General features: G+C 38.4%; 7 protein-coding genes and 1 pseudogene across 9 annotated transcripts; 4 read left to right on the forward strand and 4 right to left on the reverse strand.

The window, feature by feature from the left end:
• The first annotated feature begins 5524 nt into the window (after nt 1-5524).
• On the forward strand, nt 5525-9005 carry ASDURF (ASNSD1 upstream open reading frame). The gene is made up of 4 exons (XM_080932770.1): nt 5525-5689; nt 6899-6952; nt 7786-7861; nt 8867-9005. The coding sequence occupies exons 1-4, from the start codon at nt 5600-5602 to the stop codon at nt 8944-8946; spliced, it is 300 nt and encodes a 99-aa protein (XP_080788896.1). The 5' UTR covers nt 5525-5599; the 3' UTR covers nt 8947-9005.
• ASNSD1 (asparagine synthetase domain containing 1) lies at nt 8959-13108 on the forward strand (the record flags this gene model as incomplete). Its single annotated transcript, XM_080932769.1, has 3 exons — nt 8959-10410; nt 10653-10834; nt 12773-13108. The coding sequence occupies 3 exons, from the start codon at nt 8959-8961 to the stop codon at nt 13020-13022; spliced, it is 1884 nt and encodes a 627-aa protein (XP_080788895.1). The 3' UTR covers nt 13023-13108.
• A 4345-nt stretch (nt 13109-17453) lies between these two features.
• On the forward strand, nt 17454-73538 carry ANKAR (ankyrin and armadillo repeat containing; the record flags this gene model as incomplete). The annotated part of the gene is made up of 23 exons (XM_080932763.1): nt 17454-18054; nt 24835-25272; nt 26456-26619; nt 27343-27446; nt 32058-32238; nt 33847-34066; nt 34498-34533; nt 36704-36905; nt 38149-38357; nt 42026-42130; nt 45490-45731; nt 46763-46931; nt 47874-48115; nt 48290-48443; nt 48521-48682; nt 50578-50684; nt 58090-58212; nt 58715-58873; nt 59511-59628; nt 60346-60455; nt 62871-63067; nt 66697-66743; nt 73291-73538. The coding sequence occupies 23 exons, from the start codon at nt 17454-17456 to the stop codon at nt 73536-73538; spliced, it is 4338 nt and encodes a 1445-aa protein (XP_080788889.1).
• Nucleotides 49013-49312, reverse strand: LOC308432982 (cysteine-rich PDZ-binding protein-like; annotated as a pseudogene). The gene has a single exon. The product of its transcript is annotated as a cysteine-rich PDZ-binding protein-like (transcript).
• Nucleotides 73539-73582: 44 nt separating the features above from the next.
• OSGEPL1 (O-sialoglycoprotein endopeptidase like 1) lies at nt 73583-87173 on the reverse strand. 2 transcript variants are annotated; one of them, XM_080933440.1, is made up of 8 exons: nt 86975-87173; nt 85756-85978; nt 81069-81451; nt 79164-79517; nt 78311-78441; nt 78118-78189; nt 76442-76536; nt 73583-73736 (listed from the first exon to the last, which is right to left on the reverse strand). In XM_080933440.1, the coding sequence occupies exons 2-7, from the start codon at nt 85877-85879 to the stop codon at nt 76458-76460; spliced, it is 1143 nt and encodes a 380-aa protein (XP_080789566.1). In that variant the 5' UTR covers nt 85880-85978; nt 86975-87173; the 3' UTR covers nt 73583-73736; nt 76442-76457. The 2 variants fall into 2 exon arrangements, with proteins under 2 accessions (XP_080789566.1, XP_080789565.1); XM_080933439.1 differs by having other exon boundaries at nt 81069-81456.
• A 5295-nt stretch (nt 87174-92468) lies between these two features.
• ORMDL1 (ORMDL sphingolipid biosynthesis regulator 1) lies at nt 92469-102644 on the reverse strand. Its single transcript, XM_080932757.1, has 4 exons — nt 102558-102644; nt 100607-100787; nt 95990-96141; nt 92469-93759 (listed from the first exon to the last, which is right to left on the reverse strand). The coding sequence occupies exons 2-4, from the start codon at nt 100778-100780 to the stop codon at nt 93624-93626; spliced, it is 462 nt and encodes a 153-aa protein (XP_080788883.1). The 5' UTR covers nt 100781-100787; nt 102558-102644; the 3' UTR covers nt 92469-93623.
• Nucleotides 102645-102857: 213 nt separating this feature from the next.
• PMS1 (PMS1 homolog 1, mismatch repair system component) lies at nt 102858-183903 on the forward strand. The gene is made up of 13 exons (XM_080933036.1): nt 102858-102874; nt 110012-110154; nt 114529-114711; nt 123570-123672; nt 134457-134620; nt 157355-157471; nt 163937-164059; nt 164294-164437; nt 164603-165456; nt 176084-176566; nt 177877-178007; nt 180702-180862; nt 183734-183903. Exons 2-13 carry the CDS (start codon nt 110023-110025, stop codon nt 183896-183898), a joined length of 2760 nt encoding a protein of 919 aa, XP_080789162.1. The 5' UTR covers nt 102858-102874; nt 110012-110022; the 3' UTR covers nt 183899-183903.
• Nucleotides 183904-263750: 79847 nt separating this feature from the next.
• MSTN (myostatin) lies at nt 263751-270080 on the reverse strand. The gene is made up of 3 exons (XM_080933347.1): nt 269601-270080; nt 267505-267878; nt 263751-265598 (listed from the first exon to the last, which is right to left on the reverse strand). The coding sequence occupies exons 1-3, from the start codon at nt 269974-269976 to the stop codon at nt 265218-265220; spliced, it is 1131 nt and encodes a 376-aa protein (XP_080789473.1). The 5' UTR covers nt 269977-270080; the 3' UTR covers nt 263751-265217.
• Between the last annotated feature and the right edge of the window lie 18278 nt (nt 270081-288358).

Below are 288358 nucleotides of genomic sequence, written 5' to 3' on the forward strand. Positions count from 1 at the left end.
AAATTTATAAAAACATATAAAGGAGGGTTAACTCTTCTCCACAAGCACGTGTAGGAGGAAGTAATGTTAGTGGAGAAACTGATGAGTGAATTGGAATTAAGTGGGTGTAGAGGGCACAAAGTCCTCGTGCTAACAGATCACAAGAGCAGAACAAGGAATGTTAAACATGCAGGCTTTTCTCTTCAACAGAAGGGATTTATACTTATTTCTGCTCAGAAATCTGGGGATGGATATAGCTAATAACCTGGTGATCTTTGCTAGCTATTGGGCCAGGCCTCCCTGAATCCTCCAAACTCTTCTGTTTATCCAATATTCCTTTTTCCCTAGACATTTATCCTGAGCATTGCTTCTCAGTCAATAGAAACCATGCCTATGGAACAGGTCACAGGCACTTAGCAAAAGACATGAGCTTTGCAAAAGAGTTTCAGTGTCGTCACACCTTCAGCTTTATTGTGATCATTATCACAAGAAAAGTACTATGTTTAAATATGTCAAAAATAAACTGCTTGGGATCAGACTCTAGAGGTTTTAACTAGCCCAGCTAACTAAGTCATGCTGAAGCAGACTGTTTTCTTGCCTCACGCAGAGCATGACTCCGCCAGCCATGTGCCGCAGAGACCTCTCCACGAGTATGAATGCTAGTTTCATTAGAGTGAACGTTTAGTGTATTAAAGAGAGAAAGACAGCCAAAGTAGCCTGAACCTGTAAGTGAAAGGGAAAGTGGGACACACAAGGACTGTATGGGACCAAGTAAAGAGTTTAGAATCGACTCTGGGAGTACTTGGAAACTAATTAATACATTAAGAAAGGCGCTGAAATGGTGTGGCCCACATACTCAAAGGTCCTCATCCCATTCCTTAGCGGACCCAGAAAGAGAAAGTTGTGATAGTCGGGAAGGCACGATGTCTAAAGTGATAAATGAAGGCAGAGATGAGAAAAGGTCAAAACCTCGCAGTATGTAAGGAAATTCAGAAGAGTTTCATGTTTTCTGGGTGTGAAAAGAGACGATGTAGCGAGTCAAGGTTCTAGCACTAACTGGGTAAGGGGTTCCGTTAGTTGCCGATAAAAAAAAGCCCTTGGAAAGAACATTCTGGTGCAGACATGTTGAGTTTAGTCACACAACATTTTGAATCAGCCCAATTAGATGTCTTAAATAAAATGGGTATGAACAAAAAACACTGGAAATTCTTATTGTCTATACTCTGCTTTCTTTTCTGCCCTCTGGAGATTCACTTATTTAACCCCAAACTAGAAATTCATCTAAAAATTAACGAAGTAGCATTTTGTCTCAGCTTCAACTTTAAGCTAGGTGCAGTGGCATATTTTCATAGTTTTAGCACGGTGATGGGTAGGGGGAGTCTCAAAGGGAGTAGGATAGCCCTGTATTTGAGCCCAGCCTAGGGTATAGTGAGCACCCACCCACGCAGCCAGCCAGCCAGCCAGCCAGCCAGCCAGCCAGCCAGCCAGCCAGCCAGCCAGCCAGCCAGCCAAGGCACTATGACAAAACCATGTTTCAAAACAAAACATGCACATACACAAAATGCTAGAGGGTTACTAGCTCTTACAGGGGACCCTAGTTTGGTTCCAGGTCCCACATTAGGTAGTTCTAAACTTTTTGTAACTTCAGCTCCAGAGGATCTGATTGTGTGTGTGTGTGTGTGTGTGTGTGTGTTAATAAATAAAGTATTTAACACACACACACACTTCAACAGAGAGCATCTTTTAAAATGCAAAAAGGCTTCACTTGTAATTTTAAAATGTTATGGGTTGAATTATTTTCACATTTATATTACATTCTTTTCAGTGCTGAACAAACCATGCAGGGAGCAGACTGCAGGATTTCCCAGTAAACCTCATGATGTCATGAACTTTATAGTTCACAGGGCTGGGGTTGCAAAGCCCAAGGTCTTAGACCTGTTCCGTATGTAAATAAGTCCACAGTCTAAGGGGTTCTGGAACACAATCTTCTTTTAGAATGTACTTTGTAGCTTAAATTAGCATTGCATTCAATAGCTAACCCTTCTGTCTGAAAGTTCATTTAACACCATAAGTAGTTCCTACTGACCTAAGAGGCGCTGACAATTCAGAGTTGTCATCTTCCTCCCTTTACCCCATTTCCTGCTTTCTTCCCTGTTTCTCTTCACCCACACTTCCCCCTCTACTCCTCCCTCCCTCTCTCCTTTCCTTCACTTTCCTTTTTTCCTTTCCTTTTCTTTTTTTTAAAACAAGTAACAAAGAAATGATATTTTATATCATTTTCAGTTTTCTTATTTATTCTTCTTAACTTTAATTTTTAAAAAGGAAAGAGTCTCCTCAGCAAATTTGGTGCCAGCCTGATATAAATCTAACACACAAACACACATACACACACACACACACACACACACACACACACACACACACACAAGTGTGTAAGCACAAACACCAGTAATCTTTAGGGTTTAAAGTGTGAGCACATCAAGAATATCCCAGATCGGCAAAGCTTTCACTTCTGCACTTCCTGACCGTGCTTTCTTTCCTTTTCTGACTGGCCTGGCTGAACATCATTGACTCAGTCTGCCAGCTCAGAAAATCGACTATTTCACTGATTAATTTATTTTTGATTGTATTATTTTCTATCTTCTGTGTTCATTAGTTTAATTTGCTTTCCTAATTTAAGGTATTGGCCGCATCTTTCTCTGACATGTGTTTCATGCTGCAAATTATCATCTATCTACTCTTTCCATTCTTGATTTTGCAGAAGAGGTGTGCACATGGGAACTGAGCACTTCTAACTGAACATAACTTGCACTAAGTGGAGTAGACTACCATGAAGTATCCAGCCACTAGACAGAGGCCTTCTGACCATCCTCACTGTCAGCGTGATATTTTCTAGTTCCATCCATTTGCCTAAGAATTTCATGAAGTTATTGTTTTTAATAGCTGAGTAGTACTCCATTGTATAAATGTACCACATTTTCTGTATCCATTCCTCTGTTGAAGGACATTTGGATTCTTTCCAGCTTCTGGCTATTATAAACAAGGCTGTTATGAACATAGTGGAGCATGTGTCCTTGTTAGATGTTGGAGCATCTTTTGGGTATATGCCCAGGAATGGTATGGTGGGATCCTCAGGTAGTATTATGTTCAGTTTCTGAGGACCTGCCAGACTGATTTCAAGAGTGGTTGTGCCACCCTGCAATCTCACCAACAATCTTTTGACTTAGTATTGCTGAGAGAGCTGCTCTTGGGTCTCAGCCTACTCTGCTGATTTAATATAGGAATGGACCTAGGCACTCGGGGCCTTGAGCACCATCATGGTTGGGAGGATGGGATACTTGAGCAATAGTGCAGCATTTTAGAAGAAATGAAAAATATGTTGAAATCCCATTTTGCAAGCTATCTGATGTAGAAAGAAAAAAAATGTTCACATTCTTTTAGCAAGGGATGGGGGTAGAGGTGATCGAGAACATAGCATTACACCTTAAAATGTTAGGTACTAATGAGTCCCTAGACAATGTCTAGTACTATCTCTTTACTGAGTGTAGTGGCTATTCCTGGTTGTCAACTTGACTATATGTGGAATGAACCACAATCCAGAATTGGAAGGCTCACCTGTGATCCTGATCTTGAGGCTAGGAGATACAAGTTTCTGATCTGGATCTTGGCATGAAGATCTTGAGGCATAGTGGCTATGAATCTTAGGACACTAAAGTAAGGAGACCTCTGAGTTCAAGGTCATCTGGGACAAAGCAAGTCACAGATCCAGGTGTGGTGGTACACACCTTTAATCTGGGACATACCTTCTGTTGGAGACCTACATAAGGATATTGGAAGAAGGAAGGCTCTCTCTCTCTTTCTCTCTTTGCCTGCTTGACTTATGGGACTGAGCAACCGATAGGTCCTTGAACTTGCATTCAAAGCTGCTGCTGACCATTGTTGGGGAGTTGAAGTACAGACTGTAAGTCACCAACAAATTCCCTTACAGAGACTACTCATATGTCCTGTGACTCTAGAGAGCCCTGATTAATACTGAAATTGCTTTGAAGTTTGCTAGTTCTGCTTCTTAAAAACAGCCAGTGGCTCAGTCTGTCACCTTATAAATGACTCCCACTCTATCTTACTAAATCTTATCAGAATTAATTAAAACCACCCATCATCATGGCAAACAAAACTGTCTCCATATGTTTGTTTGTAAACCATTGCTGAAAATTACTGGAAAAGAAAATGAATCTTTATTGAAATAATCCAAAGGAATCCACAGCCCAGGATCTTTGTTTTATCAAAACCTTCTGGAATTATTTTTGATTTGCTGTTTAATGAACTTCTATAGACCTTAGTATATCTATAGTAAGACTAATGATGGACACTGTACAGATATTAGTTTTTGATCTTCAAAATAACCTCTTGAATGTCAGATAGATCTATGAGGAACCAATATATAAACAGAGAGCTGGAGGGTGATTGTGGTCAGTATACGTGTGCAAAAAACGTCTAAGGATTTTAATTAATGAAAATCAATCAATAATAGTTATTTATATGCTCAAAAGTAGAAAATTATTTGACATTCACATAATGAGATTCTAACACAGAGACACACAGAGACCTTAGTGCTTCCTTTCACATTTCCAGTCTCAGCTGGAAAGTAAACATAAAAACTAATGGAATTCACAGGACTTAATCCTGTCTTTTCCCACTCCTACCTTAGACAATGATTGTCCTGAGATCGAGGAACTGTTTTCTTCTAATGGGCACAAAGAGGTGTGACAAACTGGATTATCTACCATCTCTTCTGAAAGAGACCAGATATCTGTCATCCTAAAGATACCACTAAATCGGCTATAAAACTAGTTCCCTATCATCATTGCTTCCAGTGCAAAATTATGTAGCAGGGATGTGCAAATCAGAACCAAAACCAAAAGTTTAAAAATCGAGACAGAAAAAAAAATTAAAGTACAGTTAGTTCTATAACAATTTGAGATTAACTTGAAGCACCAGTAAAACGCATATGTGGGTTTAACTTATGATGTACAAGCCTTTAGGTATACTAGTTCACCTGTGCATTTCCAGTACGTCAAAAATGTTAGTCAACTCCCAAAAGAATAAGAGATGCTGGCTTGGAGAGATGGCAGTCACATAATGGCCCACAAATACCTATAATGGAATCCGATACCCTCCTCTGGTGTGTCTGAAGACAGAGACAGTAAGTAAACTCACATAAATAAAATAATTTAAAAAAAAAAAAAGAAGAGGTGTTAAAACCAAATCAAAGAGCACCCAAGAATATCAATAAAGAAACGCCAAGATCAGTGTTAGGCACATTACTGATTAGTGATTTATTTTTACATAGGATCCGCTAGGGGGCAACACAGACCATTCGTTCATAAACAGCAGCCAAGCCACTAGCACCTTTGGCCTAAACCAGCACAGCTACTCTGACATCAGACTTTTCACCACCCACTCTGCGCGCGCCTGTCAGTGCGCAGGCGTGAGTGTACTCACTCCATTGGTCGGGATGCCGGAAGGGGCGGGGTCCTGAGGGGAATACCGGCGTCCAGTGGGGCCTGCCAGCCACCGTTTCGTCCTCATCGTGGTTCTTGGCGTGCGGTGCGGCGTGGCGATGCCCAGCGGTGGGGTGCACCCCGACGACCGCGCCGCGCCGGGACCCGCCCATACATCGACAGCGCACGCCGAGGCCCTTAGCAACAAGGTGCCGTGGGACGCCGGGGAGGGGTGGTGGGCCCGCGGTTGCTGTGTCCAGTAGCCACACGTCCATTCTCAGCACCGGCAGCTGTTTCCCCCCCTCCGTCCTGCAGATTTGCGATGATGGAGGCACAAAAGTTTGTCCCCTGAAAACAACAGTGACACGGAGACAGAGGTCTTAATGAGGTTTTCCCCTTTACGCGTTTGCACCACTAGCCACCCCCAACCCTTCTCACAGAGATCTGTTGCTCTTTGGCTGTGTTTCATCCAGTTAGCCATGCACCCGGAGTCCATCATTAAAGTTTAGAAATCTGTCCCTGTTCTTCCAGACTCAGGCAAAAGCTTCTTAACCGAACTCCTCAACTTTGACCCTAAAACCATCCGTTTGATCATCTCTTTATTATTCAACCAGGGGAAGAAGGACCCTAGCAAAGTAATTTTTTCCCTTTGGGATAGGGTTTCATAAGTATCTCAGGTCAGTCTCAAATATTGTTGTTTGAGGATTATCCTGAATTATTCTCTTGCATAATAGCCAGGATTTCAGGGAGGCACCCCCATACTTGAACTATATACCAGTAATCTTAACTTCCAGTTACAGACAAAACTCTTTAAACGTATAGAGTGGAGGGGTGTGTGTATAGTCTTTAAAGGTATGAAACATTCTAAATTCTATATATTTTCTTCTGTTTCATATGACATCTTTGCTACATTGCCTTATTTCCAGTGTACCACAGTGTTCTGTGGTGTCACCTAAAGTGAGATATATTATATACCTGTCATTCCTGTGATGAGCATAAAAACACTGTACAAGCAGACTTGAACCTCAAGGAGGGTGTACTCAATGTGACTTCTTGTAGTTTATTAGTACAACTCTCAGCACTGCCAGTATAGAGACATAAGGGTGCACACTCATTTGGGTGGAGGTGAGTGTTCAGTATACTCTGGCTACTGTCATAGCAAGCCTCTTGGCATGTGTGTAGCTGTGTCAGTACTTACAGACTTACTCCCTAGTTGGACATTTCATCTGGTGATGAAGAACAAGCCTAGCTTAAGGATACCATCAGTGTTCTGTCCTTAATACCCACCATAGAATGACTAACGGTGGAAAGTCATGCTGCATTACTGTAGGCAGGGCACTCAGGACCATTTCATTTGTTTCATTGTTTGAAAACTTCCACTTTAGGTTTTGTGGGTTTTTTGTTTTTTTCTTTAACAGATTAAAGAACAGAAAATTATCGTGGATGAACTTTCTAACCTGAAGAAGAATCGGGTGAGTTGCTGTGGGAATCTGAATGGTATATAGTATATTAAAATTATGATTTAGATCATTTATGCTAACATTACAAAATTCAAACATCATAATTTAAAAACTAAAGTGGTATCTTAGTTTGGTTTTGCAAGTCTTAAGTTTGTTGTTATGTCAGTAGATCTCAAAGATAAAAAAAAATTATATTTTAACAAAAAGAATGAAGTTTTCCACAGAAAACTTTAATATTACAGATACTTAACCCAATTAATGTTTTTTTAGTGAATGTGTTCATAAATCAGTTGTGATCATCTAATAACTAACATTCTCAGCATTTCTGATATTGTCATTTGTGAAATATTAGATGCTAAGGCAAATTAGCACAAAAATTATTGGAGATCAACCTGGCAAAATGTATAAATTCTGTATGACACTTGAGAGTAACTGGTGTGTAAGCAGTTGTGAGGATGAATGTGTGCTTCTGTGCAAAGGCACTTGTCAGCACCTGTAGTGAAGAGTTGGCAATAAGAGCATATGTCTGAAGCTTGAAGGCGGCAAAGAACTATAGCAGTGTACCACGTGGTAAGTGAAAGAGCCTTCCTTGATCAGAAGAGGTCTCTATGTACTCTCCGTTCACGGGGTAAATTAGAAACCTGGTCACTGAGTACATGGTGTGATGACACTTGCTAAGCAAACACCCATTTCTGGGTGGCACAGTATTCGGTGACTTTGTGTTTGTTTATCTGTGACAGTTACTGCTTTTTGACTGTTCCTGAAGTTTAAGAACAAGTGATAATGGGATCCTGTTCAGCATCACTATGCAAGTCACATCCTGATACTGTACATTTCTTTTGCAGAAAGTATACAAGCAGCAACAGAACAGCAACGTATTCTTTCTTGAAGATCGAACAAAAATGTTTTCTGAAAGCAAAAGTGAGTGGTAGTCTTTTTGGTTTTGTTTTCAGAGTCATATATGGAAATATATATATACATATATACATATATGTATATGTATATATATGTATATATATACATATATATATATATGCATACATACATACATTTACTGCAACAGGATGGGGCTGGGATTTGGATTGGCTTGATTGTGGGCAGGTGGCCTTGGCTGTAGAGAGTTCATGCTCATAACAACCCCATCATGTCTGGAAGACACTGTTTAGAGTTGAGCACTCCACAGTAACTGATGCTCAATACCAGTTGTGGGTCTCTGTACCAACTGCCATCTACTGCCAGTGTTGCTACCCACACTGTAGAAGGATATATGGAATGAGAAGTAGAATGTGGCTCTGATCAAAATACATTATAAACATGTAGGAAATTCTCAAGGAATAAAAGATTTGACTTTAAGATGTATTTGGTTTAGTTATTAGTAAAGTAGTCATGTGTATTTTAAGAGTTTGATGAAAATATGAAAAATTGTTTTACAATTTTGTGACTTTCAGGGGTAAGACTATAAGCCGATAAGGCAGCAGTTCTCAACCTGTTAGGTCAGTACCATCTTGGAGGTCAAATATCAGATATCTGCATGTCAGATAGTTATATTACAAGTCATAACAGTAGTAAAATTACAGTTATAAAGTAGCAATGAAATTTGGCTGGGTCACCACAACATGAAGAACTGTATTAAAGGGTTGCAGCATTAGGAAGGTTGAGAACCACTGCTCTACGGTCTTGAAATATTTAAAAATTATATATGTAAAGTGTTTAGCCAAGTGATTGGACAAAATATGTAGTCAGTAGAAAGAAACTATTACCAAATTATTAGTATTGTTTATCACTAAAGCATTGTGAATGATTGCTGGCATTTGTACAGTGCATCTCATATGGCTTAATCTTGAGAAGTAGCTTGTTTTGTCTATGAAGTAATGGGTAAATATTTCTGAACTTTCACTTCATTTTTTTCTCATTCCCTCCTATCAGATACATTAGACGAATTAACAAAAGAATACCAAGCATTAGAAAACTCCGAGACAACCAAAATCAAGACACAGTCAGCCTGACTTCTCATAACCATGTGTGGCATTTGCTGTTCTGTAAGCTTCTCTGTTGAGCACTTCAGTAAAGATTTAAAAGAGGATTTGCTGTATAATCTTAGACGACGGGGCCCCAATAGTAGCAGGCAGTTGTTAAAATCTGCTGTTAATTATCAGTGTTTATTTTCTGGCCATGTTCTTCATTTAAGAGGTGTTTTGACTACCCAGCCTGTGGAAGATGAACATGGCAATGTGTTCTTATGGAATGGTGAGGTTTTTAATGGAGTAGAGGTTGAAGCAGAAGATAATGACACCCAGGTTATGTTCAGTAGCCTTTCTGCCTGTAAGAATGAGTCTGAAATTCTGTTGCTCTTCTCTAAAGTGCAAGGTCCATGGTCATTTATATATTATCAAGCCTCTAGCCATCACTTATGGTTTGGTAGGGACTTTTTTGGCCGGCGTAGCTTGCTTTGGCAGTTTAGTAATCTGGGTAAGAGTTTCTGCCTTTCTTCAGTTGGTGCCCAGATATCTGGAGTTGCAGACCAGTGGCAAGAAGTTCCAGCATCTGGAATTTTCCAGATCGATCTCAATTCTGCTGCTGTTTCTAGATGTGTGATCTTAAAATTATATCCTTGGAAATACATTCCCAAGGAGGATGCTGCTGAAGAATGTTCTAATGACCTGACTCAGACTCCAGCAGAATTGCCAGAGTTTGTATCAGTGGTAATAAATGAAGCCAAACTGTACCTCTCAAAACCGATTGTTCCCTTAAATAAGAAGCTGCCTGAGATTCCATTGGAAACCCAATGTAGAAACAGTTCTAGCATTCCAGGTACAAGAGAGACACTTGAGAAACTTCTTACAGATGAACACACAAAAAAAATAGTTGAGCAGTTCATTGATGTCCTCAATGTTGCAGTCAAGAGACGCACCTTATGTTTAGCTAGGGAAGAAAACCTGGCATCAGAGGAAGTTTTAAAAACTTGTGGTAAGAAAGCAAACATTGCAATCCTGTTTTCTGGAGGTGTTGATTCAATGGTGATTGCAGCCCTTGCTGATCGTCATATTCCTTTAGATGAGCCAATTGATCTTCTGAATGTGGCTTTTGTACCTAAACAAAAGACAGTGCTACCTATTCCAGACATAGAAGGAAACCAGCAAAACCACCATGAGATCCCTTCTGAAGAGTCCTCTCAGAGTACTGCTGTGGCTCAGGGACCAGATGATGCTGCGGTGCCAGACCGAGTCACAGGGAAAGCAGGACTAAAGGAACTACAGTCTGTCAACCCTTCTCGAACTTGGAATTTTGTGGAAATTAATGTTTCTCTCGAAGAACTACAAAAACTAAGAAGAGCTCGAATATGTCAGTTAGTTCAGCCCTTGGACACAGTTCTGGATGACAGTATTGGCTGTGCTGTCTGGTTTGCCTCTAGAGGAGTTGGTTGGCTGGTGACCCAGGATGCTGTGCGATCTTACAAGAGCAGTGCAAAGGTATGCAAAGGTATCTAGGACTGTTGCTCAGAATTTCTGAGACCTAATTTTGACTGAAGCTTACAGCATTTAAGGTTTACAAATGTGCTGTATTATGGTCAAACTTTCTAGTACAGTGTTTATTTGTTTTACTGTTTTCTGACTTTTAGTTTTCTCCTAAAATGTTTAGCCTGTATGAGAAAAATAGAACTTGTTTTCTTTATCCTCTTGTCATGTGTCTGGCTTTCTTTACTCCTCCATAGGTGATTCTCACTGGGATCGGCGCAGACGAGCAGTTGGCAGGTTATTCCCGTCATCGTGCCCGCTTTCAGACTCTTGGCCTAGAAGGATTAAATGAAGAAATAGCAATGGAACTGGGTCGCATTTCTTCTAGAAACCTTGGTCGTGATGACAGAGTTATTGGAGATCATGGAAAGGAAGCAAGGTGATTCATTACTAAATGTTTTTTTTTTTTTTTTTTTTTTTGAGAAAAATAGAAAAAGGAGGCTTTACATTTCCTTTCCTTTGGAGATTGGTACCATGCAAAGCAGGAGAGCGAACACACTCTTTCTCCTTTACGTTATAAACACAGTTCACGGCAAAGCTGGTGGAGCTGGAGAACTGTGGTTTCTTCCTAAGTAACTTTGCAGTCATGTTCTAAGGTGATGGAATGGATAGTTCTTCTTAGGACTACAATGGAAACAGGACTGTCAAGTGCCAAGCACAGGCAGTTTAGGGGTTTTGTTTTGTCTCACAAACCCACTATGACTTTCTCCTCCAGTACTGTAGAATCTGGTTTTGTCTGTGTAGGAAGATGTGATGGTATGAAGAGTCAAACTATGGACCTGGGTATGGTGGTTTTCATTCATCAGAGTCAGGAAAATCATGGGTTCAAGGCCAGTGTGGGCTACATAGCAAGACCCTGCCTCAAAAATAAAAATGAGTGAAACTATTGAGCTAATAAGTGACATTTTGTTAAAAGGATTCAGAAGGAGGAGATCATGTAAGCCTCATGAAAATGGACATCCTAGTACACTTGCTTCCCTCTGTGTGTCTGGGAGTTATTTCATGGTTTTGCCCTTTCCACTGAATTAGGATTGAATTAGGATTGCCTTTACCCAACTGTTCCTATGTTGCCAGTGCTAGTCCAGATTATATTGTTAATGCTGTTCTACTTCTTACAACTTTTACATTAATAATTAGTGCTATTTTACACAGTATCAGCTGTTCTTTCTTTTAAGAATATAAAGAGAAAGGGTCAAGGATTGAAGAATAGGAAAAAGAAGAAAAATTTAATTTACTATCATCAGGTAGATGAAGGAGGAGAGTACTTTGTCTGATGAAGTAGTTTATTCCAAAGGTTATGAAATTATTATAATGCTGCACTCAGATGAGAATGTTGATGAAGAATGTTTTTACAAGAGTGACTGTCGTGCGCCCACGCTTCCCGCCGGTAGGAACAGGCGTGCAACAACAAACAGATTCTTCTGTGGACAACCTTTATTGTACAGCAATCTGAGCAAGGGACTTCCTGAGCAGGAAACTTCTCTCTGAGCAGGGGACTCCCTACCGGGGTCTACTGTATAGGCGACCTCTCACGTGCAGTCTCCCACGTGCGATCTCTCTGCCCAGTCTCTCTCCACGTGGGATCTCTCCGCAATCTCTCTTATCGGGTCTCTCTCCACGTGGGATCTCTCTGCCATCTCTCCACGTGGGGTCTCCCACAATCTCTTCACTATCTCCCGCAATCTCCCCACGTGGGGGAGAAATGCACTGCTATATATGCCTAAGAGACTTGTGTTGCTCCCTGATTGGTGCATCCTCCTGTAGCTCAATCACGTGCCCCGAGATTGGGCTGTGACTTATGTGGTTGCCAAGCAACACGAGGGGAAAGGTTTTTGTAGGCTGAATAATGGGCGGGAAGCTGGCGCCATCTATTGGCGCCAACGGCTTCCTACAAGTGACTACAGTATAACCATTTCTGAGTGTGGGTACAGGGTATTATAAACAAAACAAAACCAAAAAAGAGAAAACCCCTAATTTTATAGAAAAGTAAAGAAACAGAAGGGCTGATTGTTACTCAGAGTGCAGTTTCTGTAGACATACTCAAAGCAGACATAAATTCATGAGCATCTTGTGAACATACTGGGGGCATGCTCAAAGATACCCTGAAAAAACTTGGGAATTATTTCTTGCTATCATTGACAACTTATTATTTAGACTTTAGATTATATTTGTAATGTATGTAAAACTACCACATGTTTTGAAATACTTTTTTAATGTAGTTAAATTTTAGCCATTAAAACATGTAAATAGTTATTAACAGACTTTTTTAGTAGTAGTCATGATTATTATTACTATTATTATTTTTGGTCAATTTTAGATTTCCTTTCCTGGATGAAAATGTTGTGTCTTTCCTGAATTCTCTGCCAGTTTGGGAAAAGGTAGACCTGGCTTTGCCCCGTGGAGTTGGTGAGAAGCTCATTTTACGCCTTGCAGCTATGGAACTTGGTCTCCCAGCCTCTGCCCTTCTGCCGAAACGGGCCATACAATTTGGATCTAGAATTGCAAAATTGGAAAAAACTAATGAGAAGGCATCTGATAAGTGTGGAAGGCTCCAAATCCTACCTTAGAAAACCTCTCTCAAGATTACATAATAGTGATTATTCTACCATTACAGTACTTTGTGACAGTGTTACCTCAAAATAAACAGCTGCTGCCTTACTGTGGGATGTGGTAGTTTCAAAGTTCATTGTGTGAATTTTTACTTTTCTCATCAAAGCTCCATTTGAACAGACACTTGAGGTAAGTTAGACAGGGGTTTCATAGATGCCCTCAGCATTGAGGACATTAGAAGAAAGCCCAGAATGTACAGGGTTACAGTTGGCTGTTTTAGAAATTTCACCTTGAAAAGTGGAGTAAAGAGGGCTGGAGATGCAGCATCATCCAGCTCATCAAAGACTTGATGAGTTCCAATTTGCAAATGCATGAAAGGGCTTTTAGGACCAAATTGTACAGAGGGCATGGAAGGTTACTTGTCCACCCTAGTACCTTGCCATGTGCATTTCTTCCATCTGGTTGTTCTGTTTGAGTGTAAGTTCCTGAGTTCTGTAAGCACGCTGTTCATGCTAGAAAGAAGGGTTGTGAGCATTGAGTTGAAAAATGGCTGGAGAGAAGAAACTGAGGCCCTGACTTGAACTAGGTACTTGAAGTGCTAGTCTTTTAGGACTGAGGTTTTAAACCTGGGACCTGATGCTGACTCCTGGTAGACAGTGTCAGGATTGAGTTAGAGTATACAACACCTAGGTGTGTTCAGACCATTGGCAGGTAGCTTCTTCGTGGTCTTCATAGTAGCATATCTACACACAACTCAATTGTTGTTATTGCTAGGCACCTTGGTTTGGGCTTTGAAGATTCCACAACTAAAGTTTTGAGAAGCTAAGAAATTTGAGATTGATATTTGTAAGACTCAGTACTCTTTTTCACAGCTCATTTTCCTACTTAAACTTTTAAAATGTTCTCTGGTCCCTGAAATCTACTTGTCCCATTTTTAACCATCCACAAAAAGATCAGTTAGCCCAAGACCTATCTCTTCTTCACAGCATCAGAACTCTTTGGACACATTTACTTCTCAAAGTTGTGAGTGAAAAAATCCAAGAGCAAAAATGCCAGCTGAATTGGATTCCTTACAGTCATAACCTGCTGTGTATTTGCATCACAACTTCCAGCTTATCTACAGTTATACCATTTTCTGTCTTTCCACTAGAACCAGAAATGCTCATCTACCTATTGAAAGTGTCTGTCACTGTGTATCAAACTGATAGCAATATGACGACCTCTTGCCTACTCCCATCTCAGCTCACCACAGTTCAGTATCACTGCACACTCCTGAGCTAGTAACTACCTTGTAACATCACTGTTTTGATCTATATCTAGTGCAGATACTTTTCCTATCCTTATATTTGTAATAAAGAATTGTTAGGAGACTGACAGATTAGCCTGACAAAGACTTTCCTGTGCCCGAGGTCCTAGTAAATGTAGTTCTACACACAGAGCCTTAGTTCTTCCCCAGCCACTAAGAATTTCATTGCTCGGTGTACAATTCAGGGGAGTTAACCTTTAACTTCTGTCCTGGCAGCAGGAACTAACACTGTTGGCCATGTCCTTCCCTTTATTCATGAAACATATCCCTGGCTTATGACAGTTGAAGCACTCTGGTTTTCTGGGCTATCCTTTTGGCTGACCCTAACCTCTATAACCTGCCCTCCCTCCCTCCCTCCCCCTGCCTCCTTCCTTCCCTCCCTCAGTCTGCTCTGCTCTTCTTTTGAGACAGGCTCCTATTATATAGCTCTGATTCCCCTCCATCTGACCTTTAAATGTTAAATTTTATAGGTTTCTCTACTAGATATCAATATGTTCTCCCTTGGTGATTTCAACCACTTGTTTGGCTAGATTTACTTTAAACTTACATAATTTTATATGCCTCACCCTAGCTGCCATTTTTAATTCACTCCGGATACCTAAAAGATATATCTGATACTTCCTCTGGTACTTTAAGGTGAATTTATGTTCATGGCTGAACTTAATCTTGTTTTGATACGCTGATAGAAATCAAGGATCACCCTAAAACATTATTTTGAGCACAATGCAGCCCCATAATGTGTGTGTTACCAATAGCCCACCTTAAATTTTACAGCACTCCACAGTTATCAGCCTGCACCTGACCTCCACTGTCACCAATTATCTGGGATACACTTCAAAATTGCGCACTGTACCTCAACCAATTTTACATACTTATTTTGTGCCCACATCCCTTGTGTTCAAGTGGAGTGCTTTGGTTTATCAAACTTTTAACCATGCACTGTCCAAGAAGAATGGTTTCAGCAATTGTTTGCATGGGTAGCTTTTATTTTCCCAACCTATTGTAAAAGTCACATCACAGGCATCTGGATGAATGTTCTTTTTGGTACTGTCAACATCTTACACCACATTGGCATGTACTTGTGATTTTGCCATTTTTCCCTCTATCTGTGGTCTCATCCTCCAGCATGCTGTGTGGCTCATAATTGATGTTCATTAAATGTTTGTTGCATAATAGGATTCCAGACGGGGCCCAGCGCTAACCCATGACACTCCAGGATTTTTGTCTGGTTTTTTTGTTTGTTTTTTAAAAATATATAAGCAAATGCCCAGTAGCAGAGACAGTAAGGGGCTAAGCTGAGATCTAGGGAGGTTAGAGGGTTTGTCCTCACGAGATCAACCACTAGGCTGTGGATATCCGGCAACACGGCAACACGTACAGAGGCCACCCCAGCTGCAGACCACACACACTCTCAGCCTAAGGCGCAGCCTGCATGTGGGTGGTCCTAGAACAGCTTTTAGCTGGCTCAGGGGTTTCCCAGGAGTTCTTAGCAATGCAGGTAAGGCCCGCCCAACTTCCCTGGGCGTCTCGAGTTCTGGAGTTCTGGGGTGATTCAGAACAATCGAGAAGCCATTCCAAGCAACGGCTGTCCCTGAAAATACTTTAAGGACCATCGTTGAAGCAACTCTTGTAGACAAGAAAATCACTTCCAAGTAGGTCTCTCCCTTTTCTTTGTCTTCCCATGAAGAGATTGCTGGTGATTATGATCAGAAGTCTTGGAGCAGGCTTCCGGTTCTCAAAACTTTGAACCCCATCATGACCTGGGATCTCCTAAGTTTACATGTTGGCATCTCTGAAGTAGTAGAAAAATGCCCCCGCAATCTGGATTCTATACTCAGTGTCAACATTGCCTGCAAAATACAATTTCTCCATCGCACGTCTGTGTGATCCAGAAACCGGTATTTTAAGAAGGTCTAGGTGATTTTGACGCAGGCTAAATTTCAGAAATCACTATAGCAAAGGCCGATGGTATTAAAGAAGTAAAATACGTACTGAGTTTTAAATGTGGAGCATGTTAGGTGCTCAGCAAAGAATAGTTACTATTGTGAGAGCAGCATTCAAGTGTTCCTGAACAAAGGAGTAGGTGGAGCTCAGCAGAGGAGTCAGGACCTGGGCTGAAACACAAGAGAGGGAGGGCATGCAGGTCTCAAGAGCTTCTAAGACAGGAAGGGCAGTGTGTAAGAAAGTGAGTAAGAAGACAGAAAAGAGGGGAAGAGGTAGTTAAAAATATTTACAATGAAAAATAAAGTTCAAGGCAGTAGCTGCTTGTGTACAAACGATGTTTTTCTAAAATACAGCCATATGCCATTTATTAATGAAGTTCTGTTTAGTTTTTTACCAAGTGACACAAGTTGAGGTCATTTAAGAAAAATCTCAAACAACCAAATCATTGCCCTGTAGACAATTCTGAGGGACATTATTTTTGATTGGTGATGGATATGAACAGCCCAGCCTCCTGTGCGTGGCATTATCCCTGGTCAGTTGGTTATGGATGTATAAAAAAAGCAAAGTGAGAAAGTCTGAAGTAACAAGCCAGTACGTGGTCTCTTACTGATCTCTGCTTCCAAGTTCCTGCCCTGGCTTCCCACTGATGATGGGCTCTGTGTCCTGGAAACCGAATAAACCCCTTCCTCCATAAGTTTCTTTGGTTATGGCATTTACCACAGCAACAGACACTTACCTGGGACAGATGGGAGGAGTGTGGAGCTATTTCACTGTTGTATAAACATTGTAGAATATTCTTACACAAACTAAGATATTATGTATAATCTTAAGAGACAACTGTGTGGTCAGTTGTTGGAAGAATTTTGTATGGCACTGATATTTCCCAATGACTTTTGGCTTTCTGAAAAGCAGAGCTCTTTCAAGTAGCTTAATGTGACTGATGCTAAAGATTTTATAAACTTAAAAATTATAATTTAAGTTTCTTGTGATTCACTTAATTGGAAGCTGATAAAAGTACAGATTGTCCATGGAAATATTAACTAAATTTAGAAAGATGAACAATACATATTTATTCTAGAAAATCCAGCTTTATTGCCATGACAAATATTGTCTTTTTCTTTGTTGCAGAAACTCAAAAAAAAAAAAAAAAAAAAAAAAAAAACAAAAAAAAAAAAAAAAACACCAGATTTAATTAGAAATGTTAAGAATAGTAAAAAAAGGAATAGTAAGATTTGATCAAGGACAAGATGAAGAAACCTTCCTGGAAAATTTAGCAGTACAAAGAAATGCCTCTGCTTTTTTTGAAAAATATGATCGAAGTGAAGTACAAGAACTATTAACAACAGCACTTGTCAGCTGGCTGGCTGCCAAGGATGACGTCCGCTCTCAGCTAGACATCCCATGTGGACTCATGAGTCAGATGAACAATGTAGGCTTCTCCACTGCCATCCTATTGACTCCAGTGGACCCTACTGCCCACTTAGACTACAGGGAAATCCATCAGATCTTAAGGGAATTGGCCATTGGAATTTATTGCTTAAATCAAATTCCTTCAATCAGTTTAGAAGCTAATTTTGATCAGAGTTCTTCTTGTCAGTTACCTCCAGCTTATTATGATACCAGAATTGGACAAATTTTGATCCAGATTGACTATATGCTAAAAGCACTGTGGCATGGAATATATATGCCCAGAGAGAAACGAGCCAGATTCTCTGAATTGTGGCGTACAATCATGGACATTGATCTAGATGGGAAACCTCAAACAACTAAAGATATATATTCCGAGTTTAGTTCAGCAGGTAAGAGTTTTTTCATAAAATATATCTTTTGATCACACTTTTCCCCTCCTCCAACTCTCCAAATTGTCCCCACCACCCTAACTCTACTCTCTTTCTTGCTCTCTTTAAAAAACAAACAGGCAAACAAACAGATGAAAGAAACTTAGAAACTCCTCTCCCTCCCTCTCTCTCTCTCTCCCTCTCCCTCTCCCTCCGTCCCTCCCTCCCCCCCTCACACACACACACACACACACACACACACATACAATGCAAAATAAGAAACCAAAATATATAAGTAAAAGACCAATAAGACAAAAAGTGCCCAAATGAAGCAACATGATCCACTTGCCCCCCCAAAATAGCATTGAGTTCATTTTGTGTTGGCCATCTACTGCTGAGCATGGGGCTTACTCTGAAGTCCGGTAGGTGTATTTAGTGAGACTCCACTGTAGAAAATTTATCCTTTGCAAGAAAATACCAATTACAGATAGCTTATGAGTTAAAGGATGGGACCCCATCTGGTGTGAACCAGTACAGCCCCTGTGCATGCTGCATATGTGCATAAATCTTATTATGATCATGCATGGTTCTTAGGGGAACTATTGCTATCTTATGTAGTATAACTAAATTTAAAGGACATATACAGACATATGCCATATATATATATATATATATATATATATATATATATATATATATGCACACACATCTATCTATCTATATATAGTTATTATATACCTTAAGTAAGCTTACAGAATAAATTGCCCTGTAGCTTTTAAAAACATTCTCAGGGCTTCTATCTATCACCTTCCCAATTAAGAGCCACCCCATTTCCCTCATTATACCTGTCCCCTACTATTGCCCTTTCTGTAACTCCTTTCCCCCCAACTTACCATAATGTTTTTCTACTTACCTGGATTTTCTAGTACATCAGGTTATTTACTTAGGCCTAAAGATTTGGAGCCAGGAACCACAAATAAGGCAGAACATATGGCCTTGCTTTCTGCGTCTGGATTACTCACTACACAATATTTACCAGTTTCATGTATTTATCTGTAAATTCTATTTTTTTTACAGCTAAACAGATTCTTATTGTTATATATGTACCCCATTTTTTTAAATCCATTTAGGTTGCTAACACATCCTAGCTATTGTGAATAAAGCAGCAATTAGCATGTTTCAGTACCTCTAGAGTAGGCTCTTGAGTCCTTTCGGCACTCCAAGGAGAGGTATGGCTGGGTTGTATGATAGATTTAATTTTTCAAGAATTCTCCACATTTGTTTCCATGGTGTCTATCCCAGTTTTCAATTCCCACGGGAGTGAATGAACAAAGTTCCCTTTCCCTGGGTTTTGCCAACCTTTGTTATCAGTTGTTTTCATGAACTTAGCCGTGCACTCATTGTGACTGGGGTAATCTGTGATTGTCAATGAGGTAGAACACTTTAAAAGATATTTCTTAGCCATTTTTTATTTTCTCTTTTGAGAACTCTGTTCACATCCATTGACCATATTCAACTGTGTAATTTGTTTTCTTGTATTCCAAGTTGTTTGTATATTCTGGGCATTAATCTTTCAACAGGTTTGCACAGAGACCTACAAAGAATTCTCTCCTGCACACATATGAGTATTGCCTATATTTTCTTCTAGTAATTCAGCATTCCAGGTTTTGCTTTGAAGTCTTTGACCCACCTGGAGTTGCTTTTTTTTTTTTTTTTTTTTTTTTTTTTTTTGCAGGGTAATAGATATAGGTCTAATTCCACCCTTCTACATATGTACACTCAGTTTCACCACAAGCACTTGTTAAAGATAATATCTCTCAGCCAATGTATGTTTTGAACATCTTTCTCAAATATCAGATGGCTGTAGCTATGTGCAAACATGTTTGGGTCTTTTATTTTCTTCCATTGATCTATTTATTTTTGTGCTAAGACCATTCTGTTTTTATTGCTCAAGATTGGTTTAGCTCTCTAGGATCTTTTGTAGTTCCATAGGAATTTTTAGAATTTTTTTTCCTATTTCTGTGAAGAACATCAAGGGGATTTTGATTGGGATTGTACTGAATCTGTAAATTGATTTTTGGCAAGATAGTGATTTTTCAAAGACTTTTTCTGTATCATCAAACATGGATTTTTAAATTTAAGTCCATTTATATGTGTGATGATTTGTATATGCTCAGCCCAGGGAGTGGCACTATTAATAGGTGTGGCCTTGTTGGAGGAAGTGTGTCACTATGGGTATGGAGTTTAAAATCCTCATCCTTAGCTGTCTGGAAGCTGGTCTCCTGTTTGCTTTCAGAACAAGATGCAGAGCTATCAGCTCCTCTCTAGCACCATGACTGCCTAAATGCTGCCATGTTCCTACCTTACTGCTAATGGACTGAATCTCTGAATTTATAAGCTAGATCCAATTAAATATTTTCCTTTATAAGACCTGCCTTGGTCATAGTGACTGTTCACAGCATAAAGCCTAATTAAGACGATATGATTTATTATAGTTATTTACTTACCTGTGTTGAACCATCACTGTGTCCCTAGGATAAAATCAACCTGATTAACAGTGGGTGACATTTTGGTATATGCTTGTATTTAATTTGCAATTATTTTATTGAAGACATTTGAATTTATGTTTATCAGAGATATTGACCAGCAGTTTTTTGTTGTGTCTTTCATGGTTTTGGTTTTAAAGCAATACTGGCTTCATAGAAAGAAGGTGGCACTGTTTCTTCTGTTTCTATTTCTGGAGTACTTTAGGAATATTGGTTGTAGATCTTTAAGTCTGATAGAATGCTTCTGTGAGTCCATCTGGTTCTGTCTGGCCTGTTTTACTGTTTCAGTCTGCTTGTGTGTAATAAATAGTTGTTTAAGTTGTTGATCTCTTCTTGGTTTAACCTTTGTGGTTTGGGCGAACCTAGAATGTGTTCATTTCTTCTAGATGTTTTTTTAACTTAATAAAGTAGAGGTTTTTAAAGTATTCTCTTACAATGTCCTGGATTTCTTTGTTAAATGTTGTGTGATTTCTCTGGTAATCTGGGTCCCCTCATCCTGTATTTGGTTAACTGTGCTAATGGTCTGTTAATCATAATTATCTTTGCAAAAAACGAGCCCTTAAATTTGTTGATTCTTTACATATTTTTTTGCTTTTGTTCATTAATTTCTGCTCTGATTTTTTTTTTTTATTTCTTGCCATCTACTGGTTTTGGGGCTTGGTTTATTCTTGGTTTTCCTAGATTCATGAGTTGCATCATTAAGTCATTTATTTGTGGTTTCCCCTTACCCCTGATTTCTTAATGTAGGAGTTTAGAGCTTATGTTGTTTTAATCTCTATTAGTTCCAAAATTAAAAAAAAAACTTTTTAACTTCTTCAGAAGACTTGATATATTTATTATTTCATGTATATGAATGTTTTGCCTGCATGTATTTATGTACACCACATTCGTGACTCATGCCTAGAGAGATCAAAAGAGGGTAAGAGATCCCCTAGGACTGGAGTTACACATGGTTGTGAGCTGCCACGAGGGTGCTGGAGATTGAACCCAGGTAACTATTGAGCCATTTCTTCTGTCCCATTTCTTTATGTGTTCCTTGAAACATTCACCATTTACTTAATATCCATGCATTTTTTAATTATTAGAAATTCATTTGCTGTTGATTCCAAGTTTTAATAAAATTGTGGTCAGATAAAATAGAATCATTTCAGCTTTTCTAAATTTGATAAGATTTGGTTGTTTTATCAGTATGTGGTCTATTTTAGAGATGTATCCATGAGCTGCTGAATAGAATGTCTGTTCTTTGGTGTTTGGGTAAAATATTATAGATATCTTTTAGGTCCATTTGATGTATGATGTCATTAATTCTGATGTTTGTTTAGTTTCTGTCCAGATGATTTCTGTTTATTGGAGGCAGTGGGGATACTGAAATCACCTCCTATTTTTGAGCTGGAGTTAATCTGTCTCTGTAATTCCAGTGGTATACTTTTTTTTAAAAATGAAATTAGGTGCACTAAAGTTTGTTGCATAAATTTTTAGAATTATAATGTGTTCTTATTCTTTATTACCTTGATTAGAACAACACATTCCTCTTTATATCTTCTGATAACTTTTAGTTTTAAATCTACTTTGTCAGATACTAATGTAGCAGCACCTGCTTGTTCCCTAGTCCCATTTGCTTGGAAACTTTATCAATCCTTACACTTTAATGTGGTGACTATGTTTAAATATAAAGTGAATTTCCTGTATAGAACAGAAAAATGGATTTTCTTTTATTCTTTAAGGCTTGTTTTATTTTAATGACTGAGCCACATACCCCACACAGCCAATCCCACTATGTACAGACATGAGGGAAGCTGTGTTTCCCGGTCCCTTCCACTTTGGACAGTTCTTGATGATCTTTTTCTTCTTGGCCCAGATGTGCTGCTTGTGGCCTATTTGTGCTTCCTTGGTCTTTGCCCTTTGAGCCTCAGCCCTGTCAGCCAGAATCATCTTGTGGGCCTTATGAACCTTCAGCTTGTGGATGTACTCTATAAGAATTTGCTTTTTTTTTTTTTTTTTTTAAAGAGGAGACCTTCAGGTACAGGCTGTGATATTTTTGGTGGTCAATCTTAGATTCACAGTAACTCCTGAGAAGCCAGCACAGGATTTGCATCCTTCACATCCAGGTCACCTAGTGCATTCAAGCTTTGGCAGTGCTCTTCCCCTCCCTATGCCCGTGCCTGCCCTCTGTCAACCCAAGGTGTTTTCCCAGCATCAAGCCCAGCAGTGGACACTCCCAGGCATCCAGATGGGCAGCCCATCTTTGGTCAGTATCTAGATCTGCGGACACAGTAGAGGACACTAGAGGTTCTGAAGCCCCAGTGGACTCGCCGCTGCAAGTTCAATGGCAAAAGGAAACTGCTTTGCTGTTGTTTGTTTTTTCTTAATTCCTTTCTTTGGCTTACCTATGTCATGGAGGGAGTTGAAGCCATTGACTTTTAAAGCTGCTATTAAATGTTGTATGTTGATTGCAGTCATTTTATTATGGGTTTTTGTTTGTTTGTTTGTTTTGCTGTTTGTGTTCTTCCTCATGGTTTGCATTTCAGTAACTTTAGTCATATTGTCTCTTTATAGTTCTTTCCGCTATACTATCCCTCCCTCTGGTTACTGCAGTATTGCTTCCAGTTTTCTCTGTATGGATGCGTTGGGGGACATGGGTTCTTTTATCCTGTTGATACATTGGAAAGATTGTTTTCCTTCTTCAACTATGGCTAATAGTGTGGCCAGGTAAAATGTCTGGATTTGCATCTGTGGTCTGTTGGAAGTTAGAGTACACTAGCCTAGGTTTTTCTTGCCTTTAAAGTTTCCTCATGAAGTTAGCTATTTTTCTGATGGGCTCTCCTTTGTATATGACTTGTGATTTTACTCTTTCAATATTCTTTCTTTATTCTGTGTATTTAGTGCTGTAACTATAATCTTAATTCTACTGGAAAGGCTTTCTCCTTTTTAAGTTGCATTATTGAATATTTCAAGTCTGTCTTCAATTTAGCTTGATTATTTTTCAGTATTTCCATTTTCTTCTCACTACTGAATTCAGTTTTTAGCCTTTGAATTTTCTTTGTTGTCTCATTCATCAGTATATATGTGTTTTCTTGGACATGATTGAGGAGTTTATGCCCATTCTCTTTAGTCCATTGAGCTATTTCTGTCCTCTTTTTAATCTCCTCAAATTCTCTGATCATGGTTAAGATTTTTCTTTTAAATTTTATGTCCTGAGAGTTTATTTGAATAATTTTTATTGGAGAACATTTTGATAGTGCTGATGGGTCTTGGGGACATACTATATTGATCTTTTATACAGTTTGTATTTTTGTGACATGACCTGGGCATGTAAAATTCTTTTTAGGGTTGTATATCTGATATGAGATTTTAGGCTGTCTCTGTTGAATTGTAACTTGGTTTTCTTCCTGTTGTTGCCCAAGTTTGGTTGATTTCAGATCAGATGAGAGGAGGAAATAATATGTCAAACCCTTCAGGTAGTGTTGATTTCAGATTGGTAGAATGGGGTGATACCAATTCAGTGGTAACCAACCAAGTGCACAAATAGGACAAGGGCTGCATCTGTTCAAACTAATGTGCAAGATGCACTACCTTAGATATGCTTAGGAGGATGAGAGAAAATGGATGGGCTGAGGTATTGGGAATTTACCAGGTTAGGGCAGTCAGAGAAGTTAAGGGTCAGGGAACTGTCAGGCTGGGCCAGCACCTGGGCTGTGCAAGTAGGAATCAGATTGAGATTTGGAATGATGTAGGCAAAAGGGCTCCTAGGGGACTCACTAGGCTGGAAAGTACATAGGACATGTGGCCATGGATACAGCCTTGACAGTTTTATACTTGTATATGATGCTCTTGCAGTCTCTTCCCTAACCTCTAACTCACTCTCATCCTATTAATAGCCCCTTCTTTAGTATGTTCCTTCCAAGATTCATAAGTTTTGGTTTTACTTTATGATCCACTTTGTTTAACCAGGGCCTTTTGTTTAACAATTGGAGTCTGGTAGAATCAGCAGTGGGCACACAACTGAAGGCCATGATGCCGCTTTTCCATAGATCTACTATTAGCTATGAATTTGGTAGTTAGAAAGAAGTAGGTCATCCCAAGCTTCTCATCTCTGCCTGACCCTGACCACTGCGGGACCCAATTTTGTGTCAACCTAGCAGAGGCATCCACAGCTGGAGTTTGTGGTTGCAACAACCATGTCTTGCCCAGAAAATTTCATGGAAGCTTCCTTATCTCTTGTCTCTCACTACCTAACTTTTTTCTTACCATGAAGGTTTAGTTGATATTACAAGTGACCCAGACTTTGATGGGATCTATGATGAAGACATGAATGAAGATCCAACATATGAACCCAACAGCCCTGAGGAAAAGGCTGTGTTTATGAAATATGCTGAGAGTATGATGATGAAGCTGACATTTAGTACCACACACATCCAACAGCATGAAAACATCTTTATATTTGAGACAGCCTACTGGCTTACTAATGCAATAAAGTACAACCAGGATTACCTTGACATTTGTACTTACCAGAGACTACAACAAAGACTACATCTTCAAAAAAAAGTCATTCAAAAACACTTTGAGAAAAAAAAAGAAATCAGAAGAGGGATAGGTTATCTGAAGTTAATATGTTTCCTGATTCCATTTTTACTCAGTTTAAAGAAGAAGATGAAAGTTCCATATTTAAATAGTCTACTTCCACCTTTTTCAGGTAAGAGGATAAGCAAAAACAGACCTTATCTTTGCTGGGATTTTAGGAAGTATTTTTCAAATAAGTAGTATATATGTTCTCATTGCTTTCTAGTAATAGGAGCTGATTATTTTTATCACATGGTATGGCGGTTTACACAAGGGTACACCCTATAGGCTCATGTGCTCAAATGCATGGGTATCAGTGAGTGGAACCACTTGATTAGGAGTGTGAGGAGGGATTAGGAAGTATGGCCTTGTTGGGAGGAAGTGTGTCACTGGGGCTGGCTTTGGGGTTTCAAAAGTTCAAACCAGGCCCAGTGTCTCTGTCTTCCTACTGCTTATGGATTTGGATATAGAACTCTTATGTACTCCACTGCCATGTCTGGGCCATGTGCTTCCGGCAATGAATGAAACCCTGAAACTGTAAGCCAGCCCCAATTAACTAAATGCTGTCTTTTATAAGAGTTGCTGGGTTTTATAAACGTTGGTGATGATATCTGTGTACAACAATAGAACACTGACTAAGATAACTGGGAAATACTACTTTATAGTATCTCTTTTGCCTAAAGTACCTCAAGAAAGATTCTTTTCATAGTCTAAATACAAGTTATCAAAAACACAGAATTTGAATTCTAATAATTGAGGAAATATATGTTAATTTCTACTCATTAGATGTCAACCAGAGTATTTTGGCAACACTTTATAAATGTTTATATAGGAAAGCCCAAGAAATGCTTAAGAATCATCAAACAAATTTATTTTATTGTTAAAAATTAAATATGTAGGCATATACATATTTACTTATTTATCTGTCTTTTTATTTGTTACTGGACCTGTTGACACAGGCCTTAAACCCAGCTACTCAGGGCAGAGGCAAAAGGCTCACAAATTCAAGTCTAACCTGAATTCAAGGCTATCCTAGGTGACATAGTGAAACGTGGCTCAAAATGCGAAGTAAAAGGGGCTGGGATAGAGCTCAGTGACTGACCAGTTAGGTATGCAATGCCCAGAGTATAGTCTCTAGCACCACAAGTGTGTGTGGATATGTGTGTAGAGTAAATAATTTTATAGTCAGTAATTGCCAAGTTTTAATTTCATATGGCATTTTATATTTGTTTATCTGAATGATAATCAGATATCTAAAATACAATCATCTGTGTGTTTTCCACATTTTAACTTAAAATTGTTTTTTATTTCTGGAGATGACAAGGTCAAGACAGAGAGAGAACTGCCTCCATTTATTTATGGACGAGATTTTAAATGCCAGAATTTCGATTACAAAGAGCATCAGTACTTCCATGTTCACGGAGGAATTGAATTTGACATTAGCACCAGTCCAGTTGAGAATGCTCTGGATGAGTTCAAGGTTCTTGAATCGTTATATTTCTGAGATGCTCTGTTGTTTCAGCTGTTTTTGTACATTTTCACTGAGAGTTTCTGTTGGTACAGGCACCATACAAGTCTCTAGACAGTCATTCTCACAGGCCACTATCTTTCTTACACATTATTGAAACAAACATGAACTAAGTGCAGCTACCTCTAAGCAACTGTGGTGAAGAAAAAGCTGATAAATAAACCCAGTACAGATACTTTCATCAGACTTGACAGATTTCAAATGAGCAGTCTTTGTCTTTGGATAGTTAAAGTATACAATAGAAATCCAGAACACATGGCTGATCATGGTGGCACACACCTGAAATTTTAGGGGGGCATGAGGATTATGAATTCAAAATCAAGTAGGTACACATCAGAGAGACTCCAATAATTAAAATAAAAAAGGAGAAACAAACAAAAACAAATACATTCCTGAGCACTATGCTAACCTATTCACATTTCTCAAAGATTATGACAAGAAAAAAAGTTAGTCTTAATTTCGATAACCCAGAAGCCTGATGGCATCACACATATCAGTGCCCTTACTTGTCATATTTCTTATATTTATTTATTCTCAAACTAAGAGTAGGATACATGCATTTATCAGTTTTCTCTGGGGCACTTTTTATTTGCATGAATAACATTTCATATAAAGAATCTTAGAATTATTGAGGTTGCTTAAAGGTGTTTTTTTAATATGTGATTTTTATTTTAGAAAAATGTAAAAAATATATGGGCATGTGTGGAAAATACCTTTGCAGAGGATTCAGGATACAAAGAATTTTACTCAGTGCCAGTCATGGAGTTTTGTGGAAAGAGGTGAGGTGCTTCCCATTCATACCAGCCATAGCTGTGTTCAACATAAAACAAGAAAGTGTCAAAATGCAAAAGCTAGCTGAAAAACCTTAGAATGGCAATCCTAGAACAGGGATGAGACTCAAAAGCGTACTAACTAGTTATTACTTCACCCACTTTGATACAACCCACAAGTAAGCTTGGACTTAGCTCTTACAGTGAGCACACATGCTAAATAGGCAAGGAGATGAGGACTAGAGTGTGAGGGGCCGGCTGAACACAGTGAACATAACACACACCATTTCATTTCCATAAGTTAACAGTTCCAAACCCTCTGTGCCAGACCTTGCTATGTCTTTAATCTTCTAAACGATGTAGTTCCTCCAGGGCTTCTAGGGCCTTTCATGTGCTGTGTTCTTGTATTTCACCATGGATCCTGAAGTTTGAAAACATGAGTTATATAGCTCACAAAAAATATCTGGACTAGAGGTGGAAAGAAGCACTTAGGAAGGTGTCTTTGATCATTTGTTGTTGCTGGTGGATAGAGGCGATTGAGAGAATAGGGCCAAGTCTGGAATTCTGGAGAATAGACATTTCAAAACTGGAGCAGGGAAAGAAACATGGAAGGGAGGGAGGGAGAGAGGGAGAGAGAGGGGGGAGAGAGAGAGAGAGAGAGAGAGAGAGAGAGAGAGAGAGAGAGAGAGAGAGAGAGAGAGAACAAAGAAGACTGAAATGGTGTAACTCACAAGTAAGGAAACCAGGGGCTGTGATAGAGTAGCAATCAAATGGAATGTTTGTGTAAGAATATGAAATAATAAAAGTGTCAGATACAACAGAAAATGACAACTCTATTTTAGAATGAAGAGCTGTCTCTGGAGTTGGTTTTGACTCGGTAAGAGAACTTTAATGAGAGTATCAGTGATGGAGACTATTTGCAGCAAGTTAAAGGGTAAATTGAGGGACGGTTAACAAAACAGGAAGAGGTAAAAATAATCATATACACTTGAAGATGCATGGGGATGAAGAGAACAAAAAATGAGGCAAAGGGGGTGTGAAGACAAAAATTTAAATTTGATCAATCGATTGAGTATCATCTGCTAAATATGAAATCAGATAACATGTGACCATGATTCTGAAGGAGAAAGAGCAGTGTGAAGATGCAGACATGCTTGCGGACCTGTGTGAAAGTGCCTCTTACTCATAGGCAAAATCCATGGAAATATCTTCTGCCTTAGTTGTTTGTTTTTTCTCTGGAAGAGGAAGCTCTTGTTCAAAGATTTAACACCTACTGAACATTCCATAGACAGCCCTTGCCAGGGTGCATAATATTCTGGAGACATCTATGAATAAGTTTTCTCCTCAGCTTCTATCGGGCATCTGGGACACCTGTGATGCTGAAAGTTCACAGAGACAGAGAGAAGAGCTAGATTCATGAAAGGCTGTTCTTGGTAGAACAGTATAGTTGGTGTTGCATCTTGTTATTATTGTTCTATAAGAGATCCAGCTACTGCAATGTGATGTCATCGAGCAGTTGTTTCTCTAGCTTCTGACTAATGAGCAGCAATGGGAAATGAGTGTTGGTGAATGGTAGGTAGATAGGAGTTTTTAAGTTTAAAAAAACTATAAGAGGTTCTGGGAGATAGCACAGTAGATAAAGTGCTTGCTGAATATATATGAGGATCTGAGATCTAGCCTCTAGCATCACATAATCATCCCTCCACTCACTCTTCAAGCCAACAGAAGCCCTCCCACCTCATAAAGAAGGGTCTGGATGGCCCCCACTCACAATCCCACCAACTGGGTTTCCTGGGTTTGTGAAGAAGGTTGCTGGAGAGCTAAGTGCTGCTGTACCACTCAGCTCCCTTACTGCTGCTGACCATTCAGGGAAAAGACAGGGGCTGGGCTTCTCCTGGATCTGAAGACCCCTCCCCCATGACAGATTTCCTCAGTAGAATCTCTAAGAGAATTTTGTAAAGAACATGTTTTCTTTGTGTGTCTTTAAAAAGTATTTTTAAAGCATCCATAAAGAAACACATATTACTGCAGTCACTGATAATTGGATACTAGCCTCAGAAAGCTCTGAATAGCCAAGAAACAACTCACAGACCATATGAAGCTCAAAAAACAAACAAACAAACAAAACCCCAGAAAGGCCAAAAAATGGAAGCCTCAGTCCTTCTTAGAAAACAAAACAATAAGTGTATAACACCCTCTCAGAGTGGGGTACACTTAGACCTTAAATCATTAATAACTCAAACGCTAAGAAGATAGCCTTGTGGCAATTTTTGATCGTTAAAAATCATTATGTTTAATCTTTACACACCAAAAAACTTTGACTATTTCCATGTTAAATTTTGTTTTACATATGCTTTATGATCTTTGTAAATAGTAAGATTTCAATGCATACTATCAAATCTTTAAAAAAATTAAGTACTGACAAAAATATATTCATATATATTTATGCTAAAATGCTTTTAATTATCTGTACATGTATCTCTGTTTTTTTAAAATTAAAGTTGTCAGAAAAAAAAGAAATACATATTACATATTGACCAAGCTGTAGAAATTATTTCTTTGTCTAGACGCTCCCTGCTACTGTGTGTAATGAGCCACATTGTATATTAAAGGTGATTCAGAAAAAAAAAAAAAAAAAAGATCCAGGAACAGCACTGTGTGCTTATCATTCATTCGCTCGAAGGTGAACAGAGGAGGATCCCAGGGACGCACCATCCCAGGGACTCAACATCCAGCTACAGTTGCCAATGAGTGAGCCTCAAGTTCAATGAGAAACTGCTTCAAAACATGAGGTGGAGAGTCCTGAAGGAAGACACTCAACCTCTGCACACACATGCATACACCCACACCTAATAAAAACAAATACAAAATGAACATGTTTCTAGACCCAGACAGCATTAAATAAAAGTAAAAAACACAAACACTTAGGCAGTATTTTCCAGAATCACATATCAAATACTAGAGAACCTTCATCCTGTGTTAAATCCAACCTTTGCATAATGTTTTATTGGAGTTCTGTATGCCGATGGGCCAGAATTCTCAACTGCAATGGAAACCTTTGGCTTCTTCCTTTCCTGCCCAGATTTCCTGTTTTCTCCTGCTGGGTGCTCAGTAACAAAGATGTGAATACCATCTTAGATAACTCCTGCTTCTGTCTCAGTTTGTGCTGCTCTCTCTCAGATTGGCTTCTCGATATGCCTGGCAAATGACATAAGTTAGATTTGCCTCCAGTCTAATGGGATAAGAGTTCCTTTCCCAGTCATTGTTTTCAAAGTAGTGCTATCTTAAAATTCCAAAAATTTCCAACATCTTTTTTATAGACATTCTTCTTATTTTTTCATCACAATGTAGGGCTCTCAGTGATAGACCAGAGAATATTGTGAACAGCTGAAAACAGGGTATTTCGAAATCTCTTGCTTGCATCCATTTTAAAGAAATGGTCATTACACCGAGTCACACTTAGAAACATTTAGATCCTAGACTCGTTTTAGGTTTGGTGTGAGTTTTCTCATCACGACAGAATAAAGACATGGGTCTACAAATCAGATACTCAATGAACTACAAATCTACAAGAGTAGAGCAACTCTATAAAGATGATAATTATTGAAGCAAATAGATTAATTGTCCTAAAATACCCAGTTTGGAGAAGAACATACCATTTCCATGGTATTGTTGTAGATATAGTTGATCAGAAATCTGCTTAATGAAACCAAGTGAGCTTCCCTAAAGTCCCTGATGATAACCATACTTGCGGTTTGAATAAGACATGTAGTATATGTGTAGATACAGTACTTGAATGAAGATTACCAGGATGATATATCTAGCCACCAACTGTGAAGTACAGGCTATCTGGGATTTCTGTGCTTCTCATAAAGCATCTGTGGGTACCCAGTGCCACAGCTTACTATACAGTTGACCCTGGACATCACACAATCATCTGATGAGAGATGCTCTCAGGGTTCATGCAGACAGCCAAATCCTCTCTAGATCTCATAGAGTGTTTCTCTTTAGATTGTTTTCATTCCTGCCAGAACAGTCACCAGTGCTGCCTCTTGGGGAAGCACAGTATTCCCATGATAAGAAACCACTGCACCGAATGGACTAATTGTATGGTGTGTTGCTGCTCTACTCCAGAATAAGAGGGCCTGTGTTAGCATCAAGTCTTCTAGCCCATGTCCCAGGATAGGGTGGAATTCCTTTAGCCTACTGATCAGTAAAAGCCAAGGAACCATTACCTAAAACATTATTCAAGGCTGGCCTTAAGGATGATTATCACTCAGAAAAACAATTTATGGACACAATTTGATTAAAATAGTAAGAGAAAGAAAAACTGAGGTGGAAGATGAACTTACAGCTCCTTTCCCTAGAACCTAGGCTCCTAGTGACTTGAAGACAGTGCCTGGGAATACAGAACCAGCCTAAATAGTCAATAAAAGGATAATTATAAAGATTAAAGTCTCAATAACTGTTGATAATAATGCTACTATTTTTACGGCCAAGTATAGTTCAAACTATAGTTCAGCATGTGTAATGTTTATGGAATAAGCAAGTTTTGACAGTATATAAATAAGCAGCAAATTAATTCACAACTACAAAACATGCCTTTTTCCTTTTTTATAGCTACTATGTGATCTATTTTGAGCTTGAAATTTTCTACCAGCAACTCTATAAGACTCAATGGTGGGGAGCCATAAATGAAATTGTGAACAATCTGAGATTGAAAAGGCTTCCACTGACTGAAGCTCAACTACACGAGCAATTTAAGAAAAAATTTGGTTTAAAAAAAGCTATGAAATGCAAGGTATCTTACTATCAAAAATGTAAGAGGTTACATATTACCATAAGTTAATGTGCCATATTCTACACGACATGAAAGGCCTAGGATGCGAGGTTAATGAAGGATGGGTTGTTAGGGGTATGGAGTTTAACTAGAAGAGTCATTGTGGCTATGGACAGGCAAGCAGGCGGTAGGGCAGGCGGGCGGGCAGGCAATAACAAGGCAGGGGCTCTGAGAAAGTTCTGAGAGAATTCCTTCTTTCTCTAGTTCTCGGATGAAGAGGTAAAAAAAATCATGTTGTTCTTTGGGAAACATGTTCTGGTAAACATTTGGGACTAGTTAATAGCATCAGACAGATAGTATGTAGGGCTCTGACCAGAGGAAATCAGGGCCCACCAGACAAGGCAGGAGAGATAGAGATAGAGAGGGGAGGGGACAGACAGAGACAGACAGAGACAGAGAGTATTAGTACTTTTCTGAGAGTAGGGGTTGCATAAGTTTGCAGTCAAGGTCTCTGATGCCCAGGCAAAAGGCAGGAAAATGAGTAGAGAGCAACACTTCTGGCCACTAACAACACTCCCTTTTACACAAATTCACTTCTCCAGGAGACTTTAGGACCTGAAGCCTATAAGCTTAGAACTTGACAGACAAAGTCTCTAGATGGTGCTTTTTTTTTTTTTTTTTTTTTTTTTTTTTTTTTTTTTTTTTTTTGTCTCCTAAGAATGGTGGAACGCTTATAGCTGCTCTATCATTACATCTGTACTAGAGATGAACTGAACTAATGCTTGAATAAATTCTTCAGTATGAAATAAAAATTCCATCTTTTATTAGCTGATAATCACCATGTTTCTTGATTATACATTTTTGTTAGAGAAAACAAATTGTCAATAAGCCGGATCGAGGTTAATCTGCATGGCAAATGTTTGCTGATGTCTGGTGTTTAAAGTACCACTGTAGACAGGAAGCTCCATTCCAGAGCCGCTCGTGCTGCTATTCCCCTCTAGTGCACAAGTGAGGACCGTGAGGTGCGCACAGTTAATAGGAGCCACTGTGGTATGCAGACAGGAGACAGAGCTGGCATCCCGGGTCAGCCCTCTGTTTCACAAACTTGAAAGGTTATGCTGGTACTTACTTTCCATTTATTTGTTTAAAAAATCCATAGTTTTAAAACTTTGATAAGTAGCCCCAAATGTTTATCAGAACATGTTTCTCAAAGAACAACATGATTTTTTTTAACCTCTTCATCTGAGAACTAGAGAAAGAAGGAATTCTCTCCAGCTATATAGCTCTAGTTCCTTTGCTTTTAAACTGTTTCAGAAAAGCATCTGTCCACTCTGCCGAAACTGTCTGCAAGGATGAAGCTACAGTTTACTCTAAAAGAAAGGGAAACAATCTCTCCAAACGTATTTCCCATGCTCAGTATCTCCTTTTAGCTCCATGATGTTTAGCATAGTACAGGGAGGGAGTTCGTCACCTGTCCCCTGTGGTGTCATGACAAACATGAAAGGGCACTCTTGTGACTGTGTTGATACATTCCGTGTGTTCCTTCCTTCCCTTTAAGGAAGACTTTATATGTATTTTCTTACTAAAAATATTTTAACAAACTAATGCTGGTTCTTTAAATAATTTTAGAGCATCCCATTTGGTCTGAAGTCTGCTGTTGAAAGAGGCTTGTCCGCTGTCTTCCACACATTTAGCCGTAAGACCTCAAGCTCCACAATCAATGTCTCCGATGAGGCAGGCTATGCCATTTTCCACCATGCTGCCCTGCACAACCGGGTCTCCATCATATGTCAGCTGTGCAACGCCAACTTCAACGTCAACCAGAGGCGCTTCATCATGTTCAGCCAAGGTTTCATTCCATTTCCAAACCCTGCTCAGCACTAACTAAGCCCAATTAATATAAAACAGAATCTGATGATTTAAAGGCAGCGAGTAGACAGCTGTCCTTTAAGCACCGTTTAACATGAAAAGAATTTTTGGTAATTAAAAATGTTGTATTCATCCTTGTCTTTCTCAGACTTCCATCTGTTGATAAATAGGTACATTTCACAGAATGAATGAATAAGTAACTCTGCTAACAATATTACTGCTACATCAGCACTCTCTCCCAGCTGCAAGTTTTAATCTGCTTTTAAGGGGGGGGGGGTGGGTTTCCCAGCCTTCATGTCTCTGCTAGAAACCTTACTCCACATTGTCTGATGTAAGCCTGCTTTCTGTATCAACACACAAACTCCTATATATTGGTAATCATGTTTCTATGTGGATTTTCTCTTTGAGCAGAGTCATCTAAAATGGATATGAAAAAAGAAAGAAACGGTAAGGCATAAGTGAAGTAAGTGTATATATTAAAAGATTATTGTATATGTTTAAACTTTTGTTGGGTGTGGTATTATAAGTCTGAAATTCCAGCACATGGAAGACAGAAGCAGGAAACAGGAGTTAAGGTCATTCTTAATTATATACTGAATTTGAGACTAGCCTAGGCTGCATGAAATTCTGTCTTGAAAATGAACAATTGCCTCATCAAAAGTTAAAGAATAAAACATCTTATAGTATATAATCCACAAATGTTTTGTTGCATAAAATGTAAAATAATGAGGTTTCATTTTCATTTGGAGTATAATTTTTCTGCCCATGTTTATTGATATTCAGAAATTAGGTATTCCTTTTTTATAATATTTAACTAGGAATTTGCCACCATCTTAGACTTGTTTTATGAATTCAGTTTCCAAAGTGGTTTTGGAAGCTTGTACATAAGCAGCTAAGAGCTGGGAATGTAGCTTAGCTCTATGGTGCTTGCCCAGCGTATGCAAGGTCCTGAATTCAATCTCTAGCATCCTGTTCCCACAGACAAGTTAATGTAATTTAGGCATTCTGCCATCTAGTGGCCATAATGATGTATGGGCTCTGAAAAATGATTACTTTTGGTGGAGATCAAAGTTTTGAGATAAGCATTGGATATACAAACAAAATAAAAGCATCCTTGTCCTCAAATTTCCATTTCCTTTAAGAGATTTACCACATAGCTTCAGAGTCTACATTAGGTAATTAAAGAAGAATTCTTTCATAACAACAAGAAAAACAAACCGAACAAACTACAAGACCCATATTGGCAAAGGGCAGAGAGGAACCAGGGACTACAGTGAAGAGACACAGTGTCCCTGACAGCACTGCAGAGGGGACATGATCTTATCTTTCTCCTCCTTCAAGCTCCTTCCAGGGCGCCCTACTATCAGGAGCTGGGCAGAAGCTGATATGATAGATCTCTCAGAAGTTTCAGCAGCCATGCTTGCCCATGGCAAGCCTCTAGCAATTCGTTAACTGCAGTCAGCCTTCCTTCTGCTGGTCACATTGGAAGTTCTGTTCGATGGCACTGCGGATAGTCTGGTTGCTCTACTTCTAGGCACTTTACAACCTAGAGCCTATCAGTTTGCCCTTTGGTGTGACTTCTGTCATGAATTCTGAAAGGCCTTTTAGTTTTCTGTTGAGCTCTATATTTGTGATTAGAGTTGACCATCAGTTGTCACTTCTGATCATATACACATTACTAGAAATTGGGAGACGAAGCAAGAACTTTTAAATTTAGTATTTAAGAAAAATTTTGGTCCATTTTGTTATTGTCTTTCTGTCTCAACTTTCTCATAATGCAATGTATGGCCACCAATCCCAGCCAGCTTATTAGAACTTTAATCTGGTTTGGTACTAAAAATTTGTAAACCAACTATTACCAAAGATTCAGTCACAGTAAATATAAATGACAGCTGTCCTGCTCTTCTTATACCTTCTACTCATGGGACTGTCTGTTACATACTAAAGATTACAAACTGCTGTCTCTTTGTAATCTCTGTCCAAGGACTTCAGAGTAACACAGCACAGAGTGTCGAAGTCTGTTCTTCCCCCAGAGTACACATGGTGGATAGTGAGACCCCACACGCTGCCAAGATTTGGCTTGCCAGAGGTCCCAGAGAGTAGTTAAGTCCTGAGACTGCTCACAGTGCCACTGTTAAAACCACAACCGACGCACAGACTGGTCAGACATATGATGTTACACTGAACTGAAGTGTCCACACAACATGCCTAGTACTGCCAAGAGCCTAAAGGTCAAGTAACCACCTAAGCCTAATGACATGGGCCTGTTATACCAGCTTCTTGAGACCTATTAGCAAGAAGACTGAAAGTTTAAGGGCTAACCTGGGCAACTAAATATAATTATATTTCAATATAAAATGTATGTATTATATACAAATATATATATATTTCCATGCTATTTTTTTGTTCAAAAAGTATAATTTTTCCAGATATTCCAAGTTAAGCAAAGAGATATAAGATTGCCCAAATAATTGTTTTAGTGCTTACTTTGAGTTTTTAAAAAATATTATAAAGCAGTAAGCTGTATGGTTGGTCTCATAAAGGCATGTTTATTTACTGTTTATTTATTTGGGGAGTGCTAGCTCTTTGACTACTGGACAATTGCTCTTCATCTCAGGTCCAACACCTCTACACCTGGCCGCACAAGCTTGTTCACTGGAAGCAACCATCTGTCTACTTTGCTTCAAAGCTGATTACACACTTACCGAGAAAAGAGGCTGGATGCCAATCCACTTTGCTGCCTTCTATGATAACATCTGCATCATCATTGCACTCTGTAGGAAGGATCCTAGTTTGCTAGAGGCTGAGGCAACAGCTGAGTGAGTTATTGAGCATTTGTAAGAATAAGAACTTCTGCTTTTCTGACTACCATCGACACTGAGGTCATAATTGATTTGGGGGACTTGAAGGGAAGCAAAGCACTGATGCCCTCTCTGGTTCTCATCTTTTTTCTTTTATGGTTTAGCCTTGGAATTTAAAGACTAGAGCTTCTATCCACCTCTGTGTGTCTCTTAGAGGAATAAAGAGTGGATCCTGGGAATTTCTTTAACTTTTGTATCAATAGTATAGCTTCACAAATAGGTTTATTAGGCTAACCATGTTACTAAGGAAGAGAAAGTTGTTCTTGTTTCCCATATAATCCCCTGGTGGTTCCAGATCAAGGTAGATAGAATGTATCTCAGCTGAAGTAGCTACTTGTATCTAGCAGAGATACAAGCAAAGTTTCATAATTTTGCTGAAGAACAATTTTTTAGAGTAGAGGTGTAAATTTTTTCCTAAGGATTGTCTAGGAATCCAAAGACCAGGTGATTATTTTGATTTCATGAAACTATTCATGGATATGTTAGTCTTAAGTCTTCAAGTTGTGTGTCTGTTATTTGCATACAGGCTTGGACTTATTGCTCCTTAACATACGCCATGTCCATTTTCTTGGCTGGATTATAGACAGCAGTAAAAAGATGGAAGGCATCAGCACACGCCTTTCCCTTCACAGAGGTGCCCTTGCAACTTCCACTACTGTCCTGTTAGCTGCACTGTTTGCGTCGTCATATACCTACCTATGAGGGAAGATGGGAGATGGACACTGGATTGGATAACCAACCATGCATACAACTCAAAGAGCTTCATTATCTAAATCAACAGTCAGTCAGTTTTCATACTGTTAGCTTCTGCAATGGGGAAACTGGGATTTGCAATTGAATATAAAATATTTTAAAATGTGTTTGACAACTATCAAATCTATTTGGTATTTGTAAGGTAGATTGATATTATCTGATTATGTTTCTACTAATTTATAGAACTATAAAAGATTAGATAGGATAGTGTATTTTAATTACTTTGTATAGTATCAACTTCCAAACACATAAGGTATAATAATTGAGGAAGAGGACAGAGATGACTACTAAGGACAGGTAGGCAGGAAGGCAAATTTGTGGAATTGAGAGAATGAGAATCTAAAGGAAGATGAAGGGGTAGTATAAATTAGAGTCCTGTCAGTGATACAATAAAGGGGAATGTGATGTACATGTGCTCAACACTGTGACCATGTGTGCTTGACTTCAGGAATCAGTGCACTCCGCTGTTACTTGCTGCCACTTCAGGAGCCCTAGACACCATTCAGTACCTGTTTTCTCTTGGTGCGAACTGGAGAAAAACAGACACAAAGGGAAACAACATCATCCACCTGTCAGTGCTTACTTTTCATACAGAGGTACTTAAGTACATCATAGAGTTGAAAATCCCTGAGCTCCCGGTTTGGAAAACTCTGGTGGGTGAGTATAGAGCACAAGATTTCATTGTAAGGAAAGGTTCTGATCATTCTGTCATATGATCCTTGGTATGGTTACCTGTGAATAAGTAAGATGGAATATGTATGTCTTTAAAATTAAAAATCATGAAATAAATTTATGCATTGAATCCAACAATAGTACAGTTGATAAGGGGAACTATATTTTTGTGTGCAAAAGTAGTTTGATTTCTTACTTAAGATTGGCAACCAAAAATGAACTATATCTTACACAATTATGTTTACTCTTATTTCCCAACTTTCTTAGAAGTCAGAGCATCATTTTCTCCATTAAAAATCAAATTCCAAAAGGAAAGAGAAAGAAAAAGAGGAAATTCAAGCTTAAATAGAAAAGGTTCTTTTGTATTAACTCCTTACTCCAAATTTTAGAAGCAGTTTTAGAAAAGCTTTCCTTCACATTTGATGGATGTTCTATGCAAAATGTTGTGTTCAATTTAGCTAGAAAAACAAGGATAAGTGTTACACAATCAATTGAATGTACATGTTACAATTTATTCCTCCCCCAAGCCACATTAAATTACATGAAAATTAAACAATGAATCAGCAGCAGAAGCAGTCAAGATTCAAGAAAACAGGAGTGTTGGGCCTAGGCAGCTGCCTCTTAGACTTAGTGTTCCAGAAAATTCCAAGCCGTCATTAGGAAAGCTGAGAACTTCTCAAACATATAGCTCACAGTCCTCCAAAGGCTAGGAAACAGGCAGTGCCAGGGCTCTCCACAGACCCCAACCAGAAAGGCCAGCAGCTCCTGAGGCTGCCTTTCTCCTTGGTGAACAGAGTGCAAAGGGTGACAGCAGAGGGGCGCTCCAGAGTGGAGCCAGTCTTAATTAGGCAAAGGAAAGTGTCACTGAGTCAGGAAAAACCAAGGCGAGTCTCAAATAGAGAAAGATTAGATCCAGGAAAAATAACAGTGAGGAATAAGACAACACCATGGGTTACTACCATGCCCAGATAAGAGTGATGCTCTATAGGCAGCGTAAATCCAAAGTACTGATTCAAGTAACAACTATAAACACAAGGAAACAGACATACAGAAATGGCAGAGCAACACTGAGCTGGTTTCCCATTTCCCATAACTTGAGGCCACAGACAAAGCCTAAGACCATGGTAGCAAGATGCAGCACCATGCCAAACTAGGCGGATCTGTGGACCGCACAGTCCAAGGTACTGCTTTCAGAGAGGTGAACTTGAATTCACAATATTTTACTGTAGATGTTTTAGAGGTATATAATTTTGAATCATGAGCATAAAATAAAAATTAAATAGAAATGAGATGGTGTGAGAACTGATGTTTTCCAATTGGATAACATACAGTTACTATTTAAACCTGACTCTTCTGGTTTAACATGCTCGGCTCTTTGAGCTACCAAGACAGCTCAGTAAGGAGCTAGCTACCTTGCAAGCATGAGGGCCTGAATCCAGAGGCTAAGCACACAAGCAAACGTGGGCATTGCAGCTTGTTTGTAACCCTTGCACTTGGGTTTGCAAAACAGTTTAAGATTTTCCCCAGCTCTGTGTTTAAGCAAGCTAGAACTATTATAAAGATAAGGGTATGAGGTTAGTTTAATGTATACATGGAAATTTGCACATTCCCAAGAACCCCCAAAATTGCATGAAGATTAAGCAGCAGGCAAGAACTCAAGGGAAAACAAAGGAGAATATGACAATAAAAATGGGAGGCAGGCCAGTTCCTAGTGCTCACTGGCCATCCAGTCTAGCCAACTGATGAGCTCCAGGTTTAGTGGAAATGCTGTCTCAAAAATTAAGGTAGAGTCACTCAGGAGGCAGAGGCAGGTGGATCTCTGTGAGTTTGAGGCTAGCCTAGTCTACATTCCAGGACAGTTAGGGCTAAAACAGAGAAAATGTCTTGAAAAACCAAAACCAACCAATCAACTAAACAAGACAAAACCAAAAAAACCAAAACCAAACCAAACTAAAAAAAAAAAAAAAAATTAAGGTAGAAAAGAAATAGTGAAAGGTGCTTGATGTTGACCTCTCCATCCTCCATACAAATATACATTTATGAACAAATAAAACACACATTCACACAAATCCCAGACATATGCACACACACAAAATACACATGAATGCACACTACAAAACAAACATATACACATAAATTCACATGTGGGTATACACGCAAAGCCATTCACTCAAACACTACATACAAAATATGGACACAAATGCACACACACAAATCATTTTCATTCACTATAAACTAACACTATAAACAAATTATTGTAAATGCACACACAGAAACCACACATTCACAGAAACACCACACACACACACACATACACACAAACTCACACTTTTAAAAAGTGATGTTCAGCTATTTGTTCAAAATGGTGTCAGCACCAATCTTGGAAGACATTTCTGAGTACATGAGCCCAAGGAGATATTGGGAAATGCCACAGTGTTTATTTTTATGCACATATGTTGTGGCATCTTAATCTTTTAAAAGAGTAACTGTGAGGATCAACTTGACTCAGACAACCATTACAAATACTTCTAAGTCTGAACCTTGATAAGGATGACTTAATGGCGTATATAACTCCAATTGGCCACTACTTCCAGTAGCCATGGTTGCAAAGTCCTGGTAATTACATGATAACAACACCAGCAGAATAACAATTAGAAGCAAGTTAATTATTAGCCTTTGGAGTAGAAGCTAAAACTTAAGAGCAGTTTCAGTAAGGACCAGGCCACTTCTGAACATAGAAGTCAGAGAGAGACGAAGGAAAGATACAGCCCCATGTTTTCTTGTACCATAGACTTTGTTTAGAAGCTGTATATAGTGTTTTATCTCTTTTTTTGGAGTTTAAATTCATGCTATATGTTTAAAAATTATATAAATAATTTTCAGGAAATATACTAATTTAATGGCTATTAAAATCATATTGATTAAGGTAGTTTACTTTGCCATCCTTAAAATCTTACTCAAATTTTATTCAAAATTAATCATAGGCACATTAGAAATATATTATTTTTCTAATGAATTTGAACCGCATTTCTAGGCAGTGTTACAATTTAGGCCAAAGACAAATAATTTAGGAATTTTCAGTAATTATATATGTATTACAAGCCTTAAAGATTAGCTTTTGTTACTGCTACAAGTGCCCAAGATAATCAACTTATGCAGAGCAGCTCTATTTAGGCCCACAGGATTGGCTGGGATGAAGTAATAACCCTTATTACAGGATCCTATGGCAGAGGCCCATTACCTGTTTGCTTCATGAGACGTATAATAAAACAGAGAGACAGGAAAAGGAAGAGATGGAATCCCGCAATCCTCTTCATGAATACTTTCCCCAATGATCTTAAATTTCTACCAAACCCCACTCTTAAAGTTCCCGTCATTACTGAATAGCACCAAGCTAGACCCCAATAGACACGAGTGGTGACTAAACCGTTAGGAAGGGCCTTTGAGTGCCACCCCAGGTCCAAGCTATAGCCCATGATTATCCACCCAGCATCTCCCAAATGACCATAAACATGGAATGAATGTAGCCTATGCGGTTGGTGGTGGGATGATTTTTAACTCTTGTGTTCACTTCACCTATATAAAAAATGTACAGCCATTCCATTGCCTCTGATGTGAATTACAACTGTGTTTTTCTGTTGAATACTTACCAGAAATGTTGCAGTGTGAAAGCTTCAAACGAAGGATGATGGCTGTCATGTCCTTAGAAGTAATTTGCTTAGCAGATGATCAATACTGGCGATGTATTCTGGACGCAGGTGATATAAATTATATTAACTAACTTTTTCTTATCATATTTTAAGTAGAGCTATAATGTACCCAGGTAAACCACACACACACACACACACACACACACACACACACACACACAAATTATACAAGCCTGAGTGCTAGGGTTTTTCTCCCAACTTTATCTTATAATATATATTAGCATAATATATTGAGATAGGGTCTCACATATAGCCTAGGCTGGTCTTGAGCTTGTAATCTTCTTGTGTCACCATTTTTTAAATTAAAAATGTATACAATTTTTTTTTGCCCTCCCTTACTCCTCCTGGATCCTCCCTTCCTCTCTACCTACTCAACTCTTGTTTTTTTTTTCCTTGCTCTGTTTCTAAACAAACAAGCAAACAAAACAAAAACACAGGAAACAAAAACAAAGCAAGAAAAAGAGCACAAGTGTCCCCAAAACATAAATAAAAACAAGCAGGCAAAAATCTGAAAAGACAAAAATGTCAGAACAAAGCAAATTAAACAAAGAAAATACCACAGGTTTCTTTTCCTTATTGTTGTTGGCAGTTGCTCCTGGGCATGGGGTCTGCCTGGGAACATGGCTGATATTCCTAGTGAGACCCCATTAGAGAAATCTAAGTTTCTCTTTGCCAGTGGGGTTCAAATGCTCTTGCTCAGGATAGATGTTCTTTATGGTCTTTCCACCTCCTCTTCTACATAGACTCCTGAAGACATCCCATTTAGGACTAAGTGCTATTAAATCTCTCATTCTCTGCAAATTGTTCAGTTGTGGGTCTTTGAGTTAGAGAGTCAAGAGGAAACTTTGCAGATGTGGGCTGAGTGAGGCACTGACCTTTGAATATAGCGGCGTGTCATTAGGAATCATCTGATCACCAGGTTCCTTTGGCAGATTGATAATGGTTTCTCCAAAGGTCCATGACTAGCCATAGGGTCTTGGCTAAACTAGCATTGTCAGCTGTGGTTTCCTTTACTCGAGGCTTGTTGAACACTAGGTTTACAAGCATATGCAATCAAGCATTGGTTTAAAAATAGTTTTTTACCTCTAAAGGACACCTTTTAGTTGATTTTAAGCTTTTTTTTTTCCCTTTAAGATCACTTTTGTCAACTTTGTGTCTTATTTTTCAGGTGAAAATTGCACATAACCCCCCCCCCCCCAAAATCCCTACATACTTTATAGAGGAACTCTATTTCTCTAAAGACTTAAAATTTTAAGAAGTAATAAAAGTAACTCTATCCAGCTAGTTGTTCTAGTTGGATACTGGTTAGGAAAACTACCCTGACAAAAACAACTTAGGGAAGAAAGTGCTTATTTTAACTTATAATTCCAGGTTACAATGAGTCATTACAGGGAAGTCAAGGATTCAGAAACTTGAGTCAGCTAGTTACATACATCCCAGTTAGTGGCAGAGAAGAGTAAATGTGTGCATGCAAGCCTTTTTGTACCCAGCCCTCTTGCTACACTTACATTCAGGAGTCCCTGACTAGGTCGTGGTGTTAGCCAGTTGATATAGATGAGTTCTTACATCAATTAACAGTAGTAAGACAAACAATCATCCCCCTATAAGCTAATCTTATCTAGACAGTCCTTCACTGAGACTCTCTTTTTAGTTGATTCTAGATTAATTATAGTGAGGTTACTGTTCCATTTTACTAGATCAGCACGTTTTCACATTTAGTTTTCTTTTTTAACTAATAAAAACTATATTTACTCAAAGCATTCAGAATATCAACAAAACAGCTGCAACTTTTTTTTTGCAATTACAGAATGCTATTCAGTTAACAGAACAATTATCTTCATATAAGCTGCATCAGAGACAACTGAAGATGAAAAAAAATCAAAACAAAAGAAATCAAAAGAAAAAAAACAAAACAAACACCAAACTACTTTCCCTATATAGAATTAATTTTTGCTGTGTACCAACAAGAACCTGCTTTAAATTTCCATGCCAATTTACAACCCCCAGATTGTATCAGGCAAGGTTAGTGGCTATTGAAAATACCACCAGGACAGGGCTATCTAAAGACACATTCAGTAGTGTGTTAACTATACAAAGAAAAAAAAGACACTGTACAGTTTAAAAAATCTTACACAGCCTTACTTTCAATTTTTTAAAAAGGAGTGAGTTGTGTACAGGGGAGTTAAATTCTTTATAGACTGCACTAGAACCAACTTATTCATCACCATCTTCATCTTCCCTCTTCTTCCTCCCCTTCCTCTTCATCCTCCTCATCTTCCTCTTCCTTTTCTTTCTTGCTCTTTTCAGCCTTGACTAATTCCCTTTTCACCACACCAGGTTTTCCTTTAGTTCTGTAGGCAGCAATATTCTTGTACTTCTCCTTCAGCTTGGCGGCCTTTTTCTCACAGGGCTGCTTGTCATCCCTGGCAGTGTTGTTCCACATCACCCTGAGTTTCTTTGCCACATCATCAATGAATAAGCCAGGATGCTCGCCTTTGATTTTTGGACAGCTCTTAGAACAGAACAAGAAGAAGGCCGAAGGAGGCCTCTTGGGTGCATTGGGGTCCTTGAATATTTTTAGTCTCCCCTTTGGGAGAGGATGTAGATTTTCATTTCTTTTTTATAATGAGCCTTGTCAGCCTTTGCCATATCTTCAAATTTCCCCTTTTCTTTAGCAGACAAGGTCTTCCACCTCTCTGAGCACTTCTTGGAGAACTCTGAGAAGTTGACAGAAGCATCGGGAGCTGCTTCTTGTGCTCCTCCTGGGAAGTTTGCACAAAGAATGTGTATGAGCACATTTTGCCTCTCGGCTTCTTAGGATCTCTTTTGCCCATGTTTGGTTGATTTTCCTCCTAAAGGCAGAGTTGCCCAGTGTCTGTCCTGCTCTCGCTTGTCCCGGCACTGTCTCTGTGGAGCTCAATGTACTGCAGTGGCTGTCCACATTTAGTTTTAAGACAACATATGATAACACATCAATAATTAAGCAAATGCTGCCACATAAAGACAATTCAGTACCCAGAAAAGAACTTCACCATGTGGTATTGTAGACATCATGCTGTACACCTGTGAGCCCAGCATTTAGGATGCTGAGAAGGAAGAAGAACTGTCTACATAGTGAGTTCCTATCTACATAAAAAAAATCAATTCTCATAGGCCAAAATTTGGTATTTTAATGCATATGATTATGCATGCTATAGGAAATCAAATATGCAAAGAGAAAAAGCTACTAACTTATAAATAAGACATAGTTATTTCTACATCACTTCAAGTTCTTATTCTATACTTTGTAGAACAGTCTGTAATTATTTATATTGCCAGACCATGAATGTTACTTCAATACTGTCAGGATATGTTGCCTATAAATGGATTTTGAATAATTTATGCTTATTTTAGTCTTATCTTTACAGGCACCATTCCTGCCTTAGTCAATCTGTTAAAATGTCCCAAAATAAAACTGCAGTGTAAGACTGTTGGGTTGCTGAGTAATATCTCAACTCATGTAAGTGTAGTGCATGCAATGGTGGAGGCAGGAGGCATCCCTGCTTTGATCAACCTGCTGGCTTCGGATGAACCTGAGCTCCATTCTCGCTGTGCTGTTGTTCTGTATGATATTGCTAAGTGTGAAAACAAGAATGTTATTGCCAAATATGTGAGTACTGCTTTACAGAACCCCCTTTCCCTAACAGCAACTCTCTCACACAGAAATTAGAAAGACACAGATACATGTTGTTACACAGTAACAAAACTGCTAGCGATGATGGGGAGAGGGGAGGGAAAGCTCTTCAGCCAGCAGCAGTCATTTCCATGAGTCAGGTCTGTAGCAAAGTGGGCTTAGGGGGCCTAATGCTTAGCACTGACGTAGTTTAGAGTAGTCTGGTGAGAAGATGGGGCACTTCTTATAGTGTATACTGTTTGTTTCTTGTTTAAACGAAGCTATTAGTTCTGTGTGAGAAACATATCCCAATTGTGTGCCAGAAAGAATTAGAAAAAAAAAATTGCTTTTCGTGAACACCAAGCAATTGTTGCCAGGCTTTATTTCTTCAAGTAAAACCTACCCTCATTGTGTCCACTAGTATTTAAGACCTTTCTTTAGATATTTACAAATGAAGTGAAGTAACCTGATTTGTTTCTTCAGTATGATCTGAACCATATGCATTATAAAGTGCAACTTCTGTCAGGCTTAATGCTCTACTTTGAGTTCCTGATTGTGGGAACCACTTCTATTTTCTTTGTACTCCTTTTTTTTTTTTTTTTTTAATTTGCCTTTGTTCATTTTTTAAAACTTCTCTGAAAAACTTTAATTGCTGTGTCTTATATCAGTCCTCTAGACAATATATTGAAAACATAGTCACACCCAAGTCCAACTCTGGGTTACTCAGTTTTATCAATGTAACTCTCTTTTTAATTGATTCTGGCAATAAGCCAGAACTATGACAATTTCTCTGTGTATGCAGTGTACTTAGGCTAATGCATATGTATGTGCTTATCTTAGTTCTGCAATAATCTATTTTTCCTGGGTAAGAACTACTCAGTTGTCTTAACTCACTGTGCAACAGCAGTAGACGTTTTGCTTATAAGCAATTGTTCTCTTCTAAATAAGAATGCATTTACAGAAAGCTTTTTAAAAAATTGTATCAATCTTAAACTAATTCAAATACAATTCTCTCTGTTTCTTTTTAGAATGGAATTCCAGCTCTGATAAATCTTTTAAGCCTTAACAAAGAAAATGTGCTGGTGAATGTCATGAACTGTATCCGGGTCTTATGTATAGGAAACGAAGGCAACCAGAAAGCAATGAGAGACTATAATGGTATCCAGTACCTCATCCAGTTTCTGAGTTCTGATTCCGGTGAGCCTCAACCTGTCTGTTTAAAAGTGACAGATTTACCAAATGAAGCAAACATGGAGTTGTCTATGGGCATATTTTGGATTTATTGTTGAATGGATCTAGGTATATAATATTACCCAAAATATCTGGAAAACTTAAAATCACAAAGTTTGGAGAAATAACTGACTCAAAAGTATATTAAAATGTTTAACATACACATGGATGGAGAGAGTAAGCAAAACTAATAGATACATATAAAATCAAGGTATTAACATATTACGTTTCTAAGTGCAGGTAAAATGTCTTAAGTTTTATCACCCATTCTTGCACTTTTCTGTACATTTTAAGAACAAAATAAAATGAAATGTCAATTTTGTCTATCAAGTTAGCAAGTTTCATGTATGCATTTTTAATGATAACATTTTCTTGAAGAAGACAAAGTCAAATTGATCTGCCTGAGCTCTGATTATGAAAGAATAACATGCTACCGACCCTTTTAGAAATCAATTTACTGAAATGTATTGAATTATTCCAGTAATTCTCAAGACTCTATGCTAAAGGAAAATGTACTGATAAATATCTACATGTTAAGAAAAAATTTTCCTGGAATTATTTAAAACAGTGAAAAGTTTGAAGCAACATACATTTTCAATGTGATATGACCATTAATGCAGTATTTATAAGACATTTGTGGCATTTATGCTCATAATGGAATATAGAAAACAATTCATTTGTAGTACAATTATATTGAATATGTCTATAATTATCCAAATAAGCCAGTTATCTCTATCAGAAGTAGTGGACAGGATAACCTAAATGATGAACCTGGACAGTTATTTATATTTCTGTTTCCTAAATTTTTCTTTGAACTTAAAAATTTGCTTTTGTAATATGTGGACTACCCAGAAATGTAGTATATTGTATTTTCAATGACTTGTTCCCTTACTCTTTACTCTTTTGAAGATGTGCTGAAGGCAGTGTCCTCAGCTACAATCGCTGAGGTTGGCCGTGACAATAAGGAGGTGCAGGATGCTATAGCAATGAAAGGGGCTATCCCTCCCCTGGTAGCTCTGTTTAAAGGGAAGCAGCTCAGTGTCCAAGTGAAAGGCGCAATGGCTGTGGAGTCACTGGCAAATTGCAATCCTTTAATCCAGAAGGCATTTCTGGAAAGAAAATTAACTAAGGACCTCCTCAAACTCCTAAAGGTAGGACTTTTATCTTCAGTCTTCTAGTTGTCTAGATGGTTAATTTTTGTTTGAATTGTATTTGGAGATTAGAAAAATCAAACAAAATCCTGAATGTGTATTTTATATAATATACATCTGTAATGTGTTCAGTACACATGCACTGAACGAACACCATGTTTTTTGTTTCAATAGGCCTTTCAGATAGATGTTAAGGAGCAAGGAGCCATAGCACTTTGGGCCTTAGCAGGACAAACGCTGAAACAACAAAAGTTCATGGCAGAGCAGATTGGATACAACTTCATAATAAACATGCTTTTGTCACCATCAGCTAAGATGCAGTATGTAGGTAAGTGGCTTTCTTTGTCTAACTGCTAAGGTAGTAGATGCCAAAGTCCACACCCACCTCTTACTTTGTGTTACCAGGAGGTGAAGCAGTCATAGCTCTAAGTAAGGACAGCAGGATGCACCAGAATCAAATATGTGAAGGTAACGGCATTGCCCCACTGGTTCGCCTGCTGAGGATTAATAAGATAGCAGAAGGCACACTTCTGAGCGTCATCAGAGCAGTGGGGTCCATTTGTATTGGTTTGTATGCAATCTCAATTTCCTTTTTTCCCATTAATTTTATAGATATGTTGAGTAGAGAGTGTGTACAGAATTCTGGAACACCTTTTCCATTAATTTTTGTCACTTATCTAGTTCAATAAAATGGTCACCAAAAGATAATCACCTAAGGTAGAAACATTGTTCAGAACTTAGTGAGAGCAGACAAATCAGTACTGATCAACTTCCTGGTTTCAGACTGAATTGTTCATCTTCAAACAGGTTATTTTATAAGATGGCCATCTATGTGCTGCCTTGAACAGTTGGAGCACAAAGTACAACCATAGAGAGTCAGAATCTTCATCAACATATCTAGATAGAAGTCTGCTTGTAGCTTTTAGTATCCAAAGCCTTCTTGCCACACACTGCACAGATGCCTTTTCTGTAGGCACAGCCTTGACAGTAATGAGAACTTTTACAAATTCTACAAGTGAAGAACTTATTACTTATTTTTTTTTTTGCATATGGATCAAACCTTGCTTTTTTGGAAGTCAAAGCTTTATTTTAATTAAGCTTCCTTCCCTCACTTTCTGTGGTGTCCCAGGCACCGTCCTTCCATGTGCCTGGAGTGATAACTCTGCCAAGTTTCTTTTCACACTTTTCACACACCATTCTCCCATGGGACGTCCTGTCCCCTCAACCAGCAAAGCAGGAGCAGCTGCCAAAATACATCAGCCATAATCTCAATTCCTTAAATACTAGGAGAAAATAAATAATCCAGAAAATAATGTCTCTTTCAGAGCTGGAATCTATGATATATATATATATATATATATATATATATATATTCAGATAATAAAATTCTAGTAAATGGAGGCCAATGAGATGGCTCAGTTGTAACAACAGCTTATTGCTCTTCCAGAGGCCCTAGTTTGCGTTTTAGCCTTAATATTCTTAGCACCCAGCCTGTAATTTCAGCTGGCACATAAGCACATAGACATAGTCACACAAACCAAACACATCTAGTAAATGGTAACACACACACACACATGCACACACACAAAATCTATCTATCTATCTATCTGTCTGTCTGTCTGTCTGTCTGTCTGTCTGTCTGTCTATCTATCTATCTATCTATCTTTGCTTGATCATCCACCTTACAATTGCACTTATATGGGGGTATAAAGGAGAAAAAAGGGGAAAAAATAAAGTGGCTACTGGTCATTCTACTCCCCCTAGTTAATTTAAATTTCAAAGAACAATATGTGGCTGGCTCTTTGTCAATGTTTAGAGAAGCCTAAACTTGTATTTTTTTATTTAAGTATATAAGCTTGCTATATTTATATAGTGTACACATAAATATATTTATACTATATTTAAGTATAATACAGTATATATTATATTTATAGTATATAAATATATAAACCTACAATATATGTAATGGCATTCTTTGTCAAAACAAAATTAGAATTTTAATGTATATTTACAAAAATAAAATTGACTTTTCTCCTGATATTAGATTGCAACTCGAGGTATAGAATGTTATAAAGATAATGTTTATCTTTTTACCATATGCAATTTAAGACAGCTAGAAATTTTAACTTAGTGACTAGTCATTTTTTATTAAGAAACTTTTAATAGATATAGTATTTTTAAACAATTCAGGCTGTTATTCTTTATCAATGTAGCATTTTTCAAATGTCTCTATTATAAAACCGTGTATAACTCTAATAATGAATTGTGCATGCTTATTCATTCTGCCCTTTAAAGATCTAAAGCAGGGCAGAAGTGTTGAAATAGTGTCAATATGCCATGTTCTTAAAATTTGCTTTATTACCTTAAGATAGTTTATCAACCCAAATCAAGCTAAGTTTGACTACAATTTACAATATGAAAGAAACAAAACCATCACCTCATTGGCCTATGCAACCTTACAGGTGTGGCCCACACCAGCAATCCCATGAGTCAACAATTTGTTGTCGAGGAGAATGCCTTTCCAGTGCTCATCCAGCTACTAAGAACTCACCCTTCAATTAACATAAAGGTATATACTAAGGTTTTAAATGTTTCTGTTGCAGTAAATGCAACATTTATAACACCTTTACAAATAACTTGTGTCTTAGATTTTGCAAGTTTACAAGAATAAAGACTTAACTTTTAAAGCAAAAGTCTAAAATTTTTAAGCAGAAAAGATTAATGTAGTAAATATTATTTTTTCAAATATGACATAAAGGCTTCCACAACTATTCTTTAGCTACTTCTCTTTAGCTTCCTTCTTCCTCAGTGGGTGGCATGGCACTGTTTCTCAACACAGTATGGGTTGACTGTCAGCCAATATGCGAAAGACTGAATTATAATGAATTATATTATGGTCTTTGAGAGTTAGTCACATTTCCACTCATGACCTTAATGAGCCAGCATTAATTCAAACCCTTTACCAAAGTCATAGAAATTTGGGAATTTTTAGGTGGCCAAGCAGGAAATTCTAACAACAAAAAAAAAAAATGCACTTTCTTCTCATAATTTGCTAGGGGCTGTTAGTAATGAGGAAATATATATATAATAATGTGATAGTAAATAGATATATTCCTTTGCTATCAGATCTTTCAAGACATAATGAGAAATAGAAAAATACAGATTAACATTAATAAATAGTAATATTTCTTTTTATAGATACATTATAAGAAAAGATATTGTAAGACATTCCCCTCAACCCCCACCCCTACTTTTCAGGATACAAAAGGAATGATTTAATTGTGATAGTTCAGTGAGAAATAAAGGTAAGCATAAGCTACAAATCATTTTTGGTTTAAATTATAAATAAGAATTATACAGACCTTTAGAGTATATTTCATAAAACTATGGAAGTTCCACATGAAAAACTTCCATTTTATTCATTTTTTTTCAAAAAATTTTAAACTTGTTAAAATATAACCTAAATACTTTCAGTCACTTTTCTGAAGATTAGACTCTACACTGGATAGAATATTTTGCAATAGTTATACTTTTTTCCTTTCTTTTGTTCTTTATTTTTTTCTTTTCTCATACCTCTCTATCTCACGTTTCCAAAAGGATGTCCTCAACCCCCAACCCTTGACCCACACCCCATCAGACCTCCCCACTCCCTGGAGCCTATAGTCTCTTTAGGGTTAGGTGCATCTTCTCTCACTGAGCCAAGACCTGACAGTCCTGGGCTGTGTATGTGTTGGGGGTTCATATCAGCTGGTGTATGCTGCCTGGTTGGTGGCTCATTGTTTGAGTGATGTCGGGATCTAGGTTAGTTGAGACGGCTGGGCTTTCTATAGGGTTGCCTTCTTCCTCAGTTTCTTCCTAATTCTACCACAGGGGTCACCAGCTTCTGTCTATTGGTTGGGTGTAAAGATCTGCATCTGACTCAACTGCTTGTTGGGGAGTCATGACAGGGCCCTGTTTGTGAGCACACCATAGCCTCAGTAACAGTGTCAGGCCTTGGAGCCTCCCCTTGAGCTGGATCCTAATTTGGGTCTGTCACTGGACCTCCTTTTCCTCAGGCTCTTCTCCATGTTTGACCCTGCAGTTCTTTCAGACAAGAACAATTCTGGGTCAGAGTTTTTGACTGTGGATGACACTTGATGGCCTGTCTTTCCACTGGAGGTGGACTCTACAAGTTCACTCTCCCCAGTGTAGGACATTTCATCTAAGTCCTGAGAATCTCTTACCTCCCTGGTCTGTGATACATTCTAGCGGGTCCCCCAGCTCCTGCCTTCAGAGGTTGGCCTTTTCCATTATTTCTGCTTGCCTTCAGGGCTTTAGTCTTGTCCCACTCCCTTAATACTTAATCATGTTCCCCTCTTCCCCTCCCAGTCCCCTTAACTATCCATATCCTTCCCTCCCTTCTTCCTCCTGTGATTGATTTCTTCATCCCCCCCAAGTGAGATTGAAGCATCCTCACTTGAGCCCTTCAGCTTCTTGACATTCTAGAGTTCTGTGTATTGTATCCTCGGTATTCTGTATTGATTTTTGGCCTAATGTCCACTTATTAGTGCATACATACAATGAATGTTCTTTTGGGTCTGAGTTGCCTCACTCAGGATGATATTTTCTAGTTCCATCCTGAAAAACTCATGATGTCCTCATTCTTAATAGCTGAGTAGTAAGTATTCCATTATGTAAATAAACCTCATTTCCTGTATTCATTCTTCTGTTGTGGGACATCTGGGTTGTTTCCTGCTTCTGGCTATCAAAAATAAGATTACTATGAACATAGTGGAACATGTGTCCCTGCAACATGGTGGGGTATCTTTTGGGTATATTTCCAAGAGTTACAACTCTTGCTGGGTCTTCAGGTAGCACTATGTCCAATTTTCTGAGGAACCTCCAGACTGATTTCCAGAGTGGTTGTACCAATTTGCAATTTCACAAGCAATGGAGGAGTGTTCCTCTCTCTCAACATCCTCACCAATATATGCTGTCACCTGAGTTTTTCATCTTAGCATTTCTGATTTGTGTAAGACGAAATCTCAAGAAAGGCATAATATAGCCCTTTCAAAAGCTACCTGTTAAGTGCTGCAATGTACATGCTTTGGGTTCATAATAGAAGATAACTGTAAATTAAATGACTCTAAGAACTAGAAGAGCTTCTGGTCTCCATCTGCATCCTGGACCTGAGGCTATTCTGCAGCTCTCTGTACCCAAGTCCTGACTCAAGAGAACTGGTCCCCCAGGAGTATTCCCATTCCTAGGCCCACAGGTGAGACCCCACTTTCCCCTCCAATAGCTGTGCCCAAAGCTAAGGCTGTCCAACAGTCCTCTGTACCCAGATTCTAAACTGAGAGAGCTGGTCTCTCAGGGGCGTTCTCACTCCTCAGATCAGAGGTTCACAGGCCCACAGGAGGGACAATCTCTAGTAAGAGTCAGCAAGACCAACTAACACCAGAGATAACCATATATTGAGAGGCAAGCAAAAGAAGCTAAGCAACAGAAACCAAAGCTACCCAGTTCTCTCACCAAAGCAAGTCTCGGATACCCAAACACACTGGAAAAAAAATTGGATTTAAAATCAGATCTAATGATGATGATAGAGAACTTTAAGAACACAAATATAACTCCCTTAAATAAATACAGGAGAACACAGGTAAACAAGTAGAAGCCCTTAAAGGAGGAAACACAAAAATCATAACCAAACAGGTAAAGGTATCAAAAAAAATCTAGGATCTAAAAAATGGAAATAGAAACAATAAAGAAACCACAAAAAGAGACAATCCTGGAGATAGAAAATCTAGGAAAGATATCAGTAGTCATAGTTGCAAGTATCACCAACAGGATATGATAGAAGAGAGAATGCCAGGGGCAAAAGATACCATAGAAAACGTTGACACAATAGTCAAAGAAAATGCAAAATGCAATACCCTCCTAACCCAAGACATCCAGGAAATCCAGGACATATTGAGAAGACCAAACCTAAGGATAACAGGTATAGAAGAGAGTGAAGATCCCCAACTAAATGGACCAGTAAATATTTTCAACAAAATTATAGAAGAAAACTTTGCTAACCTAAAGAAAGAGATAATCATGAAATACAAGAAGCCTACAGGACCCCAAATATATTGAACCAGAGAAGAAATTTCTCCCATAACATAATTGTCAAAACACCAAATGCACAAAACAAAGAAAGAATACTAAAAGCAGTAAGGGGAAAAGGTCAAGTAACATATAAAGGCAGGTCTGTCTTTTATAAATTACCAGAATTACACCAGACTTCTCAACAGAGACTATGAAAGCTAGAAGATCCTGGGCAGATGTCATATATATGCTAAGAAAACACAAATGCCAACCCAGGCAATTATACTCAGCAAAACTCTCAATTAACATAGATGGAGAAATTAATATATTCCATGAGAAAACCAAATTTATATAATATCTTTCTATAAATCCAGCCCTACAAAGGATAATAGATGAAAAACTCCATCACAAGAAGGAAAACTACACCCTATAAAAAGCAAGAAAGTAACCTCCTTTCCACAAGCACAAAAGAAGATATCCACACAAACATAATTCCAACTCTAACAACAAAAATAACAAGAAGCAACAGTCACTATTCTTTAATATCTCTTAACATCAATGGACCAAATTGTCCAATAAAAATACATAAACTAACCAGACTGGATATGTAAACAGGACCCAGCATTTTGTTGCATACAGGAAAAACACTTCAGAGACAAAGACAGACACTACTTTAGAAAGGCTGGGAAAATTTTTTTCCAAGCAGATGGTCCCAGGAAACAAGCAGGAGTAGCTTTCAGCCAGAGTTATTAAAAAAGATAAGGAAGGATAATTAATACTCATCAAAGGAAAAAATCTATCAAAATGAACTCTCAATTCTGAACATCTAATGCTCCAAATGCAAGGGTACCCACATTCACAAAAAAAAAAAAAAAAAAAAAAACTTTACTAAAGCTCAAAGTGCACATTCCAACTCACACAATAGTAGTGAAAACCTCCAACACCCCATTATCATCAATGGACCGATCAAAAAAATAGAAACTAAACAGAGACACAGTGAAACCTATAGAAGTTATAAACCAAATGGGTTTAACAGACATCTATAAAACATTTTATCCTTAAACGAATATACATTCTTCTCAGCACATCATGGTACCTTCTCCAAAATTGGCCATTTAATTGGTCACAAAACATGACTCATCAGTACAACAAGATTGAAATTATCTCATGCATCCTATAAGATCACCATGGACTAAGGCTGGTCTTCAATCTTCAATAGCAATGAAAACAACATAAAGCCCACATACACATGGAAGCTGAACAACAAGGAAGAAATAAAGGAATTAAAGACTTTCTAGAATTTAATGATAATGGAGGCACAATATACCCAAACAAAGGGATACATAGTGGAAAGGAAGAAGTAAAAATATTTCTATTTGTTGACAATATGATAGTATACTTAAGTAATCCCCAAAATTCCACCAGAAAGCTGCAAAACCTAATAAACAACTTCAGCAAAGTGGCTGGATATAAAATTAACGGAAACAAATCAGTAGCCTTCCTCTACTCAAAGGATAAATGGGTTGAGAAAGAAATTAGGTAAACAGCACCCTTCACGATAGTCACAAATAATATAAAATAGCTTGATATGACTCTAAACAAGCAAGTGAAAGATATGTATGACAAGAACTTTACATCTCTCAAGAAAGAAATTAAAGATCTCAGAAGATGGAAAGACCCCCCATGCTCATGGATTGGCAGGATTAATATAATAAAAATGGCCATCTTGCCAAAAGCAATCTACACATTCAATGAAAATTCCACCAAATATCAATTCTTCATAGAGTTAGAACTAGCAATTCTCAAATTCATCCAGAATAACAAAAACCCCAGGATAGCAAAACCATTCTCAACAATAAAGGAACTTGTGGAGGAATCACCATGCCAAACCTCAAGCTGTATTATAGATCAACTGTGATTTAAAAAAAAAAAAAAAAAAAAAAAAAAAACAAAAAAAAACTACTTGGTACTGGTACAGAGACAGGCAGTTAAATCAATAGAATAGAATTGAAGACCCAAAATGAATCCACACACCTATAGTCACTTGATCTTTGACAAAGGATCTAAAAAGATTCAATGGAAAAAAAGACAGCATCTTCAACAAATGTGCTGGTTCAACTTGCAGTCAGCATGTAGAAGAATGCAAATCAATTCATTCTTATGTTCTTATAAAAAGTTCAAGTCCAAGTAGATCCAGAACTTCCACATAAAACCAGATACACTCAAACTAATAGAAGAAAAAGTGGGAAAAAGCCTTGAACACATATAACTGTTCAACATCCTTAGTCATTAGGGAAATGCAAATCAAAACAACCCAGAGTCTACTTCATAAAACTCAGGTGACAGCTGATGTTTTTGAGGATGTGGAGAAAGAGGAATACTCCATTGTTGATGAGATTGGAAGCCAGTAAATCATCCTGGTGGTTCCTCAGAAAATTTAACATAATGCCAACTGAGGACACTGCTGGGCATATACCCAAAAGATGCTCCAACATATAACAAGGACACATGCTTCACTATGTTCATAGTAGCCTTATTTAAAACAGCCAGAAGCTGGAAAGAACCCAGATGTCCTTCAACATAGGAATGGACACAGAAAATGTGGTACATTTACACAATGGAGTACTATTCAGCTATTAGAAACAATGACTTCATGAAGTTATTATGTAAATGGATGGAACTAGAAAATATCATCCTGTGTGAGGTAGCCCAGTCACAAAAGAACACATATGGTATGCAGTAAGTAATAAGTGGATATTAGCTCAAAAACTCAGAACACTTAAGATATAATTCAAAGAAGAAAGACCAAAATGTAGATGCTTCAGTTTTTCTTATAAGGGGGAACAAAATACAGGGAGGAAATACAGGGACAAAGAGTGGAGCATAGACTGAAGGAAAGGCCATTCAGAGTCTGCCCAACTTGGGGATTCATCCCATATGCAGCCACTAAACCTAGTCCCTATTGCCGATGCCAAGAAGTACTTGCTGACAGGAGCCTGCTGTGGATGTCTTCTTAGAGCCTCTGCCAGAGCCTTCCTGATACAGATTAAGGTGCTTGCAGGTAACCATCAGACTGAGCATGGAGACCTTAATGGAGGAGATAGAGAAACGACTAAGGGAACTCAAGGGGTTTGCAACCTCATAGCAAGAACAATGGTATCAACCAACCAGATGCCCCAGAGCTCCCAGAGACTCAATCACTAACCAAAGAGTACACATGGAGAGACCCATGGCTCCATCCACATATGTAGCAGAGGATGGCATCGTCTGGCATTAATAGGAGGAGAAGCCCTGGTTCCTGTGAAGACTTGTTTCTTTAGTGTAGGGGAATGCCAGAGTGTTGAGGTGGGAGTGGGTTGGTGGGAGGTGGAAACCAGGAAAGGAGTATAACATTTTAAATGTAAATACATAAACTATCCAATGAAGAAAACAACTATGCTTTAATGTGTATTTTATAAATCGTTGCTTTAATTCTTAGGTGATCCCTTACACATTTACAGTTCCAGGTTTGTTAGCAACTTAAAAGAGCCTTTAAACCCATGCCAGCAAACACTTGAAAATTATGTTCAGAAATGGAAAGGATTTAACTATATGCATGACTAGGACTGTATCTCTGTATGTACCATACTGTTCCTGGCCACCCCACCCCCAGGCACCCTCCAAAGGACACGTGTGGTTGTCTCTGTACACAGAAGAGATGGAAGTTTCCTGTCCATTAATATTCATGAGGAGCAGTCCTGCAGAAGTTGTGTTAGTCCTTAAAAAGTCATCAGAGAACTATCCTCAATAATCATGCTTTAAAATATAATCATATTACCATAACGTAGTTCATATAAATATTTGCATAATGGAATATATTCTTTGGTAGTCTGTGAATAGAAGATAATTTCTGTATATCACATATTTAGGTCGAAGTGGCATTTTCGCTGGCATGTATCGTCCTAGGGAATGATTTGCTACAGAAAGAATTACAAGAAAATGAAGGATTCAAATATTCCGATGTCCTTTATCTTCTAAACTCGACAGATAAGGTAGGACCTTCACAGAACCTCTGCATGCTCACCGAAGGGGAGATAGCTCTATGGGAACGGTCTCAGTGGCCACATACTCCTCATGACATTATGCAAGTGTATTATTTAAGAGAACATACAAAAAGGTCTCTTTGTAGGTAATGATTTTGTACTGGTGATAATCAGATTTTTCAAGGAGGACTCACAGCAATCTTATGCTTGGTGACTAACCCCAAATCTGTCATTAATTGAATATTTAACTTAATTTCATGCCCTTTCATTCCCTGTCATTGCCTTCTTATCCAATACTACAGTGAGGCTTCTGAAATGCTTTATGATGAAGAAAGAACTTTTTCTAAGACAGTTAATATTAGGCAATTATTTTTCTTTAAAATTTCCCCTAACAATGTCATATTTCTCTTCCTTTAAGAATAAAATGCTTTTTAATAGGCAGTAACTCAAGAGCCAGTGAGGAACATGCCACTGAAATAATAGAAAATGATTGGTGTTTCTTCTTTTCTAGGAAATCTGCTTGAGAGCAGGTTATGCGCTAACCCTTTTTGCCTTCAATAATCGTTTTCAACAGTACTTAATACTGGAAACTGGGATGATAACCTTATCTATTTTTGAGCCTTTTCTTCAATCCGAAGTTGAAACAGAGAGAGCAATGGCAGCATTTCAGGTACATGGATCAATCCTAACATTTCATATTGGCAAGTACGTTCCTATAGTGAGCACTTCTTCACTGGGGATCCAGAAAAACATTTATTAATTTATGAAATGCAGTGCTTTGCACATTAGTCCCTCTGTCTCATGAAACGTCCATTATCCAGATTTCTTTATATGAAATGTTGTAGGTTACGTCTGATGTCTCTAATAACTGTGACAGCGGCACGCAAGCGTTTTAATCATATCATGTTTAAGAACTGTGTAGAGAAACATGGCTGGGTTGAAAACAAGTCTAACTGCAGACTGAGCTGATAGATCCCATGGTTTCTTGCACCCTGAACAGTATTTAGGTTTCTGGTGTCTTCTGCTTCTCTTCAGAGCTTTTCTCAAATTCAGCCTCATTAAGTACTTCTCTTGTAATCAAGAACAACTGTTGCAAGGATTGAAGAAAGAACAATGTGGCCTGTCATAGTCACTGCTGTGACCCTTTGGGGGAGTATATAACTGCTACCTCTCCTTCTCTTCTACTGGAGTCCACTAGAGCCCACCAAATGTTCCCACGAGCCACTAAAAATGCCCCCATTCATAAATGATTAAGGAAATCTGAGTAGAAAATGCTCATCACCAATTGTATGCCTTTTTTCTTTTAGATTATCGTATTAGCTAAAGTCATTATAGACGTTGACCATATTACTTTGTCTGCAAGAGGTGTGACTATTTTAGTTGACAGTCTGTATTCAGTCCACATTCCTACTCTTGTCATGACAGGTAAGAAGTGTCTAAAACATAAGCAAACACTTGATCAAACAAAAAACGAACCAAACAAACAACAGAAATCTAATGGCATCTACACAAAGGAACAAGCTTTGTGTCAAGACTATAAAATACTTTAGATTGGAATCTCAACAATACTAAAATATGCCTGATTTTCTCTTTCATAGTTTCAAATTATGATACCTAAAAATACTGAAATACCTACATGGAGCAATGGGTATTCACTCTGCTCACTGAACAGGAATACAGTAACTCTCAACATGGCCTTTTTGCTTTTCTAATTATTATTTCAAACTTTTAATGATATTTAGACTATAAAGTGAGAATTAAATTATGCACTGACCATTAGGTCTCAAGAAATAGATATGGTGCACAGTTTATAGATTCAAGGAAAACACTTATATACATAAAATAAATAAATTAAGACAATCTTAATAACCAAAAAAGTGAATATATTTTGGAGTACTGGAAGACAGAAAGCTTGTAACCTTAAAATGTTCTCATTCTTATATAAATAAACCTGTGTAAGTCTTAGTATGTTCACAGAAAAGCAATCAACAACAGGGGATGATTACCCTACGTTTACATATACATTTCTTTTTCTTCTTCATTTTGGTTTTGGACCCCAAATGAAACGCACACGTGAAGATAAAGCAGCCTTCAGTTATCAGTTTTAGATAATGTAAGAGCATCTCTTTGTTCTAATTCTAGGTAATTTTATAGCGAGTCTGGCTCATTCGAGAGCTGGGATTCCAGAGGCTTTTCTCACACTGGGGACCATCCAGCGGCTGTGTTACCACCTATACTCAGGCAGAGAAGAGGTAAGAACAGGCTATTTGTAAAATGAAATGCACTGCAAACAGCAACCGGTGCTTCTCCCACACAAGAGGACACTCTTTCTTGAGATGTTATGTAATTCATAATAACTCAAAAAAAGTATTAGTCATCTATGACATCTAGAATTCTGATTCTCACTCCAACAGTTAAGTAGAATTTCACAAAAGTAGTTATAATTAAACTCTTTAAAACTGTGGAGCTGTAGAGATGGTTCAAGAGCATGTAATGATGCTGCAGAGGACCCCAGTCTGGCTCCCAAAACCTGTATCGGATGGGTCACAAAAGCTTGTAACTCTAGTTCCAGGGGATCCAATGGCCCTTTTCTACTGTCCATGAGGAGGGACACACACACACACACACACACACACACACACACACTCATTCCCTCCCTCTTTCCATCTCTCTCTCCTTCCTTTAAAAGCTTACAGAAGGCCAGCATGGACAAGGAAAATCGATTACCAGTGGTGGAAAATGTGTAGAAAGTCTCTAGGCAAAGCTGTATGCATACCTTTACACATGTTTCACAATCAATCACCTCATAGCAAAAAGCACTATACATTTAAAAGGAAGATATTCTCTAATATAAGGTTTATTAAAATGTTTTTAAAAAATGTTTAAAATCTATTATCTGTTCAAATTAATCTGAGCTCAAATAATAATTTTTTAAAAAAGCCTGTGAAATGGGCTATTTTAATTCTAAGATCAAGATTGAACCTACAAAAACTTCATGTCAGAGTTCATGCCCGTAATTTCAGCACCCAGGATGCCAGGACAGGAGGATTCCTCCTCCTTCAAAACTAGCTGAGGCTACACAGAAATTTAGAATGTGCCTGTGAAAGAATGACATGCGGATTTGTGAAGGGTACCATATTATAAGAACAAATTATGGCATGGATGTAAGAAAGTGCCATAATGTATATACCAAGTACTTTGTATGACTTAAATTTTAAATACCCCATGTGCACACTAATATGCTGTGATGAAACAGAAATTTGTAATTAAAATTTTTGGAAGTATCATATAAAACTTTGTTAGTCAATGGGTGAGGCTTTTTATTTTCATTTTAAAAAATATTCTTAAAGTAATTCTAAAATGAAGCCAAATGTGCTCACAGATAGTTGTTAGTAATGACTAGAAATCAAGGGCAATTAGCAGTATTCTTTAAAAGTAGGGGCAGAGGATGTGCCCTGGACATGGGATGAGGGGCCTGGCAGGCATGAGCTGTCATGCTCCTCCCTGGTGACTGACATCTGTTTACCGACATATCTGATGCTCGAGTTTACAGAGGTTAATAATAATGATGATGATAATAGTAATAGTTGTTATTATTATTATTTGGTTTTTCAAGACAGGGTTTCTCTGTATAACAGCCCAGCCTGTGTTGGAACTCACATTGTACACCTTGCTGGCCTCAAACTCAAAGATCAATTTTCTTCTGTCTCCCTAGTGCTAGGATTAAAGATGTGCTCCACCATGCCCAGATTATAGAAATTTTCTTAAGATGTATTTTATTTTTAATGTGTGTATGTGTCTGTATATGTATGTTTATGTGCATGCAGGTCCCCATGGAGGCCAGAAGAGGGTGTTGGATCCCCTGAACTTAGAGTTCCAGGTGGTTGTAAGCTGCCCAATTATGGGTGCTGGGATCTAAACAAGGGTTCAACAGAGCTAAGTGGAGCTATGGGCTAGATAATTTTATTAGGTTTTTTGGGAATATCATACCAAGTGCTTTCATCATATTCACTCTTCCCCCTTTTAATTTTTCCTGTGCCCATCCACACTTCCACATGGACACAATTTTTAGTCCTGTTCCTATGATCCTGAATGGTATGCTTTTAGAGTGTGGCTGACTTATCAGAGCTTACTCTTTAAGAGAAAGCTGTTTCTTTCTATCCAAGCAGCTAACATTTGCCAATACTCCTGTGACTATGGGTGAGATTGTGTGCTGGAGTGTGGTCTGGGTTGGGCTTCATGGGTTTTGTGCTTGCTGTTGAAACCATTTTGAGTTCATATGTAGAAATGCCTTACTGTGTGTAGAAGACACTGTTTCCTGTAGCTAGTCACTGCCTCTGGCTCTTGAACTATTTCCTTCGCTCACCATCAATAATCCCTGAGCCTTCAGAGCCCATTACTTAAGTTTCTCATAAAATTGTGACAAACCTATTTGACACAGAGAAGTTCTACATATCTACATATGGCACCCTCAATCCAAACACTTATTAAAAATTTAAGACAAATACTGCAATGTGAATTCAAAATAATGTTCAAGAAGTATATATGAATATATTTAGCTCCAGTGGATGGTGTAATTTAAAATGGCAAAAGAGCAGATCTGTCAGTTAGATTTTTGTCATCATAAAATACTAGGAAAACTTGTAAGAAATTGCTTCTTGTTTCAGGTTCGCGCGGCATGTTCCTGTGCCCTTGGCTACCTCACTTACAATGCACATGCTTTCCGAATTCTGTTAACTGAGTGTAGGAACAAGCCTAACCAATTCCTGCGCATAACCAACAACATCAGTAAAGATGCGAAGATCAACCCTGCATTCCTAAAGGAGTTTCAAATGCAGCAGAGTGTGGGCCTTCCATCCTTAAGGTACTATGGAAGTTTCAGAGGTGACATTATTAGTAAAGAACTTAGATTTTAGGAATCTAGCATGTAAACCCCCCTTGAAATGCATATTTTCTGTGTATAGAGTATAAATTTAACCTTCAATGAATGTTGCCAAAGCCTGTTTTTATTTTTGAAGGCCATTTTTTTTTTAATCAATCTGTGTATCAAAATAAACAGCAGCAACTTTCTCTTTAATGCTTAGTGTTAAGTACTAAACATTTTCCCTCATTTTAAGTGAATAATTCTATCAAGAAAAATAGTAAAATTCACTTTATTTTTGCCTTGACATACTTCCATGATTAGCTGGAGCTATGCAAAGTCAGTAGATTTATTTTTCTATGTGTAAGCAGTTCTATGCTGAGAAAAAATCAGATTTGGTTATAACTTTCTGAAAAGTACCCTACAAAATAGAAGATCCTGTTTTAAAGTAAAGATGAGCACAAGGGGTAGTTTCCTACAGGAAAAAACAAAAAAACAGAATTCTGAAACCTTTCAGTCTGTGCTTTTTTTTTTCTTCAAAATAGTTCAAGGTGGGGCTAAAATCTCAACTGATCTTCAAATCTGCTCCTTCAAAGGCTCGGTAGTGCATTGTTAACTTGCTGTTGGTAGAAATGGAAGGTGTTGTCTCATGGCTGGGAGTCTGAACTATGAAGCTGTTCTATCACCTAGGCTTGGTGGCATTTGGTCATAATCATAGTACTGGGGAGGAGAAACAGTGCCCCACCTCACCCCCGAGCTTCTTAGACAGTCAGTCCATTCTGTTGGGTGAGTTCTAGGCTATTGACACACACACACACATATATATCACTCACACACACACACACACACACACACATACACACACACATATACACACATACACACATATACATACACACATACACACACATACATATACACATATATACACACACACATACACACACACACACACACACACCACACACACAACCACTTAGTTACGTTTCTCATCATCACAGCCACTTTAGATGCTGCAAGAATTATTGAGGCTGGAGAGCCTATGGAAATGGGCCAGAAGTGATGTCACCACCCACATGAACCCATATTTTCTCGGAAAGAAAAGCTTAGAAATCCAAGCAGCATAAAGCACAATTCTGCTGGTGTACAAGAGCCGTGAGAAGAACCAGCCTGGTCAGTCATGGGACCTTAAGTAAGCCCTTGGCAACAGTGCAGCACAGAATGATCATACCACTCCTCAAGCCAAATCCTAGGAATACCCCTCTTCCTGGAGGCCAGTGCTAAGGAGTGGGAAACCAGTCCTATCGGCCCACACTGAATGAAGAAAAATACTCTGAATGCAGATGGAGTGGTGGGTGAACAGAGGCTATAGGGATCTGATGGAGCCCTGGCTTTCCATCAGCCTTTTGTGAGAACCAAACTCCCCACAGTAGAGCAACTACTGCACAGTCCAGTTTGGAAGTGCGGGGCTCTCTGTGAGTGGCAAGCATACAGAAGTGGAAGGTAAGACAGAACACTGCACTCACAGAGAATCCTCTAAACTACCGTCTTGAAAATAGGGGTCATATTTGTTCTGGCATAATCAAGACACCCCAAAAGATAAACCAAGATGTTCAAATATTGCTGGTCTATAGATGTGGATGGAGGTGCTTTAACGTGAACACGGAAGGAGGCATAGGTGGCCCATACCCATGTAGCATATAGTCAGTGTCCTTCCGCTAATCAGGAAGCAGCATTTTATGGGATGCCTTTCCAACTCTCTCCTAGAACAGGAACTCCCACATATTCTCCATGTCATGCTGGACATTGGGAAAACTGTCAGCACCATACCTTGTCCTCTTCCTGGGTTAGGGTTATAGTTATCCACTTGTTTCCTCTCCTAGCAGAGGTTCTAATATAGCCAATATTAACTTATTGGTTTATCTGCTAGTGTAAGGGTTCCATTGCCCTGTGACACCACTGATTTTCTTTTTTCATGAGCAAGGCACTTGGCTAATATCTCAATATCCTGTAGCTTCAGCCAAAAGAAAAATTGGGCTCTTTAAGTTCCAGGGGTCATAGGGCTCCTGATAATATGCTCAAAGATAATTTATCAACATTGTCTTTAACCTAATCAAGGTTATGACATTCATTTGACATGTCATATATGTGCCCCCTCCAAAGTCAGTCATCTTTCCTAATCACAGGGACTAACTACTCTATTTATTCTGGATATAGTGCTTTGTTATGTTCCCAGATGCAATTTCCCTCCCTTCCTCTGATTCCTCAGTGGCTGGAACTAGAGATGCATAATTATTGTGCCAAATTCAAACTTCTTTTTAATTCCAACTTAGTAATAAAAATGTGGCTATGAACAGGACAATCACCAGATTTTAGGGATCCTGAGTAGACAGGATTGTTTTAACTTTAGAACTTTTGGGGAGACTGATAAATGTTATGCCTTATTCAGGATCTATTCTTCATTACCCTAAAGATATATTTTGAGAGTTATGAACTAGACAGGAAGACAGCATAAAGCTTCACTGCAGATGGATTTCCCAGACTTGACCCACAACTAAGCCAAACTTGTTGGAAGGAAACAGGGCTAAGATAAACAGTGGCTGAAATTAGTTTTTCTCAAGCATTTTTCTCAGATGATTTGTATTATTATGATTTCATTATAACGTCTTTTAAAATGGGAAGTCCAAAAAAGACTTACTGTGAAATATTTTCTCTGCTTCTACATACAGAGCTGAATTATGAGTCTTTTCAGGTAGGAAGGCATTCATATGTAGAAAAAGAGCTACTCACGATACATTATTATTATAATACAAGAAGGGAATCATTATTTTATGGTTATATAAATTAATTTTAAGTAGAGAAAAAGATAAGCCTATTTTAAGAATCCTTTAAAAACTGAAAATGTAAAAACACAATCTGAACATTGTGATAACTTACAAATAAATTTTATTCTTTCATAAATTTAATTTAGTACAAATGATTTATTTGTAGTCATTACCACAACTCTGTTGGAAATGGAAAATGTGTTCCTGTTCAATTCTGTTTTCCTCAAAATCCAGTATAAGTCCTGTCTTAGGGTTTCTACTATGTAAAAAAGACACCATGAAATATTTCACTGGGGCTGGCTTACAGTTCAGAGTTTCGTTCATTATTGTGGTAGGAAGCACGTCAGTGTGCAGGTAGACATGCTGCTAGAGACAGGACTGCTCCAGACATGGTGCTGGAGAAGGAGCTTAGATTTCTTCTGCAGGCAGCAGAAGTGACTTTGTCACCAGGCCTGGCTTGAACATTTAAGACTTCAAAGCCTGCCTCCACAGTGACACACACACTACCTCCAACAAAGCCACACCTCCTAAATAAAGCCATTCCCTATCAGCCAAGCACTCACACATATTCAAATTATCCCTTCTTCCCATCACTTCAAACACAATGTTCCATTGTAGTTATATTTAGTATTTGAAATAAGTGATCAAATATTAAGGTAGCTGCAGGCAGCATACATGCAATTTTATACATGTATGACATAGATCATTAGGCCCCCGAACATGGCACGTGGAATCTTTATTTATTCATGGTTTTCTGGTATACTATGTCTTCATTTATTTTATTATTTTGATATTTACCCCTTTTAGCCTGGAGAAGAATGGAGGACCATCTGTAATTCCTGTTTTTAAAAGAGGTAATTAATTTTTCTTTTATTTCTTTAATGCCTGCTAGTCCTGGAACTCTGTAATTCTGTTTTAGGGTTTCTATTCCTGCAATAAAACAAAAACCAAGAACAAAGGCAACTTAGGGTGAAAGGGTTTATTTCAACTTACAGCTTATAGCCCATCCGCCAGTAAAACAGGCCTGGATTTCAAGGCAGGAACCATAGACAAGAGTTGACAGATGGATTATATTTTCCTTTTTTATATACCCCAGGCCTAGTGGTGGGGGTAACATCAGCACATAGGGCAGGAACTACACACATCAACCATCAATAAAGACAATGTCCACAGGCTTGCCTGCAGGACAGAGTTATGGAAGCATTTTCTCAGTTATGTCGAGGTTTGCGTCAATACAACAAAACCCAAACTGGCAAGGCTAATCTTTAAAAATTCAAAATGTGGAAACATCCCTCCAGAAAGCATACCTGTAAGCTTCTGTTTTGTAATTATACATACAGAAGACACATTCTTTATTTAATGTCTTTCCTACAATTATCAGTTGCCAAAGATTTCTCTGGCAGGATGGCACAGTTGGTCATTGTTTCTGATAGCTGAGTAGTACTCCATTGTGTAAATGTACCACAATTTTTGTATTCATTCATCTACTGAAGGACATCTGGGTTCTTTCCAGCTTCTGGCTATTATAATTAGAGCTGTTATGAACATTGTGGTGCATGTACCTTTGTTGTATATTGGAGTGCCTCTGGGGTTTATGCCAAGAAGTGGAATAGCTGGATCTTCAGGTAGTACTATGTCTAATTTTCTGAGGAATCGCCAGACTGATTTCCAGAGTAGTTGTATCAGTTTACAACACAACCAACAGTGGAGAAGTATTCCTCTTTCTCCGCAACCTCGAAAGCATCTGCTGTCATCTGAGTTTTGGATATTGGCCAATCTGGCTGGTGTGAGGTGGAATCTCAGGGTTGTTTTGATTTGCATTTCCCTGATGGCTAAGGATGTTGAGCACTTCCTTAGATGTTTCTCAGATATTCCTCAATTGAGAATGTTTTGTTTAGTTCTGTACCCCATTTTTTAATAGGGCTCTTTGATTCTCTGCTGTCTAACTTCTTGAGTTCTTTGTATACCTTGGATATTAGGCCTCTATCTGATGTGGAGTTGGTAAAGATCTTTTCCCATTCTGTTGGTTGCCCTTTTGTTTTCTTGACGATGTCTTTAGCCTTACAGAAACTTTGCAATCTCATTAAGTCCCATTTGTTAATCTTTGACCTTGGAGCTTGAGCCATTGGTGTTTTGTTTAGAAAATTTTCTCCTGTGCCTATGTGTTCTAAGGTTTTCCCTACTTTCTCATCAAATAGTTTCAGTGTGCCTGGTTTAATGTGGAGATCTTTGATCCACTTACACTTGAGCTTTGTACAAGGAGATAAGAAAGGGTCTATTTTCATTCTTTTGCATGCTGAGTGCCAGTTGGACCAGCACCATTTGTTGAATAGGCTGTCCTTTTTCCATTGAATGTTTATAGCTCCTTTGTCAAAAATCAGGTGACCATATACTTGAGGGTTCATTTCTGGATCTTCTATTCTATTCCATTGATCCACATGCCTATTTCTGTACCAGTACTATGCAGTTTTCAGCACAATTGCCTTGTAATATAGCTTGAGGTCAGGGAGAGTGATTCCCGCAGATGTTTTCTTGTTGTAGAGGATGGATTTCGCTATTCTAGGTCTTTTGTTATTCCAGATGAAATTGCACATTGATCTTTCCAACTCAGTGAAGAAATGGGTTGGAATTTTGATGGGGATTGCATTGAATCTGTAGATTGCTTTTGGTAGGATGGCCATTTTTAAAATGTTGATCTTTCCAATCCATGAGCATGGGAGACCTTTCCATTTTCTGAGATCTTCCTCGATTTCCTTCTTTAGAGTTTGAAGTTCTTGTCATACAGGTCCTTCACTTGCTTAGTTAGAGTCACACCAAGGTATTTCATAGTTTTTGTGACTATTGTGAAGGGTATCTTTTCCCTAATTTCTTTCTTTACATGTTTGTCCTTTGAGTATAGGAAGGCTACTGATTTGTTTGAGTTGATTTTGTAACCAGCCACTTTGCTGAACTTGTTTATCAGCTGTAGGAGTTCTCTGGTGGAATTTGTCGGGTCACTTTAAGTACACTATCATGTCATCTGCAAAGAGTGATGTTTTTACATCTTCCTTTCCGATTTGTATCCCCTTGATCTTCTTTTGCTGTCTAATTGCTCCAGCCAGGAATTCCAGTACTATGTTGAATAGGTAGGGGGAGAGTGGGCAGCCTTGTTGAGGCCCTGATTTTAGTGGGATTGCTTCAAGTTTCCCACCACTAAGTTTGATGTTGGCTGTTGGTTTGCTGTATATTGTTTTTATTATGTTTAGGTATGGACCTTAGATTCCTTTCTTTCCAGGACTTTAAACATGAAGGGGTGTTGAATTTTGTCAAATGCTTTCTCAGCATCTAGTGAGATGACCATGTGATTTTGTTCTTTGAGTTTGTTTATATGGTGGATTACATTGATGGATTTCCTTATATTAAACCATCCCTGAATCCCAGGGATGAAGCCTACTTGGTCATGGTGAATGATTGTTTTGATGTGTTCTTGGATTCGGTTTGCAAGGATTTTGTTGAGTATTTTTGCATCAATGTTCATAAGTGAGATTGGTCTGAAGTTCTCTTTCCTTGTATGTTCTTTGTGTGGTTTAGGAATGAGGGCTATTGTAGCCTCAAAAAATGAGTTAGGTAGTATTCCATCTGATTCTATATTGTGGAATAGTTTGGAGAGTATTGGTGTTATGTCCGTAATAAATGTCTGATAAAATTCTGCACTGAACCCGTCTGGACCTGGGCTTTTTTTGGTTGGGAGGCTTTTGATGACTTCTTCTATTTCTTTAGGTGTTATGGGATTATTTAAATGGTTTATCTGGTCCTAGTTTAACTTTAGGATCTTGTATCTGTCTAGGAATTCATCCATTTCCTCCAGATTTTCCAACTTTGTGGAGTATAGGTTTTTGTAGTAGGATCTGATGATTTCTTGAATTTCCTCAGTTTCAGTTCTTATGTTTCCACTTTCCTTTCTGATTTTGTTAATTTGTATACTCTCTCTTTACCCTCTAGTTAGTCTGGCTAGGGGTTTATCAATCTTGTTGATTTTCTCAAACAACCAGCTCTTGGTTTTGTTGATCCTTTTGATGGTTCTTTTTGTTTCTATTTGGTCTATTTCTGCCCTAATTTTGATTATTTCTTGCCGTCTACTCCTCTTGGGTATATCTGCTTCCTTTTGTTCAAGGGCTTTTAGCTGTGCTGTCAAGTTGCTGATGTATGCTCTCTCCGGTTTCTTTTTGGAAGCGCTCAGGGCTATGAGTTTTCCTCTCAGTACTGCTTTCATTGCATCCCATAGGTTTGGGTATGTTGTGTTTTCGTTTTCATTAAATTCTAGAAAATCCTTAATTTCTTTCTTTATTTCTTCTTTGACCCTGCTATCGTTTAACAGAGCATTGTTTAGTTTCCATGTGTATGTAGGCTTTTGTTGTCTTTGTTGTTGTTAAAAGACCAGCCGTAGACCATGGTGATCTGAGAGGATGCATGGGAGTATTTCAATCTTCTTATATCGATGGAGGCTCGTTTTGTGTCCAATTATGTGGTCAATTTTTGAGAAGGTGCCATGGGGTGCTGAGAAGAAGGTGTATTCTTTTACTTTAGGATGATATGTTCTGTAGATATCTCTTAATTCCAGTTGGTTCATAGTCTCTGCTAGTTTTAACTTGTCCTTGTTCAGTTTCTGTTTCCATTGGTGAGAGTGTGGTATTAAAGTCTCCCACTATTATTGTGTGGGGTCAAATGTATTTTTTGAGCTTTAGTAGGGTTTCTTTTATGAATGTGGGTACTTTTGTATTTGGAGCATATATGTTAAGGATTGAGAGTTCCTCCTGACAGATTTCACCTGTAATGAGTAAAAAGTGTCCTTTTTTATCTTTTTTGATAACTTTTGGTTGGAAATTTACTTTATTTGATATTAGAATAGCCACTCCAGCTTTCTTCTTGGGGCTGTTTTCTTGGAAGTTTTTTTCCCAACTTTTTACTCTGAGATAGTGTCTGTCTTTGTCTCTGAGATGAGTTTCCTGTATGCAGCAAAAGGCTGGATTTTGTTTATGTATCCAGTCTGATAGTCTATGTCTCTTTATTCGGGAGTTGAGACCATTTATGTTAATAGATATCAAGGAATAGTGGTTGCTGTTTCCTGCTATTATTGCTTTTGTAGATTGAGTTGTGTCTGTGTCTCTCTCTTCTTTTGGTTTTCTTGCTTAGGAGTTTTCTTGTTTTTACTAGGATGTAGTTCCCCTCATTGTATTGGGGTTTCCACCTATAATTCATTGTAGTGCTGGGTTTGTGGTCAGATATTGTGTAAATTTAGATTTGTCTTGAAATATCTTCATCTCTCCATCTATGTTGATTGATAGTTTTGCTGGGTATAGCAGCTTGGGCTGGCACTTGTGCTCTCTTAGGGTCTGCATGATGTCTGTCCAGGCTCTTCTAGCTTTCATAATCTCTGTTGAGAAGTCGGGCGTGATTCTGATTGGTCTGCCTTTTTATCTTACCTGACCTTTTTCCCTTACTGCTTTTAGTATTCTTTCTTTGCTTTGGGCACTTGGTGTTTTGACTATTATGTGTCGGGAGGAATTTCTTTTCTGGTCCAACCTATTTGGAGTTCTGAAGGCTTCATTTATGCTCGTGGTCATCTCATTCTTAAGGGTAGGGAAGTTTTCTTCTACAATTTTGTTGAAGATATTTACTGTGCCTCTTAGTTGATATTCTTCTCCTTCTTCTATTCCTATTATCCTTAGGTTTGGTCTTCTCATTGTGTCCTGGATCTCCTGGACATTTTAGGTTAGGAGCTTTTTGTTTTTTGCATCTTCTCTGGCTGTTTTGTCTATGTTTACAATGTTGTCTTCTGCCCCCGAGATTCTCTCTTCCATCTCTTGTAGTGTATTGGAAATGCTTGCTTCTGTGACTCCTGATTTCTTTTTTAGGTGTTCTACCTCTAGGGTTATCTCTTTTAGTGTTTTCTTTATTGTGTCCATTTCCGTTTTAAATTCCTTCTTCCATTCTTTCATCTCTTTGGTTCTGTTTTCCTCTAGTTCTTTGAGTTGAGTGATTTTTTTTGTTTCCTCTTTAAAAGCTTCTGATTCTTTTTGCTTTTCCTCCCGTTCTTGTTTAAGGATCACTATCATCATCTTGAGGTATGATTTTAGGTCTGCGTCTTCTTTTTCTGGAGTGTTTGGCATTCCAATGTTTGCTGTGATGGGAGAGCTGGGTACTGGTGTTGCCAGGTTGTCTTGGTTTCCTTGGGATATGCTCTTTTGCTTTCCTCTTGCCATCTTGTTGTCAGTGATGTTCTTGCCTTTCCCTTGTACCTGGTCTGTGTCCCTGGTTCTCCACTGGTCCAGGTGGCGGATGGTCTGAGCATTGTTCTGCGCCCCAAAGCCGTTGGGTGGGAACAGAGGTCCCAATGCTGGGTTCCTGGTCCCTGGATCAGGCAGTACAGTGGCACGGTTTCCGTGCGCACTTGGCAGAGATCTCTCTGCTCCCTGGCTGCTCAGATCTCCTTCTCACCAGGCCGTAACCTTTGGGAACTGCTGTTCCATGTGGCAAATGTGCCGAGCCCTAACCATGTCTTAAACAATCTTTCTCTTACAAAATTTCATGTATAATTATCTAAAAATTCTTAGACCAAAGGCCATATTGTTTTCATTGATACAGTTTTGACTCAGTTGGTAATTGAACGCTGGGTAGTCTAGGTATATAAGGAAATCAGAACTTATATCTTACAATATTATAGATTCCTATTTTAATTTTTAAAATGTATTTTAATTCCATGTGGGGAGAGGGACATGTGTCTGAGTGAAGATGCCCAAAAGGCCAGGTGTCAGATTCCAGTAGAGGTGAATTTACAAGAAGTTGTGCACTGCTTGATGTGGGTGCTGGGTACTGACCATCAGTTCTCTGCTGAGCACTACATTGTGTAATGGGCAAGTCAACCGCTCTAAGACATTATTAGGAATGGAATAGACATGAGTTACTTATTGTTATGCACATGGTTATTAATCCACTATCCTTATAAAAGGGCCATTAGCAGTATATTTTGTCCTAGAATAACCATCTATGATATAACCCGTAAGAAAGTGGGAAAAGTAAGAATAAAGCAGGATTGGGGGATGGTCCAGTGCTTAAGAACAGATACTGGTGGTTTAGAAGGCCTGAGAATAATTTGCAGTATCCACATACAGCTCACAGCTACCTGTAATTCCAGCTTTGGGGATGTGATACGCTCATCTGGCCTCAGTGGGTACCCACACACACTCTCAACCCCCTCCTATACACAAATGGGATTCCTTTAAGAAAAGAGAAAAAGAATATTTATTCAAGATTATTTGTAGAAAGTGGTATATGTTTTAATTAGGCAAAGAAAACAAGTAATGAGATTATACTTAGGGCACTTGATTTGCAAGATGTTTGACTGTGGCTTCTTACCTCCAGGGAAAGAGCATCGAAGGAAAGCAAGACCTAAAATCCAACCAAAAGATTCTCTGACTTTAATACCTCCTGGAACTAACTTCATGGGGCTCTTAAGAACAACACACAAGGCCAACATTTCCCACAATATTTTTTCCTTTTCATCTGGAATTTCATCAGATATCATAAATGTATCAAGACCAAGAATAATGTTTTTAAACAACCTTGGGAAAGGTGAACAGAATGCCAACTCAGAGCCTGCTGAAAGCTAATAATTAAAAACAAAACGCATTTGAAACATGAAATGAGTCTTGACTGGTCTTTATCAAAGCAAATGTTTATTGTGGTAAAATACACAGCATCTTCAGGGGATGGAATCTGTGTTGTTGTCTGAATGGAAGTTATTTATATACTGAATAGATTTTCTTCCCAGAGGTTAATATGAAATTTAACCGCACATCAGTTATTGCCTGAAAAAGATAAGTGGAATTTCTATCTAGAATGCCTGTACTTATAATATTTATCAACTGCCACAAGTAGAACAATACATATTATATATGTGTGTATGTGCATGTCTATATATCTATAATGTCTCAAGAGTTAGAAACATTTTTGAGTTGGTATGCTGTTAAGAGGCTACATATTAACACTACAACCCTGAAGCTGTCAAATAATAAGTATTTCCAATGTGTGAGACTTGGAGAAACCTGGAAGGCACAATGTCTAAATACTCATAGTAGCATCTGGAGCCACTGCTCATAAGGTACACAGGGAGCATAATTAAAATATATGGAAACTAGAGTTGTCCCATTAACTACAGGGAGTACCTTTGGTTTGCATCTGGAAAACAAATTCCTTAAACAAACTAGAATTTAAAAGAACACAAAACAAACACACATCATAAAAACACAAAACTGGAAAGCCCAGACCAGTAAAAAACAAAATGCCCAAACAAGGCATGAGGCCTACCTACCCTTATGTGGGTTTATATACCCAGTGAGACTCCACTGGAGGAAAATAATTTGTTTGTTGCAAGTAAATGTTAAGACAGCTTTTTGGCTAGAGATGGAAGTTTATGTCCACTTTCATCTCTCAGGACTATGGCTCCATCTGGCTTGAACCTGTGCAGGCCCTGTGCATGCTGTAACATCCCTGAGGTCATATGTGCATTAGTCCAGTTGTGGCTTGGGGCCACTGTTTCCATACTTGCTGGCTCTAATAAACTTGCCTTGCCTCTGGCATAGCTCCCTGAACTTTAAGTGGAGGCTGTCCTCAACTCTTAAAGATTATTTTTTATCACTTGGTTGTTTCCTTTTAAGTAGAAAAGCCTCAAGATAATGTTCCAAGCTTTACTAGGTAGAACTATACCTTTAACCAAGGACCTGGGAGATCCATGCAAGAGGTTTTCTAAGATTCAAACCAGGGTGAGTTATATAGTGAGTTCTAGACACTCCTGAGCCACAGAGACTCTGTTTCAAATAAATATATTCATAATATATATTTTGGTAAATTTTCTTCCATAATTTATGTGTACTGATAGTAGTATCCATAGGAAATAATCTGCTAATTTATAATCACATACAAAATGCAAATTCAAATGTAAGATGTGAGTTCATGAACTAGTTATTTCTTCACCCTCTTCCTGTCATCCAACAGCAATCTAACAACCAAGAATACAAAGTACTGCAAGTAAAGGCTATTTCCAGACGTGCTATTTTTAAAAGGAAAACATGAGATCATATCAAAACGGAACAAAAGAATTACTTATGGAACTTTCTGAGAAGAAAGCTTAAAACAGGGCTAAAACTAAAAATGTTTTCATTCTAATCAAGAATGGTGGCTACATACCCGTAATTCTACTGCTGAAATGCTGAGGCAGAAGGATCACGAGAATCAAAGGCCAGCATGATATAAGGTGAGTCGCCTGAAAAAGGCTTTGTTCTATGCTAAATTTTTATCTTTACCTTATGGCTTTTCAATAAGACCTATTACCAGAGATTAGAAAGTGCACAAAATTAACAAATTGTTTGAGTGCAGAGACATAATATGAACATCCAGCAGCAAAAATCAGGGGACATAAGTAACTTTGTTTCTATTAGAAAATGAAGATTTATTATTTTTTAATTTTAATGTTTGTGTTCCACATGCATGCCTGGTGCCCATGGAGATCAGAAAAGGGCGTCGGATTCCCTAGAACTGGAATTATGGATAGGTGTGAGCTGCCATGTGGGCGCTGGGGTTCTCCACAAGAACAAGAAGTACTTTAGCCCACATAGCACAGTACTTACGGCCCCAAACAGTATGTACTTACTTTACTCAGAAAAAAAAAAAAACAAAAAACAATGATAAACTTACTGTCTGCAATACCAAGTTTCAAACAAAATTACCCAAATAAGCTTTTCTCATCTCATTTATTTTCATCTTAACAAGTCAGTGTATTGCAGCAGTGGTAAAAGCTAGCTTCTATTCTTCTAATCTGAGAAATGGGGAAAAGATATTGAATCTATGGCAAGAGGCATGGAATAAAAAGAACTACTATATTGTCCCTGAGGATTTTCTTTCTTCACCTGCCAACATTAGTAAATCCTTCACCCTTTGATTTCACTGTTGTTTTTTTAAATAGTAAAAAAGCCATTCTTTTGCAAATCTATAACATGCAGTTATTGTCTTTGGGAAGAAAAAAAAACTCTTTTTTTTTTTTTTTTTTTTTTTTTTTTTTAAGGGTCTGGGGCCTAGAGAGATAACTCAGTATGTAAAGAACTTGCCTTGCAAATATGGTCCCAAGTTCAAACCCCAGAACTTAAGTAACATTGGAGGCATGGCAGTGTAACCTTATAATCCCAGTACCGGGGTGGGGGTGGGGGGTGGAGACAGAGGCTCCCTGGACTCCCTGTGCAGTAAGTCCCAGTGTTATTGGCAAAGCTCCAAGACAATGGACTGAAAGGAGGCTGGACTCAAAGGAGGCTGACAGCACTCCTGAGTGTGACACCTGGATTGTGAACCACTCCTTGCTTCCATGCACACACATACATAGATACACTTGAACATACATGTGCCCCTCCACGACTATGTATATGCACAAACATATAATAAAAATTTCAATGCCTAATGAACATATTTTAACATAATTTGATACCAAAACCTTGAAACTTAATTTTGTTGTTTAAAATATTACCTGTAGAGATCACAAATCACAGTGTCATTTTTAGTCGTGGTACTTTTATGGCCGCTTCTGCAACTTCTCTCGATATGTCTACTCCAAGAGGACATCTGCAAAAAGTCAGGGGCCACATGACTTTATTCTTGCTTAGTAACACATCACCTGCTTGCAGTTTGCACAACAGTGGGGGTAATTAAGAATCAGCACAGGTGATAACTGCCACACATACACATCAGAACAATGCATGGCAATATCTCATTCTTAAGAAACCTTAATTTTGAGTTATACTCGCAAGTTCTACTGCTCAGAAGTACTGTAAATTAGTAAGCTTAAGTCAAAATGGATGCTGGGGATACGTAGGTCAATAGTTCAATGGTAGAGTGTATGATTAAGCACATGTAAAGCCTTGGATTTCACAAACTATCAAACGACAAAATTACAAACAAAAAAGTCTTAAAATAAAACGTAAACAACAAAAGATGCCATATACAATCAAAGGTCAAAATGGTAACACTTTTTTAACATAAAATATCAAGTCTTCATTTGTTTATATTTTCACAGGTCCCTTGGTCTCCATGCCTTTTTAGCGTTCACAAGCTGGTCTGTCCTTTTCAACTTTCCCTTGCACTTTTAGACTGGAGGGCTCTTCATCTCTCACCCATGTTACCTATTCTTCCTCAGTTAAGTAAAGTGAAACTGCAGACTTCCACTTTTCCGTGGCATTGCTCAAGCTAAGACTTTAAGCTGACCACAGCTGGACAGAGCCATCAGCTCCAGCCTTCACCAGGCTGTATCTGAGGTTAGGCTGCCATGTTAAGTGATTCCTTGAGACACTACCCTGAGCTCTGGTTATCCACAATCCATATTAACAATTGGTAGTTCCTGTAGCACAACTCTCTGGTGCTGACAAGTTCAAAATACCAGAAGAAACAATGTTTAAATATAAGGTCAAGTATGAAACACAATTGTCCCATCTTATTCCCAGACTAACTTGGACAGAACTTGATACCAAATTAAAAAACTTTGGTCTTGGAACTATGGTTTGAGAGAGGAAATAAGGGTTAGTGAACAGCTGCCTTGTGGATTATTCTCATCTAGTCCTGTAGGATCCCATCTGTAACCCAGCCTCCTATCTGAACCTTATGTTGTCTTCATGGTTCCCTTAAGTCTGCTAACACTGTCCTTAGATAATGTTACACATTACAAAAGTACTGCTCATGGAGATGGTTTCTTTTACTAAAAATATTTAATGTGTATGTGTGTATGTCTGACTGCATGGATGCACACCACCTCTGTGCAGGAGCCCATGAAGGTCAGGAACTAGAGTTAAGTGTAGCTGAGGACCATTGTGCAGGTGCAGAAACAGAATCGTGGTCCTCTGTAAGAACAGTAAGAACTTTTAACCATGAAGCTATCTCTCCAGCCCAGAGATGTGTTCTTTTCTGGTAAGCAAGCAATAAGACAATGTTCATCTTTATTCAGGACCTACAAAAATAGGCTATATAGCTTGTTAAAATTTTTATAATTTAGATCTGTAGCAGAAATATTTATCAATTATTTCTCAGCTACATTCATAAAAAGCATCAATCTTCCTAAAAGTACCACCAGAGTGTCAACAAAAACTTCACATATATATTAAAAAAATACTTGTCTATCTCTGTTATAGTTTGTATAAACATGATACCACATACTTTGGTTCATATCGGATGTCTTCTACATCATGCAAAATGCCCAAGCCAGCACGTAATCTTTCAATTCCATTCCTAAATGATAAAAATCATTGAAACAACATCAATAGCCTTAAGATTTAAGGAAAGGGATTTTAGTAGATGCTAATGACTGTTCACACGATCACAACTAAATCACGTATGTCCTGTGGCTTACCATGCAATCATGACACCATTGTCAGTGCACAGCCTTGGAGGGGGACACAACAAAGTGCACCCTGCTGCATTTGCTATGATTTCCAGTGTTCTCCGAATGTACAAGTTACTTGCAACACCTCCAGATACAACCTGAAAATATTGGGATGATGAGTATTAACAGCTATCACATATAAACCAAGCCGTTATCTAAACCTGGGGAACAAAACCAGCTTCACCAACAACAAACTATGACATTTGGGGATATGTAATAAGTGATATATGGGGATAGTAATCACAATTTTAATGCTAGCATTTAAGGTATTTTCTTATTACTAGGAAGTGTCTCTGCAACATTTGCAATTATAATATACTGATGTTTTAGATTGCATTTTTTTCCTTTTGTTAGTCATTGAGCTGAGCTACTCAGCTTTTAAAAAACCATTATCCTTAATACCCACAAATCTCCAAATTTATATATTTCATTATTTTATAATTGTCAAAGTAAGATTGAAGACCTATTAAATAGAAATATCAAGACTTGTAAGCACATTTAAAGGGGTTTAATTAAAAGAGGAATAAAGGCAGCCTACTTTAGTAAAAATAGTAACAACAATGGTCATTCTGGTTTATTATATGGAAAGTACATTAAAATTGAGGGAGAAGTGCTGCCTGGGGTATTTTTTCTTATACAGGCTGTAGATATGCCCCTTAAAGATGTTATGCCTACATTGTTTGTATTCTTCATTGTTTCATATTGTCTAGTATGAGACACAAGGGCCAATTTATCCTAAATACGAAGTCAACTAGATTCCTGGGGGTAAAAGCAGACTGGAAGGTGTACTATTATGACCAGGGGAGAGGGCAGCGCTTACCAATACTGTGTTATCTGGAGATATCAAATTTTTCTGCTGGCAAAACAGAATAGCACGATGTGTTCTCTTCGCAAGGTGGCAGGCTGTTGCATGCTGTACCGCAGCAGCAATGTCTGCAGCTGATGACAGGATTTGCCCCTTCTCAATGCCTTCTTCTTTTTCCCTGAGTGTTATTAGTTTATTGGTAGTATGTTGAAGTCCCGTAAAAGAAAAATCGCAATTCTTAGCATTCTGCATGGGTGGATTGAGAGTAAAATGGAATCTATTTCCTTCTTTGGCCAAATGTTCTATAGCTTTCCCACCACTCATTGTAGAACATTCTGGATGTTTGATTAAAGAAAGTCTTCTTGCCACCTATTAAAGACAAACATTTAATATTTTTTCATGCAATATATTTTTGACTGTAAATTATTAAGAAAAAAAAATACCCACTATTGACCAAGTCAGTTTCAAACCAGAAAAGATGTATAAATGGCTCAAAATATGCAAGTCAATACATGTAATAAGTGACATTAAGAAAATAAAGATACAACACACACACACACACACACACGAGTCATAAGCTACACATTTTAAAAGTCTAAGATATAAAAATAATGATTTAAAGAATTCCTTCTAACATCCTGAATGAATACAGAAAGTCTGCTTTCAGGAATAAACAACTCTTTTCTCCAATAAACTGACCAGCAGTGTCCAAGTACTGCTTCCCTAGTTTCTCTTGCACTGGGATTGTGAAATTAAAGTTGAAATGGTTATTTAATGCTGAACTTTAAAAATAAGAATCTTGCTGGGTGGTGGTGGCCCATGCCTTTAACCTCAGCCCTCAGGAGGCAGGAGGCAGAGGCCAGCCTGGTCTACAGAGCAAGATCCAGGGCAGCCAAGACTATACAGAGAAACCCTGCCTCCAAACAAACAAACAAGTGACCTATTTTTCCCTCTATCATTTTATTTATGACAGCAGGTTCCACACTACTAAAGGAAAACTGTTGTGATGCTAATTACACAGCTGCCAATAACCACCTAAATTTCATGTTAATCTTCTCTTTTCCCTTATATGGCTTCACTCTATACAGCTCCTGGTGGCCTTACCTTCACTATGCAGACCAAGCAGGCCTAGAACTCACTGAAATCCACCTGCCTCTGCTTCCCAAAAGCTGAGAATAAAAGGCATGAACTGCTGCCATCCCTCCTTGTTTCTGATCTTAAGACCTTTATATTTTTGTACCATGCTAGTTTTCCCAAACACTTTCATAAGACGTATTTGACCAAATATATATACCAATACCTGCAAACTATTTCAACTTTTACATATAAATGTAAAATTCTTATTATTTCATTAAATGGCCAAAAGTTACAAAGTTGAGATGGACACAGTGGTGACTCACACCAAAAATGCCAGCACATGGGAGGCTAAAGCTGGAAGATCACTGAGTTTTGAGACTAGCACGGGTTACAGAATGAAGCCTATCTAAAAGAAAAAGATTTGAAGTTATTACAACTCTTAGGGCTTTTTGTTGTTGTTATTGTTTTGTTTCCCACTCTATGTAGCCCTGGCTATCCTAGGGCTCACTATGTAGACCAGGCTAGCCTCAAAGTCAGAGCTCCACATGCTTCTTGTTTTCCAAGTGCTAGGGTTAAAGATGTACCCCCACCATTCTTGGCTGTAACTCTTGATTTTTAAGACAAGATGTTGCTGCGTGGCCCAGGTTTGCCTCAAACTCATTCAAAAGTCAAGACTGGGCCTTGAATTTGAAGTCTACACTGCTACCTCCACCAAGCCTTTGGCAGTAAATTTTAAAAATAGTTTAAGCCAACTTATGTAATGTTCTGAATTGCGTGGATGAGTGAGTAGTCTGCAGACTGGGAAGAAGCAACAGGAGAGGAGAGCCTCCTCTGGAAGATTACCTTGTCAAGCATGTCACCCGGCGCTATGTCCAACGACTTTCCAAGGAGCAGAAAATCTGAAACACCTTGAACTAATGCTAACAGGCAGTGACCCCCAGAAATCAAAAGAACTAAAAAGGGAAATTCTACTTTATTGGTCAGCCTAATAGTCAGTGCGTGAGCCTCCATGTGATGAACTGGGATGAACGGCTTTTTGAGCTGGTTTACTAGCTGTAAACTAAAGGATAAGCCAACACCCAAGCTCAGCGCCAGCCCTGGTTTGATGGTGGTTGCGATTGCTGAGAGGTCGCTTGGGGAGATTCTACTGGCAGAAAGAGTTTCTTCTACTATCCGCTGAATATTTTCTCTGTGAAGTTGTTGAGCTACTGGAGGAACAATCCCACCTGTTCTGAAACAAAAAAGGGACAGTCTTTAAAAAACTAGGAAAGAGAATGTTACATTTGAAGGCATTTTCCCAAAGGAATTCTTGTATAAAGCACATTGTGTGCTTTGTAATGTAAGACCGGTACGAGCTCAATATTGTTGCAGATTTTTCATGCTGTCTTAAAAACCCATGTGTTTTACTTCTGATGAATGATGCCACCAGAATAGTATTATAAAGCATTTCAAAGAGGTCATGAACAAGGAAAGGACAGGCTAATCCATTTAGCTCAAATCAATGTTTGAGGAGAGAATTTCAGAAATTGTGTGAAGTAACTTTATATTAAACTCGATAACAGAATATGAGGAGCCCAGGCATCAAAGATGACTCATATTTGTTAGGGATAACTGGGAGAAAAAGAAGATACTAACAGTGAAAAACATGAAGAAATATTATTTTTAAACACACTGTACTTGAGGTCACAGCAGGACAGGAGATAGCTTGATATCCTAAAATAAAGTTTGGGAATTTAGTGCTCAGTGTTAGAGTGGAGATTTTGGGTCTGTATGGGACAGTGGATGATCATGCAAATGTTAAGAATTGGCAGGGAGGGTTGGGAATGTAGCTCAGTGGTAAAGCACTTGTCCAATATACCCATGGCCTTGCATTCAGTCTCTAGTATGGGAAAAACAACAAGTGGAACTTGGCCAGCAATGAATATAGCAGTGTGTAACTGGTTTACGGTCTGAGAAACAATTTCACAGGGTCTGTAAAATTTACCTCTGGTCTGAACACATCACTGTAAAATACTTGACATGTAGGATAATCTCTATATGAATCCTGACAACATTCAATAAATTTTAGTTACTACTTTATTTTTTTTTTCAGGAAATGAGAATTTAAGGAAATAATTTTATTCCAACAAGTACATTTTGTAATAAGTTTTAAAAACCATTTTTAAATATACTTATTTTATATTCTCATCACTGTTAGTAGCAATAGTATTCTCAGAGTCATTTGAATTTCAAGGCTCATTTTTTAAAAATGTAACATGTAATTTACAGTTTTATTTACTTATGGGAGGGCTGGTGAATGTAGAGCTGGTCAGAAGACAACTCGCTCAGTCAGTGTCCCCCTCCCACCAGGTGACATCATAGGCGCTGAACTCAGGTCAGGTGGGGCCTTTACTAAAGAAACAATTCACTTTCCTTAACATCCAATTTTACCTTTGTCCCCACACTTCATGCTTAGGTTAGTAACACTCGCACTGTAGTACCACCACCAAATTCAGAGCCTCTTTACTTTTCTAGCTGCGGTTTTGATTCTTGGAGACCATCACAGATTGTGATGTCAGAAATCACTAGAGAGCAATCTGTTGACTGTTTTCTCCCTCATATCAAAAATATTTATTAGATTGGAATTTGGAATTTGAGAGTTTGAATGTTTGAATTTAGGTTCTTTCCTCCCACTCATTTTTCCCCCTTGTCTTAGACCCATTTCATGCCTTCTTTGGTATTTTTTTTTTTCAGTAAAAACTATGCTAAACAATAAATAATGAGTAAAACTGTGGCCTTATTCTCCAATGATTAACAAGAGCACATTTTATAAACATGTTTTAATTTGTATAGAGAATGCAGATGATTAGGGAAATGCAGAGATAAAGGAATTGTTTAAATCTGATGAAACTAAATTGATGAGGAAGGAGAAAACTATGTCAAGCAGTACTTGAGGGTGAAGTTTACAACAACCAGATGGTTTGCTTGGATGTGGAGTGGCGAGGAAGACAGGACAGTGCCTTACCACCACACTCCCTCCACTACTCTGCAATGACCTCTGCACCATCTGTATTGACAGCAACTTTAGTAATGGCTACATTCTATTGAACCACTTAGACTTGTCAGTATCTATAGCAAGAGCTCTAAAATAACACACATTTATTTACATTCAATACATTGACATGATTATCTGGAATTTATAGATAAGAAAGCTGAAAATACTATGGTCTCAGTGTGAAGGATAAAACTATGTGTCAGCCTGAGGCAAGCAGAGACAACAGGTGGAACTCCGACCTGGTTTTGGAGCATGCACACACCCTCCCTTGTAATATACATTTGGCAGTCTAGGTCCTTTACCTGTACCCACTACGCACACACATCCCTCTCCAAACAATGTACTTAGCAACCTTAGAACTCTCTCCACCCCCACCTTTATGGGACTATATGTACTTCCATCTCTGAAAAATGCTAGAAGTTTCCCTGGCCTTGTAACAATCAAATTTAGACATTTTTATTCAAATATATTCCCAAGAAAGGTTGATTCAGCCTGAACTCATTTGGATACATATGTAATCTTAACAAAAAAATTTGTTCTAATAATCTTTTAGGGAGAATCCCCCCTAATTTACCATCTTATGCTTATGCATAATTGGGCATGCATGGGATTAAAACATGCATTATAGAAGGGGAAATACACAATAGGGAAAATGAGTATATGACCTAATCTATCAACCAAAATAAAGAACCACCCAAACTCTGCCCCTGAGTAATCAATCCCTACATTTGAACTCCATGAAAATAGTCCTGAACATTAATCTTGAGTCTTCTTAATCAGGTGGTCTGCTGCCAATCTTGACATTTATAGCCAGCACTATGGCTTTGCTTCTTTTGTTGCTCTGTGTGAGCCCTTTTCCATTCTTTGCAAAAGCAGCCAAGAACCTGGAAATAACCTAACACTGGTAGCAAACCCATTTGATATGGTGGGCTATTCATATGTATCATATACGTACTAGAATTTATAGTGTCCCAGGTACTGCCTGGCAATGGTAGGTTTCCACTTCATGCTAAGCTGAGCTGTGTGGATGATGTCACTGAACATACTTGCCTAGCATTCCACTCAAGGGGTACACTCTGGCTAAGTGGAATGTCTTTGTCTTTTTGCCTTTGTTGTTAGTGTTCACTTAGACAGCAATATTCTTTCCATCTTTGCTGAGGACCTGTGAGACAGACACTGTGCTAGCAGGGCAAGAGGAGCAGCACCGTGGTCAATACAGACAGAGAGGTTGACTGGTTGGAGGAAAGATTAGGACCAGGCAAAGATCTAATTCTTTCTAATCCTTTTTATAGATTGTAAAAAGGATTAGAAAGAAAATACACAGAACATGGTGATACAGAATGAACCTGATTTAGATGATGTGCTTAGAGTTGGCCTGTTAGTGAAGAAAATATCCAAAAGCTCAGTACATTAAAAAAAAAAGAGTCCTCAGGATGGTAATTAATTTCATGCTGCTTTTCACTGGTAGCTCTCTTTGTAGGTCGATATGACAGAAGGACCTTCTAGTAGTAACTGAACATATCAATATCCACTGAGTTTGGTTCCAGTGGTGTGTTGTTTCAGACTCTATATCCTCCAAAAATTATTCCTAGTGAAACTGCTCTTTTTGTTTACTGATCCAAAAAAGAAATCAGAGAGGATAAAGAACTTGCCTAAAATAATTCTAAAAATACCAGACATTTTTTTCACTCTTCAAATACTGGAAGTTAATAACTTTTGAGATGTATTTCAATGTATTTTGAATAATTTTAACTAATAATCTAAAAAACACAAACTAGAAATCATGTTTAAAATGTGGATTTCCACTTTCTTTTGAAAATTATGATACTCTAATGACTTTAAATTTTATATTCTTAAGTGACAATTAACTAAAGCTAAGTATATTTTACACTTTACATCCAGTCCATTTATTTAAGTCACCAGCCCTGAGGTCATCTGCAAACAACATTTTAAGTACTATGCAAATTCCATGTGTACATGTGAGTAGATTTTTTTAAACTATCAGGTGATGCTTTCCTGAGATTGCTATCTAGACCACAAAACATATATGCAGAGGAAAAAAGGCAGCATTCAGAGAAAAAAAATCATAAAAATTATTAATTCTGGGAATGATCCTTGCTTCTTTTTGTTAATAAGGATTGGCAAATGTTGAGACCCTACTGTGAACTGGAGAAGCCTTAAAAGCCAGGACAAGGTATGAGGTATTTCTACAGTAGGTTTTTATTTGTTTGTTATTTTTCTTTTTTTGAAGCAAAGTCTCACTGTGAGGCACTGGCTGACTTGGAACATCTGCCTGCCACTGCAGTGCTGTTATTAAGGCGTGTACCACAAGTATAGTTACTTATTGTGGTATTTAGTGGTCTTACACAATAGAAAATAATTTAACTATTAAATTTTGACTGTTATACATGATAAATGGGAAAGAGTGGTGCCATTTTTCTTAAAAAAAAAAAAAAAGGCAAATGAGCAGAAAATGGCCCAAATCTTTCTACTTACTTGAGATGAACTTCAGTCTGGGAGTGCAGGGCTTCTCCCAGCACTTTTCCAGTCTCATCCACCACGGCAGCCGCTGTGTCGTCACAGCTGGTTTCAATCCCCAGGACCAGCTTGGGATGAACATTAAATCGCCTTAAAAATCCACAAACTTTACTCTTTGGTGGCCTGGGGATAGCTCCTGCTGTCTTACTTAACATTAGCATATTTACTACACTACAAATCCCTAGAAAAAAAATTACAGAAATATTATGTCACTTGCAATTAATTCATTTATTTAAGCAAAATTATGAATGTTATATTATTTTTTAAGTATGCAGACTTACAGAATTTTAAGAACATTTGTTAAAAGTTATCAAAATCTTTTAGAGCCCCTAGAAATCACTGCATATAAATAAGTCAGATTTTACAAGAGAAAACGAGAGCCATAATAATTAATATTTTCAGTTGAGCATCCATAAAGTGAAACTCTAAACCACTCTACCCACCTGAGTTGTTAGCGGAGACACAAAAAGTACTAAAAATATTATATAAAATTGCCTTAGCTGTGCTTATAGTACACAAATAAAACACGAATTTCACATTTATCCCGGGTTTCATCCTCAGAATGGTCATAGATATGGAACTTCCCAAAATTAACAAGAGTCTTTTGAAATTTGGAACAGTTATTGTCCAGGCATTTTGGGTAAACCATGCTCAATACGCACTTTGTACAATAGTTAATGTTGTAGTGTAATAGTTATGTGGATAGTCCTACTGAAGATGACGTTTAAAATTAAAGACAAATAGAACAAATGAAAAATAATGGCCTCCCATTTCTTGACATCCTTCTCCCTCTTACAAAATACAGCGCACCGCATTTGGACAGAGCATTATTAAAATATATGCTCACCAATCCGGCTTAAATTTTTATTTTGAAAACAAGTCGTCTCATGAAGTTATTTGCAAACAACAAACAAACAACAAATTCCCCCCAAAACAGCATTTAGGGAAAAGACGACTGTAAAAGCTTATCCGATCTCTGGATTCACATCTCCACTTTTTGTAATAGGTTCATCACCCAAATTTTTTTCCTAAACCCTTCTCCCACATTAATTCCTCCCCAAAAGATAGAAATCCACCACTAAGCATAAACACCCTAGCATTCTCATCCAGCAAAACATGTGTGGAATGAGCAAAACTGGGGTTAGAGATAGTGAACAAGACAACTGGGAAAGCAGACCTGCAGGGACTGGGATGGGAGCAAACTACTCGCAGATTTCAGTCATGAGCTCCCACAGCCTCTCCAGAAGAATTGGGTTTCCTCAGTTTGGACAGCACAGCTGGAATAGCTGGCTGGGAATCCAGGGAATCTCTGTTGGTGGTAGTAAAGCCCCGGAACAAGAAAAACGCAGGAGCACTCCCCATCCACCTTCTTAGGAAACCGCTGGCGCCTGCTTTGCTTGGGCGCCCGGAAGTGACGCCACCGCCCTAGGGCCCGCCGTACTTCGAAAAGAAATGCTTAAAGACCTCTGGTAGCCTGAGGCATTCCTGCCAGGTTTGTGAATACTAGGACTTCTACAAAGTCACACTGATAAGTTAATCGCACTGTGCCCATACTGTGCTACATTTTAGGAAAGGGTTCTGCCCTCGGTTAGAACTTTGCTGCCACCAAGAAAAAAATGGGTAGGGTTCATTGTAACTATTTTAGGAAAACTATGGGGAAAAGAGTTTTCACCAGAAGTCAGACCAGCAAAACCAGCACTTGGTTTTCACAGAGTGAAATGGTTTGGGTTGTACAGTTTAAACAACTGCTCCATTTACCATGCCAAGTGAAGCACTGGTGGCTGGCTCATTTTGTCACCACAAAGTCAGTGTAATAGGTGGTAAGCAATCTGAAAATATTTCTGTGTGTCATTCTATAGTTCCAGATTATTAGGTCAATTTTCAGCTTTCTGTGTAGCATGCACCACTTATTGAATCTTGCTTTGTTTTTGTTGGCTTGGTTTATAAATTTGTTAGTACAATCAAATGGGTGTATACCAAATCTTTCCTTTCTACATAAATTTGAAAACTGTAATATAAGCAAAGACTTTACAATGCAAGGCCAGGAAGGGCTTGGATATACTGCTTTGCTGAGTTAAACAACAACCAGGTAAATTTTATCACAGACTAAATTCTGGGAGCAGTTACAAATAAATTCATAATTACAATGTTGAGCTTGAGACAGTTTTCTTCAATGTGTAACAATAAAGCAACACTTCTGTGCCAGTCTGGTCAGGAGAGCATAGAGTACGTGCCTCTGACTAACATTAGAATGGGCCAGGGCAATCTTGACTCTGGAGCCTGTTTGGTTAAATGCCAGAAGACACACTCATTTGTAACTGTCAGGTGAACTTAATAGGAAGGATTTTACAATACTTATTCCTTACAGGTTCCACTTAGATGTGTGCATGTGCATGAAATATATAAGTCTATATAATTCAGGTTCTTGCTAAGTTGTCCAAGCTGTTCTTTAACTCCTGGACTTAATTCTTTCCTTAGCCTCCACAGTAACTGGGCTACGAATACCCACGCTTGTACACCTACCTGGCCTTCATCATTCCTTTGTGGCAGGCTGAGTGGATGGAATTGCTGCATCTGTGGGCTGGCAAGACCAAGACCTAATCTCTTGGATTCTGCATCTGATTCCTTCCCAGGCTACGGTCTGAAAGTGACTGGACTCTAGGGTACCGAGTCACACATCAGATTGTTAGAAAACCATTCAGAGGCCATCAGAACCAGTAATTTATTAGCTTGTGAAAAATGAAATGACGCTGGAGCTAGGATAGTGAGTCTGCCGGTCTATAGTCTGTTTTCAATAAACCACAATGAAGATCAAACGCTGATTGGATGAAAACAGAAGTAAGCTTAGTGCTCTTAATGGCTAATATTTCAAGCCTGAGAAGTTACTTCCCATCTGAGCCATAGACCAGTTTCAAATAAGTCATGTGCTCTATGGCCACCTGCCTTTTTCCTTTCCAGTTTTCTTTAATAAGGAATTTCATCTTAGATGTGAGAAAAATCCTCCTTCTATAGGAAATTGTTAGTCTGGTTTTATTTTTTTTGTAAGTTTTTTTTTTCCCCTTACATGTTGTTTGCTGAGGTATTATACTTACTTTACAACTAGTCCTTCAGGTTATCTTCTTATGGCAAAGACAGAACATACATGGTCGAAAGAGCTCTCACTTCTATAGTCTTCACTACCACTGATCTCCAAAATTCATTTTTCCAAACTAAACTTTCGTACCTGGTAAACAACTATTCTCCTTTGTCTTCATGAATGTAAGTGGAAATCATAACCAGTTAATATGTTGTCTACAGTATATCAAAATTCCCTTTTAAACACAGAACCACTTTTCACTGTGCATGTTATCTTATCCATCCATCTTTTGATACTGGCACCTGGATGGCTTGTGTCCTGTGGCTGTTGTGAAGAATGCTGCTGTGAACATGTTCATGCTCCCATGTTCCTGATTTCACTTCTTTCAGACATGTACTTTGTTAGTAAGCTTTCCATCACTGTCACGAAGAACACTTTCCAAGGATGAAAGGCTGTTTTGGCACACCATTTCTGACACTTCAGTTCATGCTTTTAGGACTGTGATCAGGTGGCGAACCATGATGGGAGCACATGGTGGAAGACCATGCTCACCTGTCAGCTGAGAAATAACAATCAAGGAGAACCAATCTGGAGATAGGAATGTTCGGCCCCAAGGACCTACTCTGAATAGGCTCCATCTGAATATCTTGCATGGCAATCAAGCCTTCAGCACTGACCTTTGGAAGAACATTTTAGATCCACACCGTTCCACAAAGCAGAACTGCTGAGTCACACAAACATAACTTCTGAGGAAGCTCCTTACTCTCCAAGTATGTAGAAGTCATGCATGGTTGGAAGAGGGAAGAGAGTGAATCTCTACCCTTCCAATGTGTTAACAGTGCAAAAAGAGAAGCACATAGTTTGAGAATTCATGAGAGAAACATCTGTTCCAAAGGATCTCTGTATTTTCATAGGAAATAGTTAATATGTTAATGTTTTCACCAATTTGAAAACTAGACGATGAAGCAGAAATCATACACATTTATCCTCTTGATGTTTGTATGGTCAGTCGAAATACAAAATACTTGAAAAAAAATCTGTTCTGCAAAGCAAAAATAAGACTGACAATAAAGCTACATATGTGGAAAAATAATTTTATTCATTTTAGAATGTTATTTTCTAAATTTTATGTTCTGGGATTTAAAATTACAGAGAAACTTAGCTAAGCATTGTGGTGCAGTCTGTAATCTCAGCATTTAGGACTTGAAGTAGGAAGACTTAGAATACAACAATAGGCGGATAAGGTAGGCTAAAATTAGCAAGGTGTCATTTGACAAAAAAACTTCTTTACTTTTGGTTTAATAAGTCCATTTTGTTAAGTGTATGAAGGGAAAAGCCATCACCTGATAGCTCATGTTAAAGTTCTGAGGTTTTTGTGACCACACCGTGAATCAGTGATGTGACCATCAAATCAAAACAGCTGAGGTGATAGCAGACTGAAAAAAAAAAGTCTCATCTTGTCACCTCTGTATTTCGTTTGCATTCTATACAATAAAAAACAAAGTAGTTCTTACAGCAATCCTGCAAGTGGAGAAAGGTGAGACTGTATTTTATAGACAATGGTAACAGCCATAATAATGCTTATTCAATACTGTTAACAGTTTAAACAAGTAGCTGAAGAATTATGTGCATAAAGACTGGGAATTTGGCTCACTATAAACAGCTTGTAACTGTTATAAGACGGAATACCCTGTCCTCTATTCGTGTGAAATCAGAACTTAATGGAGGAAGGCTCATCAGTGCTGATTTGAGCTGATGCAGTGGACTGAATTAATCTTTAAGTACTTTTTCTAACTTAGTGCTGTGCCATCACACATCTATTAGGGCAACTCACACAGATACTTTTAGGTAGCTGACATGCTCTTTTAGAATCGACACAGCAACACCATAAACCGAAAATCCAAATAGGAATGTGACATGTCAAAACCATGCAGGTACCAGCTTGGCAAAACACACAAAAGTGAAAATTGCCAAGAAGGAAATAGGAAACCATTATCAAGGCACCACTTAACTACCATACTTAAGATACAGACAGGCTAGAGAGATGGTGCAGGTGTAAAAGGTGCACATCAAAGTTCCATTCCAAGCACCCAAGTGAGGCAACTCAAAGTCCCTGTAACTCAAGCTTCAGGAGCTGGAACACCTCTACTGACCTATGCAGGCACTACACTCCTGTACAACCCCACACAATCACAACTAACATCTTTAAAGTATCTACTGATGACGTTGAAATTAGTGGCTCACTCAATACTTACACAGAAGTTGCCAGAATGTCTCCTAGATTAGATTTAATTAGGTTTTATTGTTACTGTGACAGTGTGGCCTTGCAGCAAGTAGCCCTCCTCCCTTAGCCTGGCAAGTGCTGCGGTTATAGGCATGTGCCACCGCATACAGATTAGGAGAGCTATGTCCCAAATAGTTAAAGTATAAATTCTTGAAACTAGCATATTTTTTTCTTCAGGTTTAACATAACTATTCAACTGGAGGTTCAGGCCAAATTCCTGAATCACCTCATTTTCTTCTTTGTCAAACATTCATCAGTGTCTCATCCATGAAGTGCAAACCATTTAACACACTACTGATTAGTCTGAACTACTGCTTGGCTGCAGTAGCTTCCCAACTATTCTGTTTTCTATTCTCAGCTTATTTCCAACAGCAGTCAGTGAGCTGTAAATAAAATGAATCCCTTTCATCTTTTGTGTAATGTTTTCATAATTTTGACCTGGTGTGACCATCCCATGCTGTACTGTTCAGACCTCACCGGCTGCCATTCCCCTTTCTCTTTTCCCCATGCCACCGGCCTTCTCGAGCTTCCTTGAACACATTTCTGTTTGAATCTTCCTGGCAATCTTTTCTAGACTGCTGTACCTTCATTTCTTATTTAGTGGCATTCAGATTCAAATGCTGTCTCAGATGAAGCAGGTCTGCTACATGTTAATGTCCACTCATCCCATCCCATTACCTCCATGGTATTCCTAACCTGGAAGCACCTCTAGGGAAGGCAGTTTCTCTCATTTACAAACTCTGTAGCACTAAAACTGCATAACTGAGCAAGCCTCATATAGCCATGAGTAAATATTCTTTTAAAACATTGAAAGTAGAAAGCACAGAAAATGGGAAGAAAAAATTTCTAAGTATGAGTAAAAATAGAAGCATTGAAAAATGAAGTTAAACTGGGCAGTGGTAGCACATGCCTTTAATACCAGCACTCAGGAGGCAAAGGCAGGTGGATCTCTGAGTTTGAGGCCAGCCCTCCTAGTCTACAGAGCAAATTCTAGGCCTTCTTAAAAAGAAGGTGGAGTAGGAAGAGGAAGAAAAGGAGGAGGAAGAAGAGAAAGGGGAGGAGGAAGAGAAAGAGGAGGAAGAAGAAAAGAGAATACTTAATGTTAGCTTATTTTATAAATCTTAAAAGTGTCAGTGTAGTTCCGATGACTGTCTTAGAAAACTTAAAATAATCTTACACTAAGTAAAACTTTTTATTAAAGCATCAATTACCAGTTATTTAAAAATACACAAGAAAAGACAAACATACAAAGGCAGTATTAAACAATTGATTTCTAAATTCAGTACTTTTGAAATATATAACAATGATCACTACCCCTAAGTCTGTTTATTGCCACAATTGATTTATAAGTTGGTCTACAACTGTCTTCAGTCTTATATTGCTGAGTTTTTCAGCTTTATATCATTTTAGAAAGCTATTTACTTCTCTTCATACAATCAATGCTAGCAACTATAGGAAGCTTCCCCAAGTCACAAGAATTCAATGTAGTTGTTGCTGTGAATACAGGTACCACTTTGGGTCGTCTACACTAAGACTCACACATTTAAAGGGAACACTAATGGGCAAACAAAACTGTGGGGACTGAGAGCAAGAGACTAAGAGCAGGCAATGTTATCGGTTACTTCAGCTTTGCTGGCAAAGAATTCATTACTTAGGTTTGCCCATATCAGTTGGCTCCATCTCTCCTCTCTAAAGAATGACAGACAACTAAACAATACTTTTCAGCTTCTCAAGACCTGAAGTATTTGAAATAAGTTATTTTCTTAATTGGTTTAGCAGCTTTGCTTCTGGAAAAGCAGTAAAACCTACTTTCTTCCAAAATGATCATGTTGACTCAGAGCCTTGACTGTAAGATGCCTGCCTAGATTCTCTTAGAGTGAGAAATGAAGACAAACCCTCACAAATCCTGTAATATAATAAATGCAAACATGACCTCATTTGTCAATGCACAGTACTAAGCTAGAAAACCAAGAGCACACATATTAGGAAGGGGCTTGTACAAAACGAGGGTGTGTCATATAAAGTGGACTGTGTACAGTCACAAACACATGTATAGAGCTGATTCTGCTTTCTAGAAGTCTGCTTAAACTGACTATAAACAAATGATTGGGATGTTCTTTCCCTAACATAATGCCCGCCCACTATAAGCTGGACCTAATTTCTTACAAGTCCCACGTTTCCTCGGATCTAGTTACTGCACCCTCATTGTACTACCATCAATTTATACGCTGGGCCTGCCCAGCCTGCCTGTGAAGACTCTCAGAAATATACCGAGCACATTAGACAGAGGCATCCTTAAGTAGAGTTCTGCACTTCATGACAGCTTAATGAGGGAGCAGTACTTGGCCCTCTAACTTACATACCTCTTATCTCACATTATCACAGAAACAGTGCAGTTCATTAACTACTCTTTTGTTACAGGAAACCCAGTAGCACTTAACAGTTCTGTTCAGTTGCAGAAACATTTCAATACTTATTAATTCCAAATATCCGAACACCATGCAGCTGTGGCATTTTGGGAATAAGTACACTCAGGAGAGAAGCTGTGTTTAGGATGAAGTGTGTTGGATCATACTTCGTATAGAAACTTGCCAGAAAGTATCTGCAGAGATAAAAAGTCAGAATATACATAGCATCCCAAAATGAAATTACCTAGAATTAAAAAATATTATAAAAGGGGTGAATAAACACCAGTGTCTAAAAATAAAATCATTAGATAGTAAAATAATGAAACCTTTTGATTTGAAATTTAAAAAGTGAGGTGCACACCCTACATTTCTACAGTATGTGCAGAAACATACTGATGTTTGCCATTGCTGAGAGTGATGGCTTTCAAATACATTCCACGTGACTATGAGATTTCAAGTGTAGGTCATGCTCAATTAGTGCAGAGTGTTGGAAACTAGCTTTTGCACATGCAAAAATCAGTATCTCTGAAAGAAATACACATTCACTTGCCCTTATGATGACCTTGCTATAGCAGAGCAGTCTGTCTATAACCAGTCTAACTGGAAACTGAAAGATTCACCTGAAAATCCCATTGTTTTGCTACTACAGGTCACAGGAAGATCTTTTCTGTGTACCTGGAGAAATCCAAGGCTCCAGATACATGTGTAGCAGAGGATGGCCTTGTCTGATAGCAATGGGAAAGGAGGCCCTTGGTCCCAGGCCCCAGAGTAGGGGGATCCTGAAGTGTCAGGATAGGAGCAGTGTCTTAATTGTATTGTCTCTTTAGCATATGCAAGCTAATGTCAAACAGCTTAAAACTAATATAGCTGAAAACTGGAGTTAAGACTGTCTAGCCTTTCTGCCTATTATTACATTTACTTCTGTTAGATTATAGAGACATTTTCTTTTTGAGTTTAATTTTTACATGTAACAAAACTCTCTTCCACAAAATTCAGGAAAATAAAGGAAAAATTTTATTCTTTTATGATCCTTTTTCTTGAAAATGTCCTTACTGTGAATATATCTATCCCACATTTACATCCCTTACAAAGTCTTTTCACCTAATCCAGACTACACTGATATAGTATTACATATGAAGCTATATACTACAGTGTTAAAATTAAGTTACGTGTGATACGTATCACGTACAAGCTATCCAGTGTCATATTAAAAGCAATCTATGTACTTACAGGGGAAAATATGTTCTTATTTCTCAATTATACCTATATTGAGCCAAGGGAGATAGTATTTCATTTAGAATCAATTTGAGCAAAAGCACAAAAACAGGTAAGAGTTGGGTTAGGAATAAAATATTCAAATGCAGGGAATAATGATGTAGATACTCTTTTGGTAAAAAATGTAAATAGATCGGCGGCTACCAGTTCTTATGCATTTTCACACTCTGTGGAGCCGTGGGCCACTGAGCTGATTCTTTGCCCACGGTCTGTGAGCCACTCTCCCAGCTGTCTCCCTGCCAGTGGGAAACTTTTCTTACATTCCCCACAGCCTGGTAAAATCATGACTCAATAATAAATAATTTATCAATCAGATTTATATGTTAAATTCTCAATCCACAAGACATCCAGACCATAAGCTTATAACCATCTGACAAAGATATAGACTGCCCACCTAGATAAGACAAACTAACCTATAGAAACACTTAAATATTCATATCTACCTATCGCCAATTAAGACCACCTGGATCTATATCCTCCTTCTCTGGCTCCATCTTGATTCTCTTGCCTTTCCTCCTCTTTCCTTCCTAGACTTTTCCCCACCTACCTTTTCTTTTCTTCTCATCCAATGGTAGGCTGGACCCACCGTATACTGACATCATCCTACAGGTACTGGGAGAAAAGCAGACACTAGATCCTAATAGCTGCATAGTGTATCTGATTTGTTTTTTTAGAGACTCAAGTTAAGTACCACTAAGTCAGCTACCATCAGGTCAGTCTTACAACTAAAGGTCTGACCTCTATTTTTGATAAAGCACTCTTTTTTTTCAAGAAGCTTGAACTGAGCCATCTGAATAGATGGGTAGCCAATGTAACTAATTATCATCAGCAAATCATTCTTTAGGATGATTAATTTGATATGTGATGCAAAATAATAGTGTACTCATATTTCCTTAGAAGAAACAAAGACACAAATGTTCATTATCTGTGTATCTTAGAATGTATATTCACTCATGAACAGTAGTACTTTTAACTTTTCTGATTCAAGTAAAGACTGGCTTCTTACCAACTTGTTAAAAATTGTGCCTGTACCTTAAGACTTTACTTATTGATGCTACTTGCTGATAAAAGTTCTTAAGAAAAGTCAATTAAATTTGATAAACACTATTCTCTTATCCAATATATTCTCTTAACACTTCGGCCACTTACAGAATTATTGGAGAAATTGTGAAAAACTTCCGAGAAGATGTAAATTGTACTCCATAGTCAAGCTGTTCCCAGTGAGTTAGGAGCCTTGCTCTACCCTGATCGGGAGTCTCAAAAGGCGTTCCTTTTACTGCATGCAAAAACACATACATCCCCTGAAAAGCAAACAACAGAATCAAATGCAGAGTTAATCCTTACAATTAAGCATCATGATGGTTCTATGCTATTTGTGAAAGAGTATATGATTTAAACTAAGAAGTTAGGTTTTCGTAAAATTGTGAAAAATTATGTTCAGTGTCTATGAAATATAAAGCTTTCTGAGGTTTCATTCAGTGAAAACCAGTACATGGGCACTCAACAGGAATATGTTCATTAAACAAATATGAATGTTAACATATGCTACACCTACATTTATTATTGCATGCTTCACAACAGCAACCCAGCCTAAATGCTCAACAGAGTAATGATGTGACCAAATGTGGTATATATACATACTGTACGAGTTTTATTCACCGTTAATGAATGAACAAGTGTGTGTGTGTGTGTGTGTGTGTGTGTGTGTGTGTGTGTGTGTGGTATGCATCTAACTGACAAAACAGAAGATAAATTGGAAAAGGGAAGGGATAACGAGAGGGTAATGAGGGGAAGATATTTGCATACACAAGACATGAATGCAGTGGGAAAATATGAGAGAAGAGGAAGGGCGAGAGGGAGGAGGGAATCAAAGAGGGCTACTACAAGAGGATGGGTGGAAATGACAAAACATGCAATTTTTTCTCATATGTGGAATGTAGACTTAGAAAAATGCCTATGACATCAAAGTATAAGGGGCTGTTAAGGAGAAACTGGACGGTTGAGGTGTATGAGGTCAGACAGCATGAAAAAGGCATTGGTATTTGTATGCTAGATGTCATAATGAAACCCACTGTTTAGTAAATTGATTAAAATATTTGTGGAAAATGTGTAAAAAAGTTAATTTGGACAGAAAAATTATGTAACAATACCTAAGCAATTGTAGAAAGGAACTTAAGTTTTAAAGTACTTAACAGACATTTAGTGGGTGGATTATGGTTAGAGGACCTAGAACATGATGTGCATATGAAACTGAACAAGACATTACTCTTCTGAGGGGCGGGGAGACAAAAAGAAAGTCTAAGTAATGAGACATAGGGCAGAAACTTCTATACAAGTCATAGGTAGAAACTCTATAACACTTTTTTTTGTTTTAGAATCTAGAAAAAGAACAATCCTTTTTGCTGTTTTCTTCAAACCACATTGCTCTCGCTAGTATTTAAAATGGAATACTAAGAAGTTTACCCTTTTCAATGGGAAAAGATAAAATTTGCAATTAGTATAGTTAGGTCTACAGCAGTGTGTGACTAGCATGAATGACCCTCCAAGCAATTCCCAGTAATGTGCACACAACATGCACATAATCACACAAAATAATGTTTTACTGACTTTATCTTGTCTTTTACCATGCTCACTTTTAGAAGCTTTTATAACACTATTAATGGTTATTATTGTATATTATTATTATTTACTAAATAATTAGGAAAACTAATAATAATTAGGAAAAGAAAATACATATTTGGTGTACTAGCACTTAATAGTTATTGACTCAAAGAGAATATCATTCATTTTTTTATCTGGGATGATAATCCTGTGAAGTATTTACATAACTTTAAAAATGAACTGTCATGGGGCAAGAGGAATTACTTATTTATGTCTCGTGTGTGTGTGTGTGTGTGTGTATAAAAACTCCTTGGCAGTTAGGAACACTTGTTGATCTTGCAGAGGACCAAGGTTGGGTTCTCAGAACCCATGTTAGGTAGGTCACAACTGCCTCTAACTCCCAGGGGATCTAACACCCACTTCTGGCCTTCATACATACCTGAACATATGTGTGAACACACAGGCACATACAAGAAAATAAAATATATATTAAATAAATAAAAGAATGAACTTTAGCATCAAATAAAGGTAGTCACTGCAGGTTCTGAAGAGCAGTACTGTTTCTGCACCTCAGTGATTATTAGCTCCATTTCCACATGCTTAAAGCTTCACATATCACATTGTAGTTGGCTAAAATGGGAGCTCCATTTAATGGAAACCTTAAACTGTAGTCCCGCAGTTGCTATATCTATGGCTAGTCAAATTTAATTTAGTGTGTTTAGTGTGCTGAACTAAGAATGGATGAAAACCATGCTCCCCTATAGCACTGTTAGTGCCCACATCCCACTGTTCGCTCCTAGTTGTGTACTGTGACACAAGCTCAAGTTATTCAACTAATGGCATCTTAAACATGTATATTCAGTAAACAAACATACACATATCAGAGAATGCAGAGATTAAAATACAAAGAAGCCAGATGTGGCAGCTCACTCCTGAAGTCCCAGCTCTTGGGAGATTGAAACAGGATGAATGCTAAGAGTTTAAGGCCAGCCTGGGATTTGATGTTAAGCTCCTAATTACAAAACTATTATGAATATATAATGAATGCAGGGGTTTTATAGATTAGTATAGGAGGTAAAATTTGAGTAGTTTTGTTGGACAGGAATCAGCCAGGCAGAATGAAGAAATAGAAAAGCTGAAGCCAAGGCAAAAGGTAACAGCAATATTGTTTTTTCCCAACTGTTAGAACACACCCTACAGCCTATATCTGGTTTAGAGACTAGATGAACAGAATCATTAAGCCAAAGAGCTTGGAATTTTAATATAAATACAAAGGAGAATCCCTAACAAACTTAAAAATAAACCTTGTGTAGATACACATTTAAAAACTATTTCTATATCAAGTTTGAACAGAGGAGGGTGGAAATAAGGAACATGAAGAGGAACACTATTGTGATAATTATCTGATAAATGATGCTATAGGCAAGTTAACAGTAAAACAGTAAATAGGGCATACATAGGAAAAAGCATTAACACAATGTAGAAGTGGCCACATCCTATTTACACAAGGCATTGCAGGCTTCTACCTAACTCTCTTGGAGTGACTATTACTGGAGTCCTTTGCTCATGAAAAGGTTAAGGTGACATTACATTGTTTTACCTTTGGAATTCAGTGGTCTAGCAGGCAGTAAATCCTTAAGATGAGATCTAGAGGAAAGTTAGGAACAGACCGTTGTGGTGAGGGTTAAATCTGGACTACAACAAGCATATTCTGCTGATATACTTGCTTTTAAATGTAAGGTGATCTAAATACAAGTATTAGTCTACAGATAGAAACTGAAATGTAGGTAGGTGGGATGATCTGGATGGAATATGCAACATGAAGAGAATCAAAGGGAAGGACCACAGGAGATTATTAATATTAGTGGATGGATAGAAAGAAAACTCTACAGGAGGAAAGAGGGAAGACAACCAGAGGTATACCTAGAACAAAGTGATCCCATGGAAGTCAAAACAAGAGTTCTGGTCAAAAGGAAATAACTATGAGGTTTCCAGTCAAGAATTTCTAGAAACCACTACTTAAGACTATTCACCGGGTACTGTAGATATGCATCTTTAGTCCCACTTACTTGGGAAGATGAGATGGGAAGGTTACTTGAGCCAAGAAGTTCAAAGTCATCCCAGGCAACATGGTGAGATATTCATTCTCTTTTTGTCTCTCTGTCTCGTTTCCCTTCCTCCCTCTGTCTCTGTCTCTGAGATAGGGCCTCTCTCTGTAGTCTTGCTTTTCTTGATCATGTAGACCTTGTTACGTAGACCAAGCTGGCCTTGAACTTACAGAGATCCACCTGCTTTGCCTCCCTAATTAAAGGTGTGTGCAACCATGCCCAGTGATTCCACCTCTCAAACAAGAAAGTACAACAGTGATGTTCTACCAGAGTCCATCACTTAAAAAAAGAAGTATTTACTTATTATTTCTTCCAACACAGTATTCTGATCATCAACCTCACCAACATTCCATATGTAAATTAACTATTAACATGAAAAGCAAACATATAATCAGTTTGGATTCAGTTCCCTTTCTATTTCACTTCAGTAAGTACTTAAAGGTTAAGAAAAGCCACCTTAACAGGGTTGGATGGATTCTCTACCTAACAGTCAACTTCCAAGGATGAATAACATGCTTACTAGTCAACAAAGTTTGTAACAGTCTGGAGTGCTAATGCTAATACAGGAGCATGAAATCAATGAGAAATATTTAAGGAATGTGACAAGAAAAAGTCCTAATCAACATTAAAATTCTTTAAAATTAACTCATTTTATCTCAAACCACTCAATTATATACATGTATTTATCTTTGCAATGCCAAGTAGAGAACTGTACATTTTAAATAGGTGGCTTTTATAGCACAGAATATAGAGTTGTTAACAAAATCCCTAAGGGTTGGGCTGGAGGTGTAAAGTCCAGAGCTTGCCAGGTATCCAAGGTCAAATCCCAATACTGAAGAGCAGTGTGCTGCCCAGACACCACTGAGTTACAGGTTTTATTTACAGTGTATTAAGTACTTTTGTGCTGTCCTGAACCACCAGTAACTTATCCCCACTATTCTCATTTTTCCAAACTGAAGCTATGTCCTCACTAAATAGCATCTCAATGCTTCTTTTCCTATCTCCCTGACACAGAACCTTAGAGCTCTCCATATTGAAAATGAAATGGAGTTCTTACCAGATTATGTATTATGTTTGTTAAGGTCCAAGCAACAGGAACACTGCAGAAGGGGATGCTGAGTAATACAATATGAAGTAGGCCAACTCCCAAAGCATATGTCAGCCACATACCACGGCTGTTCATGACACGGGTATTGGGGTTTACCTCACTGTGGGCAACTCCAACATTCATGTTTGCTCTGTAGGGAAGAAATAAATTAACAGTGCCATAGTTGGAAACCTAAACACCCATATTCTGACATGACAAAATGTTACTGCAAATTTCTCCCCTTCTCATTCTGACATGGAACACACATACCTCCAACATGCCTTCTACAGATGTCCACATAAGCAATAAAACAACACTGTCACTGTTAGGTAGACAAAGCTCATTTGTATGGCTTCTTTTCCTAAAGCTTGTTTTTTAGCCTGTCAACTTAACTAGATGAAATAATAGAAAAGAAAGCGCAAACTGGATACAGGTTCAGTCCTGTAATCCCAGGACTAAGGAGGATTGCCAAAATCTGAGGTCAGCCTGGGCTACATAACAATGCCCTATTTCAAAGTTCTTTAAAAAAGAATACCCGCTCCAATATTATAGATATGTAAAATGTAAGCAGAATGAAGGCCAGGAGCTAAATATATAATTGTGCAAATTAGCAGGTTTCACTGTGATGTTTTCATATGTGGAATACCATGTTCCAAGAGTGTTCCCTCTTATTTTTGCTCCCTCTCCTGCTCTCTCCACCCCTCTTCCCATGGTAGTCTAGTCCATTTTGTATTTTCAGGTCATCTTTTTGTTTCCTTTTATTAGCTTTCCACATACCCCTTTTATTTCTCTGTGGAGCTAGTTTTGCCAAACATGATCATCATCCATAAAACAGTACTTTAAAGAGGGGGAGGGGGGACAGAACTGGCCCAACCAGTCTGAGTGGCAAGATGCTAACATGCTAACATGTAATGGAACATTTTAACCATAGTCAGAGGTCAACAGCATTTTGTTTCCTCTTTAATCTCCCTCTCTCTTGAAACAAGGTCTCACTGTGTTGGCCAGGCTGTCCTCAAACTCACAGGTATCCTCCTGTAGAACAGTGGGATTACAAGTGTATAAACCACTAATGTTGTCCCTATTTCAATAGTGAACCTAGAAATAACAAGCTGTGATGTAAAATGAAATATATTTGTTTCACAACTAGGTTAAAGCCATGAATCTTTCTCAATATTTCTTTAGCCAAACTCCCTACTTATTTCTTTTTCTTTGCCCCTACCTCCCCACTGGCTTTCTCCTTTTATGATCAGGAAGAAACACTAAAGAACTAGTATTAGTACTCAGTTATTGTGCGCTTACAGTTGGGGGGGGGGCGGTGTCTAAGAGTTTAGTCTGTTACAATCAAACTGAAATGGGTATTGTCTGAGAGAAGGAAATGCGCTAGAATACATTTCAGCTCCCATTCAAAGATACATAAAAACTCTTTCTATTGTAGTGTTTGAAGAAAGGAATTTCACCCAGCTAAGCAAGTGTTTCCCGAGTATAATGTTCTTTTGGCTTCTCATGATGTATGGAATAGGCAGTGATGAAAGTTACACTAAGGGAAAGTCTCGTGTAAATTTTACTTCTATAACAACCCAGTACCTATAGTGCATTTTTAAAGGATAATACTTCGAACATTCCACTGAATGTTAGAAACTAAAAACCAAAGCCAAAACACGCTGGAAAGAGCCTCAAATTGCCACCGATGCTGGACTACAAATCCTTCCCCGCAGGTAAGCGGCAGACAAAGGCTTTCCTACCCCGGCCTTCCCCGTCCGCTCACACCCACCGCAGGGTCCTACCGCCCCAGTCGCAGCTGCACTTCCGCGGCGCGCCGACCACCTGCGGACACCTTGGGTGCACAGCGCGAGCCCCTGAGGCAGCGGAAGCCCGTTCTGCCGCAGCCCGTCCCGCAGCTCCAGGGAGCCTCCGAGCTTACCGGCCACCAGATCCTAGCAGGTCACTGGACAAGTCCCGTAGCAGCCACAGCAGGTCTTCACGCTAGAGCGCCACTGGTGCGCCTCACCGCTTCCGGAAGGCTGCCAAGCTGCTCTAGAGAGCAGCCGATTGGCTGCCAGCCTCGCCAATCCCATTTTCCTCTGTGGGCGGGCCTAAGAGGAGCGCGAGCGTCGGTCCCAGTGAGCGCAGGCGCACTTCGGTCAGAAGGACGTCCCGCAAAGTAGGGCCTGCTGTTCAGGGTTTGCTGAGTGCCTGCAGCGGTGGGTGGTGAATCCCTTACCTCACGCAAGCTAGAAGGTAGTGTAACGGCGAACGAGCGCTCCCAGTAATGCTCGGGGAGGCTGGAGGCGCCTCCCGGGGCCAGGTGGGAATTTGCGGGTTTGTGCGCGCGTACCCGAGTCAAGACTTCTGGGCTGCCTAGGCAGTGGTTGGAGCTCAGACCCTTGTTCAAGCTGGGAAAGTTTTGTCTTGCTAGAGAGTGTTAGCCGCAGGTAGCGCTGTGCGTTGTCTATCCCCTATGAAGATAGTCACGTGTAGTACATCCCGGAGAGATGTGAATACCTGAAGTTTATCTCCTTGAGTAAGGGGAGAAAAAGTACATTTTCTTTACCTTGGTGATTTGCATTTATAAAATTTTGTGATTTTACTTCAGAAATTGTTAGGAAAAAGAGAGTGTAGAGTCGGGGATATGCTATGGGGGTGTGGTGAGAAATGGGGGTGGGGAGGGGTGCCCCTGGTAGCTGGTGATCCTGGGTTCTATAAGAAAGCAGGATGAGCAAGCCAGTGAGGAACATCCCTCCATGGCTTATGCATCAGCTCCTACCTCCAGGTTTCAGCCCTACTTAAGTTCCTGTGCTGATGGACTGTGATGGATATGAGCTGGAAGTATTAGCCAAATAAACCCTTTTCTCCTCAACTTACTTTTTGGTCATGGTGTTTCATCGAAACAAAAGAAACCTTAACCAAGGCAGGGATGATTTGGAGGCCAGGACATCCACTGGGCTGGGGGATGACATGATATGCAGGCCAGAGTAAAAGTAAACCTGTAGAGGAAGTTGAGACCATGGCAACTTACCAAGAGGGCAGGTACTTAGCTTTAAAATTATTATCATGTCTGTGCATTAATCATGGACTGGTTACCAGGATTAAAATACTCAACTTGATCATTTCTTTTTTTATTCAGAGATATACTATATGGTTCCTTGCACTCAAAAAGTTGCGTGGTTGAGGATAATGAGGTTTTGACAAACATCCTGTGCATGATGCTTGCAAGTACTTAAAGAGTATGAGAGAGAGAAGGGTTATTCCGGTGGGTGATCAAAGGATCATTTTGGCTGATACTGTAACTGATTGAGAGGAAGCTGGGAAGTAGGGTACAAAGAGTTTAATAACAGAGGAGAATGGAGTTCTTGACTGACTATGGTGACCACCAATACTAAAGTATTATTTGGAGAAGCAAAGCTAAGTGGAAAGGAAGAGGGAGGCAAGATGATAGGGTCTGTTTTACAGATACTTTCCTGAGGTAGCAGTGACAGGTATGGCTAGAAATGCCTGTCAGGTGGCCCTACAGATTTACAGCCATATTCCTCAGAAGCCAAGAAAATACAAAGACATCAGAGACAGGTGGATGGAACTATCTGGGAAGTAAACAGGGTAGTTCCTCACAGGGACATAGATAGATATGGTCCCTTACTAGGGATGCATCTCCTTCCTGTGCCCTTGAAGAGTGCAGAGGAGCCAAGAAGCCTCTAGAACTTCCTTTGTATGCTGTATCCCAGTCATGAGGATTTTACCCTCCTGACCTAGTGTATCCCAGAGGGTCCTACTAACTACTGCCGAGAGCATAAGCATTCAGGCCACAGAGTTGGGTAGGAGAAAGGAGACTTTGATCTGACACTGCCAAAGGAACAAGGCAGTAGAGAATCATGTTTTGGAACCACAGGACATAGAGGGATGGTGGCAAGGTGCTGTGAGTTCCCATGATCTCTGTAAACTTGAATAGAAAAATGTGGGGTAAAATTGGCAATTTGAAAGAAAAAATTATTTTGAAACATTGTGGAAAATGAGACAAAATGATTCTGAAGGCTTGTGGAAAAAGTAAAGGGTTGCATGAGATTAAGTGAGTATCTTAAATGTAAGTCATTGGGGTTCTCAGAGAGAGATTTGAACCCAAGCCTGCCTACTGAGTTCTCTTTGGGTAATGGTTAAGATGGGGGCTGGGCCAGGCATGGTGGCACATACCTTTAATCCCAGCATTCAGGAGGCAGGGGCAGGCAGATCTCTGTGATTGAGACCAGCCTAGTCTACATAATGAGTCCAGGACAGCCAGGGATCTGCTACACAGAGAAACCCTGTCTTGGGAAGGAGATAGGAGAAGGGAGGAGGTGGGGAGAGAAAAGATAGGAACTGGGTGCTCTTCATTTATCAATTGAATATTAGTCAAAGCATCTTGAGTTCTTTTGGGATTTATATGCACACAGCTGTAATAAGCCTCTTTATATATTAACTTATCTCATAACCATATTATGTTGTTATATATTTTTATTTCATTGTATAAAGCCAGAATACTCTTTGTGCTATAATCAGGGTGAGAGACAATCGAATTTTATGTTTTTATGCTGTTTTAAATCTATTATTCATTTTAAATGCTCATAACTCTCCATATGGCTGTTGTCTACTATACTGTACAGTATTGAGGCCAATCTGAAGTCTTAGACTAAGGAAGGCACCTTTTATCTGTGGAAGTTTTAGTTTGCATGAATATTCTAATGATGGAGGTTTACTGTCCAGTGTTCTCTCCAGTTGAGAAAGTGTCTGGCCTGAGAACTCCAAACAACTTACTGAGAGATAGGTACCTATGTCTTCTTCATTTCAAACAGCGTACCCTAAAACTAAATCAAATCATTGATCGGTAATTGTTAATAGGTATTAGAAACAAATTCCCACTGTGCTTCTGCATAATGATCTCACACCATAATATGATAATATCATAACATTTGAAGTTTGTCCTGATAACACGGGCTTGTGGTGTTTACTACTTTGGAGGCTGATGTAGGAGAATGTCAAGATCAGGTCCTGACTGGCCTACAGAGTGAGTTCAAAACTAGCCCCTGCAATGTAGTGAGACCTTGTCTCACAAAGAAAAGAGGCATATGAAAAGCCCTGGGTTTAATCCTTAGTATCAGAAAATAATTACATTTTTAGGACTTTACCATTTATGATATTTTACTCTTCCCAATAGAATCTTGCTGTTAAGCCAGGGCTGCTTTGAGCACTTCATCTTCCTACATTAGCCTTCTAAGGCCTAGGATGGTAGCTAAGCATGTGCCTTTTATGCCTAGTCTTTTCTGCTAATATGCAAAGTAATTGGCTTCATTATGGTACCCCTCTATCCTTGTCTGTCCTATTCTGTGCCTTTAGCCATGCCTAGCTTTTATATACGTCTTACTTTGATCCTTGCAACAAACCAGTAACTCATCCTCTTCATTTTTATAGGCAAGGGCTTGTTTTAGCAGAGGAATTTTAAGTTTGCTCCAGTAAAGACTTTAAGACCTGGGTTTTGGCCATTGGTCTATTTTTCTGCTGTGCCAGTCAGTTTTGTCTTCTTTACGTGGAGCAAAAACATTGGTGGGTTATAAGAACCCAGAAGTTATCCTCTTTTCAGAAGCTTGTCTGCAATCCTGGCACAATTGCTACTGTACCTGTTTTCACTTCCGTCACAGCCATCAGCTAACCCATCAGCTCCTCACATTACCTGAGAAAGAATCACAAACTGACCTTTCGTTTTGTGCTTTGTATTATCATTTTGTTTAAAACTAGATTCCTTAGGTTCAGTTCATTGTTTAAATATAGTTAGTTGTGCAGAATTAAGGAAATTTCATAGAGCATTTTGCTTGATTGTTTTGTTTTTACAGTTTTTTTTTTTTTTTTTTTTGGTCCCTTCCCCCAAATAACAACAGCAACAAAACCCTTCTTAACATTCTGAAGGAGGTACATGTTGTCAAGCTAATCTTCCCAAAATATTTTCTGAAGTTGGGCATAAATAAAAGCAGATGTAAAGCTCCCCCCCCACCATATGTACATTTGTAATTCTAACACTCAGGAGCTACAATCAGGAGAGTCACTGTAAGTTTGAGGTTTACTCAGCAAATTCCAGCTGGCAAGCACGAAATACCAACAACAGCAAAAATCCTTCTTTGTGTTTTTTAAGTACTAAAAATTTTATTTTAAATTCTGGAGGTTTTTGTTAGTTTCTTTTTGAACAAAAAATTATTTTTCCTTATTGGATCATCAAGGTTACCTGCACAGAGATTTTTTTTTTTTTTTTTTTTTTTTTCACAACATGAGTAGAAACATGTTTTAAGGTCTGGGGTTTGACACATTTGTATTAAAAGTGATTTGAGTTTCTTGATAGCCAATCCAAAGGAGCTCCATGGTCTAAAAAGGCTCCGTAAGGCTCCAAAACATTTGCATGATTAATGATGTACTGGTGAAGCTGTTATATGACTGAATCATTATCCACACCCCAAGATGTCAGCATCGTGGGATCATTGCCAGTCAGGCATATCTCACATTACAGCCATCCTTATCATTCTTAAATTATTGACAGCTTACTGGTGGTTTTTAAGAAGTCTTTAAAATTCATTGGTCTCTGATTCTCCTACCTTTTGTAACTCAGTGAGCTGATATGATGAGCGTGGACCAGGACATGTAAAAATCTCTAATTTTGGAGAAGCAATCGTACCCAGTCACACCCAGTCATTCAGTTTTTATCTCTGTTTATTAACCTAAAAAAACATTCAAAGAATAATTATACATATTTGTGGAGTTGAGGCCAAGGGAAGTTTGTAAGGCCAAGAATGAGATGAGTTTATCAGGGCTTAATCAAGGAGAGCCTGCTGAGTCAAGCGACATCAGCCTGAAGCTTATCAGATGTTAGGCAGACACCCTGTAGTTCTTTCTGTGTTTTGTGTGAGTTGTAGTGGCCTCTGAGTAAGTTGCGGTATTGGCTGTCTTTTGTGATATATTGTCAGGAAATCATGTGTGATAATGTTCCTTATTTCTGACTTTTAGTCCCTTCATGGGACAGGACAGAGGAAGGTCAACATAAGCAACCCTGATCTTGAGAACATTTCCATTTATTGTACACATCTTAAATGGTAGTAAGATGCTTGGAGAGTGTTTCCTTTGCACACTTAGAGATTAAAAGCAATTAATGTATGAAGAGCTCAGCACAGTGTCTAGTGTGCTGGATTTCATAAGGGAGGGCATGAGTATGAAAGACAGAAAACACTCCGTGAGAACTAGAAATTCATTCCGTTCAGGTTTGACTGTTTAGTTAATTTGATAGAAATACCTTGAGTTTGACCTGGTGGCCCCAGCAGGCACTTGGAGTTTAATAGGAAGGAAATCAGAAGTACACAATATTGTTTAAAACCCTTGGGGAGAAAAAGAGAGTTTTTTCTTACTTATGCTATTGTGACCTTTCTGTCTTATTTAGTTGTTGAGTTGGCATGAAAATAATGAGTTTTATTATGGCATTTTCATTCATACAAGTGTCATACTTTGTTCTAGTTCTCCCTCCCCCCCTTGTGCTCTGCTAATTAAGGTTGAAGTCTTTCATTGTCTGGATAGCTTTTTGAGTTCAGCACAATATGGAGGACTTCCCTCTTGGGCAGAGAGCTTCGTCTTCTCTGACCTTGCCTGGGGAGCTCAAAATCTCTACACATCTATACCTGTAGAATGTCACATGGCCTTAGTTAGATTGTAGGTTCAACTTCCTTTCTACCAACAAGAACCCATTCAACTAGCAGTTGATAATCATGAAATGCTTCCCCATGCTAATGAAGCAGTGACCTTTGCCCATTTTAGATAGTCTGACTCCCCACACCCCAAATTATATAAGCCTTGAACCACAATCCCCAGGGCGCAGGGAGACCACATTTCTCTATTCCCAGTCTTACTTGTTTTTTGTTCCCTTCCTCCCTGAATTAATTAATGCTCCTTCTGCTTTCAGACACATGTGTGCCATTACCCTCTTTTGTTTTACCTTCTTGTTCTGCCCAAAAGATCGCTTTCCCTGGTCTGGAGAGATGGATTAGAGGTTAAAAGGTCTTCTAGAGGACCTGAGTTCAGTTCCAAGTACCTATGTGCCGGAGAAGTGATCCACCGAGATAGTAATTGACAACCACTCTGATTGGGCCAATTAAAACTTTTAGTCCTTTTTTTATTAATAGCTAGATCAAGAGTGGGCTTGTGCCTATGGAAACTCTTGGTGCTCGAACTCTGGAGTACAGGCAAACACAATGGCCATAATTTAAATCAAAGTTGGATGAAGACAGAAAGATTTTGAAATCACGTATGGTAGACTAGTGGGGACATTCTTACTCAAACCACTATCATACATTTTTAAAGTATAGCTAAATGATCCTCATTATTTCATTGAACTCTTGTCACATGACCTTTTCCATTTCTACCTTTACTAATTAGAATCTTTTTGTTGTTGTTGTAATTTGGCTAGGGCTTTGCCAATCTTACTTGTTTTCGATTAAGAACTCCTTGACTTTGTGTATGTGTTGTTTTTGTCTCCCTCTTGAGTATCTGGGAGATCTTGTTGAGTAGCTCTCTCTTGACTCAAATATAATCTGTGTCAAGGGGAGAATCTGTTTGGAAGGGCCTTCTGCTTCCCTTCCCCTGCTGTGAGCAGGACTGTACTGCTGCCTTTGGCTCAGATCACTTTTCAGTATTTCCCACCCTTTCCCCTGCACTTAGCTTTTCTGTCATTGCATATGTGAATTCCTAACGCTCTCCTCTTTCTCTCCTTGTAAATAAAGTCCATTTTGTTTTATTTTAATCAGTTAAACATTTTTATTTTTTTATGCTGAAATTCAAAACAAATCGCTTCTGCTATCCCTTACCACTACTTTCTTCTTTGCTTTTCTCCCTCTGGCTCCTTCTATGTTTAATCTTTTTTTTTTTTTTTTTCTTATTCTAATGTTTCTACTTTATCAGTCATGTGGAAGTAGCTACTAATCTGCCATCTTACCTTGAAATCTATTTCTCTTGTTTGTTTTTTTTATTTTTATTTTTTAAGAGCTGTTGGTTTACTGCATTTGTGAAAAGTAACTAATTACATGTTTCAGGACTTCTTGTATCAAAGTCTTGACCCTGTGTTTTTAATAACCGAATGAACTTAGTTTCTTTTTGTGTGCCCCCATAATGTCACTAAGTGGAGATGGTAATGGTACTATCTAAGGATATTAGTAAGAAATTAATTATCTTTACTATGTGCGTTTGAAGTACAGCCTTGCATACGTAGTGGCTCAACACCGGTTAGCACTCATGGTGTCCTCTAGTATTGTGTGCTCTGTGAGAGTCAGCAATATTTAACCATTCTTATTTTCACTCTTTATGATTCTTTTCTAACTGCTCTAGTGCAAGCTAGGATGAAACAGTTGCCTGCAGCAACGGTTCGCCTCCTGTCCAGTTCTCAGACAATCACTTCAGTGGTCAGTGTTGTGAAAGAGCTCCTTGAAAATGCCTTGGATGCTGGAGCTACCAGCATCGATGTTAAACTGGTGAGTGTCCCTATGAAGCAAATGCCTCCTGAGTAAATGAGCCTAAAAGATTGTACTGTTAAATTGTTGATGTCTTTTATTCCCAGGCATCGGACATTTTGGAGCATGTTTTAAAGAATAAATTATAATTTAAATGTCTGAATAGTAACACTAAAGGAAATTACAAAAGAATATATATGCTAGTTAGGAAGGAATGTTTGTTTCTTTTAATGTTGTATACTTGCTTGAACGTTTGTTTCTTTTAATGTATGTCCTTAGTTATTCAGATGACTTAAACCCTAATTTCTGAATGACCAACAGAGTATGTGCTGTGTGTGCTGTCAGGACATGCCTACAGCACCTCACTGTGAATTTACACTGCTATATATTGGGAGTTATTCTTATTGTACATGCTAAGTTTAATATTCTTATAGATACATATGCATGCAATTATGGAAATAAAGGCTTTAAATATTTTACTACCACCATTTCTCAGCAAATAAGCATGTAAATATCTCTATTTTCAAGTTTTATATGTCAGGATGTTACATTTTTAAAACTTGCTGTAACCTCCTGTAAAATCTTAATCAAATTATATGCTTCCAACATGATATACAGGACCATTCTATAAGGGGAAAAGGTGTATAATGAAGAAGTAATGGATAAAAGCAAGACTGGAACTGAACAGGGCAAAATCCAAATTCTGTAGCTGTGAGTCCAGTGTCAAAGGTCTTGGATGGTTCTTTAGTTCTCCCATTTCTTTTATCTTTGTTGTCTGCAATGCACTTCTCTCTCTTAAGCTGGTTCTACCTCCTGAACACAGTTTTCCTCAGTAGACATAGCAGGCTTCTGGCAACTTCAACATCTCAGAGTTTCTAACATAATCCAGGCTTCACTAAAGTGAAGCTGTTAAAACAGCTTCACTCGAGCCCTCACCAGGCCTCCATGTGGGGACACACTCCCCTGTCACACACATGGTCTAGGCAGCTTTCCTTAACCAAGGAAGAAGAGTCCACAGTGCCTTTACTTTTGAATTACATTAGCATAAGGTTTGATTTATTGGTGATTTCTTTGTTGTACAAGCTTTCGTTCACTTCCTAGGCCATTTCTTCTACAACTTGCAGGATTAGCTGGGTAGGGTCTTGGCCTGTGGACCCCACCCTCTTTAGTGCCCCCACCTGCTTATGTCTTTCAGCATAAACCAAGGCTCCAACTTGACATTATATCCTCTGGTGCTCTTTACACTGAAGATCTGCATATCAGTGGTCACTAAGTACTACACAGTGGAATCATCCCAAACTGTATGGAAATATCCTCTGCTAAGGACATTAATCCAAAACTCTTCAACTTAACCACTCAGGACAAGGCCAAAAGCAGCCACAATCTTTGTCAAAGTATCAAAAGAAACTAGGTCTCTAGCCTAGTTGCTAACATTATTCCCCTCTGAAACCTCTTGAACTAGACCTCTATAATCCACATTACTTTCAGCACTACTGTCTTCCAAGTTTGTGCTAGGAGGTGACCTATTAAACTCTGCTTTCAGCATTCAACACCTTTACACCTTTCCTGTCCAGGGTCCCAATGTTTTTCATATTTCTCCAAAAAGCAGGATGGTCAGTTCTGTTATGGCAATATCCTAATCCCTGGTACCAACTTAAGTCATAGTTACTTCTCTGTTGCTGTGAAGAGACACCATGACATAGACAACCTAGAAAGCATCTAGTTGAGGGTTTGCTTACACTTTCAGAGAGAGGTGAGTCTATTATCATGGCAGTAGGCAACCAGGCTTGGTGCTGGAGAAGTAGCTAAGAGCTACATCCAGAGAGGCAGTGGACCTGAAAAGGCCTCATCTCCTAGTGCTTCCCAAAATAGCTCTACCAACTAGGAACCAAATATGAGCCTATGGGGGCCATTCTAATGCAAACCACCATAGGCTCTAAATGTATTTATGCAGTTTTGTAAAACATACATAGACAAAGTGTGTTATAATCATTGACAATTAAAGAGCCAGGTGATCAAACCTGAAGATAACAAATCTTTCTCCATGATTTAAATAATTGAAAATAAGCAGACACCTCTATCTATCCCATCAATGTGCAAATGTGTTCATCTTTAATAAGGGATGAAAGCATATATAACAAAGTATCTCAGTTATTAAATATTGGATTTGTATACCTATCTTATATATCTGTATATACCAGAAATTGTGTAAAAATTTGAGGAATTAAAGAAATTATAGGTGGAAAAAGTTTAGGAATCACCCAACAGTGCTGGTGGCATTGCTCATTTTAAATTTCAAGCTCATAGAGTTATAGTCTATATTTTTGTGACTCCCCTGCCTGTTTGCTACCTACTATATACTAGGTATGTGGGATTATATTAATAAAAGTAAGACTACAGTTTTAAAACTTTAATTGTTAGGTTTGTTGTTGTGACATGATTCTGGCAGTGGCACTCTGTAGTAAAGGATCCAATGGCTATAACATCCCAACCACTTCCCACAAACATTGTACTGACAACCATTTTACAGAGAACCAATGTTCCCTAGACTTACTTAACTCACTTAATCAGCCAGTCTGAATCTGAGATTGGAATCTAGTGTTCCTGGCTTATGGTTTCTCATTCATGGCCATCTGCTTAGCATGGTTGGGATACAACAGGTTAAGTTGGAGGCTTTGTGAGGCAGTTCCTATGCTCCACTCTTAAAGTTTCAGATTATAAGTGAAGATTCAGTGTGTACATAATATAGCAAATTGCTGGTTGTTGTTGCTGCTGTACAATTCATAATAGTAGCAGAATTACAGTTATGAAGTCAGTCCTAACAAAACAACTTTATGGTTGGGGATTACTGTAGAATGAGGAGCTGTTTTAAAGGATCACAGCATTAGGAGTTGAGAACCAGTGCTTTAAATAATATGCTGTGTGCTTAAGATGTGAAAGACAGCTTATTGAACTAAAACCGAATGACTATGTTTCTCAGGCATTTCATATAACTAGCCTGATTAGAGTACAAGTGACAATACGTAGACGTGATTGTGACCTTTGTCAGATGCCAGTGGAGACTCTGAGGGACACAGGCATACCTGCCACTCTTACTTTCTTGTGGGGCTTTGCCTTTTGATCTTTCCTGTTTAACTCTCTTGAAATGTGTCTTGTTCTTAAATGTTTCTGAAAGAAAAATTATTTAAAATACTGTTAACAAGGTAATGGGCATTCTTACAGAAGTAAATTAATGCTGTGACTTTAGTTACATATTTATTCTCAGCACTGGCTATGTCTGCTTTGTAGGATTTCTAAGCAAACTGCCTAACTGGGTCTAATAAATGCATTTGGTCATGTTTTATTCTGATCTGGACATAAGATAATATTGTTTTAAATATACATTGGAATTTTTGTGTTTTTATTTTACTCAGATTCCTGGAGCTATTTATGTTGTAAGATTTACATTTCTCTTGTCTATTGTTTAGTAAAATGAAGTAGACATGCTGTTTTCAGAATGTCATCTTAATTTTACATTGAGAGATATGGGGACCGGAATCTTAGGTATCTTCTGATAATGTTTTATATGCATAGTTATTCTTAAAAATACAGACAAAGTATTATATGAGTTTAGGTTTTTAAGTGTGGTATCATTGTATAAAACAGAGTCAATGTAATTCCTGGAAGATTTTTTTCTCCTTTGTGGCTTGCACCTGAGGTGATGTTTGTAGAGCTTTTGGAGTGAGGCTGATGACAGTTAGTGAACATGTTTACAATATGGCATCCATACGAAGTATGATCATTACAGAAATTTAGTTTCTCTTGTACAGCTTAGTATAATAGAATTAAACTGTAAATGGGGTTTGTGTTCTTAATTTTCAAATTTAAAAGAGATTGCCAAGTTAGATATATTTTCTCAACCATTTCTTGTTTGGTGAACTTTATAATAAAATTTTGAGAATTATCATGTTGTAGACATTTAAATATTTTTTATAAAGGCAAAAAGGGGGGACTTGTTAATATCAAGCTGAATAAGGGTGATTGTTAGATTCTTGTGAGATCAGGTTAGGTGTTGCTGGTGGTAGTGTTTTGTTTTAGTTCATTTGGGGGATGATATACTTAAAAGTTATGTCAGAAATTTTAATTTAATATTAAATATAAGTTACCATAAATACCTATGATAGTGAAAAAGTTAAAAGAATCCTCAGAGAATAGGCTGACTGCCTTGTATTGTAGTTGAGTCAAGATTCAGAGAAAACAAGTACTTTTCTTAATGTACCATACATACCTAGGAGGTAGCAAAGCTAAAGAATTGAAACTCCTGTGTGCACAGTGTCACCTTTCCTTCAAGTTGTCAGATAACTAGATTGTTTACTCTGTGTTAAATGTGACTGTGGTTTAATGTTCTTATAATAGGAGAACTATGGATTTGATAAAATTGAGATTCGGGACAATGGTGAAGGCATCAAGGCTGTAGATGTGCCTGTGATGGCTGTGAAGTACTACACCTCGAAGATCAGCAGTCATGAAGACCTTGGGAATCTGACAACCTATGGTTTTCGTGGTGAAGCCTTGGGGTCAATATGTAATGTTGCAGAGGTAAGGAAGTTCACAGTGATTTTATTAATTTCACAAGACCAAGTATTAGAATTAGGAGAAAACCAATTGTTTGTCAGAGTAGCTTAAATTATTTTTTTTAACTTATGGTAAAGTACACTGAATATGAAATTTACCATTTTTAACTATAATTTGGTGGTGTTAGGTATATGTATATTGTGGTATGTTTATCAATTTGTACTTGTTTCCTTTTCCTCTTCCCAAGTAACAACTCAGTACTCGGTAACCAAAGCCTGCCTCCCTTCCTCCTCTTCTCTATCTCTCAGGTACTGTTCAACTTTCTGTCTCTATAAATTGATGCTACAGGTGCCTCATAAGAGGAAACATTAGACCTGTGTCTGGCTTATTTCTTATATAGTGCCTTCGAGGTTTGTGCCCATTGTGTTGTAGCACGTGACAGACTTCCGGAACCAGGTGTGTTGTCATGCCTGGAATTCCAGTACCAGGGAGGCTTGCTTATCAGTAGAGTTTGAGGCCACCCTGAACACCATATCGAAATATACTTGAGCATATAATGCATTCCTTTGCTTTTGGATTTGTGGCTTACTGTCATGACAACAGCTGCTCAAAAGCTTATTTAGGTCCTTGTTCTTGGTGAAGCAGACCTTGGTACCACATATGATAATTCTGTCTTTAATATTTTGAAAAATAGTAATATGTGTTTTGTGATATTATTGTTCATTAGAGGAGGTTGTGTAATAGACCGTTGGCTTGGAAAAGATGTATTTAAAAGTCAACATTTAACTATAGCACATTTTACAGCCTTTATTCTAGAATAGATTTGAAATCTAAATGTAGTCTTTAGTATATATATTTTCTTGTACCTGCATGATCATGAAAACGGTTTTATTAAGAGGCATGCTACTGAATTGTTTTTGAGTCAGTGGAATACTGTATAATGTAGGCGATGAGGCTGAGTTCTTCAGCTCTGATTGAGTTGCCCTACCCCATAGTATGCCCATAGGCATAGAGAGGGATAGATAACAGTCGATGCTGCAAATTTAGTCAGATGACTGCTGGGTTCATACTCAAGTGTTTTAGAGCCCTCACTTCAGTGCCTGGAACACTCAGTTGTCTTACACTGCCAAGGCTCTAGGTTTTATAACTGCTTGTAAACTCAGTCTCTGGCTTGTATGTATCTCAGTTGTTTTTGATTGCATGACTTGACTAGCTTCCTTTGATTAAACTTTTACTGTATAGGTGTTGGGCCCTGTCACTGTTTGAAGGTTATCTGTATGCCAGTAAGGGTGCCAATAACTATGAGGGTCTCTTTAATTACTGAAAGTCTCCTCATGGACATATTACTTGTGCTAAGGCGTGAATACACACACCATTTAGGTAAGAGTGCCAGGAAGTAATCACACCTGATGTTTAGGAAAAGGAAAGTGGCATGAACGTGAGATTCTGCTGTGTCCTCTCTGGTCATTGAATGTCTGTTTAGTGGCCTGATGGTGGTATTCTCCAGATTCACTGTTGTTCTTTTCCTTTTGTGTGTGTGTGCATGCGTGCATGTACTTGACTAAGGGTTCACTTATGCTCTGGCTTTGGAACTCTGCAAAGTGTGACCTTAGTAGGCTGGAAAAACATTGCAAAGGTGAAGAAGGAATTTAGTGGGAAATTCTGCCCTTAAAACAAAGAGGACTAGGCCTCAGTCCCTGGACTACAAATGTTCAGAGCTAGTTTTAGGAGGAAACTCCCAAGTGTCCTCTTGAACCTCTACTTCAGACCACCAGGTGCTTCCTCCGCTAGTTCACTCAGCACTTGCTACTTAGAATTCACTTGAGACTACACATAGATTTTAGACCAGAGTAAATGGAGGTACAGCTGGAAGTTGCCAGTCTTTCTCCTGGAGAATGTATATGGTAGTCTACAGCCTTGAAACTAGTGCAGAAAGCACATTTTAAAAGTGGTATAGAGTTTGAGACCTCTCTGTGGCTATAGCTTTAATCAGCTGTTTTAATGTATAAATATTTGATCATTTAGCTGTTGACCTTTGAGTGGTTGTACCAGCTTTGCTTGCTAGATGGCAGCACAGCACTTAGTCTCTATGAATGTGACTTCCTCTGTGGTTCTGACTTCTGATGGCTGTTTGCTTGTCTGTTATTTTTCACTTTATCTTTTATTTTTGAGATATTCAAAAGTACTCAAATACAAATAATTGAAATCATTTTACTCAACAAAATTACTAGAGGATTATTGAAGTATCACAATAATATATTGATTAGGCTTGATTTTATCTGAAACCTTTAGTAGTCGTTGAAGACCTTAGTGCACTGCAGATTCCCTGCCTTAAGATGCACGCTTCCAAGAGTGCTGGTCACTAAGAGCTCACAGCTGAGTCTTCTTTGCTTCCTTCAAAGAGATCTGCATTATCAGGGTCATAGAGAACAAGCAGTTGACACTCAGTGACTGTTTGATGAAGGGTTGTTAAGGTACAACCAGCTCAGGAAAGTGCTTCTCTGTCCTCTCTTATAGACAGATATTCATGCCAGACCATGCCCCAGTCAAGGCCTGTTCATCATCTCGGTCTCAAAGTCTACTTCCTGACTAAGCTTACTGGGAGATTTTCTGTTATCTCTTCATATTATTGATGAGAAAAATGGGGTCTTGCAGAGTTAAATGCCAAGTTTACTTGCTCCACTTTCAAAGCCATCTATAAGGACCATTCATTATAATGGAGATGAAACCGTCCTGTAACCAAATGTTATCATAGTCATCAAAGTCATGCATAAATTACTTGGGTTGGTACTGATACAACCTGGTCTTCACTTGTGGTTATATAGAATTATAGCACTTTCAGTTATCTAAGACCACAGGCCCTATCAACTGTAATAATGTCTGTTCATGAATTTACTGTTGCTGCTTTTCAGTGTATTCATGCTAATAATCAAAAGCTAGGGTTTACTGTACCTCATTTTTTTTTTCTTTTTTCTTGGATATTTTCTGTATTTACATTTCAAATGTTATCCCCTTTCCTCCCACTGTCATTCCTCCTCCCTTTGCTTCCATGGAGGTGCTTCCTCTCCCAATTATCCACTCCCACCTCAGACCCTTAGCATTCCCCTACACTGGGAAAATAAGCCTTCGCTGGACCAAAGACCTCTCCTCACATTGATACCAGACAATGTTGTCCTCTGCTACATGTGCAACTGGAGCCATGGGTCTCTCCATGAGTGCTCATTGATTGGTGTTTAGTCCCTGGGAGCTATGGAAGGTTTGGTTGGTTGATAATGTTGTTCTTCCCATGGGGTTGCAAACTCTTTCAGCTCCTTCAGTCCTTCTCTAACTCCTTCATTGGAGTCCCTGTGCTCAGTCCTATGGTTAGCTGCAAACATCCTCATCTGTATTAGTATGGCTGTGACAGAGCCTCTGTGTGGGCTCCTGCCAGTAAGCACTTCGTGGCATCAGTGACAGTGACTTGGTTTGGTGGTTGCATATAGGGTGGATCCCCAGGTGAGACAGTCTCTGGTTGATTTTTTTCTTCAATTCCTGCTCCACTATTTGTTCCTGTATTTCCTCCCATGAGTGTTTTGTTCTCCCTTCTAAGAAGGACTGAGGCATCCACATTTTGGCCTTCCTTCTTTTTGAGCTTCATAAGGTCTGTGAATTGTTTCCTGGGTATTTTGAGCTTTATCAGTGAGTGGATATATGTATTCTTTTGTGACTGGTTACCTCACTCAGGATGATAGCTTCTAGTTCCATCCATTTGCCTAGGAATTTCATGAAGTCATTGTCAATAGCTGATCAATACTTCATTTTGTAAAAGTACCACATTTTCTGTATCCATTCCTCTGTTGAAGAATATCTGAGTTCTTTCCAGCTTCTGATTATAAATAAGGCTGCTATTAACATGGTGAACCATGTGTCCTTGTTATATGTTGGAGCTGGAATAGCTGGGTCCTCAGGTAGTACTATGTCCAATTTTCTGAGGAACTGCCAGACTGATTTCCAGGGAGGTTGTACCAGGTTGTAATCCCACCAGCAATGGAAGAGTGTTCTTTTTTTCTCCACATCCTCACCAGTGTCTACTGTCACCTGAGTTTTTGATCTTAGCCAATCTGACTGGTGTAAGGTGGAATCTCAGGGTTGTTTTGATGTGCATCTCCCTGATGACTAAGGATGTTGAACATTTCTTTGGGTGCTTTCAGGCTTTCGATATTCCTTAATTGAGAAATTCTTTGTTTAGCTCTGTACTCCATTTTAAAAATAGGATTATTTGATTCTCTGGAGTCTGACTTCTTGAGTTCTTTGTATATATATTGGATATTAGCGCTCTATCCAATATAAGATTGGTAAACATCTTTTCCCAATCTGTTGGTTGTGGCTTTGTCCTATTGACAGTGTCTTCTGTCTTACAAAAAGCTTTGCAATTTTATGAGGTCCCATTTGTCGATTCTTGATCTTAGAGCATAAGCCATTGATGTTCTGTTCAGGAAATTTTCTCCTGTGCCTACGTGTTCTAAGCTCTTCTTCACTTTCTCTTCTAATAGTTTCAGTTTACCTGGCTTTATGTGGAGGTCTTTGATCCACTTGGACTTGAGCTTTGTACAAGGAGATAAGAAAGGGTCTGTTTTCATTCTTCTACATGCTGACTGCCAGTTGAACCAGCACCATTTGTTGAAGAGACTATCCTTTTTCCATTGAATGCTTTTAGCTCCTTTGTCAAAGATCAAGTGACCATGGGTGTGTGGGTTCATTTCTGGTTCTTTAGTTCTATTCCATTGATCTACCTGCCTGTCTCTGTACTAATACCATGCAGTTTTTATCACAATTGATCTGTCATACAGCCTGAGGTCAGGGATGGTGATTCTTCCAGAAGGTCTTTTATTGTTGAGAACAGTTTTTGCTTTCTTGGTTTTTTTTTTTTTTTTCTGATTTCAAATGAATTTGCAAATTGATCTTTTTAACTCTATGAAGAATTGAATTGGAATTTTGATGGGGAGTGTATTGAATTTGTAGATTGTTTTTGTCAAGATGGTCATTTTTACTATATTAATATTAATCCCGCCAACCCATGAGCTTAGGAGACCTTTCCATCTTCTGAGATCTTCTTCAATTTCTTTCTTCAGAGACTTGAAGTTCTTGTCATACAGACCTTTCACTTGCTTGATTAGGGTAGCACCAGGGTATTTTATATTTTTTGTGACTATTGTGAAGGGTGTCGATTCCCTAAGTTTTTTCTTAGCCTGTTTATCCTTTGAGTTTTACTGTACCTTGTTAAACTTGTAAGAGCTTTTTACATCTTATCTATATGGTGTATTTTAGATATGTTGAAAACTTATATAACCTTTCATTTTTTTCTGCTTTGAACTTCACTGTAAGACACAACATACTCCTGTGCTTAAAGCAGTGATGGAAACGTCGCTTATTCTCTGTGTACAGGCATTCACGTTTACCTACAGTCCTCATCTTGGTGAATCTTTTCTGAAATTTTGTTGCCATTCTTACTCAAATCCCTGCTAATTTTCAGAAAACATCTTTGTTCTATAGTGCAAGTTCATTGTTCTTTCCTATTGATAGTAGTGGTCCCCATATTTGTTACTTCATAACTGACATTCATATTTGCTAGTCCACCCATGCAGTACTTTTAGAGATGTCACAGTGGGGTTGGTATTGCCTAAAGCAGTCACATTTGTAGAGAGAACACAGGATCTGTAGGTTTATTTAAGCCCCCGTGTTTGCAGGGGTACACTGAGGAGCTGGAAGACCTGTAAAGGGCAAGAGGAAACCTCCAGTGTTATACTGACGGCAAATATAACCAACTTTCTTCAGTCTCAGGAGCTTCTTCCTGTGCCATTCACAGTCACAATAGTAGAACTTTGGTATGAATATGGCTGTGAATTTTTTAAACAGTTGGGAAATATTGAATCCTGCTTCCTAAATGGTGGTTTAGCTCATTACAGGCAATAGAAATGCTTTGAAAAGGGTACCACCATTTCCTGAAATGAATTTATGTCAAATAAATTTTTACTTGAATTGTCAGGATTCGTTCAAAGTAATTTTTGTTTACATGTCATCTGACTCCTATGGGGAAACTGCTTACATAAGGTTTAAATGATTTTACATAACTTTAAAAAAGAATTTGTTTATTTGTTCATTTGTTTATTATATGTATACAAGTGCTCTATCTGTGTGTACACCTGCATGCCAGAAGGGGGCATCAGATTCCTGTATAGATAGATGATGGTGAGCCCTGTGTGGTTGGGAATTGAATTCAGGACCTCTGGAAGAGCACACAGTGCTCTTAACCATCTCTTAGCCTCTCCAGCCCCTACATAACTTTTTTTAAAAAAAATAATTAGGCCTATTTTAATAACAGAGCTAACATAATCCTCAAGGTCTCTGAAGAATTCTAAAAGGCATTATCTTAAAATCTTGACGTTACTAGACTCACTCTCTTCATTGCCTTGGGAGAATCACCAATGATTGTGTGTGTGTGTGTGTGTGTGTGAGTGAGATCAGAGACACTCCTGATCATGAGTTATTGTAGGGTACAAGCTCTTCCTGCATAGCTAATACATTTTGAACCTGTACCCATCTAGGTTTCCTGCCAGGCATCTCATGAAATGAACCCTAAAAATACAATTTTTTCATCTGAGGAATACACTTTGTTTCATAAATTTGTAAAATATAATTCTATCTTTTCTTCACTGTCTCACTATGAGCATTGCCCATATGAAGACATTTTCCTAGTGCCCTATAAATTGACATTAATGGAATTTTATTGTTAAAAACCATAGTGTGCTTTTTTTTTTTAAAGCATAACATTAACATTAATATTTTAACATTAAAATCTTGCTTCCTTTCTTTGCACTCACCTTCCTTATCTAGGTTGGTATGTACTTACTGTCTACTAAAATGTCAAAAGCATGAACAAATTAGTGTCTTACAAGTCGGAAATGGTTGAAGCAAAATCCCATGTAACCTTATAAAGCATTAGCGTCTTCATCTTATCATCACCTGCCCATAGAGAGGGTGTAATCATTTATTTGGGAGCCTCTAGGAGCCACTGGCAGGGTTAGTACTGGAACTCCGAGTCCCGGGGCTGCCTTTGCTCAGTGACAGCAACATTATGTCAGGTGGCTCACTCTTTGGAGAATAGAAATAGAATTCATTGACCTTGGCATTTTGAAGAAGCCGTTGTTTAAATGTAAAATTACTTTTAAAGGTACAATTGTGGAATAATGAAACAGAAAAAAATCTCTACCACTTATTCTGTTTGTTTTGGATAAATAAATAATACGTTGGATATTTGAGACTTTGTGTGGCTGGTAAGATCTAGATTAAAGTTATTCATAATTAACTCATGGAATGGACTTTTTTCAGCAAAGTAGACCAGTTGGAATACATAGAAGCACACAGCTTTGCCTTAAGTAACAACCTTTCCCTCGGCCCCAGAACCCCCCCCCCCCCTCCGCACAGAGACACACACAGAGGGGAGGAGGTGCAGTGGTGGTGATAGCACCCAGGTGTTCCGTATCTACTGAGGACAGATGACAGAACCATCAAATCTAGACCCCTAGGCAGACCTAAATAGGTCTCAGCAGTATAGCTGGATTTTTGTAGATTCTGCCTTGTGCTGAGTCCAAGGATGGTCAGAAGAGATAACTCCTAACTTGAATCACCACTTACCTTTTTAGCCCACCTTTTTCCCCCTGACAGTCCTTACTCTACACCAGTGCATCTTGCCTGGGTTTCATATTCTTTTCCATCGAGCTGGTGTCTCCTGCCAGTTGGAGTCAGGATATGGGTAGTGCAGGAAAGTGCAGGATTCCTAAACCTCTGTTCCACAGCGGACATCATAAGGAAATATTTTGGTACTTTAGTGGAGCCCTTTTCTATGATCATATGCTTAATGCCGACTTTAATTAATGAAAAGTTTACACTTAAACGTTGTTTTAAACTTGTTTTCTTTTAAATCTTTAAATATTTGTGTATATATTTAAATTTTACTAGTTGAAACTATACTCTTCTTTTTTATAAACTGTAAATGTTTTATATAAAATATATAAGGGAAAGAAGAATTACTGATTATTCATCTGTCCATAAATTTGTGGAAAATTTCTTTTAAAAGATTCTGTGTGGTACAGTTAAAGTATTTGCTTTTTCATTTGTAAAGCACACAATACAGTGGCCATTTGATTTACACTGGTTTGTGTTCTAATTAAAATGTTTTAAATAATATGATCCAATGTCAGCTGATTTGCAACATGAGAAATCACAGGCTGTTCTGTTGTTTCAAAGTGCAACTCCACAAAACACTACTAAAGAAGTATCCAGAGTAATTGATCAAGCAATGAAGTGGAGCCTCATCCCAGGGAACCTGAGTTTAGTTTGAGGCACCCACATGGAGATTCACAACCCACTGCAGTTCCAGCTTCAGGGGACCCTGCACCTAAACATATGTGTGTATACAATCTCACACACACACACACACACACACACACACCATTTCATTACAATAAAATAAATCTTTAAAAAGAATTACCAAGTAATATCCTTTTTCAATATTAAGTAAATATGTGATTATTTGTTTATTTACTTACTTACTTGAGACAAGGTCTCTACTCTGAGGTCCAACCTGGTCTAGAACTCACAGCAGATGTCCTGCCTTAGACTCGAGCTATAGTCATGGCTTATCCTTGCTGACTTTGTGACAATTATTTTGCTTGCCCTAGATAAATGGTTGTTTTAGTGGGTTGTAGTGATGCATTCAGAAGGAGGCAGGAAGATCATGAGTTTGAAACTAGTCTAAAGCATATAGTATGATCCCATTTCAAAGGAGGGGGATGGAGCATTCTGTTAGATTGCCATACACCTTTCTGGTTTGTTGTTTCCAGGTGGTAGTTACAACAAGGACAGCTGCTGATGACTTTAGCACCCAGTATGTTTTAGATGGCAGTGGCCACATACTTTCTCAGAAACCTTCACATCTTGGTCAAGGTAAGTGTACCCACTCTGTGTGTGTGCCTATGTGTGTGTGTAAAATTGTTGTCACCATCATTTAAAAAAAAGAGTTTTGCCTTGAGTTTAAATAGCTTTTTGGGTTTAGTCTTCATAAAGGATGGCTATCTTTCAAGGAAGCATCCAGCTTTCCTCAGTGAACCTCCTCAGAGTACAGTCATCCTCCAGAGGAGCACTGTGAGACAGGGTGACTCAAGGTGACTCTCTGTAGCAGCAACTCTTTCATGTTGTTGGGTTACTAGTGTCATTGTCACAGATGAGAGAGAGTGTTTTACTGAAGCATCTAAAAATGTCATTGATTTGTCATTAACTGTAGCCTCGAGATGATTAAATAGTTTAAAAGTATGTGTTGATGAAAAAGTTCATACAGAGGCATAATATAGGTCAAATGGTGTAATTGTTGCTCAGTTTCTAGTTTACCAACTTACAGCTGAAGTCTTACCTGACACCCTTTCCACTCTTATTCTGCGATAAATAAATATTTCAACTGTTTATTAGCTTTTATTATTGTATACACATCTTTGTGATTTTCTTTTGTATATTTTTAAGTTCTTATAAAAACTAATTCTAAGGTAGCAACAGACACGTTAGTCTGAGTTCACAATGTCCCTCATCATTTTCCCAGCCCCGGGTGGTTATTGGGTGGTTATAGTGGTGCCAATGGCAAAGGTGGCTCCTCTTCTGAATCTGCAAGGGACTTGTGGGATACTTGTTGTTCCCCTTCTCACATCTAGAATGTTTAATTTAATTTTATGCTCCTTGTTATGTTGATGAACATAACACACAGTTTGTGGTTTCATTGCTCCCATTTTAACTGTATTTACTTTTTAAAATGACTTCTGTCTTTACGAAATTTATTTTCTTAATTCTGATAAATCCTCTCACTCTGTCTATAGTTTTGGAAATTGTCAGCATGATTAAGGATTATTTTTCCTCATTAGGAATTTACATTTTTATATTCATACATGAAAAAGAATTAGGAAATCCTAAGAAAACACACTCATTTACATCTCATATTCATAAGTCAATAAAAGTGAGATCGTTTACAATTACTATTTAATTGGGTATGTAATAAATATTATATACTCATGTTAAAGTAATACACGTTATCCGTTCAATATGTGTTGGGTTGAAGAGAGATAAGTCTTTATTTTATTTTTTATTTAAGTGTGTTTCTTGTTAAGATGGCCTCTGGATCTTAAAAGTTCAAGTTAGGAAAGCCCCAGAGACATTGAATGCCCCCAAGTAGAGGACTTTGAAGTCGTCCAGTCACCTTATAAAACGTAAAAGTATTTTTATCTCAGTGTTTGCCAGTGGCTCTGCATCACTCATACATCTCATGCTTTCTGTATTCATCTCCATGGGAACTATGACATAACAGTCCTTACAGAAGGGCTCCATCTGATCTTTGCCCTTTTACTGGCTGATTCCTCTTTCTACTGACGTCAGTCTGCTCCCCTCTGTAAGTAAAATTAGGTATGCATGTTAAGGAAGTTTTGTAGTCAGTAAATGCATCTTATTTTCATTAGCTTATTTCATAACTCAGGAAACAACACACTTGAAAGGTCAATAGTTACAAAACCAGTGTGACTTTCTGTAACTCACTTTTTCCACCTAACCATATTCCATTGCTTAGGTTACAGCAACAAAAAATAAAAAGTCTTAATTTCAGATTGTTCTAGATAGGCAAATTATACAACTCTGCATATTAAAAATGATCTTGCAGTTCCATTGCTTAGTGTTGGTGGTTTGCGAGCGACTGAATCGCAGACTCACATTTCACCAGCTGTCATTAGCTTCCATTTAAATGTTTTCGATGTAAGATAAAACTACAGTTCAACCATCCTAATATACCTGTACATTTAAGGTTCTTGTAAATTAATCTCTGCTATGATAGGAACATCCTTAGCATTTACTCTTCGTATCTTCTGCTCAGAGGGTATAACTATAGGTGCAGTGACAGTCTCTCAATTAGACACTGGAAAAGTTGTACAGATTTAAAAGTGGTTTACTGAAAATTCCTTTTCTGCCTTTTGGGTATGGATATTTATTTGTTTTATAGATTGTTCGGGCCATTTAAAGTTATTCATGGTTTTAGTAAAATGTTACTTTAGTTGTTCTTCTCTTCATCACACTCTCAAACATTATACCTGGCCTTTTAAAAATGTTTATTTTTAATTTGTGTGTGTGTGTGCACACGTGTGTGCGTGCCTGTCTGTATGTATGTATGTAATTATATATGTCTGCCACTTTTGTATGGGTTCTTAAAGAGGTCAGGAGGTGGGTGGTGTCTGTTATAAGCAATTCTAAGTCACCTGTTGTGGGTGCTGGGAGCTGAACTCTGGCTCTCTGCAAGACCAGTATGGTCTTTTTCCCCCTCTGCAAAGCAGAACTGTACTTTTGATCGAGAGGATGCAATAAACACGGAAGCAGAGCAAGCACACTGTGGCAGGAGGTGCACACAGTTTTTATTCTAAGGCAAGTGGTGTCTCTATCTTCTCTCCGTTGACTAGGGCCACCTACAATCTTTAACAATTGGCTGATTTTCAAAGAATTGTACAAAGAAAGTAAAGAAATGCAGGAAAAGGTCATTTTCAGTCTTAACCACTGAGCTTATCTCCAACCTCTATTCTTACTTTCCTTTAAGGAAATAGAATAACTCACCAGCTTTCAAGTCTTAAGGGAGACTGAGTTATTCATAGTATTCATATAGTTTCATGTCCCCGAGTTTTGTGCTTCTGGGATGACTTATTCTCCAGAACAAATACTTTTGAGAAGATTACTCCTTTATTGTACCTTGTGAGAAACTCTTGCTATAGATTACTGCTCTGTGGGATTGTGCATGGACTACAGTTTTGTGTTTCTTAACAGAATAGTGGGACTTTGCTCATTAGTTTAGAACACTTTGTGACAATTCAGCACCCATACCTTTACATTAGACGTATAAATAGCTGCCTTTTACGTGGTTTAATATAGGGTCATTTGAAAATACAACAGCATATTTCAGGCCTGCAGTTTAATTCTGGTGTTTGAAGAGTGTGCTAAAGTTAGAGAGCTGAGCAGTTCTCTTGTAAAATACGATAGTGCACTGGGGCCTCCTCCATATTAGCCGGTATTACTCAGTACCTTTATTTTTAAGGATACGTATTTCAACAGTTTTTTTTTTATCTGCAAGTTTTATTAAAGCATTACTTTAAAATTATTAAAATCTTACTTGTAATTCTTAGTTTATTTAAGTTCTTTTAAGATGGAAAAGTAATTTATGAATGTATGGGTTAGGCATAATGTGGTATTTAGAGCATAATATGTATCTAAAAGTGAACAAATAATACTTTGTTTCATAACCACGTATCTGGGGTATTGATTTTTGCCTGCCTTCCTTCTCTTTTGTTCATAGTTATAATAGATGTCTTCATCTTGCCATTTAGAAATTCAAAGATTAGTAAGGAACGTATGTCAATAAGTAATGACAGAAATATGAAAACACTGCTCTCTGAGCAGGGTCACTGAGATGTTCAGAGAGCATGGCATTTGAGTTGAGAGCTCACAGGTAGAGAGGGTAAAGAGGGAAAGAAGTGGATCGATCCTTCAGCCAGAGAACGATATATGGAGAGTAGACCATTTCTCTGTAGCCATAAAAAGACAAAAAACTTATGATTTTAAAAAAACTTGCATTTTTTTTGAAATTTATTGAAGAATTGTGTCATGGAAAGCACCCCTACCTGGACAAGCAGTAACTGATGACCGCAGGTAACACCTGCTGTGACAGGATTAACTGAGATTGTATATGTAGGCAAGTGACCTGCCCTAGAGAATGTCACGCATGGCACTGGGCTAACCATGAGAACGTCATGTAGCCACCTGTGGACTGAACTGACAGGTGGAAGTGTGTAATCCTCATACAGAGCTCATTCGCTTACACACAGGACTTTTGCTGACCGAGCAGTGCTGGAGAAAGTTGAGACTGGACTACACAAAGAACTTTCAGACTCATTAGATAGAGGAAGAAGATTAATTCCATCGTCAAACCTATGATGACTTAGCTACAGTACAGGTTACTTCTGGTTCCAACCCTACAGGAACACAGGAAATGTGACCATCTTCAGCAAGGTTGTTTTATGCAAATCGAATAAAAGCCTTAAAGGGCATGATCAAGGGAAAGTAAGAACCATAACCAAAGGAACTAAAGTTCAGCAGAGGCAGATAAGCTTAATGAGAGCCTCTAGGAAAAGGTATTTGACAAAAAAGTTTTAAAGCAAATCCTGTATCATTTTTTTTTTTAAGTTAGGAGTTAGTATGTTAAATGGAATTTTTGGAAGAACCAAATGAAAACTCTAGAAGTATAAAACTGTTGTATCCAAGTATTCACCAGATGGGTGACACAGTTAAAATCTCGCCTGTCCACTTGGCTTGTTGACTAGTAGGAATCTTTCAGTTATTAGACATTAGGTATGCCCTGCAAGAGGCTACTGGCACCACATCCCTTCTCACTCTTTGCTTCCTAGTGTGGGTTGCCCTGCTGCTGTTTGTACTTTGATGGAAATTACACTTTCCCAAGAGTAGCTGCCTTGGACAAGGAATGAATCATGTACTCGGAACTTTCTCCCCATTTTAACTAGTAAAATAAAGGCTAGAGCTGGTGATTGGGCAGGGGAAGGGAAGGCAGAGCTGGAGTTGGGGATGGGGGAAGGAAAGGGAGAAACATCAAACCCTAAATTATTCCTTTAGTATCACTTTCATATCACTAATCTTTAATTATCATATTAGCTTTTAAGATTCATTGTCTACCAAATTTATTTTTCTCTTAAAAACACTATTTAAAAATACATATATGAATACTGTATTTATAACATTTTTAGTTCTTCAACTCTTGTGTCTCCCCTTCTCACTTCATGACCTCTTTTTATGTGCATGTCCACCACTGAGACCATTTAGTGTTGCTCATATGTATATGTTTAAGGCTGACCACTTAGGCTTAAATAATCCATCACAGGGCTTGTTCCTAAGGAAGATTGATTCTTCTTCTTAACAGCCATTAATTGCCCATAGTTCATATCTAGGAGTGGGGCCTTGTGAGATTTTCCCAGTCTGAGTTCATGTTATCATTGTGTAGGTCTTGTTTAGGTGACCTATTGTTAAGATTTAATGGGGGACAACTCTATCATATATACAAGACACTACTTTGCAGCAGATATCCTAGAACTTAAATATCTTTCCCCTCCTTCTCTGCAGTGTTTCTTGCACCTTAAGTATAGGGGTTGTATTGTAGATGTCTGTCGATTGAGAGTCAGTTGTTCTCTTCATTTTGACTAGTTACGTGTTTCTGTGATAGTTTCCATCTCCTGCAAAAAGAAGGTTTTTGTTGAGGTTTGAGAGCTATTATATCTATGAGCATAAGGATAGGTATTTAGAATGAAGTTTTGAATTATACTGGTTTAAGAATGTGGCACTAGTAGGTTCTCTTCTAGGATCCATGACATTACTAGCCACAGTTAATTAGCTAAGTTTACAGGATCAGGCATGAATTAGTTCCACTTAAGTGGGTCTTAAGTCTAACTAGGTGTCTGTACATTTCAAGCTATAAGTGCTCTTACTGTACCCTTGAGGATATATTTCCCTGAGGGTCATAGGCTTTATGCGTTCTAGGACTTTGAATTACTATGATCCTTTGGAAACTTGCAAAGGTGCTTTGAGAGCTAGCCTAACAGAGGATGCTTTCAAGTCAATTCCATCTGTATCCTTCTAACCTGCCAGTCCAAGTGTAGTGTCTTTAGCAGCACTTGGACTGGCAGGTTAGAAGGATACAGATGGAATTGACTTGAAAGCATCCTCTGTTAGGTGTCTTTAGCAGTAGGGTCTTATCCTCAAGGTCTGGCAGGCAGCCGTGGGCTGCAGCAGTAGTCTATATTGTTTGGGAGTCTCTTGGACTCCCTTGACCATGTCTCAAAGACAGGTTGTTCTGCCTGGCACTAGGGCTAAGTGAACTTATACCATTTGGAGTGATAATGACCTTCCTCCCCAGCCCCAAAGAACCATAGGCTATTAAAGTTTATTTTCTTACCTTCTCTTGTCATGAGATCATTATCCCAAGGTAATGGTCATTTGGTTAGAGTTCATTTTCCACTGTTTTCATTAGAAATAATTGGATGATGACTTCTTGCTAGGCCAAATAGGGCTCTATTTGCTCCTATTTGTGTCTGGAATACAAATGTTTGTTTCTTTAAGTTTATTGTATTTGTTTTCTTTGAGAAATAATATTATCAACAGGCCTTTGCCATTATTGGCTGAAATACCTGAGAAAATTCTGTACTTTTACCACATCCTTTCTCTTCACATTTCTTGACGCTCGTTGTCTTGACACAGATTCCAAATAGCATCAAAGGATTCAGCTGTCGACTTAGTGTTTTATTATTGTGGTCAGTCTAACCAAAAGCAACCTGGAGTACAAACAGCATTTTTACATTTCTACATCATAGTCTATCATCAAAGGAAGTCAGGACAGGAGTTGAAGGCAGGAATCTGAAAGAACAAGCTGAGCTGGAAGCCATTGAGGAATGTTGCTAACTAGCTTGCTTCTCCTGGTTTGCTCCATTTGCTTTCTTCACAGCCATGACCACCTGCCCAAGGGTGGTGGTATAGTGGGCTAGGCGGTCCATATCAATCATTTACTGAGAAAACACACTACAGACTACCCAAGGGTCATATCGTGGGTTAGGCCCTCCTACATCTATTATTCATTAAAAAATATACTACAGACTTGCCTATAAGCAGTCTAATAGAGGCATTTTCTTAACTGTGATTTCTCTTTCTAGGTTAGTCTAGGTTTATATCCAGTTGTTGAAAATCCAATCAACACAGGTATATTTCTTTTTCCTTTTACCCCATGTTACTTTCTATCTCTATTCCTCCATTCCTTTGTTTATAAAAAAATAGAATTGTTTGAGAGTCTTGCCTCAGCCTCCTAAGTGCTGAGATTTCAGTCTTATATAACCATGTTCGATTTAGATAGATTACTTTCTAATCAGCAGAAAAAGTAGTGTTTACAATAAGATGTGTATTTATAAAATGACATGATAAAAACAAATGCATGTATATTTATGTGCAATAATGCTGGGTATGCATGTGTCAGTACATGTGCATGTGTGTGTGCATGCGCGAGTGTGTGCAGGTACACTTATTTGGCTCTGTGACTACATGTGGAGGTCAGATCAATATTAGGTGAATTCCCATTTTAAGACAGTATCTATTACCAACCTGACCTCACAGTTTTTACTACACTGGCCAGTCAGTGGACCCATTGGGATCCACCTGTTCTATCTGCCTTATGCCACTATGTCTACTATTTATGTGGTTGCTGGGGATCTGAACTTAGTTTCTCATTTTTGCGTAGCAAGTTCTTTACCTAGTGAGTTACAGCTCTCCCCCTCCGAGTGGGTTATTTTCTTTTTTTTTCATTTTGTAATTAAAAAAAAATAAATATAATATATTTTGATTATAGCCTTTCCCCTCCCTCAGCTCCTCACAGTTCCTCTCCTGTGGGGCAAGTAGAACAGTGTCACCAGACAAACCCTGGGAAAGTTGAGCAGATTCAGAAACCTCAGTAAATTCTCGCATCTGAGAATGGCAGGGGTTTCATCTACTCCCTACTGGTTCCTGTCCTGGAGCAGGTGAACACAACACACCCCACAAGAGGAGCAGGATAACTAGTTACATAGCACAGAGTTCTCCATGCTAGTGAGGTGTTTATATGGGCCCTGACGGTTTAGCCAGTAAGCTTCTTTTTCCAGAAATTTCTTCCTGCAAATGTATTTACTATGGAGTCCATTATGAGTAAGTGGTATGCATCCATTTTCCATGATGAATAATGAATAAACAGGACAAGCAAAGATTATAACTCACCAAAAACCATCATGGGGGGAAGCCTTTTTTGTATAGAGCCAAACTGCCTAAGTCTACTGCAGAAGGGCCCTCTGCCCTCTGGACACAAGAGATATACCTCTGAACTAAGCTGGAGTTTCCCCTTCCCTCAGGCCCTGGGCTCATCCATGTCCAGCATGGCCCCCTCGTTCCTGATTTCACTTAGTTCCCAGTGGCGACTGAACACCTGGGAGTTTGGGAGCCCTGCCTCCTTGACCTCAGTCTGTCTCATTTCTGACCTATTAGTAGCCTAATGCCTCTGCACTTTGTTTTGTCTGCACTCACACACCCCAGCAGTGAGGCAGAGTGTGGACCCACACTTCCCACCTTTTACTCACCCAGCTTTATGTTTTTACCCCTCTCTGTCTATCAAAGAAAACAATTAAAAGGTCAAAACAGACAAACAACTAATAAGATAACAAGACAAGCATGCAAAAATTATAAAATCTGTTTTGTGTTAGACAGTTATTCAAGGGAAAAGGCCTGTTCTGGAATGCGGGTGATATACATAGACATTCCAATGGAGAAAGCTAATTTTCCCATTCGCAGAAGATAATTGCAGACAGTTCTTGGTTAGAGATGAGACTTTGTGTACACTTTCCGTGGGAACTGGTCTAGGTTGAACCTGTTTTTGTGTCCTGTTATATCTCTGTTTATCAGTCCTGTTGAGTCTGGAGGACACTATCTCCTTCAAGTCATTCACCATCTCTGTCTTTTAAATATTTCCACCTTTGCTTCCATATACAGCCTTCCTTTCAGGGAGAGGGATTTGATAAAGACACACTTAACACTGAGCATTCCCAAGTCCCACTCTGGCATTGCTCAGTTGTAGCCTCTGTGTTAATGTCCATCTGCTGTAAGAAGAAACTTCTCTAATGAGGGTTGAGTGATGTGCTGATCTATAGCATAAGAGTAAGTCATTAGGAGTCACCTGCTGTGTCCTTGCAGCAAAATACGGGTAGGTTTTCCCTTCAGGCCCATGTCTTGTTCAGTCTCATATTTTTAGCTACATCAGCAGTGTGAGGTATGGGTTCAATCTCATAGAGTGATCCTTAAATCCAGCTTTTAAGAAGTTGTTGGCTAGTCTCACAACATTTGTACCACCAACATATCTCATAATCACGTCACTGTTTAGGTCAAAGGTTTTGTATCTACATAATGTTGATGATTATTTTTCTCCTCTTGTAGTAGCAAAATATTTTGAACACTAGTCAGAAATAAGCTTCTGGTTTGGCAGAAGTTCTATTTCTCTAGTTTAGTGGCATAATTAAGTGGGTCTTCAGCAATATGATCTTACTGTCAGGTTGTGGAAGTTAACCAGTAACCATGGCAATGTTTTGAGGAGGGACTATAGGACTCCTTTGGACAATGACTTAACAAGATTTGACCCAGTCCTGGCACTAGAAATACAAGATGCATAGTTGGGGCATTTTCTCTTCCATTATATATATGACTCAATTTACATAGCAATCCACTTCATGCAAATCTAATAAAAACAAGAATCTCATGAATGTGTTGCATGTAGTATTAATGTTTTTTTCTTTTTTTCTATTTACATCTGAAATGTTATCCCCTTCTTCCATCTTGCTCTCACCCTGCCCCCTCCATTTGTCTTCAGGAAAGTGCACTCACTCCTAATCACCCTTTTTAACCCATTGCCTTAGCATTCCCCTACCTTGGGAAAATGTGCCCTCCCTGGACCAAAGGCCTCTTCTCACATTGATGCCAGACAATGCCTCACCCAGGGATCCATCCCATATGCAGCCACCAAACGCAAGCACTATGGCTGATGCCAAGAAGTGCTTACTGCCAGGAATCACATAGAGATGCCTCCTCAGGGCCCTCACCTGCGTACAGATAGCAATTTATGTCATTATATGTGATATACTCCATTTTCTATTGTAGCATATTCTCTCTTGCTATCTTGTTTAAAAATGTGATAGTTGCTATATACTTCAGAAATGGTTCTCAGTCATAGATATCTTGTATACCCACTCCTTCCCAGGACACAGCAATATCTGCAGACATTTGATAAGGGTGGTTTTATTCTCTAGTGAGGAAAAAATGATTTATTCATAGACAACTACACACACACACACATACTCACATACACTCAGACATACACACCTGATCTATACCAAGAATGAAAAACCCTACACTGTATTATTTTGTTTTTTAACTTGTTTAAAAAAAGGGGGGGGGGGGATCAGACAGAAATAAGGATCTGCCTGAAAATTGCATTAACAGTGCCCTTGCTATATTTATGTAGTAACAGTACATTGCTACAGTGATGTAGAGAGAACACAGTGTGCAGCAGTATTGCTATAGTACTATAAAGAACTAATGGACCCTTTGGTAGTTAGAGCTTTATGAAAAGTCAAAATTAAGAATTATGGACCAGTCTTATCTGGTAGAAGAAATTTCTAACAAATCAACATCAAAAAAAGACTAATTGTGAAAACCTATTCTTTATAGTGGTATGGGCGTGCCTAAGGTTATTGCATATGTTGTGTAGTTTTATATTACCTACATATTGTACCCTAAATGTAGACTAACCAACATCTCCACATGGTTTGATTGTCCACTGATTTCCTAAGATTGCACTCTAGTGAACCTGTGTTTCTCTATACCATTAAAAATAAAATCACTCTTGCTTACTCAGTGGATCATGAATAGAAGAGTCTAATAGGGCATTAGAGTAGTTTACAAAGATTTAAACTACTTCTTTGGACCTCTGTACTTGGAAGAGTATTGGTCTTTATGATAGGAAGGGCTGATTACTCATTATATGTGAATTAGAGATGTGCAGTTTCTTCTATATCTAAAATGCTTTTCTCTGCCAACAGGTACAACTGTAACTGCTCTAAAGTTGTTTAAGAATCTACCTGTAAGAAAGCAATTTTACTCAACAGCTAAAAAATGTAAAGATGAGCTAAAAAATGTACAGGATCTTCTCATAAGCTACGGTGTCCTGAAACCTGACATAAGGATTATTTTTGTACATAATAAGGTGAGAATTATTGTATTTTGTGGGAATTTTTGTAGCAATATAATGAAGAGATGGTATATCCTGTATTAATGCATGCCGTGGAGTGGACATTTGTTATATTCCACAACTGTACTTCATTTGTGGGAAGTCTAACCCAGAGTGAAGATAGTAGGAGACTGGCCCTGTGCAGGTGATTAGGCCATGAGGAGCCCTTGTAAATTGACTATGTGAAAGAAAACAGAAGAGCTGCTTCTGTTTTCTGTCACCTGAGAATGGGGAAAAAGGAACCAGGAGTTGGCCTGCATCAGAAGCCAAGCCTGTTAATACTTTGATCTTGGCTTTTCCAAGTCCTATAACTATGAAAAATAACTACAGATTGTGGTTTTTTTTTTTTTTTTAACCAATTCAAGGACAGTATATTGCTTTCTTTCTTCCGTAAGAAGTTTGGTTCACACCTTTTTTTTCTTTAGTATATAAGGAACACTGATGACCTATGGGAAGTCTACTAGACCCCATCAGTGATTCCCAGAGACTTTCATCCAGGAACAGCTCTGGAGTGTGTCCCTTAGGCAAGCGAGGATAGGTGGTGCTTTTTCCCAATTGAGACCCAGAGTTGCTTAAGATTTCTAAAGGCCAGCTCGTTTCTTGTGTAATGAATTTTGGGGGAAATAAAGGTTTATATATTTTCAGAGCATTCATTTTTCCTTGATTCCACATAAGCACGTTGAAATAGTCAATGGAAGGAGAGTAGATTCACACAGCAGTAGGTGGGAACTGGGGAATTAGCCTTCATGATACCAGGATCAGTGGATGCCAGATGCTTCAGTCTGCTGCTGTCTTCCCAGAACACGGGGAAGAACTGGCAGTGTACCCTGTGCAGGTGTCCTCCAAACTGAACTCAGGGAGATTTAGTGTGTTGCTTAGAGTTATGCAGTAGGTAAATGGTTGAAATGGGATTGGAAACTGGCATACCCCGTAGTAAAGAGACTGTGTTGTTCCTCTCCATACGTTAGAATACCAGCAGTAACTTAAGGAAACAGTATTTCCTGAATGTATATGAGAAACTTAAAGCTCAGAGTGACAAAGGAATTCTTTTTTTTTTAGGCATGCATATTTATTCTATAATTGTATATCAACCTTTATTAGTCATTTTATTCATTTGCATTTCAAATGATATCCCCTTCCCACTTTTCCCTTCACAATCCCCCCATATGACTTCCCCCCTCTCTTTTCTCCCCTTTGCCTCTGTGAGGGTGATCTACCCACTCACCCACTTCCACCTCACCCCTCTAGCATCTCCATATGCTGGGGCATCAAGTCTCCCTCCCCTCCCATTGATGTCAGATAAGGCCATCCCGTGCCACATATGTGTCTAGAGTCATGTCTCCCTCCATGTATACTCTTTGGTTGGTGGTTTAGTCTCTGGGAACTCTGGGTGGTCTATTTCGTTGTTACTATTTTTTGTATGGGGTTGCAAGTCCCTTCAGCTCCTTCAGTTCTTTCCCTACCCTTTCCATTTGGGTTCCTGAGCTCAGTCCAGTGGTTGGCTGTGGATATCTGTATCTTTATTGGTCAGGTGATGACAGAACCTTTCAGGGAATAGCTATGTTAGTATCAGCAGTTGTGTAGGGGGTTGGATCCCTAGATGGGGCAGTCTCTGGATAGCTTTTCCTTCATTCTCTGTTCCACTTTTTGTCCCTGTCTTTCCTCTGGACAGGAACATTTCTGGGTTAAAATATTTTGAGTTATGTGGGTGTCCACATTCCTCAACTGGGGACTGCATCTTTCTACTAGCAGTGGTGGTCTCTACAGGTTTTATCTCCCCTTTATTGGGTATTTTGGCTAAAGTCATCACCATTGGGTTTTGAGAGCCTCTTGCTTCTCTGGAGTCTGGGACTTTGTAGTGGCTACCACCAGGTCCACATCCCTCATTGCTGCTTGTTTCTATTCAATTTCCTGACCCTTTGTACTTCTATCCTGCCCCTTTCAATACCTGTTCTGTCCTGTTTTTTTTTTTTTTTTTTTTTTTTGTCTCCCCCTCCTTTTTCCCTCCCAGATCTTTCCCTCCCTCTACCTTCTGTAATTATTTTGTTTCCCCTTCTATGTACAGTTGAAGCATCCATACTTTGGTCTTTCTTCTTCTTACACTCCATATAGTTTGTAGGTTGTATCATGAGTATTTTGAGCTTTGGGGCTAATATCCACTTATCACTGAGTACATACCGTGTGTTCTTTTGTGTCTGGGTTACCTTACTCAGAGTAATATTTTCTAGTTCTGTCCATTTGCTTATGAATTTCATGAAGTCATTGTTTTTAATAGCTGAGCAGTACTCCATTGTGTAAATGTACCACATTTTCTGTATTCATTCTTCGGTTAAGGGGCATCTGAGTTTTTTCCAGCTTCTGGCTATTATAAATAAGGCTGCTATAAATGTGTGGAGCATGTGTCCTTGTTCTATGTTGTAGCATCTTTTGGGTATATGCTGGGTATATATGGGAGTGGTATAGCTGGGTCTTCAGAAAGAACTGTTTCTAATTTTTCGAGGAATCGTCAGACTGATTTTCAGAGTAGTTGTACAGCTTGCAGTTCCACCAGCAGTGGAGAAGTGTTCCTCTTTCTCCACATTCTTGTAAGCATCTGTTGTCATCTGAGTTTTTCATCTTAGCTATTCTGACTGCTGTGAGGTGGAATCTCAGGGTTGTTTTAATTTTCATTTCCCTAATGTCTAAGGATGTTGAACATTTCTTTAAGTGCTTCTCAGCCATTTCACATTCCTTAGTTGAGAATTCTTTCTTTAGCTCTGTCCCCCATTTTTTAATTGGATTATTTGGTTCTCTGGAGTGTAACTTCTTGAGTTCTTTGTATATATTAGATATTAGCCTTTTGTTGGATGTAGGGATGGTAAAGATCTTTTTCCAATCTGTAGGTTGTCTTTTTGTCCTATTAACAATATCCTTTGCCTTACAGATGCTTTTTAATTTTATGAGGTCACATTTGTCAGTTGTTGATCTTAGAGCATGAGCCAGTGTGTTCCAGGTTCTTTCCCTCTTTCTCTTGTATTACATTCAGCATATCTGGTTTTAAGTTCTAGCCAGAGCAATTAGGCAACAAAAGGAGAACAAAGGGATACAAATTGGAAAGGAAGAAGTCAAAATATCATTATTTGCAGATGTTATGATAGGATACATAACCAACCCCAAAAATTCCACCAGAGAACTCCTACAGCTGATATATAACTTCAGCAAAGTGGCTGAATATAAAATTACCTCAAACAAATCAGTAGCCTTCCTCTCCTCAAAGGAGAAATGGGCTGAGAAAGAAATTAGGGGAAATAACACCTTTCACAATAGTCATAAATAATATAAAATATCTTGGTTTGACTCTGACCTCGCAAGTGAAAGAGCTCTATGACAAGAACTTCAGATCTCTGAAGAAAAAAAAAATTAAAGAAGATCTCAGAAAATGGAAAGATCTCCCATGCTCATGGAAAGGCTGGGTTAACATAGTAAAAATGGCTATCTTACCAAAAGCAATCTACAGAGTCATTGCAATCCCCATTAATGTTCTAACTCAATTCTTCACAGAGATAGAAATAGCAATTCTTAAATTCATCTGGAATAGCAAAAAAAAAAAAAAAAAAAAAAAAAAAAATTCTCAACAATAAAATAACTTGTGTGGGAATCACCATTCCAGACCTCTAGCTGTACTACAGAGCAGTAGTGATTAAAAACCACATGGTTTTGGTACAGAGACAGGCAGGTAGAACAGTTGAGTAGAATTGAAGACCCAGAAATTAATTCACACACCTATAGTCACTTGATCTTTGGCATAGGACCTAAAACCATCCAGTGGAAAAAAGACAGCATTTTCAACAAATGGTGCTAGTTCAATTGTCATTCAACATGTAGAAGGCGAATTGATCCATTCTTATATCTTTGTACAAAGCTCCAGGTCAAGTGAGCAAAGGAATTCTTTCATATGTTTTAGTGAGTGATTATGTTCAACCATAACATTAACAAAAATTTTTATCATAATATTTTAATATTTTATAATATATATTATAATACAATATAATTTTGTTTTTTACTTTGCTCCCTGCAAATCCCTCCTTATGCGCCTCCTTTCTATCTTTGTATGGCTCCACCTCCTTTTCATTAATTGTTACATGCATATATGCATGTACATAAATATTCCTAAACTCATTTGCTTCAGTTTTACTTCAGTTTTTACTAACTTGTCAGAAGAACCTATATTTTAATGCTATGTAAAATGTTTATGATCAAAATCTTTAGTCATCTTAGAAAAAATTAAGAATTGTCAGCCACCTGTTCCTGTTGGCAGAGAGCTCTAGCAGATGATACCTTGAGGCCCTTCCAGCTCTGCTGTGCTGAGGTGCCTCAGGTTGTTGATGGACAGAGGCTCATCCTGCTAAAATAACCCTGTGACCTCTGGATCCAGAGGACATTTAGTAATTAGAAGTTAAATGTCTCCAAGTTAAGAAAAGACCAAGGTCAAAGGAAGCATAATCAGTAGAGGGAGACTGATATAAAAATAAGAAATGAAGAGAAATAAAATTTACACATTCATAAAAGAAAGCATAAATACAAGAAAGATAATAATTTAAAAAGAAAACAAGGGAGAGATAAAAAGAGGATAATCAAAGTGAGAATAACAAAAGAATTTAATAGTATGAAGAGCTCTTTCTCATTTAGAATTGGGTATATGTCTTCTGCATTTTCAGGTTTATGTAATTTTCTTACCCAATATTGGATTATCAAATACACATTAGTGTGTGTGTGTGTGTGTGTGTGTGTGTGTGTGTGTGTGTGAATGGAAAGCAGTATTTTTGTAATATGCTATATTTTATTATTGGGGGAGGGAAACAGAGCATCTAAAGCAAATTCAGGGCCCTCTGTGGACTCAGCCATGTCAGGCGTAGCTCAGATCCTAGCCTGTGTGTTGAGAATGCTCTACCAAATCTAATAGTAAAATCACCAGCAATTGTACCCACAGTCGTGAACTAAGCTGGATAAGCTTTGCACTTCTAACCTGTGTCCATCAGTAACATAACTGCTCTTCTTTTTACAAACAGTTGTACTATGGTTCAGAAAAACATTAGAATACATTGTTCAGCCTTCCACAGAGCATCGGCATTTTAACCTGTACTCTAAGCCTCGCTCTGCTCTCGGCCGTTCTGTTAAAACATGTTCACTTTCATCACTGTTTCTGTGAAGCATTTGTGTTTTTGTGTACAACTTAAGTATAATGATACTGGTGAGTTTACTGTTTCTGCATTATAAGCAAACAATCATATTGCACATAATATGAGAAGTACCCTTGCTATTTTGATAACTTGGATTAGTTGGTGTTCCATCTTTTTATGAAGGTTTAACCTGCCAAGACATTCTCTGAATACTGATAATGTCGGTGTTCTTGCCAGTATGGTTATGTTAGAAAGAAGTATTTTTCTTCTTTCATCACCATGTTCCTTGAAAGCATATTGAATAATGAGATAGCCAAAGTGGATTCAGTGAGTTTATTTAAAGTAAATATTATCTGGAGAATCACTAGAGCCCTTTTTGAGAGGAGCACTACGGTTTTAGGTTTAGTTAAAAGTACTAAATTCCTGTGCTGCCCTGTTCTGTATGTTTTTGAATATATATTAGTAAAAATGGCTATTTTCATCTGCTAACATCATAATTACTGATTATTGCACATGAACAAAAATAATTTTATAGATCACTAGTTTAAAATATGTCATATTCATGATTTCTAGTGAGGGCTACTCAGGGTTAGGGTTAGGACAATTTGTGAATGTTTTCTTTTCTTTTTTTCCCATTGTTGCTGGGTTTTTTTTTTTTTAATTCTTGTTTTGTGCAATTTATTCCAATAGTAACCTCCCATCCTTCCAGCCACCTCCCACATCCCATTTCCTACCGCTCCACTGATACTCCGGTTCCCTTCAGAAAAGAGCAGTCCTTCCAGGGATACCAATCAAATATTGAATAAAACAAGACACAGACTCTCACATTAAGGCTGGATCAGCAACCCCGTAGTAGAAAAAGGGTCCCACAAGCAAGCTAAAGAGTCAGAGACACCCTGACTCCCCGCTGTTAGGAGTCTCACAGAAACTCCAAGTTAAACAACTGCAACATGTTTTCATATGGCCTAGCACAGACCCACACATGTTCCATGGTTGCCCTTTCAGTCTCTGTGATCCCCTATAAAACCTGCACTATTCTCCTGGTGTGCTTGAGCCTTCTGGCTCCTAAAATCTTTGCTCCCTCTCTTGTCCAATTCCCTGTGGTCTTTGAATCTTTGTGAATCTTTGGCTGTGGGTATCTGTGTGTGCTCCAGTCAGCTACTGGAAGATTGGGCTAGGTACCAAGCAATGAGTATAGCAGAATATTATTTCTTTTTCATCGTTGTCGTCTTCTCCTCCCCCTCTTCCTTCTCTCCCTCCTCCTCCTCCATCTTTTCTTTCATCATCTCTCCGTTGTCTGCATTGTCTGTTTTGTCTGTCCTGTTAGGTTTCTGGGCTATCTTTCTTCCAGTTCCTGCTCTTCTAGGTATATTGTCTGGCATGGACTCCCTCTCATGGTTTGGGCCTCCTTTGACAAACCATTGGTTGTCCACATCTCACAAATTCTGAGCCAATATTGCTCTAAGCACAGTTTGCAGTCAAGATAGATTGTAGGTCACAGATTTTGTGACTGGGTTGCTGTCCCAGTCCCACCACTGGAAGCCGGCATTGGTTACAGAAGATGGTCAGTTCAGGCTCTATTACTAGGAGTCCTCACTAGGTCACCTTCATAGGTTCCAGAAAGGTTTAGGTGTTTACACTGCCTCTTAAATGCCCACCTATTCCAGCTTTGCTTACACTCTATCTCTCCCTCCTCTATCTGATTCCTCTGTTCCCATTGCCACCTGCCTCTAGTACACCCACAAAATCCATTCTATTTTCCCTTCCCAAGGAGATCCATGTATCCCCCTAGATTCTTCCTTTTTACTTAGCCTCTCTGGGTCTGTGGGTTATAGCATGATTATTGTTTACTGAAACAAGTAATGTCCACTTATAAGTGAGCACATACCATGTTTGTTTTTCTGGGTCTGGGTTACCTTGCTTTAGAATTTGTTGTTTCACAGGTCCATCCATTTCCCTGCAAGTTTCATGATGTCATTTTTTCTAACTGCCAAGTAATATTCCATTATGTAAATATACCACATTAAAAAAAAATCTGTCCTTCAGTTGAGAGACATCTAACTTGTTTCCAGTTTCTTGATATCATGAATAAAGCCACTATGAACACAGGTGTACAAGTGTCCTTGTGGTAGGACGGAGGGTCTTTTAGGGATATACCCAAAAGTGGTATAGCTGGGTCTTGAAGTTGATTGATTTCCAATTTTGTAAGAAATATCCATGTTGGTTTGCATAGTACCTGTATAAATATGCATTCTTATCAGAAACAGAGGCGTGTACCCTTGTCCCACATGCTTGCCAGCGTGGCTAGTGGCCTGTCACTTGTGTAACTGATAGTTACCATTTTCACAGCTATAAGATAGAATTTCAAAAAAAAAAAAAAAAAGAATTTCAAAGTAGTTTTGATTTGCATTTCCTCAATAGCTAAGAATGTTGAATATTTCTCTGTTTCTCAGATTGAGATTCTTCTACACATAGACATCAAGTTAGACCAGCACTATTTGTGGGTCTGCTTAAATTCAGTATAACTCAAACACTAGGCCCATGTAGATGACAAAAATCTACTCAAGCTGCTACTGACCCATCAAGTCTACAGAACAGATGAGGGAGCTGAGTGTGACCTTCAAGGCACATTGTATAGCATATTTAAAAGATAAAACCATAAATCGAGGGGAGAAGGGAAGACTGTAGCATTGTCCAGTCAAAAAATATAATTTGACATGAAGGACTGAACAAGGGAGTTTTTCTCAGTCATAACAGAAGTAGGTTCCTGGGTCTGAGAACATGAACTTAGTTTGATTCTGCCAGCAAGACAGAGAAGTTGTCCTTGAGATGTCTGGACTCAGCTAACTGTCTCCTTACAAGTTGTCCCTGAAATATCTGGTTTCAGACAACTGTCTCCTTACAATTTGTCCCTGAGATGTCTTGATTCAGACAGCCATTTCCTTACAACAGAAACGATTCAGCTATTGGGAAGACCTCAGTTCCCCTAGGACCTGGGACTTTGAACTTAGTTTCTCCCTGTAGTTAAATAGAGTCTGAAAACAAAATGGTAGTACTTAGAATAAGTTCCTCTTGCTTGTTTCCAACAAGTTGAAGATGTCCAGTTTGTATTTCTGTCTTCTTTTTATAAAATTGGATGTTCATAGGTACGTGGAATTATATTTAGGTCTACGATTCAATTCCAATGATCAACATGGTGTTTTATGACAATACCGTTTGGTTTTCATTACTATAACTCTATAGAAGAGCTTGAAATCAGAACCGGTGTGTGAGTGTGTGTATGTGTGTATGTGTGTGTGTGTGTGTGTGTGTGTGTGTGTGTGTGTGTGTGTTTCCCTTTTGATTTTGCTAGTGTAAGATTATTTCCTGCATATTCATGGGAGCAGTTAATCTTTTGGGTGGAAATTTTCTTTCTAGTGTCTTCTGTAGAGCTGGGTTTATAGATACATGGTGTTTATATTTGACTTTGCTGTGGAATACCTTGTTTTCTCCCTCTAGAATATTTGAAAGTTTTGCTGGGTGTAGAATTCTGACCTGATATCAGTGGTTTTAGAGTCTGCAGGATATCTTCTGCATTTGAGAGTTTCTGTTGAGCAGTCAGGTGTAATTCTGATAGGTCTGCCTTTATATATTATTACTTCTGTTGTTCTGTATGTTAGTGTTTTAATCATTATGTGGCAAGGGGACTTTCTTTTCTGGTCCAATATGTTTAGAGTTTTGTGTGCTTCTTGTATCTTAGGAAAATTCTATGATTTTCTTGAAAATATTTTCTGAGCCATTGATTTAGGATTCTTTCCTTCTACTATTCCTATTATTTTTAGCTTTTGTTTTTTCTTGTGCCTCAGAATTCCTGGATGTTTTGTGTTGGAAATATTTTAGATTTAACACCTATGTATGTTGTAGATTTGGTTTATTGCTTATGTTAATTGGGTTCCCAAATAACACAAGAATTTACACATCGACATGTAAGATAATGCAGGTACCTGCCTCCAGTTGGCTCTAATCGTCAGCAACCAATGGCTGGGCAGGAGACAGGCGGGTCTGGAGGTTCCTAGTGAGGAACATGGGAGGGAGAGGGTTAGACAGAGCTGCAGTGGCAGTGCCAGGAGAGCAGAAGGATCAGGCTTGAGATCTGAAGACCCGGAAGTGTATGAGCATGAAAGAGCCAGGAAGAGAGGCCCGAGGGCCACCCTACCCATCCACTGCAGGGACTAGAGTAGCAAAAATGGATATAGATTTTAGTAAGTAATAATTCAGGAGTATTGGAAGGGAGGTGTTAGCAATGTGAAAGTTTGGGCATGGCATATATAGGAAAAGATGAAAGACAAACACACATATAAAATTTATAACTGATTCCTGAGTTTGGTATTCGACTACTCTAATAAGAGATCCTACAGTCCTCTGTCACTTAGTAGACAACTTGGATGTCCCCCAGCTCCTGCATAGTGCCTTCCATGTATTTAAAGTGTGTTATTCACACCTCACCTCTACTCCACCTCCCTTATATAGCAGCAACTGGCTGTGAGAGAATGGGAAGTGTCTTCCTGGAATACATAGTTCAAGGTGGTGAGTTAAATGAATTAGGTGATCTGGAAATCAAAGTCCATAAATATTTTTAGAACTTCGTCTTACCAAATTTTCTCTACATTCACTATTAAAATGATTTTCTTTTAAGGATTTGTTCATTTCTGTTCCCTAGTGACCTCAGATTTTTAGTTTCTTCTCACTTCTATTTCTAAAATAATCAAGACATTCTGAAGACTTGGCGTCAGTGGGACAGTTGGGGTAGAGTGAGGATGTGACAGAGCAGTCTCTAAGCTCTGTTTACCATATTTACTTTCCCTGAACTAATTAACTGGGCCATATAATTACTGTTTTATTGATCCTCTAGCCGAATACATTTTTCTACTTATTTATCCTAATTTTAAAATTTACTCCAGTACTGGGAATTTTTCTAATAGTAATACTCATTAGAAAAATCTCTCACATCTGGATTCCTTATTAGGGCTAATGGAAATTGACTGAGTCTTGGATCTTCTCTTGTGGTCTTTTCTGCCCCAGCAGTATTTGCTTTTTGCAGATATCTACATATGTCTTGATACATTTTATGTCTTGCAACATTGTAACATAATACTTTTATCACTTAGAAATTATTCTGAAAATTTATACCCAATCATAAAAAAGTAAGCAAATTTTTTAAACTTGACCACTGAATTTTTTTTTGTATTGTCCACCAAATCTTTTAGTAAATAGTGTTTTTAGTCTTGTAACAATCTTTTTTACCATTAGATGACCCCAAGAGTTTAATTGGGCCACCCAAGGAGTCAGATTTTAACTATTGAGAAGGACAAATTAAAGTTGAGATCTCCTGCTTTTTAATGCAGTGCCATTCTTCTCGCTGTGGTTTCCTCCTCCCAGCTCTTTCCAGCAGCTCTGTGACAATGTTGCCTTGTAGAAGTGCAAGGACCCTTTTAGGTGAAAGGGTAATGAGAGCTTGAGGAGCCAGTGTTGTCTTTACATTCTGTGGAAGTTGACAGGAGGGAACATTGGGGGAAAGGGGATAACATCTGAAATGTAAATACAGAGAATATCCAATAAAAATTTTAAAAAAAGAAAGCTTGTTCAAATAGTCAGTGGCTTGATTTGGCTCTTAAGAGCTTGTGTTCTAGCTTATCCAACTTATTTCTGACACTATTTCTTTTTTCTTCTCTGATTCATTCCTCAGGCATACAGTCTCATTTCTAAGGGAGAGTGCCTGCTTTGAGTTTGCTTTTAATAGAACGTTTTGCTTCATGTATCTGGTTCAGTGACTTTGTTTAGACACTTGAAAATTGTAAGCATTTTCTCTGTCTCACATGTCTTTTCCTGTAAATATTGTTCTTTCTAACTTACCATATTATTAATATGTCTTGGTTTATTGCTCTTTGGGTTTTCTCTTAAAGTGTAATTTTTGTGAGGACAAAGGCATATCCCATTAAAGTGACTTCATCTAGGACCTGTTTGTGGAGGACATTTCATTATAGTACAATTAAGTGATAGAAATAAGTGCATCAATATCATTCTAGATAAGATGTGCTATGAAAAGAATGGGAAAGAGACACTGCTCTTCCAGAGGACCTGAGTTTGGTTCCCAGCATCTGTATTGCATAGCTCACAAGTACCTGTCCCTCCAGATCAAGGGGTCTGATACCTCTAGCTTCTGTGGACACCTACGTGCACATGTACCTACCACTACATAAATATACATGCAAAAATGTTATTACAAATAATTTTTAATTAAAAGCATCAAAACAGAAAGCAGAGAGATTTTCTTCTCTCCCTTTCTCTCTTTCCCCCCTCTTTCTTCCCTTCCTCTGCCCTCTAACTTCCACACAGCAAAATAAAATGAGATTATGGCATGCCTGTTTTTGATGGTCTTTTCTCCCACTTCCTTCCTCTTCATAATGTTCTGTAACTCTGGCTCCAGAGGATCCGACACCTTCTCATGGCACATGCTTAACACAGAGAGACAGAGACATACATAGATACATGCAAGCAAAAACATCCATGAGCATTAAAAAAATAAAAATATAACTCTAAGATTTAATATGAGGAAAATTATATAATATTGGCCTTTCAGTTTCTGGGATATTATACTTAAAATAATAATTTCTAGTCATTTTCCTGAAAATACTGTGAACTCATTTTTCTTTACAGCAGAATAAAATGTCACTGTATATATGGGCACATTTTCCTTATCTACTTGTCTATAGACAGAGACTAGGATAATTCCTCATCTTACCTACTGTAATGTGCTTCCTTACAACTTTTCAGACATCCTTACTGTTGTTTTACTTTCTCTGCTTTGCTTTTCATATATTTATCTTTTCTCTGCTCCCCAATTAAGTCCCTCCCTAACATGTTTCCCATTTCCCTCTTAAAGTCAGTTGTGCCTTATCACTCTCTCCACTGCCCACCTGCCCACCTCCCTGCTGGGTATCATTTCACCTTCCTAGTTTCTGCAGTTACTCTGCTCAGTATTGGTGTCGAGACAGGAACTGCACATGAGAGAGAATGTTATCTCAATATGATCTTTTCTGCATCTCTCCATTTACCTGTAAATTTCATGATTTCATTTTTCTTCATAGATGAATTTATTCTATGTTTACAAAATTACCACATTTACATGATTATGTAATGCATTCATCAGTTGAAAGACATTTAGATTGCTTACACTTTCCCTTCTGCTGTGAATAGACAGCATGAGAATGGCTATGCAAGTATTCCATGGGGAATAAATGGGCTGTTGAGTCCTTTGGGAATTTGCCCAGGAGTGTATTGGGTCATCTGAAAATTCTCGTTTACCTTCCTGAGGGTTTCCAACTAACTTCCAGAATGGCTGGAGCAGTTTGCAGCCCCACTAACAGTGAATGAGAGGGTTCTCTTTGCTCCACATCCTCTCCAGTGTTTGTTGTCAGGGTTTTTGTTTTGTTTTGTTTTTTATTTGTTTTTTGTTATCTTCACCATTCTGACTTGGGTAAGGTGACATCTTTCTGATATTGTCACTTGCACTTCCTTAATTGTTAATGACAACGAACATTTTTTGAGTTGTTTCTCGGCCATTTTTATTTCTTCTTTTGAGAACTCTGTTTACATCCCACACATGGTTTTGGAATGGATGAGTTGTTTGCCTTGACTTTTTTAAAACTTCTTTCTGAATATTAATTCTCTGTACATTTGGCAAAGATTGTCTTCCCTTTGTTGGCTTCCTCTTCACACAATTGATTGTTGTTTGGCTTTGAAGAGATTTTGAGTTTTATGAGGTCACCATTGTCAGATCTTGTCCTTAATTTTTGGGTAAATTGGGGTCATATTCAAATAGTCCATTTCTGTACCTATATTGTGTAGGGTATTGCTTATATTTTTCTTCTAGCAGATTCAGTGTTTGAGATTTCATGTTTATGTCTTTGATCCATGTAGAGTCAGTTTTTATACAAGGTAAATAGGTACAGGTTTGATTTCATTTTCAGAGAAGCCTTTTAATTTCACATAATCTCAGAAATAATACTTTTAAAATGAAAATTTTACCTCACAAGTAGAAAGTTTTGCTAAGTATGCAGATTGAAGAGAAAGCCTAATCAGTTGTAGGCTAGCTATATTTATTAGTCCCATACCTTACCACTTGATTTAAAAAACAAGCAAAAGACAGTGAAGAGCCATACTATAGAGATGTTTGCTTGCCTCTTTCATTGCAAGCTTCATTTACAGAGTTATGGAGAAGAGTGGGTACAGAGAAGAAAAAGTTCAGGTTGATTCCCTAACCCTGATCCACAAAAAACTAGATATGGTGTTATATGCTTCTAGCATGAAGATCAGAATTTCATAGTCATCCTTGGCTATGTAGTCAGCTGGAAGCCAGTCTGAGCTCTGTGAGAACAGGAGACACTGTCTCAAAAATAAGTAACTTTAAACTGCATGATTATACATCTTCCATATTTCTCTTTATGTGACTGTATTAGTCTTTGTTTATAACTTTTGAGTAATTATATGGATTTTTAAAAGTCTGAATCTCTTCCTTCATTTTCTATGTAATGACATTCCTTTTAATATATTGAGACAAATTTCTAATTATTCTTTCTTTCCTTTATCTGGTAGGGAAAATAAACTAAAATCTTTAACAGTTTTAAGGACAATAAGTTATATGAACTATAGGCCTATCAAAAAGTTCCTAATTCTCATTTTCGTCTTAGGAAAGACTTAGGACTATAGTCTTAAATGCATACACTTAATTTTTTTTTATCTGTATTTCAAGTATGACAACTAGAAATAGGGGGTTGTTGCAGCAGCTAAGAGGATTTGCTGTTCTTCAGAGGACCTGAGTTTATTTCCTAGCATTTACCTTGGGGGCTCACAAATGCCTTGCCACTCTAACTCCAGGAAATCCAGCACCTCTGGACTGGTAGCATCTACTTTTTATTATAGAAAGAGATGCCTGTTGTCAGGGAGAATTAGCAGAGCATTGTTTAGTAACTGCATTTTTTGTGTGTACACGTTCCCTATTCAAACAGTGTGTCAGTGAAGTGGGATGGGGGTAAGATATATTTGACTAACTTAAGTCAGTCTTCAGACTGTGTGCATGTAATAATATATTCTTGATGGTGCTTTTGCACTGTCATCAGACTGCCCAGAGTCCGATTCTCACTTGGCACACGCGGATGCTCCAGCTTTGTGTGACCTAGATAGAAAACATATGGAGGTGTGTGTGTATTTTTAGCATATGTTAAGCTTTCAGTCTAAGGGCGAGATATACAGAATACTTGAGGAAGAAGAAAAGATAATCTCTGTAAAAGAGTAGTGTGGATGGTGTAGAACTAAGGTTTTTATTAAAAATATATTAAATTTGCAGTTTCTTCTTTAATAATGAATTCTATGTGGAAAATAAATATTTTCTGGGGAAGACTGGAAGTTTTGCTTGTTTGTGGATGTTTGTATTATTCATTGCTAGGCTAAATGATACTAAGTTTGGGCAATACCCCTAAATTGATTGCCTTGCAAAGCAGTTCATAGTAATTGCCCATAATTCAATGCTCCCAAGCTTGCAGTAGTGCTCATATCACCGTAGGAGCCTGATAGAGCTCTCTTGAAAGGCTCTGCCAGAGCCTGACAAATGGAGGCAGATACTGGCAGCCCACCAGTCGTCTGAGCACGGGGTCCCCAATGGAGAAGTTAGAGGAAGAACTGAAGAAGGTGAAGGAGTTTGCAACCCCATAGGAAGAACAACAACTAACCAGATCCCCCCACCCCCAGCTCCCAAGGACTAAACCACCATCCAAAGAGTACACATGGAGGGACCCATGGCTCCAGGCGCATATGTAGCAAAAGATGGCCTTGTCAGGCATCAACGGTGGGGGTGTGGGGGAGGCCCTTGGTTCTGGGAATGCCAGGGCAGGAAGGCAGGAGGGAGTGGGTGGGGGATCACCCTCATAGAAGCAGAGGAAGGGGGGATGTAATAGGGGGTTTCCAGATGGGAAACTGAGAAAGGGGATAACATTTGAAATGTAAATAAAAAATATCCAATAAAAAAGGCGAGGTAACATAAAAAAAAATAATAAATATCAATAAATATAAATTAACACTGATAATATAATTACAGTATTTTAACTCCTTAACTATTCTTATTATCTGGATTTTTAAGACAAATTCTTGCTACAGTTTTGACCAGGAACATACTCATGATGTAGGCAAAAGTAGTCTTAAACTTTTGACAGTCTACCTGCTTCTGACACCAAGGATTTAATATATAACTATACAGATAAAACATATATATATATATATATATGTATAGATATATATATCCAACAACCTTCCATTTTTATTAAACAGTAATTTTTTTATAAGATGGATTTAGATGAATGTTGAAGAGCTACAATATGGAGTGTTTGAAACACATATCATATACATATATAGATATAGATCATAATTGTAATCCTTTTACAAACACACCTCAATCTCAATCTTAAGAGTGCTTTATTAGAGCAATTGTTTCTCTTCATCACTCATCTGCTTAGATTTCTTTAATACAGCGGTTTTATTTGGTTAATTTTTAATATTTTGAAATAAAACATATTTCCTGAAATATATAAAAAAATACAAAAACATATTTTTTGGTTCTTGTGTTGCTAAGATTTTCTAAAACCAGTTTCCTAAATTCATTTTATATACTGACTTCAGCAAGCCCAGTAGTGAGGCAGGAACCTTGTCATTAGCAACTAAGATTTATTCATGAGGCAGCTCTCTAATATCAGCCAAGGTCCGTAGTGTGGGCTCCCTGCTTCATAGGTACATTTCAGATACAGGCAACTGAAATGGTTTCCTCACAACTTTATGAAGACATGATAGTAAAGGGGAGACTAGGTAGTTGCCCAGCATGTGTCAGCTTCCTCAGGTTTAGTCTTTCCCAGTTGGAAGGAAGGGAGGATGGAGAGCAGAGACAGAAAGAAGCCAGTTCCCCTGTGCCAGGGCCGGAGAGCTGGTGCAGCTCTGAAGGGTGCCGCTTCTGTGCCTAACATTTCATTGTACATCAGTTTGTAATGGGCAATTCATTTCTATACAACTGCAGACTGGCCAGAATCTTCTCCCTACTTTCTGTTATTTAGAATATTTTCCCTTTAGTCATCACTGTGCCTAGAACAGCAACTGCCCCCCAGCATTTCTTTGTCTTTTTAGAAGCTTAATACACATAGAGATTATATGCTAGTCAGCTGGGCTGGTTTAATGAAAATGGCTCCCACTGGTTCACGGAGAGTGAGCACTATTAGAGTAGATGTGCCCTTGTTAGAGAAAGTGTGTCACAGTGGATGTTTTTGTTACCTTGTTAGAGTAGATGTGCCCTTGTTAGAGGAAGTGTGTCACAGTGGATATCTTTGGGTTTCAGAAGCCCAAGCTAGGCCAAGTGTAACTCTCTTTTCCTGCTGCCTGTCAATCCAGGTGTAGAAAATTCAGCTTCTTCTCTAGCACCATGTCTGTCTTCACTGCCATGTTCCCTGCCATAAAGATAATGGACTAAACCTCTGAACCTGTGAGCCAGCTCGAATCACATGTTTCCCTTTATAAGAGTTGCTGTGTCTCTGCACACTAGTAGAAACCCTAAAACATCAGCCTAGAAGTACCGTATGACCCAGCACTTATGCCCTAGATACTTGTCCAGAGATGAAACACGTCCACACAAAAATTCAATGTTTATAGAAACATCATTCATGATGGTGCAAACTGAAAACAACCCAAATAATCATACACTTATGAGAAATGCATCAGACGTGTGTCATGAATATTCCTCAGCCACTGGAAAAGGATAGGGTTGTACACCACTCATGAAATTTCAGAACATGATGCAAGGTCTTACTAAAACACTCCATACTGTGTGATTCCATTCATATGACAGTCAAAACATAGGCAGTTCTATGAAGAGAGTAATGATTATGGATGATGAGTAGGTCATTCCTGATGATTTTTTTTTCTAAAATTATAGTACATATGCTACAAATCTGTAAGCACACTATGTAGCAAACTATAGCACAATAAAACTGTTCTGCTTGAAGGCAGCAAAGATTGCTTCCGATTTCCTTGAGTTACATAGCAAAGTCTGTACTTATCTGCAGGTGCAGAGTAGGGTAGCCACTGCTGGGAACCAGTGAGGAAACTAGTTCCAACAAGGGCACTTTTCCCAGAAAACGTTCATTTGTAATTCCTTAGGGCACTGGTTCTCAACCTTCCTAATGCCATGATCATTAAATACAGTTCCTCATGTTGTGGTGACCCCCAACCATAAAACTACTTCACTACTACTCCATAACTGCAATTCTGCTACTGTCAGGAATCATAGTGTAACTGTTTTCTAGTGGTCTTAGGATGACCTTGTGAATGAGATGTAACCCACAGGTTGAGAACCACTGCCTCAGTGGATCATTATGGACTCCAGTGCTGCCTTTGATACAAGGGGTCAGCACTGAACAAGCTGAGTGCATCATTTTTCCTTTGCCTACAAACCTGTTCTAATCATGTACTGTCTTGCTGAGTGGGGTTCCTGACATTTCAGCTTCTCAGGCCAAAGCTGGAAAGCCTCCACAGTTCTTTTCTTCAGCACTAGAAGTTACCACATCATACAATACTTCTTTTTTTTTAACTGTACAATATTTATTTATTTATTTATTTATTTTAACTTTATTTAAAAAAAAGATAAAAGAAAAAAATTTAAACATTTTTGCATAAATGTATACAAATACATTTTTGTCAGTGCTAGGCTTTTTTTTTTTTTTCCTCTTTCTTTTAAGGTTTGATACTCTGCATTAAGGTCTTACTAGTTACAATGAGCAAAAAGTACAGGTAAAAGAGGATGTAACCCGGAATTAGTCAACGTTTTCTTGGTGTGTAAGGGTCAAGCATAATTTCTTTTTGTTTCTTTGGTATTTTTTTTTCTTTCTTTTTTTCTTGAACTTCACACATTCTGTGAGTTGTTTCTGGGGCAGTCTGAGCCTCTGGGGTTAGCATCCCACTATCAGTGACTGCATATTATGTCTGTTCTTTTGTGACTGGGTTATCTCACTCAGGATGATATTCTCTAGATGCAACCATTTTCTTAAGAATTTGGTTAAGTCATTGTTTCTGATAGCTGAGTAGTACTCCATTGTGTAAATGTACCACAATTTTTGTATCCATTCATCTTCTGAAGGACATCTGGGTTCTTTCCAGCTTCTGGCTATTATAAATAGAGCTGCTATGAACATTGTGGTGCATGTATCTTTGTTGTGTATTGGAGTGTTTCTGGGGTATATGCCCAGAAGTGGAATAGCTGGGTCTTCAGGTAATACTATGTCCAATTTTCTGAGGAATCACCAGACTGATTTCCAGAGTGGTTGTATCAGTTTACAACCCCACCAACAGTGGAGAAGTGTTCCTCTTTCTCCAAAACCTCGCCTGCATCTGCTGTCATCTGAGTTTTGGATCTTGGCCAATCTGACTGGTGTGAGGTGAAATCTCATGGTTGTTTTGATTTGCATTTCCCTGATGGCTAAGGATGTTGAGCACTTCCTTAGATGTATCTCAGCCATTCGATATTCCTCAATTGAGAATGTTTTGTTTAGCTCTGTACCCCATTTTTTAATAGGGTTGTTTGATTCTCTGGTTTCTAGCTTTTTCAGTTCTTTGTACACCTTGGATATTAGGCCTCTATCTGATGTAGGGTTGGTAAAGACCTTTTCCCAATCTGTTGGCTGCAGTTTTGTTTTCTTGACAATGTCCTTAGCCTTACAGAAACTTTGCAATCTCATTAAGTCCCATTTGTTAATCTTTGACCTTAGAGCTTGAGCCATTGGTGTTTTGTTCAGAAAATTTTCTCCTGTGCCTGTGAGTTCTAAGGTTTTCCCTACTTCCTCATCTAATAGTTTCAGTGTGTCTGGTTTAATGTGGAGATCTTTGATTCACTTACACTTGAGCTTTGTACAAGAAAATAAGAAAGGGTCTGTTTTCATTCTTCTGCATGCTGAGTGCCAGTTGGACCAACACCATTTGTTGAATAGGCTGTCCTTTTTCCATTGAATGTTTACAGCCCCTTTGTCAAAAGTCAGATGACCATATGCGTGAGGGCTCATTTCTGGATCTTCTATTCTATTCCATTGATCCATGTGCCTATTTCTGTACCAGTACCATGCAGTTTTCAGCACAATTGCCTTGTAATATAGCTTGAGGTCAGGGATAGTAATTTCCGCAGATGTTTTCTTGTTGAGGATGGATTTTGCTATTCTAGGTCTTTTGTTATTCCAGATGAAATTGCACATTGATCTTTCCAACTCAGTGAAGAACTGGGTTGGAATTTTGATGGGGATTGCATTGAATCTGTAGATTGCTTTTGGTAGGATGGCCATTTTTAAAATGTTGATCCTTCCAATCCATGAGCATGGGAGATCTTTCCATTTTCTGAGATCTTCCTCGATTTCCTTCTTTAGAGGTTTGAAGTTCTTGTCATACAGGTCCTTCACTTGCTTAGTTAGAGTCACACCAAGGTATTTCGTAGTTTTTGTGACTATTGTGAAGAGTATCTTTTCCCTAATTTCTTTCTCTACATGTTTGTCCTTTTAGTAGAGGAAGGCTACTGATTTGTTTGAGTTAATTTTGTATCCAGCCACTTTGCTGAACTTGTTTATCAGCTGTAGGAGTTCTCTTGTGGAATTTGTGGGGTCACTTAAGTACACTATCATGTCATCTGCAAAGAGCGATGTTTTTACTTCTTCCTTTCCAATTTGTATCCCTTTGATTTCCTTTTGCTGTCTAATTGCTCCAGCCAGGACTTCCAGTACTATGTTGAATAGGTAGGGGGAGAGTGGGCAGCCTTGTAGAGTCCCTGATTTTAGTGGGATTGCTTCAAGTTTCCCACCGTTAAGTTTGATGTTGGCTGTTGGTTTGCTGTATATTGTTTTTATTATGTTTAGGTATGGACCTTGGATTCCTCTTTTTTCCAGGACTTTTAACATGAAGGGGTGTTGAGTTTTGTCAAATGCTTTCTCAGCATCTAGTGAGATGACCATTTTGTTCTTTGAGTTTGTTTACATTGATGGATTTCCTTATATTAAACCATCCCTTCATCCCAGGGATGAAGCCTACTTTGTCATGGTGAATGATCGTTTTGATGTGTTCTTGGATTCGATTTGCAAGGATTTTGTTGAGTAATTTTGCATCAATGTTCATAAGTGAGACTTCTTTCAAGTTTTTTAGTTTATTTCACTGTCTTCTACCCTCCTGGTGTGCTAGTCCTGCTATCTCAGCCTTAATGACATAGCTTACAAGGGACATAGCTTATTCTTACATTCAATAAGTAAATGAATAAGTGGATAAACTAGAAGTATAATTCTTTTGTAAGTGTCTTTCTGGGTGTGTATTCAACTGCATTTTCAAGAATGGAAAGTAACCACACTGTAGCAACTACAGCAGAAATCACAGTTCCCAGGGACCTAAGGAAACATTTTGTGAATGAATTTCATTCATTTCTCATGCTCACTGTCAAAGAGCTGGGAATCTCTGTCTTGGATAAATTCTGTAAGGGTGGTGTGTTTTTGTTTTTCTAATTTCAGATCTCACTAAATCACTTTTGCAAAACACCCACATGGGATTATGATTATGTTTTGTTTTTAGTTAAGATTGTTCCAGTATCTTATACAAGAAACAGCAAGCGCATCATGCTGTGCTTGGCCATTCAAAATTCTGCTCTTGTACATTTACCTTCATTTCAGCCTGCTGTGTGCCTTCATGCTTTTGTGTATACTGTTCTGTCAGTCAGCAATACATTGTCTTACCTTTTTATGAATTAATTTAAATATTAATTTGAAATTTTATAGGATGTCACATGATCACATGGCAATTATAAAAAAAAAAGTGCATTTTGTCAGAAAACACTTTGCTGTTCAAATGATTCTTTAACTCCTTAAGTTCAAGTTGGTTCCTAAATTACTGCTTTCTTTGACTAGATAAAACAATGTTGGAATATGAAAAATAGATTTAGAACTTAAAAAAAGGGTTGGGGGTGAGGGGATAGAATTGGTTCCATGACTGAATGTCTGTTTCTTTAAGGCAGTTTCTTTCTTTGAGCTTTGGTTTACTCAATATAATAGCTATTCAAAATGATTGTGAAAATATACCATAGTTTATGGATCAGAGGTGCCTTAGTTGTATAACTGTCTAATGGTATAAATAGAACTCTTGGAATGGGCACAGGTCCTCCCTTATACTCTTGAGTCATTTGTCTTAGTCATTTGTGGTTCTTTGAGATTCCAGAAGAGCAGATCCTTCCCTCCTGCTCTTACTGCACATAATACCAGGATGATGGCCTCTGCTGAGGATTTCTCTGACTTGCTTTGGTGCACACTTTGGTTCACTCTTCTTCTCTCTCCCTTTCTCTTTTTCTCCCTGTCTTTGTATATCCCTACCCTGTGTATAATAAACCACTCTCACCATTTTCTACAATTTTCAGAAAAAAAAGCTAAAATTTCCAAAGAGTATACAGGTTTATTGAGTTGTCAAAATTCTATATTGGATTAAGAAGCAAAATTTATTTACATGGTTTTGGCAGCCTGATTTATTAAAAACTTTTTTTTCTGATACTGGTTCTGTTTTTCAGGATCGCATAAACAAATGAAAGACCACACACACACACACACACACACACACACACACACACACACACACACTGAAGTCTTACATGCCTCAGGCCTCCACACTGACTTGCTAGTGTGCCCCTCTGCCAGGAGGCCAAGTTTGTCACCCTCTCTGCCTCCAATAGATTGTCAGTCAGATCTCCTGAGAAAGGTGCATGAGCCTATTATTTGACCACTACCCAAATTACTGCCACTTGGCCCTGCTGAACTTCTGGAAATGTGGCCACTCTCCTGACTATTGAATGCAGTGGTCACATCTTTAGTGGTTACATCTTTATTGCCACAGGAAAAAAACTACTTGCTGTCAGAGACTCTTCAGTGCACAACACTGTCCCTTCCCTCCTCTTGTGACCTCCCCTCCCCTGCCTCCACCACTCTTCTCTTAGGCACTTCAAACATGTCCTGTATCATCAGGACATACAAGAGGGTGGGTGAATATTTTCAATACTGACAATTTCTAAAGTGTTTTCAACTCTAATTGGACATGGCAACCTCTGTTCTAGTCTCTTCATTGTGTCTCTTGGTTTACCTACAATATGCAGCATGTAAAATGGATCCATGCAACATTTATTTATGTGAGATTCAGTTAATTATAATTATAAATGCATTTTGCAGAATGTATTCTAAAAGTTAGAGGGAGAGTGTTTTGTGCAGTTGTAGGGAAAGACCTAAGAGTTGATCAGGTTATACATTTTTGCTTGTACAGCTTAAAATGGAGAGCCAGAGTTAGTTCTTTTAGACCGTTGCTCATGAGTTCCTCCTAAATGATACAGCAAACAGTGAGGATAAATGCTAAATATATATACACTGTAAGTCTTTGAATTTACTAAATCTTGTACTATAACACATCTATGTTTTCTTGTCCCTAGGCAGTTGTTTGGCAGAAAAGTAGAGTTCCAGATCACAGGATGGCTCTAATGTCAGTTCTGGGAACTGCTATAATGAGCAACATGGACTCTGTTGAGCAGTACTGTGAAGAATCTCAGGTACACAGCAAAGCTCGCCTTTCCAGTCTCCCTCGCATGGTGAGGTGGTCAGGAAGAAGTGCTGTAAGGCAAACAACAGAATGCAAAGCCAACCTTCCCTGCCCGGTTACCTTTTTATTTATGTTACTTTTTAAAATTAATTTTCAATTTAGGATCTTCTCTTTACATTGTAGAACAAAAAGAGTGGATCTTATTTATCCTTTATTTCTCTTTCTGATTGTGAACATATGTTCAGGTTGCCTTCTGTTGGTCTTTCAGCTTTAGATAGTGCCATTTGGCTCTGTGTACTGCCAGATGGAGCTACCTCACTTAACTTGCTCTTCCATCATAATTTCATCAGCTGTGTGTGTGTGTGTGTGTGTGTGTGTGTGTGTGTGTGTGTGTGTGTGGAGGGAGAGAGAGAGAGAGAGAGAGAGAGAGAGAGCACGCACTTGTACATATACACATACATTGTTCTGGGCATTGAACCTGGAACCTGGTGTGTGCAACAGTTACTGTTACACTGAGCTATGTTCCAAGTTCTTCCCCCACCCTCACCTCCATTTTTATTTTATTGTTATTTGCTATGTTGCAACAGCATAGGATTGAACTTACAGTTCCCCTACCCCATCCTCTTAGGATCTGGGGCTACAGACTTGGCTGCCAGCCCTGACTTTAACAGATTTCATATGTAGTTTTCTTTCTTAGAGCTTAGGGTCTAACCTAGCACCTCACACCACTATCGGGCCTTTTGCCACTGGGCTCTGATCTCAGCCCTGTGGGCTTTTATTATGTTTGTGTGCTTGTTTGTCTCCATCTTTGCTCTAAACATTAATTATAAAGACCCAATTAATTCTAAGCTTAGATGGAATATAATTATAATTATACAAAAATTAACACAAAGCCCATTATTACACTCGGATTGCATTTCCTCTTTAAGGATCCAGTATTTTCTCTCTTATGCCACACAAATGAGAATATTCCTACTCTACTAACTGAATATATTCTCCTTTGTTACATTCCCATCAGTTACTCAAAACTCAATCCCCCTCTTTGTGTTTTATGTAGTCTGTTGCATATAAACTCTGACGTTTCCTCAAGGTTCTAGTGGTCAGTGAACTTGTCCTTTCTTGTCTGACACTCCTCCTCTTGTATAATGGCCCCTGAGCCCTGGCGGCGTGTAACAGCAGCTTCATTTAGGCCCAGCACCACACCAGCACTTTTGACATTTTTGTGGAGTTTTGCATTAACACTGCAGTAAGTGTCTCTGATGAAGTCTAGATGTAGCACAATCCAGGAGTACAAAGAGTGTTAGAAAGCAGTTTGACAACATGGTCTTTTAGCAGAACTGCAGTAGAGCTCGTTACCTCCTGAGGCCTATGATTCCCAGTCAAGGACCCTTAAGCAGGTTTACAGAGCCAGGCATGAGTTTCCTTTTGTGGAACAAACCTCAAATACAATCAGAAAATGGTTGCTAACCCAATTCCAGTCCTACCAGCATAATTCTAGAGGCTTGCCTCTGAAGTTATTGTTGTAGCTAGCAGTATTCACAGCTTAGTAAAACTGTTAATAATGCCCCACCCCAACCTGCATAGCAACTCTGGCACCTTGGCAGCTAGAAAATAGTGAAGAAGTTTGCAGCTCAGCTTCAGCTTAATTTTTATGCCCTGTGACCATAGTGTGCAGCCTTTAGCGGTCTTTACTACTGAATGTTAGTGGGCGACCAAGAACAATCCCTCTGGGGCCTCCCTGACCTGTCACTGGTAGAAAGGTGTCCCAGAGCTGGTGCTGTGATGTTGCTTTAATAACAAATGGCTTCTGGGAGAGCATTACCTGTGTCCATGAAGGGCATCTTATTTCAAAGGTTATTTTTTAGATTAAATTTTTGATAAGTTAATAGAACAATTGGTTTTGTTGCTCTGAGTATTGTTTGCCCTTTCTTCCTGCCCACTGGTAGTTAGTTGTTAATGCACAACTCCACAAAAATGACAAAAGTGCTGGGGCCATTATACAAGAGGAGGAGTGTCAGAATGAATACATGAAAAAGAAAAACAAGAAAGGACAAGTCTTAAAAGGATCATTTACGTTTCACTGCTGTGCCAAGGACTCAAAGCCTTCAATCCAGAAACACATTTTTCCAAGCTGTACAGAGTTTATACTTCTATCCATTACCAGTCTCTCTCTCTCTCTCTCTCTCTCTCTCTCTCTCTCTCTCTCTCTCTCTCTCTCTCTCTCTCTCTCTCCTTAGATTGTGTGTATGTATTCAAAAGCCTGAATATTTCTAAAGATAAAGTTTTGTTTTTAAAGTATTTGCTCCTTAAACAATTTTTATCTCATAGGAGACAAGTTTTGTTTTGCCTTGAAGGTCTTATTACTCTAAACCTCTGGTTTTCTCACCCCGTTTTCCTTTTGTTCCAAACTTCCGATTCTTTGTCTTTTTGCTCTGTGAAGAATGTAATTGGGAATGTGTGTTTGTGCCTGCTGTTGACTGTCAGGTTCATGTTGCCTGATCCTTGCCTGCCTGTCTGTGTTCATCCCCTGCCCATCTATGCGTAATCTATTCATCCATCCCAATCACCTCCACCTGGGATCTTCCTGTCTCTATTCCTGCCTTCCTTCATTTTCATGTCAAAGACAGAGTTAAATTAATTGTAATTGATTTGTGATACATTGTCACTAAGTAGTTTCTTTAGACAAGAGAACTTTTATTTGTTGCTATTTGATCACTTTAAGCCTGCTGCCTCTCTAGTGTTATGATGCTTATGGTATAACATAATACGCTAATGGGATAGTTGAGGCGAATTTAAATTGTTCTTGGTTCCTTTATTTTCCTGGGACTTGGTTGTTGGTGTGTGTGCTTGTATTCTAGATACTGCAGACATCCTGATATGATCTGTAGGCTAATAGTGTTGGTATCTCTTGGAAGTTTGCTAGCATTAGTGCCAAAGGCCTGTTCTTAGGTCAGTTTAGGCAGATCTGTAGTTTTACCAAGTCCTTATATGTGACTGGGATTCACATCAGTTGGCCCTGCAGTGGGTAAGTTTTTTCACTTTGTTTTGAGACATTGCCAGATAAATTTCTTAAATTTGATTTTTAGGTTTTGTTGTTGTTTTGATTTGTTTTCCCTTGGTTTTTCAGACAGATTTATATAAAGACTTCTGGTAATCTCTCATAGACAATAGGAATTCTGCTTAGTCTTCACGTGCCTACTGTTGCATGGAAGAATGTATAATACATGTGTTAACAATGTTCTAGTTCGAGTGCTGAAGAATGTCTGCTAACTCTGGAATGTCTCTAAGTAATCGCAGTCAGATCTCTGCTGTTCTTGCTCTGTGTCATGCTATTGTGTTTCTGTTCTAACACACCACACTCTGGCTTGTATTCTTGACTTTTCTACTGAGCCAAGTGAGTGTTTTCTCATTCTTGGTCAAAACCAATCCTGCTCCTCCTGCCCCGGCTACTGGCTATGACCTCTTGCTTTATTATGCCTCCCCCCACCCCGTACTTATCTTTGTCAAACTTGCCCACCGTGTTTCCGCTTTTGGACTGTTCCCTTTGTGATAAGGGTCTCTTTTGTATGCGTTTGGTTCTAGGAAGAATCTTTGTTATGGGTGGCGGTGCCACCTGAGCCCCTGCTTTGACAGCTGTTGTTAGGTCCTCAGGTTGTCTTTCTTGACATCTGACCTCTTTTTGATATTTTTAGCTCTACTCCAAGGTGAGGGAATGTCTTATTACTACCTGATTCTTATTCATCTTACTGTACTTGTTCAGAACTTGGAATATATTTTCAGTTTCTTTCTAAACTTTATCCATAGCTATCCATGCTTGCTTATGTCTGTTCTGATACAATTGGTGCTGTTTGCTTTAAATTCCATGATGCAACACTTAATTGTAGAATAATTTCCAGTGTTGTGACAGAAGAGTTTTATTCTCCACTGTTTTATGTGTCTTGAAGCTTTAATTTACTAGATCAGGGATCACAGTTTGCCTCTGTTGTTCTGTCTTGTTCCCCACGCTTTCTCTCTGTCAGCCCAGTGCCCGCCTCATCCCTAGGCCAGTATGAAACCAGGTGATACCTTAGTAGTCATGCCTGTCATCCTGCCAAAGTCCCAGACTCCTCCCTGACTGCAGCATGACCTCACCTGGTCCTTGGTTTTGGAGTTGGCTTTATTCTTCCTGTGACCCTAGCAAGCAGCCATAGATAGTGGTCACAACATGTAAGTCATTTTGTTTTCTTCCAGGGAGGTGTTGCATGAGTTACATGTTCCAAGTGGAAAGACTGATTTCAATCCTCTGCTAGATTTAATTTCCAAATGAGGTATCCTTTCTCTGATATTACCATGTAAGGCCTCTCTCTCCAGCCAGCACGCCCCATTGTGTAGTTTACACATACAACCTAACCTTTGTCGTTTATGGTTTTAGTTCTTTTGAAATTAAATATTGGTTTCTATCACCTCAATGTAGTTTGCATTTATGAGAAGAGATTTTCACATGAACTTATCCACTATCTTTCCCAGAGTACTTAAACGACTACTTTAGTATTTATATGGTATTTAGATATGTTTGTATGATATTATGGAGCTTTACTGGAAAGAAAGACAAGAGTTAGTAGATTAATCAGGCTTACATCATTATAATTAAGGTAAAGAATAGATTTGTCTGATAGACTATGACTCTTTAGTATGATAGAGAAGACAAAAGTAGCCAGATGGGGCAGTAGGGTAAAAACTAGGCAACATATCTTATAACATTTTAATGTGGTGAATTCATTTTGTGACAGCTAGTTGCTGCTGCTGTGAAGATTTCAAAACTCTGCCTTCTTGATTGTTGCATTAAAGGTGAGCCCCTCCATGCCTGGAGAGGCTCTAGTTTGTAAAGGAGACGGGAGGAGAGGAAAGAGGTCTACCAGAGAAGCAGCTAAGGATGGATTTTATTGAATTTGGGGGGATTTTTCTGTGTTCTTTTTAGGTTGAGGTATAGAATCTCATACAATCTATCAGACTGTTTGCTTATTGAACTGATTTGGGGGTTTTGTAACTGTTCTCTTACTATGAAGTGATCTGATGTTTAATTTATATAACATTGTATGCACCATAGCTGCTTGACTCTCTCATGTAACTTTAACAGGGTTTGTTAGTTTCTAAGATTGTCTTCATTTTTAAAGCTCAGTGTCTAGAAGTTAGTAGTGTTACACAATTGCAACCACAGTGTGTAAAAGGAAATCCCTGGCTCTGTAGACATTTTAGGGTACAGGGGACACTTTTCTTCTCTCTTTACTCTCCTCATCTATGTCTTTTCTTTAATCCAAACACTCAGTAAGTTCTCCAGAGGCTAAGCAGACTCCCCTTGTACCCAGCAGGTGCTTGAAGAAGAGTCTCATGTTACATGGTAAATTATACAGCCATTTATAAATGCTGTGAAGTTTTACAGTTAATTAAGTGGTATCATCTTGTAATGGATTATCCAGATTTATTAATTTGTTTTTCCAAATTGGTACACATTGGCACTGTGACAGTAATGCACTTAGTGTTCTAAAACTGGTATTGCATCTCCTTAAGCACTTACTTGCAAGAACAGGGATAGCCATGGACATAGATGACAGCCTGTGGGTTGTGTTGTTACCAAGTGTCATGGTTACGGCTCGGCTATAAATAACTCCTTATTCCTTATCCTAAGCTTAATGTTTATCATTAGAGTTGCTTATTGAGTTCCTAACACATCAAGTTTGACTTATTTTATATAAGACTATATACCAGAACACACACACACACATACTATGAATGCAAAGTTGGAGGAAGGGGACAATTAATAAAATCCTTAATAGTTTTCTATGCTGTGTCAGCTCAAGGTAGAAGCAGGTACACACTTTGCTTTCTAAACCCTTAAATCACTCTTTCCTTCTGGTCAACTTTTCTAGTATCTTTCTTCTTATACCTTCTCTTGATATATTTGTAGACTAGAGAAAAGTGCAGTGTGTAAAAATCACAAAAAATTTTATAGTGAGATTCTGTGAGCAATCATAGAGATAATTTGTATACATCCAGTATTTAGCCATCAAGGAGTTAATTCAAAGTAAAGAATTTTTTTCTTAAACACAGCAATGAAAACCCAGTACAATTAGCTTCAAAAATATTAAGAACAAAGAAATGGCTGTTTTTCATGGAAAATAATAGTTGAAGAGAAAAAAACTTTATGGGGAAAGACATTTTAAAATAAATCAAGGTAAGGGCATTTGTCCTGATAGTTAAAAATGAAGCTAGGGCCATTAATAAGATTTTTTTTTTAACTGGTTTGATAGTCTTCAGTAGTTACTCAACATTAATTCTCAAGGCATGCTTACCAGCATGCATACAACATTAAGACATGTAACTTAATGTTACAAGTCTCATGTGTTGTTTTGTGTACTTTCTAATACACTGCATGTAATCAGACCTCTAGAACTATTGTTGACATCACACCTTCTATGCTTGTGTATCACAATTGTAGATTTATCTAAGTGGATTCTTTCCAAAGCCTGATGCAGACCACAATTCCACAAGTCTTTCAACCCCAGAGAGAAGTTTCATCTTTATCAATAGTCGACCAGTACATCAAAAAGATATACTAAAGGTAATCACTTCTAGAAAGAAAAATACCCCTTGGATTAGGAATTTAACATATTTTACGTGAGTTTTTCTTTTTCTAAATTTTATTTTATCTATATGGGTATTTGTCCATCTGTACCACATGCCTGGTGCCCATAGAGGCCCCATGAGGGCCTTAGATCCCCTGGAGCTGGAGTTTCTGTTTAAAGCTGGTAATAACAAGATGCTTCTGTTTTTTATTCATCGCATATATTCCCAGTTAATCCGACGTTATTATAACCTGAAGTGCCTAAAGGAATCTACCCGCTTGTATCCCATTTTCTTTCTGAAAATTGATGTTCCTTCAGCTGAGGTGGATATAAATCTAACACCAGATAAAAGTCAAGTGTTATTACAGAATAAGGTAATCTTTTTCAAATGAAGTTTTGTATGTAATTATGCTATAAATGTATGCGGGCCCAATTGTTCCCTTATTAAAATAATTTGATTTTTAAACTTTTTGTTAGTACTTTGATTATTGCTCCTTTTCACAGTATCTCTCCTAATATTTGTCCATTTGTATTTTTAGGACTCTGTTTTAATTGCTCTTGAAAATCTGATGATAACCTGTTACGGACCACTGCCCACTACAGAGTCTCATGAAAATAACGGAGTAGCTGCTTCCTCAGCCAACATGGTTGTTAGTGAAACAACGGAAACAGATGTGTATTTAAATAAAATGGGATCATCTGTAAATAATTATCCAAATGCTGATACTTCGGCTATTCACTTCCAAAATGATGAATGTAGAAAAAACACTGATTTAAATGAACAGATAAATACAAGTGACCACCGTGATGGTCATTTTAGTGGCGAATACTCTCACATGAATAAGGACACATTTCAGAATATCCCTAGGAGTAATTTATCATCAGAGGCTAATCAGGCTGAACAGCATCAGGCTCATTCTGCAGGTTCCATTGAGCATATCCAAGGAGAAAATGGCAGGAAAGGTACAGGAGGAAGTGGGGGAGACGGGAGAGAAGCACTTCCTGAGAGAGCCCTGGAAGTCTGTGCAGACGACTGGAGCAAGGGAAATGTGTTTAATTCGATGGGAGAGAATATCGAACCTGTGAAAATTTTAGTGCCACAAAAGAGCTTATCATGTAAAGTGACTAATGGTCACCCAAGCCTTGAACCAGAGAATCTCAGGGATGGTCCTTGTGGCAAAACATCAAATGTAATTGATAACAGATTGGGACAGCTTACAGCCTATGACTTAATTAGCAATCGAGCAGTCAAGAAGCCCATGTCAGCCAGTGCCCTATTCATTCAGGACCACCGCACTCAGTTCCTCACCGAGAACCCCAAGACTGGTCTGGAGGACGCGACAGCACAAATCACAGCACAGTGGGAGACACTGAGTGAAGAGGAAAAACACAGGTAGGTCTCCAGAGCACACACCAGATGCTCAGCTGCCTCCTTTCTGTGTGACTTACATGTTCAAAGCTTTAGAAACTTAACATTTAGGGAGAGAATGGAAAATGCATCTTAGCTTAATGAAGTATCTTTTTGGGCATCATTATTTCATTATTATTTTGGATAGGGGAGTATTACTTTTTATTCTTGTTTTGAAAAGTTTTGATTGTGTCTGATTATTTGATAGGAAACTTTCCTGCTTCCATCTCAGTTTGACTCTCCTCTTTCTTTCTTTCTTTTTTTCTTTTTTTTTTGTTTAATTTATGTTAAAGAACTTTGGAGCAGCATTTTTTTTTCAAGCTTTTGCATTAGAGCATTTGAAGTCATAGTGCTTTTGTAAAAATTTGATTGTTTCTCCCTTAAATTGGTCTCTAAAATGACATGTTCAGTACAAGAGATTGTGCTGGAGTTTCAGAACCAAGTTAGTGTATTACTGGCTATGTAGTCAGTATAACTTGTAGCCTAAACTTGGTTGGTAATTTGTAAATTGTTGTGGGTGTTTGGGGTATAAAAATAAGTGATTTGATATGATTAAAATATTACCTGTATCTTCAGATCGAAGTGTATGTCCTGTCCCAAAAAAAAATCTAATGGGTATATATAGCTCCTGTGGGAACTTTTCCCTCGGGAGTTGTGGACAGACACATACCCCTTCCTTATAAGGCACCAAAGACAAACCACCAGAGTCCAGCTCAGGGAACCAGTAAGTTTATTGGGATTAACTTCTGAGCATGGATGAGGGTTTATTTATAGGAGGCTCAGTGACCCCAAATCAGCTCCACCACCAAAACATCTAGGCCAGCGTAGCTGTACAGATGGAGGCCCCCCAGTTAACTTTCTGCCCTCTGTCTACTTTAGCACCTCCATGATGCCTATACAGTTAAGTCAGAATTACAGCTTTCTGAGAGGGGAAGGAAGTAGAGCTGAACCTCCATGAGAGTCCAGTGACCTCATGGCCACTCCTTCCTGTCCTGGGAGAGTGTGGGCAGTCAGCAGGTTGGCTCTTGAGGCTCAAGCAGTCACAGCTGCTCAGATGAAGGTGACGGCTGCCATGCTCTGATGAAGGTGACGGCTGCCATGCTGGGTGGGTAGCACTTTACACAAGACTCTGTATCAGTCAATACAAAATGTTGCATTTTGAGTGACTGCATCTTACGAAACCAGAAAATGAAAGAAAACATTAGATTTTCAGCCATTTATTATTATCTAATTTTTTCAAAACTGTCAAATATCTGGGAAAATATTTAAATATAATCCATTCATTATAAATGATACATATGGTTAACTTTTTATATCTTCATGAAATTTATTAATTTAGTTTTAGAATTAAACTATCAATTTAAAATGGTAGTGATGACTCTTAACACTAGTAGCCATCATAAATTTTATAAAATTCTGAGCTGTATTAGAAAAATGCTTCTAAAGCAACAATCAGATGTTATACAAATGACCCCTTGTTTAAGGGAGGACGGAGATTGTGTTTGTTCTCCAAATATATATCAAGGTACATGTGGTGAGCCTATTACCACGTTCTGTCACATCATCTTGTGGTCAGTTCTTTTTTGTGAAAAGCTTCTCATGATCCCTCCTTCCCCTCATGGTTCTAAGGCCAGTGTGAGGCATGGTATCATTGACTTCAGAAATATGTGTATATGTGCTTGTAAGAAATAACGATGTGCATTCATATTTTAGAAGCAACCATAACGCAGCTGCCCTTTTAGTTTTATGTGTATGGATGCTTTGCCTTCATGTATGTCTTTGTACATATATGCATGCCAAGTGCCTGTGGAAGCCAAAAGAGGGTATCCGAGCTCTCTGATTGGAGTTATAAATAGAATTATGAGCCTGTGTATGGGTGCTCATAGAATTGAGCCCAGGTCCTTTGGAAGAGCAGTTGGTGTTCTTAACTACGGAGCCATCTCTCTTGTCTCTCATTACTTATTTTTTTAAGTCAGTATATTTTTTTATTTCCTTATTAAAATTGAAGTAGATTCTCAGGTTATGGTGAAATAGTTAGAGCATAACAGCTTTCATATAGAGAAAATTTTACAAAGTTTGAGGACCTTGAAATTTGGGTCAAATGTCTTGATGATATCCAAACACCCTTTTTCTTTTTTTCCTTTTTTTCCTGAAAAATTAAAAAAAAAAATTTTAGTTACTCTATCTCAGTTTTACAAAGTCATATTTTACATCATTCAGAATATTTAGCCTATATTCAGTCAGGTAAATTTTTATGCATTTTTATATCTTTTTAGTCACCTCTGTAAGATGCAGTTTCTGTTATTTCACAGGTGCGTACACGAAATAGCCAGTGTTCAAACTGCTAATTACTTAATAAATGTCAATTTATTTTTAGGATCTTATTTTGAATTATTATGCAAATAAGGCTCACACCACTACAGTTGTCTTAAGATTTACATAGACAATACTGTTATTCAGTTTAAAGATGAGTGAATTCGTTGGTCCTACATGAGTGTGTGTGTGTAACTCTTATGTGTCAAGCTCTGAGAACAGAATGGAAATGTGTTTCCAGCTTCATGAACATGGGGTGGGTGCAGACTCAGGAGGGCCATGATCCCTTCCACCTTGCAGCAGCACTTCCTGCGAGCCCCACACTGTCAGATTATTAGTCTTACAGTTAATAAACTTCATCCAAATTTGTCTTTAGTAGTGTTATGGAATTTATTTAGAGCAGACCTCAGAAACTACACCTGGACTGTGGACAGTCATTCTCCGCCAGCTGTCTGTAAAGGTGTGCAGTGGCCTCTCACTGTTGTGAGGAGGCCTTGAGATAATGGCTGTCAGGGCTCAGAGCAGTGCCCAACATTCAGAGAGTGATTTCTCTGTTAGCATAATGGGGATTTTGAAGCTTTTTATGCTATAAATGGCAGTTTTCATTTGCTCCAAGTCAGTTCACTTGACTTGGATGTCAGAAACAGAAAAAGAACATATCCATCTCTTAGAATCAGACACACAGATGCTTTTTTAAAAAACAAAATGTTTAGGTTTCAAGGTCAGGGCTCCTTAGACAGTGAGTCCTTACCTGTCAGATCTCTAACTTTTATTTTGAAGTTCCCTATACTCCTCAATTCTCTGGCCTCTCTCCTCACTGTCTCAAAGGTGCTGACTGCCTGCCCCTCCTGAGGCAGTCATCCATGGCAGTGCAAAGGGCAGAGCACCTGCCTCCCTCTCTAAGGCCCACCCTTTCTTCCATCCTGGTAGGAAGGGTCGGCCCCTTCTGCAGTGTTCCAGTTTGTTTTGGCATTTCCTTTCTTCTTTCCATTCCCTTCCTTCAATTAGGAAATAACTTGTTAAGGGTGTCCCGTATTCTGGCTGGTCATTTCAGTTAAAAATAACATACAGTTTTCTATTCATAAATGGTATATAGTATGCAGTTTGTCATGTAGCAATCACAGAATTTTATGAGGTTTTTAAATTGAAAAAATACAAGATATTCTGATGATGTTTTCCCCATCCCAGCTCCTTCCAAATACCTCATTCCTCACTACCTGCCAAACATCCTTCCTTTCTGCTTTCTCTCAGTCTCTTGCACTCTCTTGTTCTCTGCTTCTCTCTAGCTCTTGCTGTGTTCTTGCTCTTTAAAATACAGAAAATCAAGAAACACATGTATATATCACAAAAACCCAAAACCAAAACCCAAAGTATATACACAGAAAAGACTAATAAGATCAAAAAATACCCAGTCTACAAAAATACCCTTGAGATCATTTTGTGTTGGCCATGGGGCCTGCCTGAAGTGTAGTTAATATACTCAGTGAGGCACCATTGAAAGAAACTGATTTTTTTTCCCTTTGCAAGCAGATGTCAGTTGGAGACAGATTCTTGGTTAAGAATAAGCAGCCATGTCCATCCGTAGGATCTTCTCGGTGCTGGGACCCTATCTGCCTTGAACCTGTGCAGGTCCTGTGTGTGCTGCCACAGGCTCTGTGTTCATGTGCGTGTCGGGCCTGCCGTTTCTCTCCCTGCACATTGTCCAGTCGTGGGTCTCTCTTGGTTGCCATCTACAGCCTTCATCATGGAATTGGTGCCTTTTAACGTAAGGGCAATACGGGGAGTTGTGAAAACACTTAGTAGTTGTCTGATTACAGGACAGAAATTGCTTCCTTGTATAAAACCAGAGAGTTTTTAGAGAATTATCACATGAGAAGGAGCATGGTGTTGCCAAGGAAGACATTATGATGTGGGCAGAATGTGAGAGTGTGATGAGGGAGGATGGGAAAGGGGTGGTAGCCAGGTTGAGGATAGTTCCACAAGCCCCAGGATTAGCCAGGATCTCAGTGCTGGATGATAAAGTGAACAGATGTGGGGTAGGGAATCGTTTTCTGATTTTTATGACCTCTTTGTTTTCGCTTCTTTACTCTAGAGGATCAGATTCCAGGTGTGAGCCATGTACCTTTCTGCCACTTGGGAGAGGGGCCCTTTAGTAAGTTGGTGTTAATTTGAGCTTTCATTTGCAATATGTAAATATATTTCTACTTAAAATAACTAAATAATGTCACAATTTAGATGTTACTGAAAATGTTAAATAAACTTTATAATTAAATGTAGCCTTTAGTCTCAGAAACATCCTTTGGCTGCTTAGTCAAACCAGGGCGAATACTTTCCATTTAAGTTGCTAAGTCCCTTAATGGCATCACATACAAAGGTAACATCTGTTCTTACTTAACATTTACCTAGTATTATTTTGGACCTAACTTTTTTGTTTCCCAAGGAACTAATTAAATTGACTTCTTGAATAAATCAAAAGATTAGTACCATATGTGAAAATTTACACATTATAATTAATTACAAAAATGACCTTTATCTTGAACTCATTTTCCATCCCATAGGAAAACTCTGGAGTGCTGATGTCTAAGAGCTAAAAATACACCTATTTCTAGTGCCTGTGAAAGTAAACTATTAAAGACCATGTGTTTTGTATAACTAACCCATATGTTCGCGTTTTAGGAATAAGTGGAAGAAAATAACTTTCAAAAATATGAATATAAAAAACTAATGATGACTAATGTTTATCTAGTTTATATTGAAGCAAATCTTTATTGCAATCTTATACAACTAATATGTAGCATTTCTTTATTTGGAAACATGTTCTGGTTCACAGTCTGACTTTACAGTATATTCTGTAGAATCTAAGCCAGCTTCCTCTGAGACCTGAAATAATCTTTTGTTTCCTAGGCCCAAAATTTTAAAATGTAACAGTTTCATTTAATTACTAAACCTTTCAAAATTTATTTATTTTTATTCTTTAATCCTTTTTTTGCAGTCCAGACTTTATTCCCCTCCCAGTCTGTCTCCCCCATCCCGACTGCGCCTCCCCCCACCTCCAGGGGATGTCCCCACCCCACCAGACCTCCCCATTCTTTGGGGCCAGCAGAAATAATTTACTAAACTTTTAATCAAACATACTATTCAAATTATAGGATTTGTGTTTCTTTTGTTTTTCATGTTTGTTATGTTAGTGATTAACCCAGTGTGTGTGTGTGTGTGTGTGTATGTGTGTGTGTGTGTGTGTGTGTTCAGCAAATACTCTGCCATTGAGTACATCCCCAGCCAGGATTTGTGTTTCTTGATAGACACTTAGAGTAAACATCACTATTTACAGTGTAGTAAACATCTCCTTCCTCATAGCAGAGCTATGAGTGCACGTGAATTGCCCACATATCATAAGTGAATACCCTGAGGGAAAGAACAAATACTTTGCATTATGTTTCCATTTTTTTCTGAGCAGCAGAGCCTTGGCAAGCAGACCCCCGGGCTCTGTTGGGGTCTGTTGGGCACTGCTTCTTCAGGTGAACACAGTAGCAGTCCCAGCTCTCCCATAACAGGGTCAGCCTGAAGCTGCTTAGCAGAGCCATCCTCGGCTGGGCCTGAGCATAGGACCCAGGGATCTCAGAGCTTCTCACAGTGTGGATGACATGGACACTGCTGGATTTTCCGTGGCTCTAGAAGTTTCCTTTTACTCCTTTTGTTACTAAGAAAAAAAGAAATGCCCTCTAGGTTTTTACCCACTAAAAAATTGAAATATCCATTTATTCAGATGAATTACATAGTTTGAATATGTTTGATTTATTGGAATTTATGTATCAACTGATGACTTTAAGTAAAATAGAAAAAGTAACATTAACTCTGATGGATTAAATGGTGTACTTTTTACTCTGTGTGCTATTTAAATGGCTTTATTGTATACTGTCTTCATTTTTTATTTCATTAGGTAGAACAGTCTGGCCTTGACTGTGGGCATATGCTGCTATATCTGGCTCCCCAGAACTTTCTTAAGTCATTCTTTAAATTGCATAAATTGTACCTACAGTAGAATGCACAGGCCCTAGCACTGTAGTTCAGTGTGAACAGTACAATGAAAACACATTTTCGTCCTTCCTACAGCTCCCTCCTGCTACCTCCTTATAGAACACTGTTTTGATTTCTGTTAAATTACCTTGGTTTTGACATTATTTAAACTTCAAATAAGTAAAACTATATGATACATCTGACTTCTTTTTTTTTAATTGAACATATTTATTTTAAAAAACAAAGATAAATGTATAGATTTTAAGCATTTTGCATAAAACTATACAAATACATTTTTGTCAGTACCTGATTTTTTTAAAGGTTTCATAGTATACATTAAAATCTTACTAGTTACAATGAGCATAAAGTACATGTAAAACAAGATGTAACCTGGAATTAGTCAAAGTTTTCTTGGTGTGTAAAGATTAAGCATAATGGTTTTTCATTATTTTCTTTTTCTGTTTTTCTTTTTTTTTTTTTTTTGGCCTTTGTTTTTTCTTGAACTTCATATAGTCTGTGAGTTGTTTCAGGGGTGTTCAGAGCTTTCTGGGCTTAGTATCTAATTATCAGTGACGGCATATTATGTCTGTTCTTTTGTGACTGGGTTATCTCACTCAGGATGATATTCTCTAGATGCATCCATTTTCTTAAGAATTTCATAAAGTCATTGTTTCTGATACCTGAGTAGTACTCCATTGTGTAAATGTACCACAATTTTTGTATCCATTCATCTACTGAAGGACATCTGGGTTCTTTCCAGCTTCTGGCTATTATAAATAGGGCTGCTATGAACATTGTGCATGTATCTTTGTTGTATGTTGGAGCTTCTCTGGGGTATATGCCCAGAAGTGGAATAGCTGGGTCTTCAGGTAGTAAGTACTATGTCCAATTTTCTGAGGAATCACCAGACTGATTTCCAGAGTGGTTGTACCAGTTTACAACCCCACCAACAGTGGAGAAGTGTTCCTCTTTCTCTGCATCCTCACCAGCATATGCTGTCATCTGAATTTTCGATCTTAGCCATTCTGGCTGGTGTGAGGTGGAATCTCAGGGTTGTTTTGATTTGCATTTCCCTGATGGCTAATGATGTTAAGCACTACCTTAGATGCTTCTCAGCCACTTGATATTTCTCAATTGAGAATTTTTTGTTTAGCTCTGTACCCCATTTTTTATTAGGATTGTTTGATTCTCTGGTGTCTAACTTCTTGAGTTCTTTGTATACCTTGGATATTAGGCCTCTATCTGATGTGGGGTTGGTAAAGATCTTTTCCCAATCTGTTGGCTGCAGTTTTGTTTTCTTGACAGTGTCCTTAGCCTTACAGAAACTTTGCAATCTCATTAAGTCCCATTTGTCAATCTTTGACCTTAGAGCATGAGCCATTGGTGTTCTGTTCAGGAAATTTTCTCCTGTGCCTATGTGTTCTAAGGTTTTCCCTACTTTCTCTTCTAATAATTTCAGTGTGCCTGGTTTAATGTGGAGATCTTTGATCCACTTGCACTTGAGCTTTGTCCAAGGAGATAAGAAAGGGTCTATTTTCTTATATTCTTCTGCATGCTGAGTACCAGTTGGACCAATACCATTTGTTGAAGAGGCTGTCCTTTTTCTATTGAATGTTTACAGCTCCTTTGTCAAAAATCAAGTGACTGTATATATGAGGGCTCATTTCTGGATCTTCTATTCTATTCCATTGATCCATGTGCCTATCTCTGTACCAGTACCATGCAGTTTTCAGCACAATTGCCTTGTAATATAGCTTGAGGTCAGGGATAGTGATTCCCGCAGATGTTTTTTTATTGTTGAGGATGGATTTTGCTATTCTAGGTCTTTTGTTATTCCAGATGAAATTGCACATTGCTCTTTCCAACTCTATGAAGAATTGGGTTGGAATTTTGATGGGGATTGCATTGAATCTGTAGATTGCTTTTGGTAAGATGGCCATTTTTACAATATTGATCTTTCCAATCCATGAGCATGGGAGATCTTTCCATTTTCTGAGATCTTCCTCGATTTTCTTCTTTAGAGGTTTGAAGTTCTTATCATACAGGTCCTTCACTTGCTTAGTTAGAGTCACACCAAGGTATTTCATAGTGTTTGTGACTATTGTGAAGGATATCTTTTCCCTAATTTCTTTCTCCACATGTTTGTTCTTTGAGTAGTGGAAGGCTACTGATTTGTTTTAGTTAATTTTATATCTAGCCACGTTGATACATCTGATTTCTAACAATATTTTCAAGACCCTTGGGTTCCGGTTTCACACGGGACAGAAAATAAGTTAGTTTTCATTCACCTTTTGTCATGTATTGAGAATTTGCCTCTTCATATTTCTTTTCCTGTCAAATGATCCATGTTCACATATAAGGAATCAGAACTCCTGTTTATGTGAAAGAAATCTGATTGTGCCTCTGAGGAGAAAGGTACCAGTGCTTCCAGCTATGCTTCTGACTTTATTTCTGTGCTTAGGCTGTGAGATGTAGCTTGAAATCTCTTGATATTGAAAGCCCTATTACTAGGTGCACACACATATGAGTGTTAAGCTTTATAATGGCCCTTGCATCTCTGACAATTTAGCATTTTGATCTGATTCATTTAATGTTGTCAGCGTCTTTTCGTATACTTCCTGTTTGTATGGTACATATACATTTTTCCATTCTTTTCTTTTATACCTCTGTGTTATTACATAAGTGCAATTCTTAGAAGCCCATGACATTGGGCATCTTGTCCTTTCGTTTGAAGATTTGGTCTATGTAATAAAATCATTGTCATTGTTAGGGTTAGAGATGCTCTTCTGCCTGTGTCTTCCCCTGTCTTCTCACTGGAGCAGTTGCAGAGATACTCAAGGTTTAAGTGAATACATTTAACATTAATTTATATTAGTGTTTGCATTGCTTCGTATATCAGGTATCTTCTTGTCTCACTTAGAGAAGGTTAATACCAGAGTCTCTCATAAAACCTAAAGGTCCAAAGGTATAATTGCTTTTGTGCTCATATCATTCTTTAAGAGTGCTCCCATGTTAGCAGAAAACTTATTTTATCTGAAGGCATTTCTTTAATCTTCCCCTTTAAAGGGTATTTATAGTTGGTAGATGTGAATTGTGGACTCTCTTGCCACTTGAAAGCTGCAGGCATTGCATTGTCTTTTGTCTTGCTTCTCTTCTCACTGATTTGTGGATTCGCCTTCAGTTCACTGTTTGCTTCTAGTGTATCTGGCAGGGTTTGTTTGCATTGATCCTGCATGGACTTGCTTCTTGGATCTTTAAGGTGTTAATAATTCTATAGGTTGGCTCATCATTAAATGCTTGGCATGTTGGGATGCTTGTGCATAATCTCCCAGCTGCTTCAATGTGCACAGGTCCATTTCCTGTCTTGCTCACAGTAGTCATTATGTAGCTCTGCCTTCAGACTTACAGGCCTTTTTATTGGTTCCATCTCTGGTCTTTAACTAAATCTACACAGTGACTATTCCTTTCCAGATCCTGTTGTTTAGTACTATACTTCCCACTTATCTCTGTGTGTATATATATGTATATATAATTTCCACTTCTCACTGGAGCTTTTCCTTTAGCCCCTCCTATTTCTTTTTCTGTTGCTTATCTAGAGTCCTGAAATGTTTATAAAAAATTTTATTAATTTTAAATCTGACTCATAATGAAAGGGTCTTTTCCTAACCTGTCTCCCTTGGCCATTACTCACACTCTCTGTTTTCTTATTTGAGTGGTGAGTTTCAGTTGTGCAGTGGACATTGTGGGTGGTATGTTTTGTTTTTTTTTCTGCAAAGTGTTTATATTTATTTAAGATGCCTTTGAGCTTGTGGGAGTTTGTGTTACATTGAATTATTGGGAGATTTACTCAGTTCTAGAGTGTAGGGGTTTTCATCCTAACATATGGTGCTCTTCAAGTTTTAAATTAAAGCCCACTATGTTTACCAAACTGCACATGTAACTCAGACACCAGGCTCTGTTTCTTCTGCACTAGAACCAAAGGAAACTCTGTTCAGTTCATTGCCATTTTAATGTTTTCCTGTGGGCTCTCACACATGGGATCTTCTCTTTATTTCAAGTTGTTCTGGATGTTACAGGCTAGTAAGTGCCATCTCCTAGCTAATTCCTGCAGCTCCCACCTGCTAAGCTGGGTCCCACCTCCATGGATGCAAATACAAGTCCTTTCCCATTTGCTTTTGACTGCTTTTCAGGGGCCAATTTCTTGTTATTGTTAAATTTTCCTTCAGATGATTATTATGTTTTTATCATGAACTCATTAGTTCTGTCTTATCTCTGTTCTTAGATATGAGGAAAGGGCTAAAAAAGACTTGGAACGGTACAATAACCAAATGAAGAAAGCCATTGAACAGGAAACACAAGTCTCATTAAAAGATGGCAGGAAAAAGATAAGGACCAGCGGTGCTTGGGGCTGGACACAGAAACATAAGGTGAAAGACTCATCTAATCAGCTGAAACTTGATGAGCTCTTTCAGTCCCAGAACGAAAAGAAAAAGAGTGAAAATATTAAAATAACAGAGATTTCCTTTTCTATGGAAAATTTAAAAGTGAACTTTAAGAAACAAAAGGAAGTTGCCTTAGAGGAAAAGGATGAGATTTGCCTGATCCACAGTCTCAAGTTTCCTGATGCATGGTTGGTCACATCCAGAGCAGATGTCATGTTACTGAACCCATACAGATTGGAGGAAGCCCTGCTATTCAAAAGACTTCTCGAGAATCATAAACTCCTTGCAGAACCACTGGAAAAGCCAATTGTCTTAACAGAGAGGTACGGTAAAGAGAGATTTTTAACTTGGAATGTTTAATGTTAAAAAGTGAAGGTTTTCTAGTAAGCATAATAATACTTATTTGGAGGAATATTTTGAGGAAGTTTTTTTCAACTCTAATGATGCTCTTAGTTGGCTTATAAGTAATGTTAGAAGGTTCTGAGTGTTCACTCCTTGACTCAGTAAATCCCAAGCCCCTTTCTCCTGTACCTTCATGACTTCTCTGTAGGAATTGAAAGCTGGGGTGCTGTGTTTTTTCTTGATATTAGACTGCCCTGACACTATCAGACCACTAGAGTTGAATTACATAGTGAATGCCTTTAGCAGCCTTTGTAAGTGTATACATGCATGTTTCCTCTCATTCATTAACATGTGTGAGAACAATTCTCGTGCTTAATCCTTTCACCTACTCACAGAAATGGTTAGATTCTAAGCTAATCACAAACTCAGAAAAGTTAGCTTTGGTGTGCTTACAGAAGCACTAAATAAGCCACATATCCAGGATTCTAATGTGGACTGCTTACCTGTGGAGTGTCCCACATGGGACATTCTTACTACAAGCTTTCAGACTGATTCCAGAGTTGGTAATATGAGCTAGACATACAGCCAGTGCGTTTTCTGTGATACCACAGTCGGTGGAGTCTTCGGCATTCTGAGCCAAAATTAGGTTGATGGAGCTGTAACAAGATACAGCATCCTACAGCATGTTGTGTGCTGCAGACACTCAAGTTGCCTTTGTATAGATGGGGATTGGCCCTCATCACATCAGCCTAGATCTGTAATGACTGTTCTGAGGTCCCTTTGTCAAACATGCTACATTTGCATTGAGCTGAAGGATTTCCTCCCAAGGTTTAAACTGAAATTTTTTTCAGTTTTTGGAAGAACAGTCTTATATTTAATCTTGTATCTCTTGAAGAAGCAGTGAGTAGCATTTGATTTCGAATATAACCACTTGAGTAGCTTGTTGATGGAGTGTGTGTTTTCATTTGTGATAGCTGCTTTAAAGACATGAAAAGCTACTCATTGTGGGTCAAGTTCTGATTTTTATTACATTTAGGGAACACCCTTTTACCTCTGAGGTTTTCACATTTTAGACAAATTGCCCTTAATGCCTCTCCTCCTCCTTTCCATGCACGCTCTACAGAGAGCCTCTTATACAACACTCACAGAAGACAGAGTGCTTTCTCACAGGGTTCAGCACTTCATGGAATGGTAACACTTTCAAAGCACCCTTGGATTAGCTTCCATAAACTTTCTTGTTTCAATCTGAATGTTTAGTAACTTAAAGAACCATAATTTCTTTCTTTTTCAGTCTTCTTAATGGGCCTCATTACTTAGAGGTTTTACAGAAAATGTCAACAGTTGAGGAAAGATGCAGTGGGCCAGCTTACCTGTGTGACCCTCGTCTTACAGCAAATGGCTTCAAGATCAAATTGACACCAGGTAACAATAATGTGGCTTTTCTGACCCCGAAAAAAATAAACCTTCCAAGAGCCGCATCTGGCTCTCAGAGCTCTTCGGTATATTTTCATTTCTAGTCATCGTCAGCTCTGCTGAGGTAAGCTGCCTTCCAAGGGGTGCTCAGGTGATCACTGTACCTTCTCTTATCTTTTGACATGGCAACCCAGCTGTCTCCTTGTGTAGCTTAGCTATCCGGACTCTTGGATGATAAAGCAGTGTGTGGATCATGGAGTGTCTGATGAAAGTGACCATCAAGTTGGTGTTTAACAGTTTCACCTTTTTCCAGGTGGCACAAAACATCACACTGTTTAGCAGTCTCACGCGGATGTCTGGATTGTGCCAGGCAGATAGAAAAGAAGGTGTCTGCCTCAGGGAGTCCAGTTTTCTTTGCTGATCTTCTTGGTCTTTTTGAGTTTCCAACTGCCCTAGCTTCCTAGTCTAGCTTGCCTGTTTCTTCCCCTTTGTGTCCAGTGCCACGGGCACCATGTGGAAAGACTCCAATGCCTAAGTTGTCATACCTAAAATATAGGAAAGTGTTTTTAAAAGAACGCTTTCACAGAAGCACAGAAGACAGTAAGAGCTGGAGACATGGTTTAGCAGTTAAAAGCACTGGCTGCTTTTCCAGAGGACCCATAGAGCAACTCATAAATACCTTTAGCTCTGGTTCTAGGGGTTTCAACAACCTGTTCTGTCCTCCTTCATATGGTGGACAAGTATGTCTGCAGATAAAACACCCATATAACAACAACAATAATAGTAAAAATAAATAAATAAAGTTTAGAAAGAAAGTAAGCAACAATAGTGTACAGAAGCTACACTATTGTTTCTTTCTTTCTAAAGATAGTAAGTGGATATCTGGGAAAAGATGCTTCAGTGTTCCAAACTTCAAATTTTGCTTGATTTTTCTGTTTCACAAGGTAAAGGTACATCCCATAATGCCTTACCTCTGCGGCTCCAGCTCTTATACTTGAGATGGAAATTGGATGTTCAGATCACAAATTTGTTCATTAACAACAACTAATAAATTTTGAGTAACTGTTACATACAGAATACCCCTTCAAAGAATTAACATATCAACCCGCTAACGGCCTGCAGAGTAGCTCATGTCATAGTCTCCAGTTTACAGATGAGAAAAGGAAAAAGTAAAGTTTGCTCCAGAGGACAGTCAGTGTTAGATCCAATATTGGAACCCACACAGCCTGCCTCAGGATTCTAAGGAATTTGTTGTATGGCCCTCCATAAAGTTGGTATATTAACTTCACAGAGTAAGTGTAAACACTAAGTGACATAAATCAGTGGCAAAGCTGAGCATGGTGACACGTGCCTGTCACCATACCTTGAGAGGTCAATACGGGAAAAGTGCCACATGTGTGGAATAGCCTGGTATATATAGTGAATTTAAAGCAATCTTGGGCTACACAGTGAGACCTGTTCACATATACAAAACAAACAACCAATAAGCTTAGGACGCTGCCGTTCCTCCAGCTCCCCCCTTTCAGACCTGAACTGATTTCCAGTCATTTCTTCTAGTCTTCATATACATCTTTTTTCTTGAGGTTTCTGGTGTCTTTTAATTGAAAATTTTTAATAAGGAGAATGGAGGCAGGGGTATGCATGTGTGTGACTTTAGTTTTTATCTGGTCTGTAGTCTGAATTGATGAAAGGTAGCTTTCTTCACATCTGAATAAATGTTAAAAGGATGGACTATAGACTGCTACACCTTGCTTACCTTCCTCACGTGGTCTCGGGTCCCTCTTGAGGTCCCTGTGTGCTCTAACTCTAACTCATGTCCTCTCCATTATTGAACTCTGTAGCTCATCTTCTAGTGCTCGATGATGTATCAGTTCATCTTTCCTCAGTTATTTCCTGGGGAGAACATTACTTTCCTACTGCTTGGTCTTAAAACTGGGCCAAAACTGAGATTTTGTTAGAGATTAGACATGCAATGCTTCAACTTGTATTAGTTTACCAACAGCCACTGGACTCTTTCCTTCTAAGCAACATAAAATTGATTCCAATATTAAAGGTGCTGTTATACAAAGAGGATAAGCACTTTCTGTCCCTTAATGTCAAAAGTGATGCTTCAGAATATATACTCTTAGGAATTTTCTACCGACTGAATTACCCAAAAATAGCTTAATAATTAATGCCGATTTCAAGCATTTTCTTAGTTCTATCATTGAATAAACGCTAGCATTTTTTATTTCCTGAAAGTTTATAGTAACAAGATAAGAGTGTCTATTTTTATTCAGGATAAGTTAAAATAATTGAGGTCTTTAAGTTAAATGTTAGACCAGTGGACTAGAATTTGAAGTATAACAGTTGATAAAATGCTTAAACCGTTTTCATTTTAATAAATATCATGGGACTTCATTTTCTCTCCAAAGTAAATGTTCTGAGCAAATGTGAGGAACAGAGCAGTAGGAAGTAAGGGTAAATTAAATCATAGGAAGCACATGTAGCATCAGTGAGTACCTATGACTTAATGTGAAGTCTTCTGGGAATGATTATTTGTACTCTTCATGAAGGAACAGAACTTTATCCTGATGTATTAAATTCTGATGAAAGTTCACTAAGTGTTCTAACAGTAGAACTTGTTTCCGATGGACATGTTCTGGAATATAATTTTAACTAGCTAAACTATGTCTCTGCATGTGTTTTTGTTTTTTCTCTCAGGCATTTCCAGTATTGAGAACTACTTAGAAATAGAAGGCATGGCTAAGTGTCTCCCATTCTATGGAATAATGGATTTAAAGGAAATTCTTAATGCTATAGTAAACAAAAATGCAAAGGAGATTTATGAATGTAGACCTCGAAAAGTGGTAAATTATCTGGAGGTATGCCTCACTGAATCACATGTACTGCCTAAATTTTATGGCTTTTATTCAAATAGAAAACTTGGTTTTTATTTTGTTTTGTTTTCAGACAGGGTCCTAATAGCACTGGCTGGCTAGAACTCACTCTGTGGACTAGGCTGGCCTCAAACTCACAGAAACTGGCCTGTCTCTGCCTTCTGTCTTTAATCCTCTGCTAGGATTAAAGGCTGCTTTGCCCACCTACCCCAGTAGTAAATGGTTAAAAGAATAGTTTCTAAAATGTTAGTTTTCAAGAAGAAAATGCTATTTTTAAAAACTCAATAAAATGTTTTACAATGTAGACTAATAAATACTATCAGAGATCCTTGTCATACAATTCTTAGATCCATATTGAGACTATTACTTGTGAAACATTGTTATCTTATGAATTCCATAAGTAGGTTCAGAATGGTTTCCAAATTGCTCAACTCTTACGCCATATTATTTACCTAAAACATTTTAAGATAACTCTATCCCTGAGCACTTCAAAGGGAAGAGATCATTTATTGATTATTGAGTAGAGTGAAAAGAAGTTGTTGAATAAATGAAGTTTCACTTTGCAAATCTTTGTAGCATCTACCAAAATGAGAATTATAAAATTAGATGTAGAAAAGTGCACTCAGAACCAGCCAGGTTTGATGGCATATCTGTGTACGTCCAGCACCCAGAAGACAGAGGCAGGAGGATTTACTGCCAGCCAGGACTGCATACTCAACTCAAAAATAAAATCTAAATCAGGGGGCTGAGGAGGTTCCTGAGCCCATCAAGTGTAGCCCAAGTCCAGAGAAACAGCCTCTACTACTTTTACAGCTGAAGTTTTGAGGGTCTCATTAGGGTCCACTGCTGTCATTCTCCAAACAGACCTGGACTTTGTTTTCTTGTGTATTAAAGTTCGCTCTTTGTTCATGGCATTTAGATAGCAAACATGCTGTCACCTGACTCTGGAAAATGGATTCAGTAGTGCTGAGAACCCCTTGGGGGCTTTGTCTTGTGGAAATTCCCAGCCTGTTGCCACGGCAATTCAGCAGTCATAATTTCAAGGAACTCCAGAGAAGTCTGTCCTAAGAGCAAAACACATGTGGTTAAGAAATAAGGTTTCAGACATAATGGAGAAAGAAAGCAGTTGAGAATGAACTCAAACGTTTCACTAATGTGTACCAGGCTAGAGTAACTAGGCATGGTTGTTATGGAGAAGTTAAAAACAGTCAACCAGAGACGAAAGCAGGGCAATCTGTGAACTAGAGGCCAGCCTGGTCTACCGAGTTAGTTCTAGGATAGCCAAGGCTACACAGAGAAGCCCTGTTTGGTAAAGCCAAGAGAAAGGGGTTGGGGCAAATAGTCCAGTGTAACAGAGACGTTTTTGAAAGGAGAAACATAATGGTCTCTGAGTCAAGAGTGAAAAATAATTTTTCTTTGTTTTTTGTTTTGTTTTCGTAATTTTTATGTTGTTTGTTTTTGAGATGAGACCTCAATATGTAGCCCAGGCTGGCCTCAAACTCACACCAGTCTTTCTGTACACTATCGAGTCCAGCTAAAAGGAAACATTTTAGGTAAATAAGAAGGTGTATCTGGTGGGGGGGGAAGAGAAGTTGTCTGTTGTAAGTGGAGGGTAGGGAGGCTTTGGGCATGTGAGACCAAGTATACGGGAGCAATAAAAGAAAGCACAGTCCCTGAAGAAATAGACAATCTCCAGGTGTCACTGAGGTCTCTTAAGACCTGACATTTCTACTGGGTAATGTAATGGACATTTCTACAGTTGTCTAATATTGTCTAGCATAGAATTTGCCCACAGCTAAGGATTAACAAGGGTGAGGGAGAGAAACTTAAACTCTTTGTACAGAAACTGTTGCTAAGTCAGCCCTAGAACTGGATTCTAGATGACTCATTCATGCTCAACCTCAGTAAGGGAAACATGTTCCAAAGAGCTTTGTGAGGAAGGAGAGTTTAAAGGTAAGAGTGAAGGAAAACCAGATTCTGTTTTTTCTTGGAATAAAGAGGTGAAATGGCTGAAAAGGTGATAGACCTGTGGCTAAAGAGAATAATGTGAAAATGTAACAACTCCAAACTTGCAAGATTTTTCTTTATGCTAAAAAAAAGCTGGTCTCTTTTGTAATTTTTATTCCCCAGCCCACTCTTCCTGCATCAGAAAACAGCATTTACATACCAGACCTGAGGACATTCCCTTTGATACTGCAGGTCTCATAGTCAGTCTAGGAAATACTGCAAAGGCAGACCTTCCAGAGCAGCTCTGCTCAGCCCTCCCCAGCACCACAATGACTGTCAGCCTCAAAGCCTGTTTCGCACCACAGCCATACTGCTTTATGACATGAAACACTGGGCAGGCTTTGTCTATCTGTCTGTCTTAATCTCTACTTCCTGTGTATTCAAATAGAGATTAGTCTGTCCCTGTCCTAGAGGATGACCTGGTTCCTATTCAACTTCCTTATCCTGTCTCCTTCACTGTAGTGCCACATCTATTCAGAATGTTTTTGTCTCTGAAATGCATTAGGTTGCTCATGACCTTGACATGGTAACTGAAAAGCCTTCCCACTGAGCAAGCCTTCCATTTACACAATCCCTGCTCTCACCCAGCTAAGTGTGTGTGTTATGTGTTCACAGGGTTTATGTGGAATCTGGTTTTGGTTTTGGATTTTGTTTTCTGCACTGAAATGTAAATTCCAGGAGAAGATCTTCTGTTCTGTTGCCAATGACTTTGTCTCCAGAATGTGCAGCATTGTTGGTGCTTAGTAAATATTCATTGAGTAAAATGAAAATCAGTTTTTATTTTGCTGGAGTAGCATGTATCTTCTTCGAGTTCTATCAGGATAAAATGTGTGGCTTTTCTTTTAATAGGGAGAAGCCGTCCGTCTGTCCAGACAGCTACCCATGTACTTACCTCGAGAGGATGTCCAAGATCTTATCTATAGAATGAAGCACCAGTTTGGAAAAGAAATTAAAGGGTGTGTTCATGGCCGCCCATTTTTTCATCATTTAACCCATCTTCCAGGAACTTCATGATTAAGCTTATGACCATTAGTTACTATGAAAATTGATTGGTTCTTAAACTACTTTTGTACTATCATGTATCAAAGTAAATATTTGTATGCTGGAAAAGGTTTTTTAAAATTGTAAAATATGTATAAATAAATAATGTGAACTATAAAAATTTTGTTTTCATGTTCAGACTTTAAACTAGTTATAAATTGTAGGCTCCACAGTAGAAGGTAGGTGTGTACTTGGGTGCTTGATTTATTAAGTTAACCCTGTTTGGAAAAATTTTACCCCTTATAACAGCCTTAGCTGGCCTAACAAAGAGGACTTTTCAGTCCCACTTTAAAGTAGGATGGGGCAGTAGGGTATGAGAATATCACAAAATAAGATATTGCTGCCTCTCCAGCGCTGGGGCCCAGCCTCAACACAGGATTAGAGTTCTCAACTGGAAGCAGGGGTATCTGGGAGGTGCATCCTAAATAAACACATACTTCTTTTTGGGTATAAGCAGACAGGCAATTTTTCAAGGCTTAAAGTTACTCTATCTCTGTCTCTCTCTCCGTTCTCTTTCTCGCTCGCTTGCCTCCACACACTCTGCTTTTCTTCTCTGTGCTTTTCTGTTCTTGAATTTGCACACTCAGGCTTCTCTGTTTGTTCCCATTTCACTCACACACACACTCCAAACACACCTCACATTCTCTATTCTCTCACTCCTCACATGCTCATACATGCTCTCACATTCACTCGGTCACTTGCTCGCTCTCTCACTCGCTCAGTCACTCGCTCGCTCACCTTTCTCTTACCCTAGTCTTTTATTGATACTCCAAAAGCAGGTAGAAAAAAAAGACACTGTAATCATTGCCAAATCAAATTCAAAAGAATAACCACATCCCACAAAGAATTAAGAATTACAATTGTTCCTCAAAGTTTCAAGCTTCCCCTGTTTCCAGGCCTGTGGCCAAAATAATAATTGCAAACTTACCATTATTTACACTTTAACTTTTAACTGATTATATGTCAGAGCTCAGAACTCCGAGGTCAGCTACTGGCATTCTCCTGTGAAGCTCTGATGATAAATGACATGGCAAAGCTGACAGGCAGTGGCCAGAAAGAATCAAGTTAACCCTTAACTCAGTAGTTCCTCTAGCTTTCTGTTCCTGTACATTGCACACAGTGACTCTCCTAAGAATCCCAGCATTTTAACTTAGTTTTACTAGTATATAATTTCATGCATTCTATACTTTCTTATTCAGGAACCATTTCATAACTTCAATAACGTTTTTCTTTCTTGGGGTCCCTATGTTGGCTCTTAATTCACTCTCTAATAACTTCTTCAAACTTTCTTTGCACGTCAAGCATGAATCTGGAACTACCATTGTGCAATTATTACATTGTTTCCAAGATGAGAAGAAGCAGAACCTGGACTAATAGGCCTGTGCTGTGCTGTGCTGTGCCCCTGTGCCTCAATTTCCAGTTGTTTAAGAATCATTACATAGAGGAACATCTAGTTTCACAGAGTCTAGCAGAGCAGAAGGAGAAAGAAATAGGAAAAGTCAGATATAGTAGAATAATTATGCACACCAAGGCCAACTGAAAAGCAGTCACACACAAATGAAATCTATATAGCCATTGTCCAGGGCTAAGGTTAGGAGAAGGGGAACAATGATTTTTTACAAAGAGCTGGCTCGGGCTACTGAGATGTCCCCATCCCGACCTACTGCAAGCAGTCTCTTATTTCAGATGGCAGGTCCCCAAAGAGACCTCTTTGCTTCTCAGGGTCTCAGACACCATCTTTTTTCACAAGGAGCTGCCATGAGCTTCTGAGATGTCTTGATCCCGGCCACTGCTGCAGTCCCTGTCATAGTATGCTGTCCCCAGCACTCCAATATGATAAATTTTTAGCTTCAGTGTCAGATTTTTTCAGAGAATATGCAAAGGAAGATAAACATTTTTAACAGAAAAACTAAATATCTTTTTCTCATACATATTCCTTCACAAACCAGGTCAGTGTCCCAGTACTTCACCAAGTACTTAATATGCATTTGTTGTCTAAGATATGCTGGAGTGGGTATGGTGTCTCCACACACTATCCATAGTTCTCATGAGTCATCTATAAATTCTTAATGTTTGTATTGACATAAAACATTCAATGCCTAGACTTGTTCCTGTTGCTCAACCTGTTTCCCTACCAAAGTTATTTTTCCTGAGACCCAAATACTGCTAGCACACACACACCTCTCTTAACTTTGTAAATTTAGGGTATCTTGCCTCCACCCCCGTGTGTGTGTGTGTGTGTGTGTGTGTGTGTGTGTGTGTGTGTGTGTGTGTGTGTTGCATGTGCATGCTTGCCCACATGCAGAGGTGGGTAGAAGAGGGCACTGTTTCTGCCAGGCTGTCTGCCCATTGCTGAGTTTATAGGCTCACACTGCCAACCCAGCTTTTCTGTCCAGGTTGTGTGTGTTGAGGCAGGGAAGCTGGAGGTCAGAACTCAATGCCTTATAGGAAGTGCCCTTACCTTACAGCCATCTTCCAGGCCCAGTTATTCATTCCCCTTTAATTGCACAAGTTGAGGGGTAGCAGGTCACCAAGAAACAGAAGAAATCGCATCATACAACACACCACCCCTGAACAACAACAAAAGGTGTGGATTCATTTTCTCAGTAAATCAGATTGGCCCTACCTACCACAATGGTCTCTTGAGTAGAGAAACTTATTTCTGTATTTCTCATTTAAGCATCTGTTTAGGTTTCAGATACTACCAACACTGTAAGACTAAGTGTTCTTAACAGATGACTTACCGTGAAAAATGGGTCTGAAGGGGCCTTAGGGTCCACAAAGTACAAGTATTTGGTAGTAGGGTGAGCAAATGAACTCCAGTCCACATCTGTGAAGACTTGGGAGCAGTAGGGTATGGGAGTTGCCTGCTTTTCTCATAGCATGTGTATTGTGGTGAGGTCAGCCAAGTTTTGTTATGGGCTCTTAGCTCTGTTGGCTGTAGCCTACCTTCCAAGAGCCTGCCCCCCGCCACAACCTCACCCCCCCCCCGACTGCCAATCCCAGCGACACCCACGCACGCTGCACAACATGGCTGGAGCAGGCAGCAACTGAGAGACCCCTGGCTCCACGGGTGGAGGTAACGGCTGGGGTTTGGGAGACTGAGCAGGATGTTAAGGATGGGTTAGAAATATCCCGTGAGAAAGGTCCTAAATTACTCACTCTTCCTCTAGGGTTCACTGTCCTAAGCTCAAGAAAGGGAAGACTTTTAAATGTCATTTTCCCAAAGCATAGTTGGTATCCAAATGTGTTTATGAGGGTCGTCATGGTATTCACACCCACGTGAGGCCCTTTTGTACAAATACTTTGCCAGAGCAGAAGCCAAGAGTGGTGTAGGCCGGTCTATGGCATGTTAGGATATTTACATAGTTAAAAGTGTTGGGTTCAACTTAGATGAACAAACTCTTACTTTCTTTTCTTGATTATTTAAAATCCCCACCCCCAACTTTTTTTTTTTTTTTTTTTTTTTTGGTGTAGCTTGGCTGTCCTGGAACTTTTTCTGTATACCAGGCTCTCTGGCCTCAAACTCAGATTCACCTGCTCTGCCTCCCTAGTGCTGGGATTAAAGGAGTGTGCTGCCATCACCTGGCTTCCTTGATTATTTAGTTGTGATTTTATACAAATTTTGTGGCTTGGGTTGCAATCACTGGAACCCATACCTCTACAGCAAACACAACTAAAGGTGATTTAAAAAATATTTTCCCTGTTTATTTTCATCATATGTTTGCAAGATCTCTCCAGTCTCATAAAAGGTGGAAGAGGGAAGTGAGCACCCTTAAAAATCAGGTTAGGACTGACACATATAAAATAGGTTAACTTGGCATGACTGCAAAAGAAAATGCTTGGGAGACACAAACAAAATACTGGTGGCATACTGGATGGAGCTCAGCTGCAAAGCATTTGCCTAGCATGAACAAGTCTCTGGATTTGGTCCCCAGCATGCCCCTCCCCTCCAAAAGACGTAATTAGATATCCAAGGAAAGGCATGCCCATGGAGTCATAGCCAATAAGTCAAGAAGGCTTTGTGAAGTTACCCAGTCAGCTGTACACATAAAACAAAAGTGCACATGATTAAGTGACTTGACTACTCACAAATTACAGTGCACATCATTTCTCCTGTTGAAGCTATTATTAGTGAGACAAAGAAAGGTATTAAAATAAAATAGTAACTTTCACTGCAGAGCCAAAGGAAAATACTTGAGATTGTCAACAGCTTTTTTACATTCATTAGCAGGAATAATGAAAAGTTGATCTTAAGTTGGAGCTGAGCTATTAAACCTGTAACCCCAGTTATTCAAGAGGATGAGGCGAGACTGAAAACAGGTGTGCAGCTAGAGACAAAGCTCAATGACAGGACACTTTTCTAGTGAGTGTTAGGCCCTGGATGGATTCCCACTACTGTACTAGTGTGCATGTGTGTGCAAGTGTACTTCAAAACCTTCACTACTCAGAAATGCTAACAAGCCAGCATCTAAGCTGGACTCTTACAGAGCCACTCTACGTTTTTTTCTCTGTTTACTTAATTTTGTTTTTTTCTGGAACTTTAAAATTTTGTAGCAATACTTATCAAAATTGGGCTCATTACGTGATGGGCTTGTTGAAACCGATTGTTCAGCATATATCCAGATTCAGACTAGGGGCATGGAGCTCCTGGTGGAAATGCTGTAGGTAAAGAGGCAGTGCCCAAGACTGTGGACACAGATTCCCCTAGAGTCTCAAGTCAAATCTGATACATCCTATATCATCACATCCATTTCTTTAAACTTATAGGCTTTTTATTCTTGCTAAACGATTGAAATCCACTCTCTCAATCAAAATTAAAGTAGGGGTTAGAATAATCCCACTGTAACTATGCTGTGATAGATGACCCTCTGCTAAACTCTGACATTCAGATTTAAACATGATCCCCAAATCCAGAATCATTTCTAACAGTCTGTAACATGTCTACTTCTTGAACATTCAGCAGGATCTGAAAACACTTTTCCCCACCAACAGCATTTCTATTCATACTTAAAATCTCTCCCCCTCCCTTTTCCTCTTCCCTGCCCCACTAAATCTATGTAACACAAACTAGTCCACGATCCTGCTTCAGCATCCCAGGGGTTAGGTGAGATCACCAACATGCTTTCCTTAACACATACACATAGCTTTTATATTATCGGAGTCTATTGGATCAGTCTCATTTGATCTCCATCCCCTGGCTAATTTTTCCTTAAAAACAAACAGAATGAATAGTCTTCCACCCTCAGTCCTAAAAGAGGACTTTTTAAGTTTCAGGATAACAATTTACCTTTCAAACTTTAATGCACACATAAGTCATTGAGTATGTCCTCGCAGAGGAGGTCTGGGATAAAGTAAGTGCCCACATTGATGCTGTTATTATTGGTGTAATTAGGTGTGCATAATGGACTATTAGGTTCTTGAAATAAAGCACAGATGCATTGAAATACAAACATATACTGAAAATTAAATAGATTTACAAATTGCCTACACACTGAGCTGTCTCATGAGCCCTGATTTATCTCTTCGATTTAATCTCTCTGAATGTCATTGTGGGTGAGATATTAACACAATTAGAAAGACACATTAATATTGCTGTGGATGAAGTATACTTTTAGTCTCTTCCTAATGTGAAATATTGTAGTTATACTTCTTAAATTGCCTTTCATGAAACAGCCAAAATAGGTGGTTTTTATTTTTAACTCCTATATGGTGGTGAGTTTATTTCAATGTATTTCTTTTTATCCTCAACTAAAGTCTTGGAATTCACTAAATTCATTGAGTGGGTGCTAGACATTTTCTTACCAATTTTAGTTCTGTTTCCTTTCAGATTGTGTTGTCTAGTCTTACTTTCCCTATGTTCATAGCTGACAATTACATTTTATTGATGTGACCCTGCTTCTATTTTTAGTTTTTCTCTGTGCTTACTTTTTATTGTTATTGTATAACATCACATAATATGTCATGTTATGATCTATCAGTATCATTATTACAGCATTAACATTGTTTATTTACATAATATATTAATAAGACCATACTGTGGAGATAGTATGTATAACAATATACCCATATAACATCATAAAAATATAGTATACAGCGTAATGTAATATGTTAATATCTTGTGTGTAAAATAACCTTTTAATGGGAAATTTTTAAGCGTCTAAAATTGCTTCTTATGCTTCATTTTAAATGTGCTCAGAATGCAACTCAGAGGTAGGCAGTTTACCCAGCGTGTGTAAGATCCTGATGAGATATCCAGCAGGAAAAAATAATGATTATGAGGATGCTTCCAAATCAAAAATATTTATGCTTTTCCTGTGTTTATTATTCATATTTAAAAATTTAAGCCCGTAGTTAACCATCCTCTTGACCAACAAGTACCAATTAAAATTTACGGAATTTAGATTAAAAATTCAAAATATTATTAAGTACTAAATATTAAGCTATTTCAATGCTGAATTAGGCCAATTGGAAGAATAAAATGAATGAAAAAGAAATAAACTTTGAAAGAAAAATTGGCTTGAATACTACTTTTTAAAAAATATATGCAGTGGGTTGCAATTAGTAAACAAATAAAATTCTATAAAAGCCAGTAACATAATCATGAATGGTATCACACATCTTTAATCTTAGCATTCAGGAGACAGAGGCAGGCAGATCTCTGTGAGTTTGAGGCCAGCCTGGTCTATGTAGTAAGTTCCAGGGCAACTTCGGCTAAGTAGAGAGGCTATGTTTCAAAACTAACAAAACAAACAAAGAAAGAAACAAAAATAGCGATATAGTTGGAAATACTCAGATTCAATAGCAAAGGCAAAATAAGACAACAAAATACAGGAAAAAGAAAGCTGAAAATCTGCGTGGGAAATGGGAATTTTAGAAACCTGCATCTCCTCGTGTTCTGCACTGGTTCTTCAACTGGTGTCAGACACTCTTGGTCAAAATCCCCTGATGCTCTTCCGCCATTACCATTGCTGCCTTGTCTGAGTCCTCACACAGCGGCTGGGAAGTCACTGGGTATAAGTTGTGGCTTTACCTCTGTCTCACTTGACAGAGACTCATTCAGAAGGCAGTCTGTAGATATTTATGCCTGGGTGCTGACCCTCTGCCTCCGCTCTTCCTTCAGTGCTTCTCTAGCTCCCTGGGCTCTGTGGGAAGACATTCACAGGAAGTAAGATTCCAGATTCATTTGGAACCGGATATAAGAAGACATGGAGGTCGACTCAAACTCCGCTTTTAGTCCATACTTTAGCTATCTCATGTTCATTGTATCCTCCGACATAGAAGACGCCCCCTTAGAAGAACTGGAAGAAGAATCCGATGTGTTTGAGGTATAAACACATTTTGAAACTGGAATCTATTAAAGTTTTTTAAAAAACCTCTCCATTTTCTTCTTCGGACACCTGCCAGTAACGTGTGTTAGTGACATTAAGATTACAATGGCTCCACTTAACAAGATTGTTGAGATTCTGTTATACTTGGATGGTTGGTGTTTGTGTAAATTTGTTCTGATTCTGCTGTTTGTAATGTGTATATTTTGATATCATCCTCTGTGTGTTGCTGTTGTTTGTTGTACTTTCTTTGGGATTTTATATGGATCCAGATAGTTTGAGATCTTCTTGTTTCTTTTCTCCTGATCTATAACTATACTTTCCATTAACTTAATTAAGGTTAAGTGTTTTCCTAGGAAGCATAAGCCCTAGGCTCAGTCCTCCGCAGGACATCAGCCTAGCTTGGTGGCTCGAGCTTGCCATCCCAACACTAAGGAGGAAGAGATAAGAGGACCATATAGTAAGTTCAAGGCCAGCCTGGCAACAAGAACCACTGTCTCAATAAATATTTTCTGTACAACAGCTACTGTTGGAATTGGAATGTTTTGTATAATTCTGCATAAGTAAAACCTGTTAAAGACTGTATATTTTTGCACATGTCAGCATGGCCATAAGTAACATGGACCCTATAAAAGTCTTGTCACACTCTTTCCTTTTCAAACACTAACATCACCAATGTCTTAACTGTAGGGAAAAAGAGAGAAGGCATGTGGGACATTCTGAACTCCTATGATTTACTCCTGTATCTTCTCACCAGATTTTCTATGTTAAAAATAAACAGAAACCCCAAATTCAACATCTCATCTTCTCGTTGTCTTTAATTATTCTTTAATTTTCCATTGACATTGTTTTGTTCTTATTATGTCACCGCTATAATTTATAAATAAAAATATTCATCCATATTGATTATATACTAGAATGGAGTGGAATTGCTTCTTTTGCTCAGAACATTTAATATATTAAGTATAAAAGTACTTTAAAAATTTAAACAGTTTCCTCATGGTGCTCTTGGTTTAAATATGAATGGCTGTAGGTTAACTAAAGTACTATGTCAAAATAAATTACAAGCTCAAACTTTATTCATATTTTTGGTTTAAGCACAGTGAGGTTGATACAGTTCTTACTTCATAATTTTGATGCTCTTTGCTGTGAATTTGATATAGAACATTTGCTAAAGATACCATTTTTTATGGAAAACATCTGGGGTAATTATAATTAGTTCAGGATCTGTAGTGTTTGTTTTAAAAGCTGTTGAATTCATGGAGAAAGAAGCATCTTTTCCTTAATTACTAGAATAATCAAAATTAATATGGAAACCATTTATGGTACTGGTAGCTGTGGCTTACAGGATAATTTTAGAGTATTCCAAAAGGAAATGAGGGTTAACTTGTATGTAAAGTGCCAGATCGGCACGTTACACCTGTTAGTGTGCATCGTTTGGAACAGCTGTGTCTTTTATTGTCAGTAAACAGATGCAGAACATACTGGAATGTTTTAAAGCAATATGTTAATCCTGCCTTCCTCTCCTGACTGTCTGACAGTGTAGTGATTAGATGTTGGCTATGCAGCTGTTACCCACAACTATAGCTTTGCTGGTTAATTTCTTCTTCCCAGGCCCAAGTGTTATAGATTGTGAGGAAATGCTCTTTAACTTCTAAGCATTTTAGAATGTAGTTTATTCAATACAAACTAGTTTCTAAGGATAAGTTACTTAAATATTATGGACAGTTCATACGTGTTAAATTTTTATACATATGTTTGCAAATTACTGTTCTTGGTAGGATAAACAATGTTCAGCTGTGCTGTTTTAATTTTTTAATTGGTTCATGAACATAAAATAATTTTTATATAATCACTTGAATTTTATTCTTGATAATGTCAAGAAACTAAATAGGAAATGAATCTTATTAAGTATTTTTGAAATGAAGTATATAACATTTCATTAGAACAGTAGCTTTACTCACTGTTCTAAGTCTGGTCTGTAACTTTTTGAATTTATAATGATTTCCTCATAATTTAAATATAGTTTAATTCTTATTTTTCACCTTGTCAGAGAATATATTTAAAAGATTACTTTATTATCCAGTTTACATACAACTTTGAAAATCAATTGTATTAGTTGATGTTATAAATACTTAGATTTATTGTTTTTAATGTATGGGTTTATTTTATAAAGCATGTTAAGTGCATTATAATATTCTTGGCCTTGTTTTCGTAGCTGAGGAATTTCAGGCTTAGAGACATGAAATTAGCTGACTAGCACCTTCCGTCTAGAAAACCATTTCCACCCTTAGAGTTCTGAACAGCTTCTCATTTCCTCTGCCTTCCCATCCAGGATCAACTTGATGAAGACTAGGAAAAGGCTGCCCACTCTCTCACTACCTATTTGATATAGTACTGGAGTCCTAGCCAGAGCAATTAGACAACAAAAGGAGGCCAAAGGGATACAAATTGGAAAGGAAGAAGTCACAATATCACGACTTGCAGATGTTATGATAGTATACTTCAGTGACCCCCCCCCCAATTCCACCACAGACCTCCTACAGATGATGAACAACTTCAGCAAAGTGGCTGGATATAAAATTAACTCAAACAAATCAGTAACCTTCCTCTACTCAAAGGATAAAGAGGATGAGAAAGAAATTAGGAAAATGATCAAAGACCTCCACATAAAACCAGATACACTGAAGCTAGTAGAAGAGAAAGTGGGGAATAGCCTCCAACACATAGGCACATGGAGAAATTTCCTGAACAAAACACCAATGGCTTATGCTCTAAGATTAAGAATTGACAAATGGGACCTCATGAAATTTCAAAGCTTCTGTAAGGCAAAGGACACTGTCATAAGGACAAACCATCACCCAACAGATTGGGAAAAGATCTTTACCAATCCTACATCTGGTAGAGGGTTAGTATCCAATATATACAAAGAAGTTAGACTCCAGAGAATCAAATAATCCTATTAAAAATGGTGAGTTAAAGAATTCTCAACTGAGGAATATCAAATGGCTGAGAGGCACCTAAAGAAATGTTCAACATCCTTAGTCATCAGGGAAATGCAAATCAATACAACCCTGAGATTCCACCTCACACCAGTCAGAATGATAAGATAAAAAACTCAGGTGACAGCAGATGCTGGGAAGGATGAAGAGAAAGAGGAACACTCCTCCACTGTTGGTAGGATTGCATGCTGGTACAACCACTCTGGAAATCAGTCTGGCGGTCACTCAGAAAATTGGACACAGTACTACCTGAAGACCCAGCTGTTCCACTCCTGGGCATTATACCCAAAAGTATAATCTTGTTTTCATAAAATAATGTGAAAATTAAAAATATCATTTTAGTTTAAAATAAAAACAGATTAATAATATTTTGCTAAAATTAAACAGTAATCCTAAATTTTTTAACATTACATTTTTTAATTGTGTGTATATGTGTTCATATCCATATATATGAGATTGTGTATGAACTTCAGGAATGTGCACATGTGTCTGTGTGTGTGTGTGTGTGTGTGTGTGTGTGTGTGTGTAAACCAGAGATCAGTACTGGTATCTTTTGTTAATCTCCAACCCATTTTAAAAAGGATGCACCTAATGTTTGTATGTGCTCTGATCAAATGCATTCCTGGTCTTCCCTTCAGTTTCTCTTCCACCTGCTTACTTTTCTTCTCAACTTTATGTGTGTGCTCTTCATGCCTTTCCTCTGTTTCTGTCTGTTTTAAACCTGCTGAGGCCACTTAGTGCCTCCACCCTGTGCATGCGATAGACCAAGGATCTGCATCCCTCAATAACACTGGCTGTCCCTCACTAGCAGCTACCAATTGCCAAAATGCCCTCAGAGAGGGGTTGAACTTCATGAGTCCCTTCCCAACCCTCCCTAGGATTTTGGTTAGTCCGATCTGGTGCAAGTCCATCTTTGGAGAGAGGTTGTCTCACTGATCCTGGGACTCCCTGGTTTGGCTAGACTGACTGCCCAGCACCCAGGGATCCTCCTTTCTCAGTCTTCTCAACACTGAGATTACAGGTATCCTCTATGTTTCTGGCTTTTACTTGGATGCTGGGGGCTGTACTCAAGCCCTCAGGGTAGTATTAGGCACCACCCTCATGATAGTGTATTAGGCACTTTACCTAATCATTCATTTATCTAGCCCCTAAACATTGCTATTTATTCAACTATTTTGTTTCCAATTTTGGAAACTGTAGACTTTTTATTTTATATTTTTGTTCTGATTTTGAGACAGAGTAATACATTTTCTGGCCTTGAATTTGCAATTCTCTTGCTTCAGCTCTCCAAGTGCTGGTTTATTGACATGTCATCTTATAGCCTCAACTATTTTTATTGGGGTCTCAACCAAAACACAATACATAAAGCAAACAATAAAATGCCTATTTTACATTTTGCACTACAGCATTTCCAGGAAAAGTTAATGTTACTTTCATTTTTGTTTTATACTTTTGTAGACTTTTGAAAGTGAAACTTTTATTTTGAACCAATTTAGAAGCACATCCAACTGAAAAGAATACAGAGAAATCCATTGTGTAGTTTATTCATCCCCTCTAAAGGGTGTAGACATGACACTGAGGTAGTGTGTCAAGGCCAGGCCACACAGATGCAGAAGGACATTTACCTGAGGTCATCTCCTCCCTCCCTCTCTCCTTCCCTCTCTGTCTTCCTTCCTTCTTCCCTCCCTCCCTTTCCTCCTTCTCTCCCTCCTCCTCCTCCTCCTCCTCCTCCTCCTCCTCCTCCTCCTCCTCCTCCTCTCTCTCTCTCTGTACTCTCTCTGTTTCAGTCCTATCTTCTTTTCTAAGGAATATTGTGTAAAATAATTTTCTTCAGTTCTTTGATAGAATTACACAAAACTATATGTGTTTGTAAGGATTTCAGCAGTGAGTTTATTTTCCTTAATTACAAAATATTAAAATCATATATTTCATAATGATTGAGCTGTGGTTTTGTGCACATCAGGCTGCAGACATACTTGGATGTCTGCAGGATTTGTAGTGATGCCCTTATCTTAATCAGGCTGGTGGCAATTTATGATTTTTCTACTTATAAGTTTTCCTGATACACTTCACTAGAAATTTGTTGATTTAATTGGTCTTTTGAAAAGAGCCAACTCTTCTGTTATTCTATATAGTTGGTTTTTTATTTCAATTTAATTTCTACTTTTGTCTTTATTATATCTTCTTGTTTTGGACTTTAGAAAAAAAAATCTAGGATTTTTCAGAGGGGAGCAAAGATTTTTGTGTGAGACCCCACCATAGGACTTCTTGAGGTACATTTCCTATTCCTCACACAGACGCATTTAAATGTAGAGACTACCCTGCCAGCACTGTTCTCATAAAACCCAGTGGATTTTGGTGCATTACACTCTTTCATTTGGTTTAATGCACTTGAATGATTTCTATTTTGTTTAAAACTTTTCTTGTTATTTTCCTGTTTCCTAGTTTGGTTATATCTGAAGAACACACTGTATATCAATTTGATTCATTTATATTTTGTGAGTTTTTTTTTTTTTTTTAACAGGAAAGAGTGTTCCCAATTCAGTCCATTTAGTCAGCAACAAACCACACACTCAGAACTGGTTTCTCCAAGCCTGCCTCATCCAGTGACATAAGTAGGTATCTTAATCTGTTATGTTCAATCACAGAGCTACAAAATTGCAGAGCAAAGCATTTCTCAAAACATATCATTAGTCTGTCTCTGTGTTGATTAGATTCTTTTTTTTTTTTTTTTTTTGTCTTCCACAGATTTCTTTTATTTATAAAGAACAAACAGTTACGTTGGAGTTAAAGTCATATTTTGTGAAATAATGTTCTGGTGGTTTGGAAGAAAATGACCCCCATGGGTCTATAGGGAATGGCTCTATCAGGAGGTGTGGCTACGCTGGAATAGATATGGTCTTATAGGAGGAGCTGTATCGCTGTGGGGGTGGGCTTTGAGGTCTCATATCTTCAAGCTATGCCCAGTGTGGTTTAGTCTCCTTCTGCTGCCTGCAGATTAAGATGTAGAAACTCTCAGCTCCTCCTCAACCATCATGTTTGCCCGCATGTCACCATGCTTCCTGTCATGATGATCACAGACTGAACCTCGGAAACTGTAAGCCTGTCTCTATGACATGTTCTCCTATATAAGAGTTGCTGTGGTCATGGTGTCTCTTCACAGCAATGGAACCCTAACTAAAACAATCGTGAAGCCAGAGTTGCTGGGTTTGCTCCAAGGGTCTATGAGGCCCCAACAGATACTGTTAGAAGTGTAGACCCCATGAGGTTATTATCTTCAAACAAAGGCATGACGTGGCATCTCCAGGGTCCCAGCCCCTCTTCTTCTGACACGATGTCAATGTAAACCTTCCTGTATTTTTTCCTTAACTCAGTTAAGCTCCATATTGACATTAGGATGATTGACCAGGGAAATTCCAGATGATAATTCTATTCATCCATTATGTTATTCGAATACTACATAGTTGTAGAGATTTTGTCCACTTTTTTTTTCAGTGGTTGGGAGTTATTAGGTCTTTGACTATAATTGTGATTTGTTTTTTTCTTTCAGTTATGAAAGTTCTTGCCTTAAAATATTGAAGACCTGTTGCTTCACAGGCCTATCAGATTGCTTTGTGATCCTTGTGGTTTCACTTTTTAATTCATAATTTAATGTCACTTTGTATTTTACGTTTTCTGGTTTCTCATCTTAATCTAACCATGCCTGTTGTCTTAGTCGGGGTTTCTATTCCTGCACAAACATCATGACCAATAAGCAAGTTGGGGAGGAAAGGGTTTATTGAACTTACACTTCCACATTGCTGTTCATCACCAAAGGAAGTCAGGACTGGAACTCAAGCAGGTCAGGAAGCAGGAGCTGATGCAGAGGCCATAGAGGGATGTCACTTACTGGCTTGCTCCCCTGATTTGCTCAGCCTGCTTTCTTATAGAACCCAGGTCTACCAGTCCAGGGATGGCACCACCCACAGTGGGCTGGGCCCTCCCCCCTTGATCACTAATTGAAAAATGCCTTACAGCTGGATCTCATGGAGGCATTTCCCCAACTGAGGCTCCTTTCTCGGTGATAACTCCAGCTTGTGTCAAGTTGACACAAAACCAGACAGCACACCTGCCATCATTAGTGTTGGCATGATCCCTTTTTCAACATGTCTATGTCATTATATTTTAGGTTTTAGGACTTTCCATATTTCTTTCTCATATAAACATCCTAATTTCTATTTTCTATTTTCATCAACAGTTTGTAATGTTCCCCCTCTCTACATCTGCACTGATGTTTGTTGCCTTCAGTCTTTTAATAAGATAGTATGAGCAGTAATTTCATTATGGTTTGATTTGCATTCCTTCATTTGGGATGCTGGATATTTTCATTCACTGATAGCTGTTCTTATGTTCTTTCCTCTATTGGATTTCTTTGCTTCTTTGTTATTTAGGGTTTTATTTTTGAGGTTTTTGATTTTTTTTAATATCCTAGAAATAGCATTGTATTCTCAAATATATAACATGTAGATAGCGTATGGAATATAAACAAATTCATAGAAACACAATCAAAGTTATGAAGAAATGCAAATTTAGAAACATCTATAGTAAGTAATAAAGTGGAATTGATAACCTAAATTCTTGTTCTAAAGAAATACACAGGTGCTATAAATGTGATGTTGGATGGCAACCCCCCCACACACACACCAATGTTTCAGGTTTCAGAGGTTTGATGGCCAGGAAGGCACTATTTAAAGGTTATATTTCTTATGTTTTAGGGTGAAATATTTTGTAGATATCTTTTAAATCCATAACCTCTTTGGTTCATAACCTTTATTAGTTTCACTGTGTCTCTGTTTAGTTTCTTTTTCAATGACCTGCCCATTAGTGAGAGTGGGGTGTTGAAGTCTACCACTATGACTGTGTGGGATTCAATGTCTGTTTTGAGCCTTAGTAAAGTTTCTTTTGTGAATGTGGAGGCGCTTGCATTTGTGGCACAGATGTTCAGAGTTGACTAGAGAAAAAAGAAAAAGAAAAAATTTTAAAGAGTTTATATTCTATCAAGTGTCCTTGGGAGTAGAGATCATGGTGGGGTGAGTGCTGACTTTTCTCGTTGTTTCTGGACTCCCTCTTAAACATAATTCCTTCCATTTCCACTCAGATCCCCACTGTAGCCCAACTCAATGTATCTGTCCAACTTTCCTCTGAAATTTCCAAAACTAGGAGCCAGTGTAAACCTTTGAATAAGATGACCATCCCAAATAGCTCATTATTATGTCAGAAGACTAATACACAAGACAACAGCTTTGCCAATAAATTTTACTATACAGTTAACTAATCTGGCATTAGTTTATCTTGTCACTCTTTGCTGGTATTTGTTGAGCTTTGCTGATGCTGTGGTATTGGTTTCCCTTGCCTTCTTTGCTGGTCATTGTTTGTCATGGCTTCGTATAGAGAAATGAGCTAAAGAATTTCTGGTGCTGTTTCTGCAGCTTCTTGCTGCTTCTGTGGACTCCAGCAGATAGGCAGACGATGTGGTTTCTTCTGGACTGAGCTGCTGTTGCTGATTTGTGACTAGTGTTTGTGAATGGATGGAGATACCACTGTATTTACTGTCAGAATCTAACCAGGGAAACTGTGTGCTAATTCTACAACCATGTGTCCCACAGAACATAACTATTGCTGGTAACAAGAGCCTTGAAAATAAATGTTAAAACTTAAGGCATGTATGAAGATGAGGAGCATTCCAAAAACTATGCAAACAGGATATAGATTGGAAAGCCAGGAAAATATGCATCATTAGAGCCTTTATTTCAAGAAGGAAGGCACTGTCTCTTTTTTCAAACATTCTTAAAAGATTAAGATGAAAAAAGTTCATTGTATTTGATGAAAAACACATTTTTAAAACTTGGTTCTGAGCATAGTTTCAGGAAATTACAGTGAAAACTCAAATATACTAAATTAAGTATTTTTTAACTAAGAAAATTCTGATTTGAAACTAATATAGGTTATTCTTTCCCAAATTTTGTATTAAAATTTTGTTGGTGATTTTATTTTTATTTATTTATTGGATATTTTCTTTACCTACATTTCAAATGTTATCCCCTTTCCCTGTTTCCCCGATGGAATCCACTTATCCCATCCCCCTCCCCCTGCCTCTATGAGAGTGTTCCCCCACCCATCCACCTACTCCCTCCCACCTCCCCACCCTGGCATTACCCTACACTGGGGCATTGAGACCTCACAGGGCCAATGGCCTCTCCTCTCATTGATGCCCAATAAGGCCATCCTCTGCTACATATGCAGCTGGAGCCATGGGTCTGTCCATGTGTACTCTTTGGTTGGTGGTTTAGAATTCCTTAGGCAGAATCTCGCACTTTAGTGAGTACCACCCAGAAAGGTTAAACAATGTTATTCATCATTGACACTTGATCATATGTGCAGAGCATTTGATATTTTCCCCTTGATTATTTTTCTGTGGTGAGCCCCCTGAGGCTCATTCTCTGGAGCTCCCCTCTTCATTCTGCACAATTTCTCTACTCCTTCAAGAGAAAGAGAAAAAACAATTGTTTTTAATGCTTTTCTTGGTGGTGCTACCTTCTAAACAGCATGTCTGCTTTTAAATAGTCAGTACTTAGGCCAAAGTCTGAATACTTTTCCTTCACTGCTTACTGTGTAAAGCTTTGGGTATATTTAATGTATTTACACACTTTGGATCATACAGTAATTATTTTGTTTATAGAATGGTGAACTGTTTTTCTAAATAAAATTCTGGACTGGAGGGTTGGCTCAGTGGTTAAGCATTACTCTTCCAGGGGAGCCGGGTTTGATTTCCAGCACACATGGTAGCTCATGGCTGTCTGTAAGTCCAGTTCCAGGGGACTCAGCACCTTCTTCTGGACTCTATGGGCACCAGGCAAGCTAAGGGCTCACAGGCGAACCTTCAAGCCAAACAACCACGCAGCATTACTCACTTGTGAGTTTATCTTAGCCCTCTTCAGTTTGGGACAATACTTCAGTGTCTATTTAATGACAGATGTGAACTTTCCCTCCCTCTGGGTAAATATTCTTGTGTTTTTTGTTCTGTGGTTAAATTCTATTAACGATTCTTGTGTATTTCATTCTGTGGTTAAATTCTATTTAGTACTTTTGTCACCAGATTATCCCAGATTTGATCAATGAGAACATCCTGATCTTGTGACTTATAACCAGACTGCACATCTTGTCTGATATAAGTGGAACAGTATTGTTTTGCATTTGGTATATCATTTAAAGCTGGTCATAGTAGGAATATATTCAATCCTATAATCCCAGCACATGGACAGTTGAGGCAAGAGAATTAGGGGTTCAAGGTATTCCTCAGCTGTATGGTGAGTTCAAGGCCTATCTTAGCTACATGAGACTCTGTTTTAAATTAAAGGTTACATGAATTATTTTTGTCACTCCTTATAAGCTATCTTAAAGGTATTTAAAATATTCAAATAATTATTTTGAATTCATAAAATAAAAAGTCATTTGTCGTGTGATTGTATGTGCTTAGATTATATTACAGGTCGTGCTAATCACTGAGAATAAGATCTCTTCTTTAGATGCTGGGGAGTCAAACTCCAGAGCTTTTTAAGGGCAGTAAATTCTCTACCACTGACTTCTGTCTCCAGCTTTCAAGAGATCTTCCTTATCTTTGCTCCATTACCATTTCTTGTGGATGAATAGTCACTATTTCTTCATTTTTCAATTTTAAAATAATATTATCATCTAACCAGTTTGTGTTTTTATTGCTATTACTTATCAAAGCCTCCAGTAATGCCAGTACAAAGGTAAGGATTTGGACAACACCAGAGAAATTCGAACTGTGTGGCACATGCCTGTCATTGTGTGTCATGACTACTGCTCAGGAGATATTTGTTTCATCAGTGACTAGTGAGCAAGGCAGATCTCAGCTCTGTTTTACTTCCAAAATCTTTAGCTTATCCTGTACATGCAGCTTCTGATAATTGTTGAGAGTAATGCCTGAATACTTAACATTTATTTATTCCAAGTTGTCTTCTGTGGAGAAAAGTAGGTAGATTGAAATTTTCAAAATGAAGAATGGCATCTCACATACAAAAATCAAGTTAAATTATTTTTTTTCTGCCTTAGCATAGAATATTCAACATGTCATGCAGACACTGTGGACCTATTGGAAATGGGAGAATGCCTGGTAGTTTGAAATGATAAAGGCCCCTTTTTTATTTCAGTTCCCAAAGGGCCATGGAGCCATTTGGGTAAATGTTTTTCCAACCTCTGGCAGTTGCTGATTTTCTTGAGTCTGATTCCTTTGTTAGGATTTTACAGCTTCTCTGTTCAATGCTCAAAGTGACTTTCCTTTCCCATGAAGCTTCTACACAGCTAAATATCCATAAACTCTAGGATGTTCATTGACTTCTCAGAAAGCTGAGCTCACGAATTAGAAATGACCCCAAGTTCACGCATCCAAACACTTGTCACACACTTATCAAGTGCATTTAATATAGTTTCTCTAAATTCTTGGAGATCCACTTTGTGTATTCTGGTAGGAGATGTTTCATAATCAGCTAGGAAAAGTAGTTGAAATTTCAAACATTCAGAGAATGTTGAGTCAGTCGCTTAATGACAAGGTTATACAGAGTAAGAAAGACGTCCATAGAAATAGAACCAGGAGGAGTCATATAAATAGCAGGGGAAGAAGAGTGGATTCCTTTTCAGCTGTAACATCACATTTTTTTTTGCATATTGGACACATTGTTCAGCCGTTTCTAAACACATTTCCATTTACGTCACTTGTAAAAAACTTCCTAGGCTCATATTCTGGAAAACTGACAGAGTTGTAATGAACAGATGCAGATTCCATGATTGTAATTGGCTTTTACTCTAATGTTCTGGCTCATGCATCATTAATAATTGCTGTTTCCCCACATTTGTCTTACACATCTGAAAAACTTCCTTCCTCAGTTCAGCACTGTTAATCGAATTGTAAGAACGCATTGCATCATGCTCTGTAGGTTACCAACACTTTTATTCACACCTAGAATTTCAAGTGTCTTTTTCATACTTCTGTTGATTTTTAACACTATGTTTTAACTTTAAACTTCTTGTTTTCCCCTGTGTATTTCCAGAGAAGGACATTGATTTTGAATATAGTTTCTTTTTCTTGTTTAATTTTCCTATCACCAATAATTCCTTATCCAGCTTCATATGTAGCAGAGGATGGCATTGTCTGGCATCAATAGCAGGAGAAGGCTTTGTTCCCATGAAGGCTCATTTCCCCAGTGTAGGGGAATGCCAGGGTGATGAGGTGGGAGTGGGCGGTTGGGATTGAGAACATCTTCATGGAAGCAAGGGGAGGAGGGATGGGGATGTGAGAGGGGGTGAAAGGGGATAACATTTGAAATTTAAATAAATTTAAATACATAAAATACCCAATAAAAATATTTTTAAAAGGAGGTCTTATAAGATATAATTTTAAGAGTTCATGTCTTTCTTAGAAGTGAATAATTTATATTTTTACATTACTTATTTTAGTCTGGTAAGATTTTCTAGGCAGATATTCTACCACTGAACTATATCCCAAGCCTGACTGGTAAGATTTTCTAACAAAATCATTCAAATAACTATAATATTCTAAAGTAGGACAAATGTAGGTTAATCTCTAATGGGTCTTTAAGGGCCAAATACTACAAGCATATTGCATGTATATTTTTAGTTATCAAGAAATACACATGAAAAATTCTAATCCATGAACAACTCCAAAAATAATGTAATTTTTCTCAATTTTATGTGAATAAAGAATACAATACTTACTAATAGAGGAAAGATTTTTTTTCTTAAATTGGATCTTTTTATCAAAGTTCTGAAGTTCAGAGCATATATCTGTGTTTTATTGTTTGTTTTAAAATTTTAAATAATTTATCATGAAATATGAATTTGTAGAGAAGTTACTTAGACTTCAAATAAATATTAGAACTGGCATATATGAAAAAGGGATATAAAATTAATCAAGAAATTCTAGGGAAAATGTTATTTAAGAAAGTTTCATTTTTAAGTTATGTGGATAAGAGATTTAAATATTCTCTTTAGTTTAAGATTGTTTTACTTAATCTTAAGTAACACCCTAATTGACATTAAATCAATAAAATTATAATGTTAATCTATTATGAGAATTACATAATTTAATTCAATGTCTTGAAGGCACAAAATGGCTCATAGCAATTATATGAGATGATTGTAAGTTAAACAGCCAAATTTATCAATAAAATGCTATTGTGACTAATCATAGTAGAGGTTTGAAATTTATAACAAACTCATTTACACTGATAAAAAAAGGTCTTTTTTATTAACAAAAGAAGAGAATGTCTCCATGTTCCAGTTCTCTGTGTAGTCTTGGCTGTTAATTGAAAGTGTGGATGAGCTGAAAGCCAATGCCATTGCCCACTGCATGGATTTATAGCATCTAGTGCACTACCCCAACCCTATGACCTTTGGTCGTTTTGATCAAATGAACAAAGTTGACCATCTGTTAATCTCAACTGACCAACTGTCCCACCCTCATGGGAAGGCAGAGCAAGTGCTTGTTCTTTTTGTCACTTCTTTTCAACATTTGCTCTTTTGAAAAATGCTTTGACAAGAGCACTTGAAAATTTTATATTCCAACATTTTAATGACACTTTATTATAAGAGTATTGTTTTAAAAAAAGAGAAGTCTTGTTCTCCCAGTGTGGGGGAATGCTAAGGAGCTGAGGTGAGAGAGGGTGTTTGGAGAGGAAGCACCTTCATGGAAGCAATGGGAGGGGGAGGGGAGATGGGATTGGAGGAAAGGGGATAATCTGAAATGTAAATACACAGAATAGCCAATGAAAAATAGAATTTTTAGCATTTATCTATTGCCACATTTTTATGTTTATTTTAGAAGCCAGTAATTTGCTGAAAGTAAAATTTTCTATGATTATATTAGGCTTGTGACTATACTTAGATACACAATTTTAAATATACAATATGTGTTGTATTCTTGTTAGTCATATAAGCCAATGTTTGCTTGCAACAGTAACATTATTAAAATCTGGATTCTGAGTCAGTAATTATAAGGCAGGCTTTGGGAATGTCTAAGGCCATGAATATCTTGCTATTCAAGGGGTCTTAAAAATTTTCTGTTGAAGATTGGATAGTGATATTTTAGGCTTTTAATGCAAACAACAACATTCACAATATTAATTAGATAACAAGAGAAAAATGTTTTATTGACAGAGTTTAATTAATAAGCTTACATACAAGTAATATATATACTAAGCAAGCTGTGTTTAAATATTTAGGCATCTCTCTCTGTGTGTGTACATATATATGTTTGAATGTAGTAACAATTAGTGGAAAAAGAACATCAATTGGAAAGAGAGAGAAGGAATACACACACACACACACACACACACACACACATACACACATATAAATTATATATATATGAGTATATAGGAGGGTTTGGAGGGAGGAAAGGGAAATAGGAAATGTACTGTAATAAAAAACAGAAGAAATAATTTTAAAATTATTTAGTGATACAGTGGAAAGAACTACCTAGCAAGGAAAAGAAATCATTTACTACAACATAGAAGAGACACACCTCTAAACATAATGCAAGTCAAAGAAACCTACACAAGAGCTACATGTCAGTTAACTGCAATTGCAAGTTTTAGAAAATGCAAGGAAGTTTGCTGTCATGGAAGACTTTTTGCGGTTACCTTCCAGGAGTGGAAGGTGGTGGACGGAAAAGACATCCAAAGGAAATATACTGTATGTGGTAATAATGGTTCTACACCATTTTATGTATTTGTTTGCTGGCTTGTTTTGGTTACTGGTTTTTGTTTTTTTAATGTATTGAATTTGAGAAAGCCAGCTGCCAGGTTGAGAGGACACTCAAGAAGCTCTATGATAAGATTTATATCTGTAAAGGATTGTTGTCATGAGCAAGCACAGATCATGTGCCATCTACTGAGAGCCAAGGAATGAACTGTTTCCCAGCAAACCCTCAGCCTTAGTGAGACTTCAGATGGCTCAAGCCCTGGCTGAGATGACTTGAAACTTCTAAGGAGACACATGCTCTGCTTAGTCCCAACTAAGCTGTTCCTGAGTTCCTATCTATAGAAACTGATTATAAGCAATACTTTATGTCTCTTGCTCTCGATATAATATTTATATAGTTATCAAAAACTCTGTGAGTCTATATGTACATGGGTATGTGCACAGATTATGTATAATTCATGTCTTAGTCAGGGTTTCTATTCCTGCACAAACATCATGACCAATAAGCAAGTTGGGGAGGAAAGAGTTTATTCAGTTTACACTTCCACATTGCTGTTTATCACCAAAGGAAGTCAGGACTGGAACCCAAGCAGGTCAGGAAGCAGGAGCTGATGCAGAGGCCATGGAGGGAAGTTACTTACTGACTTGCTTCCCCTGGCTTGCTCAGCCTGCTTTCTTATAGAACCCAGGTCTACCAGCCCAGGGATGGCACCACCCACAATGGGCTGGGCCCTCCCCCCTTGATCACTAGTTGAGAAAATGCTTTACAGCTGGATCTCATGGAGGCATTTCCTCAACTGAGGCTCTTTTCTCTGTGATAACTCCAGCTTGTGTCAAGTTGACACAAAACCAGCCAGAAGAAGGCATTACTAATTCACTCCAAGTAACCAATACTGCTCTGGTGTCACACAAAGGAAAGAAATGAAAGCACTCCCCCTTGGAGACATTTAAGCAAGAGTGAGTCCAGAAATAAATTCTCCATTCTATGCTGCCAATGTCTTCTGTCACCTGGTGTCTAAATCCATGCCTACCTGAAGGCTGTCCTGTATGTGAGTAATGTCTGTCTATCTTTAAGTGGTTTGTCTTTCCCTAACAAAGGATTTCACTCTATATTTATTGTACAGAATAAAAAGTTTCACATGGAGAAGTAATAAGATACTTTACAGAAGATTTTAGCAGAGTCATAAGGGACTAAGTAACTAGCTCTGACTGATCCAGAAAACAAATATCATTGTTTATCAACCAATCAGTATAAATGATCTCTTTCAACTGTTACAGTGGATTTTAGGAAGCTATTATCAACTTCTGAATTTCCTGCTTTCAGCAAATGATTTACATGCATTTCTCTGGGTCCGGAAAAACATAAAACATATATTACTTCAAACTGCATCTATGTATTAGCTGAGGCTGTAAACATTGATTACTTGGGAAATCCAAAGCAAGTGATGGTGGTTGCTACATTGTTCTCTTAAAGGAAGGTTGAGAAGTTTGAGTACACAAAATGAGGTCAGCAATTGCAAATCTTAAGTGACCTCAGGGTAAACTATTAAGTATTCTGGCTGTGATGTCTGGCAAAACTCCTAGTCTCTTAGAATATATGTAAGATATATGTTCAGAATAGTCCATGCAGTAGATCACGCATAACCTTCCAGCAGCTACATCAACTGCCAGTATATCCTCAGCTAAGGGTGTGTATATCCCCTTCCCAGTCTCCTGGATTTAGACTAACTCGGCCTTATGCAGTACAGGTGACCATAGTTGCTGGGATGTGACTATGCAACAGCCCTGTGATGTCAGCAAGGTGCCTTCACAGCTCTCACATTCACGGGGACAAATTGATACAGACAACATGCCAAAGCTGAGCACTGGCAGTTACACTTAGCACTTGATCAGTTATGAGGCTCTTCATTAGCCCCTATCCACTGACAAAAAGATGCTTCATAGACAAATGATTGGGGCAGAACAAATCTACAGCTATAAACAAATATTTAGAAGGGAGTTTGAAAACACATATTTTCGAGATTTTTCTTGGCATTTTAAGCCAGAAACCAAAAACTCCATGAAGCGTTTGTTTAAAAATGAGTGTGGATTTCTTTAGGTGCTTCCCAGCCATTTTGTATTCCGCAGTTGAGAATTATTTGTTTAGCTCTGAACTCCATTGTTTTTATTATTTTTATTGGATATTCTATGTATTTATATTTCAAATGTTATCTCCTACCCCCTTCTTCCATCCTCCCTCCTTTGCTTCCATGAAGGTGTTCCCTCTCCCAACCACCCAGTCCCATCTCAGCACCTTGGCATTCCCTTACACTGGGAAAATGAGCCTTCACTGGACCAAAGACTCCTTCTTCCACTGATGCCAGACAATGCTCTCCTCTGTTGCATGTGCATCTGGAGCCATGGGTCTCTCTATGTGTACTCATTGGTTGCTGTTTTAGTCCCTGGGAGCTGTGGAAGGTTTGGTTGGTTAATAATGCTGTTCTTCCCATGGGATTGCAAACCTTATCAGCTCCTCAGTCATTTGTATAGCTCCTTTATTGGGGTTGCAGTAATAACTCTGAGAAAGTACTTCATTGTGTAAATGTACCACATTTTCTGTAGCCATTTATTTGTTGAAGAACATCTGGGTTTTTTCCAGATTTTGGCTATTATAAATAAGACTGCTATGAGTATATGTCCTTGTTATATGTTGGAGCATTTTGGGGTATATGCAAAGGAGTGGTATATCTGGGTCATAAAGTAGTACTATGTCCCATTTTCTGAGTAAACACCAGACTGATTTCCAGAGGGGTTATACCAGGTTGCAATCTCACCAACAGTGGAGGAGTGTTCCACCTTCTCTACATCCTCACCAGCATCTGCTGTCACCTGAGTTTTTGATCTTAGCCATTCTGACTGGTGTGAGGTGGAATCTCAGGGTTGTTTTGATTTGCATTTCCTTGATGACTAAGGATATTGAACATTTCTTTACGTGCTTCTTAGCCATTCGGTATTCCTCAGTTGAAAATTCTTTAACTCTGTACTCCATTTTTAATAGGATTATTTGATTCTGTGGAGTCTAACTTCTTGAGTTCTTTGAATATATTGGATATCAGCCCTCTATCAGATGTAGGATTGGTAAAGATCTTTTCCCAATATGTTGGTTACCATTTTGTCTTATTGACAGTGTCGTTTGCCTTGTAGAAGCTTTGCCATTTTACGAAGTACCATATGTTGATTCTTGATATTAGAGCATAAGCCATTGTGTTCTGTTCAGGAAAATTTCCCCTGTGCCTATGTGTTCTAAAATCTTCCCTACTTTCTGTTCTATTAGTTTCAGTGTACCTGGTTTTATGTAGAGGTCTTTGATCCACTTGGACTTGAACTTTTTACAAGGAAACAAGAATGGATTGATTTGCATTCTTTTACATGCTGACTGCCAGTTGAACCAGCACAGATTGTTGAAAATGCTCCTTTTTCCACTGGATGGTTTTAGCTCCTTTGTCAAAGATCAAGTGACCAGAGGTGTGTGGACTCATTTCTGGGTCTTCAGTTCTATTCCATTGATCTACCTGCCTGTCTCTGTACCAATACTATGCAGTTTTTATCACCATTGATCTGCAATACATCTTGAGGTCAGGGATGGTGATTCCCCCAGAAGTTCTTTTATTGTTAAGGATAGTTTTCTCTATTCTGCATTTTTTTTTTTTGTTATTCCAAATGCTAAAGAAATTCTCAGCATCCTGAGTCATCAGGGAAATGCAAATCAACAGAATTCTGAAATCCCATCTCACACCTGTCAGAATAGTTAAGACAAAAATCTCAGGTGATAGCAGATGCTGGCAATGATGTGGAGAAAGGGGAACACTCCTCTATTGTTGGTGGGATTGCAAGCTGGTACAACTACTCTGATAATTAGTCTGGTTGTTCCTTAGAAAATTGGACATAGTACTACCTGAGTATCCAGCTATTCCACTCCTGGGCACATACCCAAAAGATGCTCCAACATATAACTATGTTCATAGCATCCTTATTTAAAATAGCCAGAAGCTGGTAAAAACCCAGATGTCCTTCAACAGAGGAATGGATTTAAAAATGTGGTACATTTACACAATGGAGTACTTACTCAGCTAATAAAAGCAATGACTAGATGAAATTCTTAGGCAAATGGATGGAACTAGAAAATATCATCCTGAGTGAGGTAACCAAGTCATTAAAAAACCATACACAGTGTACACTCATTGATAAGTGGATACTATCCCAAAACCTCGGAATACCCAAGTATTCACAGACCATATGACGCTTTAAAAGAAGGAAGACCAAAATGTTGATGCTTTAGTCCTTCTTAGAAGGGAGAACAAAATACTCACAAGAGGAAATACAGGGATAAATAGTGGAGCAAGGACTGAAGGAAAGATCACCAGGTGCCTTACCTGGTGATCCATCCCATATAAAGCCACCAAACCCAAGCACTATTGCTGATGCCAAGAAGTGCTAACTGACAGAAGCCTGATATAGATGCCTCCTCAGAGGCTCTGCCAGAGCCATACTGATACAGATTTGGATGCTTGCAGATATCATCGAACTGAGCACAGAGACCCCAATGAAGGAACTGGGGAAAGGACTGAAGGAGCTAAAAGGGTTTGCAACTCCATGGAAAGAACAACAAAATCAACCATCCAGACCCTCCAGAGATCCCAGGGCCTAAAACACCACCCAAAGAGCACACATGGAGGGACCCTTGGCTCCACCTGCACATGTAACAGAGGATGGCACTGTCTGGCATCAATAGGAGGAAAACCCTTGTTCCTGTGAAGGCTTGTTTCCCCATTGTAGGGGAATACCAGGGTTATGAGGTGGGAGTAGGTATTTGAGAGTGGGAACATCTTCATGGAAGCAAGGGGAATGGGAGAGGGATGAGAGAGAGGGAAATGGGTACAACATTTGATAAGAAAATACACAAAATATCCAATAGATATTTTTAAAAGCTAGCATAAATAAATAAGCTTACTTATTTATTAAGGGTAAGAAAATGAGTGTGCTTTTATATAATGTTTTAAAATTGTTCCATAGTAAGGTATATTTTTAATAGTTGCTGAGCACAGTCAGCTAGGATAACATATAAAATGTACCATAAATTACAATAGTTATCAATTATGTCATTATTTCAAGTCCATCCAAGAGTCCTTACATTGGACACAATGGCAGCTGGTAATCCTCACTTTGTACATTAGATTTTTTTAAGTCATCATCTACTCAAGAGTATGCCCTCAGCATACCATATAGTCTGTCACAGAACAGGCCTCAACAGATGCAAGAATATTGAAATACTCCCATGCTTCCTATCAGATCACCATGGACTAAGGCTTGTCTTTAATAACAACAACAACAACAACAACAACAACAAAGCCCATATACACATGGAACCTGAACAATGCTCTGCTCAATGATAACATGATCAAGGAAGAAATAATGAAAGAAATCAAGGACATTTTAGAATTTAATGAAAATGACACAACTACATATCCAAACTTATGGGACGCAATATAAGCAGTACTGAGAGGAAAACTCAAAGCTCTGAGTGCCTCTAAAAAGAAACTGGAGAGAGCATACATTAGCAGCTTGACAGCACAGCTGAAAGCTCTAGAACAAAAAGAAGCAGATACACCTAAGAAAAGGAGACAACAGAAAATAAACTTAGAGCAAAAATCAACCAAATAGAGTCAAAAAGAATTATACAAAGAAAAAACAAAATCAAGATCTGGTTTTTTGAGAAAATCAACAGGATCGATAAACCCTTAGCCAGACTAACTAGAGGGCAAAGATAGAGTATCCAAATTAACAAAAGCAGAAATGAAAGGGGAGACATAACAACAGAAACTGAGAAAAGGAATCATCAGATCCTACTACAAAAGCCTATACTCAACAAAACTGGATAATTTGGAGGAAATGGATACATTACTAAACAGATACTGGAAACCAAAGTTAAATGAGGATCAGATAAACCATCTAAACAGACCCATAACACCTAAAGAAATAGAAGCAGTCATCAAAAGCCTCCCAACCAAAAAAAGCACAGGACCAGGTGGATTTAGTGGAGAATTCAGACTTTTATAGAAGACCCAATACCTATACTCTCTAAACTATTCAATAAAATAGAAACAGAAAGAACCCTGCCCAACTGGTTCTTCGAAACCACAATTACGCTCATTCCTAAACCACACAAAGACACTACAAAGAAAGACAACTTCAGACCAATTTCTGACATGAACATCAATGCAAAAATACTCAATAAAATTCTTGCAAACCGAATCCAAGAACACATCAAAACAATCATCCATGATGATCAAGTAGGCTTTATTCCAGGGATGCAGGTTTCTCTGACTGTGTTGCCTGTCTTGGGATCTCCTTGTCTGGACTCAGTGGAGAGAGGATGTTCTTAGTCTTGCTGAGACTTAATGTGCCAGGGTGGGTTGGTGCCCTGGGTACCCCTTTTTCTGTGGTGAGGGTGAAGAGGTAATGGATAAATGGGTATTTGAGCATAGGACTGCAATTAGAATATAAAGTGAGTAAGTTTAAAAGAATCAAATTTTATTAGAATGTAAAGTGCATGCACACGCACGCACGTACACACACACACACACACACACACACACACACACACACACACACATATATATATATATATATATATATATATATATATATATATATATATATAGTTAGAAATAATACCTCTGACATAATGTTTATTCTGGGTGACACTCAGTTGACATTGCCCAGTGGAATTGGAATGCTGCAGTTTTTTAAATATCACTACTGTTTCTGGTACTCAAACATCATACACAAAAAATACTCACACATCTTTTTCTGAAAACTGGAGTTAGCAGTTGTACTTACTGGGTGGTGGTCTATAAATATTCCTTTTATTATTCTGTATGTGATACTTAGTTTAAGATTACAAGCATAATTATATAAAAGAAAAATTTAAACTTAACATGGTAATTTAACTTGTATAATTGTAAGACCTAAAACGAGTTTATAAATTATGGGGGTTTCCTCCTCTTAGGTACTAGTTTTAATTCCTCTGGATCACAGAGAACAAACCCTCATTATATAAGCAGAATATAAAGTTAGACTTGATTTAAAAGATCAATTTTTCTTTGATAGCATTCTTTAATATTCTTTGACATTGATTTCTTTCAAACATCAGCATATTATATATTTTGTTAGAATCCTATGTAGAGCTTAAGTTATTTTTAACAAATATTTGGACACTGACCTTGTTTGTAAAAGTGAGTGAAGTTATTGACGTGTACTTAGGCCTGCTGGGTAAAGCTGCTCTGTCCAGAGCGTCTCGCCACCTGCAACTGTTTGTCATTTCCTTGCTTTGAGAACACCAGTAGTAACTGTAAACTTAGGAATGTGTGACAAGCTAGCAGCCAGCTGTGTGCAGCCTGACTTTTTCCAGGTGTTAAAATAAATATGACCATTTGGGTTACGTGTAATTCAACAAACTGCTTCATGATTCATTAGCTTAAAGCCCATCTTTAATGTTTAATGTTGAGAAAAAACTATATTAACATCTATTATTCAAAAGTACATACCCAGTAGACAGTGGGCAAGTAGTGTCACCTGTGTTAGAGCCATAGGCATTTGAAGCAGTGAGTTTTAAAGTTTAAATACTTTAAACTATAAACTGGTCTCTTCTTCCAAAGCCTGACCCTGAAAATGAGTTACATTTGTACTTAGCATGAATAGAAACATAGCTCTAAGCACATTAAATAATTTGACCATTATGAGGTGACTGATCACTAACTTGCATATCTTAGTTATCTTCAACAGTTTACAAGGAACTTTTATAAGATTAGGATTTCATAATTTTATGCCTGTTAAGTTTGAGCCTTAAAATTTATACTTTTGAATTGAAAATCCTTTTTTCTTTTAGTAACTAAATCTTAACAACTTTATCAAATCATAAGTTGGGTAGACAGTTAGACATACATCTTTAAGTCAATTTCTGTTAAACTCATTAGACCTTAGGAATTTCTAAACTTCAATAATCAAACATGTGTTGTTCCTTATCTAAAATATCTTAGAATCCTTGTGGTATCTTTTTAGTCTAGAAAAAACAAAACAAGGCATCTTGTAGGCTTACTGTTGCCTTCTCTGTCTAATAGAAATCCACTTTTCTGAACAAATGTTGAATCCAAATTACATGTATGGTATCCTATAGCAAATAAATATAATCTGTACTAGAGTTTAAACTCTCAATCCTTTTGTTACAAGTTTAAGCTAACTATTTTTGCTCATAGCTTTACAAAAAATCTTTAGAAAGATGTTCTTGTGGTCTTATGCATCCTGAGAGAAAGAAAGTTTACATTTCTACAAAACTTCAATGACAGTAAACATAATCAAGAAAAAAGGAGTGGGAAGGGTTCAGAGAGCCAAACCTCTGTGGTTATGTTTAGTCATTAGTAAATGACTTAGTTGTTCTCAGGCACATAGTACCTTTTCCCTGAGCTGTTCTGTTTTGTTATCTTTCCCCCTGTCACAGAACCAGGTGGACAGCCTGACCCAGAGCAGAGGCTTTAGAGGGAGGAAGAAGTATTTAAATAAACATGCTTGGGTCTAGTGTGGGCAGGCTAAATCCCAGCTCCAGAGACAGCTACTTCAGTAGAGTGAGACAGCATGTGACAATATTTTATTATCATCCACACCTAAAAGACGTTGGAATCTCTGTAATACTGAACCCAGTGGTCAGAGGGGGAACTAGAGCAGAGAGCTACGAAGGAATAGAGATGAGAGGTTTTCAAAAACAGAGAGTAGAGAAAGCTTAGCAATAAAGAGATTTTTTTTTTCCGATCAATTGCTTGTGTAGTGGCAGAAGTTGTGAGAGTCTGTGAGAATTTGGAGCTCTAGTGTGTCATTTTTTCTGGCCATTGAGACTGATTATCTAGTTTGTACTGAGGTCAAGGCATTTGCAATAAGGCATCATAGCTCAATGGAATCTCTGAGTCTAAGAATGGAAATAGATTAGAGAAAGTAGGCAAGAGGAGCTGACAAGTCTAATAAGTGCCAATGTTAATTCATACTCCGGGAAGCTAGTGAGAGAGACAGGGCGGGCAGAAGGGTCATGTCCAGGAGCCTGTCCTGAAGGAGAAGAGACTCGTCAGTCTCTTCAATGAATCACAGTGCAGATTCATCCTTTCCCACATGAGGGGCATAGGAAGTCTGCCTGACACCCCATCATGACTCTTGCTGATTATGTTCCAGAAAGACACACAGAGAGACAGACCAAGAAGTTACTGCCAAGAAAATGTGTAACAATGTATGCTAGTTGAAGAAAGAGAAATAAAATGATTAGGAAATGGCAAATTTCAAAATAGATAAGAAAAATATATAGGGTAGGCAAGACAAATGGGATATGAAAACAAGATGATAAATACTGGATTATAATGCAAATTGGCTGAATATTTCAACAGAGATTAAACAGTTCAGGAGTGTGCATTGTGGACACACTTCAAACAAGAGGTCCAGGGTGAAAGAGTACACAAGGCTTACACATGCAGATTCAAATCTACCTCAATCCCTCAGGATAAAGCCTATCAAATGAAAGCATTATCAGATTTGGAGGTTTTTATTTAAAATTTAAAAATCTAGTTAACTAGCAAAGGTCAGTTGGGTTTTTCTACTTTAAATGTTTTAGGGAAGTTCATTATATGAGTTATACATTATTATACTTTTTATGCTTGCTACACAATTACCTTTAGATTCAGAGAATACATTATATTTAAAGCTTTTAAAACATTGCACATGTATCATACACAAATGCACATGCAATTGTATCATAAAGGTAGCATGATTTAAATTTTCACTTTCTTGCTCACAGTCTACTATGAGCTCAATGTTTGTGTGTCTTCCAGACTCATGCATTGAAATTTAACCCCCAATGAGGTAGCCTTAAAAGGTCAGGCTATGGGAGATGCTAGGTGTTGAGAGTGGAGCCTCATGATTAGGATTAGCATCCTAATAAAAGAGGTCCCAGAGCGTTGCCTTGCCCTTCTGCCATGTGATGGCAGATGACTGAGGCCATGAGAGAAACAGTCCCTCACCAAGGGTACATCCATCTGCTGGCACTGTGGTCTTAGGTTTTCCAGCCTCTAGGGATGTGAGAAATGCATTTCTGGGTTGTATAAGCTATCCAGTCTGTGGTGTTTTGTGATAGCTACCCGAACAGTCTGAGATACACTTTACCATTACTTAATGTGTCAACGTTTTACAGCCTCATTACCCTTGCTTCTCTTCCCCTTTCCACATAGCTCACCCTTCTCTGTTTCACCCTCAAACATTTAAATTCAGATTCCTCCGATGAGTGAAAACAAGCATTATTTTGCTTTCTGAGCCTAGTTTATTTCACTTAATATGTTGCTTCCCAGTTCCATCCCACAGATGGCACCATTTTATCCTTTTTTACTGAGTAGAACTCTATGAATCATATGTTGCATATCATTTCCTTTATCTATTTATTGATGGACTTTCAGGCTGATTACAGAATTTAGCTGTTGTGAGTAGTGCCACAAAAGACTTAGATTACCCAGAAGTGCTGTGGCTGGATCACGTGGTACTTCTTTGTTGCAGCTGTAATAGTTTACATTCCTACCAAATGTGTACAAGAGTTTTTTTCTCCCATATCCTCTCCAGCATTTATTGTCATTTGTTTTCTTATAATGGCCTTTATGACTTGGGTAAGCTGGAATGTTAACTCAGTTTTATTTCACAGCTCTCTGATACAAGGAAGTTGTGCACTTTTTAAAAATAAGATTAATGACCACTTGTAGTTGAAACCTGTCAATTCAGTTTCTTTGCTAATTTATTAACTGACTGATATGAATGGCTCTTTTGATCAAACTTTGCATTAGTCAGGGTTTCTATTCCTGCACAAACATCATAACCAAGAAGCAAGTTGGGGAGGAAAGGGTTTATTCAGTTTACACTTCCACATTGCTGTTCATCACCAAAGGAAGTCAGGATTGGAACTCAAGCAGGTCAGGAAGCAGGAGCTGATGCAGAGGCCATGGAGGGATGTTACTTACTGACTTGCTTCCCCTGGCTTGCTCAGCCTGTTTTCTTATAGAACCCAGGTCTGCCAGCCCAGGAATAGCACCATTCACAATGGGCTGGATCCTCCCCCCTTGATCACTAGTTGAGAAAATGCCTTACAGCTGGATCACATGGAGGCATTTCCTCAACTGAGGCTCCTTTCTCTGTGATAACTCCAGCTTGTGTTAAGTTGACACAAAACCAGCCAGTACAAACTGTGTGACTTTTCTGTATTGTATTAAACTTCTGTCTTCTATTCCTTCAGAACTTACTATACTATAGTATAGACTTTTATCAATACTAAATCTTACTGAATATTTTGGCTAATTTTGTATCTCTTGGCGATGCAGTAATATGTTATAAAACTTATTGTACATATATTATTAATTTACTTATTCTTCGGCAACTTGCCTTTGTCTCCAAGTTTTATATAAACAATATGTATATTTAAATGTTTATTTTAATTTTTAAGTGTTTGTTCATTAGTGATATTTATATGATATTTGCTTCAACTTAGTAATCTATTCTTCAGATGATAGCTGCTCAAGTTATCCTGAACTATTTTAGACAACAATGTTATAAATATTTCCTTACATATACACCTATGAAACTGTCATCTTGAGGTTTATGAACGGAAATAGTAACCATAGAATGACAAATCTACATAAGCTATTACTAAATACTCTTTTACATATAGACAACAGTTCCTGTTCATGATTCCATGACAGTTTATTTCTTCACCCCATTAGCAATCTTTAGTGTCGTAAGAGGATTACATTTTTTGTCATGATGATTAGCATAGAATGGTGCACCTCCAATTTAAAATCACATTTTCTTGACTACTTGTACTAACCATTTCTTCCCTTTAAATATTTGTCATTTGGCTTTCTTCCTTGATTAATTGTCTTTTATTTTATGTTTAATGTTCAACAACAGACTTAAAACTATCGTGCATTTCTTCAACTAATTAGCAGTATTCATTATGTGTTTTCTATATGTTATTATATGTGAATGCTGGAAATATAACTGAATGTTTTCTTTAGACAAATTTAGCTTGATAACTATCAACATGCATCCAACTATGGAGCGTAGCTCCAGATATTGAGGGAGCACTCAAGTAATAATGTCATTTCAGACTGATGATACTGATTTACATCATTTGGATGCAAAGCAGGACAGTCAAAAGATGTGTTCGAACTAATCTCAAAAGCACATATTTACATGGTGGCCAACTCCACAGAACCTGAGAGGGGCCTCTGAGACCTGAGGCCTCCAAATGGTAGGCAGCAAGAAAAGAGGTGCTATGGTCTCAAAAGGTCAAGGACCAACATTACACCAACAAGACCTAGCAAGCACATTCTTCTTCAGCCCTCCTGAGACAAGCTTAATGTAGGAGACAACCTTATTTCAGCCTTGAGTTGGGAACCCCTGCATGCTGTAACCAACTTCTGTTCTAAAGAACTCTGAGATAATGAATGAAAGTTGTTTCAAGCTGTTCAACTTGTAGTAAATTGTTATATAGATATGAAAAATAAAACAATACAAAAGTATAATGATAAGCATGCAGATACTGTTATTTCCATAAAAAGAAACTAACAATTATTTAATTTGAAATATTTTCAATAAGATAAAAGGGTGACAGTGTTTTTCCAAATTACCTGGTCCCGAATTACTGTGATCAAGAAAATATAAGGTCACAGAGAAACAGAACCTGTATGTACTATGATAATTAATGTAAATTGATATAGCCTCTAAGGAGATCAGTGAGAAAGTTCCTCAAAGGCATAACCCACCTACCCAATTTCATACACACACATACACACACACACACACACACACACACACACACACACACATGCACACACACACACCATATATATATATATATATATATATATATATATATATATATATATATATATGATGGGAAATAAGTCAGCCCAGGATGATTACAGCTCTATTTCCAATAACCAAGTTAGCCTATGAGCTAATCAACAAATGAATGAATATAGAAAATATAGTATACACAATGGCATTTAATTCAGCTATAAAGAACAAAATTAAATGTGCAGAAAGGAAATTAATAGAACATAACATCATTATGTTAAATGAAATAAGTCAAACTCATAGAAACATCACCTATTTTCTCTCATAAGCAGAATACAGACATTTTTTATTAAAAACCCCAGAGTACAGGAGGGAATGTTTGGGAAAAGACAAAGTATGATCAATGGAGACAGGTGGGATCAAGGGAGGATAATGGGTGTGTATGTGTGAATAAATATACACACATATACATATGCATGCATATACATATACACACATATATGCACGAAAGTGTCATAGTTAAACTCATTGCTTTGAATAATTAATATATACTAATAAATAAATAAAAGAAAACAAAAATAAAATTCTAAGGTACAATACTTAAGTTGAGCAGAAAATAACTATTTACTATATTATAAGATTCTTATATTTAGAGATGAGGAATTTGTCTCTGAATATTAGGTCTTCTTTAAAAAAAAATGCTATTCCAAGACTACAGTTTTCTGATCCCATGTGAATAGATGTGGCCATTTGTTAAGTTCACATCTACATTTTGAGTGATGCCTTCCCTGGACTTAAATTCTCTTCAGATGTTAGGACGTTGAATGACATCATCACATTTGACCTACAAATGCAGCTCATAGGAAACAACAGTGGGAGAAGAATGTGTCCCTGAATAAGTAGATGAGAGCCATGTGTCTGATTGCATAGTTTAGGAGTGTTGCAAGAGTTAGAAATTCGTGTTATTTAACCCTTTGTATTTTTAGCTCTATTTGTTAGAATATTAGCTTTAACCTTAACTAAATCAGTCCCTGATACTGGAGTCCCATAACCACAGACACTAAAATATAGATCATTTGTCTTAGCAGAATTTAGGATTTAGTGGTGAGGCAGTGGATCTTGTGTTGTTTGAGGTGCAGAAGCAGTTGGCTTTTCCAAGCTGTGAAGCTCAAATTTCTGGATTCTCTATCCCCTTCCTTCTCTGCTTGCAAATTGGCATATTTCTGCCTTAGCTCATCTTTTTCTTATAATACCTTGCTAAAAGTAACGGAAGCAGCCAACACATACTCGATGTTGCTCTTAGTAACATGTGATAAGTAGCAAATGATAAGACTATGTCTGAAAACCATTCCCTAAAGCCCAAAGACTTGATTCTTTGAAAAAGATCAACTTAAACATGTTTTTTCTGAACTTAAGCTGTTTACTTAGAGAGCCTCAAAGTAGTCACCATTAAAATAAGAAAGAAGAAGGAGGCCAGGATGTTGACAAAAAGCAAGCTTGGAAAGTGGCAAGCTAACATGTTTCCTGTCATTACAACATAGTAGTCATGAAGTAAAACAGCATACATCTACTAAGGCACTTTGAGAATTATATTGGAAGGAAACTTGTAAGGAAGCTCTTAAAATATTCTGCTTCCTTATCCACAGTTTATGTGACCCAAGTTCTATTGAAAATTATATATGACCAAATAAGAGTATTAACAAGGTACATGCTCAAAAAATTCCATGAATAAAAGGGAAAATTTTCTAAGGTACTAGGCCAGGTTGTGTAACCAAGGCTACCCTGTCTATTACCAGATCAATGGACTCTTGGTAATCTTACCCAGTATTACTTTTGGCATATGTGGTAGATATGTAACTATTCTATATCTCCCCATTCTTTATTTATAAAAAATAGTTTTCATCATTGTTAATTAAGGGTCAAGATTTAGTATATTGTTCTGGAAACTGTGTTGAGTTTCATATGGAACTGAATAATGTGAACAGTGTATCCTCTAGATTTCTACATTTGGATGTAAATAAAATCTTAAATTATAGTTCATAGAGGAGGCTAGACCTTTCATTGTGAGTGACGCAAGTTTACATAAAGAGTTGAATAATCAGGCTTGCTACTTGTATTGAAAGTTCTATTGTGTTTCCTTCCTATGTGTTACCAGCAAACAACTGCATTTTTCATTGTCATAAGAATACTGCCATGTGACTAACTTCTTTCTGTTGAGTATAAATTTTGTGTACAACATATAAACCACTGGTTTATAAAAAAAATAGAGTGTACTGGATTTTTCTTCATTTTGCTTCCTGTAGAAAATAGATGTAGTGGGATTCTACTTTTGATAATTGGGATGATAATTGACTGGGATGGGATTTCAAACTTGTAATTTCTTTTTGTCTATCAGTAAGTTCTCTGTTTTGTTTTTTTCTTTGGTTTTTTTTTTTTTTTGGTGTGGTATGGTGTGTGTGTGTGTGTGTGTGTGTGTGTGTGTGTGTGTTTTCTTTCCTTTCTTCGGTGTTCTGAGTGCACTGGTGAGCCCTCATAGTTTTTGTACTCTGAAATTCAAGAATTACTATTTGGGTCTTTGTGAAAGAAATAATTCTTCTTCTTGAGAGTTTCTTTTTGTTAGTTCTTTACTACATATATTTCAATTTACATGGCTTTCTTTAGTTCTTTGAACATATTTCTAAGTAGTTGCTTTACAATCTTTGTGTATTAGTTTCTTTTTCTGCTGTCATGGCGAAACAACAAAGCAACTCAAGGGAGAAAGAGTTTATTTTAGCTCACAGTTCAGAAATAAGCCACAATGGCTAGAACTTGAAGTAGCAAGAGCCAGAAATAGTTTGATATACCACAGCCACAGTCAGAAAACCAAGTGTGTAGGTGAATGTGTTTTTACACTGTAGCATGGTCATAAGCCAATGAGGATAAGGGAAGAAAGACTCTGGCAAGAAAGTAAGATGTTTCGATGTCAGGTTGACAAGGGCTAGAACTGTGGTGATTAATAAAATTTAGAATTCAGAGGTAAGGTTAAGAGATATGGGCATGCCTGTGGTTGTTATATTAATGGTCTTAACTGAAATGGGAAGACTCAGTACTGTGAGTAGAACCTTTCCTTAGGTAGTATCCTGGACTATATAACTGGAACAAGAGATTTGAACAGCATGTATGTGTGCTTTCATTTGCTTTCTGCCTCTTGGTGGTAGGTGCAATGTGATTTTCCTGCTATGCTTGATTTGTGATCCAGAATAAAACATTTCTCTCTTAAGTTGCTTTTGTCAGAGTAATTTACCATAGCAACATGAAAAGAACTAAGATGCTTCGCCACATATATCTGGAGCATCTGAGGACACTCAGAATCAGTTACCATTAATTGCAGGGTGTGGACTTAGATTTTTCAAAACTTACTTTAATAAAGGTTCTTCTTTAACCTCCCTGATAGTTCAGCACCCACCAGAGGTAGTGAAAAGGAAAAGTTAATACTTCAAAGGGGAATGGGAGCCTGTTTAGAAACAGTTCTTTGGGGGCAATCCCAATCTTCATTGTCAGGATATTAGCTGTTTGGTTCGCATGAATCCACACACAAACACCGTTCATGAATCAGCAATGGCAGTTTGACCCAGAAGAAACCATGAGGGACTGGAGAGATGGCTCAGTGGTTAGGAGCACTGACTACTCTTCTAAAAGTCCTGAGTTTAATTCCCACCAACCACATGGTGGCTTACAACTGTCTTTAATGGGATCCAATGCCCTCTTCTGGTGTGTCTGAAAACAACTACAGTGTACTCACATAAAATAAATACATAAATCTTAAAAAAAAAATTAAACATGAAGCACTGGTGATTGGCCCAAATCGAGAGCCACTGGAATATCATGAGACATTCTTTAGCATGTTTATTCTACAAAGTCATAACAAATGATGATCAGCATTGTCAGTGAAGACCAGACTCAGCAAAGACCAATGAAGACCAGCCAAGAGTGGCAAAGTAAGCCAATGCCAGGCAAGAGTACCTCCAGTTCTATACACACACACTTCTACCCTTACACTGAAGTTCATCACATGTTCAATCATATATATGTTTGCAAATGCCACCTGCCTTTGTATGGTTTGTGGGTGCTGAAATAGTTCATTTGTGAATTTGCCCACATTTACAGACACTCTTTGGAGAGAAGACTTGATTTATTCATTTCTCAGCCTTGACCAAAGATCACACCACTGACCTGTTCAAGATCATTTCTTTTACTTCATCTGCCCATATAAAGTTCTGCTTTCTATTTCACCCATAGTTCTCTTCAGCATGGAGAGCTATCTTGGAGGGACCCATGGTGACTCAGGTTTAAGTGGTTCTGCACTCATGCCCTTGGCCTCTGGCTCACCTGCAACCCCCATGTCCAGGGCCACTTCTGCTGTTCTGCTCAGGAGAGGTGCAGAGGGTCCAATCTCCTAAGTGCCACAGCAAGTGAGGGACAGGGCCAGCTCTCCTGCCTGCTGTAGATGGTGAGGGGTAAAGAGGGTATCTCTTCCTCATCCACACCACTGCACAGGAGAGGAGTGGTTAGGGCCAGTTCTCCCATGCTCATAATCTTGAAGTCAGCTCACCCACAACCATGTGTGGTGCTTGCTCTCCAGAGTACTGCAACTGGCTAGGGATGGGGTCCATTCCCCTGCTCTCATCCTCAGGGCCATGAGCCCCTAGTGTGGTGTGGGGACATTTCTCCACAGCCTGACAGAAATCAACATGTCCCCCAAAGGCATGGCCATTGGTAGTTATAGACCTCAGCTGCTGTGGAGCCATGGATCCAGACATGACCTCTGGTGTTATAGCAAACTAAGACAGGCTAAGACATGGTTGCAGGACTGGTGGATGTCTCAGGCTCTCCTTTTTCAGCAGTGTCAGGCTACTAATCATTTAGATGTTCATAGGTCATAACACTGAATATAGACATAGCCTCTCTCTCCTCTCTGCCACCTACCGATGTACATGTGACACCACAGCCACATCTGCAACACCTTTAAGGCTGGATGAGGCAACTCAGTAGGAGGTAAAGAATCCTAAAAGCAGTAAAAAGAGTCAGAGACAGTCCCTGCTCCCAAGGTAGGAGTCCCACAAGAATACCAAGCTATACAACCATAACATACATATAGAGGACCTAAGTCAAACCCACCTAGCTCCCTGATTGTCAGTTCAGTCTATGTGAGCCCCTGTGAGCCTCTGTGAGCCCTGGTTAGTTGATTCTATGGGCTATGCTCTTCCAGTGTCCTTGATCCTTCTCCCCTGCATGCTCGGGACTTTCAAGCTCCACCTAATATTTGTCTGTGGATCTCTGTACCCTGTCAGTTGCTGGATGAAGCCTCTCTGATGATGATCATGCTAGGCTCCAGTCTAAGAGCAGAGCAGAATATCATAAGAAATAATTTCATTGCTGCTTTTTTGTTTTTTTGTTTGTTTGTTTTGCCAGTTCTCTTTGGTCTATCCTAGGTCTCTGGGCTATCCTGCCTCTGGTTCCTGGCCCTCAGGCAGTGTCAGGCTTGGGCTTCCTCTTGTGGGATGGATCATTGGTTGTCTACTCCCACAAGTTCTGTGTCACCTTTACCTCAGCACATCTTGCTTTTTGTGGCTTGAATGGTGTACCAACCAAATATACTAAATTTTGGTGTGACGGGAAGACATGTATATCTAAAGAGAACTTTGGATTCAGTTGGCTCTTTGAGTTTCCCCCTGTAAGTATGTTTTCTAGTGACTTTTTAAAAATCCTTTCTATAGCATAGACACCAGTTCATTTTGTCTGTTTCAAGGGAACTGTTACTTCCCCAGTTGCTAAATTTGTTTGTATATCATTCCACTAATGCTAGCATTTTAGCATTATCTTTTGTTTGTTTGTTTGTTTTGGCTCTGTTTTTTGTTTTTGTTTTTGTCGATTTTTTTTCTGAGCAGGGTTTTTTTTTTGTTTTTTTGTTTTTTGTTTTTTGTTTTTTGTTTTTTTTTTTTTTTTTGTTGTTTGTTTTGTATAGCCATGGCTGTCCTGTAACTCACTTTGTGGACCATGCTGACGTTGAATTTAGAGACCACCCCCCCCTTGTCTCCAAAATGCTGGGATGAAAGGCATAAACCATCACACTAGGTTCTTAGCTTTATCTTAAATGTAAAGCATTTCCATGAAAATCTATTGTGTTCGAAACTCACTGACTCTGGGAGGTCCTAGAGACAGATAAGCGTCTTTAAGGAGTTTATTTTGGCTCACGGGTTCAGGTAGCTTTGTTACTCGTGGGTATGTGAAGAAGCAGGGAACCATGGTAAGAGCATGACGAGGAAGTTGGTCACCTCAACAGCTGGGAGAGAGGAGTGAGACTGGAAAGGAGACACAGTATACAGGGTCCTGATACACCTTCCAAGACATACCTCCAATCTCCTAACTTCTTCGAATGAGATCCCACCACTAAAAGATGCTGCCATCTCTCAGTAGCCTAGCTTAGAGAGCAAGTCTTTAACACAGAGTTCTAGGGGAAATTCCAAGTCCAAACTGTATTTTTGTACTTTTTTTTAAACATTTAAATATTTAATGAATCTGTATTGTGACATCAAAGCCCATATTTGTTTTCTCACCTGAAAGGCCATTTGAAAACAGCTATCTATACTTGATGTGGCACCCTGTTGTCACAATGGAAGCTCAGCTTGACTTCTGAATTACACTCTTTAGAACTACTTTCATCTTTGCCAATTTTAAGTGGGCAACTCAGTGACATTAGCACATTTGCATGGTTGTAGAATTATCAATATCATTCATTCCCTTCCTGGGATGCTTCATCTTCCCACAATGAAACACTTTACCTATTAAACATCACCTCCCTATCTCCATTCCCTCTGACTTTGTTTTACTTTGTCTGTCTCTGAATTGAGCACTTTAAGTATGTCACAGGCATGAAACCATGCAGCATTTGTCCTTAGCTATTTTTTATTATAAGCTATTTCACTTAGCACAAGGTCCTCAGCTTTTTCTGGATGGTTCTGTTATGAAAATGATTAGAACATATCTGCTAAGGTTTTGTTTTATTTTGGATATTTGCTAAAGAGCCTTATATGTTTCTGTCTCTGTACCTGTGATAGTTTGAATATGCTTGGCCCAAAAAAATGGCACTATGAGAAGTGGCCTTGTTGGAGTGGGTGTGTCATGTGGGTGTGGGCTTTAAGATCCTCATCTTAGCTGCCAGGAAGACAGTCTTCCCTTGTTTGCCTTCAGAACAAGATATGGAACTATCAGCTCCTCCTACACCATGCCCACCTGGATACTGTCATGTTCTGCTTTGATGATAATGGACTGAATCTATGAACCTGTAAGCCACCCCAATTAAATGTTGTCCTTATAAGAGTTGCATTATTCTGAGAGGATCAAGGACCTCCACATCAAACCAGATACACTGAATCTAAGAATCTAAGAGGAGAAAGTGGAGAAAAGCCTCAAACACATGGGTACAGGGGAAATTTTCCTGAATAAAACACCAATGGCTGGTGCTATAAGATCAAAAATTGGCTTGCTTCTCTTGTTCTTGCCCTCTTAACTCTTTGTCCCTCCTATCCCCACTCCCTTCCCCCCATTCTCCACATGCTCATGGCTGATCCCCTCTCTACTCCTCTTCTCTTCTCCCCTTCTCTCTTCTTTTGCCTCTGTCTCTGTCTCTCTCTCCATCTCTCTGTCTCTCTCTATCTCTATCTCTCTGTTTCTCTCTTTCTCTCTTTCTCCCTGCCTACTACCTACCCTCTTAACTCCTCTCCTCATGTCCTTAATAAACTATTCTATACTAAAATAAATAAAGAAAGAAAGAAAGAAAGAATCAAAAAATGAGACTTCATAAAATTGCAAAGCTTCTGTAAGGCAAAGGACACTGTCAATAGGACAAAAACAGCAACCAACAGTTTGGGGAAAGATCTTTACCAATCCTACATCTGATAGAGAGCTAGTATCCAATATATACGAAGAACTCAAGAAGTTAGACTCCAGGGAACCAAATAATCCTATTTAAAAAATGGGGAACAGAGCTAAACATAGGATTTTCAATGGAGGAATATAGAATGGTTGAGAAGTACCTAAAGAAATGCTCAACATCCTTAGTCATCAGAGAAATGCAAGCCAAAACAACCCTGAGATTCTATCTCATACCAGTAAGAATGGCTAAGACCAAAAACTCAGGTGACAGCAGATGCTGGCGAATAAGTGCAGAAACAGGACCATTCCTCCACTGTTGGTGGGATTGCAAGCTGGTACAACCACCCTGCAAATCAGTCTGGAGTTTCATCACAAAATTAGGCATAGTACTACCCAAGGACTCAGCTGCAGCCTTATTTATAATAGCCAGAAGCTGGAAAGAACCCAGATGTCCTTCAACAGAGGAATGGATACAGAAAATGTGATACATTTACACAATGAAATACTACTCAGCTATTAAAAACAATTACTTCATGAACTTATTAGGCAAATGGATGGAACTAGAAAATATCATCCCAAATGAGGTAACTCAGTCAAAACACACACACACACACACACACACACACACACAGAGAGAGACCCTTCCAGGAAAAGCCTTCATTAAGAAGGAGCTTATGTCTTGCCTGAGAATGTCAGAATAGCACGGTGCCTCTACTCAGCTAACAGCTCAAAAGGGAAAAACAGTTCCCACAGGCTTTGTTTATGTTGATATTTGAGCAGATAAGTAATTATACTTACATATAATCTACATTGATACCTGTCTTAACAAAGATGTCCACTGTTGTGCAAAACTGTAATGCATTTCTTAACTAGTTTATTCCAAGATAAAGATGAGTCAGTTCACAGAGTGAGTGTGGTGCCTTCCAGAGTCTCCTTTACCAATAACAGTGTAGGAAGGTGGAACAACATTTACTAAAGCAAATAAAAGGAGATCAGAGGGTCTAGGCATCAAGTCCACATGCTATAAGAAGAATATGAGTTCTGAGAGACTGTGTACATTACTATGCATATTTAACGTTCTATATGTAATGATCTTTACAGTGATACTGTGACTTTAATTATTCTGAAGAAAAACTTTTTATATCAATGTCTTTTTTGTTATAAGATCAATTTTTAAGGTATTTTTTGTAATAGAACAATCATTTTTCTTTTAAGTGGAACATCTTACTAGAAAATTAAATACAAAGAAAGTTGCTTATAGATCTTTTGGGACACCAACAAAGTCCTCTATGATGCATTTGTATCCTGAAGGTAATGTGTATTGTTGTCCAATCTGTTCTTAAATAGTACGATGTAAAGATAGAGTAGTGTACCACATTTTCTATTGGATCATAACTATATCTCTTGTATGTTTTCTGAGAGACTGTACAAACACCATCAAAATAAGAGGAAAACAGTAATTTTTTCAAAGTATTAATTTCCCTAAATCCATACCTATTGCTGCCTTGGTAAGTTCATTATGTCCTCCAGGGGGCACTAGATAACAATAGTGAATGGAAGTTGTGTGCAGGTGTGAATGACAGGTGTGCAGAATAATAGAAAGGGCAGCAGAGGAGTGCACTGGCAATGACACTGGAAACTATCAGAGTGGATCCATACAAATGCAGTCATCCTTGGGTTCTGAGTGTAGGCCACACAGTTTACTTGGGAGTCTTCATAGTTTTTTCTTTTTAAAGGGAGGCCTATGAGATAAGATATACAAAGCTCATATATGTTCATTTTCCAGGGTGCACAATTCACTCTCCTATACAAAGAAACAGACAAAGTCAGACTTACATATATTCTGGGAAGCTATGCAATGAGCACTGATGCTGTGTGCTACTAACCTGCATAGGGAACCTTAGGCTGTATGGCATATAGAGTCATATGGGGTAGATTAAGTCATGCAACCAGAGACCAGTGAACATGTGCCATTTGTACAAGGCCAGGAACTAGCCTAGGCCTACAAGACTTGAGCTTATCCAGGTTGGTGCATGGTTAACTACTACCTCCGTGGTAGCCAAGGAGTGCTGTATACTATCCCAAAATATTAGATTCTAGTCCAGGAGAGAATTCCTAATTCATTCCTTTATTAAGTGTGACTCTTAATCTCTTTTTTGAGACAGGGTCAAACTATATAGATCCACCTTGCTGGAACTCACCATGTAGCCCAGGCTGGCTTTGAACTCACAGAGATCCTCCTGCTTCCGCCTTCCAAATATGTGGATTAAACACACGCACTGCAATACCTGGCAGATCTATGTTTCCTATCTTGTTATAAAGAATCATCTCAACTTCTGTTTGTTTCAAGCTCTTTTTTTGTCTGTTTACACACACACACACACACACACACACACACACACACACACTCACACAATGTTTATTCAACATCTCAGATATATAATTTGTTTTAGGACTGCAATATGTTCATGAATGAACTGGAAGATCAGTTTTGGCCTCATAGCATGAGGTAAGATAAAAACTATAGTCCTTAGCCAAATGCATGACACTGACTTGCACTCTTCTGCATGCTGACTGCCAGTTGAACCAGCACCATTTGTTGAAGAAGCTGTCCTTGTTCCACTGAATGCCTTTAGCTCCTTTGTCAAAGATCAAGGGACCATTTCTGTGTGTGGGTTCATTTCTGGGTCTTCAATTCTACTCCACTGTTCTACCTGCCTGTCTCTGTATTAAAACCATGCTTTTTTTTTAAAAAAAAAAATCACAGTTGATCTGTAATATAGCTTGAGGTTAGGGATAGTAATTCCCAGAAATTTCTTTTATTGTTGAAAATAGTTTTTGCTATCCTAGGTTTTTTTCTAATTTCAAATGAATTTGCAAATTGCTCTTTCTAACTCTATAAAGAATTGATGTGGAATTTTGATGGGGATTGCATAGAATCTGTAGATTGATTTTGGTAAGATAGCCATTTTTACTATGTTAATCCAATCCATGAGCATGGGAGATCTTTCCACCTTCTGAGATTTTCTTCAATTTCTTTTTCAGAGACTTGAAAGTTCTTCTCATACAGATCTTTCACTTGCTTAGTTAGGGTCATGCCAAGGTATTTCATAATGTTTGTGACTATTGTGAAGAGTGTCTTTTTCCTAATTTCTTTCTCAGCCTATGTATCCTTTGAGTAGAGGAAGGTTACTGATTTGTTTCAGTTAATTTTATATCCAGCCACTTTTTATATCCAGCTGAAGTTGTTTATCAGCTGTGGAGTGCTCTGGTGTAATTTTTTGAGGTGACTTAAGTACACTATCATATTATCTACATTAGTGATATTTTGAGTTCTTTTGTCCTTTCCAATATCTTTCCCTTTGACTTCATTTTGCTGTCTAATTGCTCTGGCCAGAGCTTACAGTACTGTATTAAATAGGTAGGGGAAAAGTGGGCGGCCATGTCTAGTCTCTGATTATAGTGGGATTGCTTCAAGTTTCTCTCCATTTAGTTTGATGTTGGCCACTGGTTTGCTGTATATTGTGTTTACTGTGTTTAGGTATGGGCTTTGGATTCCTCCTCTTTTCAAGACTTTTAACATGAAGGGGTTTTGAATTTTGTCAAATGCTTTCTCAACATCTAGAGAGATGATCATGTGGATTTTTTTCTTTGAGTTTTTTTTATATGGTGGATTACATTGATGGATTTCCATATATTGAACTATCCCTGCATCCCTGGGATGAAGCCTACTTGATCATGGTGAATGATCATTTTAATGTGTTCTTGGGTTCGGTTTGCAAGAATTTTATTGAGTATTTTTGCATCAATGTTTATGAGGGAAATTGGTCTGAAGTTCTCTTTCTTTGTAGGTCTTTGTGTGGTTTAAGTATGAGCATAACTGTGTCTTTGAAGAATGAGTTGGGTAGTGTTCCTTCTGTTCCTATTTTGTGGAATAGTTTGGAGAGTATTGATATTAGGTCTTCTATGAAAGTCTGATAGAATTCTGCATCTAGTACTGGGCTTTTTGTTTTCATTGTTAGGAACCTTTTGATGACTGCTTCTATTTCTTTAGGAGTTATGGGACTGTTTCGATGGTTTATTTGATCCTGATTTAACTTTGGTACCTAGTATCTGTTTAGAAAGTTATCAGAGATGCAAGTTTCTCTCAGCCATGGTCTCTGACTCATTCATCCATTACTTCCCTCTGCCTGCTCCTTATCTCATCTGCTGGGACCGGTCTGACTGCTGGGGTTGGATTTAAGGTTTGTTCACACTACAATGTATATCATATGGATCGACCTCTTATATTTAAGAGAAAGTGAGTTTCTGTAATTCCACATGACCTCATGACCTTGAACATTTTTTTCTTAGAATGTCTTAGTTCCCTATTGTTTCCTTGTTTTTTTTTTTTTTTTAAGTTTAACTCCTTTGTCAATATATTATGTCTATGTTAGACAGACATGGGCATTTCTTATCTCTATTACTTGAAACATTCTGAAAGGCATTTGAGGTTCAAAGAAAACTGAAAGTAAATTTACTTAATTAAAAAATATGCAGGAGCCACAACACTTATATAGGAAAGCAAGTGACCTTTGGGGAGTTAGTATAGGCTACTTTGTCTTTTAGTAATGTTAAACCATAGGAGTTTTAAGAATTTGTTATTTCATAATCACTTTAATTTACATAACAAACCCCTTCTTTTTGTTAAATAACATAACTCAATTATACATCTCAATCTAACCAGGGTCCAAAATTTCATGACTAGAATTTAGGAACAATTTTTTTGCTTTTATTAAAATATAAACATTTAATAACTTGATCCTTGAGAAGATAATGTACCATTTCAATATAACCTAAGTCCAACATTCCACAATTAGAATTTAAAAGCAGCTCCTTTGCTTGCACTAAAATACAAGTATTTAATTTGAGAAGATAATGTGCCTTAGCATTAACTTTATACTCAATACCATTTGTTGAAAGGTAATTAATATTTCTTGCCCCTAGCCCTTGCCCTTCACCCCACATACCATATTACGTTCCAGATCTAAGCCTGGGACATGCATACGCAATACTTCACTCTTACTGGAATCAGTGGCAACCCCATACTGGATTTGTCCTACCAATCAAGATTTATGTAACTGTTCAACTGACTGATTTATCTCTCATGTTTCACATGATATATGCTCCTATTATCATTTGTAGATGAAAAAGTGTGTATTAACATGGTCTCAGTCAAATTTTAGTTTTCATTTAAGCAGGAGAGATTTTTAGAACAACTTAAAATGGCATTCTTATTTTTAAATTAGGTGACATGCATAAGTCTGCCACAATTAACACCCAAAATTCAGTGTGACCTTCATGGCAGCTGGTGATATTCTAATATTTCTGAGTGGTGCAGGAAAGGTGAAAGGGCATATCGCCTTTCAACATGCATGTGTAATTGTAGTAAGTATTAATAGGAGGACATACTTGTGGATAATGCTGGAATGCTTATCTATATAATTAGGAACAGTTATGTGAATTTGATATAAATGTCTGTCATTGGTAGTGTTTGATCATCAATTTCCCTGGTGCATTTTGTAAGAACTGTAAGTGTATGGTATATTTGGTGTTTATGACAAGCAGTGGAGATGTGTTTAAAATGCTTCTAAATTATTTCATGTATAACAGTAATTATTTAGATATTATAAGTATGAAAGTATTTTTAAATTTTATTTTATATTTTTAGTACAGAATATGAAACACAGTGGAGGGGGAGGGCAATGGCAGAGAAGGGGAAGGGGCAGGACAGAGCAGGGCAGGAAGACGAGAAAGCACGAGAATTAGTTTATCTTTTAAGAGCAGGCCTGGCAGAATTTCAAAACATAATTTTATATATGATACTCAATTCTAAACTGTTAGTTTTGTTTGTTTGTGAGTCATGTCTCCTGAAGTCTAAGCTACCCTTAAACCATGCCATTTGCTTTAGATGTGAGATACTTAGGTAAGAAGTAAAACCAAACATAAGAACTTTATGTAGAAATTTTCAGAGGTTCTTTTTTATATGTTTCTTTTTAAATTTTATGATTTGAAATTAAAATATAACTATACAGTTTTTTCTTTCTCCCACCACTCCCACATACCAATGTAGCCCCTTATCCTGCAGTCTCTCTAATTCATGGCTTAGGATCTCTTTTTCTTTAGCTGTGGTTTTACACACACACACACACACACACACACACACACACTCCTAAATATATAAAGACAATCTCCTCAGTGTACATAATTTTACTTGTATGTTTGTTTCTCATTGTGTGTGGTATAATAAACATCAAAACAATGAAATTGCTGCTTTTATCACAAAGGGATATAAGTGTATGTGTGTGTTTCTGTGTGTGTACTCTTATGTGTACACATGCTAAACAAGGGCTCTTTTACTACATCCCTAACACATAAAATAAACAAGTATTAACGGTTTACAAACTTAATGGACCCAACTAGGCACACCCTTAATAAATAGGTTTTAATGAGAAAACTAATTTTCCTATGACTAGATTGATTTTCAAATGAATTAGCTTAATTTATTCATTTTTGTTCACCCTACAGAATGTTATCACACAATTTGTAGGATTTTTAGGAAGTCTTTTGCATTTCAGATGAAATAACTTCTTTTTGTTCCCCATGAGAATGGGCACCAGGAAAGCAGAAGGCAGACCTGTTCCTTCTCTACCAATGTTCCCTAGGCATACGTTGTGAGGAGACATTTGTCCTGTTATTTAACAATAATGTTATATTTACAAATCAGTTTAAGAAAAGCATCAACAGAAAAACTGGCAAGCCACACGAAATGTTTATCATGTACACATAAAACAATGCAGTCTATCATTTCACAGAGAAAAAAAAGAATAAATGACCAGCAATATGAATAGTGGTTGACCTCTTTATGAGTCATATAATGTGGGCAGAAACTCAAAGCACTTGGTTATACTCAGGTCTGGCGGGGGCTAGATGAAATGAGCCTTTACATTCTCTATTCAGAGAAGCAATGATTATTTCGATTCATTCAGAAAGTGGCTTGGAAAGGTTTATACATATAGTGTAAAAGATACAGAATATTGACCCAATGGTTCCAGGAAATAACTAGGTAGAGTAAGATACATAATGATTATACCATAACAGAACTGGAACTTTAAATATGTATTAGTGGAAAATGTATGAACTAAGCTATGGTCCTTGTCTGCCTATCGCAGGTTGGAATTTTTATGGTCAGGCTGTGTATACACTCTGTGCTCCCCTTCAGCTCTCTCCTATTGCAATCTACCTACCATGCAGTGTAGCCCAACAGCATGGCTGCTGGTCTCTCTTGTAGAAATAGGCTGTCACATTTTGCTGGTCTTCATTGCACACAGAAAACTATTTTATAGTTGTTTGGCTGAATCTATATGCGGATATAATAAGTATCTTGCTAGAAGAATGTTCCCACATGGATTCTAGTCAATGGCTCCATGTAGGAGCCAGCTCATTTTTGCTTTTTTCATTCAATTTTTATTTTTGTAGCATCTGATTGTTGTGGATACTAACAAGACTCATACAAATTACTATCTTATTGAGTCTGCTACTCTTCCTAAAAGTAGTTCTGGAGGACAGCACGCCTGAGTGCACTGAGATATTTCATGTTAAATGTGTGTATCAGGTAGAGAAATATCCAAATATAATTTGGTTTTCAGAATTACTACATCTCTGCATTGTGCACACAATTGTCTTCTTTTCAGTGTTTTGTTTTGCTTTTGAGACAGAATTCTGCTATGTGTCTCTGGCTGGCTTGATATTTAGCATGAATCCAAGGGTGGCTGTGACTCAAAATCACTCTCCTGCTTCAACCTCCCAAGTGTCAAAATTGTAGGTATGCAACGCCATCCCCAACTTCACACTTTTTTCTCTAATACTCTGTTTGCACCAAATTTTATACCTCTACCCTACTCTATAATGTACACAATTGCCAAATTTACATATATGACATAGTGTATATGTGTATATGTATATATGCACACACAATTCTAATATGCATATTTTCTAAATTTAATAAAAGTAATCCAAATAAACATGTATGCACATCTCCTCAACCTCCCTCTTTTCCTGTCTGCCAGCTCCTCCATCCTCCTTATTTCCCTGCCACAGTTGTCCATCACGTGTTCGTCCTGTTTCTTTCATTAGGTTATCTCTCATAACACACTAATAAGGAGGATTGACACCCTTAATGTCACCTCTATGCTCACTTAATGAACAACAAATATCTGGTTTCATTTGGAGGATTTACTTAATTTTACACCCATTTGCAATAATCAGTTATCCATGGGCACTCTCAACTCCTTATGAGGGGCTTTCCATTTCTATCTAACTGGTCCTATATATGCACCAAATGTGTAGGATGCAGAACACAATATGTAGCTTTGTGCATGTAGCTTTCCAGCTTTGCTTGGAAAAGGTTCCTTGGTGCCCTCTGGATATGTCTCTGAAGAGGGAGATGTATAAGACAAGAGAAGTAATGGGATTTCATTACACAGACACGACCAACCCCCGAATGAGTAACTTGTAGCAGAAGTAAACTGGAATAGACACATTCTGAGATGTAGATAAAAACAAATGAACAATGTTCAGTAATGGATGATACCTGGGGAGGTGTTGAACAGTACTCATCAAAGATTACATGGTGTTTGAATTGTGCAAAAAAGAGGAATGACTACGTTTCTTATCTTCAAGAGGAAGGCTGCCATCTGTGGAGGAATGAAAGGAAATGGGTGGGAGTTTTAGAGTCAAGGACAATGATGGCTATTTAAGTAAGAAGGCATATCATGAAAGCTCAGAGATTTCCAGAAAATGGTGACCACTCTCACAGGGAGTAGGAAAGAGAAGCAGAAGTGAGTATAGACAGACAAGAGAGTCCTGAACACGACAGAGCCTCAGTTCCTTAATAATTGGTTTAATTTACATTTGTTATTCAGCTGTTAAGACATTTATACTCATAGAACTGGTGACATTTTATAACTCTTTGATACATTAACATAGAATTGCCTGCTTTTATTTCATCAACTATTTAAGGAACAAAACAACCCACTATCTAACTTAAAATATCAGAGGTCTCATAAAACACTTAATTTTGCACATAAACTTTGCACAAAATAAACTCAATGTAGAATATTTTTATAATTAGCAAAAATCTGCTTTTTAAGTCAATGAAGAATTGCTGAAAATTAGTAAACACCAAACTTGCGCTTGAGCAGAGGAGCTGGGGAGCCACTCGCGGAACTTCAGTGCCTTAGACAAACAGCCACAAATCACCAGTCAAGTAGAAAGCTGGAGCACCGAAGACCAGAAGCACTGCTGAACCTTGTCTGTGGTAACAGGCTTGGAAGGGCTTGGCAAATGGCTGTACTTCCAGTGTCCTGGAGAGAATAATGATTTATGTTTAGTAAACAGGACAAATGCTGCCTCTGCTTTTTTTAAATTTATATTTTCCCTTGATGTGCTGGGGAAGAATTTAGAATTTGTACATCATTTTTTAATTATACAATTTATAATTTGTGGCACTTATTTTTTTTAAAAAAAATTAGCCCTTGGTGTGTATTGTGAATGGGATTAAAAATATTTACCCATGTGTGTTTTTAAACATCCAGCAATGCTCTGGCAATTATATATAAGTTGAATGCAATAATTAAGTTTCCCAAATACTCTCACCCTTCTGCAACATTAGCTACATTTTTTGTTTCATTGTTTATAGTTTTCTGCTAAGAAATATTGAAAATGGAATGGTAGGTATCTTCTCACTTACAGGAATTGAACATTTGCAGGAATTTTAAGAATTATGCCATTATTGACCTAAGTCTAAATTATATTATAAAGGAAACTAAAGAACATATAAATCATGCCAAAAATACTTAGGATGGGGAGGGCAGGATGCCTCAGGGAATTGTAATTTGACCCAAAGCCTGTCACCTGTTAAAATTTATCCCGGGTCAGAAGTGACTGAGACCATCAGCGCCTAACAGGTGTTCAGGATCGTGTGTAAAGCGAATGGTCTCAGGACCGTCCCTGTTTGACACGTGTGTACACTTCTGGAGCCGTCCCAGGGTCGTGTGTAAAGCAAATGGGCCGAGGACTGTCCCTGTCTGACACGTGTGTGCACTGCCGGAACTGCCCCGGCATTCACTGACAACTATGCTGGCAATCTTGAAGGAAGTGCCAAGATTGGCCTGAGCTCTTTTTGCCCTCCTAATGTGCCTTTTAAAATAGGTCTAAGTGTGCTGTGCAGTGGGAAAAACCCTGTGTGTGCCCAGCCCTTCAGCCAGGTTACTCTGACGTCTGTACTTCTGTCTTCTTAGAGTAAAATCCCTCTTTATAACATCTGAGTTCTGCCTATGGAGTTATCAAACAAAGGGAAGCAAGCATTAGGTAATGACTTCTTACACACCAGGATATGTTGGTATAATCTCCTGAAGTATTCTTTTCTTGAATTTAGTTTATAAGTATCAATGTGTTTCTAAAATATGTAAGAGCTTCACTTACAGTGCAAAAAATGTTAAAAGAATTACTTTTTAATTTTGTTGATATTCCTTACTGGAAAAGAAAACTGCTGTTTTATATACTAGAGAGTCTGAAGTGAAGATAAATTTACCTGGTAGTGGGTAACAAAGAGAAAGAAAAGAATTGGTCTTTACTGTTGTCATGTAGTTAGGAAAACATTCTGTTAAAATCACTTTAGGATCATGACAGTGTTCTGATCTGTAAACATGAATTTATTCCATCTTTGCCAGCAATACCATTTATTCATTTATTTATTTGTTTGCTTGCTTATTTATTTATTTATTTATTTATTTATTTATTTATTTATTTATTCCCAGAAGGGAAGGTGTATCTTAAACAGTAGTATAGCAGCTTTGTGAACTGAGTGTGCCCTACTTAGTCTATACCCCAGATGGAAAGTGATCCTGCTGTGTATACAATGACTTAGTAGCATTCATTAATTAGGAAGCATGTAGCCTTTTCAAACTAGTAGTCACTCTTCATTTCTCAAACTTCGTCCAAAAGGCTAAGAAGAGGCTGAAAAGAAGCTTAGGTATGTCTGTAAAGTATGTAAAAATATGTCTGGTTTATCTGTTTGTAAGGAATCAATTGAGAGTTTGTTAGAAAGATGCACTTCATACTGCATCGTATAGATCTGTAGATATAAAGAAACTACAGTTTTTAAAAAATTATTTTGTTGGATATTCTCTGTATTTACATTTACATCCCCTCCCACCTTCCCATCCACTTGCTCCCATGAAGGTGCTACCTCTCTCAACCACCTTCTCCCACCTCAGAACCTTGGCATCCCCTACACTGGGAAAACATGCCTTCGCTGGACCAAAGGCCTCTCCTCCCATTATTACCAGACACTGCTGTCCTCTGCTACATATGCAACTGGAGCCATGGGTCTCTCCATGTGTCCTCAATGGTTGGTGTTTTAGTCCATGAGAGTTCTGGAGAGATTGGTTGGTTGATAATGTTGTTATTCCCATGAGGTTGCAGACCCTTTCAGTTCCTTCAGTCCTTTCTCTAGCTCTTTCATTGGAGTCCCGGTGTTCAGTCTGATGGTTAGCTGCAAGCATCCTCAACTGTATCTGTATGACTCTGGCAGAGCCTCTGAGGAGGCATCCAATTCTGGTTCCTGTTAGTAAGCACTTTTGGGCATGAGCAATAGTGCTTGGGTTTGGTGGCTGCATATGGGGTGGATGCCCAGGTGAGGCAATCTCTGAATGATCTTTATTCAATCTCTGATCCTCTGTTTGACCTCCAACAAATAACAAGGACTCATGCTCCACAATGTTTATAGCAGCCTTATTTATAATAGCCAGAGGCTGGAAAGAACCCAGATGTCCTTCAACAGAGAATAGATACAGAAAATGTGGTAATTTACACAATGGAGTATTTCTCAGCTATTAGAAACAATGACGCTATGAAATTCCTAGGCAAATGGATGGAACTAGAAACTATCATCCTGAGTGAGGTAACCCAGTCACAAAAGAATACACATGGTATGTACTCACTGATAAATGGATACTAGACCAAAAAGCTCTGAAAACCCAAGAAACAATTCACAGACCTTATGAATCTTAAAAAGAAGGAAGGGCAGAATATGGATGCCTCAGTCCTTCTTAGAAGGGAGAACAAAACACTCACAGGAGGAAATACAAGGAACTACAGAGTTTGACTTTATTGTGTTTGTACAACCACTCTAGACATCATCTGTGTGTCTGTTCTATACCTTCGGTCCTTTTTTGTGTGGACTAAGCTCTGTGGCACCCCCCCATCCTTTATTCACACCTTTCTGTTGACTGGGACAATTCTGAGTATAGCTTTCTAGCCCTGGAGAGTCCGCAGATTCTTAGCATTTCTTGGCACCTATGCCCTGTCTCTATTCTTGACTCTATTGTCTCTGTCACTAAATACATTGCAGTGCTTCTTGGTTGCTGGTCTCTACTCAGTAGCTGCTTAGTAGAGAACTTTTGGTGTTTTCAACATGTTAGAGAGTTCTGAAGATATCTAAGGATAGCTGAATAAGTCATTTCAGCTTCTTTCTTTTAATGTTTATTGTATTTAAATAAATATTATGTACCTTAATAAGCTCTAAAACCCCTAGATGAATATCTATAAACTTTTAAATATATTTTACTTCCAATTAATATGATTTTATTAGTTCCTGAGCATAATGTTATCAACTATGTATTTTTATTAGAAGATATTAATAATACATAATACTTGATATTTTCATGCTTGTAAATACTAGTTCCTCTTGTCTGTCTGTCTGCCTTGTGGCCCATGAGTTTCACTAGAGTTGCCTACAAAAGCATGGGTGAGGGGTTATTTGCAGGACCACAGGCATGTCACCATTAACTCTACCACTAGGAAAATGTTTCTCCCTCGCTTTATTAACTGCCCTATCAGCCCTTTACTTCTGTATGTCAGGATGATGAGGGCCCAAAGCAATTCTTGTATACCCAATCACAGCTGCTGTGAATTCAGGAGCATTGTGGCACGCAATGCCCAGAAAATAGTTTTCTATACCTTCTGCATCAGCGTTTAGGTCCTTTCCACCTCCTCTTCTGAAATTTGGATAGCGATGTAGGTGTCCTGTTTATAGCTGAACATTCAACAGCCATCCATTGTTACTGCTTTGATCAGCAGCAGGACTCTGCACTTAGTGTTGCCCTCTGCAGAAAGAAGTTTCTGGGATCAAAGTTGACAATAGTACTTGTCTATAGACACAAACATAAATATGAATAAAGTAATTTGATGGGACATGTTCAACAAAATAATAGTAGAAAACTCCCAACTCAAGCTTATGACCTCCCAAGCTATAGATTTTGACAGGTTTGTAGTTACAGACATGAATTCCCCACTACAGAGCAGGCCTCAAATCCTGTAAGAAAGCTCGACTTCTCTGTTTTGTAATCACGATATGTGGTATCTTCAACACTAGTGTCTCACATTCAATTCTGATGGGCAACCAATAACAAGGAAAATCGGTAGCCTTGTTTGGAGGATCTTGGGTGTCTCCCTGACCAACCATGTTTAGGGAAGTAGCCCTACTCCTGGCTCTGGGATTTTTGTTATTAACCTATGACTTTGGGAAATAGCCTCAACCACTTTCACAGACCATCTCTCTTCAAACTCAGCTGTTCATTTAAAGACAGCTTTAATTATTGTTGGCTTCTACAAATACATTGAAAATTAACATAGAATTTTAAAATTACCACATTTGTGAAAATTCCATAAAGTTTATATTTTAATCTAGGTAAAGTTCAGACTGGGCAGGATGGATGAAGAGCTATTATAAATGGATCATGCCTACAAGTGTATTGTTCAGAAAAGATTTCAACTGAATCAAGTTTAAACATATTTTAAAAATGTACAAGAGTAACTCAGTAGCTCCTCATTGACCCATTGTCCTGATTTAAGCATTGTCACCCACACCCAGTTTTGTTCCTTCTCTTCCCTAACCCATCTTCCCTGGTCCACACTATTGTAAGGCAGACTTACAGAGGTCTTCTTTATATAAAGTATGGTGCACCCTTTATAATTGTAAAGATAGAATTGGAACAACTTACATAAATACTCAATTTCTACATTTTTTTTCTCATACTGGAACGCTCGTATAGCTCACTTGAAGAACTTTGCTTTTTTTGGGGGTGGGGAGGTGCTGAATTCAACCACCAAAGTTATTTTCCCATAGTATTATTTTGTAGTCTCTTTTGACCAGTTTTACCATGCCAGGCACGAATTTCTTTCTGTGGAGCAGTCCTCACATCTGATAAGAAGGCAAAGAGTCGTGCCACTGTTGCCACACTCAGTGGTACACCTTGCCTGGTGAGGAAGACCATTTCTATCTCTTCTATAGCAACCTGCACAGTGCCTGCCGACATCAAGGAAGGAAGCCAGTGGCAGGAAGTCTCTCTGCCTGCTTATTTGCTTCTGATTGTAGAGTTATGATGTTTCTAGTGATTTATTATGTGAGTTCAAACATATATCCTTTTTTGTATTAATTCTTCTTTTCAAGATTTTTTTCTAAGAGTCATCTATGGTATTATATGTATTTTTAATTCATTCCTTAAAAATTTTTAAATTAAATTGTGTGTTTTAGTTGTCTCACAATTTATTTATTGATTCAACATGAGCTAGACATTTAGACAGCATTTATGGTGTTTTACTTTTGTAATATTATAAGTGAAACAATTCTGAACATTTGAAAACATTTTATTTTAGATTTATGTGTTTACCTAAGTACAAATACCTAAATATAGGCTTGCTAGGTCATATGATGGGTTTATTTATTTTTTTATGGGTTTATTTAGTATGATAGGTTTGCTTATTTATTTTTTACAATAAATGACCAAACTCTCAAAATTGTATACTCTTTCAGTAATAAGTTTTAGATATTCTGTGTAAATCTTTATACTAATAAAATTTTATTTCAGTACTTTCACATCTGTGTTACTAACAAATCTTTGTTCTAAAGTACTTGGTTATTTTTATTATTCAAAGCAATAAGACTCACTGAGGCAACTCTCAAGGCATCTTGCTACTTCTTGCTGGCAAGGTCCTGGCTAGAGTTCTCTTGGACAGACAGTTACACAGCCCTGCCAACTATGTGCTCTCAAAATCACAATGTGGCTATGAGCCACGGCACAGTACAGCTGACTCAATCTGTGCAGCCTATTTGGATTTAGGAAGGTCAAGGCTTAAGTCAGCCTGTGCCTTACAAGATTACAGATTCCAGAAGATTCACTTGTCTCTCCTGATTAACTTAAACTCTCGTGGAACTTGTGAGCTTCCTATAGCTACTTGAAATACACTGATATAGAAAGAGCATAAAGTTACAAGGTAGGGATGTAGGGAGGACCTTGGAGGCATTGGCAAGGCGGAAAAATATGACTCAACTACATTTTATGGAAATTTTAAATAAAAAGAAAAGCAAATAAAATATTATGACTACTAAATATTCTGGAACAGAAATATTTAAAAGTGTCATCCTAGACATATTATTCATTCACATGGTGAAGAAATTTGATTAAGAAAAAAAATCACAGAGTTTTGGCACTTTGATTTAACTTATAGTTTTGAGAGGTCTTGATTTTAATTTGGTGTTATATTTTTGATTATACTAAGAAACTAAAGGCAATTTTTTAGTTGTTTTCTATGATTTGAAATGTACACTGTAATTAAGACTTCCCTTTCTACCTCCATGATTTGAGTGACACAGTGGGGCCCTTTCTAGCTATTCAGTTGCCCCTTGATCAGACAGAGAACACTTAAGAGTTCTGGGTCAAGCGGATCAAGTATTAGAAGACCAAGGTCACAACCTCTTTAAGCAAGGTGAATGTACTGTTTGGATGTGTGGTATAAATGAATAGATATTATAGTAAGCAAATTTTAGCAAATTATTAAAAAGATATAACTGTATCTGAAATTTGCACAACTAAATAAAGTCTAAAGTAAGAAATCTGAAGTCTCGCTTTATTATAAAAACAACTAAATGACTTCCTGGAGGGAAGTCACAAGGACAATATCCTTGCAGCCCACCTCTGGTTTCTTTGGCCTTTATAAAATCTGAATTGATCTTTGCCATAGCTAAGCTTTGCCATTGAATGATGGACACAATCCCATGAAAAATATTCAATTTAAACACAGCCTGCGTTTGCACCACAGGCTGGTCATAATCCTAGAAAGCCGAGCCATCCTGAGGCCAGGAACGTAGGGGATAAATGCTGTGCAGGGTGCACAGAAGAACAGCTGCACTTTCTTTCTAAATTTTCAAGTATTGACTTTGCAAGAGACACAGCTCGGCTACTGCCTAATTTGCCTGGAGCCACAGCTGAACTGCCAGTTCTTAGGATCCATGGTGCTACCCAACTTTTCCCAGAGAGTTTGCCATTTTTTTTTTTTTAATAAAGCACAACATATATTTTGGGCTGGCTTACAGGTTCAGAGGTTAAGTCCATTATCAAGCTGGGAGTATGGCAGCATCTAGGCAGGCATGGTGCAGGCAGAGCTGAGAATTCTACATCTTCATCTGAAGGCTGCTAGTGATAAACTGACTTCCAGGCAGCTAGGGTGAAGGTTTTAAGCCCATACCCACAGTGACAAACCTATTCCAACAAGACCACACCTCCCAACAGTGCTACCCCCTGGACTAAGCAAATATAAACCATCACATTCTATTCCCTGGCCCCCATAGTCTTGTTCAAACACATGAGTCATATCTAACCATATCTTACCATAACATAGTAAAAAGTACATTTAGTCCAACTTACAAAGTCCCCATAGTCTTGACAATGTTAAAAGTTCAAAGTTCAAGGTCTCTTCTGAGATTCATCCAATCATTTAACTGTAATCCCAAAGCAAGACAGGAAACCAGATGGGCAAACTCCAAACTCGGCATCTCCATGTCTGATGTCAAAGCAGTCTTCAGATCTCTAACTTTTTAAAAATTTTGTTCACTGCAACAAACTTCTCCTGGGCTGGTTCCACTCCCTGTTAGCATCTTTCCTCAGCAGATAGCCCATGACGTTGGCATCTTGAACATCTTATGGTCTGAAGGGCAAATTCAATGTTTCAGTTTCTTGTTTCAATGTATAGGATTTTCTGGGCTCCTCCAAAGGGCTGAAGTCACTTCTCCAGCTCTGCCCTCTGTAGCTCTCTAAGCTCAGGTTGATCCACTCCACTGCCACTGCTGTTCTTGGTGACCAACCCATGGTACTGGCATCTCCAATACACTGGGGTCTTCTGCTGCAACTAGGCTTCACCAACAGTCTTTCATAAGCTCTCTTATAGTGTCAAGCCTCAAATTCTTTGCATGATACATTCAGTCCTGGACTGTCAACTGCAACTGAGGCTACTGCACCTTCACCAATGGCCTTCCATGGCCTCTCACAGTGCCAAGTCTCAGCTGCTCTTCATGACCCCTTTATGCCTTTAAAACCAGTACCACCTGGGTGACTCTTACACATTACCAAGTACAGCTGTAGCATGAGATACAACCTTCCCGATCTCTGGAACACATCTTTGTGCTCTCAGAAAACACTTTTCAGAAGATTTCACCTCAGTGATGCTGGTCTTTTCTCAATCACCACTAATTTCTTAGCTCCAGCTAACCAGCATTAATTGTCCCAATAGTCTCCTTCTCCTCTTGACTATAAAGCCAGAGTCACATGACCAAAGCTGATGAGTTCTGTTGCTTGCAGGAGCTGGAACATGGCCCCCTTGTTCTATTACATTATCACTAGCTTCCTCTTTTCCAGCTCCTTCACTGACTAAGCTCTGCTGTCCTGGATCTTGTTCTGTAGATTGAACTGAACTCAGATACATGTCTCTTGGAATTAAAGGTTTGTACTGCCATGCCTGGATTTAAGCTTTTCTTCACCTAGAACTTGCTCTGTCTCAGAACTGGCCTTGAATTCAGAGATATGCTTGGCTTTATATCCTGGGATTAAAGGTATCATCATGCCTGGCTCTAAATTTAGCTGGGTAGAATCTTGCCCCAAAGTCCCACTCCCTTAATTTGTTATCTCTTTGAACACAGAATTCAGCTTCACTTACTTCCTGGTGCCCCTTCAATACTCAAATCATGTATTTTGTATTTTTTTTTTCCTTTCTCAACTTGCTCCTTTTTATTAAAATTCTCTTCATAAGAGTGAATTTTAGTAACCACACAACAGAATTTACACCAATTTGTTTTGAGACTGCCTTTTTCAAAGCAATTAATCTAAATCTCTTCACCTTAGCCTCAGGCAGACTTTTGGACAATGGCAAAAAGCAGCAACATTTTTTTTTTTCCCAAAATATCACAAAAACAGTCTTTAGGCCACATAATGAAATTCCTCTGCCCTGAACCATCTTGGGTCAGGTCGGAACAGCTCAAATCACTCTTGGTAACAAAGTCTTCCATATTCCCACTAAGATGTCCCATTAAGCCCCATTTAAAGCATCCCGGTGCTTTCCAAAGTCAAAGTACCAAATTCCACACTCTTCCAAACAAAAGCCTGGTCAGGCCTATCATAGCAATACCCCAGTCCCTGATACCAACTTCTGTATTAGTTAGGGATTTACTGCTATGAACAAACACCATAACAAAAGCAAGTCTCTCTCTCTCTCTCTCTCTCTCTCTCTCTCTCTCTGTGTGTGTGTGTGTGTGTGTGTGTTATTTAAAATGTTTAGTAACATTGGAAAATGTTACTAAAATTGGACATTTCCGTTCATCTTGAGTAGGATAACCCTCACAATATAATTTGGCAAATAAAGCACCCAGACATAATCTGCAAGCCAATGTCTCCACTATCCAAATAACCTATAAGATGATTAAAATAGAAGGCTACCAAGCAAATAGATCTACATCCAAATTTTTACTCTACTGTATAGAAACCTTTGAGACTTAGTACTTAAATACTATAAAGTCTTTTTCTTTTATTGGATAAATTTTTAAAACACATTTCAAATGCTATTTCCATTCCCAGTTTCCCCTCCAAAAACCTCCTATCCTATCTCCCTTCCCCATGCATTATGGGGGTGCTCACCCACCCCCCCACACACACCTGACTCCACACCCTGGCGTTCGTCTACATTGGGCCAATAAGCCTTCTCAGGACCAAGGTCCTCTCCTCCCATTGATGCCCAACAAGACCATCCTCTGCTACATGTGTAGCTGGAGCCATGTGTCTGTCCATGTGTGTCCTCTTTGGTTGGTGGTTTAGTCCCTGAGAGCTCTGGGGAATCTGGTGGTTATTATTGTTTTTCCTATGGGCTGCAAACACCTTCAGCTCCTTCAGTCTTTTCTCTAACTTCTCCACTGGGGTCCCTGGGCTCAGTCCAATGGTTAGCTGCAAGCATCTGCATCTGCATCAGTATGGCTCTGGCAGAGCCTCTCAGGGTTCTCTCTGGGTGGGATTTGGTTATGGAGAGCTGTGTCACAGGCTTCACTCCAGGGTGAAGATGGAGACTGGAAGGATCCTGACCACATACAGTTTTTAAAGTTCTCTTACCATCCTGTTGATAGAAATAATATGACAATTAAAACCATGGGTAATAGAGTTCTAGAGATTTGTGATACCACAATATGAATGAAGGTAACACTGCTCATACTCATATTTAAAACATTGTTTTTATTGGGAAACACTGTTGCTTTACTACCATTAGAAATAAATTAGAGGGGTTGACTAGTATCTCACAGAAGTCCTGCCTTTTCTGTCATCTGTGTTTCCAAATGAATATAGAGTTGCCAGGGTGCCTAACTCTTCCACACAGTTCTCTGGCTCTTCCTGACTTCTTACTGCTTGGAATTGTGGTAATGGGTGTACCCAGGCTTTTTCACATGCGTGTGTTGTTATGCTTTCTTTTAATGTATCCCCACTGTTCTCTACTGTTCTCCCACATCCTTGGTGAGATGACAAGAAATAGAAACTGGCTACATACATTTAGGGACAAAAACCCCGAATGAAAAGTTCCATTTTGACCTTGGCCAGAGTCAGGGAATGTTCTTGCTTTGGTCTTGACCAGACGTCAGAAAAGCCAGAATGGAGCTCTGCTTTCTCATGTGAGCACCCCTGCACGGAGGCGCTGCGCCAAAAACACCAGTGAAGGCACAAGACCAGTAGAGGAGCGGCTTTCAAACTGGATTTCTGGATTCTCATGGGTTGTGTTTATTCTCTAACTCTAGTCCAGTTTCTAAATGATTTTAGGGTTTCCACTCTTGAAGTAGGAATTTCACAGGAACCTTAGAGGCCATTGGGAGTGGAGGGCCTGCCTCTTAGACCCTTCCTCTCATTTCTCTGATGAGACTAGAAAGATTTGCCACTCTTGGCAAAGAGCTGGTCAAAATAACATGATGCCTCTGGCCCTGGGTGGAGATGTAGCATTTTTATCTGCTCCAAAGATTAGAAAGTTATATGCTGGTTCTTTTTTTTTTTTTTTTTTTTTTCTTAAGAGTTAATTCAGCTGGGCCTATCAATCCTTTGTCCAAAAAAACAGCTGCATGAAAGGTTGATTCATTTAATGCCTAGTGAAGGAGATGGAAAGGATAATTATCCCTGTCATGAGATGATACACGCTTCCTTCCCAGAATGCCTACACTGCCATGTGGCCTACCCTCCTGTTTAAGTTTCTCAGAAAGCATAACATTTCTCTCTACTTTTATTTCCTTTGAATATGGGCATATCTGAAGTCTGGCACACTTTCCCTGGTTCTGGGCTCTCTCTGAAGTTCTCCTTCCTTTTGCCGCATGGCTTTTTTCCTCTTTGCCAGAGACACTGCAGCATTTGTTTGCTCCCTCCGCTAGGCAGTCCCTGAAAATTACAGTGTGCCTACTCAGTTGATTTTGCTTTGAACTTCTAGGCATATTGTCTCAATATGCTGACTCTACTTTAAAATCTTTTTATTAATGACACTATGAACCCAGAGAAGAGACCCCAGATTCCCTAGTAACACATAGAACCCGATATGTTATTCCCCTGGTCGTGGTTTCTGCTTGTGTTGCTCGTCTGCAGGTGATAAGCTCTCCTCCTTCAGTGTCCGGTGTATTCCATTTCTCTACTCCAACTCTCTTACTCCCCATAGATCTTTCTCTTCATGGCCTCATTTACAGTCTCCCATCACTCCACACAGTTCTCACACACAAATAAAAACCTTTTTTTTTCTGATTCTGGCTCATTTAATTTGACAAAAAGATTTCCAGTTCCATCCATTTTGCCATTTCTCTTGATGACCAAACTGCCACATTCATCCACAATTTCCCTGCATTTTACCATCCACAGTTAAGCCTACCAGACACTAAAGCTACATATCCAACAGTCTGCCCTTGTGAGTTCCTCCTCTTAGCTCTTCCCTGAAACCACTGAGTTAAGGATCTGGTGTGGCACCCTGGACTTAGGAATCACTTCATTGCTATGCCCTCACACTGGCCCCATGAGAGACCCAGAACTGTGTGTGAAACAGGAGTCAGGGCAGGAGTTTCAGTTTCTTGGATGCTTCCCGTTAGTTTGAGTTTTCTATCTGCTTATCTCCATCAAGCCAAATGTGATCTCCCCCCATCAAAAATTAAAAAGTCAAGGACACTTGAATGCTATCTTGCACTTCTTCCTTGCCTTTCTCCAATATAACAAAAATAATCATCAAGCACAATACCCTGGTAGTATTTTCTTTTTTTCTTTCTCTAAAAAATATAAGCTTTAGTTCAATGAGTTTTTTTTTTTTCTTAAAATATTTTATTAGGTCTTTGAGAGTTTCGTACATATTCTGATCATACCCCCTAAGTTTTCCTAGATCCACTCCTTCCCTTCCCACTGGAATTTGTGCTTGTTTTTAAAATCCAGCAAAACCAATTGTGCTGCTCAAATATTCTTAGATATGTGGGACATTGATTCAAGAAATGCGAAAGCACCGTATTAAATGTGATTTTCAGAAGAGTGTACATAACCATACTGCTTCCTCCTTTAAATGTTTCCCTGGATCTCATTGCTGAGAGCTTCAAGAAAGGCTTGCCCTGAGTAACTATCTACTGCCCTTTGTATATCACCTACTGCCCAAAGCCCTGTCTCCAGGCTCTGCTAATCCCTCTCAGGACCAGAAAGGTCCCCTGTGCTCTCTGCCTGTCTTATTTGTTTTGGAAATCCTTCTTTCCTCTCCTCATTCTCTCTGTCCGTACTCATCCATAGTACTTGTGGTCATTATTTCAGTCATTTATGATCATATCCTCTTCTGATCTTCCCCATGTTCTCCTTTGGTCTGAAATGTCTTTCTTCCTTTCTTCTACAACACAGTCTTCATAATATGGAAGCCAAAGCAGCAGCCACTGGGCATCATTTGTCCCATTATACTGAAGAGTTTACTTTTTTGTTTGTTTTCTAATTAGTTATCCCCCAGACAAGTTATCTATGTGTGACAAGCCCTAGCTGTCCTGGGCTGACTTTGTAGACTTGGCTGGCCTCTAACTCATAGTGATCTGCCTGCCTCTGCCTCCCAAGTGCTGGGATTAAGGGCATATCCCACCATACCTGAACCTAGATTTATCTTTAAAAACATAGAAGTAGAAGGGAAACTGTTTGGGAGGAGGAAGAAGGCAGTGTTAGCAAGTGGGTGGGGAGGAGGGAGAGACAGTGTTGGGAGTGGGTGGGGAGGAGGGAGACAGTGTTGGGAGTGGATAGGGAGGAGGGAGAGACAGTGTTGGGAGTGGGTGGGGAGGAGGAAGAGACAGTGTTCGGAGTGGGTGGGGAGGAGGAAGACAGTGTTGGGAGTGAGTAGGGAGGAGGAGAGACATTGTTGGGAGTGAGTGGGGAGGAGGGAGAGACAGTGTTGGGAGTGGGTGGGGAGGAGGGAGAGACAGTGTTGGAAGTGAGTGGGGAGGAGGGAGAGACAGTGTTCGGAGTGGGTGGGGAGGAGGAAGACAGTGTTGGGAGTGAGTAGGGAGGAGGAGAGACAGTGTTGGGAGTGAGTGGGGAGAAGGGAGAGACAGTGTTGGGAGTGGGTGGGGAGGAGGGAGAGACAGTGTTGGAAGTGGGTGGGGAGGAGGGAGAGACAGTATGAGAAAGTAGGCTGAGAAAAGGAAGAGAATATGGGGAAGAGGGCAGGGAGGAGAAAGAGGACATTGTGGGGAAATGAGGGGTCTCTTACATTAATACTGGAAATATTCATCAATAAGTGGACATCATATAAACTTCTGTAGCCATCTTGTAAACACAGCAACAGCCATGGGCCAAGCAAAGCACAATGAATATGTCAGAAAGAAGTGGAGAGAATTTTTGGTCCTCACAAAAATTACTGAGCTACTGGTTACTGATCAGAGTGATCTTTCTTCTGGACTTACAAGAGACAGTATATTTCTGCATTGTTTAAGACTGTCTTGAATTGGGAGTTATTGTCAACCTAAACTCTTCTAAATACCTTATAACACACACACACACGTGTGTGTGTGTGTGTGTGTGTGTGCCTATGTATGTATGTATGTATGTATGTTTGTATGAATGCATGTCTACACAATACAATGTATATAAATGTAAACTTCAATATTATTAAAATATTTTGTTTTCTCTATATTTGGAATATGTTACCTAGTTCAATTTTAAAAATAACATGTAATAGCTATAGAAGTGGCTCAGCAATTAAGAGCACTAGCTGTTTCTACAGAAGACCCAAGGTTGATTCCCAGCACTCAAATGTCAGCTCATGATCTTCTCTGACTCCAGTTCCGAGGATCCAACTTTATCTACTGGCTTCCTGGTGCCAGGCATGCACTTGTTGAATAGGTATACATGCAGGCAAAACACTCATACATACAAAACAATAATTAAAATAAAAAATATACTAGCATCTTAAGAGTACACCTGAAAGCTCTAGAACATAAAGAAGCAAATAGGCACAAATGAGTAAACAGCAGGAAATAGTCAAATTTGGGGCTGAAATCAACCAAATAGAAACAAAGAACACGAAACAAAGAATCAACAAAACCAAAAGCTGGTTCTTTGAGAGAATTAACAAGATAGATAAACTCCTAGCCAAACTAATTAAAGGGTCCGGAGGCAGCATCCAAATTCACAAAATCAGAAATGAAAAGGGAGACACAACAGGAATGGAGGAAATTAAAAATATCATCAAATTCCACTACAAAAGCCTATACTCAACAAAACTGTAAAATCTAGAAGAAACAGATGTTTTTCTAGTCAGATACCACATACCAAAGTTAAATCAAGAGCAGGCAAACTATCTAAGCAGGCCCATATCTCATAAGGAAATATAAAAAGTCATTAACCCCCCCCCCCCAAAAAAAGCCTGGGGCCAGAAAACTTCAGTGCAGAATTCTACCAGACCTTCAAAGAAGAACTAATACCAATATTCCTCAAATTATTCCATAAAATAGAAACAGAAGGAACACTACCTAATTCATTCTATGAAGCCACAGTTAGTTTGATCCTAAGCCACACAAGGACACAACAACAAAATCTTCAGACAAATTTCACTTATTCAGATTGATGCAAAAATACTCAAAAAAAATTAGGTTTCATCCCAGGGATGCAAGAGTGGTCTAATATATACAATTCCATTAATGTAATCCATCAAACTCAAAAAATGTCTCATGATCATCTTCTGAGATGCAGAAAAAACATTTGACAAAATAAAACACCCCTTCATGTTTAAAGTATTGGAGGAATCAGGAATTCAAGGCCCATACCTAAACATAATAAAAGCAATTTACTGCAAACCAATAGCCAGTATCAAATTAAATGAAGAGATACTTGAAGCAATTCCACTTAAATCAGGGACAAGACAAGGATGCCCACTCTCCCCATATGTATTAAATATAGTACTTGAAGTGCTAGCTAGAACAATAAGACAACAAAAAGAGTTTAAGGGGATACAAACTGGCAAAAAAGAAATAAAGGTATCACTATTTGCAGACGATATGATAGTATACATAAGCAACACCGAAAATTCTACCAGAGGAACTCTCCAGCTAATAAACGACTTCCACAAAATGGCCAGATATAAAATTAATGCAAATAAATCAGTCCCTTTCTTTATACAAATGATAAAGGGACTCAGAAAGAAATTAGAGAAACAACTCCCCTCATAATAGCCACAAATAATATAAAGTATCTTGGGGTAACTCTAACCAAACAAGTGAAAGATCTCTATGACAACTTCAAGTGTCTCAAGAAATAAATAGAAGAAAATCTCAGAAAATAGAGACATTTTCCATGCCCATGGATTGGTAGAATTAACATAGTAAAATGACCATCCTACCAAAGGCAATCTACAGATTCAGTGCAATCCCCATCAAAATCCAACACAATTCTTCAAAGACATGGAAAGAGCAATTCTCAAATTCATCACCATCCCTGACCTCAAGCTGCACTACAGAGCACTATCTATAAAAACTTCATGGTATTGGTACAGAGACAGACAGGCTGATCAATGGAATAGAATTGAAGACCTAGAGATAAAACCACACACCTATGCACACTTGATCTTTGACAAAGAAGCCAAAAATATATAATGGAAAAAAGAAAGCATCTTCAATAAATGGTGCTGGTCTAACTGGCAGTTTGTATGTATAATAATTAAAATACATCCATATTTATCATGTTGCCCAAAGCTTAAGTCCAAGTAGATCAAGGACCTCAACATAAAATAAGATACAACAAATCTAATAGAAGAGAAAGTGGGAAACAGCCTTACACTCATTGGCACATGGGGAAGTTTTCTAAACAGAACTCCAATGGCTCACACTCTAAGATTAAGAACTGATAAATGGAATCTCATGACACTGGAAAGCGTTTGTAAGACAAAGAAAATAGTGGATAGGACACAATGGCAACCTGCAGATGGGAAAAAAAATCTTCACCAAACCCATTAAACCTATACAGGGCTAATATCTAAAATGTATAAGGAACTCAAAAAGGTAACCACCAAAAAATTAAATAAATAACGCGATCAAAAAATGGCAAATAGAAGTAAACAGAATTCACAACAGACAAATCTTAAATGGCTGAGAAGCACTTAAAGAAATGTTCAAAGTCCTTAGTGATCAGAGCAATGCAAATCAAAACAACCCTGAGATTCCACCTTACACCAATCAGAATGACTAAAATCAAAACCTCAGGTGACAACACATGTTGGCAAGGATGTGGGGAAAGAGGAACACTCCTCCATTGCTGGTGGGATTTCAAACTGGTACAACCACTCTGCAAATCAATCTGTACATTCTTCAGAAAATTGGAAATAGATCTACCTGAAGATACAGCAATACCACTCTTGGGCATGTACCCAAAAGATGTCCCTCATTGCCACAGGGGCACATGTTCCGCTATGTTCATAGTGGCCTTGTTTGTGATAGCCAGAAGTTGGAAACAACACAGATGTCCCATGACAGAAGAATGGATACAGAAAATGTGGTTCATTTACACAATGGAATACGCCTCAGCTTTTAAGAACAAGGACATCTGAGTTTTGAAGCAAAGGATGAAACTAAAGATATCATCCTGAGTGAGATAACTCAGGCCCAAAAGGACATGCATAGTGTGTACTCACTGTGTACAGAATATCCAGGAGACAGTCTACAGAGCCCAAAGGGTTAACAAGCTGAAGGGCCCAAGTGAAGATTCCTCAATCCCACTTGGGAGGAAGATGAAAGCAATTGCAAGATGGGGGAAGGAGGGACATAGGTGGAACAGAAGACAGGGCTGGAAGAGGGTAACATGATTACATATTGGGTGGTGGGGGAAAGACTGAAGCTCAGAGGGTCAGCAGAAAGAATGGAAACTGGTAACCTTATGAGGTAGAAGGCAGGGGGACCCTAGAATTTACCAGATTCCTGTGAGATAAGAGATTCTCAGGACTCAAAGAGAGGGACCTTATTAGATGAAATGCCCTACAGTGCAGGGAGGGAACTTGTAGGACCCACCTCCAGCAGAAAGACAGGGTGTCAAGTGAGGGATCCCACACTCAAAATTCTGACCCATAATTGTTCCTGTCTGAAAGAACTACAGGGACAAAAAATGGAGACAAGCCTTAGGAAAAGGAGGTCCAGCGACAGACCCAAAGTGGAATCCTGTTTAATGGGAGTCCCCAAGGCTAGACACTATTACTGGGGCTAGGGTGTGCTCACAAAAATAGGCCTGTCGTGACTGCTGTCCAAAAGACCCAATAAGCATTTGAAAGAGTCAGATGCAGATATTTATACCCAACCAATGGACAGAAGCTAGTGACCTCTGTGTTTGAATTAGGGAGAAGCTAGAAGAAGCTGAGGAGGAGACCCTGTAGGAGGACCAGCAGTCTCAATCAACGTGGACCCTCAAGATCTCTCAGACACTGGACCACCAAAAGGGCAGCATACACTAGCTAATATGAGGTCCCCAACACATACACAGCAGAGGACTCTGGCTCTGGGCTCAGTTAGAGAAGATGCACCTAATCCTCAAGAGACTGGAAGCCCCAGGCAGTGGGAAGGTCTGGTTGGGTGGAGGTTTGGGGGCTAGGGGACATCCTGGTGGAGATGGGGAAGGAGATATGGGATGTGGGACATTCAGAGGGTGGACTGGGAGGGGGATAAAATCTGGAATTAAACAATAATATAAAATTTTTAAAAATTAAAGTAAAATATAAAAATAACATTACTATGCTTGTAGATCTAAATGTTTTTATTTGATTTCTTCATATAACATTTCAGGAGCAAAATCAAGAGGAAGACCAACTTTGCCAAATTTAACAGACTTTCGCGCATCAGGCAGGCTCCAGAACCAGTGTCAGGGAGCTGTGAGTGTGAGCAGATGTACAATAGGAAAAACATCAGGCAGGCTCCAGACCAGTGTCAGGGAGCTATGAGTGTGAGCAGTACAGGTGTACAATAGGAAAAGGAAGTGACACAGAGGGGTCTTGATTGGCCCCAGTTCTATCTTTACAATATTTGGTGCACAGTCTTATCAGTTATCATTATTGGCTACAATATATACCTTGAATTAGGCTTCTAGTTTCTTACCATAATAAGTTAATGTCCAATTTAATTATATAGGCACAACAGAGTTAGCCTCAGGCAAAACTTTGCTTAATTTAATATAAAAAATCAGAAGCACCCATCTGGTCAGGGCCCTTTTACAGAGAGTGCATTTAGTTTTCATTTCTAATCATCCTTAGGAATAAAACCAGATATTACGATTATGTTTTAGAAAGGTTTAAAGACTGGTGAGTAGAAGATCTGGGCAGCCAGGGAGCAGAGAGATCTCTGCGGAGTGCGCACAGAAAGCGCGCCCCCACCCTGCCTGATCCAGGGACCAGGAACACAGCATTGGAACCTTTTTTCCACCAGGTGACTTTGGGGCTCAGAACAGGGCTCGACCAATCTGACACCTGGACCAGTGGAGATTCAGGGGCACAGACCAGATACAAGGGAAAGGCAAGAACATATCACTGACAACGAGATGGCAAGAGGAAAGCGAAAGAGTATATCCCAAGGAAACCAAGACAACCTGGCAACACCAGAACCCAGCTCTCCCATAACAGCAAACATTGGAATGCCAAACGCTCCAGAAAAAGAAGACTCAGACCTAAAATCATACCTCAAGATGCTGACAGAGATACTTAAACAAGAACGGAAGGAAAAGCAAAAAGAATCAAAAGCCCTTAAAGAGGAAACAAGAAAAACACTCAAAGAACTAGAGGAAAACAGAATCAAAGAGATGAAGGAATGGAAGAGGGAATTTAAAATGGAAATTGACACAATAAAGAAAACACTAAAAGAGATAACCCTAGAGGTAGAACACATAAAAAAGAAATCAGGAGTCACAGAAGCAAGCATTTCCAATAGACTACAAGAGATGGAAGAGAGAATCTCGGGGGCAGAAGACAACATTGTAAACATAGACAAAACAGCCAGAGAAGATGCAAAAATCAAAAAGCTCTTAACCCAAAATGTTCAGGCGATCCAGGACACAATGAGAAGACCGAACCTAAGGATAATAGGAATAGAAGAGGGAGAAGAGTATCAACTAAGAGGCACAGTAAATATCTTCAACAAAATCGGAGAAGAAAACTTACCTACCCTTAAGAATGAGATGACCACGAGCATAAAAGAAGCCTTCAGAACTCCAAATAGGTTGAACCAGAAAAGAAATACCCCTCCCCCGACACATAATAGTCAAAACACCAAGTGCCCAAAGCAAAGAAAGAATACTAAAAGCAGTAAGGGAAAAAGGTCAGGTAACATATAAAGGCAGACCAATCAGAATCACACCCGATTTCTCAACAGAGATTATGAAAGCTAGAAGAGCCTGGACAGACATCATGCAGACCCTAAGAGAGCACAAGTGCCAGCCCAAGCTGCTATACCCAGCAAAACTATCAATCACCATAGAGGGAGAGATGAAGATATTTCAAGACAAATCTAAATTTACACAATATCTGACCACAAACCCAGCACTACAATGAATTATAGGTGGAAAACCCAATACAATGAGGGGAACTATATCCTAGTAAAAAGAAGAAAACTCCTAAGCAAGAAAACCAAAAGAAGAAAAAGACACAGACACAACTCAACCTACAAAAGCAATAATAGAAGGAAACAGAAACAACTATTCCTTGATATCTATTAACATAAATGCACTCAACTCCCCAATAAAGAGACATAGGCTATCAGACTGGACACATAAACAAAATCCAGCATTTTGCTGCATACAGGAAACTCATCTCAGAGACAAAGACAGACACTATCTCAGAGTAAAAGGGTGGGAAAAAAACTTCCAAGCAAACAGCCCCAAGAAGCAAGCTAGAATGGTTATTCTAATATCGAATAAAGTAAATTTCCAACCAAAAGTTATCAAAAAAGATAAGGAAGGACACTTTTTACTCATTACTGGAGAAATCTGTCAGGAGGAACTCTCAATCCTTAACATATATGCTCCAAATACAAAAGCACCCACATTCATAAAAGAAACCTGACTAAAGCTCAAAAATACATTTCACCCCACACAATAATAGTCTGAGACTTTAATACCTCACTCTCTCCAATGGACAGATCATGGAAACAGAAACTGAACAAGGACACTGTAAAACTAGCAGAGACTTTGAAACAACTAGAATTAATAGATATCTACAGAACATATCATCCTAAAGTAAAAGAATACACCTTCTTCTCAACACCCCATAATACCTTCTCGAAAATTGACCACATAATTGGACACAGAACGAGCCTCAATCGATATAAGAAGATTGAAATACTCCCATGCATCCTCTCAGATCACCATGGTCTAAGGCTGGTCTTTAACAACAACAAAGACAAAAAAAAGCCCACATACACATGGAAACTAGACAATGCTCTGTTAAGCAATAGCAGGGTCAAAGAAGAAATAAAGAAAGAAATTAAGGATTTTCTAGAATTCAATGAAAACGAAAAAACAACATAGCCAAACCTATGGGATGCAATGAAAGCAGTACTGAGAGGAAAACTCATAGCCCTAAGTGCTTCCAAAAAGAAACTGGAGAGAGCATACATCAGCAACTTGACAGCACAGCTAAAAGCCCTAGAACAAAAGGAAGCAGATACACCCAAGAAGAGTAGACGGCAAGAAATAATCAAAATTAGGGCAGAAATGGACCAAATAGAAACAAAAAGAACCACTGAAAAAATTAACAAAACCAAGAGCTGGTTGTTTGAGAAAATCAACAAGATTGATAAACCCCTAGCCAGACTAACTAGAGGGCAAAGAGAGAGTATACAAATTAACAAAATCAGAAAGGAAAGTGGAAACATAAGAACTGAAACTGAGGAAATTCAAGAAATCATCAGATCCTACTACAAAAACCTATATTCCACAAAGTTGGAAAATCTGGAGGAAATGGATGAATTCCTAGACAGATACAAGATCCTAAAGTTAAACCAGGACCAAGTAAACCATCTAAATAACCCCATAACACCTAAAGAAATAGAAGAAGTCATCAAAAGCCTCCCAACCGAACAAAAACCCAGGTCCAGACGGGTTCAGTGCAGAATTTTATCAGACATTTATTACGGACATAACACCAATACTCTCCAAAATATTCCACAATATAGAATCAGATGGAATACTACCTAACTCATTTTTTGAGGCTACAATAACCCTCATTCCTAAAACACATAAAGAACCTACAAGGAAAGAGAACTTCAGACCAATCTCACTTATGAACATTGATGCAAAAATACTCAACAAAATCCTTGCAAACCGAATCCAGGAACACATCAAAACAATCATTCATCATGACCAAGTAGGCTTCATTTCTGGGATGCAGGGATGGTTTAATATAAGGAAATCCATCAATGTAATCCACCATATAAACAAACTCAAAGAACAAAATCACATGGTCATCTCACTAGATGCTGAGAAAGCATTTGACAAAATTCAACACCCCTTCATGTCAAAAGTCCTGGAAAGAACAGGAATCCAAGGTCCATACCTAAACATAATAAAAGCAATATACAGCAAACCAACAGCCAACATCAAACTTAATGGTGGGAAACTTGAAGCAATCCCACTAAAATCAGGGACTTGACAAGGCTGCCCACTCTCCCCCTATCTATTCAACATAGTACTGGAAGTCCTGGCTGGAGCAATTAGACAGCAAATGGAGATGAAGAAGATACAAATCAGAAAGGTAGAGGTAAAAACATCACTCTTTGCAGATGACATGATAGTGTACTTAAGTGACCCCAAGAATTCCACCAGAGAACTCCTACAGCTGATAAACAAGTTCAGCAAAGTGGCTGGATATAAAATTAACTCAAACAAATCAGTAGCCTTTCTATACTCAAAGTAAAAACATGTGGAGAAAGAAATTAGGGAAAAGATACCCTTCACAATAGTCACAAAAACTATGAAATACCTTGGTGTGACTCTAACTAAGCAAGTGAAGGACCTGTATGACAAGAACTTCAAACCTCTAAAGAAGGAAATTGAGGAGGATCTCAGAAAATGGATAGAGCTCCCATGCTCATGGATTGGAAGGATCAACATTTTAAAAATGGCCATCCTACCAGAAGCAATCTACAGATTCAATGCAATCCCCATCAAAATTCCAACCCAGTTCTTCATTGAGTTTAAAATATCAATGTGCAATTTCATATGGAATAACAAAAAACCTAGAATAGCGAAATCCATCCTCAACAACAAGAAAATATCTGCCAGAATCACTATCCCTGACCTAAAGCTATATTACAAGGCAATTGTGCTGAAAACTGCATGGTACTGGTACCGAAATAGGCAAGTGGATCAATGGAATAGACTAGAAGATCCAGAAATGAGCCCTCACGTATATGGTCACCTGATTTTTGTCAAAGGAGCCGTAAACATTCAATGGAAACAAGACAGCCTATTCAACAAATGGTGCTGGTCCAAATGGCACTAAGCATGCAAAAGAATGAAAATAGACCCGTTCTTATCTCCTTGTACAAAGCTCAAGTGTAAGTGGATCAAAGATCTCCACATTAAACCAGATACATTGAAACTATTAGATGAGAACGTAGGGAAAACCTTAGAACACATAGGCACAGGAGAAAATTTTCTGAACAAAACACCAATGGCTCAAGCTCTAAGGTCAAAGATTAACAAATGGGACTTAATGAGATTGCAAAGTTTCTGTAAGGCTAAGGACATTGTCATGAAAACAAAACAGCAGCCAACAGAATGGGAAAAGATCTTTACCAACTCCACATCAGATAAAGGCCTAATAACCAAGGTATACAAAGAACTCAAAAAGCTAAACACCAGAGAATCAAACAACCCTATTAAAAAATGGGGTACAGAGCTAAACAAAATGTTCTCAATTGAGGAATAACGAATGGCTGAGAAACCTCTGAGGAAGTGCTGGACATCCTTAGCCATCAGGGAAATGCAAATCAAAACAACCCTGAGATTCCACCTCACACCAGTCAGATTGGCCAAGATTTAAAACTCAGATGACAGCAGATGCTGGCAAGGTTGTGGAGAAAGAGGAACACTTCTCCACTGTTGGTGGGGTTGTAAACTGATACAACTACTCTGAAAATCAGTCTGGCGATACCTCAGAAAATTGGACATAGTGCTACCTGAAGACACAGCTATTCCACTTCTGGGCATATACCTCAGAGACACTTTAATATACAACAAAGATACATGCACCACAATGTTCATAGCAGCTCTATTTATAATAGCCAGAAGCTGGAAAGAACCCAGATGTCCTTCAGAAGATGAATGGATACAAAAATTGTGGTACATTTACACAATGGAATACTACTCAGCCACCAGAAACAATGACTTAACCAAATTCTTAAGAAAATGGCTGCATCTAGTGAATATCATCCTGAGTGAGATAACCCAGTCACAAAAGAACAGACATAATGTGCAGTCACTGATAGTGGGATGCTAACCCCAGAGGCTCGGACTGCTCCAGAAACAACTCACAGACTGTGTGAAGTTCAAAAAAGAAAAGAAAAGAAAACAAAGAAAAAAAAAGTCATGCTCAATCCTTACACACCAAGAACACATTGACAAATTCCGGGTTACACAATTGTATTTGTATACATTTATGCAAAAATGTTTAAAATTTTTTTATCTTTGTTTTTTAAAATAAAGTCTAAAAAATAAATAAGATTATGTTTTAGTGTATCTGTTGACGAAAACAACATTTTCATTTTATTATTAGTGATAATTAACAATGTTGATTGCTAAACCATTATTTCTGGGAGTCCTTGTCTAACTAGAACCACAAAGAAAAAATAAAGTGTTTCAAGTGTTTAACTTTTAACTTTTTGGCTTAGTTACCAAATATAAAGGTATGATAAGTAGTTTGAGTCAAAAAGTAGCTTGTGAGCATCTTTTCATGTAAGGATCTCATGAGCTCATCATAGCTGAGAATTTGCTATAAGAAAGATGCTTTAGACATTGGTAGGAGCTTTTTTTATATATTCAACACATAGGCTGAGCTGGACGTGAGAAAGAACTAGCACACTATACCTCTTATTTAGATTGGGGTATTTGCGAAAGGAGTTAATGTTTACAAAATTTTACTGCTACAGTTGTATTTGCATTTAGCCCTTCATGTATACACATCCTGCGTTGATCACTGTCTGTCTGTCACCTTTTAGTCATGGGTCTTTTTGAGCTTCAATCTTCTCATTTTGAAAATGGAAATAATTTGTATTTCTCCTGTAAGCCTACATTCCAATGTCTTCCCCAAGACAGTATCTATGGGCAGATAATGTATTTTTATCTGATATGTTCTGCTAAGTTGAACAAGACACATGAGCTCCAAGCACACTAAGGAGATAATATACCAGACAAGAATGTGTCCGTATATATGATCAAATTCCAGTCGCTGTCACAAATCCTTCCTTGGAGGGACCCTGGTTTGTTTTGTTTGGGCCAGGTCCAGAAGTTTTGGTCAAACTTCTGCTCTGGCTGGAAAGAGATGACTGTTCAATGGACTGAACTCTGTGATGGAGGCAGCTTTTCTGGACCTTTAGCAGCAGAACTTCTTTGCATTAATGTTTTACTAGGTGTACTTTCTTGTATGACAGGGAAGCACTATATCCTATGAGTGGAAATGTAGCTAACTACCCTAGACACAGCTCTAGACTTGGGAACCATTTCCCTGGCTGCCAACACATAACTGCAAACAGGAGCTTGGGTGTTCCCTACTTTGTTAGCATTTCTAGGTTATCACACCTGACCAGGTTCAAGCTGCAGTTAGCCTGGGATTTCCCAGGATCATCTTTTGCCAAAGGGGTGGAAGCCACATACTCTATTACTGAGGCACTGCAGAAGTATGCAGTTAAAAGATATTCTTGAGGAATGGATCCAGACAGTTGCCTCAGTAACTAAATGTTTCTACTAACAATGCAGATTTTTCTCAGGCCTTTATAGCCTCCTCAGAAAACTGCTGTTTCCAGTTTGAGTCCCACCTTCTTAACTCAGTGACAGTATTGTCAGGGTCTGATGACATCATGTAGTCACATTTTCCTGTGTTCTTATGCTGTCTTGGCTAGTTGAAGGTAATGGCCAAATCCAGAGTTCCCTGGGAACAGAGCCAAGAGACATTTAGCTACTTAGCCAGACTTATTGTCCCTGGGAGCAGATCTGGAAAATGCTGTGAAGGATCTGTGGCCAAAACCACATAATCAGATTGTGTTGTGAAAAACGCCTTTCACAAGACATTAGGAAAAACATAACATGTAGGTAACCTTTTAACAGGGTAGTCATGAGTGGTTAGGAAAACAAAAGGATAGATTAGAAAATTGTTCAAAGTTACTTTTAAAATTAATCAAATCAGGCAATTGCTTTTCACACAGTAGAGCTTTCAATAAATCTCTTTAGGATGCAAATCTGAGACTACTCTATGCTCTAACAGGTACTGTCATGCTTACCCTGTGGGTACAGAATTATTACAAGACAAGTGTACTGAGCTCAGTTTTTAGGGCAAATGTGGATACGATGTGAGTGCAACTAAAAACTCACCCTATTGCAAATGAGATTATACTTTAAAACGCCACCGAAAACTGGGAACAACAAAGCAAAGAGTGTGTGTCTGCTCCATCGCAAGCTCTGCATTTCTGTGCTGAGAACACTGAGTGTAATGTCAAGGCTGTGGTGTGAACTGTTACCTGTTAATTTGCGTACCACTGATATACATATATTTCACGTCTGTCAGATAATCTGGACAGCCTCATAGGAGGGAAATACTACAATTGAGAGCATCCTGCATTTTTCAGAGAGTATCTTACTGAAGTATTTCAATATGTAATGCGGTAGATTATATTTCAATTTTCTACCTATTTAGAGTTTTAAGTGATAACAAAGATAAATTTGCTGCAAACCATCCATTCTAATGCACTTTCTCCCAATGACTTTACAAAGCCCATCTAGACACAAATAAACTAAATTCAGTACTAATTTCATTGCTTGAACCCCACTCAAGGATGAACGAAAGAGGTGACATTTCCTTGGATGTCCTGCAGTATGTGTCTTAGACCTCAATGGCCACGTAGGTGAGATTTCACCTTTTGTCACATTCTAGGCATACCATGACTTGTCTATCACCACTTAAAGCTTAATTTCCTCCTATTTATCAAACTGGTAGTAGTCAAGTCTTATATTTTTAAAACAGACTTTTGATTACTTTTAATGGATTTTATCATGTTACAATGTTAATAATTGCTGTTAGGATGAATGACAGAACAAATATAATGTATTGGGGTTTAGACTTCTACTTCTTATAATTAATATGCAAATAGAAAGCTGTTAAAATTGCACTTGGGGTAATTATAAATTATTCACTCAGATATGGTAGCATAAAAGAATTTTAGTCACCTCCCCATTAAACTTAAGTTGCTGCAGGGCCACATCCCTGACCTAATGAAGGTAGAAGAAAACTTCTGAGATACACTCCTTCACAGCAGTGCAGAAGGGCTCAGAGGTACTCCTGTGCAGTGCTGCACAAGGACTTCTTGGTAATTTAAGACTCACTTTGCTATTCAAATTGAAAATTGGTGCCCCCAGGGCTCAGGAAAATGTGACAGTCTCACTAAGTGTTAGGGAAGAACTGTGGTTTCCTGTGTTCCTGCCACTCCAGTAGAGCCTGTAACCCAAGGACTATATACCACTACCAAATGCAATGCATTTGAAATTGAACCTATGAAATAAATAGATTTTAGGTCAAGGTAGAAAGAAATGGAACAGAAAACACTAGTCTTTGCTTTTGTATATAGAAAGCAAATTCATTGATAATTTCACCCAGACCAGAGTTCCTAAATCAAACTTTTGTACGAACAATTTTTGGTACAAACTTTTGTGCAAATTTATAATAAAGTAAAAATTCAGAAACCCACAATTAATCATTATGACATAAAACTGATGCCTTTCAAAAATGTGAAAACACTTTAATTTATAGTTTCTACACATCTTATGTAAGAAATAATTTCATTTAGCTATGAGTACAATACATTTGATTAACAAAATTCCAATTTATAAAATTGAAGTAAATAAATGCAGAAATATAATCATTGTCAAATTATAAAATAAAGGTAGCATTGTTGAGATATCATATTTGTTTTCTTAGATACATTTTGTTATGTTTAGTAATGCTTATAATTTTTAAAACAGTGGGGTATTGAGATTTGAACACAATGACCAAAAGCCACTGGAACTTCACATTCATAAATACAGCCACCATGAATCCATAAGTGAATGCTGATATTGTAAAAAATATATATATATAAAATGATTGTAATATAACCATCTAACCTTAACACAGAGTTTTGAGACCACTATTGAATCTGCTAATTCACTTTGAAATAGAAGCAGTCACTGTTCTGTAATACATGACATGTCTTTGTATATTAATGATTTGAAATTTCATTAGTGTAAAAATATACCAAAGTAAATATAAAAGGAGATACTTATTTACAAAACAATATTGTATACATATATAAATGCAACTGTTTCAGAGTCTTTTTTACAATATTGATAGAACCAGTCATTTCCAATATTTTACCACAAAACTGCCATGTGACAAAGGCAGACCATGACTTTGAAATTTAGATCAAATTGAATACTGTTTGGCTGCCCTTTTAAGACAAAGCAGTCACTCCCACTGTGTTGGAGAATTGAAAGTTGACCTCTAGGGGGGAAAAAAAAAGATTCTTCTTTCCTTAAAGAAAACACATTACACACTTAGTGCTGTGTGGAGATGCAACTGGAAGGGAGAGAATCTTACTTTTTAGAGAGTGTTCTATTCGAGGAGCTCAGTAGGAGCCATTCAGCATTGCATTAGCACCGTTTCCATAGACTGTCCAATTATAGTAGAAATGGAAATGTATGTATGAGGCCCATTCCTACTTTTCGGAATTTTATCTCACCAAGTATACAATACAAATATAAGTGTACATGATGTTTTTAAATGATAGAAATCCTACACTTTACAAAGGCTATATATAGGTTTTTCTGTAAATAGTAAGTGAGACTGTTAGGAAATAAGACTTTACCTTTTAATCATACCCCTTAATTCAGCAGACCACAAGGGAGTGTGCTCTCCTTCCCTTGCTTAGATTGTAGTTGTGATATACAAATATGAACATAAATGTAATTTGATCTCCTCCTAGTTCAAAAACTCTGGAAATCATAAACCATCCTATACTATGGTTTATTTTGATGGTTAGATGGCAACCATTACATCTATTCTCTCCTTTAGTTCATACACTGTAGCTGTGCTTACATTACTCTAGCATACTCAAGGCCTACAGCCTGTGGTACATACATTCACAGTTTTGAAATTGAGGGGAAGACCTTCCGTGATTTGAGAAGTTTTATTCTAATGCAAAGCTCATGAGCACCCACACCGGTCTACTACCATGGCTGGAATTTTCCCATATATTATTTGTTCTTTGCCATTAAAATATAGCATATTAATGGGAGACATTTTTGTTGGAGTGCAGCAAGGGCCTGCGGAGCCTCTGGGGTTTGCTTGGTGCACAAGGTGAGTATGTGGATATTTCTGTAAAAACACAAATTCACACTCTCCAGAGCAGTAATTAGCCTTATATCTTTTGGGTGCGATAATCCAGTCCCATCCAAAGGCTTCAAAATCAACTGTGAGGGGGTAGCGGCAGCACCGTGACTCCGTGGAGTGCTCATCACAGTCAAGCCCAAAGTCTCTCCGGGATCTCTTGGGTGTGTCTGTTACTTTGACTTCTAAAAAGGGATTCTGTATGAAAAGAAAGGCACAATTGTGTTAATGGAGCCTGAAATCCTACCTACTTTAAAAGCAAAGAAAAAAAAAATAGCCATCACTTTTTTTTATAAGAACTACAGTATTAGGGAATTTTTATATACGCCAGGCTTCATTTTTTCCCACTTGTGACCCCAAAGAATCTGACAGCATCAGGCATTTTCCTGTGGTCAGTCCCTTTGTACCTTTAAGAGTTTTGTTTCTTTTCATACTATTACCAGACATAATAGCACATAATAGCTGAGCAGATGCTTGGGAAATATGTGTAAGTTGAAAGATAAGGAAGGTGGGCAGGCCGGTGAGAGGACTGAGCCCCCTCTGTGCATCACTGCTGGCTGCATGTCAGCTGCAGGTGACTCATGACTCTAAGAGGGATGGGAGCTCATCTGGTCTCTCTTCCCTAGAAATGTGAAAATTAAGTCAGAGCACAATAGCTTCTTCTGAACATTATGTGGATTACAGTGGCAAGAAGGAGGTTAACATGAGAACAGTGGCCGTATGTGCTGAAAGAGAATCCTTAAAGAAGCCAAGAGGAGGTTTGTAAGAAGTGATGAACTGGGTGTGAACAGGGTCTGCCTCTCATATGCAAAGTCCTGGTTCAATCCTCAGGACCACGGCAGAAGGAGTAGAAGAAAGAGGAAGAGAGAATTTGCTTGCACTATGACAGCTTCAGTCTCCCAGTGCATTTAGGACCATTTCCTTCTAGAAAGAAGACTAATGAATATCATATTAACCACCTTGTAAATAATTAAAATCCATTAGCAATCTCAGTAATTAAAATACTATTTATGAGAAAGAACATTCTTAAATAGTTGATAGCAATTTTATCTTTTATCCTGAGACTATATTGTCAAAGAGAACACCATTTGTAGAGTGCAGTGTTTAAGTAAAATATATAAATAAAATAGAACATTTAGAAAATTGTAGTACTTCAAACAATAGGTTCCACTCACAACAGACCTTATTTCCAGACTACATATTCCTAAATCCAATCAAAAAATTAAAAGGGTAAACATGCTTATTATTTCCAAGTACAATATTTTGGTGTAAATTATGACAATGGATAAAAATAACAATATGTTCACGTTAAGTTTTTGAAAGCAGAAGTAAGTCAAAGTAACACTAAACAGTAACTCAGGTTTATAGAGGGGTTAAATAATTTTATTAATTTTTTATAATAGATGAGGTCTTGTCATATCACTGACTCACTATTTAATTAATTGGCAATGCCTAAGAAATTCCTCTGCAAGTGTGCTAAAGAAGTCCAGAGATAAGCTAGGAGGCAGAGGTTAGCTTACTTAGAAATTACAGTTTTATTGGCAATATTTCACAATGTAATCTACATACATATCATGGCTTCAACATTCTGTAAGTACTGAACATATTTATTAGAAGTGTTGAGTAGAATATATTTAATCAAGTATGTCTATACATATAAGGATATTTTGATACTTTTTATTTGTGTGAAGCCAACATTTTTCAATGCAAAGCATAGGAAAGAAATAAAATGGGAGGGAAAGGTTTTAATTTGTTGGGTAGAAACTAGAATCTTCAATTACATAGAAACTGTGTAGTTATGCATAATTATGTATCTTACAATGAAAAGGACATTACACATAATTCCCGGTAAGAATCTCCTTATGGAACTAAGAACATGATGTAATTGTTTTTCTGTCTTCATGCTAAGTAAGAGCATCAAGGGGGTGCCTCATGGGACATGAGATTGGCACCTACTGGTTTGGGTACAGACCTTCCTTTGGAGTAAGATACTTTGTCTGGCTTATGAGCATAGAAAATAGTATTTTATTTTTCACTATGACCATTCATATCAGGAATAAAAATGTAACATGTTGTTAGAATGTTACTTTCAGTTACCACTTACCAGCCCATCTTCTCCCGGTCCTGGGAAGGTTACAGCAAGATCATGCCCATTCTCATCCAAAGCTTTGATTTCAATGCCTAAGTTGGATTCAGGCTGTTTGAGCCAGTTTTGCAACACTGTCTTCACATCAATGCTCTGCCAAATACCAGTGCCTGGGCTCATGTCAAGTTTCAGAGATCGGATTCCGGTATACCTTGTACCGTCTTTCATGGGTTTGATGAGTCTCAGGATTTGCACAAACACTGTTGTAGGAGTCTTGACGGGTCTTAGATATATCCACAGTTGGGCTTTCACTACTTTGTTGTACTGTATTTTAGAGCTAAATTTAAAAAAGCAACATTTGGGCTTTCCATCTGCTTGCATGAGAAAGTCAGCTGCAAAGGAATAAGAAGAGAATGGTTGACATTAGGCCCCATCAAAACACAGAGGAAATCACTCCTTAATATCAGCTGTTGGGGTAGTGTGTGTGTAGGGGGTCTTTTAAAATAAAATATTATGTGGAACTTCATTCATGGTTCAGAAGAAATATCAGAGAAAATAGTTGCTCCATCTTTTTAGAATTTTTTAGACCTCTGGTTTTCACCTGTTTATGGAGATTCTAGTCTCCTTCCAGAGAAATATGGGCTAAGGGATATTTTTTCAAAAGAATGAGCTGCACATGAAGTTTGCAAGTGATGATGATTAGAGACTGAGAGACACTGAGCCGGAACATCCACTTAGAATTCTTTGGGAATCTGAGCAGTTACACTCACTGAGCAGCTGTACCAGTCAGTCTGGGGGAAGAAACCCTTCCCCCAGGCCTCAATTACCTGGGGATGAGACACAGGGAGTGATTTAACCAACCTCAGAAATGGCAAACAATATAATACATCTGTGATACTTGGGCTCTGGAAGAACCATTCAAAGGAACAACATGAAGCCTCTAATTAGCCAAAAAAAAAAAAAAAAAAAAAAAAAAAAAATCAGATATCATGTTCAAGTGGTCAGAAAACAGTGGCCTTGAAGCCAGCCTCTCACTGCAAGTTCAGCACTAACAATTGCTTTTCTTTGGAGTTTTCCAAACCCCATGTGAATAAAAGGAGACTTTCTCCTGAACTGTTTGGTCCAAGAGTCATAAACGAAAATTGTTTGCTGTATTGTAAGCCGATTAATTAGTAAAGGGCTGATTTGAAACCGTGTCATGTCTGGTTTTAAGTATTTAAAACCTGGCATTAAAGCAAGATCTCAGACACATGGCACAGAAAGCTTTTGTGTCCTGCCTGCTCTCTAAGGCTACCTGTCAGAGAACTCGGATAAGAACTGCCCGGAATGTATGATGTCTCAAAAGCAACACTGCAGTTATAGCGTTTCCCCCCATAAAAAATTCAATCTTTGAGAAGGTTATAGATCACTGTTTCTGCCTGGAAGTGCACAGGCAGGACGCTCTCAGTGATGAACCAGCGCAAGCCGCATTCACGCCATGACGTCCCAATTAAAACGCTTATTTCCCAAACATTTTCTGATACTATTTCCTGAGTATTATTTGCTATGCTTGCTTTACCAGGGCTCGCGCTAATGCACTTAATATTTATTTTCCTCAACTTTCCCAGTGCAACAGCTTTCACAATTAGTATTTTAATTTGTAAGGAGCATAAAAGCTCTGTGGCTGACAGTTTTGAATAACGGAAAGCACTCTAACTGTGGAACCGTGTTCAAACAAACAGCCAGCAGATTTCTTTCTTTAGTGCTAGGAAACTAGTGCACATTTTAGACAAATGTAACTGTAAATTTCACATGTTTTAACATTGCTTATAGAATCTCACAGTCCTTGCCTTGTAGTGTTAGGCTCTGAACACACAAGTGTTCTACATTTTCCACATAAAATTAAATACTATTAATGTTGAGCCAGCATATTAACTTTGAGCCATTTGGCACTACAAGGAAACAAGCAAGACAGATTTCATTGTCCGTATGTTTCTCAGGAAATCTTGAAGAAAAAAAAATCTCTTTTCTCTCCCACTTATAAGCCAACAGCTTGTTAAAAGCCTGAAAATAGATCTGTTTCTCATAAACAGTCCAGTCAGCAGAACTGTTGATATATTCTAACAGCTACTTACACTCGGTAGGCATGGTAATGATGGTTTCCGTGGTCGCATGATAATCGTCATCCTCCAAAGAGCCGTCACTGCTGTCATCCCTCTGGACATCGTACTGATCGATCAGTTCCCGGAGCGGAGGTGCTCTGGGCAGAAGTTGTCTTATAGCATCTTTGCTGATGTTAGGAGCTGTTTCCAGGCGAAGTTTGCTGAGGATTTGAATTTTTATGGCTTCTATTCTGGAGTACCTCGTGTTTTGTCTCCATGCACATGCATGGCACAGCCCCTCTTTTTCCACATTTTCTTCTCTCTCGCTGCCCTCATTTAGATCCACTGGGCCGGCAGTGATCAGCACAAACAGGTAAATATAAACACACATTTGCAGTTTTTGCATCATTTTTAAATCGGCACAATCCTTCCCCCCCCTGTCCCTATTTCTTCTTTTTGCTTTTGAGTAATGCCAAGTGAAATATTAGTGCATGCCCCGTCCGAGAGAGAACCTGTCACGCCAGGGAGTCCTGTATACTGTATTCCAAGTGGCTTTTTATATTCCAACTTAGAGGAGACAAGTGTCGTCAGGATCTATGATTGGCTCCTGCTCCACAATGAATCTCGCTGTCAGAGGTTAAAACCCTGTCTGTCACAAGTCACCAAGCAGTATTTTGTTACAGTTGAGGGCAAGCTGATTCATTTGACTACTTCTTAAATGAAATAAATCCCCAAATCATGAAAGATATATGTGACATTTGATAAAATAAAGTCTGTGTACTAATATTAACTGTGCTTAAAGCTTAATAATTTCTGTAAAACTCTTGCTACCATTTAAGTTAGTAAATTTTAATTTAGACTTTGTGTTTAAAATAGAAAATGCTAATCCTTTAAGACTTGGAGTGCTATTTTGTTATTAAAACAAGCTTTTGAGGTTAAAATATGCATTAAGTGATGAATAATTAGAGAAGTAAAAATTAGGAAGAGCTAGCTGAATTTAAAGAAAGCCAAGTTTGTGACCCTGCTAAAAAGTTGCATCAGTAATCTGAGAACCTTGTTTTCATGGCTTATTTGTTAGTGCATATTACAAACCAGTCCTGTTATGTTTCCATGTACATGGACTTGCTTTTGGTAGCTTAATGTCTGACTAACATGAAACTGTGCTTGATTCCGTCTTACTAGATTGCTGTTTTCTATCGCAGAAATACACAGTAAAGCCTCAGTGTTGCTTTGTTGTCATTGCCAACAGGATACTGGCAGCTCGGAGGCCAGTCTCTGTACTTAGGGCAAGTAGATAATGGATTTCTGTAAGTGGCACTGGAGCATGATGTCAGTGGGACTCAGTAAAGTGCAATCTGTGCTCTCTGAGAGATGTCAGATCCCGTGAGCACACACAGAGAGGGTCCTATGTAGAGAGGTACCCTTTGTTGTGTTCCAATACTGTCATAGGTTAGCACCCCTTTGCCAGTGTCTCATTTTGACCAGAGGGCAGACACCTGGCATGGATCTGGGGTAGAGTCTGGGGCAGAGAATGGTGCTTTTTGTTCTCTGGATTTAAGTGGCCTCTGCAGGGATCAAACTTTCACCCTTGGCTTTAGGAGCCACAAGATCGAATGGGGTGAACTCTTAAAGAGCTGAACAAACGCAGCCGCGGACTCAGAGAACATTTCCAGGCCACAGATTTCCTCCTCCTTTTGGGGAAGCTGAGGAGTCTTTAGAATTTTAATCCATTACTCCCTCTGCCCCAAGAGAATATGGTGGCTTGTATCAAATATTTATTTTTAGGTCACCACCGTTCCTGCACAGTGTATGCCCAATTTACTGCCTCAGTGCACTAAAATGAAACTCAGTAGCTTGAAAAGATAATGCATTTTCATCAAATTCTTAAGAGGCATCTACATCTCTTGAGGGGAAAAAATGGGCTTCTATAATGTACTGGATTTGCCCATCATTAAAGATTAAGGAAAACAAGACACAAACCAGATGTCCTGAGGAGTTCAGGTTCTCTTTGTATAAGGCAATGTTAGAGTGGACCTATAAAGTCAGATTTGTTTGGAAAATTCATTTTTCTGCATAGAATTCTTTGAGATGTTATAATTATCATAACACATGCTGCTATCTACGTCAGAGTAAATTGTTCTTGTAATTTGTTTAACTGTACTGTTGTTGTGAGCTCAGACTGGAGAGTCAAATAAACCTAAATTCAAATCTCAATTTGCCTCTTCTAAGTCTGTAACAAAGATGACACAGTACTTCATTTCTCTTATCTTCAGTTTCTCAGAGGCTTTTGAGGCATATTATTTAGGAATATAAATACCCAAATGCAGTGCCTTTCGTGGGTAATTCCTACCTGAAGCAGAAGGACCTGCTCTTCATGTTTCAAGTCTTTTACTTCAAATCGTCAAGTGTTTCAGATTAAGGCAAGGGATTAGCATCCTGCAGGATTATCTCACTAAGCATAGGGAGTGAGCTCACCTACATGTTTCAGATTGCCATTCACTGAGCAGCGAATTAATAACAGCGATCATAGAGGCTTTTGCCAGCTACACAGATTCCTCCACTGAGCTTGGGCAGGGCAGCGCTAGGACTGAGGGCATTCATTCATCTCTGACTCTATGAACAAGTGTCCTTTATCTGTTTGTTTGTTGTGTTTTATTATTTTGCCTATTTATTACCACTTGGTTTACTTTCTTGTGCTTTTGACCGTCCTTGCTGTCTGATGCTTCCTGATAAATGGCACTGAAACTCCAAGGCAGCTTCTTTAAGCACAGAGGCATTCGGAAGGCAGAATGGGGTTCACTGGGGTCAGGGTGTGTGTACTTAATGCCTAACAGTGACAGACATGCAGTTTGAAAGAGGAAAACATCCAGACAGATGAAGTAAGGGCTGAGTCACATTTTGAGTACACAAAATTCCATGTGACTTAGGACTTAAAAAAGGTTTAAAGCAGCAACAACTCTGGCGTTATGATTTACAACCACTTTTGAGAATGCTGTGATAGGTCTAAAGTAGAAGGAAAACATCCCCCCAGGAGAAAACAAGCATTAGACAAGCTATTCAGGCCTGAGTTTGTAGCTTCCCTCTGTGACTTCAGTGGCAATGAATGAACACCATCTGTTGAGTGGTGGCACCCTTCCACAAACACACACACACACACACACACACACACATGCATGCATGTGCCTGCAGCAATACATTCATTGGAAGATGAGCAATTAGCACCCATGGCTTACCTCACCCTGCATGTTCTCTCTCACCCTGCACAGCTGGTCCGCATTCATGAATTCAGCCCTGGTGATGCCGTTCCAGACCATTAATGATCATTACTGATTGCATCTACTCAAACTTTCTGATACTTCACCCACTCCTTAGTGTATGGGTTAAGAAGTATTTAGACAGCTTCAAGAACAACTCTTCCTTCTCTCACGGTGATGATTGCCAGCTTCCTAAGGCTTAGTGACACAGGGGACTCCTTACTGTGGTCTGAGAATGGAGGCAGCTCTCATAATGGAGTCAGGCTGGGATAACTTTGGGATGGGTGAAGTGAGAATTTCTTCCACTTGCCCAGGAGAACTTGGTCTTCCAGCTTGTTGGCCTTGCATTAGTCACCATCTTTGAAAAGAGTTTCTCATGGGGTCAGAAGGTGGGAGGCAAGCCAGGGTCCACAGGGCTTGCATTAATTAGTCTTTGTATCGGTGGGCTATTGTGAGCTGATATTTTTGAACTCGATAGTGAAGTGGCAAGCATACTTTCTAATCTCTATTCGAAATCCCACAGATTGTCTCATGACACATTTACCAAAAGAGTTTATAAATTATTTTTCTTTTGAGATCCTGGGAACTACTAACCTGCAAAAACTTTAATGATGTGGTCCAAAAATAGAGGGAGAGAAGGTTAGGAATTTGGGTTAGAATACTTCATGAAGAATTCGACAATCCTGGGAAAACGTCCTGTAGGTTATATAGTTTATCTTGTCCTTCAACATTTCCTTCAGACACTGTGTCGTCGTGTTTATAGTGACTATTCTTACTGCCAAAGCAAACCTGCAGAGTGCTCAGACTTGCCACAAAATGAGAAAAGGAACCCTACATTGAGGACAGCTGATTATCAATGCTTTTCACAGGTTACAAGACAAAAAAAAAAAAAACAGCCAAAAATGTTGAACTAGGGTATGAAAGGAATAGAAGGCAGAAGCTTTGTATTTGCAACTGGCATTTTATGTATTGATCAATATTTTTTATTTATTTTTATTTTATGAGCATTGGTGTTTTGCCTATATGTGTGTCTATGTGAAGGTGTCAGATCCCCTGGAACTGGAGTTGCAAACATTTGTAAACTGTCATGTAAATGCTGAGAACTGAACCCAGTTCTCTTGAACAAAGGCTAGTGCTCCTAATGGCCGAGTCATCTCTCCAGTTCGATCAATATTTAATGTTAAGTCAAAACTGAAAAAAAATTTACTGTAGAGACATAAGCAGACACACACTACATTTGCTGACAGATTTTAAAAATTTTCTAATACTCATTTATAATTATTTTGTAGATATGTGTTTGTGTGTGTGAGGAGGGAGGAACATGGAGAGGAGAGTGTGTTCATGTACATTATGTACATGCAGTGCTGAGATCAGAGAGTGGTAGACCCCCCTGAAGCTGAATTACAGGTGGTTATAAGCTGACTTCTGTGGGTGTTGGGAACTGAACCTAGGTCCTTTACAAGGTCAGTAAGTGCTCTTAACCAGTGCTCCATCTCTTTAGACCCCTCTATTTTTTTAAAAACTACTGTGTATTGCACAGAGCAATAGGTTTCACAACCATTTTCTATGTGCACTTTTCACATAGCCCTTCCCTATGTTATTTCCTCTCCTTCTCCCATCCCTGAAGTCCCCTTTCCACCATAAGAACAGCATTATCTTGAGACATGGATGCTCTGGAGAACTCCACTGTAGAGGAAGAAATAATAACGGGGAAAGAGAAAATAATCTTAGAATTTCTCCAAGTCTCTGGGCACATTTTCAGAACCACGTAAGAGTCACGACATAGACTGCCCCATAGCACAGAGCCCTAAAGTTCACGCTACGGCAGTTGAATCGGCTCCTATCAGCTACCCGCCTCCCAGATCCTCAGCTTTCTGTCTTATCAGATGTGCCTGTCTTTAGGCACTGTAGCTAGAACAGAAATGCTATGGTAATAGAACAACAAATGTGTAGGGAACCTAGTGGACTCTGGCAGGAAGATTGAGGGTTTTAAAGGATTTCCTATCGATGGTCTGTTGGTCACTCTAAAGTGAAACATTTATCCTGTGGAAAGGGACATTTGAGAGCTGTCCAGAAGGATTCAGGATCCAAATGAAGGTCAAGAAAAGGGTTAGTAGGATGTGTTGGGGGAGAGGGGTGGAAGGGTGAAATCATTGTCATAAAAATTCTTTACTTTGTACAACCAATATACAGTAGTAAGAAAAGGACCCTCCTCTGCAGTCTTCATAACAGAGATAACAAATTCATCTCTTTTGCCACCAGAAGAAGGAGGAGGAGTTGGAAGAGGAGGAAGAAGAAGGAGGAGGAGGAGGAAGAAGGAGGAGGAGGAAGAGAAAGAGAAGAAGAGGAGGAGGAGGAGGAAGAAGAGGAATGAGGAGAAAACTAGGCTGAGAGACAGTGCTGCATTGTAGCATTGTAGACTATGCCCCTTCGGGCAAGATCTCACATTTCTGTATCTTTTCTGACTTGTCTTTGTTTCTCAAGTACAATGGGGCTCAGTAAAAAAGGGGGTTTTGCTCTCTTATAGTCTAGTAGTTGACATATAGTTAAATGGGCAAGGTAGTGTTTATTGATTAATGAATTAGTAGATGAGCAAATACCTTCTTAACTAGTAGAGGCTTCTTGATTTTTTCCAAGTGATGTCAATTGTTAATGATGTTCCTGAACTGTGGTTCATACACACAGCCAGTGGCCCTGCTGACTGTGGCTGTGTGTTGAGATGGTCCATCCTCTAACCTGCACACACACACACACACAGAGAGAGAGAGAGAGAGAGAGAGAGAGAGAGAGAGAGAGAGAGAGAGAGAGAGAGAGAGAGAGATTTTTTTAAAACTATAAACTGATTGCCTGAGATAGTTTGTCTCTTTTCAATAAAGTATTGCATTTTTTCAGTGATCTTTTCCTCCCCCATCTCTCCTTATACCAGCAGGAAGGAGCACTCTCATTCCAAAATCAGCGCTTATGCATAGGAGAATTAGGTTTCCAAGCAGAGATGAGCCAGCCACCAATCCGTATTCCCAAGTTTGTTCTCCTCTCCCCTCCTTTGCCCTCTTGTTCTCCAGTAAGCTCCATAAGCAATTTCATCTAATGTAAGATCTCTAAGTATATTCTTGCTTAGCTACACAACCATTTAAGGCCTGGCCCTTCAGTGTCTACTTTCCACAGTAAATAAATTCAACACTCATGGTTGAGGTTTTGACTTCCAGTGCCATCTGATGCCAAAGGAGGTGATTTTTGTATACTATTCACAATGCCCTCCTCTTTACACCTTAAAAAGAGCATCTGCATTACTCAAGCCTAATGGGTGGCTCAAGTAAGACTTCTTAAAAAAAAAAAAAAAAGATTGGGTCTTATTCAAATTAAGTTGGACTACAACTTATATTGCAACCCAGACTAGGCTCTGACTCTGTCTCCACTGCCCTGTTGCTTGGATCACAAGCATGTGACACTCCAACCAGCTTTCAAAGAATGTTTCAATTCTGTCAAAACCCTCTAATGTCTTTGTCCTAAGGTCATGACTTGTGTATGATGAAAATCTATGGCTTATTTATTAAGCCTTTTTGTACTGGACATAAAATTTTTGTTTATATTGACTTACATGGGGTGAGATGGCATGCAAGAATATTTGAAATTGCTCCACATAAATAAGACCCAGCTTTATCTGGCCTCAAACTTGCATGGCCCTCTTGTTGCTGCAGTCTCCACATGACTGTTTCCTACTTCCTTAGGTCAATAAAGCATGAATTTACCCGGAGCTGTATGTTTTCTGTCTGAAACTGAATAAAGATAAACTTCTAAAGTCTGTAAATGAGAAACTGAGTATGCTAAGTTTGTTTTTATTGTACTCGAAGACCAGTTTGCTCTGTGATACCCTAATTACATGATTTTCCTCTTTCCCTTTTATTCCCTCCAACACTTCCCATATACCCCCTCTTGTTCTACCAGCTCTCCTAAATTCCTGCCCAGCACTTCTCTCTGTAAAGATTTTTAAATATCCTAGAATTAGTGAGTGACATCATTGTCCAATTTCTCAGGTTAATGACACAGGACGATATGTGTCCCTGAGTAGGTCAAGGCTCCAACTTTACCACTGAAGACCCAATGGCTTGCTGAGGCAATTAGGAAAAGGGGCATAGTATCTACTGACCCAAGACACTCCAAAAGCCCATTTGCTCAGATATGGAAGTGAGGAGAAGTCAGTCTTTGTATTATAGAACATCACTAAAAGATCATTTTTCAAGGTTTAACATTGTAGTTTTTACAGTTTTAAAACTTGAGATTAGTGCACCTGTCATTGCAATAACTTTAACCTGAAAAGGCTCTCTTTGATTTCCCAAGCCCCAGGGAACAGCTTTTTTTTTTTTTTTATAATCCTTTTTGACTGTCTAGACTTTATCCCTCTCCCTGTCCACCCTCTGACTGTTCCATGTCCCACACCTCCTACACATAACCCCGTGCTGTCTCCAAGAGAATGTCCCAACCCCCACCCCAGCAGACCGACCCACTCCCTGGGGCCCCAAGTCTCTCCAGGATTAGGTGCATCTTCTTTGACTAAGCACAGACTCAGCAGTCCTCTGCTGTATATGTTTTGGGGGCCTCATATCAGCTGGTGCATGCTGCCTGGTTGGTGATCCAGAGATCTTGGGAGACCAGGTTAGTTGAGACTGCTGGTCCTCCTACAGGGTTGCCCTCCTCCTCAGCTTCTTCCAGCTTCTCCCTAATTCAACCACAGGGGTCAGCCGCATCTGTCCATTGGTTTCATGTAAATATCTGCACCTGACTCAACTGCTTGTTGGGGAGTCATGACAGGGCCCTATTTGTGAGCACACCATAGTATCAGTAATGGTGCCAGGCCTTGGGGCTTCCCCTTGAGCTAGATCCCAATTTGAGCTTTATCACTGGACCTCCTTTTCCTCAGGCTCTTCTCCATTTTTGTCCCTGCAGTTCTTTCAGGAAGGAATAATTATGGGTCAGAGTTCTGACTGTGGGATGACAACCCCATCCCTCTGCTTGATGCCCTGTCTTTCCACTGGAGGTAGACTCTACAACTCCCCTCTCCCTACTGTAGGGCGTTTCTCATCTAGCTTTAACATATATAGAGAATTCTGAATTAAGGTTACAGTTGCTACTAGTGTATAGATTTCACGTGAATATTCTACCCTCTGCTGGCAACCCTGAGAACTGCAGTGTGCCAAATTTCTTCACAGTGGTTGATATGATTTGGGACTAGGCCATAGAAGACAGAGAGGTTGGAAACTGAATTATAAAGCCTCCCAGTTCGAACCCCATGGGTAATGACTTTTGCCCAGGCAGCCTTTTAAAATTCTCTAACTTGGGACAAAACTGTTAACCATTAGTTTCACATCTGCAAAATGGAAATATCAGCAAGGTTGTAAAGGCTGAATGAGATGATAATGCCGGGCCTGGCATAGAGCAGGACCTTCGTAAACGTTAAATATCAAAGTGTCATTATATTATAACACTACTAGTAGTCATTAGCATTCTGTTGTTAATATTTTCTTGTATCATAAATCTTTGTAACACTGAAGATTTTATAAATTGTATTTTGGTAGCATATGGGATTGGCACATATGATATACCAAAAGGGGGGGGGGTGTATAAAAACAAGATGGTCAGAAAAGTGAAAAGACACAGCAGGTAAATTATAACAGGAAGAAAACTGGTCCTGTCATTAGTCACAGACACAGTTGAGCTTGAGACAAATGATACAAAGCAAGACAGAGGAGGACACATTGCTATAAGAAGAAACAATTTGCAGGTGGTATTTGCCTCTCTAATACTTTCAAGCATTTCATATCAAAATATAAATAAAAAACTGCAAAGCTACAAGTAAGATCATAACCAACAAAAGTCTAACAGAGGAGTTCTCCTCAAAAAAGTTAGCAAGAATGAAGTCTATTTCACCAGTGAAGTCAGTGACATTGATGAGCAGGATAAATATTAAGCTCTGTCTATAGCCTTGTTATGGAAAAGGAACCCTGTGAAAGCATTCACTGAAACTGGCTAAATATTGACCCATAAAGACTCCTTGGTGGATACATAGATTGGAAGGGCTGAGACCACAGTCTTTAAATTCAGCATGGTAAAACAAGGGTGAATGACCAAAATAGAAACTAGTATTTCCTCTACTGCTTGAAAATATAAGACCTTTGCTACAAAGAGAAAACAAAATTGGATTCTACAGAATGCAGAAAGAATAATTAAAATGTTACAAACTGAAACCCACAGAACAAAATGCCATTGTGTAAACAGGTAGCTTAGCTTCAAATGTGTATCCAGAGAAGATAGCATGGAAGGGATCCATGATTTACCTAAATATGTGAAGTATATTACACACTAAACCAAAACAGAAGAGAAAATATTATCCAGTAAGTCAGACACAGAAAAGTAATTGGCCTAGTAAGAAAAAGCTGTAATGTTTCTCATAGAACAGAACTCCGTGCTTAACTAACAACAATAAAGAAAGAATATTCTAAATTAGGAAAGAGAAATTATGTACAGACACTGTGAGAAAGAAAATTTAAAATGCAAAAGCATTATGCAAATACATTGGAAAGTCTGTCCAAAATTAAGATATGTAGAGTGTAGACATAAATTTTGCCAACCTACTTTAATAAGGGTTCAACCTCTCCTCTAGCCCATCACCCACCAGAAGTAGTAGAAAAGTTATTAGAACATGAAGGAAGTAAAGCTGTTTAGAAACAGTTCTTTTGGGGCAGTCCAGTCATTATTGGCAGTTCAGTCCATTAGCAAACAGCAAATACAAATCAGCTGTAGATAAGTCCTCTTGGCAGACACCACATATGAACCAGAAAGGGCAGTTTAATCTAGAAGTAACCACACAGTTTACCAACCAGCCTGAGGCTGCTGAAGCGGCAAGCAAAGGTGTCATCACAAGCGGAGTTCAGCAACATAATGTAAGGTGAACCAATACATGCACATTGTTAGCAAAAAAAAAAAAAAAAGCAAGCTAATGCTCAGTCTCCCACTGTCTGTGGGGTTATATTCATATTCCTTCTGAACGTCATGCATCCGTCCTTTCATTCTTTGTTTTTGCTATAGCTTTCACCTGTATGCCCCACCTAAACATCATTTGACATAATTGACTTTCCAAAAAAAACCCAGGAATTTTCACCTCAATAGAGTTTCTAGAAAAGACAACGAAAGGGAAGCTGTGGATCTCTGCAATCTGCCTTCTCATACTGATTACTCCCACCCTGTCAAGGACAGACAACTTAAACAGAGAGTTGGGGACAGGTATTGCAGCACACACTGTAGTCCCAGCACTAGGAGGAGGAGCCAGGAGCATCTGGAGTCCAGGTTCACCCCACACGCATAGAGAGTTGGGGTGAACCTGGGCTACATGTAACTGTCTTGAAATGCGGAGCAGAGTGAGTCATGGACGTACACAACCAGTCTAAAGACAAATACAGAGTGAGGTTTCTGCTCAGTGTACAATAGAAGCTGTTGTCACAATGGAAAGTACCTAGAAGCCAGTGCTTCAGAGGGAGAAGAAACCCAAAGACATTTCATTGTCCCACATGGTAGTACGAAGTTCTGTTTGGCAGAATGCAGACCAAATCAGCCCTTACTTATTTTAAAAAGTGTTCCACTGATACGCGCTGATCTTTTGGGTCACTGGTGTTATTTTCCTCAACACTGACCTTTTAGGCATCGTGAGTCTGGAAACTCCCCCAAACTCCCAATGAGAAGAGCAGTAATGTCCCCTTGTGCCATCTGGCACTGGTAATTAATCTTTCAGTCTCCTTTATTGCCACTTTCAGGCTTCTGCAGGGTTGCTTCTGTTACTCTCCTGGGGTCTGGGTTGGGTTCATTTTCTCTGCCATTTAAAGAATTAAAAGAGAGGGGGAAATATCTCTAGAATTGCGGTTAATAACGAGAAGCTGAACACAACAAACTAGCAGCTGAATCAGCACCTGGAGACAGGCCTTTACCAGGGGTGAGGAAGCACACTTCGCAGACACACAGAGAAGATCCTCCACCACGAATGGGAGCTTAGGAGAGGTACAATCCAGTTTCTCACTGAGGGCTAGGAACTTTTAAGTCTCTGAAGGCCCTTCCTCCCCTAAGTTAGAGTTAGTCAGCTCTGAAGAAAGACATGATGGCTGATTGGCCCACACTGTTGTTTAAACCCCTGCCTTGAACTTGTTAAGCAGCAGAGAAAAGCCCAAGAGGTCTTCATGCCAAGTCTCAGATCAGGAGGGTAAGGAAGAAGCCACCTTGGAGGCTCATCATCATTGTTCACCAACCAAAGCCCCTCTTCCTACACCTCTGTCTGTCAGGAGTCTGTCAAATGTCCCATGTTGCTACTGCACAGTTCAAACTGCTCACCTCCAGTGTCCATGAAGTTATGAACAATTTAATAAGAACACTAAGAAACTTTCATGTAGTAAGGCTCTGTGAAAATCATAGAAGCAAAAGATTTAAAACATCATTGTGGTACTGGGGAGGTTAGAAAAAAATACTGATTTTTACTCAGAAATGAGATTTCCCAAGAGTGAAGGTTGTTTTCTGCAAAAAGAATTTGCTTCATAAAGATGATGACTTCTGGGAGTCATCAAGGGGAACTGCAGTGTCCTCTGGGGCTGCCTGTGTCCAGCTCTTGGCACCTCTGTCTCAGGGCCTCTCACACAGTATCAAAACCCACAGCGACACTGTTCGAGCAGGTGCAGGCCCTTCCTCCTCTTCAACTTTAAGGATGCTCTACGTCCTCCTGTGAATTTTAATTATCTCATGAAAACTGATGACCCTAGTGACCAAAAAATCAAAAAAAAAAAAAAAAAGATTTCCTTTTACTTATTCATTTATTCACACACTCTCATCTATTTAGTTCACTGAGCTGCACCCCACCTCTCTGCAACATGGGAAGGGCTAGTGATTTATAAATTAAATTAAAGCCAAATTGAAGAATAAACATGAATATAGAAAATGTATATCAAGAGCAAAAAAAAAAGAACGTTGATTTGGATTTTAAAATTTTAATACCTAGATCTCTGCAACATTTAAACAACTACATAATTAACAAGATTAGTCATTCCAGTTATAGAGATATAATTAGGGATTCAAACCTATTAATAGCTTATAACTTACTACAAAGTGAAAGGGAAGGAGAAACATTAATCATCTTAATGAATTTCTGTGGCGTATTTGGCATAATTTACACAGGAGTTGTCTAATTAGCACTGTTTACTTTTTAAAGATTTATTTATTTATTTTATGTGAATATATTGTTGCTGTCTTCAGACACACTGGAAGGGGGCATTGGATCCTGTTATAGATGGTTGTGAGCCACTATGTGGCTGCTGGGATTTGAACTCAGGACCTTTGTAGAGCAGTCAGTGCTATTAACCACTGAGCCATCTCTCCGGCCCTGTTTATTATTATTATTATTATTATTATTACTATTATTATTATTATTATTATTATTTAAAAGCCTTTTATAAACACAACACAATGTACTTGACATGGTGTACCACTATAGAGTTTAATGATGCAGCATAGACATTCTCACTAAAGTCAGAAGGACGCTAAAAATGTCCTCAGACAAAAATAGTGTTTACTTCTGTGGGAGCATTAATAAGAGCCATAAATAATAAAATAAAAGTCATAAATACAGGAAAAGAAAAGGCAAGTTTGCTTTTTGTGCAGATGGTGTAATTATATGCCTGTAACCAGCAGGAGAGAGAGCAGGCACAGAGCACAAAGCAAGATGGAATATGAATGAATCAATGCACTCAGAAATAGAGGACTTTATTTTTGCAAAATGTGGTAAGCTAGAAAATATAATGAGAAGATTCCATTTTTACTAAACAAAACCTAACTGACCCGTTAAGGAGCTCAGCTAGAAAGTATGCATGTTCTCTATGAGGAATTGTGAACCCTGCCTAGGGCTAAGCTCTTAATAAGTGTGAAATGTCTTTGCTCCACCTGAGACCATCTGTATCCTTAGAGATGGCCAGGATGCCTGTACCTTTATAATCTAAGGGGCCATGAGCTCAACGGGGTAAAGGACTATTCTTTACATGAAGAGAGGCTTGCTTTGTTTTATTTTTGGTTTTGATTGTTTTGTTTTGTGGTTTTGTGTTTTGTTGTTGTTTGAAAAACATAGGCTGGCCTTTAATTTATGTTTCTCCTCATTTCTTCTCCTCCTGAGGACTTGAGTTAAAGGTATGAATGTGCCTCTGTGCTTGGATCAGAGGAAAATATGAAAATTCAAGCTCTGAATGAAAAGTCATATGATTTTCTTGATGGGAAGAGTCAACATTGGAAAAATGCTGTTCTCTTTATTCTATAAATGCAAAGTCATCTTCAATTAAAGTATTCATAGTTTTAAAACATTTTTCCTTTTTTACCAATAGATTTCTCAAGATAACAGATATTTCTATGTAAGTAAGTAAATACTCGTAAGTAAAGTACACTAGTATTAGTGAATTTAAAACGTAATATGTTATAATTTAAAAGAGTACAGTACTGACAGAAAAACAAAGGGGTAAGGAGAAAATCTGAGCTGAGCGTGGTCCCCATGCCTGTAATCCATGCACATGGGGGACAGAAGCAGAGAATCAGGAAGTTTAAAGTCATGTTGAGCTGTGTAGCAAGTTAAAGGCCAGCCTAGGATACACAAGACCCTGTCTCAAAAAAAAAAAAAAAAAAAAAAAAAAAAAAAAAAAAAAAAAAAAAACGAAAAAAATAAAACAACAAAACCAAAAAGCAAAATCTTAATGTCAAAAGCAAAACCACAATGGAAGAGAATGTGACTCATTATTGTGTATAATTTTTAAAATATTGTGTAAGTTTTGGGGTGTGAGACAGGTGAGCATATATATGTTTATAATTTGAGGTTTTCTTTGCCGTGGTTTCAATAACTGTGTATCACATGGTATAGCTTTAATGAATGGTTCACAGGCACCATTGTGTTCTGAACATCTGTTGTATGTGTTGTTGGTTTTACATTACATTTACAACTATAGGCATGATCATCTGTGATGGCGACATTTTCTTGCCTGTGTGTTACTTTTATATAACATTCCCCAAAATATCTGAATGAACAACTTACTGAGAAGAATTATTTATTGTGGCTTATGGTTTCAGTGAGAACATATGAAGATCACATCTTAATGTAGCAGAGAAATGGGGTTCATAGAATAATGAAGCCAAGAGGTAGGTAGCTCCAGTGACGTATCCCCACAGAGTCGCTCCTCCACCTAAGCCCAAGTCCTACCTCTCCCTGCCTTGAAATAACGCTAAGGTTATGAGTCCATCAAAGCCCTCATAATCTACTCATCTCTGGGAATGCCACTATGAGCTGCTTCCTGAGGTACATGTCCAGATTAACCAAACTGAAAAGAGTAGCCATCACAGTGTGAATTAAATGCACATTTCAGCATAACCAAATAACCCTTTGTCTCTAGAAATATCACTTATTATTATTATTTCAGCATAAATGAATTTCTACTAGAAATTATTCATAGTCAAGAATGTTTATAATTTTTCATGCTCCTTAGTGTATTCCCCCCAACCCCAGTATCTCTCAACCTTGGAACTGAAGACTGGAGAGCTGGCTCAGGAGTTAAACACACACCCTTCTCTTGTACAGGATGTAAGGTTGGTTCCCAGCACACAACGAATAGTTCACAACCACCTGTAACTCCAGATCCACAGAATCCAATGTTGTCATCGGGCTCCATGAACACTGTACTCACATGTACAACCTTATACACAGACACACACATATACAGTGGCTGGCTAAGGAAAACCCACTGCAAATGTCTTCAAACGTTGGAAATGGTTCTCTAGGAAGTACTGTCTCTAGTTGAGAATCACAGACCCTCAGACCTGAAAAGTATGCTTTACCATTTCTTTTACTTTAAATTACTTCTTCCTCTTGTGCTAGGGATTGAACCAAAGGCCTCACATACTGAGTACTTTGTGATATTTTTCAGCATTCTTGTTCTGATATACTCTAATATCCATGTTTTGTTAGGGGGTTCACTGAGCTTTCTAGATTTAGTGGAGTAAAAATTACATCGGATTTGGAAAAAGATGATACTCACTTCCCCCACACATGTTCTCCTTCTATCTTTCCCTAGGATTATGACATCAAACAGTTTAACAGTATCAAACACACCACAGGCTTTGGCCTAGTTACTTTTCACCCCTTTCTTCCCAAGTCCTTTGATAGTGTCAAGTGCTAGGGTTTTGGTACACTAACATTTATTTCATATTTCTCACTAGTCTTGTTATGGTTCAAATGTGAAATGTTCTCCACTTCAGATTTGCCTTTATCCTTGACCCCCACAGATGCCAGTGGTATGACTGACAGTGGGTTACTTGGGCAGGACTTTGAGGGTTATAGCTAAGCCTCAGTCCTAGCCCAGGTTCTCTCTTACTGGTTCATTAAGATGTGAACAAGCTTACCACAAGTTCCCACCACAGCCAAACTCTCCCAATTACCATCTCTTCACACTCATGGTGAACTGCTACCCCCTCCATAAATCCTGTCAGCTCTATTGTCAAGGAAATAAGAAAGTAATACAGATCTCATCAAGTGGGGTTTCTCATCTCAGCTGTTGCATTTCTATTGCTCCAAAATCCACCTCTTATGATCTCTTTTTCATGTTCATGCTTTCTGATAAAATAATGAACATTTTTTATAATTTTGTTTTTTTATTGCTATGGCCCACATATGAAAGTTTTATCACTTAAGAGTTATTTTATTTGTCAGTTACTATCAACTATTCTCTCCAGTTATACATCATATTTTCTTGCTCTGTTTGGTCCGTGAAGTTTTGCTCTGCACTTCCGTATAGCCTACTTCGGACCCTAGCAGACCACCACAGACACCTACTCACTGTGCACAAAGCTCCCTTTCTCAGACTGTCTCTCCATAGTATGTAGTTAGTGGTTATCTCATTCGTTTCTAGTTCCTTGATTAAGAAGATTCATGCTATTAGTCTGACTGCTTTATTCCTCTTTGCCTCTGGAAAACAGCTCTCACACCACAGTATTGATTTGTTAGTTTTCTGTCTCTTAGGTATCACACTATGATGCTATGGTAGGTAATCTCTTAAAATTGTCTCTTTTGTGTATTGTATTCTTTCCCAGTGGTTTTTAACAGCAGGGCTACTATAGTACCAGCTCCTGATAGCCGCAAACAGAAGTTCCTGATCATCTCAACACAGCAAGGGAAAGAGGATGGGGGGAAAGATGTGTTTTTGTCTTGCGTTTAAACCAGCACCCTCAAAAATAGTAGTCAACCCAGCTATGAAAGCATGTTCAACCTCACAGTCAAATAAGAAGATGAAATTATCAGGGTGAGAGCAGAAAGATCATGAGCTGTCCTCTTTAGGTGGTGCTGCAGTCTGAGTTCATGTTTCTATGTGGTGCTCTATGATCTGACCACTTTCTCACATGGTGCTATGGTTTGGAACATGCATTTTTCACATGGTGCTGTGGCTTGAACACATGTCCATATGGTGCTGTATGGTTTTGAACATACATTCACACATAGTGCTCTGGTTGGAACACACATGTTGAGTTGTCTTATCCAGTACCCAAAGCAGTGGGCCACCTAATCGTGGCTTGAAATGTGCTCTCTGGAAAATGTGCACTAAATATACCTTTCCCCTTATAAGTTAATCACCTTACGTATTGATTAAAATGAGTAAGATGGTAGGAGTATGCACTTCACACTTTGTGTGCATGTGTGTACATGGTGTGTGGATACATGAAAGTCAACATTTGTGGTCAGTTGTCTTCCTTCATTGCTTTCCATCTTTGTTTGTTTGCTTGTTTTGTTACTATGGGTCTCCCTAGATCCTGGAACTTCCCCTGTGAGCTAGACTGGCAGGTCAGAACAGCCTTGAGCTGTGTCTACCCTCCAGCATTGCTGGCCCACGTGGCTTTGACATGGCTGCTGGGGGTCTGAAATTAGGTTCTCATGCTTTTGGAGCAATGACACAGCTTGCTGAGCCCTTTTCTCAGTTCTTCATACTTTAAATTTTAAACTTTCCATGACCCGGAAAGATCTATTTTTCAGAGAGAAGAGGAGAATTTTACCCTTTGATCAATGATCAAAAACTCTCAGTGATCTCCACAAACTCGTAATGGAGAATGCTGGAAATGCTCTGTGTGTGCCAAAATTAGGATCGATGAAATATAGCACACTATCCTCAGGCAAATGTATATGTGCTAATATAAAATAATAAATGTAGTGAATGAAATTAGAAACAGAAAGGCAAATTTTAGGATGAAATTATATTCTAAAAGAAACTTCCACCTCATGGTAGCCAAGAGGGGAGGGGAGGGGCTGGGAGGGGAGAGAGGGGAGGAGTACAAAATGTCTGTAAAGGCTGGAGAAGTGAGCTCCTAATGTCCCGCCTCCTGACTGTACCATAGGTTGGCGAGCAAAGCCTTAGCATATGATGTTTTGAATTTACATTTAAGATCAACTCTAGCACAGGCTAGCAATGTGCAGTGCCAGGCAGCAACAGTGGCAACAAGTCACAGGTTAATCACCGAAGTAAGTAACAACTCCCCACGGAGTTCTGTTGCTAAGGCAGGCTGCATGTGTCACATTTAAGTTTTACGTATGCTACTTTTAATTCATGGTGGATTCCTTATGATGGCATCTTGCAGTAAGGAGAGCAGCATCCTAATTATCTGAATTTAGTTGGATTTGGAGGTGGTGACACTCAGGTGGAAAGGAGTCCAGTGCACACCCACTTATATAGAAACCTGTTGGTGGTTTGCTTTGGTGCAGCCTTGTTGGGAATGCCAGCACATGGTTGCATGGTAAAACAGATATCCTGAGAACATGAGTTTGGTTGCTCAACAGATACTAGTGTGCACGTGTTAGGCACCTTCTGGAAGCTACTAGAAGGTGAAGCTGACATGTGGGAATACAGGGAATTAATTCTTTCTCAGTCACATAAAAATCACCCTCCCTTGGTTATAGAAAAACATTAGCTCACCTTATATCTATAAGGATAAAGTTCCCCTCAGGAAATGCATTAAATGTGACTTATTCTTTCAGCAACAAGAGTGTTTCAAAAATAGTTTTGCTTGTTCCAAGATAAGTCTCCCTAACCAAAAAAAAAAAAAAAAAAAAAAAAAAAAAAAAAAAAAAAAAAATTAATAAAGACACGATGACCTTACATTGCAGTGTGGGAGACAGACGGGTAAGCAGATATGCTCAAATTGAGTGTGGTAAGGCTTCTTCTGAAGGTTGAGCAAAGAGCTGTCAGTGAGACATGGGGCACTTTGCTGGAGACAGTCAAGAAGGGTTAGCAGAACAGGTGACATTTGAGCTAGGTCTTGAAGGATGGACATAAACTTGCCAAGTGGATGAGGTGATCGCTATATACGGGGTCAGGCTCTTGGTGAGACTCGATAAATGTTAACATCCAGTTCCAGTCAAGGAAGTGTTCCTGGAAGAGGACACCAGGCAGCTCAGCTCAAGGAACACTTATTGAGTACCTTGTGTATATCAGGCAC

This window comes from Micromys minutus (genome assembly GCF_963924665.1).
Source record: "Micromys minutus genome assembly, chromosome: 19".
Lineage (NCBI taxonomy): Eukaryota > Metazoa > Chordata > Mammalia > Rodentia > Muridae > Micromys > Micromys minutus.

What these genes read in the sequence shown, in the direction of transcription:
- ASDURF (XM_080932770.1), top strand. Translation starts at nt 5,600, where the DNA reads ATGCCCAGCGGTGGGGTGCACCCCGACGACCGCGCCGCGCCGGGACCC. An exon ending in CCGAGGCCCTTAGCAACAAG is followed by an intron (nt 5,690 to 6,898) that starts GTGCCGTGGGAC and finishes TTTCTTTAACAG; the next exon opens with ATTAAAGAACAGAAAATTAT. An exon ending in AATGTTTTCTGAAAGCAAAA is followed by an intron (nt 7,862 to 8,866) that starts GTGAGTGGTAGT and finishes CCCTCCTATCAG; the next exon opens with ATACATTAGACGAATTAACA.
- MSTN (XM_080933347.1), bottom strand. Translation starts at nt 269,976, where the DNA reads ATGATGCAAAAACTGCAAATGTGTGTTTATATTTACCTGTTTGTGCTG. An exon ending in CATTACCATGCCTACCGAGT is followed by an intron (nt 267,879 to 269,600) that starts GTAAGTAGCTGT and finishes ATTCCTTTGCAG; the next exon opens with CTGACTTTCTCATGCAAGCA. An exon ending in GACCGGGAGAAGATGGGCTG is followed by an intron (nt 265,599 to 267,504) that starts GTAAGTGGTAAC and finishes CTTTTCATACAG; the next exon opens with AATCCCTTTTTAGAAGTCAA.
- PMS1 (XM_080933036.1), top strand. Translation starts at nt 110,023, where the DNA reads ATGAAACAGTTGCCTGCAGCAACGGTTCGCCTCCTGTCCAGTTCTCAG. An exon ending in CCAGCATCGATGTTAAACTG is followed by an intron (nt 110,155 to 114,528) that starts GTGAGTGTCCCT and finishes TTCTTATAATAG; the next exon opens with GAGAACTATGGATTTGATAA. An exon ending in AGTACTGTGAAGAATCTCAG is followed by an intron (nt 157,472 to 163,936) that starts GTACACAGCAAA and finishes TCACAATTGTAG; the next exon opens with ATTTATCTAAGTGGATTCTT.
- OSGEPL1 (XM_080933439.1), bottom strand. Translation starts at nt 85,958, where the DNA reads ATGCTAATGTTAAGTAAGACAGCAGGAGCTATCCCCAGGCCACCAAAG. An exon ending in CAGACTGAAGTTCATCTCAA is followed by an intron (nt 81,457 to 85,755) that starts GTAAGTAGAAAG and finishes TTTTTGTTTCAG; the next exon opens with AACAGGTGGGATTGTTCCTC. An exon ending in CTCCAGATAACACAGTATTG is followed by an intron (nt 78,442 to 79,163) that starts GTAAGCGCTGCC and finishes CAATATTTTCAG; the next exon opens with GTTGTATCTGGAGGTGTTGC.
- ORMDL1 (XM_080932757.1), bottom strand. Translation starts at nt 100,780, where the DNA reads ATGAATGTTGGAGTTGCCCACAGTGAGGTAAACCCCAATACCCGTGTC. An exon ending in CAAACATAATACATAATCTG is followed by an intron (nt 96,142 to 100,606) that starts GTAAGAACTCCA and finishes TTTGCTTTTCAG; the next exon opens with GGGATGTATGTGTTTTTGCA. An exon ending in ACAATTTCTCCAATAATTCT is followed by an intron (nt 93,760 to 95,989) that starts GTAAGTGGCCGA and finishes TTATCTCTGCAG; the next exon opens with ATACTTTCTGGCAAGTTTCT.